Here is a 229349-nt window from a genome sequence, read left to right as displayed (position 1 = left end):
TATCCCTTTCCTTTCCTTTCCTTTCCTTTCCTTTCCTTTCCTTTCCTTTCCTTTCCTTTCCTTTCCTTTCCTTTCCTTTCCTTTCCTTTCCTTTCCTTTCCTTTCCTTTTCCTTTCCTTTCCTTTCCTTTCCTTTCCTTTCCTTTCCTTTCCTTTCCTTTCCTTTCCTTTCCTTTCCTTTCCTTTCCTTTCCTTTCCTTTCCTTTCCTTTCCTTTCCTTTCCTTTCCCTTTCCTTTCCTTTCCTTTCCTTTCCTTTCCTTTCCTTTCCTTTCCTTTCCTTTCCTTTCCTTTCCTTTTTCCTTTCCCGCACGGGAATTCTGGGCTGCTCCCGGAGCTCCCTGCCTGCCCCAGGGCAGTACCTGTGTCCTGACTCTCCTTTTCCCCGAGCGGACGCGGCTCCTCAGCTCCCCAAACCGTTCCCTCCGCGCACCCCCCGCCCGAAGCGTTACAATTCCTGGCATTCGCCGTGTTTTCTTCCCCTTCCTGGCTTTATCCCGAGCCTTTTCGGCCCTTTCCCTCGCTTTTCCCAGGGCGGCGGCTTTGTTTGCGGTGCCCGGCCGAGCCCCCTCGGTGCCCCTCGGCTCCTTCCTGCTCTTCCTCCGCTGTAACCGGAGACGTTCCTCAGTCCCGGAGGGTTTTGGCGCTCCGCTGCCGGGGCTGGGGCTATCCCGGGCCGTGTTTCAGGAGGGATGGAGCCGCTGGAATGCTGCGGGGTCAGCTCTGCCCCGAGCGCGGGGATGGCAAAGCCGCGGCCGAGCCTCCTGCGGGGATGACAGGCCGGGCACCGAGGGGTTCCTTGGCTCTGCTGACGGCCCGGCGGGTTAAACCACGGGAATCAGCCCCGGTTCCTCTGAGCCGGGCTGATTCCGGCTGCTCACGGCTCCTGCCTGGCCCCAGAGGCTGGCCTGGGATGGAGTACAGCATTCCCATGGCATGGGCACAGCATTCCCTGGGATGGGCACAGCATTCCCACGGAATGGGCACAGGCATTCCCTGGGATGGGGTACAGTATTCCCAGGGACTGGACACCCACCTGCTCCTCCTCTCCTTGGGCACTTGCTGCTGCTCCCACCTTCCACTCCAGCCCCTCTGGGCTCCCCTCGCCTGGTGCAGCTGGCACTGGGATCCTCTCCCTGTCCTCTGGGATCCTCTGTGTCCTCTGGGATCCTATCCCTATTTTCTGGGATTTTCTCCCTGTCTTCCCAGATCCTGCAGAGCCCTGTGCCACTGCCAGCCCCATTTCCTGGGGGAGGGTGCTGGGCTGGGACAATGCCAGGTGTGTGTCACCCTCCCCAGGGCTGGCTGGGCTGTGGTGGCCCCCAGATTTGTGTCACCTCCCCGGTTGTTGGTGGTGCTGGGCTGAGGCTTGTGTCACCTCCCAGGGCTGGGCTGGGCTGGGGTGTCCCCAGGTTTGTGTCACCTCCCCAGGGCTGTGGTGACCCCAGGTTTGTGTCACCTCCTCAGCCTGTGGTGACCCCAGGTGTGTGTCACCTCCCCAGGGCTGGGCTGGGCTGTGGTGACCCCAGGTTTGTGTCACCTCCCCAGGCTGGGGTGACCCCCAGGTTTGTGTCACCTCCTCAGGGCTGTGGTGACCCCAGGTTTGTGTCACCTCCCCAGGCTGGGGTGACCCCAGGTTTGTGTCACCTCCTCAGAGCTGTGGTGACCCCCACTCTCGTGTCCTGTGGCTGCGCAGGGCCTGGGGGTAAAGCAAACATTTCTCTGGCTGCGGGCGCGCCCAGGGAACGGCTTCTCCCAGGAAACAACAACCCTGGCACTGCCCCGTGCAGGATCTCTCCTGGCTCCGCTCTGGCCAGTGGAAAAATACTCCTCTGTCCCTTTTCCCGCAGAGAACAGGGACCACAGTGTTCGCTGGGGGCAGCTGTGGGCAGCAGGGAAGGGCAGCAGCCGTGGGCACGGAGGGAAGCAGAGGCTTCCAGCCCTCCCAGCCCCGGGCAGGGGCACCCTCAGGATCCCGCTGGGAGAGGCTGGGATCGCGCAGGCACCCCCTGTGCTGCTGTGGCTGCCGGGCAGGAATCTCCTGGGGATGGACAGGAGAGCAGCGTTAGATGTTGGGATGGGACACCGGGGAGGAATTCCTCCCTGTGGGGGTGGTGAGGTGCTGCAGTGGAATTCCCAGAGGAGCCGTGGCTGCCCCGTCCCTGGGAAGTGCCCAAGGCCGGGTTGGGCAGGGCTTGGATAGCGGGAGGGATAGTGGCAGGTGGGTGAAATCATGAAACGAGGTGAGCTTTAGGTCCCTTCCCACCCGCGCCACCCCGGCCTTGGATGATCGTGCGGCAGGGAGAGTTCCTGGAATGAAGGGCTGGGTGCCCGGGGTGCCGCTCCTGCCCCAGGTGGGGCAGCACTCCCACCCCTCGGGGCTGTCCTGGCTCTCCCGGCCCGCTCTCCCAGGCCCCCGAGCACAGCTCTGGGGTGGTTTTCCTGGCTGGCTGTGCTCCTCCTTCGCCGCTCCAGGATGGAGCTGCTCACCAGAGCCTGCCTGGAGCACCACGGCGGTGGAGAGCCGCCCCCCGTGTGCCTCCCCCACCCCCCAGCTGGGGCTCCTCACGGTCTGCTGTAAATTCAGCACGGGGCCGGATTGGCGCTGAGCTCACGGCTTGGTGACAGACAGCATCCAAACGCTCCGCTGGAATCGGGTGATTTTTTCCATCTCCTGCGTTCCCTTCACCTGCCGGTTGCGTAACAGGATCTGGCAGGGACGGAACAGGTTTGTCTGGCACCGCGGATTCCTCGGCACAGCCCCAGGGCTCGGCTGCTCTGCCCCGGGTGTCCCCAGCCCGGAGTGCTCCTGCCGAGGGACGGACGGGCCTGGCCTTGCTGCTGGTGCCTGTCCCCTGGCTGGGGACACAGGGACGGCAGGTGGCTCTTTTGGGGCTGAATGGGGCCCCTGCAGCAGGAGCTGGGGGCCTGGAGCGTGTTCCCAGCTCGGGAGAGAGGCTGTGACAGCCCCCTCCTTACACTGGTGCCCGGCAAGGAAGTTTGGAAGTTTTTAGGTATTACGTACAGTAACTGTTACCAGTGATATTTGATTCCAGTCCTCTATTTTTTTTAATATATAATTATTTTGGGTTGGACGTGACGATCTTGAAGGTCTCTCCCAACCTACACGTTCTGTGATTCTGTGACACAGGTGGGGACAGTGACCCCTCACCCCCGGGGCCCACGGGCTCTGCCCGTGCTGCCACTCCCCGTCCCTGACCCTCGGGGACCCGCAGGACACAGCCCAGGTGTCCCTGACTGGGGCCTCAGCCCTCTCAGCTCGTTTTGGTTTTGTTTTTTTGTTTTGTTTTTCCCCTTTTCCGTGTTTTCTGAAGCGATTTCTGTGTTGCAACAGCCACCTCTGCCCTGCCTGGGGCCGCAGCCGTGGGTGGCACAGCACGGCCTCAGTCAGGGCCCGGGGACACGAGGTTTGGGGACACGAGGTTTCGGGGGCACGAGGTTTGGGGAACACGAGGTTTAGGGGACACGAGTTTTGGGGGACACGAGGTTTGGGGGACACGAGGTTTGGGGGACACGAGGTTCAGGGGACACGAGGTTTGGGGGCACGAGGTTTAGGGGACACAAGTTTTGGGGGACAGGAGGTTTGGGGGACACAAGGTTTGGGGACACGTGGTTTGGGGGGCACGGGTGGCTCGGTGCCATCAGCCCCACCAGGGGCTCCCCCTGTTCCTTCCCTGCTGTCTGTGGTGTGTCCCCGTGCCCGGCACTCCCCGCTCCCGTGTCCCACAGAGGACCAGTCTTCCCTGTTACCCGTGTCCCGGGTGGACAGGGGGGGGACAGGCCAGGCTGGGATTTAGCCCGAGAGGTTTTCCAGGCGCGCCGTGCTCAGTGCTCAGCCCCCAGATCCCGCACCGAAGGTCGTGGTGGTGCAGAGGAGCAAAATAATCCGCGCAGGCAGTGAGTGGAGAACCACAGAACGGTTTGGGTGGGAAAGGACCTCACAGTCCCCCCCGGCCAGGGAGCGAAAACTCCCCGTTACCACCGGCCCCATCCCCCGGCTGCTCCCCGGGCCCCAGAGCCCGTTCCCGTTCCCGCCTCAGCCCTCGCTGACGAGAAAAGCTCGGAAGGGAGCAATTGATTGGAAACTGCAACCCGAGCTTTGGTAAACCGGCCCTGCCCCGTCCCCGGCGGCCGCTCCGGGCGCCGGCCGAGCGCGCTCTGGAACCGGCGTCTCTGCCAGAACATGCCGGGGCCGCGAGGGGATAACCGCGGGCGGCGCACGGAGCGGCCAGGAGCGGGGATAACCTCGGGGATAACCCACAGGGGATAACAGTAACCCACGGGAGATAACCCACGGGGATAACACGGAATAACCCACAGGGGATAACGATAACCCATGGGAGATAACCCACGGGGGATAACCCACAGGGGATAACAGTAACCCACAGGAGATAACCCACGGGGATAACATGGGATAACCCACGGGGGATAACGATAACCCACGGGGGATAACGATAACCCACGGGGGATAAACAACGGGGATAACACGGGATAACCCACGGGGGATAACGATAACCCATGGGAGATAACCCACGGGAGATAAACAATGGGAATAACACGGGATAACCCACGGGGGATAATGATAACCCACGGGAGATAACCCACGGGGGATAAACAACGGGGCATAAACAACGGGGATAACATGGGATAACCCACGGGGGATAACGATAACCCACAGGGGATAACGATAACCCACGGGAGATAAACCACGGGGGATAACGATAACCCATGGAGGGTAATGATAACCCACAAGTGATAGCCCACAGGGGATAACGATAACCGACTAGTGATAACCCACAGGAATAACCCACAGGGAATAACCCACGGGGGATAACCCACAGGGATAACCCACGGGGGAAAAATACGGGGGATAAACCACAGGTTATAACCCATAGGTGATAACCCACGGGGGATAACCTACAGGGGATAAACCATGGGGGATAACCTGGGGATAACCCTGGGGTGATGACCTGGGGATAAACCACAGGGGATAACCCACGGCAGATAACCCACAGGGGATAAACCACAGGTGATAACCCAGGGATAACCCACGGGGGATAACCTGGAGATAATCCCGTGCGGATAAAGCACAGAGGATAACCCACAGGTGATAACCATGGGGGATAACCCACGTGTGATAACCCATGGGGCCAACCCACGGGGGATAACCCACAGGGGATAACCCACAGGGATAACCCCACAGAGACCTGTGCTGCTGCCTTTTGTCCCGGTCCGGCTGTGCAGAAAACGCCACGTTTATTTATGGAGGCCAGGCCAGAGCTCGGAGCGGGAGCAGCTGCTGGGGATCAGCCCTGTTCTCACTCAGCACAAGCCGGAGCACGTTCGCGCGTTCACGTCCGCACGGGGTGGGCAGAGAAGGTTCCTCCCGTCACGTTCCCGAGGCTCCCGGGTCCCGGCAGAGCCACTGCCCGAGCCCTGAGCGGCCCCTGGGTCTCCGAAATCAGCTCGTTTGGAGCTGGGGGGGATCTCCTGGGCTCCTGATGCCCCTGGGGCTCCGAAATCAGCTCGTTTGGAGCCGAGAGGGACCCCCCCGGGGCTCCTACTGTGCGTCACCAGGGCGAGATGGGCTTTAAGGTCCCTCCAACTCAAAGAAGTCTGTGATTCCAGTCCTGTGGTTCCCAGTGTGGCTGTGTGTGCACTGGGATCACTGGGATCTCTGGAGTCTCTGGGATCACTGGGGTCACTGGGGTCACTGGGATCACTGGGATCACTGGGATCACTGGGATCTCTGGGATCACTGCGGTCACTGCAATCACTGGGATCACTCGGATCTCTGGGATCTCTGGGAGGGCAGTGGCTGCGCCCCTCGCGGTCCGTGCTGGGCTTTGTGCGGAGCACGCAGAGCCCGCGCCCGGCAGAACAAGGAACAGAAAGAGGCACTTCGTGTGGCCGCAGCAGGAACCGGGCCGTGAACTGCCTTGGACGTGCCCTGCTAATGAGCCAGGGGTGCTGAGCGGCCACCACTGCCCCGAGCCCCGCAGGGCCCAGCCCTGGCTGGGGGATGAGCCCCAGACCCGGGCACTGGGATGAACCCCAGCACTGGGATGAACCCCAGCTGCAGGACCAGCCCCAAACCCGGGTGTAGCAGCGTGTCCCTTTGGTGTGGAGCTGAAGCCTTGATCCCATTAAGCCTCTCCAGTGGAAAATCCGCTTGGGGGGAAATCCAGGCAAAGCAGCCGAGCTCACACATCCACGCACGCTCCGAGGCTCAGCAAGGAGAGGCAAGAAGGGCCTTTTGTGCGATAAAGTTCCAGCGAGGTTTATTTGAGGCCCCAAAGGGTTTCAGGAACAAAAGCCCTGTGTAAAACCCGTGTGCTGTGCGCCAGGTTAAGTGTGGGGCCAGCAGCCAGTGACCTGGGGGCACGGGGGTGGTACAAAGGGCCAGGCAGGGTCAGTGACCTGTAGGGAACAGGGCCGGTCACCGGGGTCCCACAACCAAAGGATCGTCAGGGAGAGGAGAGACCACGAGAATTTGGGGAGAATGAACCTGGGGTGGTGTTACGGAGTGTCACAGGGCGCTGTGGGAAAGTCTTCTCTTTAGTCTGGGTGGGAAGTCTCCGTGGTAAATCCTTCCAAGGCCAGACCCTGGGTAAGACCTCGAGGGGCTCCAGGGACTCCACACCCAGGCAGTGGGATGAACCCGAGGAGTGGGACCTGCCCTGGCTGCAGGAAGAGCCCCAAACCCGGGCACTGGGATGAACCCCAGCAGTGGGACCAGCCCCAAACCCGGGCACTGGGATGAACCCCAGCAGTGGGACCAGCCCCAAACCCGGGCACTGGGATGAACCCCAGCAGTGGGACCAGCCCCAAACCCGGGCACTGGGATGAACCCCAGCAGTGGGACCAGCCCCAAACCCGGGCACTGGGATGAACCCCAGCAGTGGGACCAGCCCCAAACCCGGGCACTGGGATGAACCCCAGCAGTGGGACCAGCGCCAGCAGTGGGATGAGCCCCAGCAGTACATGGGGATGAGCCCCAGGAGTGGGATAACCCCAGGAGTGGGATAAACCCCAGCAGTGGGATAAACCCCAGCAGTGGGATAAACCCCAGCAGTGGGATGAGCCCCAGTAGCAGGATGAGCCCCAGCAGTCCATGGGGATGAGCCCCAGGAGTGGGATAACCCCAGGAGTGGGATAACCCCAGGAGTGGGATAAACCCCAGGAGTGGGATAAACCCCGGCAGTGGGATGAGCCCCAGTAGCAGGATGAGCCCCAGCAGTCCATGGGGATGAGCCCCAGGAGTGGGATAACCCCAGGAGTGGGATAACCCCAGGAGTGGGATAAACCCCAGGAGTGGGATAAACCCCGGCAGTGGGATGAGCCCCAGTAGCAGGATGAGCCCCAGCAGTCCATGGGGATGAGCCCCAGCAGTGGGATGAGCCCCAAGCCCTATCAATCAGTGGGCCAAGCCCCAGCAGCAGGATGAGCCCCAAGCCTGGACAGCAAGGTGAGCCCCAGCAGTGGGACCAGCTCCAGCATCAGGAGCAGCCCTGGCAGCAGGATGAGCCACCAGCCCCAGCAGTGGGATAAACCCCAGCAGAGGGATAAACCCCAGCAGTGGGATGAGCCCCAGTAGCAGGATGAGCCCCAGCAGTCCATGGGGATGAGCCCCAGCAGTGGGATGAGCCCCAAGCCCTATCAATCAGTGGGCCAAGCCCCAGCAGCAGGATGAGCCCCAAGCCTGGACAGCAAGGTGAGCCCCAGCAGTGGGACCAGCTCCAGCATCAGGAGCAGCCCTGGCAGCAGGATGAGCCACCAGCCCCAGCAGTGGGATAAACCCCAGCAGAGGGATAAACCCCAGCAGTGGGATGAGCCCCAGTAGCAGGATGAGCCCCCAGCCCCAGCAATGGGATGAGCCCCCAGCCCCAGCACACCTCGTACCTGCCCGGGGAGCAGCAGGACAACCCCCCCCTTTCCCTTGGCAGGTGGGGTGGGCACTGTGCCCCTGCTCTCGGGGCTGGCACAGCCCCAGGAGTGCCGCCAGCCCCACAGGAAGGGGCAGGAGCAGCGGGGGCTGCAGTCCCAGTCCCACAGGGATGCTTTGGGGTGGGCAGCGGGTCGGGATGCAGCAGGCAGCACTGCCGGGAGGCAGGAGGCCTGTCTCGGGCTGGGGGTCTGAGCCTTGGAGGTTTTACCTGGGTCCTGGTGGTCGTGGCTGGTCTGGGGACTGGGAGGATGTCACCTGCGGAGGTGACACCTGCCGAGCTGCTCCGCACGGGGCCCTGGGATGGGGATCTGTGGCCTCTGGGGATGGGAAGTGCTTGGACAGATCCCGGGGCTGCCCCCGGGCTCCTCAGGACATTCAGAGGTGATGTGGTGGCTTCGGTCTGTCCGGACTTTGTGATTTTCCCTGGACAGCGCAGGGATGGGTCCTGGGCTGCTGGGACGGGGGTGCAGGGCAGGTCCCCCCCCGTGTGCAGGAGTGTCACACCTGTGGGGACATCCGCGGACGGCAGGGAGAGGGAACTCTGCAGACCTGAGACGCTTTAGGAACACGTGGTTTTATTGCAAGGGCGGTGGGTAAAAGGGGCTTGTCTTCTGCCACCAGCCTGGGCTGAAGGGAAACCCCAAGGAGAGAGAGACAGAGGGTAAGAGGGGTAAGAGGGGTAAGAGAGCGAGGGGTAAAAGCACGAGAGCTGAAAGCTGAGAGGTAAGAGGAGTAAGAGGCAGAGTCCCTGTTACAACACATTCTATCTCCTTCTGTGTGAATATTCCGCTTTACAGTGACCAACCGGGGAGACACAAAACCTACAGACTTTGCACGCAGCCTGTGAGAAGTGCTGTATTACCAGAGCTAACGATGCTAAATTAACTGCTGCATTGCCCTATCGCTCTGTATTCTGAACTCTAAAGGCTACTTTTCCTTATCTCCCTTCCCCTGATACCCTGGGGGGCTGCTGCCCCAGCCCCTTTGTCTGTTATCGCCCGACCCATCACCAGTGAATCACTTTCTTCCTGCCTGCCGTGCCTACATCTCAGGGCTGGTTTTCATTTCTATTTCACTCGCAGGTTTTGTATTTTCAGTATTCCTTGCCAGGCAATGGTATTTGGGGGCTTTCCCTGTCTCAGCTTTCCCAACACGCACCGGTGAAGGGTCAGCTCAGGAGCTGCTCCCGGGGGTTTGCTCCGCGCTCCAGTTCCCGGCCGGAGCCTCTCCCGCCGCCGCTCCAGGGACCCTCACTCCGAAAAACCTTTATTTGTGGGGCGGGGCCGCGTTGCCGTGGCGGGGAGTGTTGTGAGAGCGTGGAGACTCTTCCTGGGCAGGAATCGGGCTTCAGGCTTTTAAAAATTGATTTATTTTATTTATTTTATTTTATTTATTTTATTAATTTCATTATTTTCATTTCTTTTAAATTTTAGTTCTTTTTTTTAAAATTTTAGTTGTTTATTTATTTATTTTTCCGTTTTATTACTTTTTATTTTTATGTGTGTAATTCTTATTTATTTTTTTATTTGTTTATTTATTTATGCATTTGTTTTATTTATTGAATTAATTAATTCCTAAAATTTTATTTATTTATTTATTTATTTTTGTTTTATGTATTTCTTTTTATGAGTTTATTTTATTTATTTATCTATTTATTTAATCTCTAAAAATTTATTTATTTATTTATTATTCATTTAATTTCTAGAATTATATTTATTTATTATATATATTTTATTTACTTTATTATTTTATTTTTTTATTTTACTTTATTTAATTAATTAATTTTTAATTTAATTTATTTTATTGCAGTGTATTGTATTGTATTTTATTTATTTCTTTTTTTTGATTTATCTGTCTGTGCCTTCGCTCCGGGAAGTGTCGGCGTCCATCACTCTGCCAGCACTCGCTGCCCTGCCGGTGACACGGGGGGGGCGTTGTGCAGCAAATTCCCGAATTCCCCTCGCAGAGCGGTGGGTTCGTGTGGGCAGACCCTCCGGGAGTTCCCAGAGAGGGCTGGGGTGGGTCTGGGCACAAACCGCTCAGACCCACCTGCCTGCCGGGCTGTTCCCGCGCCAAAGAGAAAAGAAAACGGATTTTATTTCTTTTCTTTCTTTGTTTGGTGTGGAGCCGCCCCTCAATCCTTTCCCTGTGCCCAGGTGAACCAGGGGAACATGCCCGGCATCCAGAGCACCTTCCTGGCCATGGACACCGAGGAGGGCGTGGAGGTGGTGTGGAACGAGCTGCTCTTCACCGACAAAAAGGCCTTCAAAGCCCACGAGGTGAGACCCTGAGAGCCCCCCACCCTCCTGGGTGGGCACAGCCTGGCTGGGTGGGCTCCTGAGACCCTCCTCACCTCCCTGGGTGGGCAGGGTGGGCTCCTGAGACCCTCCTCACCTCCCTGGGTGGGCAGGGTGGGCTCCTGAGACCCTCCTCACCTCCCTGGGTGGGCAGGGTGGGCTCCTGAGACCCTCCTCACCTCCCTGGGTGGGCAGGGTGGGCTCCTGAGACCCTCCTCACCTCCCTGGGTGGGCAGGGTGGGCTCCTGAGACCCTCCTCACCTCCCTGGGTGGGCAGGGTGGGCTCCTGAGACCCTCCTCACCTTCCTGGGTGGGCGCAGCCTGGCTGGGTGGGCTCCTGAGACCCTCCTCACCTCCCTGGGTGGGTTCCTGAGACCCTCCTCACCTCCCTGGGTGGGCTCCTGAGAGCCCCCTCACCCTCCTGGGTGGGCAGGGTGGGCTCCTGAGACCATCCTGACCTTCCTGGGTGGGTTCCTGAGAGCCCACTCACCTCCCTGGGTGGGCTCCTGAGAGCCCCCTCACCCTCCTGGGTGGGCAGGATGAGTTCCTGTACCCCCTCCTCACCTTCCTGGGTGGGCGCAGCCTGGCTGGGTGGGCTCCTGAGACCCTCCTCACCTCCCTGGGTGGGCTCCTGAGAGCTCCCTCACTTTCCTGGGTGGGCACAGCCTGGCTGTGTGGGCTCTCAGGTGGGCACAGCCCGGCTGGGTGGTCTCCTGAACCCCCCCCCACCCTTCCTGGGACCTCACCTGTGCTCTGTGTGCCCCCCCTCCCCCCCAGGAGAAGATCAAGACCATGTTTGAGCAGCTGGTGCTGGTGATCACCCCAACATCGTGAAGCTCCACAAGTACTGGCTGGACGTGAAGGACTCCAAGGCGCGGGTAGGGGGCCCTGGGGGGACACGGGGGGACCCTCACCCCCCTCCTCGGCCCCCCCTGCCCCACGTGGGGCCGGGCTGGGGGTCAACTGACCCCCCCCTGTCCCCTGCCAGGTCATCTTCATCACGGAGTACGTGTCCTCGGGGAGCCTCAAGCAGTTCCTGAAGAAAACCAAGAAGAACCACAAGGCCATGAACGCCCGGGTGAGGCCCTGGGAGGGGGGCTGGGAGGAGACTGGGGAACCCCCCCGGGTGTCCTGGGGAGTCCTGGGCAGGACAGGGCGGCTGGCCCTGTCACTGGGAATGGTGATGTCCCTGTCACTGGGGGGTGTCCCTGTCACTGGGAGTGGTGGGAAGGACCCTGAGCTCTGGCTGTGGGTGCCCGTGTTGTGTCCTGGCTGACAGAGTTCTGTCCTTGTCCTTGTCCTGTCCTTGTCCCTGTCCTCATCCCATCCCTGTCCCTGTCCCTGTCCCTGTCCCTGTCCCTGTCCCTGTCCCCATCCCTGTCCCCATCCCTGTCCTGTCCCCATCTCTGTCCCCATCCCTGTCCCCATCCCTATCCCTGTCCCCATCCCTGTCCTGTCCCCATTCCTGTCCCCATCCCTGTCCCCATCCCTGTCCCCATCCCTGTCCCCATCCCTATCCCCGTCCCTGTCCCCATCCCTATCCCTGTCCCCATCCCTGTCCTGTCCCCATCCCTGTCCCCATCCCTGTCCCCGTCCCTGTCCTGTCCCCATCCCTGTCCCCATCCCTGTCCCCATCCCTGTCCCCATCCCTGTCCTGTCCCCATTCCTGTCCCCATCCCTGTCCCCATCCCTGTCCCCATCCCTGTCCCTGTCCCCATCCCTATCCCTGTCCCCATCCCTGTCCTGTCCCCATCCCTGTCCCCATCCCTATCCCTGTCCCCATCCCTGTCCTGTCCCCATCCCTGTCCTGTCCCCATCCCTGTCCCCATCCCTGTCCCCATCCCTATCCCCGTCCCTGTCCCCATCCCTGTCCCTGTCCCCATCCCTATCCCTGTCCCCATCCCTGTCCTGTCCCCATCCCTGTCCCCATCCCTGTCCCCATCCCTGTCCCCGTCCCTGTCCTGTCCCCATCCCTGTCCCCATCCCTGTCCCCATCCCTGTCCCCGTCCCTGTCCTGTCCCCATCCCTGTCCCCATCCCTGTCCCCATCCCTGTCCCCGTCCCTGTCCTGTCCCCATCCCTGTCCCCATCCCTGTCCCCATCCCTGTCCCCGTCCCTGTCCTGTCCCCATCCCTGTCCCCATCCCTGTCCCCATCCGTGTCCCTGTCCCTGCCCTAGGCCTGGAAGCGCTGGTGCACCCAAATCCTCTCGGCTCTCAGGTGAGGCTCCCCTGGCTCCCTGCCCGGCCCCGGGGGGGGTCTCGGGGGGTTTGGGCCGTGCTCGGGACACCCCTGTGCCCCCCCCCCCAGCTTCCTGCACTCCTGCGAGCCGCCCATCATCCACGGCAACCTGACCAGCGACACCATCTTCATCCAGCACAACGGCCTCATCAAGATCGGCTCCGGTGCGGCCCCACCCCGGGGGCCCGGGGGGGCTGGGGGGGTCAGAGGGGTTCGAGGGGGTCTGAGGGCTCCAAGGGGCTCTGAGGGGTCCAATGGGGTGAGAGGGGTCAGAGGTGTCTGAAGGGTCCAAAGGGGTCCAAAGGGGTTCTATGGAGTCAGAGGGGTCAGAGGGGTCCAATGGAGTCCAGAGGGGTCCAATGGGGTCAGAGGGGTCCAATGGGGTCAGAGGGGTCAGAGGGGTCCAATGGGGTCAGAGGGGTCCAAGGGGGTCCAATGGGATCAGAGGGATCCAAGGAGGTCCAATGGGGTCAGAGGGGTCCAATGGGGTCCAATGGGGTCAGAGGGGTCCAATGGGGTCGGAGGGGTTCAATGGGGTCCAATGGGGTCAGAGGAGTCCAATGGGGTCAGAGGGGTCAGAGGGGTCCAATGGGGTCCAATGGGGTCCAAGGGGGTCCAATGGGGTCAGAGGGGTCCAATGGGGTCCAATGGGGTCAGAGGGGTTCAATGGGGTCCAATGGGGTCAGAGGGGTCAGGGGGGTCCAATGGGGTCAGAGGGGCCAGAGGGGCCCATGGGGTCGGCAGATGAAGGGGCCCAAGGGGTTCATGTGGGGTGTGTGTGTGGGGGGTCCTATCCAGGACCCCCGGGAATTGTGGGCTCCCTTTCCGGGGCGCCAGCCATGGTGTTACCTGTTCTCCTCCCCTGTCCCCTCCTGCCCTCCCGACGCTCGGCTCCCTGCGGCGCTGCCCGGCAGTGTGGCACCGGGTGTTTGCCAACGGTGAGTGACCCCAGGGACACCCCCAGAGTCCCCTGCCCCGGAGACACCCCCAGGGACACCTCCCAGAGTCCCCTGCCCCGGAGACACCCCCAGGGACACCTCCCAGAGTCTCCTGCCCTGGGGACACCCCCAGGGACACCTCCCAGAGTCTCCTGCCCTGGGGACACCCCCAGGGACACCTCCCAGAGTCCCCTGCCCTGGGGACACCCCCCAGAGAGTCCCCTGCCCTGGGGACACCCTCAGGGACACCCCCAGAGTCCCCTGCCCTGGGGACACCCCCCAGAGAGTCCCCTGCCCTGGGGACACCCCCAGGGACACCCCCAGAGTCCCCTGCCCTGGGGACACCCCCCAGAGAGTCCCCTGCCCCGGGGACACCCCCAGGGACACCCCCCAGAGTCCCCTGCCCCGGGGACACCCCCTGGGGACACTCCCCAGAGTCCCCTGCCCTGGGGACACCCCCCAGAGGGGCACAGGGGACCATCGTGGGCTCTGTGGGGAGGGGGCACCTTCATCCCTCCGGGAATTGCTGCTCCTGGGTGGGAGCTGAGGGGTCCCCTGGGGTGGGCCGGGGGGTGGGCAGGGGAACACGGAGACCCGCCCTCGTCCCCTGAGACCCCCGGGGTGGGCACACACAGACCCCACGGGTGGGCACACACAGACCCCCGGGGTGGGCACACACAGACCCCACAGGTGGGCACACACAGACCCCCGGGGTGGGCACACACAGACCCCCGGGGTGGGCACACACAGACCCCACGGGTGGGCACACACAGACCCCTGGGGTGGGCACACACAGACCCCCGGGGTGGGCACACACAGACCCCACAGGTGGGCACACACAGACCCCTGGGGTGGGCACACACAGACCCCCGGGGTGGGCACTCACAGACCCCACGGGTGGGCACACACAGACCCCTGGGGTGGGCACACACAGACCCCCGGGGTGGGCACTCACAGACCCCACGGGTGGGCACACACAGACCCCCGGGGTGGGCACACACAGACCCCACAGGTGGGCACACACAGACCCCCGGGGTGGGCACACACAGACCCCTCCTCATCCCCTAAACCCCGCGGGTGGGCACTGACAGACCCCCCAGGTGGGCACAGACAGATCCCTGAGTGGGCACTCACAGACCCCTCGTCACCCCCTAAAATCCTCCAGGTGGGTGCACACAGGTGGACACACACACACTCCCCCAGGTGGGCACACATACAGGTGGGGACACACACACACAGGTGAGCACACACACACAGGTGAGCACACACAGGTGAGCACACACAGGTGAGCACACACAGGTGAGCACACACACACACAGGTGAGCACACACACACAGGTGAGCACACACAGGTGAGCACACACAGGTGAGCACACACACACACAGGTGAGCACACACAGGTGAGCACACACAGGTGAGCACACACGCACACAGGTGTGCACACACGTGGGCACACACAGGTGGGCACACACACACAGGTTGGCACACACACAGGTGAGCACACACAGGTGTGCCCACACCCCCCTCACCCCCGCCCCGCCCCCCAGCGCTCCCGGACGATCTCCGCAGCCCCATCAGGATCGAGCGGGAGGAGCTGCGGAACCTGCACTTCTTCCCCCCGGAATACGGCCGTGAGTAGGGCTGGGGCACGGGGGTGGGGGCACCTGGGGACAGGTGGGGACAGGTGGGGACAGGGGAACAACAGGTGAGGACAGGTGAGACAGGTGAGGGGAGGTGAGACAGGTGAGGGGAGGTGAGAACAGGTGAGGGCAGGTGAGAACAGGTAAGGGCAGGTGAGAGACAGGTGAGGACAGGTGAGAACAGGTGAGGACAGGTGAGAATAGGTGGGAACAGGTGAGAGCAGGTTAGAACAGGTGAGAACAGGGGTGGGTGTCCAGGGGCTGCCGTGAGGCGGGGTCTCCAGGTGAGGTGTCCAGGTGGGTCTCCAGGTGAGGGTCTCCAGGTGTGGTCTCAGGTGTGTCTCCAGGTGCTCTGACCTGACGTGTCCGTGTTGCAGAGCGGGCGGATGGGACGGCCGTGGACATCTTCTCCTTCGGGATGTGCGCGCTGGAGGTGAGGGGCGGGGACGGCCCCTGGGAATGCTGGGACACTGTCACCTGCTGGGAGGTGTCACCTGTCCGGGGGTGTCACCTGTCCCTGCCCTGTCCAGGGACGTCCCCTGTCTGGAAGTGTCCCCTGTTCGGTTGTGTCCCCTCCCCAGGGTGTCCCCTGTCCCTGTCCTCTCCGGGGGTGTCCCTTGTTGGGGGATGTCCCCTCTTTGGGTTGTCCCCTGTCCCTGCCCTGTCCGGGCTGTCCCCTATCCGGGCTGTCCCCTGTCCCTGCCCTGTCTGGGCTGTCCCCTCTCGGGGCTGTCCCCTCTCGGGGCTGTCCCCAGGCCCCCCCGGACCCCCGTGCTCCCCCCAGATGGCCGTGCTGGAGATCCAGACCAACGGGGACACGCGGGTGTCGGAGGAGGCGATCGCACGGGCCCGGCACTCCCTGGACGACCCCAACATGAGGGTGAGTGCGGCTGCAGGAGCCGACGGGGGTAAATCTTTGTCCTGCACCGTTCCCGGGGGGGGAATCCCACCCTGGGGGTGAATCCTTGTCCTGTTCCGTTCCCGGGCGGTGAATCCCACCCTGGGGGTGAATCCTTGTTCTGTTCCGTTCCCGGAGGGTGAATCCCACCCTGGGGGTGAATCCTTGTTCTGTTCCGTTCCTGGGGGGTGAATCCCACCCTGGGGGTGAATCCTTGTCCTGTTCCATTCCCGGGGGCTAAATCCCACCCTGGGGGTGAATCCTTGTCCTGTTCCATTCCCGGGGGCTAAATCCCACCCTGGGGGTGAATCCTTGTCCTGTTCCATTCCCGGGGGCTAAATCCCACCCTGGGGGTGAATCCTTGTCCTGTTCCATTCCCGGGGGGTGAATCCCACCCTGGGGGTGAATCCTTGTCCTGTTCCATTCCCGGGGGCTAAATCTCACCCTGGGGGTGAATCCTTGTCCTGTTCCATTCCCGGGGGCTAAATCCCACCCTGGGGGTGAATCCTTGTCCTGTTCCATTCCCGGGGGCTAAATCCCACCCTGGGGGTGAATCCTTGTCCTGTTCCATTCCCGGGGGCTAAATCCCACCCTGGGGGTGAATCCTTGTCCTGTTCCGTTCCCGGAGATCCCCTGATCTCATCCTGGGATATCATTCCGAGCCATAAATCCCTGTCCTGATCACTCCTGGGATGTAAATCCCACCCTGAATCCCTCCTGGGGTGTAATCCCCAGTCCTGATCACTGCTGGGGTGCAAATCCCATCCTGGGACATCCTTCCTGGGCATAAATCCCCATCCTGCATCCCTCCTGAGCATAAATCCCTGTGCAAGTCCCATCCTGCATCCTTCCTGGGCGTAAATCCCTGTCCTGATCGCTCCAGGGATGTAAATCCCACCCTGCATCCATCCTGGATGTAAATCCCATCCTGGGATATCCTTCCTGGGTGTAAATCCCTGTCCTGATCGCTCCTGGGATGTAAATCCCATCCTGGGATATCCTTCCTGGGTGTAAATCCCTATCCTGCATCCTTCCTGGGATGTAAATCCCACCCTCCATCCTTCCTGGGGGTAAATCCTTGTCCTGCACCATTCCTGGGGTGTAAATCCCATTCCACATCCTTCCTGGGCATAAATCCCACCCTGCATCAGTCCTGGGATATCATTCCTGGTCATAAATCCCTGTCCTGCATCACTCCTGGGCATAAATCCCTGTGCAAATCCCTCCTGGGAGGTAAACCCCATCCTGCATCCTTCCTGGGCATAAATCTCATCCTGCATCCCTCCTGGGCATTAATCCCTGTTCTGATCGCTCCTGGGATGTAAATTCCATCCTGGGATATCCTTCCTGGGTGTAAATCCCTGTCCTGATCCTTCCTGGGATGTAAATCCCATCCTGGGATATCCTTCCTGTGTGTGAATCCCTGTCCTGATCACTCCTGGGATGTAAATCCCATCCTGGGATATCCTTCCTGTGTGTTAATCCCTGTCCTGATCACTCCTGGGATGTAAATCCCATCCTGGGATATCCTTCCTGGGTGTAAATCCCTGTCCTGATCACTCCTGGGATGTAAATCCCATCCTGGGATATCCTTCCTGGGTGTGAATCCCTGTCCTGATCACTCCTGGGATGTAAATCCCATCCTGGGATATCCTTCCTGGGTGTGAATCCCTGTCCTGATCACTCCTGGGATGTAAATCCCATCCTGGGATATCCTTCCTGTGTGTAAATCCCTGTCCTGATCGCTCCTGGGACGTAAATCCCATCACAGTAGGTGCACATGGGGTCTGTTCCTGTCCCACGGGTGTCCCCGTTGTCCCTCACCCCTGGGGTGAGGTTTAGGGGATGGGATTTGGGATTTGGGCACAGCCAGGGAACAGCTGGATCCTCTGATCCCCCTCCATCCACCCGAACCACTCAACCCCCCCCTCCCTCTTCCCGTGGCCGTCTCCAGAACATCCCATAACGAGTCTGCGCATTCCCCAAATTCTCCTGTTGGATCGCAGAACAATCCCACAGTGAATCCTGCCCCCGAGACCCCGCGGTTCCCGCGCCCCAGGAGGAGCAGGGAATGGTTGGAGTCAGGCCCGGGGGTCCCTGGGGCGGGGGGCTCTGAGGGGTCCAGCCTGGAGGACCTTGGGATCGTTTTAGGATCTCTCCCAGACATCCTGGCCTGATCCCTGCCAGGAGCTGGAGGAGCAGCGGCGGATCTGGGGCTCCTCTGCTCTCGGAATCCCCCGGATCCTGCAGCTCATCCCGCCCTTTCCCCACTCCCACCGCCCCATTCCTGCTCCCGGCGCCCATCCTGCTCCTGCAGCCTCTGCTGGGCTCACAGCCGGCGTGGGGCCACTGGGGGACCCCCTCCCCATCCCTGCCCCACCCCGAATTCCGTCCTGGGGCTCCTGCTGCACGAAGGGCCCTTTGGATCCTTTTCCCGGGGAATTGTATCAAAAGCAGGGGGGGACCCCGGGCCGAGGGCAGTGGCCCCTGTGCTGGGACACCTCCGGTCCTGGGGCAGGTGTGCGGTGCCCAGGTGAGGACCCTTTAGGTGCTGGAGCGTGTCCAGGGAAGGAAACGCAGCTGGGGAAGGGGCTGGAGCCCCTGGAGGGGCTGAGGGAGCTGGGAAAGGGGCTCAGCCTGGAGAAAAGGAGCCTCAGGGGGAATTTCTGGCTCCGCACAACTCCCTGCCAGGAGGGGACAGCCCAGGGAACAGGGACAGGAGAGGGAACCACCTCAGGCTGGGCCAGCAGCAGGAATTCCTTCAAGGAAAGAGTCCTGAGGCCTTGGAAGTGCCCAGGGAGGTTTGGAGTCGCAATAGGAGACGACATAAACGATAGGACTCCTCCAGTCAGGAGGCAGCAGAAATCGGAAGGGTTTATTTACAATTCTTTCAGCCCTTTTATCACGCACTGGGCTGAGAGATCCCGTTAGTGCCCCAAGGGGCTGACTCCTCTCCCGCTGGCGAGTGACACAAACAGCAAACGGCGCCTGTTGTCGTGGGACAGGAACGTTGTCTAGGCGAGGCTGTTTTTGGGGAAAAGAGAAAAAAACTGGTGAAAAGTTTCCCTTGGGGAAGAGCTCAGCCGATTTCTCAGGCTCCGAAAACAGCGGGCCCACAGTTTGGAGCGCCCATCCCTGGAGGGGCTTGGACACTCGGGGCCGGGGCACAGGGTGGGCTGGGAGCAGTTGTATTAATGAATTATAATTCAGCAATACAACTGCATATAATCATTATATCAATATTATTGATATAACAGTATCAGTTTTATTGTTGAAGAGACCTCTGGGAATCGGGATGCAGACCCAAATCCGGCTCCGACACGGGTTCGAAATGGACCTGTCTTTATACTCTTTCATCATTTGCCTACATATATAGTTAATTATGAAACACATATTTATATGTGAATTATTCAACTCACACTGTTCTGTTGTATCCACTGATCTTAGCGAGGCGTGGATTTTGTAAATACCGATCCTCACGATCCTTGTTTAAGATAATAATCGCATTCAATTCCCAATCAATCAATCATGACAATTAGCAATCGGGCCGTTCATCACGAGGCGAATTACAATTAACAATCGTATGATGACTACACAGGTGCATCTCCACATGATCTCAGCAAAGAAAACCCAGCTTTGTTTAGTGATAACTCAGAATCACACTCATGTGATTTATTACCCCCTTCCCCTGATTCATTACCCAGGCAAAGTCACACTTGATCTGGTCAAGACAACAACAGGAAAACGGCAACATTCCATTCCTCGCTGCCCAGAAATCATTTTAACCCTCTGATCCCTCTGGTCCCAGGAGTTCATCCTGTCCTGCCTCACCCTGAACCCCGACAAGCGCCCCACGGCCAACAGCCTCCTGTTCCACCGTGTGCTCTTCGAGGTGCACTCCCTGAAGCTGCTGGCGGCCCATTGCTTCATCAACCACCAGTGTGAGTGCCCCGGGACCCCCCCGAGCCCCCCAGATCATCCCCCCAGGCTGGGGGAGCTGGGAATGCCCAGCCTGGAGCAGGGAAAGGAACAAGGAGACCTTAGAGAGGGATTTTGGATAAGGGATGGAGTGACAAGGCAAGGGGGAAGGGTTTCCCATTGCTTCATCAACCACCAGTGTGAGTGCCCCGGGACCCCCCTGAGCCCCCAGATCATCCCCCCAAGCTGGGGGAGCTGGGAATGCTCAGCCTGGAGCAGGGAAAGGTCCAGAGAGACCTTAGAGCCCCCTTGGAGGGCCTGGAGGGGCTCCAGGAGAGCTGGAGAGGGATTTTGGATAAGGGATGGAGTGACAAGGCAAGGGGGAAGGGTTTCCCACTGCCAGAGGACAGGGTTAGAGGGGATTTTGGGGAGGAATTCCTGGCGGTGGGCAGGGGGGGTGAGGCCCTGGCACAGCTGTGGCTGCCCCTGGATCCCTGGAAGTGTTCCAGGCCAGGATGGACGGCGCTTGGAGCAGCCTGGGATGGGGGAAGGCATCCCTGCCCAGGGCAGGAGATGGGACTGGGTGGGATTTACAAAACACATCCCGGGATTCCATCTGCGGAGCCTGGGGAGGGAGCTCCACACCGTCCCCGTGCTCTGCCCCAGACCTGATGCCAGAGAACGTGGTGGAGGAGAAGATCAAGGAGCTGGACCTGAACATGGTGATGGCCGAGATCCGCAGGGAGGGCCGGCCCGGGGCGCAGTGGAGGTGAGGACGGGGACATCCCGCACCCACCAGCCAGCCCGGAGATCCCGGGGAGCTGCCCTGACCCCCCTGCCCTGTTCCCTGCACAGGTACTCCGAGGTTTCCTTCCTGGAGCTCGACAAGTTCTTGGAGGACGTCAGGTGGGTTGTGTGAAGAAACGAGTTCCGCTCTTTTTTTTTTTCTTAAAGAAATTTATGGGTTTAATAAAAATTTTTTTTTAAAATAGACGAATTAGGAGACAGAATGAGCGAAGCTTCTCGGCCTCGGGGGCCTGGCACAAGGTCTGCCTGGAGCCCCCCTCACCCTTCTAGGAATTCTCTGTTGAATATTCAACAGATGTTAATCAATTTTTATTTTTTTTAATCTGTTTGAAGTATCCCCGATCACTTTATCAATAGATTTAATTTGTGGGTGGCTCCACTCAGTCTGGTACCGTGGGTATAAATTTTCTCCTGAGGTTTTTCTGGTTCTTTTCATTTGGATAAGAAAACCAGAGAAGTTAACAGGCTGGTTTTTTTTTAATGAAGGGTCACAAGGTGACAACCCCCCCTCCCAAAACTTCTGGCTTGGTGGTTTAGACGTTAAAAAGAAGAGATTTTAAAAAAAACCCTCAGTCTTAACCCTCTGGTATAATCAGAAAATACCCATTCATTACCCTTCCAAACTCTTATTAACAAAACATAACCCAGTACAATTATATAGATAGAGTGGTCGTGTCAATATTTGCGAAAAGCCAACTGTACAATATATATTTATAGCATGTATTTATATCTTTTTATGTATATTTATGTATATTTATATTTATATTTATATTTTCTATAGTTTAATATTTTTATTTTTATATTTCTATTAATATTTATATATTTATATATAAATATATATTTATATATTCATATATTTATATTTATATTTATATTTATATTTATATTTATATTTATATTTATATTTATATTTATATTTATATTTATATTTATATTTATATTTATATTTATATTTATATTTATATTTATTTATAACAGTTGGAGCTCCCAGCTCCGCCTCGGCATAGTAATCATGTTAATATTTGTGAAAAGCCAACTGTATAATATGTATTTATAACATATTTATATATGTGTTATATATATTTATAAATATATATTTTCATATATAATATATATTTATATAATATATATAAATATATATAAAATAAATATATATTTTCATATATAATATATATTTATATAATATATATAAATATATATAAATTTATATAACATATAAAAATACATGTTATATATATATATATATTTATGTATTTGTTACATCTATATATTTATAACAGTTGGAACTCCCAGCTCAGCCTTGGCTCCCTGGGATTTTGGGGCCAGGACGGGCTCAGGGAGTGTCCCCGTGGTGTCCCCACGGTGTCCCCACGGTGTCCCCAGCTGTCCCCAGGCTCGGGGAGCTGCCCAGCCCTGCCCCATCCAGAGGGGATGGAATCACCTCCTTGTCCCCCCTCCATGCGTCCCACAGGAACGGGATTTACCCTCTGATGAACTTCGCCGTGTCCAGACCCCACGCGCTCCCCCGGGCCCTGTCCCAGCCCCAGGAGGATCCCCAGAAAACCAAAACGCCCACGCCGGAGCCCTTCGACGTGGAGACCAGGAAGGTGAGGCCGGAGCCAGGTGGGGACACCTGTCCTGGTGGGCCACGGTGGGGCTGGGGAATGGGAAAGGGGAAATGGGAAAGGGGGCTGGGAAATGGGAAATGGGGCTGGGAAATGGGGCTGGGAAATGGGAAAGGGGAAATGGGAAAGGGGGCTGGGAAATGGGAAATGGGGCTGGGAAATGGGATTAGGAAATGGGATTGGGAAATGGGGCTGGGAAATGGGGCTGGGAAATGGGGCTGGGAAATGGGATTGGGAAATGGGATTGGGGAATGGGATTGGGAAATGGGATTGGGAAATGGGATTGGGAAATGGGGCTGGGAAATGGGGCTGGGAAATGGGGCTGGGAAATGGGAAATGGGGCCAGGAAATGGGACTGGGAAATGGGAAATGGGGCTGGGAAATGGGGCTGGGAAATGGGATTAGGAAATGGGGCTGGGAAATGGGGCCGGGAAATGGGGCTGGGAAATGGGAAATGGGACCAGGGAAATGGGGCTAGGAAATGGGATTGGGAAATGGGGCTGGGGAGTGGGGCTGGGAAATGGAAAAGGGGGCCAGGAAATGGGGCTGGGAAAGGGGACCTGGGAAATGGGGCTGGGAAAGGGGACCTGGGGCTGGGAAATGAGATTGGGAAATGGGGCTGGGAAATGGGAAAGGGGGCCGGGAAATGGGACCAGGGAAATGGGGCTGGGAAATAGGGTGAGGAATTCCAGGGTTTCAGCAGAAATCCCAAAGGAATTCCCGCTCAGGAAGGGGCCAGGCTGATCCCGGGCTGGGCTTTCCCAGGTGGTGCAGATGCAGTGCAACATGGAGCTGAACGAGGACAAGAGCCAGTGGCACGTGAGTCCCGGGATCCTGCTGGGAATGGGGCTGGGAAATGGGATTGGGAATGGGAAATCAGACCAGGAAATCTGACAGGAAAATGGGAAAGGGAAATCTGCCTGGTGCTGGGGAGTCTGACTGGGAAAGGCCTCGGCCAGTCTCCGTGGTTCCCAGAGAACTCGCTTCTGTCCTGTACAGTGAAAGAATTCCCAAAGAATTCCCCTGGCCTGTGGGACACAGGCCGGGAGTGTCTGGATGTCTCTGCCCCTAGTGTTTCCAGGCGCCTCTGGACTCCATTTTTTTCTAGCCCAGTCCCAGCAGTGCCCAGAGCTCCCACAGTGCCCAGAATTCCCAGTTCCCCTAGTCCCTGCAGAGCCCAGAATTCCCAGTTCCCCCAGTTCCCCCAGTCCCTGCAGTGCCCAGAATTCCCACTTCCCCCAGTCCCTGCAGAGCCCAGAATTCCCAGTTCCCCCAGTTCCCCCAGTCCCTGCAGTGCCCAGAATTCCCACTTCCCCCAGTCCCTGCAGAGCCCAGAATTCCCAGTTCCCCCAGTTCCCCCAGTCCCTGCAGTGCCCAGAATTCCCACTTCCCCCAGTCCCTGCAGAGCCCAGAATTCCCAGTTCCCCCAGTTCCCCCAGTCCCAGCAGAGCCCAGAATTCCTAGTTCCCCCAGTCCCTGCAGAGCCCAGAATTCCCAGTTCTCCCAGTTCCCCCAGTCCCTGCAGAGCCCAGAATTCCCAGTTCCCCCAGTCCCTGCAGAGCCCAGAATTCCCAGTTCCCCCAGTTCCCCCAGTTCCCCAGGCCCTGCGGAGGCGCTGGGGTGAGCAGACTCTCTCTGTGCCCACAGCTCACGCTCCTGCTCATCCTGGAGGACAAACTGCACCGGCAGCTCAGCTATGACCTGCTGCCCAGTACGTTCCCGCCGGGAATGCCGGGGGGGTGTGGGGAATCCCGCAGGCCTGGGATTGGGCTCTGCCGGACACGGGATGTGCCAGCTGCCCTCCCTTTCCATTTTCCTTTCCTTTTCCTTTCCCCTTTCCTTTCTCCTTTCCCTTCTCCTTTCCTCTTTCCTATCCTTTCCTTTCCCCTTTCCTTTCTCCTCTCCCTCAGAAATCTGGGGATGGCACCTGGGAGCTGCTCCAGGGCCAAAATTCCCTCAGTAATCACGTCACTAGGGGCCCAAAAAAAGCCTTTCCAAGGGACTCCTTGTCCGGAGCTGTTCTTTGGGGGGGCTCAGGAACCTTGTGCCACCTCCCTGCCCCATTTTTCCAGCTCTCCCAGCTCCAGCAGCTGTGTCCATGCTGACGTTGTCGCTCTCCCTGTCTCTGCAGCTGATAACTCCAAGGATTTGGCCACGGAGCTGGTGCATTATGGATTCATCCACGAGGTGAGCCCCTGCTGTCCCCAAGGCTCCTCCAGCACCAGGCAGGGCCTGGATTTCTGTTCCCTCCAGATTTAAACAACTCCGAGTGGGAGAACCAGGGGAAGGAGGCTGATTCCTGACTTCAGGAATCACAGGAATCAGTATTTTAGAAAAGAGCTTCGGGATTGTTGAGTCCAGCCTGTCACCAAACGTGCCAGGTCCCCCCGATGACACCCCCCAAGTGCCACATCCACGTGTTTATTGAACACTTCCAGGGATGGGGACTCCACCACGGCCCGGGGCAGCTGGGACAGGGCTGGACAGCCCTTTCCAGGAGGGAATTTTCCACGATTTTCCTCCTGAACCTCCCCTGGCCCAGCCTGAGGCCGTTTCCTCTTGTCCTGTCCCTGTTCCCTGGGAGCAGGGCCCGACCCCCCGGCTGTCCCCTCCTGGCAGGGAGCTGTGCAGAGCCCCAAGGTCCCCCCTGAGGCTCCTCTGCTCCTTTTCTCCCCTTTCCCAGCTCCCTCAGCCCCTCCTGGGGCTCCTTTTTCCAGCTCCATTCCCTCTCCTGGACACGCTCCAGCCCCTCAATATCCTGAACCTGGGGACCCCCAAACCTGCTCCAGGACTGGGCCAGCCCAGGAAGGGTTTGGGATCGGGGCTGCGGGAGGCTGGAGGCGTCTGGGCCATCCCGGCAAAAGGGATTTTTATCCGTTGCCTGGATTTCAGGACGACTGTGAGAAGCTGGCCGCGTTCCTGGAGAGCGCCTTCCACAAGCATCGCTCCCAAGCCCTGTGAGCCCCTCCGGGGGGGATCAAGGTGCCGGACTGGAGGGTCCCAAAGGGCTCCAGACCCACCCGAAGTGCAGCAGGACCCGCCCGGCTCCCGGGGATTTGCCCAATCCGCGCTCTGACGGAGGCCTCGGCAAACACCGGGAATTCCGCCCCGGGATGTCGGGATTCGCCCTGCTCCCTGCTCCCAGGGGGAGGTGTGGGGGAGTGGGCAGCACCCCCCAGCAGCCCCTTCCCCCGTGGGGTTTGGGGGGCCGCTGCAGGAGCCTCCAGCCGGGTCCGTTTCCCTCTGGGAACCAGCGGCTTTTCTCGCTGCAGGTCCCCAAAGCTGGTTTTGGGTTTTTTTTTTGTTTCCCTCTTCGCCATCTGGAATGGTCCTTGCTGAGGGGAGGGGAGGAGCAGGCTTGGAAAGCCCCACGTTCCACTCTCCATCCCGAATTTCTCCAGGTTTAAGAATTCCGTGCTCAGAATCCTCACGGTGAGCTAGGGGCTGTGTGAGCTGGACACGGCGTGGCTCGGGGAGGAAATCCCAGAAATCCCGACCCACCCCCTGCACCCACACGTGTGGGCCAGCAGGAATCTCACTGATGCTCCACAGAGTCCTTGTCACTCCCCAGCCTTCCAAAATCTCTCTGAATCTCCAGGGGAAAAGCCTCTTCCTCCTCCCGTTGCTCCTGGAGGCTGGGATGTCAGTCCCCGGCCTGGAGATGGGAGAATTGTCACTGTCACCCCCCCAGTGCTGCCCTTTGCCAGGGACACTTCGCTGACATGGAGAAAAGTGCAAAAAAAAATGGAATTGTCTCTGTCCAAGAGCCGTGCAGGGCTGCTCCTGCTGAAAACTGCCTCTGGCATCCTGCTGCTGTGCCAGGGAAAACTGCCTTTGGCATCCTGCTCCGTGCTGTGCTGTTCCTGCTGCTCCAGGGAAAACTGCCTTTGGCATCCTGCTCCGTGCTGTGCTGTTCCTGCTGCTCCAGGGAAAACTGCCTTTGGCATCCTGCTCTGAGCTGTGCCAGGGAAAACTGCCTCTGGCATCCTGCACTGTGCTGTGCTGTTCCTGCTGCTCCTGCTGTGCCAGGGAAAACTGCCTCTGGCACCCTGCTGCTGTGCCATAGGAAACTGGCTCCGATTGCTCCGTGCTGTGCTGTTCCTGCTGCTCCAGGGAAATCTGCCTTTGGCATCCTGCTCCGTGCTGGTGCTGCTCCTGCTGTGCCGTAGGAAACTGGCTCTGAAATCCTGCTGTGAGCTGTGCTGTTCCTGCTGTGCCGTAGGAAACTGGCTCTGATATCCTGCTCTGTGCTGTGCTCCTGCTGCTCCTGCTGTGCCACAGGAAACTGCCTCTGACACCCGGCCCTGTGCTGTGCCAGGGAAATCTGCCTCTGGCACCCTGCTCCGTGCTGGTGCTGCTCCTGCTGCTCAGTCTGTGCTGAGGAAATCGAGCTCTGGCGCTGTCCTGGTGACGATCTGCACCAGGCTGCTGTTCCCTGTCCCCTGCTCTGTGCTGGCGCTGCTCCTGCTGTGCCAGGGAAATCTGCCTCTGGCACCCTGCCCTGTGCTGAACCAGTGATGTGTGCCAGGGTTTGTGCCTGCTGCTGCTGCTGCCGTGCCAGAGGGATCTGTGCTCTGTGCTGTGCTGCTGCTGCTCCCCCTGTGCTGGGAGAGCTCTGGCTCTGGCACTGACCTGGTGCTCTGCACCATGCCAGTGATCCGTGCCGGCATTCTGTGCTCCTGCTACGCCAGGGAAATCTGCCTCTGGCACCCTGCTCTGTGCTGTGCCAGGGAAATCCGCCTCTGGCACCCTGCTCTGTGCTGTGCCAGGGAAATCTGCCTCTGGCACCCTGCTCCGTGCTGTGCCAGGGAAATCTGCCTCTGGCACCCTGCTCCGTGCTGGTGCTGCTCCTGCTGCTCCGCCTGCGCTGGGGGAATCCAGTTCTGGTGCTGTCCTGGTGATCTCCACCAGGCTGGTGCTCCGTGCCCCTGCTCTGCGCCGGTGCTGCTCCTGCTGTGCCAGGGGGAATGTGCCTCTGGCACCCTGCTGGTGTTCTGTGCTGCTCCTGCTGTGCCACGGGAAACTGGCTGTGAAATCCTGCTCTGTGCTGGTGCTGCTCCTGCTGCTCCCGCTGTGCTGTGAGAGTGCAGCTTTGGCACCCTGCTCCGTGCCGTGCCAGGGAAATCTGCCTTTGGCATCTTGCTCTGTGCTGTGCCGGGGAAATCTGCCTCTGGCACCCTGCTCCGTGCCGGTGCTGCTCCTGCGGCTCCCCCCGAGCCCCGGGGAGCTGCCTCAGCCTCCTCTGCCCCCCACCAGAGTGCTGCTGTTCCCCTCCCTGCCGGAGCTCCCACCCGCCCTGCACTGCTCCTGCCTCGTGCCGCGGCTCCAGCTGCATCCCGCCGGGATTTTATCCACCCTCAGCCAGCCTGGGCTGCATTTCCAGCCTGGGCTGGGAATTCCTGGCTCGTCCAGGCTGCATTCCCGGCCCGGGCTGCACCCCCAGCTGTGCCAGCGTTCCAACCCGACGAATCAATAAAGCAGCCGGTCCCCGCCTGGAGGGCTCTGCACAGAACTGCTGCTCGGAATTCCTCACTCCGGGAAGACCAGGGAGGGATCCAGGGAATTCCTCGCTCCGGGGAAAGCAGGGAGGGATCCAGGGAATTCCTCGCTCCGGGGGAATCAGGGAGGGTTCCAGGGAATTCCTCGCTCCGGGGAAAGCAGGGAGGGAACCAGGAAATTCCTCGCTCCGGGGGAATCAGGGAGGGTTCCAGGGAATTCCTCGCTCCGGGGGAATCAGGGAGGGATCCAGGGAATTCTTCGCTCCGGGGAAAGCAGGGAGGGATCCAGGGAATTCCTCGCTCCGGGGGAATCAGGGAGGGTTCCAGGGAATTCCTCGCTCCGGGGAAAGCAGGGAGGGATCCAGGGAATTCCTCGCTCCGGGGAAAGCGGGGAGGGGAGGGATTCCCGAGACACCGCCCAGCTGCCCATTCCCTTGGGAACTGAGGGATTCCATCCCTGTCCAGACATCCCAGCCCATCCCAGCCCTTCCTCAACCACCCTTCCCATAAATCCATGGCAGCGGCTGCTCCGACCCTGCGATCCCCTCGGTGTGTTTCAGTGCCCCCAAACTCCCCCGAAATCCTTTCTAAACCTTGGGGGCTCTGTGAACTCCTTGGGTTTTGTGGTTTTTTTCCTCAGCCTATTCCACGGTGGGAACATCCTGCCCCGGGGGTGTGACAGAACCCCGGGATGGCCGGCTGGGAAGGGACCTTCAAACCTCCCACCGTCCCAGGCTGCTCCAAACCCCGTCCAGCCTGGCCTGGAAAACTTCCAGGGATCCAGGGGCGGCCACAGCTGCTCTGGGAATTCCAGCCCAGCCCCTCCCAAGGAAGGATTTATTCCCAAGATCCCATCCAGCTCCGCCCTGTGGCAGTGGGGAGCCTTTCCCTGTGTCCTGTCCCTCCATCCTCGGTCCCAAATCCCTCTCCAGGGAATTCTGGAATGGTTTGGGGTTGGGAGAGACCTTAAAAGTCACCCAGCGGGATGGGGACGGGGACAGCGGGATGGGGACAGCGGGATGGGGACAGGGACATTTCCCTGCAGCTCCCAGCGGACGCTCCCGCTCCGCCCTCCCGTGGCACATCCCGCACCTCCCGGTGCCCGCGGCGCTTCCCCGGCTCTTTCCCCCCGGGCTGTGAGCAAGGATCACCCGGTACCGGCCGGATTTAGCGGGTTTAGCCCGGTTTACCCGCGTTTACCCGGGTTTATCCCGGCATTTCAGCCGGTTTTATCCTGGGCCCGGCCAGTTACAGCCCTGCCCGCGGCACCGGCAGCTTTGGACCTCCCCGAGGCCGCGGGCACTGCCGGCCCAGCACTGACCCGAGGCGCTGAGGGCCAGAACAGCCGAGCTGGAGCCCCGGGCCCCCGGCCCGCCACGTCTCCCCTCTCCGGCCACGGCGGCGCCATCTTGCCCCCCGCTCCGGGTCACATGACCCATCTCCCGTCCCGTGCCGAGATCTCGCGAGACGTTTTCTGTTCTCGGCCGTTTCCCGCGCGCGCCGCGGAACTCTCGCGAGAGCCGCGCGCTGGCGGCCGGGGGAGGACAAGATGGCGGCGACAACGACGATGGCGCTGGTGAGGGGCGGATGGGCCCGAGGGGGCGGCGGGGCCGGCTCCTCCTCACGGGGCTCCTCGCGGGGCTGGGACAGCGGGGCGGCCGCCGAGGGGCTCCGAGGGCTGCGTTCTCCACCTCTCCTGCGCTCCGGCGTTCTCCCTGTGGGGGAAGGCGCCCTCAGCTCCCGCCCCTCAGGGAACGGCGAATTCCGTGTTTGTAAATCCGTTGGTCTAAGCGCTCCTTGTTTTGGGGTTCCTGTTCTAAACTCCCCTCGGGTTTGGGCCAGCTTTCCTAAATCTACTCATTGAAATGCTGCTTTTGGGGCTCCCGTTCTCAAACTCGCCCGGATCGCGTTTTCTGGGAGTTTTTTGTGGCTTTTGGGGCCTTTTGGGGCTTTCCCGGCCGGGCTGCGGGGCTCAGGGAACGGGAATTTCGGGGTGATGCTTTTCCTGTGGTAGAAATAACTCTCGCTTTGTTTTTCCTGCCTTAATCCGTGAGATTAAGGGAGTTTTCCAGGTCGGTGATGGGAATAAGGAGGGGGCGGGTCTGGCTTTGTGAGTCCACACGGGGTGGGAAGGAAAAAATTCCCGATTTTTTCTGCGGAAAAACCTGCACGAGGAATTCCAGGTGTGAGGGGATAATCCCCGTGGATTTACGTGCACGGGGAATTCCAGGTGTGGGGGGATAATCCCCGTGGATTTACCCGCAGGTGGAATTCCGGGTGTGGGGGATAATCCCCGTGGATTTACCTGCACGGGGAATTCCAGGTGTGGGGGGATAATCCCTGTGGATTTACCCGCACGGGGAATTCCGGGTGTGGGGGATAATCCCCGTGGATTTACCCGCACGGGGAATTCCGGGTGTGGGGATAATCCCCGTGGATTTACCTGCACGGGGAATTCCAGGTGTGGGGGATAATCCCCGTGGATTTACCCGCGCGGGGAATTCCGGGTGTGAGGGGATAATCCCCGTGGATTTACCTTCACGGGGAATTCCGGGTGTGAGGGGATAATCCCCCTGGATTTACCTGCACGGGGAATTCCAGGTGTGGGGGATAATCCGCGTGGATTTACCTGCACGGGGAATTCCGGGTGTGGGGGGGATAATCCCCCTGGATTTACCTGCACAGGGAATTCCGGGTGTGGGGGATAATCCCCGTGCATTTACCTGCACGGGGAATTCCAGGTGTGAGGGGATAATCCCCGTGGATTTACCTGCACGGGGAATTCCAGGTGTGGGGAGTTCCTAGGGATGTGCAGGGAATTCCCAGGCTATTCCCAGAGGATTCCCTGTCCTGTGTCCCTTCCCACCCCAAACCATTCCCTGGGGTGTGGGATGGAGTTCCCAAAGCCATGGAGGGGTGCCAAAGGTCACCTCCAGAGGAATCCTGAGCTGGAAAAACAGAGTTCCTGTTCACCTGCCGGGGAGATGTTCTTCATCCTTCCTTTTGGAACTCCTGTTCCCTCAGATCTCCGAGGGATTTGCTGCTTCTGGCTCCCAAATAATCGGGGATGCTCCTTCAGAGAGGAGCTCTCAGCCCTGTAAGGAATTCCCAGGAATTTGTACCTCAGAGAGGAGCTCTCAGCCCTGTAAGGAATTCCCAGGAACGTTTTTATACATCAGAGGAGCTCTCAGCCCTGTGAGGAATTCCCAGGAATGATTTTATACATCAGAGGAGCTCTCAGCCCTGTAAGGAATTCCCAGGAATGTTTTTATACATCAGAGGAGCTCTCAGCCCTGTGAGGAATTCCCAGGAATGATTTTATACATCAGAGGAGCCCTCAGCCCTGTAAGGAATTCCCAGGAATGTGTTTATACATCAGAGGAGCTCTCAGCCCTGTAAGGAATTCCCAGGAATGTTTCTGAGCTCTGGGAGTTCAAACCCCCCTGCAAGGGCCCAGCCATGCTGGGAATGGCAGCAGGAATCCACTTCCCGCTTATCTCTTCCCAAAGAATCTCCTGTTCTCCTTCCTCTGGCAGTTTTTCTGTCTCTTTCCTCCCTCCTGGCTGTTGTGGGATGTGGGAAGGAGGTCTCAGGGCCGGAGCTGAGCCTTTCCTGGGAGCAGGCTTATCCCAAAGTGCCTGGAAGGAGGAGAGCAGCACTCCGGGCTCTCTGAGGGTGGCGGCTGGGGTGGGTTTGCACCGTGTGCAGCTTTTCCAGGATCCCAGGGGTGTCCCAGAGCAGTTTTTGGAAGCTGTGGTGGTGTAAAGGTGTGAATTGTATTAAATTCAGATACAAAGCGGGGCTGGGTTTGGAGCAGTCCCAGCAGGCTGGGCTCCTGACCTGTTTTCTTTTGGATAGTTCAGTGGGCAGCCCTGCACTCCGCTCCTGTCCTCGCACACCTCAGGGCTCCTGCACTGGGATAATTGGAGTTTTAAAGCCTGAGGAGATGGGAAAAAGCGTTTGTGGGCTGGGAAATTGCCCGGGGAGAGCTCCGGGCCCCAGTGTCCCATGGCAGGGACGTGGGAGGGGACAGCTGGGGACACACGGCGGGGGGAAAGCACAAGGAGGGGAGTTAAAATTAATTTACTGGATTCATTATTTATTCATTTTGAAAACTAATTTATTAATTATCAATTTAATTAAATCTATTAATTATATATAGTAATGATAATCATTGATATATATTAATTGTAAATATCAATTAATCATATATTAATTATATATAATCAATAAATATAATATATCTTATATAATGATATATAATTAATAGATAATATATAATTATATATAGTATATAATTAATACATAATAAATAGTATAAATAATTATAAGCTTATTTAATAACTTTATGTTATTTGTATTAATTATAAATTCTATATTATAACTATTTATCAATTATGTATTAATTCTATAACTATATCATATATTGTAATTATTAATTATGTATTAAGTGTGGTAATTATTAAGTATTAGCTATATATTAATTATAATTATAGAATTAATATATTTATATTAGTTTATAAACTATTAAATTATTAATTTAATACTAATTATTATTAAATAATAAATAATATTAAATAATAAATAATAGATACCTATTGATTGTTATTAATTATTAATTTATATTAATTTATTAACTTATTAAATTATTGATTTTTAAATTATTAACTTGTTAATTTAATCAGTACTACTTTTATTTAATAATTATTAATTTTATTTGATTATCTTATTAATTTAATAATTATTAATTTTTATTTAATTCTTAATGATATGTTCCGCAATCAAAATCTTGGAGACGAGGGGATCTTCTTTTACCAGCGGCTCATCATTTCTGGGCCGTGTTGGTGGCATTTGGGGACACGGTCACGGCTGGCCTTGGTGGGCTGGGAGGGATTTTCCAGCCTCGGCAATTCCATCATTCCAGCCTGGGGCTTCCGGAGGGGCCAAGGGGACACCGGCAGCTCTGGGCAGCGCCCACACACCTGGAGAACAGGGTTCTGTGGTGGGAGCGTTTGTTTTGTGTCTGCTCCGCCTTCCCTGATCCCGGAAAATGCTCCCACGGGGAACTGGGGGCTGCACAGGGCCACGAGGCTCATCCCTGCTGGGAAATAACACTCGGATGGGTCAGGAGAGATCCTGGAGTGGTTGGGCTGGGAAGGGAAGCTGTGACTGCCCCTGGACCCCTGCAAGTGTCCAAGGGCAGGCTGGACAGGGCTGGGAGAAATCTGGGATGGTGGGAGGTGTCCCTGCCCATGGAATGGGATGAGCTTTAAAATCCCTCCAGCCCCAACCATTCCAGGATTCTGTGACAGTCCAGGAGGAGCTTTGCTTTTGGTAAAGGAGAAGCTTCAAGTTCCTGCTCTGAACAGAATCCCAGCAGTGGGATTGGCAGGCTGGAATCCCAGAATCCCAGCAGTGGGATTGGCAGGCTGGAATCCCAGAATCCCAGTGCCAGCAGTGGGATTGGCAGGCTGGAATCCCAGAATCCCAGCGCCAGCAGTGGGATTGGCAGGCTGGAATCCCAGAATCCCAGCGCCAGCAGTGGGATTGGCAGGCTGGAATCCCAGAATCCCAGTGCCAGCAGTGGGATTGGCAGGCTGGAATCCCAGAATCCCAGCGCCAGCAGTGGGATTGGCAGGCTGGAATCCCAGAATCCCAGCAGTAGGATTGGCAGGCTGGAACCCCAGAATCCCAGCAGTGGGATTGGCAGGCTGGAACCCCAGAATCCCAGCAGTGGGATTGGCAGGCTGGAATCCCAGAATCCCAGTGCCAGCAGTGGGATTGGCAGGCTGGAATGCCAGAATCCCAGCGCCAGCAGTGGGATTGGCAGGCTGGAATGCCAGAATCCCAGTGCCAGCAGTGGGATTGGCAGGCTGGAATGCCAGAATCCCAGCGCCAGCAGTGGGATTGGCAGGCTGGAATGCCAGAATCCCAGCAGTGGGATTGGCAGGCTGGAACCCCAGAATCCCAGCAGTGGGATTGGCAGGCTGGAATCCCAGAATCCCAGTGCCAGCAGTGGGATTGGCAGGCTGGAATCCCAGAATCCCAGCAGTGGGATTGGCAGGCTGGAATCCCAGAATCCCAGCAGTGGGATTGGCAGGCTGGAATCCCAGAATCCCAGTGCCAGCAGTGGGATTGGCAGGCTGGAATCCCAGAATCCCAGCAGTGGGAATGGCTTCCCACTGCCAAAGGGCTGGGGTAGATGGGATTTTGGGAAGAAATCCTTCCCTTTGAGAGTGGGGTTGTCCAGAGCAGCTGTGGCTGCCCCTGGATCCCCAGCAGTGTCCAAGGCCAGGATGGACGGGGCTTGGAGACATCTGGGATGGTGGGAGGTGTCCCTGCCACGGCAGGAGGTGCAATGGGATGAGCTTTAAGGTCCCTCCAAAGCATTCCATGATTCTGTGATCTGAGAAAGTTTCAGGGGCGGTTTGGGAATGAGAGTTTGAGAGCTGGGATGGAGAAGTGGGAGGAGAGCACTGATGTGAACATCAGACAGTGGATCTGTTGGAGAGATCGATGGAGATGCGAGCAGGGACCGGGGATTACCCGATGGTCTGTGAACACAAAACGTGCTTGGAGAGCTCTGTGAAGTGTCCAACACATCCCTTGGTTTGTGGAATTGCTGGGATGGCTCTTCCTGCCGGGAACGGCAGAGATGTGAACTGCTTTTCCTGACATACAGCTCAGGAAGGGTTTTTCACCCAACTGTCCTGTTCTGCTTTGGTTTTGTGGGAAGGGAGGGACAGGTCACTCCTGCTGGGAAGTTTTCCCTGAGCGCTTTCTGTCTCCCCAGGGGACGGAGTCCATCAAGATGGAGAACGGGCAAAGCACGGCAGCAAAGCTGGGGCTGCCCCCTCTCACCCCAGAGCAGCAGGAAGCTCTCCAGAAGGTGAGTGAACACCGGGAATTCGCTGTTTGGGCAGCGGTGTTGGTGTTTTCGATGAGCCTCAGCCTCTGCTGGGAACTCCCCGGCACATCTCCGGGGTCGTGGCCCTGCTGGAGGGTCCCACAGGTACATTTGGGGCCAGGAATCTCCTGGTTTGGTTTGGAGTTCATGGATGGTTTTGGGAGCAGGATGGGGAGTTGCTGTTGGGGTTAATTTAAAAAGGGAATCAGTTCAGGAAAACGCTGTCCTCAGTCAGATGGGAATTCTGAGCTGGGGCGTGGGGCCGCAGAGTCACTGAGGAGCAGCTGCTGCTCCATGAGGGCTGGAATTGGGATTTGTCCCTGTCCACACCAGAGCACATCCCAGAATATCCCTGTCCCTGCTCCACGGGGGCTGGAATTGGGATTTGTCCCTGTCCACACCAGAGCACATCCCAGAATATCCCTGTCCTCAGAGTGACAGGGACAGGGAGCTCTGTCCTCGGGGTGACAGGGACATGGAGATCTGTCCTCAGGGTGACACGGAGCTCTGTCCTCGGGGTGACAGGGACACGGAGCTCTGTCCTCGGGGTGACAGGGACACGGAGCTCTGCCCTCGGGGTGACAGGGACAGGGAGCTCTGCCCTCGGGGTGACAGGGACACGGAGCTCTGTCCTCGGGGTGACAGGGACAGGGAGCTCTGCCCTTAGGGTGACAGGAGCACGGAGCTCTGCCCTCGGGGTGACAGGGTGCTCTGCCCTCGGGGTGACAGGGACAGGGATCTCTGCCCTCGGGGTGACAGGGACACGGAGCTCTGTCCTCGGGGTGACAGGGACACGGAGCTCTGTCCTCGGGGTGACAGGGACAGGGAGCTCTGCCCTTGGGGTGACAGGGACACGGAGCTCTGTCCTCGGGGTGACAGGGACACGGAGCTCTGCCCTCGGGGTGACAGGGACAGGGATCTCTGCCCTCGGGGTGACAGGGACACGGAGCTCTATCCTCGGGGTGACAGGGTGCTCTGCCCTCGGGGTGACAGGGACACGGAGCTCTGTCCTCGGGGTGACAGGGACAGGGAGCTCTGCCCTTAGGGTGACAGGAGCACGGAGCTCTGCCCTCGGGGTGACAGGGTGCTCTGTCCTCGGGGTGACAGGGACAGGAATCTCTGCCCTCGGGAGGCTCTGTGTGGATGTCCCTGTGCTGTCACAGCTGTCCCCCTGTGTGTGGTGGTGGCTCCTCCCTCACTCCCTCTGGAGGCACTGGACAGAAACCCCCTTGTCCATTCCCAGGTTCCCAAAGCACACGCCCCAAACCCCTGGGTCCGATCCTGCCATTCCCTGGCAGCTCCCAAACGCAGCCACGGGGACCTGGTGCCCAGGGGGGGCTGTGTGTGTGTCCCCTGGGGAACCTGCACAGCTCTGGTGACCAGGTTTGCAGGTTTGGCTTTGCCAGATTGGGAGAGGGCTGAGAGAAACCCCAGAGGAGCCTGGAGTGAGCAGAGCCAGAGGTGAACTGGGGCAGCCAGAGGTGAACTGGGGCATTCAGGGAGCAGTCAGGGGTGAACTGGGGTGTTCAGAGAGCACTCAGAGGTGAACTGGGGCACTCAGAGGTGAACTGGGGCAGTCAGGGGTGAACTGGGGTGTTCAGGGAGCACTCAGAGGTGAACTGGGGCAAACTGGGGCAGCCAGAGGTGAAATGGGGTGTTCAGGGAGCAGTCACAGGTGAACTGGGGCAGCCAGAGGTGAACTGAGCATTCAGGTAGAAGCCAGAGGTGAACTGGGGCAGTCAGGGAGCACTCAGAGGTGAACTGGGGCAGTCACAGGTGAACTGGGGCAGCCAGAGGTGAACTGAGGCAGTCAGGGAGCAGTCACAGGTGAACTTGGGGCAGTCACAGGTGAACTGGGACAGTCAGAGGTGAGCTGAGGCGTTTAGGGAGCAGGGCCAGGGAAGAGCTGGTGTGTTCTGGGAACAGATGCAGAGCTGGCTGTGCTGGGAGGGGCCGGGCCAGGCCAGGGGGGCCAGGGGCAGGTGCAGCCCCTTCCCTGCTGTAGCAGCTGTCTGTGCAGACGCTCCCCGTGAGGAGGGGACTGGAGGAGGCCGTGCCCCGCCCCGGGCCCTGCAGGTAAGGGGACGCGAGGGCGGGACAGGGGAATGCCGAGCTCCCGGTGCATGCTGCTTCCCTGGGCTGCCCCTGGCCACGTCCTGCTGTGCCCCAGGGCCTCGAGGTGCTGGGGAGCTGTGGGGGCAGTGCCCTGCTGCTTAGGGATGGAGACTGGAAGGTTCTGGGAGCTGCGGTGCGGAGCCAGGCGTCGTTCCCTGCCCCGCCGTGTCGCGCTGCCCCTACAGCCCCTGTTTGCCTTGCAGGCCAAGAAGTACGCCATGGAGCAGAGCATCAAGAGCGTGCTGGTGAAGCAAACCATCGCCCACCAGCAGCAGCAGCTCACCAACCTCCAGGTGAGACCCCCACTGCGGGCCGCTCGCTCTGCCTCGTGCTGCCCCCGACACGGTGGAGTTCTCCGGGCCCTCGGAACCAGAGCACAGCCCTGAGCCTGCAGCTCTCCCAGGCCTCACCCTCACTGACCTCACAAATTGCCCCCAGATCTCGTTTTGCTCCCAGAGGAAACGGTTAAAAAACTCCCCATCCTGTTAGACGTCCCTTCTCGAGACACGAGAAGCCAAAAGAGCTTTGCCGTGGGTTTTGCTCCTGAGCCACGGTGGAGGTGGTGAAGGCAGAAGGGATCCTGGGAGCAGTGTCCTGTCACTATCTCCTCTGCCTCAGACAGGGTCCCCGTGTCCCAGTGCTGCCCCGTTTGCCTCCCCTGCACCCAGGTACACTCAGTTTTGGGCAAGTTCTCTTGGCTGTTCCTGCTTGTGCTGGAATGCCCCTCCGGGGAGAACCCTTAACTGGGGTTTGCCCTCCCCTCCTTCAGAGGATTCTGGAACGCGTCTCACTGCCTTCACTCCAAGTCAGGGAGCCCAAAACAAAGGGCTTTGCCTGAGGGATCCCCGTGGATGTGCTCTCCCCGCCCGGCAGCTGAGGCTGTTTGGGGGCTGTGCCTGGTTCTGAGGGTCTGCTCTAGTTTGGAGGGGGCTCCTTTTAAATGCTGGGGGTTGAACCGACGATCAGCGGTCGCAGAGATTTTCCTGTTGCCTCGAGCGCCCCCCCTGGGATCCCACCCCTGCTTTCCCGAGGCAGCGGCAGCAGCACAAAGCCCACCCTGGCCTGGTGGGACCGGACTCGGCGGGGACAGTCCTGGGACAGACCAGGCAGTGAGGGCCGAGGAAGGAGAGGCCTCTCCGCAGGTGCCCCCGCGCCGCCGCTCTGCTTGAGTTTGTACGAAACAGCCGTAGTATGCTCAGCTCCAACAGACTGAACTCTGTCTTTACTGTCTTTCAGATGGCAGCAGTGACAATGGGCTTTGGAGATCCTCTCTCACCTTTACAATCGGTCAATAGACATATTCACTTCTTCTGGGGGCACTTGTCTTTAGTCAGGGCCTAGCGTTGGGGACGTTCGTAGTGGTGCCAGTGCTCTTGTCCGCGCCCAGCACAGCCCTCCCACATCCCCACCTGTACTGGACACGCCCAGGAGCAGAGCGAGGTGTCACTGCCCCGAGAAGACCCCCAGGCTGTGCCAGTCTGCGGGGACACTGCCACTCACTCGGGGGCAAAAAGACAGCTTTAGATTTCCACCAGCCCGTGAGATTGTGGGAGCTGCATTTCTAGGGATGCTACTGCAGTTCTGAGGTCCCGACCTCAAACTAACGGCCAAGGTAAACTCACCGAGGGGAGACTTGCTGTGGAACAAGCTGCCAGCACCCAGAGCCGGCCGGTGCTGGGGAGGGCCGGGGTGCCGGAGGTCGGCAGGACACGGTGTAGCCCAGGCTCAGGCTCTCTTTGCTGTGCACGCTGCAGACCGAGGGCGATGTGGCACGTTCCGAGGGCAGCAGGAGCAGGATGGAAGGGACAGAACCACGGAGGAAACTCGTGGGGGTGTGACCCTTTGTGCCCGCTGTAAATCAGAGGCCACAAATGGATGTGACTTGGCATGATCCGTCCTCTCCTTTTTCCTGCCCTGTGCTGGACAGAGTGTCCTGTGACTCCTCTGTAAAGGTTCATTTGGAAATTCGTTTGCACATCTGTAAATACCTCTCCCTCTTGGCTGGAGTGCGAGATCTGTGCCTGGTGTAAAACACAGCCTGAGCTCCAGGGAGAAGGGCACTGAAGTGAAAGCCCCAGTCTCCCTCCTCTGGCAGGGGGTGGTGTGTCAGTGGGGAGCCAGGACGGGTGTTCTGGGCCAGGGGTAAGTTTGGGATGGAGCAGAGCAGCCGTCTGTGTGTGGGTTTGGCAGGGGTGGTGTCAGAGCCCTCCTGCCCAGCATTTCCCCCCCATCCCTGGAGCTGCCGCCTGGCAGTGGAACTCCAGCAGTTTGGCCTAAATCGTTTTTTTGGCTCGCTCTTCTCAGCTGAGTTGGTGGCACAGGAAAGTTTTAATGGCTCGTGAACCCCAGGGCAGCGGGCTGTGACCCCTTTTCCTCAGCCAGTCCTCCCTCAGGAGTCACAGCCCAGGAGCAGGAGCCTGGAACAGTCCAGAGCAGTCAGGATATCCTGTTCTTGGCAGGTGCTTCATCCCAGGGCCCGTTTGGAAATGCACAAAGTGCAGACAGCCCTTTTCCTGTTGCCAGGATTCCCCAGTTCCGGTGTGGAGACAGCACAGCCTGAGCTCCCTGAGCTCTGGGTGTCAGGGCCCGGGTGAAAACTTCCCACGGGCTCAGCCCTCCCTCCACGGGTCACAGTGTAGGATTCCCAGGTCCCTTCCCCGTCCCCTGGTGTCGCTGTGTCGTCACTGGGGCTCATGGCGAGGGTTGTGCATCCCCTGCTTTGATTGCAGGAGCCACCCCGAGGTGGGGGTTTGTCCTGTCCCTAAAATAATCTCCCAAATCCCTTCAGAGCAGCACTGCGCAGCTACTGCCTGAGGCTTCAGGTGCTTTTCCATGTTGCAGGAGGGGAAAGAGGCACAGGGGACGGTGAAATCACCGCTGAGAGCAGGGGGATGTCCAGTCAGGAGGCCCTGACACCAACCTGTGCTCAACTCAGGTGTGTCCAGGGCACATTTCCCACCTGGATGCTCCTGTTGGTGACCCACAGGCACCCAGAGTACAGCCCAACTCAGCTCTGCCTTCTGCAGCTCCACAATCCCGGGGTCACTGAGGCTGGAAATGACCTCCAAGGTCTTCAACCTGTGCCTAATGCCCACGTTGTCCCCAGCCCAGGGCACTGAGTGCCACGTCCAGGTGTTCCCTGGACACCTCCAGGGATGGGGGACTCCACACCTGCTTGGGTAGCCTCTTCCAGTGCCTGACCACCCTTTTCCAGGAAGGAATTCTTGTGCTGTCTGAAAATCCTGAGTCCTCCTCACTTCCCCCACCTCTCCTTCAGAGTCCTGTGGCAGGGCAAGGTGGGGATTTCCTCCTGCAGACCCCCAGGGGGACACTGCTGGTGGCTCTGACCCCCTGAATGGATACAGACTGAGGGGCTTTCCTGCCCCAAAGCTTGGGAATGTGCTGGAGCCCCTGGGAGAGCACCCAGCCACTGTCCTGCATGCGCACGTGCCATGGTCCTGCTGGTCACAGCCTGCAGAGTAAAGAGAGCCACGGCCCAGCCCTGCTGGGAAATCCTTCAGCCAGGCAAGGGGCAAGCTGGGTGTCACCTCAGGAGCAGCAGCTGGGCTTTAATGTCACCTCAGGAGCAGCAGCTGGGGGGCTGGGTGTCACCGCAGGAGCAGCATTTGGGGCTGGGTGTCACCGCAGGAGCAGCGGTGGGGGTTGAATGTCGCCTCAGGGACAGGGTGTGGGGTGAGAGCTGTCCCTGTTTGCAGTGTCCTCTATGGGATGGCAGGGGTCAGACCCTCCCAGGCTGTCTCCTCCTGTGGCCAGTGGCAGTCCTGGGCAGGTGCAGCGGGGAGCAGGAGTCCCTCGGGCACAGGCTGTGTCCATGTCACAGTTGAGCTCTCCCTCCTTTTGGGCTGCAGCATCCCCAGGCAGAGCTCCTGTGCTCGTCAGGGCACCCCCAAAAATCAGCCTTGAGAAGGCCCTGAGTGCTTTCCCTGTGCCCCAGAGGTCCCCAGGCACTGGCAGGGCTCCTCTGCTCATCAGGGCACCCCAAAAAAAATCGTCTCCTGGTCACAGCCCCTCTGCCCTGGGGGTGCTGGGGAGGGAAGGGGGTGCTCAGAGCTGCCTGCTGTGGTGCCGGGCAGGGCCAGAGGCATCACCTGCTGCTGCTGCTGCTGCTGCACGTGCTCTGCACCAGCCTCCTCCTGCCCCAGGTGTGTCCCACCTGCCCCAGAGCCGTCCCCTCACATGCAGGCAGCGACTCCTCCAGAGCCCCGCGGCATGGCCGTGTCCCTCAGCAGCTCTAGAGCTGCTCTGGGGGGTGACAGACACCAAGGACATGCTGTGCTCTGCCTTTGGGATCCCTGCCGTAAGGCGTGGCTGGATTTGTGTCGAGGACAGGCAGACGCTTAGGACGCAGTAGCAGAAACCCTCGGCGTGCCGGGGCCGCAGCCGCACGGCCGGCGCCGCCAGGCAGGGATGAGTACTGGCACCACACGCTTCCCAGGAGTCCCACTGGGCCACGGGAGCGCTTGGCTTTGCTGTTGAGCTGTGGAAGTGGTGCCCAGTACTGGATCTCGGACTGCCGGGGGCTGGGGGGGGGCTCTGGTGCCGGAGGGAGCGGGGGGAGGTCCCCAGACCCCTTTTTGCTGCCGGGGAGGACGGGGCGGGTGTGGGAGTGGGGAGGGATCCTCCCGGATCAGCCCCGAGCTGAGCCCTTTGCTGCCTGGAGAGGGGGAAGCTGCCCGAGAGTGAAGGGATTCCCTCCTCCTGCAGGTGTGGCTGGAGATGAGAACCCGGCCAGAGGGGCCGGAACGTGTCTGCCCCCCGGGCACCGAGCCGGAATTTATCCGGGACCGAGCCGGACGGATCCGCTCCAGCGCCCTGTGCAGCGAGCAGGGAAACCCTTCTGCTGATCCAGGCCGTGCCAGAGCTGCCGCCAGGGCCAGCTCCTGGGAGAGGGAGGCAGGAGGGGAGGAGGAAGAGGTGGAGGAGGAGGAGGCCCCGGCCAGCCCGGCGCTGACCGGCCAGTCCTTGTCTCGCTACAGATGGCGGCTCAGAGGCAGCGGGCGCTGGCCATCATGTGCCGGGTCTACGTGGGCTCCATCTACTACGAGCTGGGCGAGGACACCATCCGCCAGGCCTTCGCCCCCTTCGGGCCCATCAAGAGCATCGACATGTCCTGGGACTCGGTCACCATGAAGCACAAGGTGTGGACGGGGCCGCCGGGCTTGCCTGTGGGAGCTTTGAGGTCTTTGTGCGTCTTTTTCGGGGTGCAGCCACGCGGCCCTTCCGTGCCCCAGTCAGCCTCTGCAGCAGAGAAACTGCCTGAGAAATGCTCAGGCAGCAGTTCGAGCTCACACAGACACACACGCTACCAGGCTGGCTCATCAAGAGAGGCAGAAGGCTCCCAGCCCCAAATCAATTCCCAGCGGGTGTTTATTCCATGTGCTGGAGGTAAATCCGCAGCCAGAGAGGGGGAACACGTGGTTTTTCTTAGTTCTCTAGGGTCTCAGGTTTGTGGGTGGTCCCAGGGGCAGAGCAGGGGGCAGGTGACCACAGGGAAGAGAGGAACAGGACACCAGGCCCCAGAAAACCAACTGGGAAACAGGGCAAGGGGTGCCATGGTGTGGGTGATGGACTTGGCGAACCCAGAGAGAGGATTGCACAATGTCTGCAAGCAGCCAAAGGGGGAGAAGCCGCCTTTTACACCTGGGATATCTCCAATCTTCACTTTTCCAGGGAAGGGCAGCTGGGAATTCCTTTAATGGCATGAGGGACTCCACAGTCCCATCCCATTGTGGGGTTGCTGATCTGGCAAAGAGCAGGGGAAGTGTCCTGGGAAGGGGTGGAATTCCTTGGGGGCAGTGAGAGCTGGTGGTGATGCCCCAGTGGTGTCCTTCTGCCAGGACGTTCCTTTCAGCCTGAACACAAAATAACCAGCTTTGCAGAATTCTGGATGAGATACTGGGGAGGAATTGTTCCCTGTGAGAGTGGGGAGGCCCTGGCACAGAGAAGCTGTGCCTTCCCCACCCCTGGAAGTGTCCAAGGTCAGGCTGGATGGGGTTTGGAGCAACCTGGGACAGTGGGAGGTGTGGAACTGGATGGGCCCTAAGGTCCCTACAACCCAAAGCTTGCCATGGTTCTGCGATTCCCAGCCCTCAAGGAACATCCTTCTCTGTTCGAGGCTTTCCAGATGCAGCCAGGAGGGAAAAGGGCCTCAATCCCTGAGGAGCAGGCTCCTTTTAGCACTGGGGGGGAATGTGGGCAGCTCCCTGATCTGCTTAGGGCGGGGTTTTGCAGAGTCTGGGAGGCTCCAGAATCAGATGCCTGAAGCAGGGAACTCTTTAAAATACTGGGAAGCTGGACTGGAGCAAAGCACACGCTGGGACCGATACGATCCTCACGTGTTTATCCTCTCTGACATGGCAGTTCTTACACACTTAGAAATAATTTGCAGTTACAAATATTTTTCTCATTGGTACACAGCATAGGAAAAAATGCAAACAAACACTGTTTACCTTAAGGTGGCTGAAAAGAGTCACACTGCAAACTGTGCTTATTAATACCTAAAAAAACCCCCTTGGGAACACCTTAATGAGGAATTTCTAACTGTGCCACAGGCTTCAAAGGCCTTGAATGTGAGGCCCAGTCTGGGGTAGCTCAAATCTCACTCCAAATATAAATCCTGTCCCCTTTCCCCTGAGAAATTGTGTGACAGCTGCCCTTGGGGGAACCTCTGCAGCCCCTTTTCTGCTTCTCCAAGGAACCTCCTCGGGCCAGGAGCAGGGATCAGTGTGGTGGGAATCTGGTCCCTGGGGAGCCTTGGCTGCATCAGACAGGCACAGCTGCAGTGACTGATGGTCTCCTCCCCATCCCAGGGCTTTGCCTTTGTGGAATACGAGGTGCCTGAGGCCGCCCAGCTGGCCCTGGAGCAGATGAACTCTGTCATGCTGGGGGGAAGGAACATCAAGGTGAGTGAAATCCCTGCTCTGAAAATCCCTTTTGTCCTGGGAATGCTCCCCACAGCACTGTGACAGGGGAAGGAGCCCTGGTGGACCTCGGTGTCCAGCATGGAGCCCACGGTGGCTCTGGGTCCTTCCTCTCCAAGGAGAATCCCACCTGAGGTGGCCTCCAGGTTTTCCCACCCGCACGTGGAATTCCCTCGAAGATTCTTCATATCTTACCTGGCTTGCCCTGCTGCATGGGCTGTCCATATCCCACAAAAATTGAACTCTCCACATGGGAAAATCCCTCCTGGCCCATCAGGTCCAGTCTGTGACCTTGTCACCCAGCCCAGAGCAGATCCAGGCATCCCTTGGACATCTCCAGGGTTGGGGGGGAGTCCAGCACCTCCTGGGGCAGCCCCTTCCAAGCCCTGACCACCCTTTCCTTGAGGAAATCCCTGCTGATGTCCAGCCTGACCCTCCCCTGGCCCAGCTCGAGGCTGTTTCCCTTTGTCTCTGCAGGACACAAAATGAACAACACACACACAGTCAAGTTGTCAGGGCAAAAAGAGGGAAGTTTATTTTCTTACGTGGATTTATATGGATTTTGGACAATGACCACGGGTTGGAGGATGGAGGTTAGCACCTCTCCAACCCCGCTGGGCAAAGCACAAGTCCATCAATTGTTCCCTCCTCAAGAGAGGAATGATAAACAAGGACATTTACATTTAGTTTACGTGAAAACCTGGGAGAAACTCTGCTACAAAAATGCGAACATCAGAGGGCTGAAAAAGATCAGGGCCACAGCCCTTGTGACACCTGACCCCCCTGGCTGTCCCCTCCTGTCAGGGAGCTGTGCAGAGCCACCAGGTCCCCCCTGAGCCCCTTTTCTCCAGGCTGAACCCCTTTTCTCCAGGCTGAACCTCCTTTTCTCCAGGCTGAACCCCCTTTTCTCCAGGCTGAGCTCCTTTTCTCCAGCCTGAACCCCGTTTTCTCCAGGCTGAACCCCTTTTCTCCAGCCTGAACCCCCTTTTCTCCAGGCTGAGCCCCTTTCCCAGCTCCCCCCAGCCTCTCCTGGAGCTCCAGGCCCTTCCCAGCTCCATCCCCACCCCTGTCCCTCCTGTCCTGGAGTTGTGCAGAGCCACAGGGTCCCCCCGAACCCCCTTTTCTCCAGGCTGAGCCGCTCCCCCAGCCTCTCCTGGAGCTCCAGCCCCTTCCCACCGCCATCCCCATCCCTGTCCCCGCAGGTGGGGAGGCCCAGCAACATCGGGCAGGCCCAGCCCATCATTGACCAGCTGGCCGAGGAGGCCCGAGCCTTCAACCGCATCTACGTGGCCTCGGTGCACCAGGACCTGTCGGACGACGACATCAAGAGCGTCTTCGAGGCCTTTGGCAAGATCAAATCCTGCACCCTGGCCAGGGACCCCACCACGGGCAAGCACAAAGGCTACGGCTTCATTGGTACGGCCCGGGCGGGCCGGGGCCGGGCTCTGCTCCTGGGGGGTGATTTTATATTTCCAGGGCACGGCTGGGGTTTGTCCTCTGTTCCTGGGGGGTTTGGGGTTGGGTTTCCACCCCTAGTGGAGGGGATTTCCTTTGGTGGTAGGAATAAATTTGGAGCAGGTCAGGCCTGCTGTGTTTTTGTGTTTAGAAATGTGATTTTACATTTCTGTGCTCAGAGATGTGATTTCCCATTCCTGCATTTAGAAAAGCGATTTCCCATTCCTGTGTTTAGGAAAGCGATTTCCCATCCCTGTGTTTAGGAAAGCGATTTCCCATTCCTGCGTTTAGAAAAGCGATTTCCCATTCCTGTGTTTAGAAAAGCGATTTCCCATTCCTGTGTTTAGGAAAGCGATTTCCCATCCCTGCATTTATAAAAGAAGTGATTTCCCATTCCTGCATTTAGAAAAGTGATTTCCCATTCCTGCATTTAGAAAAGCGATTTCCCGTTCCTGTGTTTAGGAAAGCGATTTCCCGTTCCTGTGTTTAGGAAAGCGATTTCCCATCCCTGTGTTTATAAAAGAAGTGATTTCCCATTCCCGGTCTCTCCCGCAGAGTACGAGAAGGCGCAGTCCTCCCAGGACGCCGTGTCCTCCATGAACCTGTTCGACCTGGGCGGTCAGTACCTGCGCGTGGGCAAGGCCGTGACCCCGCCCATGCCCCTGCTGACCCCCGCCACACCTGGAGGGCTCCCGCCTGCGGCCGCCGTGGCCGCTGCTGCTGCCACCGCCAAGATCACGGCACAGGTGAGGCCTGGGGCTGCGACAGGGGCACGGGTGAGGTGTGGGGATGGAACAGGGGCAGCTCAGACAGGGACAGCCCAGGTGAAGCACAGGGACAGCCCAGGTGAAGCACAGGCACAGCCCAGGTGAGGCACAGGCACAGCCCAGGTGAAGCACAGGGACAGCCCAGGTGAGGCACAGGCACTGCCCAGGTGAGGCACAGGGAACTGCTGGTCAGAGCAGCCCCTGCTGCTGCAGCAGCAGCGGAGCTGAGGCTCCAGAAGGGGAATTTTTGGGGAACGTTTTTCCCTGAACAAAAGGTGGGGGCAGGAGTGGGAGGAGCTGCCCCTCAGGTGGGACCTGCAGGTGCCCCAGGAAAGATTCCACGGGTCTGGAAACCTCCGCAGTCCGGGGAGGGGGGAAGCTGAGGCATGGCTGGAATTACTTGGATCAAAATCACTTGGGGAGAGAAGCGTGGACTCTGGGAGAGATGGGAATTCTGGTTCTGGAGGTGCCATTCCCAGCTTTCTAAAGGGAATTTTGGGCTCTGGAGCAGCTCCCAGGTGCCATTCCCAGCTTTCTAAAGGGAATTTTGGGCTCTGGAGCAGCTCCCAGGTGCCATTCCCAGCTTTCTAAAGGGAACTTTGGGCTCTGGAGCAGCTCCCAGGTGCCATTCCCAGCTTTCTAAAGGGAACTTTGGGCTCTGGAGCAGCTCCCAGGTGCCATTCCCAGCTTTCTGAGGGAATTTTGGCTCTGGAGGGTTTTTTGTGAAGTTTTCTGAAAGTTTTGAAGGTTTTTTTGCCATTTCAGTGAGACGTGGGGGCAGCTGGTGACCAGTGTAGCCAGAAATCCCAGTGGGTTTGTTCCAGCACTTTTCCCTCCTGGAATTCTCCTTTTCCCATTCCCGTCCTGGAATTCCCCTTTTCCCATTCCCCTTCCTCAGGAGCTTCATCTCCAGTGGGAAAAGGAGTGGGCCCTGATGGGGTGGATCCCAAAGTTTGGGCATTTATGTCGAGGATAACTGGGATATTGCAGCAGCTTTGGGTGACAGATCCATGAATGTGGGAACAGAGGGACAAAACCTTGGGTTCTCCTGCATCAGGGATTACAGGAGCCCCAGGAACACAAGGAAGAGAAGGGTGGGAGCAATTAAATCAGGCCTGGAAAGCAACAACAACAAAACCTTTGGGATCCTGGGGTGTGTTTTAGGCTTCCATGAAGTTGTTCCTACTGAATGCTCTTGGAATTCTGGGCACCTGGACTCGGGGTGTTTATCGGGATTCGAGTTTTCCTTCCAAAGTTCCCCAGAGTTGTTTTTTTTTTTTTCCCTGCTGGTCTGGGTGACACCTTTACCTTCCCCAGCAGTGCTGGGGGCTCCTGAAGACAGGAATATCTGGGTTTTCCCGGGCGTGGGGCAGCTGGAAGCTCTGCAGGAGCAGGGATAACCGGGGGTTCTCCGTGTGTCCCGCAGGAAGCCGTGGCGGGAGCCGCCGTGCTGGGCACGCTGGCCACCCCGGGGCTGGTGTCCCCTGCCCTGACCCTGGCCCAGCCCCTGGGGGCCCTGCCCCAGGCCGTCATGGCTGCTCAGGCCCCAGGTGTCATCACAGGTGGGTGTGCTCCCCCTGGGAAGTGTCCCCTTCCTGCTGGCACCTGTGTGTCCCCTTCTGGCACCTGTGTGTGTGTCCCCTTCTGGCACCTGTGTGTCTCCTTCCTGCTGGCACCTCTGTGTGTCCCCTTCTGTCACCTGTGTGTCCTCTTCTGTCACCTGTGTGTGTTCCCTTCTGGAACCTCTGTGTGTCCCCTTCTGTCACCTGTGTGTCCTCTTCTGTCACCTCTGTGTGTCCCCTTCTGGCACCTCTGTGTCCCCTTCTGTCACCTGTTTGTCCTCTTCCTTCTGTCATGTGTGTGTGCTCTTGTCACCTGTGTGCTTCTCCTCCTGCCACCTGCACGTGTCTGTCCTCTCGTCACCCGTGTGTGCTCTTCCCTTGTCATCCGTGTCCCTTTCCCACAGGTGGGACTCTGTGCCTGGACCCACCTGGGGCTGGAATCTGCTCCTGGCCCGGCCTGGGCAGGAACCCGGCCGTTCATGGGTTAATTTGGGTGTCCAGTGGGTGGGACAGGCCGTGGGTTCCCAGCAGGAACACCTGGCATGGGGTGGGGAAAGCCGGGTAATGGGCGCTGGGTGTCCCTGACCACTGCCCAGGTGTCACCAACCATTGTCCGGGTGTCACTGACCATGACCTGGGTACCACTGAGTGTTTCCCAGGTGTCCCTGACCACCGCCCAAGTGTCACTGACCATTGTCCAGGTGTCACTGACCATGGCCTCAGTACCACTGCGTGTTTCCCAGGTGTCACTGACCATCCCCCAGGTGTCCCTGACCACTGCCCAGGTGCCACCGACTGTCACCCAGGTGTCCCTGACTACTGCCCAAGTGTCACTGACCATTGTCCAGGTGTCACTGACCATGGCCTCAGTACCACTGCGTGTTTCCCAGGTGTCACTGACCACTGCCTGGATGTCACTGACCATTGTCCAGGTGTCACCTACTGTCACCCAGGTGTCCCTGACCACCTCCCAAGTGTCACTGACCATTGTCCAGGTGCCACCAACTGTCACCCAGGTGTCCCTGACCACCGCCTAAGTGTCACTGACCGTTGTCCAAGTGGTACTGACCATGGCCTGGGTATCACTGAGTGTTTCCCAGGTGTCACTGACCACTGCCCGGACGTCACTGACCCTTGTCCAGGTGTCACTAACTGTCCCCCAGGTGTCACTGACCATTGTCCAGGTGTCACTAACTGTCCCCCAGGTGTCCCTGACCATGGCCTGGGTATCGCTGACCATTCCCCAGGTGTCAGCACCGCCCAGGTGTCCCTGACCAGCCTCCCCTCCCTGTGCTCTCCAGGTGTGACCCCTGCGCGGCCACCCATCCCGGTGACCATCCCGCAGGTGGGGGTGGTGAACCCCATCCTGGCCAGCCCACCGGCGCTGGGGCTGGTGGAGGTGAAGAAGGAGAAGGAGGAGGAGGAGGTGTTCCAGGAGTCGGAGCGGCCCGAGATGCTGAGCGAGCAGGAGCACATGAGCATCTCAGGCAGCAGCGCCCGACACATGGTCATGCAGAAGCTGCTCCGCAAGCAGGAGGTGAGGCCGGGCAGGTGACAGCTGCCACCTGTGTGTCCCAGCCTTGGGACAAGCTGCGGGGGCTCAGGGACACCCCATGGCACCTCTGAGCTTGGGGGGACTCGGGGGAGAATGGTCACAAAATGGTCACAAAACGGACCCAAAATGGACCCAAAATGGTCACAAAATGGTCACAAAATGGACCCAAAAAGGTCCCAAACGACACAAAATGGTCCCCAAATGGTCCCCAGATGGCTGACCGGTCACAAAGTCTCACATTTTTATAAGTTTTCCACTTGCACGTTGGGGTTTAACTGCCCAGTCCCAGCTCCAGGCTGTGAGGTCCCATCCTCCTTGTTCCTCCCTCCAGCCACCCTTGTTTGTGCTTTAGGGCCTGACCATTGTCCCTCAGCAGGAAAAGGATTTATTCTGTCTCCCTGCTCTGTGCAGAGCTGAGTGACACTTGACTGTGAGGCTCAGAACTGCATCCCTGGGCAGCCCAGAACCTGCAGACATGAAAACAAAAACGGCAGCAGCTTCCCCCTGCCAGAGGGCTGGGATGGCCGGGAGACTGGGAGGGAATCCTTCCCCGTGAGGTGGGGAGACCCTGGCACAGAAGCCGAGGCTGCCCCATCCCTGGAGCGTCCCCAGAGCTTGGAGAGCAGCCTGGGATAGTGGAAGGTGTCCCTGCCTCCCTGTCCTGGATGGGCTTTGAGTCCCCTCCATCCCAAACCATCCCGGGCTTCCATGATCTTCCCCTTGCAGGGCTCAGGGGAGGCTCTGGTGGTCACAGACACCTGGGGCTGGTCCCTCTCTCCTGACAGAGTGAGAGGACACGATCTCAGGCTGCACCAAGGGAAATGCAGGTTGGGTGTCGGGAAGGAGTTTCTCACAGAAAGGGTGGTAAAAGTACGGGGCTGGTCTGCCCAGGGAGGTGGAGTCACCATCCCTGGGTGGGTTTAAAACAAGACTGGATGTGGAGATGGAGGCCAGGGGAGAAGCAGCAAGGACTCAGGGCAGCGTTGTTCCCCGTGCACCTACCTACTAAGAATCCTAAAACTACAAATCTTCCACGCTGTGACACACCGCACCGCTGTCTGTCACACCTCGGCGACTTGTAGCTCTCCTCTCAGTGGTAGAAGCTTTTTTCCACGGGCTGAGGTTGAAGGCTGTGTCCTCCTGGGCTCTGAGCCAGGGTCTGCAACCCCCCGGAATGGATCCCAGAGCCCCCGGAACAGATCCCAGAACAGATCCCAGAGCCCCCAGGACAGATCCCAGAGCCCCAGAACAGATCCCAGACCCCCAGAACAGATCCCAGACCCCCCGGAACAGATCCCAGAACAGATCCCAGAGCCCCCAGAACGGATCCCAGACCCCCAGTACAGATCCCAGACCCCCAGAACAGATCCCAGAGCCCCAGAACAGATCCCAGACCCCCCAGGACAGATCCCAGACCCCCCAGGACAGATCCCAGACCTCTCTGCCGGGGTCTGTGGCCTCCCAGAGGAGCGCCCTGGGCTCCACCACTGTGGCACTGGATGCCGTGGTCCCGTTGAGGCGTCAGGGCTGGGTTGGGCTCCACCTTGAAGGTCTCTTCCAACCTGCACGTGCTCTGATTGTGCCTCTGACCAAACGCTGTCCCTTGGTGTCACTAAATCAAACCCTGGTGGCCCTTGGGGTGGGAGGGTGGGACTGGGACTGGCACAGGCCAATCTGTCCCGTGTTTTCCTTTTCCCCACAACATTCCACAGGGGGGTCCAGGATCCTGGAGGAGCCCCCTTGGGTGACAAGGTGGGCATTGGGCACGGGCTGGACTCGGGTCTTGGAGGTCGTTTCCCTCCTTAACTGACTCTGTGAAACCCTGAGGTGTTGATGGAACAGCAGCTCGTGGGAATTGCAGTGAGGAGGAGGAGGACAAGAGTGAGGGATGGACAAAGAACATTAAACAGAACAATGGATTCCTGGATTTTTGCAGGGGACTTGGCAATCTTGCCTGGGCACGTCCAGTTTGTTCCTTTGCTGGAGTTCCCTGACAGATTTCCTGAGCTTTGACGGGGAATCCACAGTATTTCTTCCCCGTTTGCTAATGGGGACAATGCTGGCAGCATTCCCTAAGGAATGGGGGTTCCCTCTACTTCCCAAGGGTTAAACACACCTTTGGGCTCCTGCCGCAGCAGCCACAACCACCTTTCCCAAAGATTCAATCCCTGGGACAGCCTGGCTTGGGAGAAGCTGAGCAGAGCTAAATAAGTCTTATTTAAATTTTTTAAAAAATGTAAAAGGCCCAAAACCCAAAACTCGTCTTTTTCAATAAAAATGCTCCATCCCAAACTGTTTGGAATTCCGAGCCCACAAGTGCCCTTGATGTGGGCTGTGAGGAGCAGCCACAGGAAACATTTTCACATGGAGCCTGGAATGGCTCAGGTGTGCCCAGGTGTGCCAGGGCCAGGTGCACAGGACAGCCTGCCCAGAGAGCTCCTGGAATTTCTGTCCCTTCTAATCTGGGATCCCCAGGGGCTCAGTCATGGTGCAGGTGTGTGTGTCCTTTTGGGAGCACCCAGAACACCTGGGGGAATCCTTCAGCTGTCCTGGGAGGGGAGGGAAGGAGAACAAAGAGAATGGTGATGGAATCGTGGAGGAAAGGCCAGAAATCCCTGGCTGGCAGCAGCACAGGGAGAATGAGGCTCATCGTGCTTCCGGGGCGTATCCCAGGAAAGCCCAGGGGATGGCACACAGCATTCCCAGCCCGGGGGAATTCTGATCCAGGGACCAACAGCCCTGGAAACTCAGTAATTCTCCCCGAGAACCTGAGCCATGAGTGCCCTGGAATGGCCAGCCCAGGGATTGGGGTGTGCCCAGGTGTGTCCTGTGCGTCTCCAGGCCCCAAATTCCCTCCTCCCTTCCCTTGCAGTCCACGGTGATGGTGCTGAGGAACATGGTGGACCCTAAGGACATCGACGACGACCTGGAGGGAGAGGTGACGGAGGAGTGCGGCAAGTTCGGGGCCGTCAACAGGGTCATCATCTACCAGGAGAAGCAGGGCGAGGAGGAGGACGCCGAGATCATCGTCAAGATCTTCGTGGAGTTCTCCATGGCCTCAGAGACTCACAAGGCCATCCAGGCGCTCAACGGGCGCTGGTTCGCCGGCAGGAAGGTGGTGGCCGAGGTCTACGACCAGGAGAGGTTTGACAACAGCGACCTGTCGGCATGAACTGCGCCCCAGGGCTGGGCTGGGCTGAGCCTGGACACGGAATGGGCCGGCCCTGATCCCAGGGCTGGATCTGGGGATGGGCCGGCTCTGATCCCAGGGCTGGATCTGGGGATGGGCCGGCTCTGATCCCAGGGCTGGATCTGGGGATGGGCCGGCTCTGATCCCAGGGCTGGATCTGGGGATGGGCCGGCTCTGATCCCAGGGCTGGATCTGGGGATGGGCCCAGCCCTGATCCCAGGGCTGGATCTGGGGATGGGCCGGCTCTGATCCCAGGGCTGGATCTGGGGATGGGCCGGCTCTGATCCCAGGGCTGGATCTGGGGATGGGCCGGCTCTGATCCCAGGGCTGGATCTGGGGATGGGCCGGCTCTGATCCCAGGGCTGGATCTGGGGATGGGCCGGCTCTGATCCCAGGGCTGGATCTGGGGATGGGCCGGCTCTGATCCCAGGGCTGGATCTGGGGATGGGCCGGCTCTGATCCCAGGGCTGGATCTGGGGATGGGCCGGCTCTGATCCCAGGGCGGGATCTGGGGATGGGCCGGCTCTGATCCCAGGGCTGGATCTGGGGATGGGCCCAGCTCTGATCCCAGGGCTTGGATCTGGGAACGGGCCCAGCTCTGATCCCAGGGCTGGATCTGGGAACGGGCCCAGCTCTGATCCCAGGGCCTGGCTGAGCTCAAATCCAGGGAATGGGCCCAGCTCTGATCCCAGGGCTTGGCTGAGCCTGGACCCAGGGCATTGGTCAGCTGATCCCTGGGTTTGAATCTGGGGAATTGGTCCATCTGTGATCCCAGAGCTTGGCTGGGCTTGGACCCAGGGAATTGGTCAGCTCTGATCCCAGGGCCTGACTGAGCTCAGATCCAGGGAATCAGCCCAGCTCTGATCCAGGGCATTGCTGAGCTCAGATCCAGGGAATCAGCCCAGCTCTGATCCCAGGGCCTGGCTGTGCTCAGATCCAGGGAATCAGCCCAGCTCTGATCCCAGGGCCTGGCTGAGCTCAGATCCAGGGAATCAGCCCAGCTCTGATCCCCGGGCTTGGCTGAGCTCAGATCCAGGGAATCAGCCCAGCTCTGATCCCCGGGCTTGGCTGAGCTCAGATCCAGGGAATCAGCCCAGCTCTGATCCCAGGGCCTGGCTGAGCTCAGATCCAGGGAATCAGCCCAGCTCTGATCCCCGGGCTTGGCTGAGCTCAGATCCAGGGAATCAGCCCAGCTCTGATCCCCGGGCTTGGCTGAGCTCAGATCCAGGGAATCAGCCCAGCTCTGATCCCAGGGCCTGGCTGAGCTCAGATCCAGGGAATCAGCCCAGCTCTGATCCCCGGGCTTGGCTGAGCTCAGATCCAGGGAATCAGCCCAGCTCTGATCCCAGTGCTCGGCCCAGCTCCAGTCCAAGGAGTCAGCCCAAGTCTGTTCCAAGGAATTGGCCAAGCTGTGCTCCGGGGACTGGCCCTGCCCCTCTCTGCCTCCCAGGATTTTTGTAGCCAGTGTGTAAAGGACATTCCAGGACATTCCAGGGCAGGCACGGGGATCTGGTGTCTGGGGAGTTGACATAAAAACACAAAAGCGAAAGGCTGGTGTCACTCGTGTGTGTCTGTGGCAGGGCTGGCACCTCTCAGCCCGAGCCCCCTCCAGGGTGGGCCCCACGGGATTGGGATGGAGCCAAAGGGGAATTCGGGGTGAGGGGGATCACAGAGGAACTGGGGGTGCTGGGACGGAGCCCTGACCCAGAGGAACTGAGCTGAGCCTGTGCTTAGGAATTCCACAGAACTGGGAAATGATCCTTTTACTTCGGAAATCCAAATGTAAGCAGAGAGATCCCCAAGAAACTGCAGCAGAGCCTGGGAAACTCACCCAGGGCTGGAATGGCTCAACCTGGGGCAGAGCCAGAGGCTGAGGTTCCTCAGCTGGGGCCTTGGGATGCGGGGAGGCTGTGGCAGCTGGGTTTGGGATGCAGGGATTCGGGCACCTGCTTTGGTGCTCCCTTTGGCAGCCCTGAGCTTTCAGGGGTCGCTGCACAAACCACTGAGCAGCTCCGCCTGTCAGAGCGGGCTCCGGTGTTGGAGAACATCCCACAAATGCAGGGCTGAGCGCGGGGGCCTCTCCCTGGAGCGCTGGAGCTCGGGCTGCGTGGGGCTCGGGCCCGGGCCAGCCCTGCCTGTCGCTGGGCGCTGCCCCAGAGCAGATTCGCGGCTCCCTCCCGGGCAGACCGTGCTGCAGGCTCAGAGCCCGGCTTTCCTCAGCCCTGGAGGAAGCGGCACTGGGGGGAAGGAGAGGCCACGAGCTGCTGGGGATGGGCCTCCACATCTGGACGCTGCAGCCGAGGGCTCTCAGACTCCAGCTCTGGGTTGGAGGAGGGATCTGAAACTCCAGCTCTGTCAGAGCCTTCCGCCCCTGTGGACCCAGGACTTGATCAGGATATGGTGTCCAAATCCAAGGGGGAAGAAGACCCCGTGACTGCTGGGAAAACAAGGAATGGGGGGCAAGGATGGAGAGGCCTTCCGCAGGTGCCGGCAATTTGCTGCATCTCAACTCCTGGCACTGGCAAAGCACCACATCTTGGACAGTGCCAGCGCCAGCAAACAGCAGATTTCAGGCTCCAGGTGCAGCTAATGACTTGACCTGGATCCTTCCTTCCCTCCTTCCCTCCTTCCCTCCCTCCCTCCCTCCCTCCTTCCTTCCTTCCTTCCTTCCTTCCTTCCTTCCTTCCTTCCTTCCTTCCTTCCTTCCTTCCTTCCTTCCTTCCTTCCTTCCTTCCTTCCTTCCTTCCTTCCTTCCCTCCCTCCCTCCCTCCTTCCCTCCCTCCCTCCCTTGGAAGGAGGTGCCCCCACTCTCTCCAAATCCCTGACACTTCACCTCAGTGACACGGAAGACCCTGTCCAGGAGAGGACACTGTACCTGCAGGAGGAACGCAGGACCCTCACACAACACCTGGACACGTACCTGGGAAGAGCCGAGCAGCTCCTGCAGGGAAACAAACGCCTGGAAAAGGAAGGCCGGGACACTGAGGAGCAGGGGCAGTCTTACCTGTCCTGCGGGGCAAAGCTCAGCCAGGAGCCCCCGGCCATGGTCATCACCCTGAACGAGCAGAACCGCCAGGACCTGGCCCAAATCCAGGCGCAGAGGGAGCGGCTGATCCCGCGGTACACCGGCAAGGAGCAGGAGGCGAGGAGCGCCCTGCAGGACACGGAGGCCTCGGCCTCGCTCCTGGACGCGCAGCTGGAGCAGCTGGAGCCCTGCAAGGAGCAGAAGGTGCGGGCGGAGCAGAAGGCGAAGGCGCTGGAGAAGGAACTGCGCGTCACCAGGCTTGGCTGCGCTGAGCAAAGCCACGGCATCGGGAGCGCGTTCCGGCAGGACAAGGCCGAGTGCGAGCGGCAATTCCAGCACAGGATGCGGGAGCTCACCTGGGGAGCCGACGAGGTGGCGCTCCGGGCTCTGATCCAGCACGTGGAAGAGGTGAGGGCGGAGAACAGGCTCCTGCGCCAGGAGCTGCTCGGCCGCCTCCAGCACTGCCAGCTGCTCAGGGACGCCAAAACCCGGCTGCAGGATCAGCAGGAGCAGCTGCTCCGGGAGAACCAGGGCGCCCAGGGCGCAGCGCGGCTCACACCTGCCCGGCCGCCGGCCCTGCTCACCCGCCAGGGCGGGCCGCTGGCCCCGGAACACCTGTCCGTCACCTGGGGGGACTAAACACGGCAGCAACAAAATCCTTCCGGCACTGGAAGCACGGAGGGCTTTGAGCTCTTGTCGCAGGGATCCATAAAATGCATTTATCGACTAGATCCATATCGATGTTCTCCTGCTGTCTCGGGGAGGGGTGGCTGCCCTGTCCCTGGAAGGGTTCAAGGCCAGGCTGGGGGTCCTGGAGCAGCCCGGGCCGGGGGAAGATGTCCCTGCCCATGGCAGGGCTGGCACCGGACGGGCTTTAAGGCGGCTCCATCCCAAACCATTGCAGAGCCCCGGGGCCGGCATGGGGCGGGGCTCGTGCTGCCGCCTGCTGGTGGCACCCGGAACTGCAGCTGGGGAGCTGCGCATGCGCAGTGCCGCTGTTTAACCCTGCTCGCTGCTGCCCTCCGGTGGGCAATTCCCAAACCACAACGCCACGGCGCGTTCAGGAGCTGTGCGGGCTGAAGAGGGAAAATCCCACGATTTGAAAGAAAAAAGAGTTTCCCGGTGAAACACCACGTTTTTACATAAATGAATGGATGGTGGTGCCTCTGTCCCCTTTTCTTTTTTTTTTTTTTTTTCATTCTTTTTGTTTGGTTTTCTTCTTTTCCTCCCAATACTTCTTCTGTTGCATTGCCTCAAATCAGGAACTTTGTGGATCTGGCCCCAAACTGATTGTTCATCCTTTTCTAATTGCTCTGAGCAGCCTCTCCGCAGCTCCCTCAGCCACTCCTGGAGCTCCAGACCCTTCCCCAGCTCCTTCCCTTCCCTGGACATGCTCCAGCCCCTCCAGGTCCTTCTTGAGGGGCTGCAGTGAAAAGGGAGTGCAGAGGGGAAAAGGAGGAACATTTCTCCATCGCTTCTCTGCAGATCAAGGTTTGAAAACTAAACCTTTAAGTTGCCACTAAAGAAAACCCCAGGAACTACTTTATTTTAGGAAATGAGGCACACTTCAGGAAATGCATTAAAAGATCTGTAGCAGAGACATCAGGTGAGCAAGCAGCAAATTTTGATAAACTTTTGATATGCCAGGCCAGCACGGATCACATTTTTGATACGTTTTTAATACTCCAGACAAGCAAGCAGCAATTTTTCCCACTCCAGGCAAGCAAGCAGAAATTTGTTTTGACACATCAGGCGAGGCAGCCGAGGAGCTTTAGGAGGTGGCCATGACATTGGCAGCCAAAACCCCTCTGTCGGGAAGTGCCCAACCGGCCCCAGGTGCTGCCCAGTCTCTGCTGTCCGTGCTGTCCGTGCTGTCCTGGCAGCTCCAGCCCTGCCCTCCCTGGTCCTGCTGTAACCACGGTGGCCATGGTGGCCTCAGTAGTTACAGTGACCGCGGGAGCCACAGTGGCCAGAGTGGCTTCGTGAGTCACAGTGGCCACAGTGGTCATGGTGATCATGGTGATTCCAATGCGCAGAGGGGTCACAGTGGCCAAAGTGACCATAGTGGCCACAGAGGCCTCAGTAGTCTTGGTGGCCTCATTTCTCTGCAGGTTCTGGTGGCATTTGTGGTCATGGTGGCCACAGTGGCCTCTGAGACCACAGGGACCTTGGTGGCCTCGTGGCTCAGAGGGTTCCAGTGACCACTGCCATGACCACGGTGGCCAGGAGAAGCCCCCCGAGGTTGGGGGAGTTCCTGGAGAGGCTCCCACCTGGGGACACAAAGAGAGGGGTCAGGGGGACCATGGAGGAAGGGGGTCATGGGGACATCAGGAGGGCCATGGGGGGAGGGACAGGGGTGGGGGGGGTGGCGGGAGCTGAGGCTGTGCAGGCAGAGGGGGCCGTAGCGAGGTCCCTGTCCCCTGTGCCCAGCCATGGGTGGCCTTGTCTCCCCAACCCCAGTGGGTGTCCCCAGCACTGGATGTTCCTGTCCCCCTCACCTGGCACTGGTTGTCGCCATCCCCTGTGCCCACCAATGGCTGTCCCTGTCCTTGTCCCCAGTACTGGGTGTCCCGTCTCCCACCCACAGTGGGTGTCACTGTCCCCTCTGGGCCATGGGTATCCCTGGCACTGTGTGTCCTTGTCCCCAACCCTCCCTGAGTGCCCCCAATCCCCCCAGGCTGTCCCCATGGTGTCACCTTTCAGCCACTCGCAGTCGTAGTTGCTGGAGACGTTGTGGAAGCGAAGCTCAATGTGCATTGTGTTCCCGTTCTTACGGACATCAGTGACATTAAAGGTCCTGAAGGGCAGGATCCGCACCTCCTGCTCCTCTGGATACATGGAGAATTTCTGGATGTCCACACCGTGGCACGTGTGCACCTTGAACATCGTGTGCTGCCCAAAACGCTGGGCCTCCTTTTCGCTCAGAGACGTTGACATGAATTGACCAAAGCAGACTTTCTTGCCAGTCGTCGTATTGAACTTGACCCCTGTCACCCCCCGGAACACGTACTGACACTCGTCAGGTCTCGGCTTCTGGAGGGCGCGCGTCAGCAGGAAATGCAGAGATTTGAAGTGGAATTTCTTCCAGTATTTCCAGCTGGAGCTTCCAGCCTCGCGCACGGCGTCGTTGAACTGCCTTTACAAGTTGGTCTCCTTCATGGTGTAGGCCATGAGGGCGATGGACTCGTTGGGGTAAGAGAATTTCTAGGAGACCCCCGCCCCTTCCACTGAGCCTTGGCATTTTTCCAGTTCTTGAAAAACTCATAGTTATTGCAGAAGTCAGAGACCTGGAGTTCTAGCAAATCCTCAGTCAACGCTACATTTCAGGTACTGGTCATCGAAGGAGTCCAGGGCCATGTCCAGGGGCACCACCTCGATGGCCACAGTGGCCACGGCCATTGCCAGCAGTGCCAGGGTGTGAGCCAGGGGGGCCATGGAGAAGAGAGGCCACAGGGACCTGGGTGGGACACTGGGGGACACTGAGGGGACACATTGTGTGACACAAGGAAGACACTGGGGGACACCAGGGGACGCTGAGGGAACACTGAGGGGCCCCAGGGGACACAGATGGGACACAGGGGTCACTGAGGGACATGGGGGGGCATGGGGAGGCTTCCTTGGTGAGGGGCTGGGGAGGGAGAGTGGGGTCAGTCTGGGGAGTGGGGGCAGCCCCGGCCAGGAGACCCCTGGACATGTCCTGGGACATCATCCCAAATCCTGGAGCACCACCAGTGTCCCCCAGGCCCCCAGATCCCCAATCCCATGCCCAGAGTTTTGTGTCCCCTCACTCCAAGTGTTTCCCAGTGCCTCCATTACCCCAGTCCCTCTCCCAGTCCCTTGTACCCCTCCCAGTGACCACGTGCCCCCAGGACCATGACCCAAGCCCTGGGGCCCCCTATTGTCCCCTTGTCCCCCTCCTATACCCCAACCCCACTGCCACGCCCATGTGCCCCGTGCCCTCCATCGCTGTCCCTGGACCATCCCAGGACCCAAATTCCAGTCCAGTGACACCCCCAGTGTCCTCCCAGACCCCAATCCCACAGTCCCCAGTGTCCCCCCACCAAGTGTCCCCAGTGTCCCCCCAGCCCCTGATACCGAAATGGGCCGGAGTGAACTCCCGGACAGAACTGCAGGGATCACAGAGCTGGAATTCTCGATCAGCTCAGAGTCAGCACAGATCTCTTCTGGTCCCGTGGGTCAGGCAGGGCTTTGCCACAGGGAATTTATCCACCAGAATTATACACACTCATTAAAAGGTGTCCCTTATCCAATACAGAACCAGCACTTTTCCTAGAAATAATTTGCCAGGCTCCACCTCCGCATGGAAGTCCTCTTATGGTCCTTGAGAGTTACAAAAACGGGGTCTCTGGGGGTCGTGTTCACTGGATACTTTGATATCACACTGACTTTTCCTAGAATGTTTTCTTTGCACAGACGCCTTTCAGTCCCTGTTAGAGAACTTGCCAAAACCCCACTGGAGTTCCCTTTATCTCTTCCTCCACGGGTTCCAGCCACATTTAACGCCCTGTGTGCAAACCTCCACATCCTTTTATCATGTCTGATGGTTTGTCTTCAGTGCCAGTCCAGTGCCTTCAGGGGAACAGAAAACTGCCATTCACTCTGTTATTTGTCACCTTGTGAAAGAAATGCCCCAATCCTGGCATCATCCCTGCTGCCCTCCAGGAGCTCCAGGAGCTGCAGGTTCTTCCTGTCCTGCTCCAGGTGCCCAGATCTGGACACAGCACTGGGCAGAGCTGGACACAGCACTGGGCAGAGATGGACACGGCACTGGGCAGAGCTGGATGCGGCACTAGGCAGAGATGAACACAGCACTGGGCAGAGATGGACACAGCAGTGGGCAGAGATGAACACAGCACAGGGCAGAGCTGGACACGGCACTGGGCAGAGATGGACACAGCAGTGGGCAGAGCTGGACGCGGCACTGGGCAGAGCTGGACGCGGCACTGGGCAGAGATGGACACAGCACTGGGCAGAGATGGACACGGCACTGGGCAGAGATGGACACGGCACTGGGCAGAGATGGACACAGCACAGGGCAGAGATGGACACGGCACTGGGCAGAGATGGACACAGCAGTGGGCAGAGCTGGACGCGGCACTGGGCAGAGCTGGACGCGGCACTGGGCAGAGATGGACACGGCACTGGGCAGAGATGGACACGGCACTGGGCAGAGATGGACACAGCACAGGGCAGAGATGGACACAGCACAGGGCAGAGATGGACACAGCACAGGGCAGAGCTGGACGCGGCACTGGGCAGAGCTGGACGCAGCACTGGGCAGAGATGAACACAGCACTGGGCAGAGATGGACACGGCACTGGGCAGAGATGGACACAGCACTGGGCAGAGATGGACACGGCACTGGGCAGAGATGGACACAGCACTGGGCAGAGATGGACACGGCACTGGGCAGAGATGGACGCGGCACTGGGCAGAGCTGGATGCGGCACTGGGCAGAGCTGGACACGGCACTGGGCAGAGATGGACACGGCACTGGGCAGAGATGGACACGGCACTGGGCAGAGATGGACACGGCACTGGGCAGAGCTGGACGCGGCACTGGGCAGAGATGGACGCGGCACTGGGCAGAGATGGACGCGGCACTGGGCAGAGCTGGATGCGGCACTGGGCAGAGCTGGAAGCGGCACTGGGCAGAGCTGGACGCGGCACTGGGCAGAGATGGACACGGCACTGGGCAGAGCTGGACACGGCACTGGGCAGAGATGGACACGGCACTGGGCAGAGCTGGATGCGGCACTGGGCAGAGCTGGAAGCGGCACTGGGCAGAGATGGACGCGGCACTGGGCAGAGATGGACACGGCACTGGGCAGAGCTGGACGCGGCACTGGGCAGAGATGGACACGGCACTGGGCAGAGATGGACGCGGCACTGGGCAGAGCTGGACGCGGCACTGGGCAGAGATGGACACGGCACTGGGCAGAGATGGACACGGCACTGGGCAGAGCTGGACGCGGCACTGGGCAGAGATGGACACGGCACTCCTAATGTGCCTCACTGGGCAGGGCAGAGGGGCACCATCACTCCCTGCCCTCCTGGCCCCGCTCTTCCCAATGCCCCCTGGATAGGGATCCAAGTGCAAGGTGCAGCCGAGAGTTTGGGATAAAAGGAGGATGCATCCTCTGAAACCGGGAGAGAGAAACCCCACGGGGGTCAGGCTGTGGCAACTCTGTCCCTTTGTTCAAATAAAATATCAAAACTGCAGTGTGGACACTTGGCTTTCCATAATGTGGCTTTTCCCCACACCGTGCAGGGTCGAGCTGAAAGCCTGACTCCAAGAATGATAAAAGGATGTAAAAGTATTTACACGGGACTATAAAAGCGGCTCGAACCAGTGGAGAAAGAGTTAACAGAAACTCATGTGGAGGTTCCCAAAATTCTCAGACAGAAAGGCTCAGCGCCGGCAGGAAGTGACAGTTTGAGCTGAGGTCCTCTGAGATATTGGGGCACCCAGTGAAGGCGGCGCCTCAGATCCCGCTTTAGGAACTCTCCAGGACAAGAAGAGGATTTCCAGGGAGAGCCGGACCCAAGAAAATTATTTCCAGGAGGTGCTGGGTTTGTGTCAGCTAAGAAGCTCATTTTAATGCATCTGTGTAGCTAGGATGGACAGATTCCGTGTGGCAAAGTCTCCTCCGACCTGCAGGACCAGGAGAGATCTGTGGTGAGCCCGAGCTGATCAAGAATTCCGGCTTTGTGATCCCTCCAGTTGTGTCTGGGAGTTCACTGCGGCCCATTTCGGTATCAGGGGCTGGGGGGACACTGGGGACACTTGGGGGGGGGACAGGGTGCAGTGGGATTGGGATTGGGGCAATGGGGGACACCGGGGGTACCCTGGGGGAGAATGTGACATGGGATTGGAATCCTGGGGGACAGTGGGGGGCACTGGGGACAGGGGACTGGGGTTCATGGGGCTCTGGGGGGCAGCAGGGGGGGCCTGGGAGTGTGACTGGGGCCATGGGAGGGCTGGGGGACACTGCAGGGGACAGGGGGTGATCCCCGGGTTTGGATTGGGGTCCTGGGGTGTATCATTTCCAACAACCCCAAAGGGGACACCGGACTGGGATTGGCATTGGGGGCTGGGCGTGGGCCAAGAGGGACACTGGGGGGCTCAGGGAGTGACCCCAGGATTTGGGTTGGGGTTCTGGGGGGGCTGAGGGAACACCGGGGGAATGACACAGGACTGTGGGTGTGGCACTGGGGTCCCTGGTGGGACTGGAGGACACTGGGGCATCCAGGAGTGACCCCAGGATTTGGGATCAGGGTCCCAGGATGTGTCCAGGGGTGTTCTGACCAGGGCTGCCCCCACGTCTCCCCAGGCTGACGCCACCCTCCTTCCCCAGTCCCGGATGGAGGGACCTTCCCTGTGTCCCCTGGTGTTCCCCCATGTCCCCTCAGTGTCCCATCAGTGTCCTGCCGTGTTCCTCAGTCTTTCTCCTGTGTCCCCCACTGTCCCCTCAGTGTCCCAGCATCCCCAGTGTCCCACACTGGTCTTGGTGGCCTCCCCCCTCTCTGGACCCGCTGGTTCACACCGTGGCACTGCTGGCAATGACCGTGGCCACCTCGGCCACCACGGTGGTGCCCCTGGACATGGCCCTGGACTCCTTCGATGACCAGTACCGGGGCTGCCGACACGCCATGACCGAGCTGTTGCCGGCCCTCAACCACTTTGAGTTCCAGAAGAACCCTCTGTTCGCCCGGGTCTGGGTGAAGGCCGCGGACGAGTGGTGGAGGCGGGGGCCCCCTGTGACCCCTCTGTCCCCAGCCCAGGCCACGGCCATCATGACCTACACAATGAAGGACATGTACAAGGAGTTCAACGACGCCGTGCGCAGGGCCGGGCGCTCCCGCCGGGAATACCGGGACAACTTCCACTTCAAGGTGCTGCATTTCCTGCTGACCGACGCGCTGACCACGCTGAGGGACACGCAGGGACCCCGGTGTCACCACGTGTTCCGAGGGGTGCGCGGGGTCCGGTTCCAGGCCCGGCCTGGCGACACCGTCCGGTTCGGTCGATTCGCGTCGACGTCGCTGCGTAAAGAGATCGCTCAGCAATTTGGGACAGACACGGTGTTCCAGGTGCAGACCTGTCAGGGCGTGGACATCCGGGAATTCTCCTCCAATCCTGGTGAGGAGGAGGTGCTGATCCCGCCCTTTGAGACCTTCAAGATCACCAGTGTCACCCAGGAAGGGGACAGGGCACAGATCCAGCTCCGCTCTGCCGGGACCTTCAGCAAATACAGCTGCGAGTGGCTGCGACGTGACACCGTGGGCATCACCTGGAGGACAGGGACACCCACTGCGGGTATGGGGACACCCGTGATGAGGCACAGGGGACAATGACACCCACAGGTGATGGGGGACATGGACAGAGACAGCAGTGACAGGGCACAGCGATGGGGAGGGGTCCCACATCTGGGAGGGGAGAGGGACACACCTGCCAGGGGAGGTCAGGGACAGGGATGGGGAAAGGGACAGAGACAGGGCGACTCCCCTGTGCTCTCTGTCCCTGCCCTCTGCTGACCATCTCTGTGGGGACCAGCCCTGTATGCTCCACATGGGTGGGCTGAGACCACCCTGAGACCCCTGAACTCCTGGAACCCCCCTGACACCCCTCATGGCACCCCATGACTCCCCTGAGCCCCTGGAGCCCCTAAAGCCCACTATGACCCCCCTGAAACCCCTTGCTCCCTGGATGTCCCCACTGCCCCCCCAAAACCCAATCATCCCTAAAGCCCCCACGGCCCCCCTGGACACCAATCCCTCCCCGCACACCCGGCCACTGGTCACCCCTAACCCGCCCCCACCCATGGCTCCCATGGCTCCTGAAACTCCTGTCACTCTGAGCGACCCCCTCGCTCCCCCCATGGCCCTGCTGACCCCCCGATCCCCACCCCCCATGGTCCTCCATCCCACCTGAACCCCCCTCATTGCCCCCCGTACCCCTGTAGCCCCCTGAGCCCTCGTCACCCCCATGGACCCCTCACCGCCCTTGTTTCCCCACAGGTGGGAGCATCCCCAGGGCCCCCTCCCACCTCCGAGGGCTCCTCCTGGCCACCACAGCCCTGGCAGTGGCCACCAGGACTGTCTGAGCAAAGAGGCAACGAAGGTCACCGTGGTCCCCATGATCACCAAGGCCACCAGGACCCCCAGAGAAATGAGGTCACCAAGGCAGTGTCCACTATGGCCACAATGAGGCCACTGTTGCCACCACTGGCACTATTGCGGCCACCATGGCCACCAAGACCCCTTGCGTGACAAGGCCACTGCAGCATTGGTGACCACTGTGGCCACAAAGGCCATTGTGCAAAGCCACTCTAATGAATTATTCTTTCAAAACAATTTCATTAAAGAATTTTATTGAAGCGATTCTATCTAATGATTCTATCAAAACAGCCTGGGGGGACCAGGGACAGTCAGCAAGGGTTGGGGACAAGGACACACAGTGCCAGGGATACCCATGGCCCAGAGGGGACAGTGACACTCACTGTGGGTGGGAGACAGGACACGCAGCCCTGGGGACAAGGACAGGGACAGCCATTGCTGGGCACAGGGGATGGCGACAACCAGTGCCAGGTGAGGGGGACAGGGACATCCAGTGCTGGGGACACCCACTGGGGTTGGGGAGACAAGGCCACCCATGGCTGGGCACAGGGGACAGGGACCTCGCTACGGCCCCTCTGACCCCCACACCCTCAGGGCTCCCCTGTCACCTCTGTCCCTTCCCCCATGGTCCCCCTGACCCCCTCTCTTTGTGTCCCCAGGTGGGAGCCTCCCCAGGAACTCCCCCCACCTCAGGGGGCTTCTCCTGGCCACCGTGGCCATGGCAGTGATCACCGGAACCCTCTGAGCCACGAGGCCACCAAGGTCACTGTGGTCTCAGAGGCCACTGTGGCCACCATGACCACAAAGGCCACCAGGACCTGCAGAGAAATGAGGCCACCAAGACTACCGAGGCCTCTATGGCCACTATGGTCACTTTGGCCACTGTGACCCCTCTGGGCATTGGAATCACCATGGTCACCATGGTCACCATGGCCACTGTAACTACTGAGGCCACTACGGTCACCGTGGTTACTGAGGTGACCAAGGTCACCATGGCCACCACAGCCACTGTGGCCACCATGGTCGCTGTAACAAGGAGACCATCCTGGGGAAGCCCCTCCAAGAGCTGCCCAGGTGGGAGTGGCACAAAGCCAGCAGGACCAGCCAGGGCAGGGCTGGAGCTGCCAGGACAGCCCAGGACAGCACGGCCAGCAGAGATTGGTCAGCGCCTGGGGCCAGTTGGGCACTTCCCAACAGAGGGATTTGGGAGTGCCAATGTCACGGCCACCTCCTAAAGCTCCTTGGCTGCCTCGCCTGATGTGTCAAAAAAATTCCTACTTACTTGCCTGGTATGGAAAGTAATTCCTGCTTTCTTGCCTGGTGCATAAAACGTTTATCAGAAATTTGATCCTTGCTGCCCTGGCCTATCAAAAGTTTACCAAAATTTACTGCTGGCTCGTCTGATGTATCCGCTAAAGCTCTTCTAACTCCTTTCCTGCAGGGTGCCTCATTCCCTAAAATAAAGCAGTTCCTGGGCATGTGCTGCCCCCGCTGCAGTTCCGGGTGCCACCAGCAGGCGGCAGCACGAGCCCCGCCCCATGCCGGCCCCGGGGCTCCGCAATGGTTCGGGATGGAGCCGCCTTAAAGCCCGTCCGGTGCCAGCCCTGCCATGGGCAGGGGCATCTTCCCCGGCCCGGGCTGCTCCAGGACCCCCAGCCTGGCCTTGAACCCTTCCAGGGACAGGGCAGCCACCCCTCCCCGAGACAGCAGGAGAACATCGATATGGATCTAGTCGATAAATGCATTTTATGGATCCCTGCGACAAGAGCTCAAAGCCCTCCGTGCTTCCAGTGCCGGAAGGATTTTGTTGCTGCCGTGTTTAGTCCCCCCAGGTGACGGACAGGTGTTCCGGGGCCAGCGGCCCGCCCTGGCGGGTGAGCAGGGCCGGCGGCCGGGCAGGTGTGAGCCGCGCTGCGCCCTGGGCGCCCTGGTTCTCCCGGAGCAGCTGCTCCTGCTGATCCTGCAGCCGGGTTTTGGCGTCCCTGAGCAGCTGGCAGTGCTGGAGGCGGCCGAGCAGCTCCTGGCGCAGGAGCCTGTTCTCCGCCCTCACCTCTTCCACGTGCTGGATCAGAGCCCGGAGCGCCACCTCGTCGGCTCCCCAGGTGAGCTCCCGCATCCTGTGCTGGAATTGCCGCTCGCACTCGGCCTTGTCCTGCCGGAACGCGCTCCCGATGCCGTGGCTTTGCTCAGCGCAGCCAAGCCTGGTGACGCGCAGTTCCTTCTCCAGCGCCTTCACCTTCTGCTCCGCCCGCACCTTCTGCTCCTTGCAGGGCTCCAGCTGCTCCAGCTGCGCGTCCAGGAGCGAGGCCGAGGCCTCCGTGTCCTGCAGGGCGCTCCTCGCCTCCTGCTCCTTGCCGGTGTACCGCGGGATCAGCCGCTCCCTCTGCGCCTGGATTTGGGCCAGGTCCTGGCGGTTCTGCTCGTTCAGGGTGATGACCATGGCCGGGGGCTCCTGGCTGAGCTTTGCCCCGCAGGACAGGTAAGACTGCCTCTGCTCCTCAGTGTCCCGGCCTTCCTTTTCCAGGCGTTTGTTTCCCTGCAGGAGCTGCTCGGCTCTTCCCAGGTACGTGTCCAGGTGTTGTGTGAGGGTCCTGCGTTCCTCCTGCAGGTACAGTGTCCTCTCCTGGACAGGGTCTTCCGTGTCACTGGTTTCCTCGGGTGCCTCTCCATCCTTGCCCTTCCTTGTTTTGGATGCCATATCCCAACCAAACTCTGAAAAACTGGAACAGGAGGAAGAAAGACCAGCTCAGAGTGAACGTTTCTGTCCCAGTCCTGCCCTTGTGTTTCCAGCCGGTTCCTCCAGCAGCTCAAACGTTTGACCCAGAACTCTTCGGGGTGGAAGCGCAGGTGCTGTACCTGGATTTGCATTTCCCATCCTGAATTGCCTCAGGAGAAAACCGAAAATGCACATTTTTAAAGATTTCTCCTTTTTTTGCCATACAATTTTGGGATATTCCTGCAGTTTGGAGGAAAAAGTGCAAGTCCACCCTGTTCCTCCCTCACTGACTCTGGTGTTTGAAGAGGCAGATGCATCCTAAACCAGTATCTCCTGTCCAAACCCATATCTCACATCCCAATTTCAGGAGATTCTCTTTTAAAAAAGTATTTATCAGCATTAATTTAATGAGATTCAGGTTTTTAAAGACTTTTTAAGCATTAATTTCAGGATTGGCTGCATTTCTGAACTATTTATTCCAGTGCAGAATGCTGGAATTCAGGATTTAGAGCTGGAGTCTGACAAGTCCGCTGGTTTGAGTGAATATTTGTTACTAAAAATTCTCATTTCCTAATACAACTTATGTCAATTCTTATGGGGAAAAAGCAATATTCTAGGAGATGGGTGAAAACCAGAATTAATCCACCAAAATCCCAGTACAGGCTGCACCGGTGCTGGAATTTTGGGGGCTTGGTGCGGGGGATGTGTGAGGGTCAGAGAATTCCCGTGGGAAAAGGACAAAGTTGGAATTGTGCAAGATTCCGTGTTCTAAGGCACTGACCTTCCCTGCTCTCAGGTTTTCCCTGGTTCCTCCCAGCGCTCCCGGTTTGCCGCTGGCCAGCCGGGTCCTGGAGATCCGGGAGTGTTTGGAGCTGCTTCCATGGCGACGGGGGTGAGGTCACAGGGGGAGGGAGCAGTGACAAACAGCACAGAAATCCACAGGGGGGTCTGATCCCCAAGGAAGCTCCACAGCAGGATCCCATCCCTGGGAGGGAAGCTCTGCCACCAGCAGCCCCAGATCCTTTCCCAGGATTTCCAGCTGCTCTGTCCCGAGCCTGGAGCCTTCCAGGGGGTTGTGGTGACCCCGGGTGTGCTGACCTCGCAGCACTGACCTCGGCCCGTGGATCCCATCCCACCAGTCCACCCTGGATCCCCTCGGGGGGATCCAGTCTAAGTTTGGTCTGGGATCCCATCCCACCAGTCCACCCTGGATCCCCTCGGGGGGATCCAGTCTAAGTTTGGTCTGGGATCCCATCCCACCAGTCCACCCTGGATCCCCTCGGGGGGATCCAGTCTAAGTTTGGTCTGGGATCCCATCCCACCAGTCCACCCTGGATCCCCTCGGGGGGATCCAGTCTAAGTTTGGTCGGGGATCCCATCCCACCAATCCAGCCTGGCCAGATCCCCCTCGGGGGATCCAGTCTAAGTTTGGTCGGGGATCCCATCCCACCAGTCCAGCCTGGCCAGACCCCCTCGGGGGGATCCAGTCTGAGTTTGGTCTGGGCCCGTAGCTGATGGAAGGAGGCTGTGCAGCTCCTGAGGGTGACTGCTTCCCAAACCTTCAGCTTTTCCTGGGATGCCAGCTCCCAGGGCAGCAGGCTGCGTTGGATTTAGCAGACTTTATGGAATTTATGGATCTGGAACAGTTAATGGTTATTTTAGCATCTCTTGAAAACCTTGGGAAGTGGATGTGTGGAAGGATGGATGTTGAAATAAAAAGAAGCTGTTCCCACTTTCACAGAGATGGTGGCAAAAATCTGCAGGAATCAAGAGGAGTTTTGTTGTAACACGAGGTGGAAAACTGGGAAATAAAGCTAAGAAAGGTAGGAAAAAACAAAAGGGTGGAAGAAGCAGGCAAAATAGGCAAAAAGCTGAAATGGATTTCTTATTCCATATTATCATGGGATCCTAGGATGGTGCTGGGCTGGAGGGACTTTAAAGCTCATCTTGTTCTACTCCGTGTCCCAGGCTGCTCCAAGCCCCATCCAGCCTGGCCTTGGACACTCCCAGGGATCCAGGGGCAGCCACAGCTTCTCTGGGCACCCTGTGGGAAGGATTTCTTCCCAATATCCCAACTAACCCTGCCCAGTGGGAGTGGGAAACCGTTCCCCCTTGAGCTGTCACTCCAGGCCAAAGTCACCAGAGCGGGATCAGATGGAGAAAAATGAAAAGGGAATTCATGGATTGAGTAAGAGCCAGTTTAATAACTGAAAAGTACGGGAAGGGAGGAAAAAAAACCAAAATGAGAGGAAAATCCTCCGTCCCCTCCACCCCAGGAAGCTGCACCCTGACACCCCAGCCATGGCTCAGGGTGGGTGTCCACAGGGCTTGTCCAGTGTCCACCCTGTGGGGGCCTCTCTGTGTCCCCTGCCCGTTCTGCCATCCCGGTGACACCGCTGGCTCCGTCCCTGGCTCCTTGTCTTCACCAGGCACGGTGGCCTCATGGCTCAGGGGGGGCCAGTGACAGCTGCCAGCGCTGCCAGCAGGAGTCCAGTGAGGCCTGGGGCTCTCTGGGGACGCCTCTGCCTGAGGAGGCCGGAGAAGGGGGTCAGGAGGAGCTCCCTACTTTGTGCCAAGTGGAATGAAAACCAGAAATCCCTCACCTCGGGGTGCGAAATAGTGCTGGGTCCAGGAAACAAACCCACCATCCCACCCCTTGGATCCCATCCCATCCCATGGATCCTATCCCAACCCATGGATCCCAGGCCATTCCATGGATCCCATCCCATCCCATGGATCCCATCCCATCCCATGGCATCCCATCCCATGGATCCCATTCCATGGATCCCATGCCATCCCATACCATCCTATCCCATGGATCCCATCCCAACCCATGGATCCCATCCCATGCCATCCCAGGGATCCCATCCCATTCCATGGATCCCATCCCATCCCATGGATCCCATGCCAACCCATGCCATTACATCCCATGGATCCTGTCCCATGGATCCCATGCCATGGATCCCATCCCATGCCATCCCAGGGATCCCATGCCATGGATCCTATCCCATCCCATGGATCCCATCCCATCCCATGGATCCCATTCCATTCCATGGATCCTGTGCCATGCCATGCCATGCATCCCATCCCATCCCATGGATGCCATGCCATGCCATGCCATGCCATGCCATGCCATGCCATGCCATGCCATGCCATGCCATGCCATGCCATGCCATGCCATGCCATGCCATGCCATGCCATGCCATGCCATGCCATCCCATGGATGCCATGCCATGCCATCCCATCCCATCCCATGGATGCCATGCCATGCCATCCCATCCCATTCCATGGATGCCATGCCATGCATCCCATCCCATCCCATCCCATGGATGCCATGCCATGCATCCCATCCCATCCCATGGATGCCATGCCATGCCATGCCATGCCATCCCATTCCATCCCATCCCATCCAATCCCATGGATGCCATGCCATCCCATCCCATCCCATCCCATGGATGCCCTGCCATGCATCCCATCCCATCCCATGGATGCCATGCCATCCCATCCCATGGATGCCATGCCATGCCATGCCATGCCATGCCATCCCATTCCATCCCATCCCATCCAATCCCATGGATGCCATGCCATCCCATCCCATCCCATCCCATGGATGCCCTGCCATGCATCCCATCCCATCCCATGGATGCCATGCCATCCCATCCCACGGATGCCATGCCATGCCATGCCATCCTCTCCCGTGCCATGCCGTGCCAGCCCAGGACAGCAGCGGGAGCTGAGCACTGCCACACACCCAAAGCTCTGCCGCCCCCATCACCTTCCCCAGCACCGACCCTCCTGTCCCAGCAGAGCTGGCGCCCTCGTGCCCCCGCAGCCACCCCACTGCAGCGTCCGTCCCCGCCCCAGGGACGTCACCTCGCAACCAGGCGCAGTTGGAATTGCTGCGCACGCCGTGGGAGCGGCGGTGGGTGTAGGTCTCCTTCCCTCGGTGGGTGATACTGGTGACCCTGAAGGTCTCAAAGGGTGGCATGAGGACCTCCTCCTCCTCGGGGTAGCTGGAGAAGTGCCGGCTGTCGGCCCCGTAGCAGGTGTCCACCTCGAAGACGGTGCCGGTGCCGTGGGACACGCTGACGTTCCTCAGCAGGGAGGTGGAGGCGAAGCGGACGATCCGGCCGAGGCCGGCGAAGAAGAGGATGGTGATGCCCTGGGACACGTGCAGGCAGCGGGGCTGGTCCTCCAGGACCTCGGTCGGCAGGAAGTGCAGCACCTTGAAGTGGAAGGAGCGCAGGTATTCCCGCCGGGAGCGCCCGGTTGAACTCGCGGTACAGGCCGTCGTCCGTGGTGTAGGCCAGGAGCGCCATGGGCTGCTCCAGCCGCAGCGGCGGCCCCGGGCAGGGCCGGCTGTCCCACAGGGCCACCGCCTTGCTCCAGGCCTCGGCAAAGTCACCGGCGGGGACAAACTCGGTGTGTGTAATAGAGTCGTTGTATAAATTCGCGTATTAAAGTGGAAAATTGTACATTGTAATTTAAAACCTGGATTCTTGGAGGCATTGCGAGGGCGTCTCCAAAATTCCAAAGTCTTTTTTGGTCTAGCGGTGCCACCACGAAATTTGCAACAGAAGCAGTGGAGATAACATGGAGGTGGCCCATTAATCAAGGGTGGGCTGCATTTTAGCAGCTACTCAAGAACCTGACACCGATCTGGATGGAAAATCTGGCGGATGATTTCATCAAGTGCCCCAAAAGAAGATTCAGCAAATCTTTTGGGACATCTTTCCAATTCCACAGGAAATTCTTTCAAAACCTCACTTGGGGAGAAAAGAACACTGAAACGTTCGTCTGAACATCTGGACATTGCTTCCGGGCAGAAAAACTGTACAAAACCCCTGCTCTGAGACCCAGAATTTGTGGGCAATATCGGAAGGCACCCTTTCTGCTGCCCGCTTGTCCACCCAGCATTCGACCGATGTCATCCCGATTGATCGCGGCGTTTCGAAATTGATTTTTGAAATTGCCAAACAAATCTTCGGATTTTGAACTGGCTCTTGATCGTTTCTAACAGTGCGGTTGAGCGCCGGCAGCGCCCTCATCCCCTTGAAGTGGCAGCGCAGGTGCTGGTCGTCGAAGGAGTTGGGGGCCACGTTCAGCACGATGGTGACGGCGCATTCCCGCCGGCGCAGGTGGATGCCGGTGGCCAAGGTCCCGGCCAGCAGCACCAGCACCGGTGACAGGAGCTCCACAGTGGGCAGAGACTGACCAGGGCCCCCCCGGGGACTCGGGGGATGTGGCTGGTCCCTCTGTGAGGAGCTGAGGAGGCAGGAACGGGGAGAGCGGACAGTCCAGGGAGAGGGGGGCCCCTCTCAGGCCAGGAGCCCCCTGGCCCTGTCCCAGCACTGCCCCGAGCCTGGTCCTGGTCCCATGGGCCCTTGTCCCCCCACACCCAGCACCCCAGCCTGGTCCCCGCAGCTCCACAGCGTCACTCCTGAGACCCCGACCCAAAGCCTTACCTGTGCCCTGTGGTGCCTGAGGGTCTGGGTGCTGCTCTCAGCCCCTCCCTGTGCTCCTGGACAGGGGGCACGTGGTTCCTCCAGCTTTTTATTGCCGGGACGGCTGGGCTTGAATCCAGACACTCTCCCTGCTCCTGGGTGATTTTACTGTCCCCCCAAAGGACTCGGAGAAGCCACCATCCTCCCCAGCCCCAGGAACGGGCAGGAACCCCCGGATAAATCCTCTCAGCCCCCGCCCAGGTGTGGAGGATTGAAATAATTCAGCAGAAGCACAAGCAAAAAAAAAAGGTGGCGTAAGCAAAGAGAAAAAAGTAAGATTTTATTCTCTACTTCCCGTTAGCAGGTGAAGTCCAGCCCCTTCCCAGAAAGCAAGGCTCCAGCACTTGGAGCTGTTTCTCCGGAAGAAAAATACTGTAAATGAAAAATTTCCCCCCCCCGCCTCCTCATTTCCGAACTTTTATATCTGAGAAAAGGCGATGTGGCCTGGGATACCCCTGGGGTGAGCTGTCCTGGCTCTGTCCCCTCCCAGGATCTTGGGACAACACATAAGGGCTGGAATTTTGGGCAGCCAGCAAAGGTGTGGTGCCAGCCATGCTCAGCAGCACCAAAGCTCAGGGCTGTCATGGGCCACCTACCCTGGCCCCACTGTGACCCCAGCACAGGGGGGGCAGCCAGGGGAACAGGAGATCCAGCTCAGTACATAACCCTAACCCTAACCCTAACCTTAACCCTACCCCTGACCCTAATCCAAACCCTGACCCTAACCCTGACCCTAATCTTAACCTTGACCCTAACCCTGACCCTAATCCTAACCCTGACCCTAACCCTGACACTACCCCTGACCCTAATCCTAACCCTGACCCTACCCATGACTATAACCCTAACCCCTAACCCTAACCCTTACCCTGACCCTAACCCTGAACCTAATCCTAACCCTAACCCTAACCCTAACCCTAACCCTAACCCTAACCCTAACCCTTACCCTGACCCTAACCCTGACCCTAACCATGACCCTAACCCTGACCCTAATCCTAACCCTGACCCTAACCCTGACATTACCCCTGACCCTAATCCTAACCCTGACCCTACCCATGACTATAACCCTAACCCCTAACCCTAACCCTTACCCTGACCCTAACCCTGAACCTAATCCTAACCCTGACCCTAACCCTGACCCTAACCCTGACCCTAACCATGACCCTAACCCTAACCCTGACCCTAACCCTGACCCTAAGCCTAACCCTGACCCTAACCCTAACCCCTAACCCTAACCCTGACCCTAACCCTGACCCTAACCCTAACCCTTACCCTAAGCCCAATCCTAACCCTGACCCTAACCATGACCCTAACGCTAAACCCTGACCCTATCCCTGACCCTAACCCTGACCCTAACACTGACCCTAACCCTAACCCTGACCCTGACCCTAACCCTAACCCTAACCCTGACCCAAACCATGACCCTGACCCTAATCCTAACCCTGACCCTAACCCTAACCCTAACCCCTAACCCTGACCCTGACCCTAACCCGGACCCTAACCCTGACCCTAACCCTGACCCTAACCCTGAACCTAATCCTAACCCTGACCCTAACCCTGACCCTGACCCTAACCATGACCCTAACCCTGACCGTAACCCTGACCCTAACCCTGACCCTAATCCTAACCCTAACCCCTAACCCTAACCCTGACCCTTACCCTAAGCCCAATCCTAACCCTGACCCTAATCCTAACCCTAACCCCTAACCCTGACCCTAACCCTAACCCTTACCCTAAGCCCAATCCTAACCCTGACCCTAACCCTTACCCTAAGCCCAACCCTAACCCTGACCCTAATCCTAACCCTGACCCAACACCGGGGCAAGCAAAGGTCCCACTGCAGGGCCCAGGAGGGAGAAACGGAGGGGACAGAGCCCAGCAGGGGCTGGGGCAGGACCTGGGGATCCCCCGGGAGCTCCCCAGGCTCAGCTCAGCAGCAGAATCCCTTGAAGCTCTCAACAGTGATTGATGAACTTGAGTTTAGACTCTGCGGAGCCTAAACAGGATCAGGACAGGCCAGACTGATGGGCCAAGGCCTGAGAGGGGGTTCAGTGAGGGTTCTGGGTCCTGCCCTAGTGCCACCACAGCCCCTGCAGTGACCTGGGCTTAGGACAGAGCAGCTGGGAGGCTGCAAAGGGACCTGGGGGTGCTGGTGACAGTGGCTGAGCAGGGGCCCAGGTGTGCCCAGGTGGGCAAGAGGCCAGTGGCACCTGGCTGGTATCAGACTGTGGCCACAGGCCCTGGCCAGGCCTGTCCTGGGCACTGTTTAGTCCCCTACAATCCTGGGTCAGTTTTGGGGCCATCACAGCTAAGCAGGACATTGAGGGGCTGGAATGTGTGCAGGGAAGTGTCAGCAGTGCTGGGGAGGGTCGTTCGGCCTTTCCAGAGCCCTGTGCAGCGGTTCCTGCGCTCCAGGAGATCCGTGTTCCGTGTTCTCTCCAGGATCCGTGTTCCGTGTTCTCTCCAGGAGATCTGGTGTCCCCTGTGATCTGGCTGAGGTGCCCTTGATCCCCTTGTCCAGAGCACTGACATGCTGCTTTAACCTTGCCTGCTTTTCGGTGTTTGCATTTTGTTCTCCACGCAGCCTCAAGAAGACAATGTACATTTTTAGAATTCATCTTTTTGTTTACGTATTTCTCCTCTGGGAGGAGAAATGTAACTGATGGCGATCTTCACCAACGAGGTCAAAGAGGTGGCAACCTACGTGGCCAATCTTTTGTCTTCTGAAAGAACTGTACGTATAGACGGAGTCAGAAAATGAAAGAACTGTCCTGCTGACCTTCTTGCTGCCTGCTTCATTCTTTCGTGTCCCAAAGCGCGAAACTGAGCCCAGGGAGCCCCACTGGCCCCAGCTGGACGTGGCCCATTCCCCACCACTGCCTGGGCCCAGCCAGGAGCCAGTGAACACCAGTCCAGGCCAGGAGCAGCCAGGTTCTCCAGGAGAACGTTGTGGGAAACGGTGCCAAAGCTTTAGTGCAGTCCAGGCAGACACATCCACAGCCTTTCCCTCGGCCACTGAGGAGGTCACTCAGGCCCAGAGGGAGGTCAGGTTGGTCAGGCAGGAGCTGTCACAGCCCCGAACCGGCTGAGCTTGATGGCCTGGTTGTCCTGCACGTGTAAGGACACTGAGGAGGATGTTCCATGGCCTTCCCAGGCACCAAGGGCTGGCCTGGAGTTCCCTGGATCCTCCTTCTGGCCGTGCTTGTGGATGGGCATCCCACTGGCACCTCCAGTCATCGGGGACCTCTCTGAGCAGTCAGGATGGATGACAAGCAGTGGAGAGCGGCTGGGCAAGCTCTCCCTCCAGACACACGTTGTGTCAAAACCCCCTGAGCCTTTTGCAGAACTGTAATTCTTGTCTTTGTCCCTGCCATGATCTTGCACTTCTGCTGAGGCTTGGGTAGGTCAGCGAAACCATCCTCAAAGCACCACGGGTTTGCTCCATTGTGCTGCCTCTCCATTTACTGGAAACAGGGCTGGGACCACCCTACACCTGCAAGTGCCACGCTTGGACAAACGCTCAGAGCTGGCCTGAAAGTTTAAATTTCGCCTTTCTAATTCCTGATGGCCAGTTCATTGTCTCTCTCACACCACCTGCCACCATGCCCATGTTTTTCTGCTCCCTTGATGATTTCTGACAGGGCACGACACCAGCTGATGCATCGCCCCAGGTAAAGCCCCAGAAATAATAATTAGCATGAAGTCACAGGTTCGTGTTCCGTGCGGCAGGATCGCTCTGTTACAGGATTGCAGTGACAGACACAGCAGGGTATCTCTCTCACAGACACTGCAGTTGAGGCAAATGAAAGCTCAGTAAACCCAAATGTTTAAAAGTGGAGTGCCAGGACAAGGGGGAATGGTTTCCCACTGCTAGAGGACAGGGATGGGATATGGAGAAGAAATCCTTCCCTGTGAGGGTGGGGAGGCCCTGGCACAGGGTGCCCAGAGAAGCTGTGGCTGTCCCTGGAAGTGTCCAAGGCCAGGCTGGATGGGGCTTGGAGCAACCTGGTCCTGTGGAATGTCCCTGCCCATGACAAGGGCATGAAACTGGATGGGCTTTAAGGGTCCCTTCCCACCCAAAGCCTTCTGTGATTCAATGACTTCATAAATTCCTTCTTTCCTTCCTTCCTTCCCAGTTTCACAGCCTCTGCCTGTTGTGGATGAAAGGACGATGTCCATCTCCTGCCTGCACAAGGACCAGTCCCTTGCCAACGTCTTACCGGTGCCTCGTCACTTGTTGGTCACTTTCTGTTCATTGCAGGATAATTTCTGACTCTGCGGTCTGAGGAACTCAGTATCTTCCCTGGCCCGGGTCGGTGTCCAGGCCGTTCCTGGGGCTCTGGGCTCTGCTCAATGTCACACGAGTGTGGGTGTGAAGAGTTGTCACAGCCAGACTGTGAGGAAAGAGGATCAGATCTCTGCACGATAAATGAGACAAACAGGAGCTGGTGGAGAGCTGCGTGCAAGGCAAAAGGAGCTGGAGCAGAGACTTGCAGAGGTCCGGGGAGAAGATGGGTCTAAGGGCCATGTGATAGTGCTGGTGCAAGAGCCTGAGCGGGGATAAAGTTCAACGAGGAGAAACTGGACACGAGAGATAAAGAGCGTCAAGGCAACCAGGAAACTGAAAGCAGCAGGGGATAGAACGGGGGGAGGACTGCAGTGTCCTGGGGCAGCCCAGAGGAAACGATTCCCTCCGCGTTTTGGCTTTTGTCACGAAGCTGCGCCGCGTCCCAGGACGGCCCCGTGCGGGCTTCAGTCCCTCTGCAGTGAGCGCCCCGTGCGGGGCAGGGCTGCAGGCGGCGGCCCGTTGTTCCGGGGGGCAGCGCCGCTCCCCGCGGTCCCGGGCGGCGCCGGTGCCGGGCGGACCCCATTTCCCAGGGATGCCTTTTCCCAGGGGTCCCGTTTCCCGGGGATCCCGTTTCCCGGGGATCCCGTTTCCCAGGGATGCCTTTTCCCAGGGATCCCGTTTCCCGGGGATCCCATTTCCCGGGGATCCCGTTTCCCGGGGATCCCATTTCCCGGGGATCCCGTTTCCCGGGGATCCCGTTTCCCAAGGACTCCATTTCCCAGTGATCCCGTGTCCCAGGACTCCCGTGTCGCAGGGCTCCATTTCCCAGGAATCCTGTTTCCCAGGGCTCCGTTTCCCAGGGCTCCCGTGTCCCAGGGCTCCGTGTCCCAGGGCTCCGTGTCCCAGGGCTCCCATTTCCCAGGGCTCCGTGTCCCAGGGCTCCCCTTTTCCAAGGACTCGGTTTCCCAGGGCTCGGTTTCCCAGGGCTCCCCTGTCCCAAGGGCTCGGTTTCCCAGGGCTCGGTTTCCCAGGGCTCGGTTTCCCAGGACTCGGTTTCCCAAGGACTCGGTTTCCCAAGGACTCGGTTTCCCAGGGCTCCCCTGTCCCAAGGGCTCGGTTTCCCAGGGCTCGGTTTCCCAGGGCTCGGTTTCCCAGGGCTCGGTTTCCCAGGGCTCCCCTGTCCCAAGGGCTCGGTTTCCCAGGGCTCGGTTTCCCAGGGCTCGGTTTCCCAGGGCTCGGTTTCCCAGGACTCGGTTTCCCAGGGCTCGGTTTCCCAAGGACTCGGTTTCCCAGGGCTCCCCTGTCCCAAGGACTCGGTTTCCCAGGCGCCCCCGCGGAGGGCGGCGCGGCGCGGCGCGGGGAGCGGCGGCGGGCCGGGGCGGAGGCAGCGGGGCGGAGGCAGCGGGGCGGGGGCGCTGCCGCAGCGGGAGCGCGGCCGCCGCTCGGCGCAGCCCGGCCCGGCCCGGCCCCCGCACATCCGGGCGCTCCTCCCGCAGGCCCGGCCCGTCCTGTCCCGGGCGATCCCGGGCGGCCCGGCGCGGCCCGGCGCGATGCTGCGCTGCATGCCGCCGCTCTGGCGCTGCAACCGGCACGTGGAGGCGCTGGACCGGCGGCACTGCTCCTTGCAGGCCGTGCCCGAGGAGATCTACCGCTACAGCCGCTCGCTCGAAGAGCTGCTGCTGGACGCCAACCAGCTCCGCGAGCTGCCCAAGGTGAGCGCCCGCCCCGCGGCTGCCGGGGCTCGGCCGGGCCCGGCTCGGCTCGGCTCGGCCCGGCTCGGCTCCGGCCCGCCCGGGCTCTGCCCCGGCCTGTCCCGGCTCAGCCCTGCCCGGGACCCGCGGGGCGCCCGGAGCCGCCGATCGCATCACCCTCCGTGAGCGGCTCCGGGCTGCCGGCCGGCGGGGAAAGGGGTGCCCTGCCCGGGGGAGATGGCTTTACCCGGGTCAGCAGTCCTGCGGCGTGAGTTAAAACCCTCTGGTTTAGTCGGTAAACTGCGGAGAGTGTCGAGTAAGGTCATGAAAAGCCGTGGAGCTGGTTCGTGGTTGTGGTCGGAGGGCTGCGGAGGTGCTCCGGGAGCTGGGGCGGTTTGGCCTCGAGAGGAGAAGCTCTGGGGGAGCCTTGGAGCCCCTTCCAGCGCCTAAAGGGGCTCCAGGAGGCATGGAGAGGGGATTGGGACAAGGGCCTGGAGGAATGGGGCGGGGGGGAATGGCTTCCCACTGCCACAGGGCAGAGGAGGGGGTTTGAGTGTGTGCCCCCTTTGGAAACCGTATGGGGCTTTTTTTAAAGTTATTTAAGTTCTGCCTGTGCCAGAGGGAGAAGGGGTTTGAGCGCCCTGTGCTTGGAGAGGTGGTCTTCAGGGAATACGGACTGAGTTGCGTGTTTATTAAAAAAAAAAACAAATTGAGAAGTAGGTCATTAGCTTTCAAGGTTTTTGTGGAATACTGACATGTTATGAAATTTGTCGTCAAATCTAGATTTAAAAGAAACCCTTACAAACCGGAAACTCAGTTTTGATTCAGGCCCGAGTAGTTTGGTTCAGTTTTGGTAAAGCATAGAGTTGGCACACCCTCACCTGAACAGATTCTCCTGTCTGGGAGCAGCAGTTCTTGCTCTGGTATTTTTGGGTTCTCTTTGTCCTTCCTGCTGGGCTGCCCGTGGGGTTCAGCTGGGAGGCTGCTCAGGTGTGGAGACACCGGTGTGGTACTCTCAGCTCCTCTCTCAGGTGGCTCAGCATCTTGCAGTTCCCGCACTGCTGGGAAATGCGCGTTCTGGGCAGGCTGGGACGTGGGGCTGGGTGTCAGCCCCATCTGCAGAGGAGGGTGGTTGCACCACACCTGGGGAGAGCCTGCTGCTCCCTGTGCTCTCCGCGTGTCCTGCTGAGCAGCCACAGCCTGGCCTGGTGCTGCACTGAGCCCCCTGGAACTGGGGCACACTGGGCTTTGTGAGCCTGGCAGAGCATCTTTTGGACTGTAAATGGAAGTTTTGTTCCGTCGTTTTCCTTAGCCAGTGACGGTGTGGGTGCAATCCTGCCTGTGCTCACAGGTGCTGTGTGTGTGCCCTCCTCAGTCACCCCAGGAGCTTCTGTTTCGCTGAGCTGGGGCATCTCTTCGGCTTGGAGCATCAGAGCTCTTGCCATGACCTGTCCTGGCTCCTCTCTGGCCTTCGAGTTCCCCTTCTGGGGTCTCCTGGCAAAGAATTATCAGAAGAACGAATGGAACGGGACTGGTGAGATCCTGATCTCGGGAGATGGAGTAAGTCGGGAGAGGGACGGAGAATGAGGAGCAGCAAGGAGTGTGAGCAGCCCCAGTGTGTGAGAGCTTCTGCAGGAGGGAGGTGAGCGCTGTCAGGGTGTCTCCATCTGTCTGGGAAGGGCAGTGGGACAAGGAGCCATTCCCCACGCCACGGCAGAGGCCTCGAGTGTAAATGATGGCCCCGAGGAGTGGGCAGGGAGCAGCTGACCCCTGCTGCTGCTGCTGCTGCAGGAGGGCGTTGGGTGAAGCCAAAAAGGGCTCCCTTCACAGCACATGAAATCATTTTCCGTGCAAGATGTACTTTCACTGGGCTGTGGAAGCACCTGGCACGTGAAGTTACAGTGCTGTGGGTTAACGCGGGCTCGGCAGAGAAGTGGAGCAGTTCACAGAGAAAACAACCGAAGATGAGGATCTGCAGAGACACCACTGTGTGTTTGTCCTGTCTGTCCTGGGAGGGGCTGGGGAGGGAGCTTGGCTTTGGACTTGCTGCACTCACACTCTTCCTTCTCAGCTCCTGTCTGGAGCTGCTGAGGCCTTTCTGTGGCCAGGTGTGAGCCCACCCCCGGCCAGACCTGAATGCCCTCACAGGGCAGGTGAACATCAGGTGCCTGCAGCTGTGGGCAAGAGGGGAGGCAAGCAGAGCAGCCCTGAGTGCTCCTGAGAGCAGCCAGGGGATCCCAGAGCCCCAAAGTGCTGCTGCTGAGATCAGCCAGGGAGTTTGAGGATCCCAGAGCCCCAAAGTGCTGCTCCTGAGAACAGCCAGGGAGTTTGAGGATCCCAGAGCCCCAAAGTGCTGCTCCTGAGATCAGCCAGGGAGTTTGGGGATCCCAGAGCCCCAAAGTGCTGCTCCTGAGATCAGCCAGGGAGTTTGGGGGTGCCAGAGGTGCTGAGCCTGGGAGTCTCGTTGGGCAGAGAAAGCAGGATTGCACCCGCTGTCCCTCCCCTTCCCAGCCCCTCTGGGCTCCCTGTGGCTGGTGCCGTGGTTGGTCCAGAGGCACGTGAGCAGGAAATCTGCAGTTGGTGGAACACGGAAGCAGGTTTGATCCACCTTAGGTTGGACCCAACGTGCGTCCTGAAGGTTTTGTGTTTGAACAGAACTTCCCTGAGCTGTGCCAAGGTGTGTTCGGGCCCAGGCACGCAGGTCACTGCAGGAAGGGCGTTTTTTGAGGATATTTCTCTTGGTGGGGACAGGCACCTAAGGCAGGAGTGGGATTCTGTGTGGTGTGAGGTAAACGTGGTGATGAAAATTGAAAACAAGCTGTCGGTCCACCAGGAGGAGGGAAGGTGGGAGCACTGGGCTTGGGCACACACTGCCCCTGGAGGATGGTTGGTTGGGTCAGGGAGATGTTTTCCAGGTGAGGAACCCTTCATGGAAAGAAGGCTTTTTTGGGAAGGAGATCCTGGGAGGAGAGTTTCTGCTGACCACCAGGGGAGGTGGAGAAAGGGCACCTGTGGAGGAACAGGCACCATTCTGTGCTTGTCTCACAGCACGGGGCTGCACATGCCCGTCCTGTGGGAGAAGGTCTGGGGGACGCAGGGCTGTGCCTGTGAAGATCTGTCAGAAAAGTGGGACTGGGGGGGTGTGCACAGCCTTGGGCAGCACGTTTGTGTTTGAGGGTTTTAGGGAAGACTTCCCTGTGGAGGTGATTCTTGAGGTGAAAGGACTGGAGGGGTGGCTTAGGGAAAGGTCAAGGAACTCTCTTGAGAAATCCATGAGTTTGTATTGTTCCTGCTCTGAGGGGTTTCTTGCCTAGCCCCAGCTGGGCGTTTCAGACAGGCTTTTCTGTGTCCTTATTTCACCTGTTCCAGGAACGTGGGATCTCTTGCTCTTTCTGTGGCAGCATTTCCCTCTGCAGAATTTCCAGTGCCCGTTGTGCTGCTGCTCCGCTCCGGATCCGATGGGATGCCCTGCTCATCCCCTGGGATTGCAGAGTGACGCTGCTGTGCTTTCCTTGCTTCTCCCCTCCCAGCTGCAGAAGTCAACAAATGTTCCTCTCCACCCTGCAGTGCCAGGTCCTCTTCTGTCTGCTCTGACTTCTTTGTCACCTGTCCCTTGTGGAAACTTGCCTCTTTTGAGCCTGAATTTCCCCGTAGGGCGGCTCTGCTTGGGCAGTTTGAAGGGATGGATTAAACCCGTGTGGGAGCAGGGATTTGCTGCCGGGGTGATACTCCATGATTTGATGGAAAGTGATACATTCCCTTTGGTAAGCTGTGCTTTCCACGAGGGTGTCTGAATTCCAGAGGCGGGAATGACTTGCTCCGTGCTGACCTCTGCTATGCCTGTCTTGCAGAGAGTGGTGGCTGCAGGGAATCTGCAGGAGCAGGGTGGAGAGCAGGTCGTGCACTGGTGCTGTGGGTTTTGGGAGTGCAGCTGGCTAAAATCGCTGTGTCGGAGCTGCAGAACGCCCCAGTCATCCAGGGCGCCCCGTGAGCACTTGAGGAGCGCGGGTGAAGGAATGAGCACAGGATGGAACTCGGAGCACTCGGAGCTGGTCACAGCCCAGAAGGATCCAGAGACTTCCCGGTGTGTTTTTGGAGGAGTGCTCCAGTTCGGGGTGTGGGGAGGCAGAAGGGAGGCCGGAGCAGACCTGGGTGGAGCAGAGCTGGCAGGACCTGGTGTAGGAGGACACGAGGGTGGAGCCGAGTAGGAACTGAAATCCTGAACAAGTCCGTGCAGAGGGAGGAGACCCGAGAGCTCTGGGGTGTCAGCTGAGTGTGCGCAGGGCCGGGCTGGGCACCTCCTGCGCCGGGAGTGTCCGGGGCTGTGCAGAGAGGAAAGCCCAGCGCTGGCGGTGGTCCCAGGGGTTTCAGCAGTGCTGGTGCTGAAGAGGGAAGGCCCAGGCATTTTTTCATGTCGGGGCTGCAGTTCCTCTGCTTTGCTTTTCCCTCCCTACAGCTCCCATGGTGAACTGAGCCCCGTGCAGAAAACACTCTTCCCGCTGCCCGGTGAGCTGATGTCCCCTTGCCCTGCAGGACACTGGGGACAGGAGCCCGTCTGTGTCCTGGGCAGGTCCTTCCCCGTTTGGGCTTGTTGCTGTTGGCACCGTGGCCGGGCCCTTGGGGGCTGGCAGGGTTTTTTCAGCAGTTCTCTCTCCTCCCTGGCAGGCAGCCGAGGCCTGGGCTGAGATTGTCCCTGTCCCCTGTCCCAGCCAGGTTCCCGCTGCCCCCAGGGGAAGCTCGAGGCCGTGGTTGTCACTTTCCCAAAGCCAAACGGGGCCTCACAAAGCTAATTGAGAGCAGCTTTTAATTTCCGGGCGTCTGAGGGCTGTAGGGAGGACCTTGGGGTTTATTTACTTCCATGGAAGAGCAAAGCTTCTCCTTCTAATCTCTAAGAGCCCTTCCCTGAGAAAGTCAGGGGGCTGGGAATCCTCCCTGGCTCACTGTGCAGATCCAGCCTTGGACGCTCTTGCTCTGGACGTGGTTCTTTCCAGGCCAGGCTGTGCCAAAGCTGCGGCTGCATTTGTTTAACAAAAGCAGCCAACGAACTGGTTCCACCTGCTGCCGGTGAGACCTGTGTGCAGAGCTGGCACGGCTCCCCGTGCTCTGCGTGGGTCAGTGGGACAGCTGCGGGTGTCTTGGTCTCTCCAGAAGCCGTGTACTCTGGGTTGCTGCTGCCCAGGAGTCACAATGACCACTGGCCATCTCCCCTGGTGACAGCACCCAGCCGTGGAGAAAAGAGCTGCTGGAACTCTGGGATGTACAGTTCTTGGCTGTACAAACAGGGAACAGGAAAGGGGTGCGCAGGTGGATTGTACACTTGAGGCCTGTGGAAGGGAAGTGACGGATGATATTCAGGTGTTAATATTGTTCATACATGTTAATATTGTTAATATATGTCAGTGTTCAGTTCCCAGAGCTCCGGGGTGTGTCCAGCTCTGTGTGGGACAGCTGTGGGTGTGTGCCCAGCCTGTCTCTCCTCGCACCTGAGCCTCAGGTGTGTGGAGCAGGAGGTGCAGAGGCTGCTGGGCGGTGCAGAGGTTTAGTGGAGTGAAAAGCTCATGGGAATTCGGGTGGCCGTGGTGGGAATGGCTCTGCCTCTCACCATTCCTTCCTCGGCCCTGGTTTGGTGCCTGCAGGGGTTCGCTGGTGGAAGCGCCTGCCCTTTCCCAGGTTGTTAAAAACCCTTCTGCCCGTCCGCGTTGGGTGATTTAACCCCTGCCCTGTGTGTGGTGCATCCCTGCTGGCCTGGTTTCCCCTTGGGGGTTTTCCCTGGGTGCCTGTGTCCGGTCCCCAGCCCTGGCTGCTGTCTCTGCAGCCTGAGCGTGGCCCTGCAGGGGCTCTGCCTGCTCCTCTCGGGGGTCTCTGCTTCCCTTCGGCTGCTGCTGGGGACCTGCCAGGGAGGATTAGTTCACTGGTGGCTGGAGGTAGAGGCCGGGCTGGGCTGAGCCCTGCGGGGCTCCTCTGACCTGCTCTGTGCGTTTCCTGCACTTTGGAGCCCCGTTTTGCCACCTCCCTGGCGGGACTTGGCTGGGGCAGTGGTGGGAGCGTGGTGGAGGGAGGGGATGCTGTGTGCTGAGCAGGGGGATGTGGGATCACACATTTCTCTGGGCTCTGACTCCCTGTCCCATTCCTGGTTCAGGGCAGTCGCGGGTGTGTGTCTGAGCTGCTCCAACACCTTCCTCCTTGTCCTCTTCCTGCCCAGGGCAGACGTTTGGGTCTGTGTCCTCCTGCACAGGGACACTTCACTCTTCCTCAAGACTTTTCCAGTGCCCCAGGTGTGCTTTCCTGCACCCCAAGGGTACAGGCTGCCCCCAGTCCCTCACTTTGCACCAGTTATTTGGCTTGGTCTCGTTACCTTGGCTTGGTCTCGTTACCTTGGCTTGCATTCCTAGTTTCAGGGTGAGACCCGGTTTGTTGGGGTTTTTTTTTTTTTTTTTTTGGTTGTTTTGTGGTGCCTCACCATGCTGGAGGTGCATCAGTTGGATAAACCTGCTTATGGTTTCTGCCCCAGGAAAACACAACCTGGTTGGAAACAACTGCAGCAGGTTATTGTATAATACAACTCCTGGCATTTTCCCCTCTGCTAGTAGCTGTGGCATTACAGATCAGTCAATTACTTTTTGTTAATTGCCGGGTGACCCTTCTTTGCTGGGAGGACGGTTTAGGGGCGGATGATTGAATGGGAGGAGGTGATGGCCGAGGTGCTGCTGTGCCAGGAAGGGACCTGGCTGGGAAGAAATGCTGGGGCAAATCAGGAAGGGGCAGAGGTCTTTGGGGAGTCCCTGGGGTGTGCTGGTTTGGCTGCTTCACCCGTGCCCAGGGTGCTCTCCCGCGAAGTGATCTCACGTGTCTCTCCAGATGAATGCTTCTGCAGTTGAGTCACAGAGTCACCGAGGCTGGAGAAGACCTTTGAGTCCTGCCTGCGGCCGAGCACCATTTTGTCAACTGAGCCACAGCGCTGAGTGCTGTGATTATTTCATGCGTTCCGGCGTTTCAGTGGAAAATGCCCCCGAATGCCCAGTGCCTGCCACGGGGAGTCCTGGTCCTTCTGATTTGCCCCGTCCCACTGCACAGACCGGGCTGGAGGCTGTGAGTGCTGGCACTGTGGCTCCTCACACAGCCCTGGTCCACGACCAGCGTGAGAGCATCCGTCACTTCCCACACCTTCACCGCAGTTAATTGCTGGTCGTGGTGTCCTGCTTGAATTCTGGCTCGGGATTGCCTTTCTGGGGGCCTGGGCTGGTTCGTTGTTTCACCTGGGGCAGAGATTCCTCCCTGCTCCTGGCCCTGTGCTGTGCTGGGGGCAGCTGCTGCCCTGGCCCCTCCGGAGGGGACAGCATTCCTCAGCCCTGCTTCGGTGCCTGAGAAGCAGCAGCTGCTGGGCCTTTGGCTGGGAGACAGCTGCTTTGTCTTTGCTGGAATGTGTTCCCGACACTTAAGTGCTTTTATATATTTGCAGCGCATTCCTCAGGGCCTGATACGGGGTTAAATAGTCGGAAATCCGCCGGGCTTCGTGGGGAGGGCTGAGTCCGGCTGCCAGGGAAGGGAGCAGCCTCCTCTCCTCTCCTCTCCTCTCCTCTCCTCTCCTCTCCTCTCCTCTCCTCTCCTCTCCTCTCCTCTCCTCTCCTCTCCTCTCCTCTCCTCTCCTCTCCTCTCCTCTCCTCTCCTCTCCTCTCCTCTCCTCTCCTCTCCTCTCCTCTCCTCTCCTCTCCTCTCCTCTCCTCTCCTCTCCTCTCCTCTCCTCTCCTCTCCTCTCCTCTCCTCTCCTCTCCTCTCCTCTCCTCTCCTCTCCTCTCCTCTCCTCTCCTCTCCTCTCCTCTCCTCTCCTCTCCTCTCCTCTCCTCTCCTCTCCTCTCCTCTCCTCTCCTCTCCTCTCCTCTCCTCTCCTCTCCTCTCCTCTCCTCTCCTCTCCTCTCCTCTCCTCTCCTCTCCTCTCCTCTCCTCTCCTCTCCTCTCCTCTCCTCTCCTCTCCTCTCCTCTCCTCTCCTCTCCGAGGTTTGTCTTTGGGTTTTGTCTGACTTGTCACCTTTCAGGTGCCGGTGACCATGTGCCTGCAGCCAGAGGAGTTCCCTAGCCTGGAGCTGGTTCAGGATCTGGCAGATACTGTGAGGAGTGAAGGAAACTTGTGGAGTGGGGGGCAGGTGGAAAGATGTGATGTTGGGGGGCAGGTGGTCTGTGTGCACTGCCGGGGGTGTCGTCCCTGAAGCGCAGAATAAGGATTCACAGTTAGAAAATTGTACAGCAGGTGTGTTTTATTTCCAGCTGGGACACACGGAGGCTTCTCTCTTCCAAACTGTGTGTACCTGGTCAAGACAAGGTCCAGGTTTAAATACACGTTGACCCCATAAACCCAGAGCTCCCAAGTTTAAACACACATTGACCCCATAAACCCACAGCTCCCAGGTTTAAACACACATTGACCCCATAAACCCCGAGCTCCCCACCCGCCTGCTCCTGCTGGGCTGGGTCACACCAAGTCCCCAGGTAAGTGTCACCTGGATGGTGGCTGTGGTGCCCTCCCTGGCGCACCAGGGTTGTCCCTGGGGCTCCAAGCCCATGTTCCCACCTCTCAGTGGTGGGTTAGCCTGTTAGCTCAGTTATCCTCACCAGATTTTGGTGATTCTCCTTGAATTCAGCTGCTTTGGGAGTAACCACTGCCTTCCCGGTTTGTCTCCGTGGGGAAAGGTGTCTCTGGGCTGTGCTGGGGTGAGTCCTGCTCTGCTGGGGGAGCTCTGCAGCCTCTGGGGCACAGCCAGGGCAGACAGGTCTGGCTGGTTCTGTGGCCTCCGCTGTGCCGTGCTGGCTTTGAGCACAGGGCCGTGGAGGTGCCGGCTTTAACCCTGCAGCCGAGCAGCTCCTGGCTGTTTTGCTTTGCAGTTGCTGCTTCCAGCTCCTCCTGCCTCTGTCCCAGGCTTGATTTCCCCGGAGACAACGCCACTGGTGCAGGTGTTGCAGATCTCTCAGCACACCTGTGCAAGGGGGACCCCGGGTCTCTTCACACCTCACCTCCCTGCGGGTGTCTGAGACAGGCAGGGCAGACACGTGTCCCGGTGCCGGTCTCTGCTTCCTCCAGGGGCAGATCCAAAGGTGTCCAACCTTTGTTTGACCAGGAAGGTGGGAATGACACACAAGGCTCAGGTGCATGGGCTGGTTTCGCTGCCAGCGTCTGAGGAGCTGCTGCGCCGCACGGCTGACGGATGGACAGACACCTCCTGCCTGAGTGCCGGGCCCCGTGCATTCCTCCAGCCTGGGGACAAGCACAGAGCTCATCCAGGAGCCCAGCCCATGGTGGCGTGGGAAGCAGGCCCTCTTGCTCATGAATCACAAGGAGAATTGTCATTATTTTCCTGCTGCACAGTCCAGTCCTGCCTTTAATTAAACATGTGCTGTCCTGCTGGAGGCAGGGGCTGTTCTAGCAGGGCTGGACAGGTGGACTTGAATTTCTCTGAAGAGAAATGAGAGGTGAGGAGGACCTTAGCACGGGCACTTCCAGGCTTGGGAGGGTTGGCCAAACCTCTCAGCTCGTGTCGGAGGAGTCATCACGCAGCAGGCACTGCTGGGGTGTTGGTCCCTGAGGAAAATCACCTGCTGGCAGCACTGCTGGCTCAGGGCCAGTGTCTCGGGGCAGCCTGGGTGGTCACAGGTTGTTTCTGAGGAAGAGGAGGTGTCTGAGCCCTGCTCTTCGGGCAGCAGAGCCGGGAACACCCGTGATGGTTCTGGCTGCAGAAGGAGGGAGTCTGTCCCGTCGCAGAGCCACAGTGGTGTTCGTGGTGTAGACCCCGCTGCTGATAGAAACTGTCAGCGCCTGGTTTCTGAGCCCTTGGCCTGAGCGGGAGGTTGGTGTGGCTCCGTGGTCAAGCTGGTGCCTGACTCCTCTTCCCCTGACCCTAACCCTGCTCCCCTCCACGAGCGCTGCTGTTTGTCACCCCGAGGGATTCTGAGGTGTTGCCCTGCTTGGCTGAGGGCAGAATGTCCCCACCGCCTGTGGTGGCACCGGGCAGCCACCCTGCTCCTGCCTGCTGTGGGCAGGGGGGCTCCTGGGGCAGAATGTCCCCACAGCCTGTGGTGGCACCGGGCAGCCACCCTGCTCCTGCCTGCTGTGGGCAGGAGGGGTCCTGGGGCAGAATGTCCCCACCGCCTGTGGTGGCACCGGGCAGCCACCCTGCTCCTGCCTGCTGTGGGCAGGGGGGCTCCTGGGGCAGAATGTCCCCACCGCCTGTGGTGGCACCGGGCAGCCACCCTGCTCCTGCCTGCTGTGGGCAGGGGGCTCCTGGGGCAGAATGTCCCCACCGCCTGTGGTGGCACCGGGCAACCACCCTGCTCCTGCCTGCTGTGGGCAGGGGGCTCCTGGGGCAGAATGTCCCCACCGCCTGTGGTGGCACCGGGCAGCCACCCTGCTCCTGCCTGCTGCGGGCAGGAGGGGTCCTGGGGCAGAATGTCCCCACCGCCTGTGGTGGCACCGGGCAGCCACCCTGCTCCTGCCTGCTGTGGGCAGGGGGGGTCCTGGGGCCAGGGCAGCTCCGTGGGCTGTGAGGACAGCGCGGCTCCTTCTCCACCGGAGCTGGTGGAGGAGCCCAGGTGTCTGTCTGTCCTCTCTCCTCCAGGTACAGGTGGGCGCAGCAGGGCTGCCCCTCCAAGGAGAGCACGAGGTGATGCTGGGGATCAAAGACTCCCCCATGTCCTGGTTCCTTTCCCATGGCGTGATGAGATGAGGCACCAGGGGGAGGGGAGAGCTGGAGCTTAGCCTTGGGTCGGCCAGAATCCCTTTTTTTACAGCCTCAGGAACACAAAGGTTTGGGAAAGAAGCGTGATGCTGTCCTGGAGGGAAGGGGATCACTCTGCATGCAGACACAGTTGGTGTTCTCCAGGCTCAGCACCCAAACGCTTCCTCCCGTTCCTTGGCAGTGAGGATGCATCTCCTGCAGGTGGGATGGAGCTGTGGCTGGCAGGGGTTGTGCTGTTGTCCTTGTGTGCACCGTGGGTGGGCGCGGGGCTCTGTGGTGGCTGCAGGTCACGGACACCAGCAGTCTGTGAGGGGGCCTCAGTGGGTCTGTGTCCCTGAGCCTGCCCTGCTCCATCAGCCTGCCCGCGTTGTTCCAGGGCTGCAGCCTGTTCCCCCCTCCTGCCTGGGCGGCAGGACCAGCTCCACCAGCCCGGTGTCCCGGCACGGGGTGACCCAGCACCGCCACCGCTGAGCCTCGCTGTCCCTAATCCTGCCTGGGGAGTGGGTGGCTTTCCGGGCCTGCCCTTGGGGTTTTGCAGTTTGAGTGGTGGCTCAGAGGGTTTGCCCTGAGCCTTTTATCCATTGTCCTTTTTTCCTTTTTGTTTTTTTTTCATTTTCCACCTCTTGGTCCGGCTGAATGAGTGAGCAGTGAGCGGGGGACGGAGCGGGCTGCAGCAGGAGGGAGACACGGGCGTGGGGTCTGAATTCCTGGCATCCCTGGATGCTGTGGTTCTCTTAGATCACCCAACAGCTCCAGCAGCCCTTTGTTCACGTCCTGGGGCTCTGCTGCAGCCTCAGCACTACTGCTGGGAGCTTCACAGACATCAGCGCAGGCTGTCACCATGTCCCCTCAGCTGGGGAAACACACCTTGAAGGCTTGGTCATGGCAGAGAGGGGACGGAGCCTGCTCCGGGTGGTTCCTGAGAGACAGGGAATGGGCTCAGAGGGGTTCTGCTGTGTGCGTGCGTGTGTGTGACTGCTGCGTGTGTGTCACAGCACGCTGCTGTGTGTGTGCACGTCCTGCCCTGGCTGGCGTGCCGTAGCCGACCTTGTTCTCGGCAGAGGTTGGGCTCCTGCTCTGAGCACGTCCCTGAACACCTTCCATGGTCTGCTGGACCTGCCTCTGTGCCCCTTCCAGCCCCCAGCCCTCCATGGATCTGTGATGGAGAGTGCCTTCGGGATCTCGGTGGATCCCTGTGGTGCAGAGTTGGATCTCTGTGGGTATCTGTGGATCTCTGTGGTGCAGATTTCCTCGTGGATCTCTGTGGTGCAGATTTCCCTTTGGATCTCTGTGGTGCAGATTTCCCTTTGGATCTCTGTGGTGCAGAGTGCCTTTTGGAGCGAGCTGCTGTACGCGCCTGTCCATCCAGTGCACCTTTGCAGTTTTGAAGGCGTTGGGTCTCCAGAGCATCCCCTGCTCTCTGGACACGCCTGGCAGCTCTGTGCTGGTGTCTGCACGCCCTGGGGTGCCTGCCGGGGGCAGGTCTCGTGGGCAGGGCAGGAGGTGCCAGGTGCAGCCAGGTTTGGGCAGGACAGTTGTTTCCCCGTGCGGTGGATGAGGAAGGGGTGCAGGGGTCCTGCTGTCCCTGCTCGGGGGGGGACATCTCCTTCTCCTGCCGTCGGCCAGTGCCTCCTCCAGTGCCACCCATCCGTGCTGCTGGTGGCCCATCGTGGCACGCTGGGGTTGCGAAGGCGGAAAAGCTCATTCCTGGCTCTGGTGGGCATCTCCTTCCTTCCTGGGGCGCTCTGCTTTCCCCTGGGCCTGGAGCTGTGCCCTGAGCTGGCTGAAGTGCAGGCACGCCTCGTGACTCCTGAGCTCCCCGGGGCCGGGGGCTTGGCTGCTTTGAGCCCCTGACTGGCCCAACAGCTCGGCCAGGGGCTCTTGGGCATCCTCGTGGGGTCAGGAGGGTCCTGCCCAGGGTCAGCCAGCAGTGCCCGGGCTCTGGGCTGCCCAGGTGTTCCCTCCTCAGCAGGAGCCGCAGGTGAGTCTGCTGGGGAGCCAGTGCTGGCTGCTACCCACAGCCGTGTGTCCTGTTTGCTAAACCGGCTGAGCCTGTTACGGTTTCTCTGGGTTCCTCTGGAATCCAGCCACAGCCTGGGAACGTTCCCGGGGCAGGAGTGACCCCAGCACGGAGCGTGGCGTGGCCAGGCTGCCACACCTGGCTGCTGCAGGGAGGGCGTCGCTCTGGGGACAGTGTCAGCTGTCACAGTGCCATCCTGCTGTGCCCTCCGGGTGTTTTGCCTTCACAGACTGATGCTAAATGCAGCGCTCTGGAGAGGCTGGCTAATAACTGCACGGGCCTTTCATCCTTCCTCACTCCTGCAGAGATCAGCCAGCTGGAGCAAGTCCGGAGGAGGCCACGGAGATGAGGAGAGGGCTGGAGCAGTGACGAAAGGCTGGGGCACTTGGGATTGTTCAGCTGGGAGCAGAGGAGGCTCTGGGGAGACCTCGGTGCAGGCTTTCAGCACCTGCAGGGGCTCCAGGAAAGCTGGAGGGGGGCTTTGCACGAGGGCTTGGAGTGACAGCACAAGGGGAAATGACTTCCCACTGCCAGAGGGCAGGGTGAGATGGGATTTGGGAAGGAATCCTTCCCTGGGAGGGTGCTGAGGTCCTGGCACAGGGTGCCCAGAGAAGCTCAGAGAAGCTGCGACTGCCCCTGGATCCCTGGAAGTGTCCAAGGCTGGACTGGATGTGGCTAGGAGCAGCCTGGGGCAGTGGAAGGTGTCCCTGCCGTGGCAGGGAGTGAGGCTGACTGGTTTTGAAGGTCCCTTTCTACCCAAGCCTTTATATGGTTCGGCATCCCAAAACTGCCATCCCAGAACTTCCAGTCCAAACAGAGTTCAGCGCCGAGAACCCCGTACCAGACATCTCCATTCTCCAGTTGAGGGGGGGAAAAACCCTCTCTGTGGCAGGGAGAGCGTGCCAAAAGGAAGAGGCAGGTTTGCAGAGGTCACTTTTGCAGGTTTGCTGTGTCACTTGTGGCTGTGGGGTGTCCCTGGACAGGGCTTGGCTCGGGAGGGGCTCCCCAAACTCCGCTGGCTCCGTCTCGTGGGTGATACTGGGCGCACTCAGTACCTGACCGGCAGCAGCAGCCGGGGATGTTGGAGAATTTCACTGGTTTCTGCAGCCCTGTGAACCCCCGGAGCCAAGTGGCTGCCCTGTGAGGATGATTATTGGTGGGCCCAGAGGAGTTCTGGGCCATCCCCCGGGGCTGAAGGTTTGACCAAAGGCCCCAGCAACCCGCTCTGGCCTCATCCTGATCCTGCCTGGAGCAGGAGCTGCGACTGGAGATCTCCCAGGTACCTTCCAACGTGAATTGTTTCATGGATCTGTGCTGAAGGTCTGCCACATACAGAGGATTGCAGCATCAGATTATATTTCAGCCCCTTTTCACTGAAAAATCCGTGGGTCTAGGTCGCCTTTTTCTGTCTTTTTCAAAGGTTGAAGTGGCTGAATTTCGTTTCAGAACTCAGCGAGAACCCTCGAGTGTGTTTGCCTGCATTTGGCTCTCAAGGGGCTGCTGAGGGAGGATGTTACCTCTGAAGACCTGCTGCGGAGCCTGGTTTTTCACAGTTTTCTGCCTTTCTTTTGCAACGTTGTCATTTTGTGGAGCGTTTCTTACCTTTTGGCACACGGTTCTTTGCAAACTCGTTGTACCCGTCCCTAATTAATGACTGTTGAATGTGTTTCCAGTTGGTTGCACTGTGGCTGCCCTGCTCTGGGCATTGTCAGAGTTTGTGTCCCTGAATTGGAATTGCAGGACGGTTTTGTAGCTGTTTTCTGCCTTACCTGGCCTGTGAGTGCTCCCGTGTCCAATCTTTGTAACGCACCTTTGCAAAGGTTGCACCTTCTTCAAACTTCAGTTTTTAAATCTACTCTGAGTCCAGTTTGGACGCTGAGGGATCTGGGTTGGGCGGATTTGGTGGTGGTTTATTTTATAAATCTGAAAATGTTGAAGTTGGGGGAGTTTCTCTTCCTTGGAGGTGTTCGGTGTGGTGCCAAATCCAGGGATTTGCTCTGTCAGCCCTGGGAATTGGGGTAAATCTGGGACACTTTGATTACCAGAAAGGATAATTGCCAGTCTCCAGAGGCGTGTAATCAAGGTTTCACTCCTAGTTCTAGTGACAGTTTTTAAATCATTTTGTTCTCATTTTCAGGTGTCACAGGTGAGCCTCCTGTGCAGCCTTTGCTTTGGGTTGCTGGGCTGGGCTGAAGTCCTCAGCTCACAGAATACTGAGCTGGAAATGACACGGGAATTCCTGTCAGAGACAGCGTCTGCAGCTCCTGCTCACATCCTCCTGCCATCCTTTTTTGGCCAATATCAGACCTGAATTCAGGCGTGACAACACCGTAATTCTCACATTTGTTTTTTTCTGGCTGCCACTGGTGGCTGTTGGCTGGCTTTGCTTCTTGTCCCATCCAAATATTTTACTCAGGTCCAGTGTGAGTGGTTGGGCCAAGTGGGACGTGACACTTGTGTCCTCCTGCAGGTCCTGCAGGGGGTTTAGGAACCTTTTCTTTTAAAGGAAAAAGCAGAAGCTGGGAGCTGCTGGGTTTATACCTGCTGCCTGGGTTTATTCCTGTCTGCTCTAAATGTCATTTCAAAGTGTGGACATTTATTCTGAGGGTACCTGTAGCCTGGGGCAGAAGTGCTGCAGCCTGGGCTGTGGGTGTTCAGCCCCTGTGGTTGTTTTTCCAGCTCCGGCAGGTCAGCACGAATGTCTTGCCTGGAATTTCCTTGCATTCTAAAATTAGGAGGAGGCTCTAGGAAACAATAGCAAATCAAGTCTCCAAACCCCTGCTCCCCCGAATCTTTTGTGGTCATTTAGACTTTCACCCGCTTCCCTTCCACCCAGCCCATTTGCATGAGATAAACAGAGGTGAACAGAGCTGCTGGTGGCCAGCTCTGGTGAGAGGGGTTACTTGTAAAGTTTATTTCCTCGTTACACAATTACTGTGGTCCTTCAGGACACCAGGAGTGTGAATTCCCCGTCGCTGCTCCCTCCCCGTGGGCAGGGTGCTGTGGGAGCCGGGGCAGCCGCAGGGCAGCAGGGCTGTGCTGGGCTCTGGTGCCCCTCAGACACACACCTGTGCCCGGCAGCGTGTCCTGGCTGGCACCTGGGGGCTGCAGAGGCTTGGATCCGTGAGAAGCCCCTCCAGTTACACCCCCAGGCCCGATGGCTGTCGCTGCAGGAGGGGTGAGCAGCTCGCCTGTGCTCTCTGCATCTTCCCAGGGTTACCATCCGCTCCTCTCAGTGGTTTCCATCCTCTCCCCTCCCTTGCCTGCTCTGTGCTCTCGTTTTTGGCGGCGTTGGGGGGGTCCTGGAGGTGTCCCTCACCTGGAGGTGCCCCGCAGCTGTTCCTGGGGAGGTCTGACCCAGCGGCTCTGGTGCAGGTGGGTGTCTGGAAGGGCTCCTGAAGAGGGAGGTTCAGAGTTTTCCCTCGCAGTGTGCGCTGCAGGAGCAGCCCCGGCTTTGTGAGTATCCCAGGTGTTTTGTGACCTCTGGATGATGCCAGGGCTGCCTGTCCTGTGCTGCTGGGACCCCCTCCCTGCCTCTGCCGAGGACGGACACGGCGTGATGTGACCAGAAGTGGCCTGTGCGTGTCACCGCACACGCCTCGGTGTGCTGGGTCACTCCGTAATGTTTTCTGCAGCGGCCCCGCGTTGTTGTTTGTTATTCCCAGTGCTCTGGAACAATCCAGGAAACGCAGCAAACACCCCGGCCCTGCTTCCCATCCTGTCCAGGATCTGACCTCCGGCAGTGGCTGGAGTCGGCTGCGGTGTGCGGTCGGTTGACAATTCCAGGACATCGTGTTTAGTGAACTCACTGAGGAGTGATCGGTGGATCCTGGGATCTGCCAAACCCCGAATCCTGGAATTTGGCGCTGCCGGAGCTCTGGGAGCCCCAAGGGGTGTGTGCAAAAGAAAGCCGAGTGTTGTGAGGGCCCTTGCAGTCACCGTTCCTGTGGCTCTGGTGTTTCCAGGAAAGAGTTCCCGTGCCTCCTCTAGCTCTGCGATAACCTGGGGCCGTGCTGGCGGCTCACCTGTGCCTTTTCCACCCGGCCCAAGGGGCACGAACGCTGTCCCGGGTGGTGTGGGGACCTGCCCCTGATGTCCTGACCCAACATCCCGCTCAGCAGGCGTGGGCGGCAGCAGGGGCTGCGCTTTGGGCTGGTGCTCTGCTTGGGTTTCCCCTTCCTCGGCTCCTCTGGAGCTGCCTCCCAAACCCAGGGGTGTGCTGCGAGCTGCTTTGGAGTGACTTCCCCACGGCGCTGCACTCCAGAGCCTGGGGTGAACTCCTGCTACAGGGAACAGGGAATGTCCGCTTTGTGTCCCGTGCAGGAGGGAGGAGAGCAGTGGGGTAACAGATGCTAAATGGTCGGGAAAGCTGAGACAGGGAAAGCCCCCAAATACCATTGCCTGGCAAGGAATACTGAAAATATAAAACCTGCGAGTGAAATAGAAATGAAAACCAGCCCTGAGATGTAGGCACGGCAGGCAGGAAGAAAGTGATTCACTGGTGATGGGTCGGGCGATAACAGACAAAGGGGCTGGGGGAGCAGCCCCCCAGGGTATCAGGGGAAGGGAGATAAGGAAAAGTAGTCTTTAGAGTTCAGAATACAGAGCAGCAGTTAATTTAGCATCGTTAGCTCTGGTAATACAGCACTTCTCACAGGCTGTGTGCGAAGTTTGTAGGTTGGTCACTGTAAAGCGGAATATTCACACTAAAGGAGATAGAATGTGTTGTAACGAGGTCCTCAGCCCCCTTTCTGCTTTTTCCTCTTGTCCTTCTCTCTGGCACACCTGCTCTTACCTTCCCCTCCTCCCTCACCTCGCTCACCTCCGTTACCCTGCTCTCACCTCTTAGCTCTTACCTTTTATCTCTCACTCTCCTTGGGGCTTCCCTTCAGCCCAGCCTGGCAGCTGAAGGCAAAACCCTTTTACCCACCACCCTTGCAATAAAACCACGTGTCCCTCAAGTGTTTGCAGAGTTCCCTCTCCCTGCCGTCCGCGGATGCTCCTGCACTGAATGAGCGATCAGCCTAAACTCCTTTATGCCTTTTTCCTTTTCCCCTCATCCCTTCATGAGGATTCTGGTTCCCAGGGCGAGGGCCTGGCTGGGATGGGGAGCAGGCAGTGCCTCAGGGACGGATGCTCAGGCGTCTCCTGAAGTGAGCAGATGGTGGGTTTGCCCCAGAACTGCCGCTGACCCAGCTGTGTCACTTCTGTCCCAGCCTTTCTTCAGGCTCCTGAACCTGCGCAAGCTGGGCCTGAGTGACAATGAGATCCAGAGGCTGCCCCCCGAGGTCGCCAACTTCATGCAGCTGGTGGAGCTGGACATCTCCCGCAACGGTAAGGCCAGAGCTGGGCAGGAGAGGTGTCCCTGCCGCGCTCCCAGTGCTCAGTGCCTGTCCTCAGCCCCTGGAGCCGCCCCTCAGGGCTCCTCAGCTGTGACAGTGTGTTGTATTACCTGCCACCACTACCTGCTCTCCCATTTCCTCAAGCCTCTTTTCTGTTCTTTCACCTGGTTTGTTTTGGTTTTTTTCCCCCAGACATTCCAGAAATTCCTGAGAGCATCAAATTCTGCAAATCCCTGGAAATCGCAGACTTCAGTGGGAATCCTCTCTCCAGGTAGGAAGGCATGTGCAGCCCACTGGTCCAGCTGAGAAGGAGAGCTGAAATTGCGCACTCTTCCCCAGCTTTCTCTGATCTTCATCTTGTAATTGCGTCCCTGTGAAACCAAGGCTTGGGACGGCCCTGCCTCTTCCAAAGCTGCAGGTGTCTGCTCTCCTGGCAGCTGGAATGACTGCTGGGTGTTGGGAGGAGTTGGTGTGAGCTCCGTGCTCGTGCCTGTGAATGGTCAGCTGTTGTTGTGCTGGTGTCAGCAGGGAGGATTTCTGTCCTCCTGCAGTGAGTTGGTCGTTGCCTTTGCCCTGGTCGCAGACCAGAATGGATGTGGGCTCGTGCTGCAAAGGAGGGAAAGCCTGCATGCCATCCTCTGCACCCCAGAGCCCCTTTTGGGCCCCACTCTCAGCCCTTTTTGCCCCCTCTTAGCCCCTTTTCCACCTGTCTCTCATTCAGAACTGAGGACAGCCATACCTTGAACCCTGTGTTTGGCTGTTTCCCTCTTGCCTCAGTGCCCAGAGCTGTGCCCAAGGGGGAATCTCTGACTTGTCTTTCAGTACGCTGTCTCTGAAGCTTTTCGTACGTGAAATTGGGATTCAGTGTGGCTCCCCTGCCTGGGTGAGCCGTGTTTTCAGGCACAGTTTGTTGTCTTGCTGCAGGTGCCAGCGTGGCCCCAGGTGTCCCCGTCCCTTTGTGCTCAGGGCAGGTCCTGTCAAGGTTTAGGCACATTGAGCTCTTCTTCCTCTCCTGGTCCCGGGCACTGCTGGAATGGCACCAGTTTCCTGTTGGTGACAGTCCCAGTACCACGGGAATGACCAGCATTCTGCACCAGGTGTTATTTGTCAGAGCTTTTTCTGGCTCAGGGTTCAGATGAGTCGGGGGGTGGGTGGTAAGGGAGCTCTGCGAGCTGCCTGGGGAAGCAGAGTTTCCTCCTTCGGGGTTTTTCCCTGCTCTGTCACACCTCGGGTCTGTTGTGATGGAGCTTGGTCCTGGGGAGCGCTGCAGTATCATCTGCAGTGATATCCTGTGTTGGAATGCATGGGAGCCCTCCTTTCTTCCAAGTGTGGGTGATTCCATGGCATGGTTTACTCTGGGATTTGTGCCCAAGTACTGCAGAGCTGAGTTTGCAAACCTGGACAGGTAATGTCTGGTGCAAGGGGGTTTTGTGGTCTTGGAAGCAGAACTTGTCCTGGATCAGCAGCCAGGGTTGCTGATGGTTCCTGTTCTTCTCCTTTCCACATGGTGATGCCAACTGGGATGAGATTGGCTTTGGGGGGGGTTGTGTATTTCGGTGGATTCTGTGCTTTGTCCACAGGATTAATGGAGTTTCGTTCATGTTCTCACAGGCTGCCTGAGGGCTTCACCCAGCTCCGGAGCCTGGGCCACCTGGCCCTGAACGATGTGTCCCTGCAGAGCCTCCCCACTGACATTGGGAAGTGAGTACGGCCCTGTTCTGGGGAGGGGGCTGGCGTGGGGACACCCTGCTGTGGGATGAGGACAGTGGCAGGTCCTGGTGCTGACAGTGCTGCGTGAGCCCCTCTGAGCCTCGGTTTGTTAAAACACCTTCCCACCAAGGTTCCCGTCCTGGTCCCAGCTGCTTCCCCTGCTGTGATTAGTGGCACGGCAAGGGTGGATCCAGTCTTCTCAAATCCTGTCTTTCCCTATCTCCGAGTGCCCATTTGCCCCTTTCCAAGCAGGTGTGGGGCTGCCTGGTGGTGTTTGATTCAGATTTATGCAGCTGGCAAGTGGCCTCATGGGCTGTGCAGTGCCTCTCCCACGGGATCTGGCTTCCCACGTGCGAGGGATTTTAGCTTTCTGGGCAGACGGTCCCGTTGTGACAGCGTGTTCCTTGTCCTGAGTGTGGGCACAGTGTTGTTCCTTGTGACTGCAGCAAGCACTCGTGTCCAGCAGAGCCGTTCCCATCCGTGTTTCCGTTCCTCCATCCACGTGTGCGCGTTCACGCATTGCACAGGACGCGAGGGGTGGTTCCAGGGGAAGGGAGATGAGCAGCTCCTTGCATCCCCGAAGCCCTGTCCAGTGAACCTGGCTTTCTTGCTCCCTTTTCTCTTGCAGTTTGGCAAACCTGGTGACTTTGGAGCTGCGTGAGAACCTGCTAAAGACTCTCCCCACGTGAGTGTCTGTCTGGGGGCCGTAGGAGTCTCCTGCCTGGTCCTTCCTGCTGCTTCCTCAGGGGCCAGTGCAGGCCCCATTACTTGGCTTGGGAGGGCTCAGGCTGGGCAGAAATAGGCTGCACCTTGCTGGGTTTCCATGGATTGGGGCAAGGAGGGAGAGGATGGCGCAGGGCTGGAGAGCAGCACAGGGCGTTTAGAGCCTGTACTCAGCCTGTGTAAGGATTGGTTTAGAGTAGACAGGGTTCCCCAGAAAAGCTGCTGGAAACAGTGAGAACCGTTTTTCCTGGAGAGGTGGAGCAGGCAATGGATTCTTTTGGAAAGAAAGGGAAAACTGTGGATGGGGCGTAGGAGGAGCTCTGTGCACAGGGAGGTTCAGGATTTGAGGAGCAGCAGGGTACAGCTGAGGGGCCCGTTTTGTTTTGTTGGATCCTTTGTTTGATCCCTCCTGGTTGTTCTGGGTGGGATGACTGCCTTCCCTGCAGCAGACAAAGCATAAGCCAGCAAGGGAGAAGAGGTAAGTGCTGTTCCACGTTCTGGAGTTAGGGGTAGGGACGAGTTCCTGGCAGGGAACACGACTGGTGGAGGTGATGCTCTCAGGTGGATGGACGTGGAGAACTCTCCAGTTGCTGCTTTAGTCTTTGCTTTGGCCCATCAGGATTTGTTGAGTTTTCTGCTGCCCAGCAGCTCTGTCAGCTTGTCTCCTGCCTGCTTTTGCATCCCACTGATGATTCCCCCTTTCCTTGGATGCCGTTGGAAGGGATTCTGCCCGTCTCCTTTTGGAGCAGCAGTTGTTTTGGGGCCACATGAACGCCCCAGTGAAGGTGTGGCGTGTGCAGCCGTTGTCACCTGTCCCCAGAGCTCTCTTGCTGTTCCTGGCAGGAGCTCAGTTTGTCTGCTGGCACTTTCCCCCCCTGGTTACACCCCGTGGCAGCACAGATCAGAATCACACCATCCCCTTGTCCGGTGCCAGTCAGCGAATCTCATCTGCACTGCAGTGACCCTGTCACAGGAAGGTGACAGGAGGGGGCAGCTGAGATGGTCCCCACACCTCAGTATCACCCCGGAGGATGACAGGAGGGTTAAAGCTCCTTATCACAGAGCCCCAGGATGGTTTGAGTTGGAAGGGAACTTGAAGCTCATCATGTTCCAGCCCCTTGCCTTGGCAGGGACACCTTCCACTAGACCAGGTTGCTCCAGGCCTCGTCCAGCTTGGCCTTGAGCACTGGCTCCAGGCTGAGAACTGGCAAGCAGGAGGAGTTTGGGTCTTGGTGTTTGGGCCTCTCTTCTGTCTGCTCCTGCCCTGGCTGTTGATACAGGCAGGTACCACAGCTGGGTTACACCACGTCAGCAAAGAGCTGCAGTGGCTTCTCCCAGGGTTGGGCTTTCAGACTGCAGTGAGGACAGTCCCCGCAGCTTTTCACCGTCTCAGAAGGACCAAGTCTCTGGAGTCCTGAGAGTTCAGTCTGTGACCACAGCCCTTGGGGTTTCCTGGAGATCCCTCTTTCCCAGTGCTCCCGTGTGGCCCTTTGGTAGATCTGGGTGCCATCCAGATGGATTCTTGTAGTGTGCTCTGCGGTTTTGGTGGTTTTCGCTGGGAGGTGAATCCAGGCTTGATACTCGTTCTGTAATGCAAATTCAGCTTCTTTTCATCTTTCCCCAGTTCCCCAAATTCTGTTTGGGGATCATTTCCAGAAGTAGAGCATGGATGTTGAAGGCCAGGGTGGTTCTGATCAGAGGGACGAGATGGCAGTGGATGGCCAGAACCGTTTCAGTGACGCTCTGGGGTTCTCTGCCTAAGGCTCTGCTCCTTTGGCTGCACACTGTGCTTAAGAACAGCTCTAAATGAGGCCAGGTGCCCTTGCCAAAGGAAAAAATGGCTGGTGCTTTGTTCCCAGGGTTCCTGAGCCCAGTGAACAGGTGGGCTTCAACGCTGAGGATTTGGGGCAGCACAATGCATCAGCGTCCTTTCGGTGTTTTTCTGTTGCAGAGCTTCTTGAGAGATCCAGCTTGGAGCGGCCTTTGTTTGCCAAAATTCCGTTCCATTGGTCAGTCTTCTGCTAGGGGCCGAGTTCGGAGCTGGCTCAGCTTGTGCAGCTGGTGGTCACCCCTCATTTCTGCCAGGCAGATGGGACGCAGCCAGAGACTTGGGAAGGGCGGCTCTCATCCCTTCCTGTGGAATAGGGGAGGGTGGTCTCTACTGAGACCTTCTGCCAGGTGTCACCAGTGTGGATTCCACAGCTCAGCTGTTCCTATTTTGGGAACTCAGCCTGTGCGAAGGGACGGTCAAGGCTGGATCACCTTTGGAGGGGTTAGAGTTGATGCACATTCATGGTGAAGGAGTGCTGTGCAACAGGATCCTTTGGATGGAACTGTTGATAAACCTTTGCTGGAGTTTATGCCAAAATCCACTGCTGCATGCAGTAGGAAATTAATTTTCCTGTGTAACCCAGATGTTTTTACAGCCTGACAGCTCCCTTTTACTGCAGCCCCCAACAGCCTTGGTTTGGGTGGCCTCGAGAGCTGGACCTGTTTCCAGAGAAACATTGGGGATTTCTCTACGGGAGTGGTTCCTTAGGAAGAGAATAAAGCTGTTCCCTGCTGGGGAAGCGGGCAGGGCTGGCAGCTCCACCCTGGCACACAGTGAGGGGCAGCAGTCCTCTGGGGAGGTGGAGTTGATGGGTCAGACTCAGGTGTGAGGACAGATGAGCACCTGGACCATGTCATGAGGACCCAGCCCTGGATTTGTGGGGCTGGAGGTCCCAGGTGGGGTGTGTGGGGTGCTTGGGGCACAAGGCCGCGGGTCCTGTGCAGTGTCTTCATCGTGAGCTTCTGTCTGTCTGAGACATCAGGCCGCCGTTGTCTTCCCTCCCTCTTCAGCAGCATGAGCATCCTGTTTGGGGGAAACTGAGGCTGTTGGACTTGTCATTCCTCGCTGTCCCTGCAGCTGTGCTCCCCTTGCCCCCAGCCGTGTCTTGTCCTCTGCTGAGCACCTCCTGTTGCCTGTCAGTCCGTGCCCAGGTCCCTGTCCTTGCTGCAGAGCAGGCAGCCGTGTGCAGGTGTGGCTGGCCATCCCTTACGGTTTCAATCAAAGGGGGTGTTGTGGTGGGAGGGGGTGAAGGCAGACTGGTTCCAGTGGAACTGGGACTGCTGGTGCCTCTGAACCCAGTTCCCTGGGGCCAGCTCTCTGGCTTGGGGAAGGGACCAGCTCTACCAACTCCTGGGCTCAGAGGGACCGTGAGAAAGGTCAGGATTGCCCCACCTGCCCTAGGAGTTAGTAGAGATCGTGTGATTTGTGCAATGTGTGGCCCAGATGCTAACCTTCTGCTCTTTATTTCTTGTTTTATCTCTCTGTGCCCTGTGCCTTGCAGTTCACTCTCCTTCCTTGTCAAGTTAGAGCAGTTGGATCTCGGTGGCAATGACCTGGAAGTGCTGGTAGGTGAGGGCTGCTGGGGAGGGATTTGGGTGGCTGGTAGGGGCAGATCCTGCACCTCGGTGCAGGCGAGTGGGTTTCCACCCGAAATGCAAAGAAATAGACCCTCTGGTTATTTGGGGAGATTCTGATCTGCCCAGCACGGCCCCGTCATCATTCCCAGGTGAATTTTCTCTTCGTGTGTCAGCCCTTGTGTCCTGCCGGCCTCACACTTTGCCTGCCCTGCCCTTTCCAGGCTGCAGGATGGTAATTCTTTCTGTCTGGCTGCCAAGGGTCTTTCCCTTCCAGCAGGACTCTGGTGCTTCCCCTCTCTGTCCTGCACTGCCCCCAGCTGTTTTTCTTCTCATCCAGCTTCCTGCCTTTCTCCTTCCTGAGACGATTTCTGCCCCACGGAGTGCTGGGCCATTCCATGGTGTCCGTGGCAGTGCGGGGGCTCTCTCCATGGGGGGCTCAGCATGTGGACAGCAAGGGCAGTGTCTCAGAATTCAGCTTAGCTGGGGACACCCCGTGATATTCTGTAACTTTGCAGCTGTGCATTAAGCCATTGCTGGAGCTTACTCTTGGTGTTCTGGAATGGGTTTTGGCAGAAACCCATCCAAGTTGGGAGGCAGAGGGGATCGTGCAGCTCAGCTGTGCACAGGTGGACCTCACCTGTGAGGCAGGTGTGCAGCCCTTGAGCCGTGCTCCAGTGGAGCAAACTGCAAACCCAAATGCTGATTGCTCGGATGGGCTGTGAACGTGAGTCTGTCACAGCTGATGGTGCAACCGGGTCACGTTGAGTTGGCCAGTGGTACCCGAATATTTATTTTCATGTCTGAGAGGAGGAAGGCGGGTTTCTTCTGTAAGGCCAGAATGTCCAACGCCCTAGAATCATGGAATCATTTGGATTGGAAGAACCATCGGAGACCGTTGAGTTCAACCACTCTCCCAGCACTTGCCAAGGCCACCACTAACCCGTGTCCCCAAGTGCCACATCCACACGGCTGTTAAGTCACCCCAGGGGTGGGGACTCCACCTCTGCTCAGGGCAGCCTGTGCCAGGGCTGGGCAGTCCTTTCTGGGAAGGCATTTCCCCAGGATCCAACCTGAACCTTCTGTGGCACAGCTTGAGACCATTTGCCTTTGTGCTGTCCCTTGTTCCCTGGGAGCAGGGCCTGATCCCCACCTGGCTTTGTCCTCCTGTCAGGGAGGTGCAGAAAGCAAGATCTCCCCTTTTGCCCCAGCTCCCTCAGCTGCTCCCCATCAGATCCGTGCTGCAGGTGTAGTTCTTGCCTCGCCTGCTGGCACAGTCCTGCTGTTGCCGTCTGTGTTGGAGCTGCTGCGGCTGGGGGCCAGCCCAGGCACTCCCAGGCGCGTGTGCTGCTGTCCCCGATGATCCGTGCATGGTCCTGGCAGGGCTGAGAGGCAGGACAGTGCCTGGCTTTGCAGAGAGCGGTGTGTTTGCAGCAGCTCCTGCCTGTCCCTGGGAGGGACCGATGTCACTGATGTCACCCCTGTCCTGTCTCCTGCAGCCGGACACTCTGGGCGCGCTCCCGAACCTGCGCGAGCTTTGGCTCGACCGGAACCAGCTCTCGGCGCTGCCACCCGTGAGTGTCTGTCCAGCAGCATCCCCCTGTCCCTGCCCCTGTCCCTGTCCCTGTCCCTGTCCCTGCCCCTGCCCTGTCCCTGTCCCCTGCCCCTGTCCCTGCCCGTGTCCCTGTCCTGTCCCCTGTCCCCTGTCCCCTGTCCCTGTCCCTGTCCCTGTCCTGTCCCTGTCCCTGTCCCTGTCCCTTGCCCCTGTCCCCATCCCTGTCCCTGCCCTGTCCCTGTCCCCTGCCCCTGCCCCTGCCCCTGTCCCTGTCCTGTCCCTGTCCCCTGCCCCTGTCCCATCCCCTGCCCCTTCCCCTGTCCCTGCCCCTGTCCTTGTCCCTGTCCCCTGTCCCTGTCCCTGTCCCTGTCCCTGTCCCTGTCCTGTCCCTGTCCCTGCCGGCCCCTGAGCCACGGGCTCCCTCTCTGATGCAGGAGCTGGGCAACCTCCGCCGCCTGGTGTGCCTGGACGTGTCTGAGAACAAGCTGGAGCAGCTGCCCAACGAGGTCAGCGGGCTGGTGGCGCTGACGGACCTGCTGCTGTCCCAGAACCTGCTGGAATGCATTCCCGATGGGATCGGTGAGTGTTGTGGGATGGGGAGCGCTGCAGGACTTCGCTGCCTGGCAGCGCTCCTGGAGGAGCTTCAGGAAGGAGTGTCTGTGGCAGGGATCAGGGATTCGTGGGCACTCACCGAGAGCAGAAGCAGGGGCTGGTGCAGGTGAGCAGAACTCTGCAGGAGAGTTCAGGTGGTTCGTCTGCGTCAGGCGTGTGTGAGGCCTGTGAGCGGCCTGGCGGGAGGAAAGGCAGAGCCTCCGTGGTTGGGTTGTGTGATCCTTGACAGGATCACAGCCAGGGCAGCGTAGGGCAGCGTCCTTCTCTCTGGCACAGCTCACGCCTACCTTGTCGCCCCGGCCAGGTCAGCTGAAGCAGCTCTCCATCCTCAAGGTGGACCAGAACCGGCTGACAGACATGACAGAATCCATCGGGGACTGTGAAAATCTGTCTGAGCTCATCCTGACCGAGAACATGCTGACGGTGAGTGCACAGCAGCCGGCTGCCTCTCCCGGGCTCTTCATTGCAGGGAGCTGCAGGGATCCCTTCCCATCTTCTGCCCTCCCAGCTGAATTCCTGAGCATTTCACCAAGTTCACAGACGTTTGGAAGCTGCTTTTTCTCGCTGATTTTTCCCCTGAAATATTCTCTGGGATAGCAGGGATGCCGCCCATCCCAAAGACCATCCCGGCTGACAGGTGCAGGACCACATCACAGGCGGCTGCGTTGGTGAGGGGTTTGGGATGGTGTGGCAGAGAATGGCCCCGCTCCAAACCGCCCGTGATTCGATTGCTAAAACACAGGGGTTGGGAATGGGCAGATAAACGGAAGGGAAGGCTTCACCAGCGGTGGTTGGAGTGTGCTGTGCTGAGGGCAGGAGTTGGCATGGATCAGTCTGTGAGGGAAAACCTGTCCCAAGGATGTCCCGAGAGCGTTATCCCAAATCCGTCTGTTGGGATGGAAGACAGCTTCTTCCCCAGACCGAGGGCTTTGTGCCTTTTGCCTGTGCTGCCCTTTCCTCCTGCAACCACTGCCTTGGCTCCTTCCCAGGCCTTGCCCAAGTCCCTGGGGAAGCTGGCCAAGCTGACGAACCTGAACGTGGACCGGAACCGGCTGACGGCGCTGCCGGCGGAGATCGGGGGCTGCGCCAACCTCAGCGTCCTGTCCCTGCGCGACAACCGCCTGGCCCTGCTGCCCCCCGAGCTGGCCAACACCACCGAGCTCCACGTCCTGGACGTGGCTGGCAACAGGTCAGCGGGCTGGGAGGCTGCTGAGGGGGACGTGCTGCACCTGTGTGGGCACCAGGATCTGGAAATCCACACACCTGGAAAAGCCCAGGCCGGCTGCTGAGGGCTTGAGCTTTGCCCATGAGCCCCTTCTCTGTGTCACCTGAACACGGGGCAGAGGTCGGGCAGAAGTGTGAGGGCATTTCCTCGTGTGTGAAACAGAGGTCAGGGGAGACCCCCGGTCGCCGGCTTCCTTTCCTTTCTGCAGATTTTGTGGGTTTGTGCCATTAGTGCTCAGCTGGCGGGTGCCAAAGCCTCGTTCGTGATGTGGAGGTGCCTGGGAGCTGTTCTGGAAGGTTCTGTAGTTCTGTTCGCTGGGGTTGCTGCTTTTGGGAGCAGCTGAACACGGACCAGAGGTTCTGTAGGGAACATTCTCTACGCTGGTCTGTGGGAGCTTTGTTTTTCTGTCCCTAAACCCCTCCACACCGTTGGAGGGGGTTGTCTCCTGCTGAAGGCTGGTGAGGACGGGCTTTTGGAGCCCAGTCCACAGCCATGGACATCAGCTGTTCCAGTGGGCAGGACTGAGGGACCCACAGCAGCCTGGCTCTGTCTCTCTCTGCTCAGGGGGCAGTCTGGAGCTGAGGTGAAGCTCCTTCCTGACCAGGTAAGTTTAACGAGCAGTCGTTGTTCTCTTTTGCAGGCTGCAGAACTTGCCCTTTGCTTTGACAAACCTTAATCTGAAAGCCCTGTGGCTGGCAGAAAACCAGTCGCAGCCCATGCTGAAATTCCAGACCGAGGACGATGAAAAGACAGGAGAAAAGGTTCTCACTTGCTACCTGCTCCCCCAGCAGCCCTCTCCCAGCCTGGGTAAGAATCTGCATCACAAGCACGGGCTGCAGAGCCTTGTCCTCTGGAGGGGGCTGAGGCCCTGAACCTTCTCTGCTGGGTTGGGCTGTCCCTTTCTGTGATTCCTGTAGCAGATCCAGGCTCTGGTGTGGCCGGGACACCTTTCCCAGGCAGTGAGTGTTAAAAGTGAGGAATTGCTTTCTGCCAGGAGACAAAGGCCCTGCGGCCTCATCTTTGAGTGTTCTGCTTGGATCTACTGACGGGGCAGTTAATTTCCCTTGTCCTGTCAGCATGGTATTCCTGCCTTAATTCTGCCTTTTTCTGCACCTACGGGGTAAGGAGTGCTGGAGCTGAGGCATCATTGCCTTCTGTAGAGGCTGCTGTAGGTCTGGGGGCAGACGAGCAGAAGGTGACAGGATGCTGAGCCTTCGTCCTCAAGGCCTCTGCTGCCACGGGCAGATACAATGGAAGTGCCCTACTGGGATAAGAACTGACTTCCATCTAAGTCTACAACCCTGCTCTTCCCGAAAGGAGCTCCCACTGCGTTCTCTTCCTCCCCAGAGAACCTCCTGCAGAACAGCGTGGACGAGAGCTGGACGGACACCAATCTAAACAGAGTCAGTGTGATCCAGTTCCTGGATGAGCCTAAAGGGGATGATGACGAGGAGTCTGGAGCTGAGAGACGAGTAAGAAACCCCCGGAGGTGTTTTGGCTCCCTGTGGAAGCACAGGGGCAAACTAAGCTTTCCGAAGATGGGGAGCTGCTGTGGTGTCCGTGTTTCACCCTGTGACACTACTGTGCAAGATTTCCACAGCCTGGAGGTTCTTTGGTGCCCTCAGGACCTAAGCAGGAGCAAAAGGGAATGAATTCCCTGGGAGCCGTGGTGCAGGGTCGTATTTTGAGGCTCTTCTGTGGCAGTGGAGCACTGATGTGCCCAGGGAGCACTCAAAATGTCCAGAGATGCCAGGAGAGCACTGTCAGGGCGGGGTTTTAGCTCAGCCCCACCATGGGGAAAGGCTGCCCAGCCAAACCCTCCCCGTCCCTCGTGGCTTGGAGGCAGTGCTGCCCATGCTGTGGAGTGCCCTGTTAGTAAAGTACTAAACACTGTAGGCAGCCTCAAAACCTGCAAGAGGTCCTTGTGCTTCCAGTGCAGAGGCAAAGGCCAGCACAGAAGTTTTCACAAGTGCCCTGAGGGTTTCAGTCTCTTGCAGGACTTTATTTCTTTCTAGTTTACGGAAAACCGTTCCTGGGATCCGATTCCTTCTAATGAAAGGTGTTTGCAGCCGTCCTGGGAGTGTGTGTGTGCTGCTGGCATTGGGAGGTTTGGGGGTTTCTTTGAATTGTTTTTAATATTGTTATTAGTTTAAGAATGCTGGTTTTCTTGACTGTCTACCTGGGATGGAACTCAATAAGCAGCACCAATTCTGCTGCATTTGGGCTTGGCAGACCTGTTAAATCCGGAGGGATTAGGAGGGTATCCCAGGATTTCTCACCTGCGTTCTGGAGGAGTTTCTGTGTCGATAGTTTTTCATTTACTAAGCCTGAAGCAGCACTTTAAACTTCCCAACTCTTATCATTCTTCCAAACCCATTATCGGCTGGAGAGCGGGATGATGTCCTGAGATGTCACTGTTGGACATGAAAGAAAGATGAAAGACTCTAAATATTTCAGAAGGCAAAGAGCATAGAAAAAAGGCTTTTATTGTCTAATTCTTACCACCTTTTATAAGGTGTTCCAATACAGACTTACCATGATTGGGGAATAGAAGCAACACCTCTCTGATCCCCTCGGTTAAACCAGAGAAACAGCGAAACACCACCCCGAGAAAGATTGGTTTGAGGAAGGAGAGTTGTTTGCCAGGATTGTTCTGAGAAGAAACTTCCTTGAGAAATTTTTCTTTGGGGGAAAAAGTCAGCAGCTGCCAGCAGGCTGAAATCTCTCCGACCCAGAAATATCAGGCCCACGCTGAGAGAGCTGCCAGGGTTCCCTGCCTCTGTTCTTTGCCCTTGCCAGCTGCGTGGAGCAGATCCGGCTGCAGGGTGTGTTGGGGCTCTGGCTGTCTGCGGAAGGTGTTAGTTACCTGCAGGGGCTCGTTCCCGAGGCCTGGCACGGTCTGCCAGGGCTGGGATCCCCGTGCTGAGGGTGTCACTCTGGCAGGGGCTGCAGCGCCGAGCCACGCCTCACCCCAGCGAGCTGAAGGTGATGAAGAAGGTGATCGAGGTGCGGCGCAGCGAGGTGAACGCGGCAAAGGCCGACGCCAACCCCAGCTCTCCCAACTCCGAGGTGAGGGCTGGTCGCTGGGGAGCGGATTGCCACAGGGAGTCGTGAAATGGTTTGGGTTGGAGGGAATCTCCCACGCCGCCGAGTTCCACCTCCGTGCCGTGGGCGGAGACGTCTTCCGCCAGGAGCGTGCGGCATGTGTGGGAGATGGGGAGGTGGAAAGGGCTGGCTTTGGGAAGGATTGGGAGGGGCTGAGAATGGATTGCCTGGGGAGGTTGGGAATCTGCCTCGAGATGTCATGTGAAACAGAGCAGGAGGTAGAACCAGGAGACAGAGAGCAGTGTAAGGGGAGTTGTGGGTGTCCGTACCAGTCTTGTCACAGCGCAGGCCAGAGGGAGAGGAAGAGGAGGCTCTGACATTCCCAGTAAAGAATGACGGGAATAGAGCACCTGGAGGAGGCACCTTGCTGCCCGGGTGGGAGCTGAGAATAAATGCCCACCCAGGAGGTGGAGCAGGATGGACCCAGGTCACGTGGAGGGAGCTCAGGAGGGGAAGCTGCGGGCAGCCTGAGGAAAAGCTGGTTCTGTTGGTGCTGGGCCCTTCACTCCGGCCAGCCTGCGTGGCTCCGTCTGCTGCTCTGGGCTCCACCCCGACCATCACAACCCTTTTCTCAGGAGAAGAGGCTGAGCTCCACGTCGAATCGCAGCGAGGACTCGCACCTGTCCGCCAGCACTGCCTCTGTGGACTGCCGGGCCGAGGAGAGGGATCGGGGCTGGCCCAACGGCGCCGTGCCCGACCTGCGGGAGCCGGACAGCGACGGGAGGCCCAGAGCGGAGGAGGAGCGCAGGGAAGCTGCCGACCAGGAGGAGGAAGATGTGGAGGTGGAGTACAATGAGGTAGGAGCCTGGGAGCTGCAGCAGGGTCCTGAGAAAAGGTGAAAGGACCTGGAAGTTTTCAGAGGAAGTGGGAAATAGGCACGCAGGTGAATGGATGTGGGGTTTGGGCATCGCTGGGGGCAGGGCAAGCGGAGGCTGGGGCAGCACGTGGGAGCTGCACACGTGGGAGGCTGGGCTGGACAGTGTGGGAGCCAGGCAGGCTGTGGGAAAACGGGTGACCGTGAGAGGTTTGAATGCCCTCCATCCATCCCTGGAGCTGACAGGCGTGTCTGGGGAAGGCGTGGCTGTGGGAGAAGGCAAGGCTGGGGACATGGTGATACATTCCTGCGTTTTCCTGAGAGCACAGGCAGTGACACCGGCTCTGCCTGTGCCGGGAGAGGGGCCACGGGGACAGCAGGTTCTGTGCTGCCACCCCTCTGTCCCCTGGGGCTCACGGCGTGTCTGGGGCTCTGCTGTCGCAGCCCACCGTGCACTTCGCTGAGGACACGCTGATACGGAGCGAGGATGAGGATGAGGATGAGGAGCGACCATTCCCGGTGGAGAAGCAGAGGCTCATCCGCAAGGACACGCCCCATTATAAGAAACACTTCAAGATCACTAAACTGCCCAAGCCGGAGGCAGTGGTGGCACTTCTGCAGGGGCTGAGCAGTGATGGGGTTCCCAAGGAGGATGAGGAGCTGGGAGGCTGCAATAATAACGCAGAGCCCAGGGATCAGGAGGAGGCGTGGGATGAGGATGACAGAAAGAACGGAGCTTTGTCTGCTCAGCCCTCCGTCAAGGTAAGGTCTTGTGGGGAGGGGAGGTCGGGGGACGCAGACCTGCCCTCTGCTCCCGTGGCTGAGCTCGGTGCGGTGCTGATGAAACCACTGGCACGAGGCTCCAGCACCTGGGGATGTGCTGAGGGTGGGAGAGCCGAAGGTCACGGGGGGGCTGCCAAAGGGCTGAGCTGCTGTGCCCGACACCTTCGCTGTATCCAGGTCCTCACACTGTCCCCGTTCCGCGCGCTGTTCCCTGTGCTGCAGGGACAGCTCTCTGTCTCATCACCGGTGGGTTCTGCTGTTCCTTCCAGCCTCCTCCTCACTTGCTGGTTGTTGCTGCTGGTTCGTGGGAGGATGAGCTTTATCCCTGTGCGGGTTCAATCTTTGATGTTTGGGGCACTGGCACTTGTTGGCACCGTGTTTCCTGGGGCATGTAAGTGCAGCCAGGAGTGTGCCCTTGGCCTGGGCTTCCACCCAGGCACAGCCTGATGGAGGGTGCACGGGGATTGAGCGGAGCTTGTGCAGTGAAGTTTTGACCTTACTGGTTATACTGGGGCCCGAGAGATGGGGCGTCCTTGGCTCTCCTCAGCTCAACCACTGCGTTTGGTGAGGGACACGCAGAGGTTCCTGCTGGAGGAAGTTCCTCACAAGGGAGTGGAAACACAAGGGTGAGGGACACTTCATGAGGTCAGCCCAGTTCTCACCCAGGCTGGTTTGAGGCGTTTGAGTTGTGTTTGGTGGGCAGAGGTCAGGATGTGGCCGAGTCTCCGTCGCAGTCTGACCTCAGCAAATCTCGTGGGTGACTTGGGGGGTTCTGGACGTGGAAGGTGCTGGGGTAAAACCTTCAGCTGTAGCTGCACACACTGTAGGGTGCCGGGATCATTCCCATCCCTGCTGGGGCTCGGGTTGTCCAGGGAAAGGTCCTTTCCCTCGGGGGGTGCTCACCTTGCTCTCTTTGAGCCAGTGCAGCTCATCCCGTGCTCCCTGGGGCTGAGGCCAGTTTTCCCCCTGCTGGAGAAGTTCCTCGGGAGGAGTGAAGGTTTGAGTTTGAGCTGTTCAAATGACGGTTTGAAGCTGTCCCAAGTCCCCTTGATCCCAGACCTGCCACACCTGGGAATGCCCTCACCCCCAAAGGTTATTTTGGCTGAGGAGACAGTGACCCGCTGGCAGAGCCCGTGATGCCTGTCAGGGGTGGGGCACTTGCCAGAGATTTCCCTGGCTGTCAGCTAAGCCTTCTGCTGGGATCAGTTCTCCTTCCTGTGGGGCTGCGTTGGACGCCTGCTCCGTGAGGACATTTATTATCTGCCTGCTGTTGCATTCCAGGAGAGGGGAGGTCGGGAGCAGTGTCCCTGTGCAGGGAGGTTTGTGCAAGAGGTGCACTGAAGGAGGAACCAGGACAGGCTGTGCAGGAGGCTGAATCCTAAAACCAGACGGTTTTGTTGCAAGGCCGGTTGGTTTTCAGAAGAAATTTCCTGTGCTTGAGAGCAAGATCCCAGGTGTCTGTCAGGACGTACTTTTTCACCAGGGAAAGGGGTTGGGGCAGTTGTGTCTGGGACTGTTATTCCTGTGCAGCAGCTTGTGGCATCACGGGCCCCTTGGTTCTTTCTCCTGTGTGTAATCCTTCCTCCTTCCCGGAGTGACCTGCTGTGGAGGGGATGGGGTCAGCTGGTGCTGCTCAGCTCAGGGCCTCAGGGTGCCAGCACGACCAAAACCTGGCCTAAGGGGTGCCAGACTTGGCACTGGGAACCCATGGGCAGCCCTGGCACTGCTGAGGTGCCAAGCAGGAGTGGGGGCTGCTCTGCTGCTGAGGGGTCTGTTCTGGAGCTGTGCTGTGAGTGGGCTCGGCTCTGGAGGTCAGCAGTGACCCAGGAGCTGTGGAGGTCAGCAGTGACCCAGGAGCTGTGGAGGTCAGCAGTGACCCCAGGAGCTGTGGAGGTCAGCAGTGACCCAGGAGCTGTGGAGGTCAGCAGTGACCCAGGAGCTGTGGTGGTCAGCAGTGACCCCAGGAGCTCTGGAGGTCAGCAGTGACCCAGGAGCTCTGGTGGTCAGCAGTGACCCAGGAGCTCTGGTGGTCAGCAGTGACCCAGGAGCTGTGGTGGTCAGCAGTGACCCAGGAGCTGTGGAGGTCAGCAGTGACCCAGGAGCTGTGGAGGTCAGCAGTGTCCCAGGAGCTGTGGAGGTCAGCAGTGACCCAGGAGCTGTGGTGGTCAGCAGTGACCCAGGAGCTCTGGAGGTCAGCAGTGACCCAGGAGCTCTGGAGGTCAGCAGTGACCCAGGAGCTGTGGAGGTCAGCAGTGTCCCAGGAGCTGTGGAGGTCAGCAGTGACCCCGGGAGCTGTGGTGGTCAGCAGTGACCCCAGGAGCTCTGGAGGTCGGCAGTGACTCTGGGCTCTGGATTGTCTCTGGAGCTCTGGAAGTCACCAGTGGCCCCAAGAGCTGTGGAGGTCAGCAGTGACCCAGGAGCTGTGGAGGTCAGCAGTGACCCCAGGAGCTCTGGAGGTCACCAGTGACCCCAGGAGCTGACCAGCTCCGGCGTGGCGTGCCTGTGTTGGGTGGTGGTGGTGGTCGTGGTGGTCGTGGTGGCGGGTTTGGTCGATGCTCCACTAATCCGCATGCCTCTTTGCTGGTTCCTGTCCTAACAGGGGGTGTCGTTTGATCAAGCCAATAATCTGCTGATTGAACCTGCTCGCATTGAGGAGGAAGAGGTCTGTACCACTCCTACTGTTCTCTCTCTGCCCAAAATCATCCAGCCTGCTTGATTTGCTTCCCAGCCTCACCCGTTGTCGTAGGGGGAACTCTGATCTCTCGGGGTCAAGTGGCTTCTGGACCTGGCTGATACAAACACGATGATTGTTTCCTCCTTGCTTTCCCCTTTTCCTCCTTTCCCGTCCCCGAGGTGAGAGTGGCTGCTGCAGAGCAGGAGTGAGATGGAAATGAGGTGGGAAGTTCAGTTCCTGTTTGCTGTGTGCTGATGGAGAAGTGGAGGTAAACAAGTGGATATTTCTGGACACGTGGGTTCCCCTGGAGGAGCAGAGGCCTCAGGAATCAGCTGGGTGCTGTGCGCTGACCCTTTGATGACAGGAGGAGGAGGATCTCGCTCAGGGCACTGGGGAAGGGGGACTGGGGCCAGGGATTTGTGCATCTCCTGAAGCCTCCCCCGAATCCCGTCAAGGTTTATCATGCAGCACCCGGAGGCGTCAGGAAGGGGCAGGTGGTGTCCAAGGGACCGCACCGCCCTTGGCGCGGGGATGCCGAGTGTGCTGAGGGTTCAGATCCTGTGGCTGAGTGCCTGGCTCATGCTCTGGCTGTGACCGGCTTCCTGCGTTTGTCTCCAGGTGTTCAGTGCCTGACCCGTGGGGTCGGCCCCTCCCTGCAGGCAGGTTTCCCAGGAGCAGCAGCCATGCTGGCAGCTTGCACAGACATTCCTCCCCTAGGACAGCTGGTGCAGGGCCCCCAGACCCGTGTGCTGCCTGGGAGTGTTGGCCTGGGGGTCTCTGAGAACTTGGCTCTGCTGTCCCCTCAGGTGTAAAACAGATTTTCCTTGGTTCTGGAGTGAGGCTTTCCAGGAGGGAGGAGACGAATCCTTTCCACCCAGGCAGAACAGGAGCTGGCTGGTCAGGTGTGGTCCCTTCTTAGTGGATCCTGAAGATTTCTCCGTCTTTCTCCATCTCTAGGTCCCTGAAAACCGCGTTAGTATTTCTCGCATTTCTCTTTTGTAAAAATCTTCTGATCCTGGAGGTCTTTCCCAACCTCAGTGATTCTGTGATTCCTGGGTGAGGCCCCAGGTTGGCTCTGGTGTCCCCTCAGCACTGATCTGTTCCCGTACTGTGGGGAAGAATGTGGTTGTGCAGCTCCCAAGGATCAGCGTGCTGGAGGTCCCCCAGGTTGCTGGTGGCATCTGAAGTCACGCAGGAGCAGACCAGCTTTGGGAAGCTGATTTGGAATATTTGATTGTCCTGCAGCTCTGGGGAGTGCTCAGCAAGGAACCTTCCACGAGACCAAGTTGCTGCAAGCCCTGACCAGCCTGTCCTTGGACGCTTCCAAGCAGCATCTGCCTGCTGTTTCCCGGGATGATTCCTTCAGGATCAGCGGGCTGATGGAAGGGAGCAGAGCAGAGAGCCTGGTGCCCCTGAGCAGCACAGTTTGTCATACTGCCGTCACATTCCTTACAGAATTTAACGCAGCCCCAAGAGAAAAGGGGCTGCTGATTGCTGAGTGTGTGTTCCCTAATGCTAAACCAGAATCATGAGCTGGAGGCTGAAGGTGTTGGAGCAGAACTGGAGGGACACGGCCCAGGTCGGGTGCCGCCGGAGCTCCTGTGGCTGTTGGTGCCCGGGGGGCTCTGCCGCGGGGGAAGAGTCGCTGTGTTGAAGTGTGTGATACCTGCTGGTGGGTGCCTGGATTCCAGGGCCGGCTCTGTTCCCGGCATTTTGTCTCCATCCCCGTCTGCCTTGCAGGGTGGCTGCACTGGGATGTCGAGAGGCTTTGAGAGGAGAAAAGCAGCACACTGAGCACCTGCTTGATGGCACAGGGTTAGACCTGAGCTCTGTTTTCAGGTAGTTCTGATGGAATAGCCTGGAAAGCTGCTGGGCAGGTTACATGGACAGTGGAAGGAGGGTCCCAATTGGTGTTTCAGTGCCTGATGATGCTTTGCTGTAGCAAAAGCTGGTGCCAGCCACATCCCTGGGTGTGCCCAGCCTTAACCCATGTCCTGCAGAGCCCCTGCAGCTCCAGGAGCTGCAAAAAGCTTCTGTGCTGCCAGAGCTGGTGCTGCAGGGGGGACACGGGCAGGATTTTGTCTCTGGCTCTGCCCAGGGACAGAGGGAGCTGCCATTCCACTCCCTGGGAAGGAGGGAAGGTTCCCAAAGGTGCTGGGTGTCTTCTTTGCTGCTGCTGCTGCTCAGGTGTCACATCCTGTTGCTCTGCAGTCAGGAGTGAGTCAGGTCTTCTCCTTGAAGGAACCTCATCCTATGGGAGCTGCTCGGGAACGAGTTTGCATTGGAATGGCAGCCTCAAGTCTAGTGCCAGTTTGGGTTTGCCAGTGGCAGATGTGACAGCACAGCCTGGTCCTGGAGCATCCCCTGCTCAGAGGGTTTGGTTTGGGAAAGGCTCCACGTGTCGTGTGGAGCATCAGGATGTGCTGGGAGCCATCCCATGCCTCCTGGAGCATCCCAAGCTCAGAGGGTTTGGTTTGGGAAAGGCTCCACGTGTCGTGTGGAGCATCAGGATGTGCTGGGAGCCATCCCGTGCCTCCTGGAGCATCCCAAGCTCAGAGGGTTCAGTTTTGGGAAGGCTCCCTGTGTCGTGTGGAGCATCAGGATGTGCTGGAAGCCATCCCGTGCCTCCTGGAGCATCCCAAGCTCAGGGCCTCAGCTGTGGAAAGGCCAGCACAGGCAGTGGGGAGCGCTGGGATGTGCTGGGAGCCATCCTGGCCTCTGCATGGGGCTGTTCTTGGCTGCTGCACACATGGAGCTCTTCCCCTCGCTCTGGTTTTGCCCTCACGGGGTGAGTGTGTGCCTCCTCAAGGCACCTCCAGGCTTGGAATTCTTACGTGGCAGGTTTGATTTTCCCACAATGTGCCCCGTAAATTTTAAACCCAGAAAAGTTTAACAAACCTCTTGTGTAGTGCAGGAGAGGTCGTGCCACCTGTTTGCTCACCTGGCTTGACTGGAATGTGACAGAGTGGAGTTTTTTGATGTCAGAAAGAAATACAATATTCCCATTTGTCTGGTTTAATTTTTGAAATGATCGAAGTTCCTACTGAGCAAAGGAAAATGTGCCATATCTTCTGTTTTATTTCGTCTGGCTTTTCACTCACTGCCATCAAGATGTTTTCATTACCTTTTCCTACTGGGTTGAAGGGCCCTCAGTGTTTTTTATGGAGTCACAGAATGGCTTCGGTTAGAAGGGACCTTTGAAATGTCACCAAGTGCCACCCCCCTAACACTGGCAGAGGCACCTTCCACTGTCCCAGGCTGCTCCCTGCCCTGTCCACCCTGGCCTTGAACACTTCCAGGGGTGGGGCAGCTGGAGCAGTGTTCTGCCACCTTTCCCAGGCCACGACCCTCTAGTTTGGAGGTGAGTTTGTGGTCTCGAGGTGGGTTTGTGATCTCTTCCTGTAGATGTACAGCTTCACCTCTGGGCCTGTGTTAAAGCACGATTTGGACACGAGTCACCCACAAAGTGTCAGAGACTGCAGGCTGATTTTTGTGGTTGCTGCTTGTTCGTCATCACTGATCCCTGTCTCGACCCCGAGTTTTGTCTGGTCTGGAGCTCTCTGAGCACCAAGGAGCAGAGCGTGAAATGGTTTCTCACACAAATGCACTCCCACCTGCAGTTTCCTTTCCCTGCCCCAGGAGTGGGGCAGGATCAGTTTAGTTCTGCTCTGTCCCGCCATCATCTCATGGGCCTTCACGAAGAGACGGAGCAGCAAGCAGCAGAAAAGCGACTGATGGAGAGAAAATTACACGTTTAAACACAGTGCTGCAGCAAATCCAGCTCTCCCTTCTGCACCAGGCAGATTCCCCGTGTGTAACAGGCTTTGCTGCTCGCAACCAGGGTTTTGTACAAAAGTCAGGCATCGCAGGACCCCCCGTAGAAATTACAGGGGCTGTAGCATTTGCCTGCCTTCAAACTGGCCCCTGTTTGCTGCAGCGTGTTCTGACTGTGCCCGTCAGCGCAGGAGAGCAGGAACTCCCGGAAAGTTCCAAGAGACCGCGGTGGGAAACAATCCCCAGCGTGGATGCGGGCGCCGGAATGAGGCCAGACTGGGATAGGTTGGCACTTCTGGAAGATACGGTTGAGCTGAAAAAGGGCTGTGCTCAGGAACAGCAAGGCCGAGTCTGCAGGAAGGTAACAGATGATTTGGGAGAAGTGCTGAAGTCAAGTCTCCTGCCAGTACCGGCAACCCAGCACTGTGCTCTCGTTAGTAAGTCAGTCACTTTTTATTAAATACAGATCGTTTCATCCTGTCTCACAGTGTGTGCACACACAGAGGTTCCTCCTCCAGGGAGAGCCCCCAAACTTCTCCATGGTTCTGCTTCTGGACTGATTAGAAAACTTATTTAATCTGTCATCTGTTAGTTCGTTGTTCTCATTGTATTTTATCTTGTCCGGTCTCTTCCCTGCTTGTCTTGGATTTAATTCTGTGGAGGCCAGTCCTGACTTTTTCCAGCTTTCCTTTTGCTGGATTAGAGACACCCAGTTCCTCTGGTGTTCTCTGGTAAGAGGAGTTTTCATTTATTCCCTGCCTTTCTTGCTGCCTTTTCTTGCACCTGGTCCACCTGAGCTCGGCTTTAGTGGCTACAGACAACATGAGAGAGTTTATCCAGACCTCAGTTCACTAAATTCCATACTTGTTTTTCCATTTCAAATGTGGCAGTTCCTGTTCCTGGATGGGAATTCTGTTTAGCCACCTTTGTTCAAATCTTTTTTGTACCTTTAGCTTTTCTTCCTGCGTCCTTCAGGACTTGGGGAGGTTTGGCCTCCAAACGAGGGGCACTTAGGGATGTCTCTGCCTGTGTGTTGTGGAGCAGGTGATGCCAGGTTCAGTGAAAGTTCTCCATATTTTCCACTGTTCCTTGGATAAATCCTTCCCTCCTGCAGGGCCTGCCCTTAGCAGCACGGTGCTGAGGTAGATTTTCCCCCAGTCTTTCTAGTCTTGTCATTGTATGTTAAATGATGGGCAAAACAGGCCTTTAGAAGAGTCTGAAATTGCAGGGCTGAGGAGAGTCTCCGGTGGAATTTCATAGTGGAAATTACAGTGCAAAAAACCGACCGCTCCAAGGATTTCAGCACACAAGAGGGGTCAGTAAGAATAGGAATAAAAATTCCATGCTGCTGAAGGGATGGAATAGAATGTGTTCTAGCGTTACCCGTTCCAGCTGAGTCAGGGTGTAAGTTTCTGTCCTGATCCTGGTTCTGAAATGGTTTGAGGATCGGTGGCTTTGGACAGTGCTTTTTGCTTCTCTTTAAGCATTTGAGTGTTCTCATTTCCTGAGGGACCCTGTCCTCCAGCATTCCATAGTTTGGCCAGCCCGGATCCTTGCAGGATTCCCTTCTTCTTCTGTTTCTGTGCCCGTGATAGAGCTGGCTCCCAAAGGTGAGAAGAAGGAAGTGCCAGCTTCCCAAGTCCCAGTTTCTGTCGTTCATGGATTAAATAACTAAGCCTTGAATCATGAGGCAGCCCAGGCTGGAGGGGCCTCAGAAGGCTCCGGGTTTTGTGGGGAAGGAGCCTTGGTGAGGTTATCAGCACTCTGGCCGTTGCATCCAGGGATGCGGCTCAGCACCTCCCAGTGGAGTTTGTCCCAGTGAAGGATTGTTTTCACTGCAAACATTTCCTTCGTGCACCACGATGAAATCATTCCTTTATATAGGCACACAGCAATACTCCTAATCTCGACGTGGCTCTGTAGCCATGGCACACAGCCGTCAGTCTCGTGTGATATGTGAACGTTCATGTGTCTGTGGGAACCTTGGGGTTTATTTATGCCTCAAATGGGACCGTATTTCATGTTTCGAAAAGGCGTCCTTGCTTCCTTCTCCCTCTGGGAAACGAGGTCACTGTCCTTGAGCCGCCTGGTGAGGGGATGTGCAGGAGCAGAGCAGCACCCAGAGCATGGCAGGCCCCTGTCCTGTCTGTCCCCAGTGCTGCTGTCCCCAGTGGGGCTGTGGCAGGCCCCTGTCCCCTCTGTCCCCAGTGGGGCTGTGGCAGGTCCCTGTCCCCTCTGTCCCCAGTGCTGCTGTCCCCAGTGGGGCTGTGGCAGGTCCCTGTCCCCTCTGTCCCCAGTGCTGCTGTCCCCAGTGGGGCTGTGGCAGGTCCCTGTCCCCTCTGCTCCCAGTGCTGCTGTCCCCAGTGGGGCTGTGGCAGGTCCCTGTCCCCTCTGTCCCCAGTGCTGCTGTCCCCAGTGGGGCTGTGGCAGGTCCCTGTCCCCTCTGTCCCCAGTGCTGCTGTCCCCAGTGGGGCTGTGGCAGGTCCCTGTCCCGTCTGTCCCCAGTGCTGCTGTCCCCAGTGGGGCTGTGGCAGGTCCCTGTCCCCTCTGTCCCCAGTGCTGCTGTCCCCAGTGGGGCTGTGGCAGGTCCCTGTCCCGTCTGTCCCCAGTGCTGCTGTCCCCAGTGGGGCTGTGGCAGGTCCCTGTCCCGTCTGTCCCCAGTGGGGCTGTGGCAGGTCCCTGTCCCCTCTGTCCCCAGTGCTGCTGTCCCCAGTGGGGCTGTGGCAGGTCCCTGTCCCCTCTGCTCCCAGTGCTGCTGTCCCCAGTGGGGCTGTGGCAGGTCCCTGTCCCCTCTGTCCCCAGTGCTGCTGTCCCCAGTGGGGCTGTGGCAGGTCCCTGTCCCCTCTGCTCCCAGTGCTGCTGTCCCCAGTGGGGCTGTGGCAGGTCCCTGTCCCCTCTGCTCCCAGTGCTGCTGTCCCCAGTGGGGCTGTGGCAGGTCCCTGTCCCCTCTGCTCCCAGTGCTGCTGTCCCCAGTGGGGCTGTGGCAGGTCCCTGTCCCATCTGTCCCCAGTGCTGCTGTCCCCAGTGGGGCTGTGGCAGGTCCCTGTCCCCTCTGCTCCCAGTGCTGCTGTCCCCAGTGGGGCTGTGGCAGGTCCCTGTCCCCTCTGTCCCCAGTGCTGCTGTCCCCAGTGGGGCTGTGGCAGGTCCCTGTCCCCTCTGTCCCCAGTGCTGCTGTCCCCAGTGGGGCTGTGGCAGGTCCCTGTCCCCTCTGTCCCCAGTGCTGCTGTCCCCAGTGGGGCTGTGGCAGGTCCCTGTCCCCTCTGCTCCCAGTGCTGCTGTCCCCAGTGGGGCTGTGGCAGGTCCCTGTCCCGTCTGTCCCCAGTGCTGCTGTCCCCAGTGGGGCTGTGGCAGGTCCCTGTCCCCTCTGCTCCCAGTGCTGCTGTCCCCAGTGGGGCTGTGGCAGGTCCCTGTCCCCTCTGTCCCCAGTGCTGCTGTCCCCAGTGGGGCTGTGGCAGGTCCCTGTCCCCTCTGCTCCCAGTGCTGCTGTCCCCAGTGGGGCTGTGGCAGATCCCTGTCCCCTCTGTCCCCAGTGCTGCTGTCCCCAGTGGGGCTGTGGCAGGTCCCTGTCCCGTCTGTCCCCAGTGGGGCTGTGGCAGGTCCCTGTCCCCTCTGTCCCCAGTGCTGCTGTCCCCAGTGGGGCTGTGGCAGGTCCCTGTCCCCTCTGCTCCCTATGCTGCTGTCCCCAGTGGGGCTGTGGCAGGTCCCTGTCCCATCTGTCCCCAGTGCTGCTGTCCCCAGTGGGGCTGTGGCAGGTCCCTGTCCCCTCTGTTCCCAGGGCTGCTGTCCCCAGTGGGGCTGTGGCAGGTCCCTGTCCTGTCTGTCCCCAGTGCTGCTGTCCCCAGTGGGGCTGTGGCAGGTCCCTGTCCCATCTGTCCCCAGTGCTGCTGTCCCCAGTGGGGCTGTGGCAGGTCCCTGTCCCATCTGTCCCCAGTGCTGCTGTCCCCAGTGGGGCTGTGGCAGGTCCCTGTCCCCTCTGCTCCCAGTGCTGCTGTCCCCAAAGGTCTCGTTTGGGGTTCTCTGCTTTGCACTGGTTTTGTGGAGGTGTCCAGTGAGAGGTCAGTGAGGTGCTCAAGCTCCTCTGCGCTGTGCCCACCATCTCTGCCCTTCAGACACCCTTTCCTTTGGGAACTGACCCTGCTGAAACAGAGGAAGGAATAACATCAGAGCCAGGAAACCTCCAGCCCATGTCCAGGGGCTGCTCTCCTGCCAGGGCTGCTTTTCCTCAACGTTCCTTTTCCACTGTCTGGGGTTAATTTAGCTCTCAGCAGTCACACAGCAATCTCCCACCTCCCTTTTGCTCACCGTTATTTTCAGCCTGTCTCCTTGTCCCCATGAGTTGTCGCTGACCAAAGCCAGACAGATTTAGCTCTTCTCATCTTTCCTGGTGAATCAGTGCCTCCAGCTCCTGCTCTTCCCTGTCCCAGCTGTATGCACCCAAAGGGAACAGGATCCCAGAATTATTTAGGTTAGAAAGGACCTCCAAGACCATCAAGTCCAACCCCTGGCTGACCCACACCTTGTCACCAGACCAGAGCACTGAGTGCCACATCCACTCGTTCCTTGAGCACCTCCAGGGACGGCGACTCTGCCACCTCCCTGAGCAGCCCCTGCCAATGCCAGGTGACCCTTTCTGGGAAGAAATTCTTCCTGATGTCCAGCCTAAACCTCGAGGCTCTATGGCCGTTGCAAACTGACGTGTTATGTTATGTTATGTTGCGCTGGGTGAATGTGTGTCAGAGTGGAGTGACAGGAGCTGAGGGGACAGGGACCTCAGCAGGACAGAGGGATCCTTTCACTGGTGGGTGCTCAGCTCCCGCCACTGTGGATCAAGATTTCTGGGCTGTTCATGCCCTTGTAGGAGGCCCCGTGGAGCTGCCATCCATGATTTTGTCTGATCCTCTCCCATTCCTTTTAAACGTTTCAGTCCCACAGAATCTAGTGGCAATAAATGATGTCATTTACTTGAGCTTTGTATCAAAAAGTATTTTAGCCTGCCACTGATATGTCACTTGGTATCTTATTGAGTTCCACTGGATATCCCTAATTCTTCTGTGGTTACAGACATGGAATAATCATCTCCTATGAAGTTGCTAATGGCATGAAAAGATGGAAAGGGTCTGTCTTCCCCTCCTGAATTGGAAGGCTCCCAGCCTCCCCTCATACGGAATTATTTCAGTTCTGTCTGCTTTAGAGTAAAGCCACGCCTGGTACATCTTGACAGAACCCAAATTCTTGTTTCTCTCCCCGTGACTCTTACCTGGTTCTTGGCTTGTACAGCACACACCCGTACCAGCACTGGGGGACGTCAGTGCCAGGTCTTGGAGCACAGCTTTGCACAAGGCTGCCTGGTGAATCTTCACTTCATCAGCCAGCTCTGGAGTCTGCTCAGAATGGAAGAGTTTGGGGTTTGAGATACCTCGTTTTCGTAAAATGCAGCTGTTTCTCAGGAGAGCCATTTGTGTGCCTGCTCAGAGCCATGTGTGTTCCTCGGCTGCTCGTCTGGAATGGTGCCTGGATGAGGAGCTGGTGGTCACAGGCATCATTCTGTGTAGTCCCTCACTCCATCAGCACAGCATAAGGGGTCTCAGAGTAAGAAAAGCCCAGACTTTTGGAAATGCTCTATAAACATCCCAGAGATCTCAGGCAAACGTTGGGACTCTTGAACACAGGTCTTTGTCCAGTCCTTTTGATTTTTGAAGAGATTATTGATGGTATTTAAAGGATTCTTTGGCTGCTGTTGTAGTGGGATCCCTCACCTGCACGTGGCACCTGTCCCTCGTCACACGTCTGTCCCAGCATGAATCCAGATTATTTACTGCAGTGTGCATTTCCTGTGTCAGCGTGATAGTCTCAAATAAATCTTTTGGAAAGTGTAAATGTGAGGATTGGACACCGAGACTCAGGGAATCAGTAGGGTTTGAAAAGACCCTGAAGATCAGCAAGTCCAGCCATCAACCCAGCACCACCACCATGTTCATCACTAAACCATGTCCTCAGGGGCCACATCCACGTGTTTTTTGAGCACTTCCAGATATGAGGGCTCCACCCCTGTCCTGAGCAGTCCATGCCAGGGCTGGACAGCCGTTTACAGGAAGGAATTTTCCCAGTATCCCACCTAAACCGCTCCTGGTACAACTTGAGACTGTTTCCCCTTGTCCTGTCCCTTGTTCCTGTCCCCCATCTCGTTCCACCTTCCTGTCAGGGAGTTGTAGAGACTGAGGTGGTCCCTCCGGAGCCTCATTTTCTCCAGGCTGAGCCCCCCGGCTGCCTCAGCTGCTCCTCGTGCCCCAGACCTTTCCCCAGCTCTGCTCCTGTATCTGGACTTGCTGATGCCCCTCAATGTCTTTCCTGTAATGAGGCCCCAGAGTGACCCCAGCTGTGTGCATGCACATGCACAACCCTTCCTAAACTGGTGCCTGTGCTGGCAGAAACCTTCTGTCTCCTGGGTGTGCAGCCCCTGAGCCCCACTCCCGTGGCTGTGTTTGGAGGAAGAACTTGGTCTTTCAGCTGCTCTCAAGTACAGCAGCTCTGGGCTTTGTCCTTTGGGTCCCTTCCCACCCAAACTGTTCCAGGATTCCACGTCAAAAAAAACCAATTACACCAAAAAACCATGTGAAAACTGGGTTGAGGCGGCCCCGGTTCACGTTTGGCATGTGCCCAAAGGGGCACGGGCAGAGCCACGGGCAGGACTGAGGGGAGGAGGTAAAGCTGCTTCCCTGAGTGGTGTTCAGTCCCACTGGTGGTGGGTGGGTTCCCGGTGGGAGCCCCGGGGGAAGGGTGGCAGCTCCGAGCGGATGTGGCAGCTTTTCCAATGTGCCCCCTTTCCCCCTGGCCCTGCAGCACGTTCCTGGCAGGGCTGGAGCCCTGTGGAGGAGCTGGGAGTGCGGCGTGCTCTCCGTGAAGGTTTGTCCTCTCTGCAGGGAGTTTGGATGGGAAGCAGCGCAGATCAGATCATCTGAGATGGGCTGTGGGTGGATCCCTGCCTTTGGGGGGAAAAACACGGAGTAAAATACGCAGTAAAGTCCCTGGCAGGAGCAATGGCAAGGAGGGAGCTGAGCTGTCCCTGCTGGGGCTGCTCTGTGCCGTGGTTTCAGTGCCACTCCAACATCGTGGCAGTCCAGGCGGCCCAGGAGCAGCCTTAGGAAGGAGGAGCTTTGGGGAACAAACAGCTGAAGTGCAGGAAGCAGCCTGAGCTGCAATGTGAAGGGCCCTTACAGGCTGCTGGGTCCACGTCCTTCCTCTTGAGGCTCATATTCACATCAGTTGCTCTTTGCACAGACCTCAAACAAACATCCCCCAATTCAGTTTCTCACCACAGTGTTTTTTGTAGGAGAGCTGATTTGCTTTGGAATTTGAAATCTTCTTTTCAGCCTGTATGTGATTATATCTAGTTCAAGCCCCTTTGCTACAGTCGTCTCAGTATTTTTGATGTCCTGTTTTCTTCTTGGTGTTCTGGTTTTCAGTGTACGTTGATTGAGAGAAGGTTCTTCCCCCTCGGGCCAGTTGGCTTTTCTGGCAAGATTCCCCATATTTTTAGACTGGTTTGCTGAATGTGTGAAATCCAGGGGGTCTGTGGTGTATCTCTCTGTTAGTTTACAGCATCAGCTTCCCATGCAGCTGGAAGTGACTTCCTGTGACCAGAGACACCAGCCAGCCCTCAGCCATTGTCCGAAATCATGATCCTGTCCAATGGATTCGGGCACTGAGCAGAACCGTCAGCTGTCTTCCTGGGAAATACCAGATCCTGCTATTAGACTAGTCTGTAATCCTTGCCTGAAGACCTGGTTTTCCATCACCCCTTAGCAGCTTTTGTGTTGAAGCAGAATTACACAATTTCCTGATCACCAGGATCATCAAGTCCAGCTTCTGGCCCTGCACAGAACAACCCCAAAAATCCTCCCATGTGCCTGAGAGCATTGTCCTAACACTCCTTGAACAACACAGATGTGAGCCTTTAGAGCATTTCTAGAGTCCGGTGAGTCTGGGTGGGAAGACATGGGCTTTGTAATTACTTCCCAGCAGACGTGGTCGTGCAAGAAGCATTTGCCTCGTCAGGAGCTGGTTTGAGCTGGGCTGTCTCAGGTGCGGTGCTGTCTCCGCAGTACCCCATTTCTGTCTTACTTGGGTATTCCAAAACTTGGAATTTTACTCAGTTTCTGGCCCTTGCACCAGAGACAGTGAAGTGATGGTAGGTGTAGAACCAGGGATTTCCCTGGGAAGATCCCAGAGTGTTCTGGTGTGCTGTTCACTGGGTGCCAAAGGACCTGGCAGAGCACCTCAGTTTATTTCTCGTTTCCTGCAGTGGTTTTTTTGTTTTAAACTTAGCAGAGTATGAAGCTCCACAAGGTGTTGGTTCTGTCATTGCAGAAGTGAAGGAGGGTTGGAAGGGAAGTGTTGAGGAAGGTGGTCTGCTTCCTTTGCTGCCCGTGCTGTGGCCATGTGGAGCTAACACTTGACGTCTCTGCAGCAGCCTCTCTCCGTCCCGGGCTTTGTTTCCAAAGAGGTGACATGGAGGACAGCAAATCTGGTTCTCTAGAGGAGTCTGTGCTCATTTCTGTCACTTACCTCACCAGCCCCTTGGTCCTTGGCCCTGAGAGAGTCCTGTCTATCCTGTTCCTTTCCCTGTGTCCTACCACATGCTCCCTGTCTTCCTTCTCGCAACTGTGGCATTGTGAATGGTTCATGCTGGTGTCCTCCAAAGAAACAGCGTCAGGTCAAGTCCGATCAGCTGTTGGCAGTGGGCATAACTGGGTGTGTAGAGGTGGGAGGTAGGAAGTAGAAGACTCGTGGATTGCTCAGCTGGGGCAGAGGGAGGCAGAGGATCTGGACAGCGCAGATGGGGTTTTTTTGGAGCTGTGTGTTGATTTCCATCAATACAACAAAGCCAAGTATCCATCCCGAGTATTCCGGACAAGGTGCCATCCTTGTCACTGCAAACCACGCTGGGGTGACCTGGAATCCCCCAGTGGGTGATGGAATTACCCTCCAAGGGGCCAGGCGGGGGTGTGAACGCTGCCCCTGTCCTGTGACCCAGCTCCAGTCCGTGGCTGCCCGGTTTGCTTTGTGGTGGAACCCCCTTCTGCCGTGTCCATCACGAGCGGGCTGACCGTTGGGTCGAGGCTCAGCCGTGGGAAGGGATTTAAGGGATTTGTGCGTTCCGTGCATTGTGGCGGTGCTGCCTCCGAGGCGTGAGCGCCACGGCTCCCCCGGTGTGCCAGCAGGTGTCTCGGAGTTGCTGTTCTTTGTTAAAAGCCTTGTCCCGGGTTGCCCTGACCCATAACCACTGTCCCTTCTGCTTCCAGCTGACGCTGACCATCGTGCGGCAGACGGGGGGGCTGGGCATCAGCATCGCGGGGGGCAAGGGCTCCACGCCCTATAAGGGGGACGATGAGGTAAGGCCCGGGCCGTGTCGCTGCTGGGGCGCCTGCTCTGGGGGCTGCTTCTCCACAGCCTGGGTGTCCTTGCGCTGGGAGCGTTTCGGGGCCGGGTGGGAGCAGCCCCGAGTGCCCCCAGAGCAGGAGGTCGGCGGGGCGGAACAGGCTCGCCCCTGAGCCAGGATGGTGGGACCTGGAGCAGCCGTGGGCGCAGAGGGTTCCTTCCCCGCTGTGTCCTGGGACACAGGGTGTGGGGTTGTTCCCCGCCCGGTGCCGTCAGCTGCGCCGTGTGCCAGTTCCGCTGGAAGAGGGTTCAAGTGTCCTTCCCTGCTGCTGTGTCTGACCTGGGGCGGCCCTGCCGTGGGGTTTCTGTCCCCCTTGTCACCTTGGGGTAGCCAAGGGGCGGTGAGGTCTCTGCTCCCTTTTCCCAGCTCCTGAGCGGGTTGATGTGGTTGCCATGTCCCCTCATTCCGGGATTTCAGGACTGGCCAGGGAGTGACCCCTCTCCCTGGAGCTGAGGGGGCTGAGGGCTCTCTGCACTCCAAAGGGGCCAGGAGTGGGCTCTCCATGTAACAGACGGTTTTGTTTCCAGGGCATCTTCATTTCCCGTGTGTCTGAGGAGGGTCCTGCAGCTCGTGCAGGGGTCCGTGTTGGTGACAAGCTTCTGGAGGTAAGGGCTTGACTCCCGTGACAAAACAAATGCTTCTGATAACGTGGAGCGGAGGTGTGAGATGGTTGGGAATGGGCTTGCATCACACGTGTTCTAGACCAAACTGAGCGTTAGGAGATGTGTAAGAGCTGAACAAAATCCTCAGAGACAGTTGTTTAATTTATGTTTCCGTGAGCCTTTTATTGCTTTATAAGCTCCTGCACTTAACTCTGGCCCAGCTCTGAAGTATTGTGTGACCCAGGTGGGAAAAAAAAACTTCCCCAGCAGGCTGGGCTGTGCATACCTGGGCAGGGCAAAAGTGAACCCCGTAAAATCACTTGTTACCCAGGGAGCCAGCCCTGGGAATTGTTTGGGTGGGAAGGGACCTTAAAACTCATCCCAAGGGCAGGGGCACCTTCCACTATCCCAGATTGCTCCAAGCCCCATCCGACCCAGGCTCTCCCTTGTGTGCCACACTCAAGATGACCTGCTCTGTGACATTCCCCACACCGAGGGACTGTCACACTCACAGCTCCAGGTGTTTCAAGGGTGTGAGCAGGTGGATGGCCCTTCTGGAAGACGAACAAGGGTCAACCTGAGTTGTGTTGAATTTTGTTGGTGGAGCTGCTCCTGTGGGGGGGATCATCTGTCTGGGATGTTGCCTGTAGGGATGATACAGGTGTAGGGAATTTAGGGCTCCCAGTGGGGAAAGCATTCCTCTGAAAGGGCCTTTCCTTGGATTCCCTGGCCTGGGACAGGTAGCAGGTGCTGTAAGAATGCAGGAAAACTTCCCAGAGGTCTGGACACACCTGTGGGAGCAGGGCCCGGGTGGGGCAGGGCTGAGCCAGTTCCTCAGGCAGCAGTGGCTGAGCTGGGGCTGTGTGAGAGGAGGTTGTGTGTGAGGATAGGGCTGTGTGTGAGACTGGAGCCCCGTGTGAGACTGGAGCCCTGTGTGAGACTGGAGCCGTGTGTGAGACTGGAGCCCCGTGTGAGACTGGAGCCGAGTGTGAGACTGGAGCCGTGTGTGAGACTGGAGCCGAGTGTGAGACTGGAGCCGTGTGTGAGACTGGAGCCGAGTGTGAGACTGGAGCCGTGTGTGAGACTGGAGCCCCGTGTGAGACTGGAGCCGTGTGTGAGACTGGAGCCGTGTGTGAGACTGGAGCCGTGTGTGAGACTGGAGCCCTGTGTGAGACTGGAGCCGTGTGTGAGACTGGAGCCGTGTGTGAGACTGGAGCCGAGTGTGAGACTGGAGCCCCGTGTGAGACTGGAGCCGTGTGTGAGACTGGAGCCGTGTGTGAGACTGGAGCCGTGTGTGAGACTGGAGCCGAGTGTGAGACTGGAGCCGCGTGTGAGACTGGAGCCGTGTGTGAGACTGGAGCCGAGTGTGAGACTGGAGCCGAGTGTGAGACTGGAGCCCCGTGTGAGACTGGAGCCCTGTGTGAGACTGGAGCCCCGTGTGAGACTGGAGCCCCGTGTGAGACTGGAGCCGTGTGTGAGACTGGAGCCGTGTGTGAGACTGGAGCCGAGTGTGAGACTGGAGCCGAGTGTGAGACTGGAGCCGTGTGTGAGACTGGAGCCCTGTGTGAGACTGGAGCCCCGTGTGAGACTGGAGCCGTGTGTGAGACTGGAGCCGTGTGTGAGACTGGAGCCGAGTGTGAGACTGGAGCCGAGTGTGAGACTGGAGCCGTGTGTGAGACTGGAGCCGAGTGTGAGACTGGAGCCGCGTGTGAGACTGGAGCCGCGTGTGAGACTGGAGCCCCGTGTGAGACTGGAGCCGTGTGTGAGACTGGAGCCGAGTGTGAGACTGGAGCCGCGTGTGAGACTGGAGCCGTGTGTGAGACTGGAGCCCCGTGTGAGACTGGAGCCGTGTGTGAGACTGGAGCCGAGTGTGAGACTGGAGCCGAGTGTGAGACTGGAGCCGTGTGTGAGACTGGAGCCGTGTGTGAGACTGGAGCCGTGTGTGAGACTGGAGCCCTGTGTGAGACTGGAGCCCCGTGTGAGACTGGAGCCGAGTGTGAGACTGGAGCCCTGTGTGAGACTGGAGCCGTGTGTGAGACTGGAGCCCCGTGTGAGACTGGAGCCCCGTGTGAGACTGGAGCCGAGTGTGAGACTGGAGCCGTGTGTGAGACTGGAGCCGTGTGTGAGACTGGAGCCCCGTGTGAGACTGGAGCCGAGTGTGAGACTGGAGCCGAGTGTGAGACTGGAGCCGTGTGTGAGACTGGAGCCGTGTGTGAGACTGGAGCCCCGTGTGAGACTGGAGCCGAGTGTGAGACTGGAGCCGAGTGTGAGACTGGAGCCGTGTGTGAGACTGGAGCCCTGTGTGAGACTGGAGCCGTGTGTGAGACTGGAGCCGTGTGTGAGACTGGAGCCGCGTGTGAGACTGGAGCCCCGTGTGAGACTGGAGCCCCGTGTGAGACTGGAGCCGAGTGTGAGACTGGAGCCGAGTGTGAGACTGGAGCCGTGTGTGAGACTGGAGCCGTGTGTGAGACTGGAGCCGAGTGTGAGACTGGAGCCGTGTGTGAGACTGGAGCCCCGTGTGAGACTGGAGCCCCGTGTGAGACTGGAGCCGTGTGTGAGACTGGAGCCCCGTGTGAGACTGGAGCCGTGTGTGAGACTGGAGCCGTGTGTGAGACTGGAGCCGTGTGTGAGACTGGAGCCGAGTGTGAGACTGGAGCCCTGTGTGAGACTGGAGCCGTGTGTGAGACTGGAGCCCTGTGTGAGACTGGAGCCCCGTGTGAGACTGGAGCCGTGTGTGAGACTGGAGCCGTGTGTGAGACTGGAGCCGTGTGTGAGACTGGAGCCCTGTGTGAGACTGGAGCCGTGTGTGAGACTGGAGCCGAGTGTGAGACTGGAGCCCTGTGTGAGACTGGAGCCGTGTGTGAGACTGGAGCCCTGTGTGAGACTGGAGCCCCGTGTGAGACTGGAGCCGTGTGTGAGACTGGAGCCGTGTGTGAGACTGGAGCCGTGTGTGAGACTGGAGCCCTGTGTGAGACTGGAGCCGTGTGTGAGACTGGAGCCGAGTGTGAGACTGGAGCCCTGTGTGAGACTGGAGCCGTGTGTGAGACTGGAGCCGAGTGTGAGACTGGAGCCCTGTGTGAGACTGGAGCCGTGTGTGAGACTGGAGCCGTGTGTGAGACTGGAGCCGAGTGTGAGACTGGAGCCGCGTGTGAGACTGGAGCCGTGTGTGAGACTGGAGCCGAGTGTGAGACTGGAGCCCCGTGTGAGACTGGAGCCGTGTGTGAGACTGGAGCCCTGTGTGAGACTGGAGCCCCGTGTGAGACTGGAGCCGTGTGTGAGACTGGAGCCGTGTGTGAGACTGGAGCCGAGTGTGAGACTGGAGCCGAGTGTGAGACTGGAGCCGCGTGTGAGACTGGAGCCGAGTGTGAGACTGGAGCCCCGTGTGAGACTGGAGCCCCGTGTGAGACTGGAGCCCGGTGTGAGACTGGAGCCCCGTGTGAGACTGGAGCCGCGTGTGAGACTGGAGCCGTGTGTGAGACTGGAGCCGTGTGTGAGACTGGAGCCGTGTGTGAGACTGGAGCCGTGTGTGAGACTGGAGCCGTGTGTGAGACTGGAGCCGTGTGTGAGACTGGAGCCGTGTGTGAGACTGGAGCCCCGTGTGAGACTGGAGCCCCGTGTGAGACTGGAGCCGCGTGTGAGACTGGAGCCGTGTGTGAGACTGGAGCCCCGTGTGAGACTGGAGCCGTGTGTGAGACTGGAGCCCCGTGTGAGACTGGAGCCGAGTGTGAGACTGGAGCCCCGTGTGAGACTGGAGCCGAGTGTGAGACTGGAGCCCCGTGTGAGACTGGAGCCCCGTGTGAGACTGGAGCCGAGTGTGAGACTGGAGCCCCGTGTGAGACTGGAGCCCCGTGTGAGACTGGAGCCCTGTGTGAGACTGGAGCCCCGTGTGAGACTGGAGCCGAGTGTGAGACTGGAGCCGAGTGTGAGACTGGAGCCGAGTGTGAGACTGGAGCCCCGTGTGAGACTGGAGCCCTGTGTGAGACTGGAGCCCTGTGTGAGACTGGAGCCGAGTGTGAGACTGGAGCCCCGTGTGAGACTGGAGCCGTGTGTGAGACTGGAGCCCCGTGTGAGACTGGAGCCCCGTGTGAGACTGGAGCCCCGTGTGAGACTGGAGCCGAGTGTGAGACTGGAGCCGCGTGTGAGACTGGAGCCGTGTGTGAGACTGGAGCCCCGTGTGAGACTGGAGCCGAGTGTGAGACTGGAGCCGTGTGTGAGACTGGAGCCCCGTGTGAGACTGGAGCTGAGTGTGAGACTGGAGCCGTGTGTGAGACTGGAGCCGTGTGTGAGACTGGAGCCGAGTGTGAGACTGGAGCCGCGTGTGAGACTGGAGCCGTGTGTGAGACTGGAGCCCCGTGTGAGACTGGAGCCGAGTGTGAGACTGGAGCCGTGTGTGAGACTGGAGCCCTGTGTGAGACTGGAGCCGCGTGTGAGACTGGAGCCGAGTGTGAGACTGGAGCCGTGTGTGAGACTGGAGCCGTGTGTGAGACTGGAGCCGTGTGTGAGACTGGAGCCCCGTGTGAGACTGGAGCCCCGTGTGAGACTGGAGCCCCGTGTGAGACTGGAGCCGCGTGTGAGACTGGAGCCGTGTGTGAGACTGGAGCCCCGTGTGAGACTGGAGCCGTGTGTGAGACTGGAGCCCCGTGTGAGACTGGAGCCGAGTGTGAGACTGGAGCCGAGTGTGAGACTGGAGCCCCGTGTGAGACTGGAGCCGAGTGTGAGACTGGAGCCGAGTGTGAGACTGGAGCCCCGTGTGAGACTGGAGCCGTGTGTGAGACTGGAGCCCCGTGTGAGACTGGAGCCGTGTGTGAGACTGGAGCCCCGTGTGAGACTGGAGCCCCGTGTGAGACTGGAGCCGAGTGTGAGACTGGAGCCGAGTGTGAGACTGGAGCCCCGTGTGAGACTGGAGCCGTGTGTGAGACTGGAGCCCCGTGTGAGACTGGAGCCGAGTGTGAGACTGGAGCCGAGTGTGAGACTGGAGCCGAGTGTGAGACTGGAGCCGTGTGTGAGACTGGAGCCGAGTGTGAGACTGGAGCCGAGTGTGAGACTGGAGCCCTGTGTGAGACTGGAGCCGCGTGTGAGACTGGAGCCGAGTGTGAGACTGGAGCCGTGTGTGAGACTGGAGCCGAGTGTGAGACTGGAGCCGAGTGTGAGACTGGAACCCTGTGTGAGACTGGAGCCCCGTGTGAGACTGGAGCCCCGTGTGAGACTGGAGCCCTGTGTGAGACTGGAGCCGAGTGTGAGACTGGAGCCGTGTGTGAGACTGGAGCCAAGTGTGAGACTGGAGCCGAGTGTGAGACTGGAGCCCCGTGTGAGACTGGAGCCGTGTGTGAGACTGGAGCCGAGTGTGAGACTGGAGCCCCGTGTGAGACTGGAGCCCTGTGTGAGACTGGAGCCCTGTGTGAGACTGGAGCCGCGTGTGAGACTGGAGCCGAGTGTGAGACTGGAGCCGCGTGTGAGACTGGAGCCGAGTGTGAGACTGGAGCCGAGTGTGAGACTGGAGCCCCGTGTGAGACTGGAGCCCTGTGTGAGACTGGAGCCGCGTGTGAGACTGGAGCCGAGTGTGAGACTGGAGCCGAGTGTGAGACTGGAGCCGAGTGTGAGACTGGAGCCGAGTGTGAGACTGGAGCCCTGTGTGAGACTGGAGCCCTGTGTGAGACTGGAGCCGTGTGTGAGACTGGAGCCGAGTGTGAGACTGGAGCCGCGTGTGAGACTGGAGCCCCGTGTGAGACTGGAGCCCCGTGTGAGACTGGAGCCCCGTGTGAGACTGGAGCCCTGTGTGAGACTGGAGCCGAGTGTGAGACTGGAGCCCCGTGTGAGACTGGAGCCGTGTGTGAGACTGGAGCCCCGTGTGAGACTGGAGCCGTGTGTGAGACTGGAGCCCCGTGTGAGACTGGAGCCCCGTGTGAGACTGGAGCCCCGTGTGAGACTGGAGCCGTGTGTGAGACTGGAGCCGAGTGTGAGACTGGAGCCCCGTGTGAGACTGGAGCCCTGTGTGAGACTGGAGCCCCGTGTGAGACTGGAGCCCCGTGTGAGACTGGAGCCGAGTGTGAGACTGGAGCCCCGTGTGAGACTGGAGCCGAGTGTGAGACTGGAGCCGAGTGTGAGACTGGAGCCCCGTGTGAGACTGGAGCCGTGTGTGAGACTGGAGCCGAGTGTGAGACTGGAGCCGAGTGTGAGACTGGAGCCGAGTGTGAGACTGGAGCCGAGTGTGAGACTGGAGCCGTGTGTGAGACTGGAGCCCCGTGTGAGACTGGAGCCGTGTGTGAGACTGGAGCCGTGTGTGAGACTGGAGCCGAGTGTGAGACTGGAGCCCTGTGTGAGACTGGAGCCGTGTGTGAGACTGGAGCCCTGTGTGAGACCGGAGCCCCGTGTGAGACTGGAGCCGTGTGTGAGACCGGAGCCCCGTGTGAGACTGGAGCCCCGTGTGAGACTGGAGCCCCGTGTGAGACTGGAGCCCCGTGTGAGACTGGAGCCGTGTGTGAGACTGGAGCCGTGTGTGAGACTGGAGCCGCGTGTGAGACTGGAGCCGAGTGTGAGACTGGAGCCGAGTGTGAGACTGGAGCCGAGTGTGAGACTGGAGCCCTGTGTGAGACTGGAGCCGTGTGTGAGACTGGAGCCCTGTGTGAGACTGGAGCCGTGTGTGAGACTGGAGCCGAGTGTGAGACTGGAGCCGAGTGTGAGACTGGAGCCCCGTGTGAGACTGGAGCCGAGTGTGAGACTGGAGCCCTGTGTGAGACTGGAGCCGTGTGTGAGACTGGAGCCGAGTGTGAGACTGGAGCCCTGTGTGAGACTGGAGCCCTGTGTGAGACTGGAGCCGTGTGTGAGACTGGAGCCGAGTGTGAGACTGGAGCCGTGTGTGAGACTGGAGCCGAGTGTGAGACTGGAGCCCCGTGTGAGACTGGAGCCGTGTGTGAGACTGGAGCCGTGTGTGAGACTGGAGCCGAGTGTGAGACTGGAGCCCTGTGTGAGACTGGAGCCCCGTGTGAGACTGGAGCCGTGTGTGAGACTGGAGCCGAGTGTGAGACTGGAGCCGTGTGTGAGACTGGAGCCGTGTGTGAGACTGGAGCCCTGTGTGAGACTGGAGCCCTGTGTGAGACTGGAGCCCCGTGTGAGACTGGAGCCCCGTGTGAGACTGGAGCCGAGTGTGAGACTGGAGCCCCGTGTGAGACTGGAGCCCCGTGTGAGACTGGAGCCGTGTGTGAGACTGGAGCCCCGTGTGAGACTGGAGCCGAGTGTGAGACTGGAGCCGTGTGTGAGACTGGAGCCGAGTGTGAGACTGGAGCCGAGTGTGAGACTGGAGCCCCGTGTGAGACTGGAGCCGTGTGTGAGACTGGAGCCGAGTGTGAGACTGGAGCCGTGTGTGAGACTGGAGCCGAGTGTGAGACTGGAGCCGAGTGTGAGACTGGAGCCCCGTGTGAGACTGGAGCCCTGTGTGAGACTGGAGCCGAGTGTGAGACTGGAGCCCTGTGTGAGGTCTGGGCTGTGTCTCAGGGGAGGTTGTGTATTAGTTTGGGCTGTGTGTTGGTTGGTGTTCGCTGTGGCTGTGTATGAGGTCGGGGCTGTGTGTTGGTTGGAGCTGGGTGTTGATCCGGGCTGTGTCTGAGGGGCGGCCAGGTGTTGATGCAGGTGTGTCTAGGGGGAGGCTGGGTGTTGATCCGGGCTGTGTCTGAGCGGAGCCCGCCCCTGTCTCTGTCCAGGTGAACGGAGTGTCCCTGCACTGCGCCGAGCACCACGTGGCCGTGGAGGCGCTGCGGGGCTCGGGCAGCTCCGTGTCCATGACGGTGCTGCGGGAGCGGATGGTGGAGCCGGAGAACGCCATCACCGTCACCCCCCTGCGCCCCGAGGACGACTACAGCCCCCGGGAGCGGCGCGGGGGGCTGCGCTTCCCCGAGTGCCCCGAGGGAGCTCCGGCCACCGAGAGGTTTTCCACCTGCCTGATGCGCAACGAGAAGGGCCTCGGCTTCAGCATCGCTGGTGGCAAGGGCTCCACTCCTTACCGGGCTGGGGACACGGTCAGTGCCGATCCCCTGGCATCCCCGAATCTTCCTCATCCCTGGGCGTGCAGCAGTGCAGCCTGGCCCTGGGCTGGTGGGCCAGGTGGTCTCTGAGAGCCAAGTGCTCGTAACTCAGGGAATCGTGGAATTCCAGTGTGGTTTGGGTTTGGAGGGACCTTAAGCCTCACCTATTCCATCCCCTTGTCATGGGCGGCTTCCACTGCCCTAGGTTGCTCCAAGCCCTGCCCACCATGGCCTTGAACACTTTGAGGGATGGGACAGCCACAGCTTCTCCGGGCAGCCTGAGCCAGGGCCACACCACCCTCAGAGGGAACAATTCCTTTCCCATATCCCATCTAACCCTGCTCTCTGGCAGTGGGAAGCCATTCCTCATGCTGTCACACCAGGCCCTTGTCCAAAGTCCCTCTCCATCTTTTTTTATAGAAGGAGGGGGGCTGGGGCTCCCAATCCCTGCCAGTGACATCTAATCCTGCTGCTGCCCTCTTGGCACGGCTTCCAGGCTCTGGGCCACGGGAGGGCTTTGCTCTCAGGGGCTCAGGGAGCAGAGGGTTTGTGTGGAGTGGGGAGCAAACGGGAAGTGTCAGGGCAGGGGAAGGGTGTGTGGAGGGGAGAGGACTGACTCCTGCCTGGGAACGCGTTTGGAGAGGCAGGCTCAGGCGAGGGAAAGCCCGGGCTGCTCTGACCTTCCCGACCGTGCTCCAGGGGATCTTCATCTCCCGGATCGCGGAGGGGGGTGCAGCCCACCGCGATGGGATCCTGCACGTCGGAGACCGAGTCATCTCGGTGAGTGTGTGGGCGAGGAAGGGGCTGACCCGGCTCCCTGCCCTTCCTCCTGCGGGGGCTGCTTCTCTGTCACCGGAGCTGCATTTTGGGGGTCCTTTATTCAGCTCCTGGGAGAGCACGTAATTTGGGTGTTTCTCCCCTGTCTGGTGGTGGGTGCAGTTACACCCCCCCTTTCCCCAAGTGCTTTATGCAAGTGCTTTCCCCGGGAATGGCATGGAGGGGGGGGACACAGCAGCACTGCGCCAGCCCGGTGTCCCTCTGGAGCCTGGGGGGCTCAGCCACGGGGAGGTGGGGAGCTTTTGGGGCGCAGTGGGGTGGCAGGGTCTCCTGGAGCAGAAGGAGCTGCCCGGGGGTGCTGTGGAACAGTGCAGGGGGACCTCAGTGCTTCCCTGCTTCACCCGGAGCTCTGGCCTCGGCCTCCCGTCCCGTCCGCGCGGATCTCGCTGCTCTCACCTCGTGTCTCTGCTCCTGGTCCTCACTCCCCTCCTGCGGGAGCCTCTCCTCAACCTCCCGACCCTCTTCCCGCGCTCGCATGCTGCCTCTGAGAGGAACCTCCAGGTCCTGGTGCTGGTGGTGGGTTTCTGGCCCAGCTGCTGTGCTAAGAGCACGTGTTAGCACAGCGCTGGCGTGAGTAAACACTGATACAGCCTCGTCAGTGCTGGCTTCTGTCTGCTCTATCCCTGGGCTGGGGCTGTGCTGTATTTGCTCAGGCACGACGTTTTAGTGGAGCTGGGGCCCAGCTCTGACACTGGCGTCTTGGCAGGGAGCTTGAACTGGTAGAGCATCTCTCCCTCCCTTCTAGTGCTGCCCACTCTCCAGAATCAAGCCCTGACCACGATTAATGCCAGGTGGACTGAATTGTTTTGGATTCGCTCACGTTTTGAGGCTCCGTGGTACGGAGACAGTACTGAGGCCCATCATTTGGGGTTGGTTTGCTCAGCCTGTGGAAAGGGGGGACACAAAATCTTAGAACAGATTCAAAAGTCAAAGCTGTCTCCACCCTGCTTCGGCAGCTCTATTTATATCCATGGACAGCCTCATAGGAAGAGCAGATCTAATTCCCTAGTAATAGCATGCAGTGGATTCCTTTTGGGATGTGTGAGCTCACGTCTTACAGAGTTTGGGCCTCTGCTGGACTTGGACGTGGCTGAGGCGTTGCTGTCACTACTCCTGATCCCCCAGCAGGGTCCCCTGGGTTACCTGTGCTGAGGTGTGTGTGACCATGCAGGTCTGGTGCCCAGCACCAGCTGAAGCTCAGATCCTCTGATGAGTGCAGCAACAGGTCACCTTTCAGGAGAACATTAACCTGCACTACCCTCAGCATTTCCAAGCCTGCTTTCCTTTGAAGCAGCAATTGCCCATTTTTATTGGAAAGCTTCCCCGATGCCGGGATTTCTAGGATGTGGATGCAGGTTGGCTGTACCTGCGTGGGGACGGGGAGGACCCTCACTGGTACAGGGCTCGTAGGTCCCTCAGGCAGAGCCCATTCCCAAAGCTGTGCTCTCCTGGTCGTGCTCAGCTCTCACTTTGCCAAAGGATTCTGTTTTCTTAAGAAAATGAATACAGCACAGCTTCCTGCTCTTCCCCTGTGCTCTAAATCCTCCTGGGCTTCTCCTCAGCGGAAGAACTGGGATTGCTCCTTTGACCTTCCTAGGGGAGCTTTGAGCACATGGATTGAAGAGCCCAGCCTAGGTCTCCCCTGAGTTATCACCCCTCAACGTGCCCCAGTGACTGTCACCCACTCCCCTGCGTCCCTGTGTTCCTGTGTCCCTTGGGAGTCATTTTGGTGGGGGAGACACTGGACAGGGACCTGCTGGGGGGAGAGCTGGAGTTGTGGGAAGGGAATCTAGCAGAGAGGGTGCAGAATTGGGGGCAGCTGATATTTTTGGGATGGGACTGGGAGAACTGGTTGTGGGGAGATTTAGGATAGTGGTGGGTGACACGTGAATGGGGCAGTGTGACCCCTTGAAGATTTGCCAGGATAATATAATTCCCTGGCACACAGGGAAATATGTGGAGCAGGGAAGGACGGACACTGTCACCTCCCTGTGGCACTGGGAGAGCCCTGCTGCGTGGCTGGCCTTGCTCTCTGCTAGATAGAGGCCATGGAAAATCAGCTGTCCGGAAGCTGGGCAGCTGTCGGGATTGCCGAGTAGTGGAGAGTTACTGGGTGAAACGCACTGAGGGCTGTTACCTTTGAGCCACCTCTGAGCGAGCTCTGGTCCCTGCTCCAGGGAGGCGCCACCGTGCCCTCTGCTCTGACCCCATCTGACCACTCTCATCCTGCCAGGGGCAGGAGAACAGCAGAGGGGGTGTGAGAAATGAGAGTGGGTCCCGCTGCTGCAGGTCTGTGTGTGCAGTGTCATCGCAGTGCTGTAGAGTCAGAGCAAGGCTCGGGTCGCAAGGGACCTTCAAGATCATCTTGTTCCCGCTCAGTGAGGATGTTCGGCCTTGATCTGTCGATAGAACCAAAGAGCCAAACCTCTCCTGCATGTTGCCTGTGTTAACCATCGGAGGACCCGAGGAGCCCTCCCTTCCCAGTCCCCTGGACACACGGCTGCTGCTTTCCCTGTCAGTGCAGACTCCAGGCGTGGAGCACACTGCAGACACAGCTGGTCCCAAATCTCAGGGGCAGGAGGGGGCAGTACCTTTACAGGTGCACACCTGAGCACAGGTAGTGCTCACAGGGCAGGAACAACAGCCAACTTCTCCCTGGTCCTGCCCTCTGGCTCGCTGGGATTCAGCCCTCCCTCCCTCACTCCAGTCAATGCTCCTGTCTGCACGTCTCCAGCCTCTGCTCCAAGCAGCGAGGTCTTCAGGCTCTTTGGTCAGACCCCAAGCTTTTAATCCAGCTTCTGGGCCACCTCTTGAGCCTTCTCATGTTTTGGATTCTTGCTTGCTGGATAGTCCAGCCTGAATTTCAGCAGCAGCTGTTGCACGTGTACGTGAACAGAGTGAACTGGCACAGTAAATACAGAATGTGGGGAGAAGGCTGAGCAGATGTGGACTCGGGCCCAGGGCTTGGCCAGACCAGCACTGACCAGCAGCCTCTTGTTCTCCCCTGTATTTCCCTGCGCTTGTTCCTCACCTCCGCTCCTCTTTCTGTTCTGCTAAATGTCCCATAATAAGTGCTGCATACTCCTGCAACACATCCTTCAAGCTTCCTGCAACCACTTGGCCCTTCCCTACAAGAGATGAGCTGAGGCAAGCCCTTACAATCTCCATTTCCTCTGGGAATCAGTTGCCAGGTTTGGTCACACTTCCCTAGTGTGGGTGGTTCCTTTGCTTTTGGTGTCTGCTCTAAGGATCCGTGGGGGAGCGTCTGGGCCTTGTGTCTGTTACCTGCACTCCCTTAAGGGCTGTGTGGTTGGTTTGTTACCTTTCCTGCTTGATGCCCTGTCCTGTGCTCAGCAGCCCTTGCTCAGGCTCCTTTCGTCCTTCCTCTCCCTGTGCCAGCTGCTGCCTTGACATCCTTGTGGTTCATGCCGGAGGTGTCCCTTTGGGGACGGTGCTCTCAGCAGAGGTGACACTGTGGCGTTGCCAGGACAGTACAGGGCCGCTTGTTCTTCTCCCTCCCTGTCCTGGGGAGAGCAGCACCCCCAGCTGTGAGTGGGGCAGGGCAGGTGGGCTGAGTGCTGGCAGGGTCACGGGGGCTCTGGACAAAGCCCTGGCAGATGGTGCCTGTCAGCTTAGCCCAGAAACCGCTCTCCGGGAAGGAGTGGGGAGTAACAATAACGTTTCTGGGAATCGGGCAGCGGGGAGCTGGGCTTTGTACAAAGCGCAGTTGCTGTGACTGTTACAGTCACGCTGTTATTTCATGAGCTGATCAAACCCCATCTTGGCAGCTCTTTTTTTCATGTTCCCACTGTTCATTTTGGAAAGCTTTTTCAGGACCTAATGATTAGAAACCTTTTAATTTTCAGCTTCAGCTTTTTCCCGTCCAGTTTTGTTGTTTTGGCCATGTTCTCTCAGCTCAGCTCTCCTCAGGTTTCTGCCCCTTGTACGTTTATGGAGAACAGTCACGTCCTTTCCAGTCCTTTGAGTTTCTAGGGAAGCAGTTTTAAATCTTCATTCTGTAGAAAAGGCTCTCTGCTCTTTCAAATCTCTCTGTCCCTGGGGTCACTTTTAATGCCCGAGAGCTGGGATCTTCCCTGGGCCACCATGACCTTGCCCAGCATGGGCAGCCAGTGGCCCGGTGACAGGTCCTGTCACCCCTCAAGTCGTGCCTGCAGTGCCTGTGTCGGGGCCTTGGGTGACCAGGGAGGGCAGGTGGCTCAGTGACGAGGCAGCCGATGCTTCAGCACGTGCCTGTGTGGTGGCATTGCACCGGCAGTCGCTGGTTTTGCTTCTCCCACGAGGCATTTGGCTGCGGGAGGTGGAACGTCACACCTGGCCTGCGTGGGTGCGCAGGGAAGGTGGGAGAGGGGCAGGAGAGCTGAGGAGGAAGGGAATTGGGATCCGTGGGAATGAGCGGGTGCCCGTGTCCCTTTGCCAGGTCAGAGGGAGCTGGGGGAGTGACGAGGTGCTTCGGGGCGCAGGGCCCAGCAGGGCAGGGCTCCCCAGGGGCCCGGCCGAGCGCGGCGGGGCCGCTCTGACGCCGAGTTTGCGGGTTGTTCTAGATCAATGGGGTAGACATGACAGAAGCCAGGCATGATCAGGCCGTAGCGCTGCTTACCGCGGCCTCCCCCACCATCGTGCTGCTGGTAGAGAGAGAGGGCACGGAGCAGCCCGGCGAGGGGGGCCCGCCCGGCGCGCCCCGCGGCCGCATGCACTCCCCCCCGCCGCCCCCCGGCCCCGGGGACAGCCCGCCCGAGGAGACGCCGGCGCCGCCCAGGAACCACCTCTGCAAAGGGCTGGAGGATCAGTACCCTGTCGAGGTGAGCCGGGCTTCGGGCTGGGGCACGGGCGATCCCGCCTGCGTTCCGTTTGGAGGATTGCTGTTGGGATGGGGACCGGCCTGCTGGGTTCTCGGGGCCTGGAGATGTCCTTGCAGAAAGGCTTGAGCTTGGGGTGGAAGGGGCTTGAACTCCATCCAGACCCACCGCCTGCAGGGACACTTTCCACTGTCCCAGCTTGCTCCAACCTGGCCTTGAAAACTGCCAGGGAGGAAGTGGCCACAGCTTCTCAGGCATCCCCACCCTCACAGGGAAGGATTTCTCCCCAGTATCCCACCTAACCCTGCCCACTCTCAGGGGGAATGCATTCCCCCTTGTGTCACTCCAGGCCCTTGTCCAAAATCGCTCTCCTGGAGCCCCATTCCAGCTCTTCTCCAGGTTGCAGGGTCCCACATGGGGCACTCCCTTGTCCCATGAGTGTTCACCTTGTGCTTACCCGTGTAAAACACCCCAGCTCCATGTTTGTCAGTGTTTGTGGTCTGTGTGTGATATCCTTCATTGCCTTTGACACTGCTTCTTCTACCTTAAGGAAATTCACCTGGTGAAAGCAGGTGGTCCCCTGGGCCTCAGCATCGTCGGAGGCAGCGACCATTCCAGTCATCCCTTTGGGATTCATGAGCCAGGCGTCTTCATCTCCAAGGTAGAGTCCCAGGAAAGCTGCTCTCAGTGTTCCTGAGCTGTTGGTTGCTGGGATTAAGGGGAAGGACTGTGATGTGAGTCCAGATGTGCAGGACGGATTTGTGAAACGGGCACAGGAGAGGGATGTGTGAGGGGCAGTTTGTACTGGATGTGCTGCTGCTGGAGCCATCTGAGGGCATGTAAAAGCCTCAAACCTATAATAATCCATGATGGATCCTTTGGAGGGGTCCCAGTTAGCTTTTGAAACTGCTGAGTTCACCTTGGCTGTGACGAGTCCTGGGAAGATGCTGGGGCTGCAGAAAGCCAGTCCTTACTGGGAAAGTGCTGGTGGGATGAGTGTGTCACTACTGGGGCACGCAGAGCTGCTCTGCTGCACTCAGGCCAGTGTCCTTTGATCGCACATTCCCATTCCAGTGGTGACATCAGCTCATGCCATTCAGGGACAGCACACAGGCTGGCCAGCGGCTGCAGCCCGTTCCCTCACAGCCCTGCACAGCCATGCTCGTTGGAATAGGGATGCTGGAGAGCTCATCCCTGCTGAGCTCTTTCTTTTTCTTGACTTCTCTTGTCACTTGGAGGTGCTGAACCTGACTCCTCTGACCCCTGTGGCTGGGTTCAGACCTTGCCAAGGGCTATTTGGAATTCTAGGAGTGATGCCTGCCAGGTCTCTTCCTTCATGTGCCCGTGGTTTTTCTTGCAGTGCATCATGAGGCAGGATTTGCTCTTCTCAAAGCCCAATTAACTCTCTCCCACCACCCCTGCTTGCCCGTGTTCTCACAGATTTCACCTGTTCCCTGCTGGCTCCTTTGTTTCACCAGGAGCACAGGTTTGGTTATTTGTTTAGAGCCTCTGTAGCTCCCGGTAGAGCACGGGGTGAGGACTGGTGCTGTCAGTCGTAGGCGAAATGACGGCAACGCTGGCACAGGATTGGTTCAGATTAAACTGGGAATGTGAGAATAACATATGGAATAGCACTTCGAAGCACATCCCCTGTATCAGTGTTCCCAGATCGGCCACCTCTCAGGGAATTCTGTGTGCAGAGAGCGGGGTCAGAGCGGGCCTGCAGGGTGACACAGTCACATCTCCCGGGGGAGGAGGAGCTCCCCTCTGCAGCTGTGTGTGTGGCTGCGTGCAGGTGATCCCGCGGGGGCTGGCGTCGCGCAGCGGGCTCCGCGTGGGGGACAGGATCCTGGAGGTGAACGGCATCGACCTGCGCCACGCCACGCACCAGGAGGCCGTCAACGCCCTGCTCTCCAACGCCCAGGAGCTCACCATGGTGGTCCGCAGGGACCCGCCCCCACCTGGGATGCAGGTGGGTTCTGAGTGAGGGGGAATCATTCAGGGCGGCTTCTGGGGGCGGTTTCTTACCAGGCTGGAGGTCTCGGACTAGGATACAGCCAGGCTCCTGGCTGGAATTTCCTTCTCCTTTGGCAGAATCCAGTGTCTTGTACGTGCATCTCCAGCTGGGGTGTGGTGAGGATCTCCTGCCATGGCCTGGCGACTCTGTCATCAGGGAACAGAAAAGGGCAGCTCCTCACCCGCAGGAATTAAGCTGCCAAATGAGGGATGGGGCTAATTCAGGCCCTTTCCAGGGCATTTAGAATTGTGGTCGCTCTGAGGAGTGTTCCCTCAGTTGAACTTGGCCCGGAAATAAGGATACTCTTCTGTGTTTCCAGGAAATATGCATTGAAAAGGCTCCGGGAGAGAAGCTGGGCATCAGCATCCGAGGTGGAGCGAAGGGCCATGCTGGCAATCCGTTTGACCCCACTGATGAAGGCATCTTCATCTCCAAGGTACCAGAGCACGCCCTGTGCACGCCCTGCCAGGGAGAAGGGTGATCCCTGCGGGAGCTGTTGGAGTAAGCTCTCAGCTTTCACTGGTGCATCAGCTCTGGAGATTCTCCCTCCAGCAAAGGAGACAAGTCCTTGTCCTTTCATATTTCCTCCTCTACAACAGCTACACAGTTTCTCATTTTATTTCCTGCTTGCCTTCATTTTGCTTCGTGTTTCTTCTCTTGTGTTTTTTTCTGTAATGCAAATACACACACCTTTCCTTGTACCCACATTCCTGCTGGTCCCCCTGTGCCTGTGGCTTCCTGCCCACTTACCCATGCAAGCTCTTTCCTCTTTCCATGGAAAGCATCAGGAATTCCTAACCTTTTCTCCTGTGCCCTGCACCCTCTGTGTAACTTGGTTCCTTTTTCAGGTGACTGTTTGTGTCACATGTATTTCTCACATCACTTTTCCTCCAGAAATCACACATTTTCATGTTCAACTCATGCTTATCAGCTTGTGCTCCTCCCAACCCTTTCCATAAAGTTTTTATTGCCTCTTCCTCACTGGCAGCAGAGCACAGCAATAAGTGGTGTCATTTTGGTCCTGCTGCTGACTAAGAGGACTCTGGGTGTTCACCTCAGTGTCACTGGTTCCCTCCTTAGCTGGTTTTTTGGGCTACAGACTGATGTGAGTTATCCTCATGGCTGAAGACACTCCATGTTTGGCAGTCAGCCCTGATAATTGATAATTGGTTGCTGTTAAGGCAAGGGAGCATTCAGCATTTGTGGTTATGTGGCTGTAACTGTTTTATCTGAGTTCTAAAGTTAAGAGAACACATTCCCTCATTCAGAGTGACCGTGGCACATTCACCTGGGACATTCTTAACAGCAGCAAAAGAAAACCTGGGATTATTCTAACTGGCAGTTATTTTGAGTAACTGGGTTTGGTTTTCTCTCCTGCAGCCTTGCAGCGTTTGGGGGTTGGAAGGTTCACAGTTTAGCTGTGGCACAGTTAGTTTACCCCATCTCTCCTCCCTGTTTTTCCCAATACTCGTTGGTTTAGCCTGCAGAGAACCAAAATGCTGAGCTCACCCGCTCTCCCTTGAGCTGTGTTACTTCCCATAACTTCTCTTACTTGTACTATCTGGAGGGGTTTTCCTGCCTCTAATTTTCCCTGGATATCTGTGGTAACCGAGAGACAAAGTGGTGCTTTTCCTCTTCTTCCTGTTCGCGTGTCTGATCCCTGCCTCCTTCCTCCTTCCTTTGTCTTCATTTGCATTTCCATCGTGTCTCTCTCCCACCACAGAATGATTTCTCTTTCTGTGAGATGCGTCACACGGTGTGACACCTTTTCCTTCTCACCTGCTTCTTTCCTTGGGGCACCACATCACAAACTCACCTGGCGAACCTTTTTCATCTCACACGAAAGATTCTTCCGCACCCGTTCCCTCCCCCGGCCTGTTCAGGTTGTCCCCATTCTGCCCTCTCCGTCCTTGCAGCTGCGGGCTGCTGTTCCCTGTGTGTGCTGTCCAGCCCCTCCCCACCGCGGTCCCCAGGCTCTGCCGTCTCCTCTGCCCTGCGCAGTGACGCCGCGTCCCCCGCGTGTGTTCCAGGTGAGCTCCTCGGGGGCCGCTGCCCGGGACGGGCGGCTCAAGGTGGGGATGAGGATCCTGGAGGTGAACCACCAGAGCCTGCTGGGCATGACGCACACGGAGGCCGTGCAGATCCTGCGGGCCGTGGGCGACGCGCTGCTCGTGCTGGTCTGCGACGGCTTCGACCCCAAGGCTGCGGCTGCCATCGAGGTGAGCCCTGCGGGGCACGTGCCCTTGGAGTCACCACAGCCCCCCCACGTGGATCCCGGCTCCTTTCTTCAGACAGTGCTGGCTTTTCCCAACCTGCTGCTGTAAATTTTGGGGGGTTTTTGAGGTGCTGGTTTTCAAAGTCTGACCTGTGACACGAACTGGAGGGGATCTCCAGTCCAGAAAAGCAGTGGCCCCTCAGGACTGCCTTTGGCCTGCTGGTTCCAGAACTGTCCCACAATAGCACTGCACGGAAAAAAAGAGTTTTCAAGCTCATTTTCACTAGGCTATTTATGCCCTTTTCTTCCTGGCCAGTGTGACATTTACAATAAATGGTCTGGCTCTTTATTGGTCTTCATCTTTCCCCACAGGGAAAAGCTTCCCTGGAGCAATCCTGTGCCCTCAGATTTCTGTTTCCAGGGCTTAGCTAGTCAGCTTTTGTATTCTCCAGCAGAACATGAAGCCAGTCCCTGCTCACCTTGTCCCCTTCTTGCACCTGGATCAGTTTAAATTCAACTTGCTTAGGCCTTGGGTTCCTCAAACAATTGTCAGCCTAAATGGCAGAGATGGAGCTGGACGCTCTTCAGGTCCCTTCCGAGCCAAACCAGGCTGGGATTCTATGGTACAAGGCTTCAAGTTGTTGAAAGAGTTCTGTTTTTGACTTGCTTGGGATTGTCCTGTATCTGGGAGACTGGAATAGGGAATTTTTGGAGTGGCTCTCTGTGGGCTTCCCCCAGGTGTGATTTTCCGTTTGCCTTGCAGATGTCCCCAGGCATCATTGCAAACCCTTTTGCTGCTGGCATTGGGCGCAAGAACAGCCTGGAGAGCATCTCCTCCATCGACCGGGATCTGAGCCCCGAGGAGCTGGAGATCCTGCAGAAGGTGTGTGTTGTCCCTGGGCTGGGAGCTTGTTTCTGGAAATCTCCAGTGTCCCCCTCGGTGCATGCGGCCTGCACTGTGCTGTGGACAGACGTGGCATGGGATCAGCAGGACCCAGCACTTGGATCAGGAACACGCTAGGATGGGACTGTGACACCTTCATGAGGTTCTAGATGCTGCAGGTGTGGAGAGAGCACTGGGTGAGGTGGCTCTAACTCTGCTCTCTCCTAGGAGATGGAAATGGTGAGAGAAGCCACTCAGTGGGAGAGAGAAGAAATGGAGAAAGTGGTGAGAGATTATTTGTGTAGCAGAATCCGTTTGTGGCAGTGGCTCTGCCCAGCCCGTGAGTCCCAGGGAAGGTGTCACAGGTTATTTCTGCTCCATTGTAGTGCCATGGGGAGCTCTGAAGCTCTGCCCCACTGTCAGTGTCACGGGAGTTCTGGAATCTCTGCCCCACTGTCAGTGCCACGGGAGTTCTGGAATCTCTGCCCCACTGTCAGTGTCACGGGAGTTCCAGAATCTCTGCCCCACTGTCAGTGCCACAGGAGTTCTGGAATCTCTGCCCCACTGTCAGTGCCACAGGAGTTCTGGAGTCTCTGCCCCACTGTCAGTGCCACGGGAATTCTGGAATCTCTGCCCCATTGTCAGTGCCACGGGAGTTCTGGAATCTCTGCCCCATTGTCAGTGTCACGGGAGTTCCAGAATCTCTGCCCCACTGTCAGTGTCACGGGAGTTCCAGAATCTCTGCCCCATTGTCAGTGCCACGGGAGTTCTGGAATCTCTGCCCCACTGTCAGTGTCACGGGAGTTCCAGAATCTCTGCCCCACTGTCAGTGTCACGGGAGTTCTGGAGTCTCTGCCCCACTGTCAGTGTCACGGGAGTTCCAGAATCTCTGCCCCACTGTCAGTGCCACGGGAGTTCTGGAGTCTCTGCCCCACTGTCAGTGCCACGGGAGTTCTGGAATCTCTGCCCCACTGTCAGTGTCACGGGAGTTCCAGAATCTCTGTCCCACTGTCAGTGCCACGGGAGTTCTGGAGTCTCTGCCCCACTGTCAGTGCCGCGGGAATTCTGGAATCTCTGCCCCACTGTCAGTGCCACGGGAATTCTGGAATCTCTGCCCCATTGTCAGTGCCACGGGAGTTCTGGAATCTCTGCCCCACTGTCAGTGTCACGGGAGTTCCAGAATCTCTGCCCCACTGTCAGTGCCACGGGAGTTCTGGAATCTCTGCCCCACTGTCAGTGTCACAGGAGTTCTGGAATCTCTGCCCCACTGTCAGTGTCACGGGAGTTCCAGAATCTCTGCCCCACTGTCAGTGCCACGGGAGTTCTGGAATCTCTGCCCCATTGTCAGTGCCACGGGAGTTCTGGAATCTCTGCCCCACTGTCAGTGTCACGGGAATTCTGGAATCTCTGCCCCACTGTCAGTGCCACGGGAGTTCTGGAATCTCTGCCCCACTGTCAGTGTCACAGGAGTTCTGGAATCTCTGCCCCACTGTCAGTGCCACGGGAGTTCTGGAATCTCTGCCCCACTGTCAGTGCCACGGGAATTCTGGAATCTCTGCCCCACTGTCAGGGCCGTGGGGTGGAGCTCTGGGCATTCCCTCTCTGCAGTGTTGCTCTGTTGCCCTGGCTGCTCTTTGGCTTTGCTGTACTTCCCTGTGCACCTCTCTGGTGACGTTCCTGTGGTATTCACAAAGACCACCCTTGTTACTTGCTGGTACCTCCTGGCCAAACTGCAGCTTCCAGAAAAATGGCCAGTGAGCTTGGAAGTCCCAAATTTAATCAGTTTTCTCTGTCCAGCACCCTGTGACTGACAGAGCTTTTGTGAGCAAAGATGAGAACACACAGCTCCCAGCTGCCCTGCGTGGAGAGGTGATGCTGTTGATCAGTCACGGCTTTGTGCTCCTCAGTTCACATGGTCGTTTCTCTGCTTTGCTGTGAGAGTTTTGTGTCTGCCCACTGGCTCGGCCTTGCACAGAAAGAGAATTTCACAGAAGGAGAATCTCGCAGAAAGAGATCAGCAGACTCAAGCCTCTTGAGGACTTAAAGTTTCCAGCCCTCCCTCTTAAAACAGTAATTAATCCAGGCAGAGTCACTGCAAGAGGAGGGAAAACTGAGTTCTTCAGTGTTGCCAGTGGGGAATCTGCTCTCCTGGCAGGTGTGTGTACACTTTTCAGGTGTTTTGTCAGGTTTCTGGTTCAGACACACCTGGAGTTTCCCTGGGTTCTCTCTGCAGCCGCAGTTCCTGAGCTTGTTCACCCTTGCTGCCCCACAAGAGCAGGGTGAGGTTGGCAATTCCGGATGGAAGTCGAATGACCTTACAGAATGATCTTCAGCTGGACGCAGTTGAAGTCATCCCTCATTGCAGGGGTTGGACAGGGTGACCCTGGAAGGTCTCTTCCAACCCAAACCATCCTGACTAATTTGGGCAGGAGGGACCTCAGCAGTTCTCTTGGTTCAGCCCAGAGCAGAGGCAATTCAGATCAGATTTAGGTTTTCCCTGTGAAATGTCCCATTCCCTGCCTGGGAAGGAACTCAGAGTGGTTTGATGTGGTTTCAGCAAACCTGATTTCATTGTGTTTCTGTCTGAGCAAAGGATATTCCTGCCAGTTTTAATGTTGGCACTCTATGGATCTATGGATTGAAATGCGTTCCAGGAGGTTTCAGGTACTGTGGGTCAGTGTCAGCATTCCTGACACCTGTGAATATACCAATCGTGGCCCCAAACTGTGCTGCTCGGGCTGAGCAGGTGGCATTTGTCCAGCCTCAGGGAGAGAAGGACTTTGCCAAAATTTATACTGAGATTACTTAAAAATACTTTGGTCAGAACGAGCCAGAAAAACCTTTATGAGTGGGGAGGCAGCAGTGGCCAAATGTCATTTTAAAAAACGCTGCTGCATTTTGGTGCCCCTTCCCTTGGTGTGCCAGGAGGAGGCAGCAGTGGATGCTCCAGGCTCCTTGGACCTCCTGGGATCCTGAGGCCCGTGAGCAAAGACACGTTTTTCTGCTGGGCCCTTCAAACCTTGAATCTGGGATTATGTCTCTCCAGCTGGTTCTGATGATTAAATTTATCCCAGTGATGGAGTCAACTCTCCGTCCTCGCCACTGGAATACTGATAAAGGAAGTTCCTGGCCCGGTGCCACACTCCTGGTAATTTCTGTCACCCTTTTTTGGACTGTTTTTCTTGCTCTTCAATGTTTCGCATTCATTCTTGCACAAGAGCAAGAGAGACCAAAAGTGTCTCCAGCCCACAGCAAGCTGTGAACCGAGTAACTGGGAGGAATTGTGCCTTTGCTCTACTCGTGGTAGAAGTTTTCAAACCCATTCACTGCCGACACCTCCTGCCTCCAGTTCCCTGATCATTCAGTTTCTAGTAGGAGTGTCAGTTACTCTGAGTCTCTGTGGACTGATCCCTGGTGCTCTCTCCTGGCTCCGTGCCTGTATTATTTTTCTAGTCTTAAAGCAGCTCCTCCCCAGCTATTGTCAGAGATGGATTTGGAGCGTGCCACAGCTCCACCTGGGCTGACCGGTGCTCCTGTCACTGCTCAGAATGTGACCTCAGAGAAGAGTCACACACCAGATTAGTGTCACCTGCAACCCTCGCCCCGCAGAGAACTCGTGGCCAAAAAACGAGCATAACCAGATTCAGAACAAACTTTACCTTAAACACCCCTCAGTATCCTTTTGGGAGCTGTGATCCTCCAGAGCGTTAGTGACTTCTCATGCTGCTTATCCTTGCTGGGAGGTCAGGGGGTGACATGGGGCAGTGGGGATCTGTAATGCATGGGGTCTATAAAGAACAGGGCCCAGGTGCTCAGCAGAATTTTCGTTGTCTCCCTCTCAGCTGCCCTCCACCTCCCGTCCTCCCAGTGTCAGGGCTTGTGGACCATCTGGTTCCTGCTTGGGAAGAGCAGCTGAGAGGGTTCCAGAGACAAGGGAAGGCTGCTGCTGTGCTGTCCCCAGGCCTGGGGGACACCCACAGGTGCCCGGTGACAAGTCCCAGAAATATCAGTGCCCAGAAATCAGTCCTTAGGACAAGTCCTGCACTGTTCCCTTCCCCTGTCAGCAAGCCCATGGCTGGGGCTTTTGGGGTTAGTCGCTGGTCACTCTCTAATGCCCCTGCAGTGCTGAGTGGCCCCAGGCTGACAGCTGGTGCCGAGCTGACCTTGTGCCAAGACCTCTGTATGTATTTGCATCGTTCTGTATGTGAAGCTATAAGGCAGCAAGGCCTGTGCTCCGCAGGTTTGTTTTTCCATTCCCTTCCTGCCTGTCCTGTCTGTGTTCCATCGAGGTGTCTCTTCCAGCAGTGAGCAAGCTCCTCCTCCCCCTGGGTGTAGCTTGGGCTTGGGGGCACTGCAGCTCTCCTTACTTTCCCCGGGACTGTCCCTGCTGGGCGTCTCGGGGACACCTGCTCTCCCCTCCCACTGTGGCACCCAGATGATCGTGCTCTGTCCCTGTCCTTTGTGCTGGCAGTAACAGCGCAAGTGCCAATTCCAGGCCCCCAGTGCTGGTGCTGGGTTTCTGCTCCCCCTCTCCTGGTGCTGGCACTGCACCTGCGTCCCCTCAGCAGTTCCTGCCCAGCATGTGTGACCTCTCTGCCTCTCTCTTGTCCCTGTGCTCTGGCTCTGTCTGTCCCATGGAAGGAGCGGATGCGTAGGGAGCGGGAGGCAGCCACGCAGCAGCTTGAGGAGGAAGCGGAGGTGAGCAGCACAGGGGAAGGGCTGGAGAGGCTCAGAAAAGGGCTACAGCTAGACTGGAAGGCTGGAGAAGTCCCCAGAAAGAGTTTGTTCCCCAAAGCATGTGTTCTCCACTCCCTGCCCTAAAAGGATGTTGCTTTGGGGGTAAGAGAAGAGATCAGAACTGAAGAAATGTGTAAGGGATTGAGGAAAACAGGGGCTGGGTTGGAAACCTTGGCTTCTCTTCAGGGTTGGAAAGGCAATATAGGGGAAGCAACAATTGAATGAAGTTGTACAGTGAGTCTGAGTTAAGTTTGGAAAAAGAAACTGTAGAGGAGTTGCAGACTTGCATTCTTACGTGTGTCCGGATCCAGTCGCTCAGGATGCTGCTGGAGCAAACGGGCAGGTGTGGGTCCTTCTCTCCTCCATAAGGAAGTGGACATGGGGAAAGGATGAGTGGAGGGACCTGAGCAGTAGTGGGTGGCCAGGGGTCCACAGTGACACGTTCTCTGTGGGGTTTCTCAAGCCTGGCTCCTGCCAGGGATTCACATGGTTGTGTTTCGGACAATTCCGGCTCTTTTTTTCGTGCAGTGGGAGCTCATCGGAGTTTAGGGATTAGGCCTTGCTTATTACTGGGGTGGTTCCCTTTTTCACTGCTCTCTCTCAGTGGTTTAGTCGACCTTGGGCCTGACCTGTTCCTGGTGTTTGTGGTGTTTTTACCCCTCTCCAGAACGTCCCCAGCGAGCCCCTGCGCCTGGACTACCGGACCCTGGCAGCGCTGCCCAGCAGTGGCCTGCAGAGAGGAAACCGCGCCGTGAGTGGGGGCTGAGGCTCCTGGGGGGCTCTGGGCCTGGGGGTCCCTGCAGGGGAGGCAGCGGGGGGCTGGGGAGGTGTGATTCCCAACACCTGTGCTGTGCTGTGAGAGGTGGCAGCAGCCTCTGCAAAGGAAAACCGGGCAGCGGAACTCTGGGGGACTCAGGCACTGACCTCGGGTAGCTGCGAAAGAAAGATGGGAATAAGAAAATGAGGAGAGCAAGTGGCAGGCAGCTTCGCCTTTTGGGAAGGGGCAAAGTTTGAGAAGATGCAGAAAGCAGAGTTGGGACCGAGACAGAAGGAACAGCCTGGTGGGAGGGAAGGGGATGTGACTGGGAGAATGCAAGGGTTTGTGGTGGAAGGAACAGGCTCCAGGAAGCTGCCAAGGAGGGAGAGGAAGATTCTTCCTGACGCAGTGATGACAGTGTTGTGTGCACAGCTCAGCTGTAAATCCATTGAGGGATGGTATTTAGGAAGCGGGAGGGATGAGGGTGCTGAAACTGAAAATATTAAAAATAGAGGAAGTTTACGGCCAGGCTGGACAGTGCTTGGAGCCATCCGTCTAGTGGCAGTGTCTGCCACTGGTGCTTTAGTGGAAATGTCCCTGACCGTGGCAGAGGGTGGGACTGGCTGGTCTTCAGGGTCCTGAGATTCTGTTAAAGCCGAGATTCCCCCAGGCCTGCAGAAGTGAGGTGGCTGTGGTTGTGTGTCCTGACTGAGCCCTGTGGCTCCTGGATCCCGCTGCGTGTCGTGACTCCTGCCGTGGGCATTCCTGTCCCGTGCCCTGCCTGGCAGTCCCTCATTTGTAGCGGCCAAGAGAAATTCCAGATTTCACAAACTTACCTCTCTCCTGTGTTGTTTAAAATCTCATCTCTCCATCTTTCCTTTCTCTTTCCTGCATCACACCCATTCTACTGGGTTTCTGCCTGCTCCTTCACACATCCTCAGTCTTCTTCCTTTGCTCCTGTTGCAGCAAAATCTCCCTTTGCTGTCATCATCCCATTCTGCATTCCCGTTCCGGTGTTTCAGGATCATCCCTTTTACCTTTCCTGTCTCCATCTCATTCCGTGCAGACAGGTCTCCTCTCCTGTTCTCCTTCCTCTGTTACTCCGGGCCTTACTGCAGTAACAGCTCTGCTTTGGCTCCAGCTCTGCCTCCTTTTGTTCCCACACTTCCCAGCTTTTGGGTTTCCCCTCTTGCTGTTCACACAACAAAGCAGTGTCAGGAGAAGGTTTATTTTTAGCATCTCTGAGTGTAACTCAGGAGCTGTGAGAGGGGGACAGTCAGCCCCAGGGAGCAGCTGCCTCCATGCAGGACATCTCGAGTGTGGTCCAGAGCAGAGCAGCACGTGGGGCTGTGCCTTGCAGCCGGGGTCGGCCTGGGAACGCCAGGCACGGGAATGTGGGGCCGGGAGCGCCGGGGCTTCTATAAATGTCCCACTTCAGGGAAGGGCCCATGGGTGCCTGTTTGCCCAGCTGTCACCTGCCCCGTCTCTGCTCGGGTTTGAAAAGTCCATCTGCCTGGGTCGTGTGGACAGGGAGGTCCTGGTGGTCCTCCAGGAGCTGCCCTGGCCTCTTAGGTGACCACTGGAAGGGTCAGCCCAGCCAGTGGAGGAGCAGGCAGGTGAGTGACAGTCTGTCTCTGGACAACCTCATCCAAACGACTGCTGCTCTTGCCCTGTTGCCATCGTGGCTTTCTCTTTCTTCCTGTCTCCGGGCAGTTCTCAGCACAGACATTCTCCTCTGATCAGTGGCTGGGTGTCTTTCTCTGCTGCATAGTTCCCTGTGAGGGGGCTGCAGGGAACTGTTCTGTGCTCACCGTGCCACATGAGGACCTGCAGGGAACTCTTCCTGCTGTGGGGCAGGAGGAGAGGCAGGTCCGTGTGTCCACTGTGAACAGGAGGCGTAGATCTCTGCACTGACCACCGGAGCTACGGGTGGAGTTGGTCGTGAGGGTTCCCTGGGAACAGCCCCCAGAGAAGGGAGCAGGTGGTTGTGTGGCTGCATCTGGGTCCCTTTGTGAGCAGGATTTGACAGAGGCTGTGGAGATGCCTGTTCTGTTTGTCCACTGAAACTGAAAATTCCCACTGGCAGCAGCATGGGAATGCTTGCTTGGGGGATGCTCTTTGCCCATGCACCCAGTGCACTGCAGCCTCTGGACAGGAGCTGTGGCTGCCTCATCCCTGGAAGTGTCCAAGGCCGGGTTGGATGGGACTTGGAGCAACCTGGTCCAGTGGAAGGTGTCCCTGCCCAGAGCAAGGGGGGAGAACAATACGAGCTTTCAGGTCCCTCCCCACCCAAACCATCCTGGGGTTCTGTGACCCTCTGACATTGCCCTTCCACAAGTCAAAGAGCTGCTACAGTCTCTGTCTTCTGCATTGAGCAGGAATGAAAGCCAGACCTGTGAGGGCCTGATCACAGCAAAGCAACCAAAGTCTAGTTTTGCTTTCTGGACTATGAGCAGTGGAGAAGACTTGACATGTCTCAATACAAGGTCTTCATGGTTAGTTAATTACCAACCTGGACTTTCTCTTCTGAATCTATTTCTCTTCAGTTTCTTGCCATTGATTCTTTTTTTTTTTTTTTTTTTGGCTTGTTCATTGGATTTAAGATTGGATTTCTTTCAGTGCCAAGGAGGATGCAGGGTAGCACATGTCTGTTCTGTCTGCAGGCTGGGAAAGCTCGCTGCATTGCCCAAATTTTTGCTTACCCAGAATAGAAATTGTGGCTTGTCTGACAGGAATAGCCCTGGTGAGGCTGGGGAGTGAGGAATCCCTCACCAGGACACGTTACAGCAGGAGCTGGAGCTTACAGTGGGACACAGATCCCAGTCCCGGTCGGGTCCAAGAACAGAACAGGGACTGAGGCTCCCCGTGGGCTGTCAGGCATTATGGCACTCTGGGGAAAAGGGGTTAAAGGCAGGGTTTTTACACTGAAAACTCACACAGCCACAGCAGCAGAATTTCTCGGGGTAGCACAGGCTTCACTGCTGAGGAAACACGATATGAGCCAGGGCTCTGCCAGCCACAGAGGTTGGGTTGGGGGTTAGGGGAGGGCCTCCGAAATTCCTGAGCCTCCCAGCTGCCATTGTAGTCACCAGCCCACCCCTGAGAGCTATTTTGGTGACCACTGCCATGACACAGGAGCTGAAGAATTTGCTCTGAGCAGGAGAGGTCTTTCTGCTCCCTGGAAGCACTTGGATGGAAGCTTTGGTCTTTGCTCTCTGACTGTCACTGCTCCCTAAGGAAGACTCTGGTTGGGGTAACAAACTCTCTTCTACGGCATTAATAGGAAGGGTCAGGGCTTCCTTTGGGCTGTGTGCGTGGAGCCCAAACAGAGCTGGGACTGCCTCAGTCCTGCCAGCAAGAGCCAGCCAAGGGGTCTGCTCTGCCTGCTGCACTGAGCTCTGGTGTTTCGGGTGCGTGGAGATGCAGTGGGGCCGTTAGAGCGTGTTCACCTGGGCAGGTGTGCTGGACGTGCACTGGGTGGGTGCTGTGTGGATCTGTGGCAGCACTGGGGTGACAGCAGGGGCTGGGCCATGGGTGGTGGGGCTCAGGGAAGTGGGGGCTGAACTGGAGGATCTCCAGAGGTGCCTTCCAGCCCCAGCTGTTCCGTGATTCTGTGTGCGGAGGTGAGCGGGGGGAGCGTGGTCTCGCGCAGGTGTTGGGAGCGGGTTTGGCTGGGGGGCGGCTGCAGGAGCGTGTGTGAGCTGGAGGAGTGCAGGGAGTGCCTGCCCCTGACAGCTCCCCGGGGCGTGTGTGCACAGCAAGGTGCTCTCCTGGGAGTGACATCGGGGGTCACAGACTGGGGGCAGAGCAGGAGCGAGGGTCGGGATGGTGTGTGAGCATTGGCACTGGAATTCTCTGCCCTGTCCTTCGGCAGCTGCTCTGTATTTTCTCCCTCCTCTCCTTCACTCTGTTCTCCTCATTTCTCTCTGATCCTTCTGTCTCCTCTCAGCCTGCTGAGTGCACTAAGCCCGGCTCCGGCATGGAGGGTGACTGCGCGGTGCTGTCCCCTCCGGCGGCATGGGACGGCCGGGAGGCGGCCCCGGACCCTGCGGCGGGCACAACCCGGCCCCCTCAGCACCCTGAGCCTCCCCAGCAGCACGCCAGCGGGGCACAGCAGCCCCGGGGAGACAAGCAGGACCCCGAGGGGTGTCCCTTGTCCCAGGAGCAGCTGCCAGAGGCGCCAGAGTGTTTGATCGACTCGCAGCCCATCCCCTTCAGTGAGAACCCCTTTGTGGTGGCCAACCGCAGGGGCAAGGCCACGGGCACGGCTGCCCTGGGGGGGCCTCCCCTGGGCTATGGCAGGGAGGGCGTGCTGAAGACCAGCCTGTACTCCAAGGCAAGCAGCGTGTGGCGTGTGGCATGCACTGACACGGCCCGGGCCGCCGCACCCTACTAAACCCCGGTGCCGGGCAGCACGGTGCCCGTGCGCCGGTTCCCCGCACCCCGCGCGTCCCCAGCGCCGCCGGCAGCCGCCGTGTCCTCCTCCAGCCGCTAACACACCCTGGCGACGGTGATGGCGCGCTGCTGAGGGGACGGGGTGGCATCTGTGCCCGCCCTGCTGTCGCTCCGGGTGTGGCTGGGAGCAGCCAGGTCCCTGCCCGCCCGCAGGGACTGGTGGAAGGTCAGTGCTGGTGCCACTTGTGTTGCTGGGCCTGAGCACAGCCCTTCTCAGACACCGCAGCAGAGCCGCAGCCCAGGAGCTGCTCCTCCAAGTGACACTGTTCGGTAGGTCAAGACTTCGGAATTTCAAGGGAGAACTTTGCTTTCTGCTCTGGGAAATCCGTATTTGACATTCCTGCTGTGGTGGAGCGGGGACTAGACCCAAAGATACTGTCCTCCAGATGAGCACCGCGTTGCTCTCCCCTTCTTCCTTTTCAAGCCTTTTGAGCGGTCTGAAAATCGAAACAGCCCCACGTAAACAGCGGATGAACCAACCAACCCTCAGCTGTAGGGATCTTGGAGGTGTTTTAGTTCCTTGGTAGGAAGTTCACAGTTGTGTAGCCAGGTGAGCTTTGAGCAAGGTATCTGGAGTCTGTGCTCCAGTGTAAACTTCAGGTCACTTCAGGCTTGGTGTGTCCAAGTACTGGCCTGGTTCAGCTGACCGCGTGCATGGCTGTGGCATTAGGATCCAGTTCCCTAAATCCCAAATGACCAGCTTCTACCTTAAGGCATTTGCAGTACTTGTGAAACGTGCTGCTCGTGCTGCAGCGGGAGTGCAGGTGGCTCCTGGAACGCTGCTCTGTGTTCAGCTGCTGGGGAGGGCTGGTGGCTGGCTCAGCCGAGCCTCGGTGCCAGAGGTTTGTTCCTCCGGCAGCCAGGAGAGCCCTGACTCCCTCCAGCCGGGAATGGCTGGTGTTGCTCAGTGTCCGTAGAGCAGGAGGCTTGCCTGGACCCTGATCCTGCCTGTGGGGACTCAGGGAGGAGGATTCCTGGGGCGTGCTGTGAGGCAGAGGCTGTAACCTGACCCAGCTGGCCTCGCAGGGCGCTGGGATATGGTTCCAATGTCTAACGTCATTCCCTCACTGTTCCTGGCGCTTTCTGGCATGTGCCAGCTGCTGCTGGGCCCTGCTAACCTTGTTCCCGGGATGTCCGGGGTGTCCCATGCCCCCGGGGCTGCACAGGCCCCCTCCTGCTGTGGAGTAACACCCCAGCTTTGTCTTGAGCTTTGTCTTCTCTCTTTCAGGCTCCCGTGGGCGAGTCTGGGACAGGAAATTCCAGGCGTGAATCCCCCTATTCTCCCAGTAATCCACAGGTGAGACTGTGCCCAGGACAGGTGATACGGGAGAGGCAGGGAGGCACTTCCAGGGATAAAGGACAGAGGTAGCTGAGGGCAATTTCCATCCTTGAGTGACACTGCCGGGGTGGAGGGGATCCATCACAGCCCGCAACCAGCGAGCAAGAGAGCAACTCCCTCCTTCAAAATGCCTCAGAGAGCCAGGAGGGGAGTCAGCTGGTCATAAATGAGCTCTGAGGGTGAGCCTGATTGCAGGGCGATGAGGAGGGGCTACAACATGTAGTTGCAGGGTTTTTGGGAATGCTCTTTTTGGACCGATGCCTTGTACAGAGATTCGTTAATTCTGGCAGCTGGTATGTGGTAAGAAATGGAAGAGTCAGGATTTGGAAAAGGGCCTTGGGTCTGTAAAGGCAAGGGCTGCCCACTGCTGCCCAGGCTTGCAGAGGATCCCTGGTTCTCTGTGTGAGACTGGAGGTGAGGCGCTGCTGGGCAGGAGGTGGAAGGATCCTGCCCCAGCCAGTTCTGGGTGACCCTGCCCTCAGGGAGTGATGTGCTGCAGCTCCTTGCTAGAGGCTTTCCCTCTAGAATGGGAAGTATCTTTGTTTCTTGTAACTTCTCGTGATTTTTTTCTTTATAAACATTACCTCTCATCCCTTGACATTCGTACTCCTCATTTATCTCTGAACTTTCCTTTTCAATATCTGAGTCTTTGATCCCCTGTCCACCCCACGGCAGGAGGTATCACAGCTCAGTTGATCCTTTTGAAGCTAAATGAGCTCAAACAGATTTTTAAATGTTCCCTTTACAGTCGTGGCCTGTTACTGGGTTTTATACTGGGGGCTGGAGTGAATTGCCAGTTGTTCTTTGTCCTTAGTCAGTTTGGGTCTGCTGTGTTCCTTTGGGAGTCCAGCTGCTCTCCCCACCAGCCCTGGCACTTCCCTGGTCTTCAGTGAACGATTTCAGTTCTCAGAGCTGGACAGGAGCTCTTGAGGTGTCAGTCACCTTGGGGTGAGGTGGCTGCTGGGACAGGCTTAGGAGAAGGGTCAGGACCGTGCAGGAAGCAGGAGGAGCAGCTCCTCAGTCCATCTCTGTTTCTTCTCAGCCTGTCTCACATCTCCCTCCGTTCTTTCATCATGTAGAGTTGAGTGTTCAGGAGGAACACAGCAAGGTTAGAAGAAGATGCTGTTATAGCTAAACTGTTTCGGTGCACTTTGTTCCAGCTGTGTTTCCCTGTTTACATTTTTGACAGCAGCTGCGTTATTTCTAAGTTTTCCTTTTACCACAAGTGCAGATTTTCTTTGAGATGGGTTTTCACAGAATCCCAGGATGGTTTGGGTGGGAAGGGACCTGCAAGACAATTTCATTCCAGCCCCCTGCCACGGGAGGGACACCTTCCACTGTCCCAGGTGGCTCCAAGCCCTGTCCAAACAGGCCTTGGACACTTCCAGGGATCCAGGGGCAGCCACAGCTTCTCTGGGCACCCTGTGCCAGGGCCTCAGCACCCTTGAAGGAAAAGATTTCTTCCCAAAATCTCATCTAATCCCACCTCTGGCAGTAGGAAGCCATTCCCCCTTGTCCAAAGTCCCTCTCCAGCTCACTTGGGAGCCCTTCAAGGCAGTAGAAGGGGCTCTGAGGTCTCCCTGCAGCCTTCTCTTCTCCAGGCTGAACAGTCCCAGATCTCTCCTTTCCTGGGGATTCGGGAGGCTTGACCTTCAGGCTGTTGCTCCACAGCAGAAGTTCCGGGGAATTTTGTCTCTTATTCTCTGGCTCCATCTGTTTCCTTGGTTTCAACATCTCGTAGTCCAGCCAGAATTCACTGGCTTACGTCAGAGAATTCCTTGAGGGAACTGGAATCAATCCTTTGTCCTGGGTTGGCATTGTGATGGTCGTGCCCGGGGGGCGGGGGAAGGCAGGAGGTGTTCGTGGTGGGTCTGCGTGTGCCAGGCAGGGCAGAGGGGCCTCCCCCATGGCGGGGACCCCACCAGCTCCGGCTGCCGCAGCCTCTCTGCTCCTCCCCTGTGGAAAACCCAGTCTCTCCGTTTTCTCTCCCGTTCTCTCCCCCGCCGATGCCCCTCCAGGTGCCCGCAGCCCCCCGGCCCCCTCACCTGGCCGGCAGGGAGACGCGCTTTGTAAGTGCCGTTGGTGTGCGGTGTGCGCTCTGCCCCGGCTGCTCCCGCTGCCCCGACCCCTCTGCCGCTCCCCGGGGCACCAGGGGCTGCCCCCCGTGAGCTGCTGCTGCTGCTGCTGCTGCCGTGGCACCCGCCAGCGCTTTGGGGACGAGCTGCGGGGGGACGGCTTGGCTCGGGCTCGGGGGCGAGTGCGGAGGGTGGGGACGTGCCCAGGGACTGCGACCGTGGGCCAGGGTTGGGGTGAGTGCCCCGGGGCCGCCCCAGATCTGGGGGCAGAGTCTGGAGATGTGCAGAGAGCTGTGAGGGCCTCCTCACACGGCACAGGTGCTGGGAGAGGCTCTTGGAGGTGGGCTCTGGCCTGTCCTCACTCTGAGAAGCAGGTATTGGGGCCGGGGGTTCTGTGGGACCTGGAGCTCCCCACGCAGGGTGCGCAGCGGAGCAGGGGTAAACTGAAGGTTTTCAGGACGGGCTCCAGGTTTACCCCTGATTTCTCTTTGCAGGCTTCCATTAACTTCATCACGTCGCAGGATGACAGTAAATCAGTGAGTACAGCTGCCGTGAGACCTGACTGTGGTATCCCTGTGCATCCCCCCAGCACACGGAACTCGCTTCTTCCTCCTGTTGGCTCCTGTTCTGTCTCCTCCACTATGCCTCAAGTTTGTACAAATGCATCAGGTCTTAAATGTGGTCCATCTGAAAACCCGATGTAACTGTTCCTGAAGCTTTTATTCCTATTTCCCCTCGCACCTTCCCCTCCTGCAGGTTTTGCTGGCTCACACAGTTCCTGCTGCCGCTCTCTCTAGTTGCAGATGCTTTGTTCACTTTCACACAACATCCAGCAGTGATAGTGACATCCAGGAGAAGTTTTAGAGCCTTACCTCTGCTCCAGTAGCTGCATTTCCCTTCAGAGCTCTGATCTGGTTCGCTTCCATCAGCAGCTTCTGCCAATTCTCATTCCTGGCTGATGTTTCCCTACTTCCATCCCTGGTGCTCACATTTTCTGAGCTTCCTCACCCTTACCACACCCTGCAAACCCCTGTAGCTGCTGCTGGTATGGCAGGTGCTTCCTTTTGTCCTGGCCTTCTCTAACCCACTGTGTAACCCTGTGTAACCCTTCCTTGGCTGAATCTCCTGGTGTTGGCTCCAGGAGCTCTCCCTGCGGCTGGAGCGGGCAGCACAGCTGAGGAGAGAATTGGGGCTGCGCGGATTTGTTTATTCACCTGCATGGCAGACACCTCACTGCCCTAACAGCTCGTTTCTCTTCTCTCTTCCTCCCTCCCCCTTCTCTCCCTCGGCCTTTCCCCACCCTGTCCCGGGGCAGACCAAGCCCGGCGTCATTCAGCCTCTCTCCCGCGTGCGACCAAGCGCCGCGCCACACCGGGCCGAGGAGGGGGACAGCCCCAACCCCTTCCAGCAGCCTGGGCCATGCTTCAGGATCCACAGCTCTGTAAGTGGCCTGGGGGCTCCTCCCTAAAGCCTAAAGTGTGTCTGTCCTGGGCGGCTGCAGTGCCACGTGTTGTGGGCAGGACGCCCTCCCAGAGGGGACTCTGTGGTTTGAGGACCACCAGCCTGAGCTGAGGCTGGTGGTGTCCCTGGGGAGGGACCCGCGCTCCTCACAGGCAGGGCCAGGTTAGTGCATCCCTCTTACTTCTCTGGGCCTCCCCAGCTGCCCCGTGTCTCCGTGGCCCTGTCCCAGGAGCCAGCCCTGCTGAAGGTTTGTGGCCAAAATCCCCAGAGCAGATACAGGTTTAGGGCCATATTTGTGAGGTGTTGAGTTCTGTGGAGACGTCAGTCTTGCAGAACCTTGGTTGATGGTCTGGCACCTTGGAGCAAGAGCCAGTACCGTCCTGCTGGTGGTTTTTATGGTTTGCAAAATGATTGGTTTTGAAAGGTTCGTATTCCTGGGGCTGTTTGTTGATGGGAGAGAAAAGTTCAGGTGTTTTGGTCTTTGTCGTGAAGGAAGAGCTGTGTCCCTTCAATATAAAAGTGGAAGGAATAGAGGAAGGTGTCCCTGCCCATGGCAGGGGGTAGGGACTGGATGGGCTTTCAGTCCCTTCCCACACAAACCATCCTGGGTGAGATTCCATGAATCCAGCCCTTCCCTCCCCACTGCAGCTGTGCAGTGTGGTACCAGAACAGAGACCTGACTTGCAGGCAAGCAGCTGTACGGAACCCATGGAAGTGGACAAGATCCCCATCCCACAGTCTCTTCTGATCTCGCTGTGCTGTCCTTTAGCCCGTGCAGGAGCATCATCAAACAGCATGATTTAGCCCTAGTCTGGGACTAAGAAAACCCAGAAGGCCTGGAAGTGGGTTAGTGCAGCTGGAGGGTTGGAGGGATGAACAGCTAAAGGGGATTTACTTTCCAGCAGGAGGAAGGTTGTGGTGTCATCGCCCCCACCCCTTCCATTTCTGCCGTGCTTTGGGCACGTCACCCCAGTGCTGCTCTCCCCCACGGGGCAGGAAGGGTCACAGGGACGGTGGGTGAGGAAGGGACCAGCAAAGACAGTGACCAGCAGTAGGAAGGTCCCTTCAGACCTTCTCAGATGTTTCCCAGTAAGTGTAATTCTGCAAAGGGGAAATTTGAGATGAAAGGCAGCTGTCCTCCACATCAGGGGTCCCTGGATCAGGTCGTGGAATCACAGGGTGGTTTGGGTTGGGAGGGACCTTATAGACACCTTCCACTAGAGGGAATGTTGTTCAGCCCTAAACAGAAGTCAGAGTCAATGTGTACCTGTCCTGTTCTAGCCCAAAAAACCCTGATTCAGGTAGGCACTTGCTGGTTGAATTGGGTGGAAATCCTCAAGGACTGGGACAGCAATGTGCCCTTGGCCAGAGGTTCTGTCACAACATTCCCATCAGGTCAGTGGGGATCTGTGCCACCAAAAGTGCCATCTCTTCACCATCCAGGAGACAGGACGGGGCTGTGACCCTCGTGCTGCGTGTGCAGTGTGTGTGCAGTGCTCTGCTCCTCGTGTTCCTGCCCCAGGCTCGGGAGCAGCCTTCCCAAGGCTCACATGTTCCTCACATGTTCCCCACCATTCTCCTTTCCACGTCCCACTCGTCAGGCTCTGCGGGCCAAGAGTCGGGCTGTGTTTCCCCCCTCACCCCGTGGGTTTCTCCACCCCACCTGTGCTCACCTTTACCTCCTGTCTGTCCCTGTAGCAAAAGCCATCGCCACCGTCGCCACCCTCCCCTGACGAGGTCCCCATCAATGTCAAGCAGGCCTACAAGACCTTCGCTGCAGTGCCCCTGTCCCACCCACTGCTCGGGACACAGGTAACAGCCCCAGCTCAGGTGCCAGCAGGGAAGGAGGTGGTCACTGGTTCCCTCCAGAGAAAGCTGCCCTAGAGGAGGGACGTGTTGAAGTCCTGTGGAAGGTGGAGTTTGTTGATGGCAGAGTCCTGTCTGTGCCAGGTCCTGGAAGCTCATGGAATCCCGTGGCATTGTTGTTCTCCCCGGACACTGGGTTACAGATTACAGCCATGCTGTTCTCATGCAAAGGGACTCTGAAATTCCAGGCCCCAGGGCCAGGCTAAACCTGTGCTGAGACATTTTTGAATAGATTTTTGATCTTCACTGGGACTCTTCCCCTCCATCCAGCTGAATCCTGGAACAGTCCAGGCCAGCTGAGGCCTTGGAGGTCATTGCCTCAGTCCCCCATGCTGAGCAGGGCAGCCTTGGATGTTAGAACGTAGAATCCTGGAACGCCCTGAGTCGGAAGGGACCCACAAGGATCATCGAGTCCAGCTCAGGACGCCCCCGAGAATCCCACCCCGAGCCCATGAGCATTGTTCAAATGCCTCCAGAGTTGTAGAAGGTTGCTCAGGCAGATCCACTCAGGGTCTGAATTCTGAATTAGTTTCTGCAGTGTGTTTGGATAAAGCCAGAGTTCATCTCCTTGCTCTCTTTTTGTGGGCCCTTTCAGTTTGTCTAATTATAAAACTTCCTGCTTTTCTGTAACTTGTTTTTTGCAGTTCTCAGTTTACCCCTACAGATTCCTGGTTCACAGACAGATGTTGTGGATCAGTTTCCTCCCCCTGTGGTTCTGTTCATCTAATATTCTGTTATGCATCCCAGTAAATATGGGTTTTGTTCCTTCTCCTGGCATCTTTGCTTCTCCAAAGCAAATGTTGGGTGGTTTTGTCTTTGGTGTAAGTGAAGTGTGAGTGAGCTCCCAGCAGCTCCTGCGAACCCCCTCCAGCTCTAGCTCAGCCCCTGCTCCTGTTTTGTGCCTGTTTCCCGTGTTGTTCAGTTTCTGCCCCTTCAGAAGTTGTCACACCTGGTTCTGTTTAACCCTCCATTTAACATAAATCCTCATTCCTGACAGTTGCTAAAGCTTCTTAAATCCGTGTGAATTCCAGGGCAGTTTCAGGAGCCTGTGTCAGCTCGTCTGGCCTTGGGGACACCTGGCTGGAGGATGGCTGGGGAGTGGCTGGGAACTTTCCTTTCAGAACACGCTTGTTTCTCTCTGTTCTTAGGAACTGTGTGGTCAGAGCAGCTCAGAAAACACCCAAATGGCCTCGGAGGTGAGTTCTGGGGCTGGAAGGAAGGTGGGAGCCATGGAGGCTGTGGATGGGGAGATGGGTCATAGTGCGGGAGGGCTGGGGAGGAGGGCGAGGAAAGTCTGGGGCACCTGGCAGAGTAAGGCTTGGGGTGGCATGGGGAGGGTGCCTGTGGGCAGCGGGCAGTGCTGTGGCCTGTGGGCAGTGCTATGGCTGAGTGACCCGTGGTCAGTGCTGTGGCCTGTGGTCAGTGCTGTGGGTGGGTGACGCGTGGTCAGTGCTGTGGCCTGTGGTCAGTGCTGTGGCTGGGTGACCCGTGGTCAGTGCTGTGGCCCGTGGTCAGTGCTGTGGCTGGGTGACCCGTGGTCAGTGCTGTGGCCTGTGGTCAGTGCTGTGGGTGGGTGACCCGTGGTCAGTGCTGTGACCCGTGGTCAGTGCTGTGGGTGGGTGACGCGTGGTCAGTGCTGTGGGTGGGTGACCCGTGGTCAGTGCTGTGGCCTGTGGTCAGTGCTGTGGCCTGTGGTCAGTGCTGTGGCTGGGTGATGCGTGGTCAGTGCTGTGGCTGGGTGATGCGTGGTCAGTGCTGTGGGTGGCTGGCCTGTGTTCAGCACTCTGCCTCTTGCAGATGGCCGCACACAGCCCTGGGGGACAGCACAGCCCTGAGCAAAGGTCCTTCCGTGAGAGGCAGAAGTATTTTGAGATTGAGGTGAAGCAGCAGCACGTGGACAAGCCTCCCAAGCGCGTGTCCTTGGTGGGGGAGGATGACCTGAAGAAGATGAAAGAGGAGGAAGGTACATAGGAACACGTGCTCAGAAGTTTGTCCTGTAAGGTGATTCCTTTCCCGTGGAAATGCAGCACTTCCAGGAGCCCACGGGTGGTTATTGTAAGGCCTGGGAATAACTTGAGTAAGTGATGGTTGGAGAATGCTGTGGATGCTCCACTGATTCTTTCCGGGTCGGTGCAAGTGCTGTAGTTTCAGGGTGTCCTGTCTCATGGAACGACAGAATGGTTGTGGTTGGAGCGACTTTTAAGGCCACTCAGTCCCACCCTCTGCCATGGGCAAGGACACCTTGCACTGGACCAGGGGCTCCAAGCCCCGTCCAGCCTGGCCTGGAACACTTCCAGGGAAGGATTCCTTCCAAGATCCCATCTAACCCTGCCCTCTGGCAGTGGGAAGCCATTCCCCCTTGTCCTGGCACTCCAGAGCCCCTCTCCAGGTCTCTTGGAAGCCCTCTCGGTACTGAAGGGCTGCAGTAAGTTCTCCCTGGAGCCTTCTCTTCTCCAGGCTGAACAATCCAGCTCTCACAGCCTGTCTGCAGAGCACAAGGGCTTCAGCCCCCAGGTATTCTGATACCCCTGCTCTGGACCCTTCCCAGCAGCTCCACGCCTGCAGGTGGTGAGCAGCTCAGTGACATTTTTAAAGCCACTGCAGACAGTGAGTCCGTGCCGGCTGCCCAGGTGAGCAGCGCCCTCACACAGGACCGCAAGCAGAGCTCTCAGACCTCTCAGTGCTCACTGCTTTAGGTTTGCACTAGGAGGTAAACTGCTGCTCTCATTTTTGGTGTCGTTGCCTCCTGACTGGGAGTTGTTTTAGGAGGTGGTGAGGCACAGTATGAAGTGGAAAGAAGTGTTTTTACCGAACTGTCCAGCCACTCCTCTCCAAGTCATACCTGCACCTGGCATTTTGCTGCCCCAGTTGTGGAACCTGGCATTTGCTCTGGTTAAATTTCATGCCATTAATGGTTGCCCAGTGTTCCAGCCTGTCTGGATCCTCCTGTAAGGCTTCATGGCCCTTGAGAGAGTCACCAGCACCTCTCAGTTTGGCATCATCAGCAAAGTGTTGCTGTTGCGTTCAGCTCCTGCAGCCATATAAAATTATTAATAAAAATCTTGCCCAGAACTGGCCCCAGGCCTGAGCCCTGAGGAACACCCCTGGGGGCTGGTAGCCTGCAGGACACCTGCCCCAGAGAGCCACCTGCTCCTGTCTCCTGTCCCTGACCCTCTCGTGACTTGTGTCACCAGCAGAATTGTTCCCAGGGCCACTGCCATGCCTGGGGCCCAGCACCAGCACCCCAGGCCTTGGTTCCTCCAGGAGGCCAGTGGGAAGGTGCAGACTCCCAGGGCTGTTCCCTTTGGGAAGAAGAGACTCCACCAGAGCTGCAGTTTGAGCATGAGAACATTGGGAAGTCTGCTGCAAATCTGCCCATTGAGCGTCCAGGGACAGAAGTTTGGTGGATAAGGCAGGAGGGACTGAGGAAACGATGCAAAGTCTGTTTCATCTGAAGCATTAGTGGAAGTGTGGAGGAACAAAGGTGTCCATGGAGAGGGAATGGACTGAAACCAGCCCAGATTTGCGGGGATGAGAAGCATAAGGACCTGCCCAGGGGTCTCATCCTGGGGGGTTCAGTGTAAAGACCTGCCCAGGGGTCCCATCCTGGGGGTTCACCTGCCCAGGGGTCCCATCCTGGGGGTTCACCTGCCCAGGGGTCCCATTCTGGGGGTTCACCTGCCCAGGGGTCCCATCCTGGGGGTTCACCTGCCCAGGGGTCCCATCCTGGGGGTTCACCTGCCCAGGGGTCCCATCCTGGGGGGTTCAGCCAACGCTCTGTGGTGTCAGCTGGCTCCTGTCTCCCTTGGCAGCCCGCAAGCTGCAGCAGCAGCGAGCTCTTCTGCTGGAGGAGGAGGCTGAGGAGGATGAGGAGGCGAGGCAGGTGCCCGAGGCTGTGCAGTCCAGCGTCGTCATCGAGGGCGTGGAGTACAAGGTGGAGAGGCTGAATGGAAGGAGCTCCCAGGCTCCAGCAGCTCGGTAAGGCAGAACCACGGGCAGCCCTGCACCACACACCTGTCTGAGGTGTCCCAGGAATTCTCAGGGAAGAGGGCTGGGCAAGAGTCTTCTTCAGCATAGAGGAGGCCGGGTTTTCCAGCTCACTCTTTCCAGGGAACAGCTCCTTCAGCTGCTCGACGCTATGTAGAGAGGTTGATTTTTAGAGAGAGATGCTTCAAGATGAGCTGAATGAAAAAGTGATGCTGAAACAGGTTTGGGGTTTTTTAGGCTTTTGTTTCCCAGTTCCCTGGGACTCACCCTGCAGGTTACCTTGATGGGTTTGGGGTTTTTTTTCTAATTCTTGGGCATAGAACTGAGGAATGAGAACAGGGTTCTCAAAGGCTCCAGATAAACTAAGAATGCCCTGGAGTAAAGCTGAAGCTGTCCTTATCTGTCTTTAAGTCTTTGGGACAGACACTCTCCACTCCACAGACACTTCTCAGTCACAGTGGCAGAACGCACCCTGGCTTGTGGAATCTCATTTCTCTCTGTTGTTTCTGCCCACTCTCAGTTGAGGGACTTCTCACATGATGATGCCCTGAGTCTTTCCTTGCCCCCTCCATGTGCTGAGGCAGCTCCAAGGAGGAAAGCAGTGCTATGCAGCTCCTTGGTTCTCTGGGAAGTCCCACTTACCCCTCCTGTTTTCATACTGAAACATGGGATGCTGCAGAACAGGAAGGCTGGATCAGTCAGATGACTTTCAGCTGCTTATTATCTATGCTTGAGTGCAGGGCAGGCAGTGGAAGAGACTGAAGTTGTGTTTCTTGAAATAATCTTTCTCGTGCTGGAAGAGAAACTGAGATTTAATTAAAATAAACTTGAGCAGTAAAAATCAGGGCTGAGTGTCCCTGTAAACTGAATACCCCAGCTCTCCCAGCCAGGTTCCAGCCCTCAGAGCAGCTCCATAGCCCATCTCGTGGAAGAACTTGCAATAATCAAATTAATCTGTAAATGAAGCTAGGAAATCAGGATCAGGTGACTAATGTTTCCAAGGCGAATCTTCCTTGGGCTCCTCTGGAATCCCTTTGTGCCACATCTGACAAAGCCAAGTGTGAGGTCCAAGTTGCCGGGCCTGAAGGGTAAGATCCAGAGGCAAACAAAGCCCAACAAATCTTTTTATTAGAAAAACTGAGGAAAAGCTTTCTTCTCTGTGTGTGTTAGTGGCTGGCTGCAGCTGCAGGAGCTGAGCCCTGATGTTCATGTGGACGTTCAGGAGATTCCCACAGGAATGTTCACAGCAATGGCCACGAAGGGCTCTGACTTTACCCCGGAGCAGTTGTTGCTTTCCTGGGGAGGGTCTGTCCCACCCTTTGCTGGGTGTGCAGCCTGTGGGGCTGCAGCTCACAGGGTATTCTTTTCCAGGCCTTTGGAGCTCAGTGAGAACAGCAGCTCACAGAGGAATTCCCTGGAAGAGGGGATCAAGTCTGAGCAGAGAACCAACTCCCTGTCGGGGTGAGTGGGGCAGCTGGGGCAGGGGCTGGATAATTCCTCCTTCTTTAGCAGCCAGGGCTGCAAAGGAAGGATTTGGGGGAGGAAGGGAAACCGATCAGAACCAACTTCACAGAATCCCAGGATGGGTTGGGCTGGAGGGATCTGGGGCACCATCTGCTTTCGACCCGCTGCCCTTCGCGGGCTGCCCCAAGGACAGCCGGAGCCCCGTCCAGCCAGAAACTCCTTCACGAGAAACCTGTTCTGTGTGCTCCCCCGGCCCCCGGGGCAGGTGCTGGGAGCTGCCGCCGCCAGGCGGGTGAGCCGTGGTGGCCCCACGGCCGCCCTGTCACTGCCTCTCTCCCGGCAGGCTGAGCCCGGACGCCGCGGCGCCCGTGCGCACGGCCAAGGCCGAGCGGCGGCACCAGGAGCGGCTGCGCATGCAGAGCCCCGAGCTGCTGGGCGCCCAGGACAAGGAGCTGTCCCCGGCAGAGCGCCGCGCCCTGGAGGCCGAGAAACGGGCCATGTGGAGGGCGGCACGGTGAGCCAGAGCCCCACTGCTCCGGGGAGGGAGCGCGGGGGCTCCTGGGGTCTGGGGACTGCAGCGAGTGAAAACGGGGAATGGGGGATTCTCTCACAGAACGGGGGCTCCTGGGGTCTGGGGACTGCAGGGAGTGAAAACGGGGAATGGGGGATTCTCTCACAGAACGGGGGCTCCTGGGGTCTGGGGACTGCAGGGAGTGAAAACGGGGAATGGGGGATTCTCTCACAGAACGGGGGCTCCTGGGGTCTGGGGACTGCAGTGAGTGAAAACGGGGAATGGGGGATTCTCTCACAGAACGGGGGCTCCTGCGTGTAATTGGGACTGCAGGGAGTGAAAACGGGGAATGGGGGATTCTCTCACAGAACGGGGGCTCCTGTGTGTCTGGGACTGCAGGGAGTGAAAACGGGGAATGGGGGATTCTCTCAGAGAACGGGGAGCTGCTGTGTGTCTGGGACTGCAGGGAGTGAAAACAGGGAATGGGGGATTCTCTCACAGAACGGGGGCTCCTGCGTGTAATTGGGACTGCAGGGAGTGAAAACAGGGAATGGGGGATTCTCTCAGAGAACGGGAACTCCTGGTATCTGGGGACTGCAGGGAGCGAAAACAGGGAATGGGGGATTCTCTCACAGAACGGGGAGCTGCTGTGTGTCTGGGACTGCAGGGAGTGAAAACAGGGAATGGGGGATTCTCTCAGAGAACGGGGGCTCCTGCGTGTAATTGGGACTGCAGGGAGTGAAAACGGGGAATGGGGGATTCTCTCACAGAACAGGGGCTCCTGGTGTCTGGGGACTGCAGGGAGTGAAAACAGGGAATGGGGGATTCTCTCACAGAACGGGGGCTCCTGGGGTCTGGGGACTGCAGGGAGTGAAAACGGGGAATGGGGGATTCTCTCACAGAATGGGGGCTCCTGTGTGTCTGGGACTGCAGGGAGTGAAAATGGGGAATGGGGGATTCTCTCACAGAACGGGGGCTCCTGGGGTCTGGGGACTGCAGGGAGTGAAAACGGGGAATGGGGGATTCTCTCACAGAATGGGGGCTCCTGTGTGTCTGGGACTGCAGGGAGTGAAAATGGGGAATGGGGGATTCTCTCACAGAACGGGGGCTCCTGGTGTCTGGGGACTGCAGGGAGTGAAAACGGGGAATGGGGGATTCTCTCACAGAACGGGGGCTCCTGGGGTCTGGGGACTGCAGGGAGTGAAAACGGGGAATGGGGGATTCTCTCACAGAACGGGGGCTCCTGTGTGTCTGGGACTGCAGGGAGTAAACCCAGGGAGTACGGGACCCTTTCAAAGGCAGATGTTGAGGGAGGTTGTGCAGGGTCTGTTCAAGCAGGGCAAAGCTCTGGGGACGTGGCTGAGCCTGCCCGCCTCTGTCAGCGCAGGGGAGGTGGGGGCTCGCAGGTGCCCCCAGCGCCTGCGCAGCCGTGGACGCGGGGAGGGCACAGTGAGCGCAAGCACAGCTCTGTGTTGTGGTGGGTGTGTTCCTTCCCTCAGCACACCATTCTCGCCTCACCTGTGAAATGGTGTTACTGAAGCTGCAAGGTCACGTTGGCCGCAGTGAAAGATGGCATTTCATTTTCCCAGTGTTGCTGGGCTGGAAATCGTGCTGCAGCCAAGACACTGGCAGCATCAAGCCGTTCCCACTCTTCCCCACGTGAGATTTTACATCAGCTATGAGAGAGTGACTAGAAATTGTTCTGGAAGAAAGAGAAGTTTCTAACACAGAACCTGAGACTTGAAGCTAGTCCAGACGTTTGCTGCGTCATAGAATGCTTTCCAAAAATTAGTCAGGCTGCTCCTATTGATAGTTCTTCTTTTCCTGATAATTCCTATAGGAGACATTCACAGGACAGTCTGAACTGTCTCTTCTGGGGTTTGAATGAGGCTTGGAGAGGAACAGGGTTTTAGATAAGACTGGAGGGATCACTGTGAGCAATTCCAGTGTCTGTGCTTGGCATGGATGATCACGGGGCTGTTGCTCCCAGGGAATGGAGAACTGCAAAGCAGATCCTCACTGAAAGCTGAACTGATGTTCTGGGGATTTGAGCAAATTTCCTCTGAGACTGGTTTTCACAGAATCCCAGGATGATTCGGGTGAGTGGGACCATCAGGACCATCCAGTCCCACCCCCTGCCATGGCAGGGACACCTTCCACCATCCCAGGCTGCTCCAAGCCCCGTCCAACCTGGTCTTGAACACATCCAGGGATGGGGCAGGCACAGCTGCTCTGGGCACCCTGTGCCAGGGTTTCAGCCCCCTCACAGGGAAGGATTTCCTCCCAAGATCCCACATAACCCTGCCCTCAGGCAGTGGGAAGCCATTCCCCTTGTGCTGTCACTCCAGGTCTTTGTTCAAAGTCTCCCTCCAGCTCTCTTGGAGCCTCTTTAGGGACTGCCTTGCTCTGCCATCTCCCTCCTTACGAGGTTGGAGAGACCACCAAGTTCCTTACGCTTCAGGTGTTTGGAGAGGGCTGGAATCACACCTCTTGTCTCAGGAGAAGCTGTCGGTGTGAAACAGTGCCAAAAGCAGCCATCAGTGTGACACTGTGCAAGCACCAGTGTCAGACACCCTGCACAGACTTGTTCTTGGTCTTCGGACCTCCCGTCAGGCCTCTCCTGGAAATCCACATCACTGTGCTTGGAGAGGGGTAGTGCCCAATCTGCCATCCCTTCCCAAGGAGACACGCGAGGGTTTCGCTCCCCCAGACCTCCCCCGTGCCTCCGCTCCCCGGGTGTGTTCCTCACGTGATGGGGAAGGCTTTCTGAGATCTGTCAGCTCTGATTCATACCTAGGCATGAACGCATCCCGGCCGTGCTGTAAGAGAAGCTTTGTTTGGGATGGGTGTCAGAAGGAGAAACAGAATGCTGCCAATGCAGACTTCAGGACGCAGAGTCCTTGCAGAGACACTGCTGCTGTCCCAGGCGTGCAGCCCCAGTCTCAGGCCTCAGCTCTTCCAGGAACTTGGTGTTGCCAGCACATAAATCTGAAAAATGCTGGGAGGGGAGAGGATGCCTTTAGGTGATGCGATGATAGGATTTGCTCCTGTAATGTTACTGTTGATCTGCCCGTGGTCTTGGGCCAGCTGGGACTTGGCTGGAGTTGCTCAGAGCACAGTGAAAGTTTCACGTGACACTTCAGGAGGGTTGGCATGGAGCACTGTGGGTTTTTCTACTGTGGGCAGAAGAGACCTCTCTCATCCCAAACCTTCCCTTTCGTTTTCTAAGCGTGTTTTGCCCATGGAAAATGAGGCTACCAGGGGAAGAGACTTCCCGAGGAGGGAATGCCTGTCAAGGAGAAGCTGCCTGAGCTGTCAGATCCAGCCTTGCTGGGTTCAAGTTTGGCAGACCAGGGCTTCAGCTCCACTTTGCTTCCAGTGCCGAGGCCCAGCTTTTTGTGCAGTGCCTGGAGAAGGGCCTGGCTGGTGCCTTGGGCAGGAATCAGTCAGTCCCTGCAATGTGCTCCTTCTCATAAGACAAGGAGGGACTATTCCCTGCTGCCACATGTCGCCCAGGAGGATCCAGTGGTCTCAGGGTCTCTCCTTCCCTGCTCTGGAACGGGCACAGGGACGTGATCAGGTCCTGTCTCCAGAGGTCCCTGTGCTGCAGGGGAAGTTCTGCCCTGCCCCACACGCAGGGCTCCGCCCCGCTAACCCACGTTCTCCCCAAGTGCCGCTGGGTTTGTTCCTCCCTTTCTAATCTCCTGTCTTCTGCTTCCTTCCAGTTCTCTGCTCTGTGCTGTCCCTCGTGACCCCATCAGTTTGCTCCTACTTGGGCTTTCCTTGTCCTCCCCGTCATCAGTGCTCTGCCAGGATGTGTGGTGCCCGTCCTTCCCCACGGCCGCCCTCGTGCTCTGCGGGGACACACACAGAGACCCACGTCACACGCGTGTTGTGGGCATACACGGCCCCTGGCACAGAGTCGTGGGATAGGTTGGGGTGGAAGGGACCTTAGAGCTCATCGGGTTCCACCCCCTGCCACGGCAGGGACACCTTCCACCGTCCCAGGCTGGCTCCAAGCCCCGTCCAGCCCGGCCTTGGACACTTCCAGGGATCCAGGGGCAGCCACAGCTGCTCTGGGCACCCTGTGCCAGGGCCTCAGCCCCCTCCCAGGGAAGGATTTCTTCTGGATATTTCATCTCACCCTGCCCTGTGGCAGTGGGAAGCCATTCCCCGTGTCCCAGCACTCCAGGCCCGTGTCCCCTGGGAAGAGGGAGGTTTGGAGGGGCAGGTGCCCAGCTGGGCCCATGAGCATTTTCGGCAGCTTTCCTCCCTCACACACACTGGTTTAGGGACACACTCGCCCTCAGGTACGCGTGTCCCAGGACAAAAACCGTGTGTCGTGTGCCCGGCCATTCTGTTCCCGTTTTCCCATGGTCCAGCCAAGGTGGATGGATGGATGGAACCCATGATCAGTGTACGCTGAGAGACCCCCACGCGTGCCCACATCCCTCAGTGTGACTCACGCTCTCTTTAACCACCTCACAGCCTTCCCCTGGCGCTGAAGTTGTTCCTGGTCCCCTCGCAGCACATGGGGAAGGCAGCCCTGGATGTGGAGGCTCTGGGGCTGATGTTCCTGGGCACAGTCCCGGATTGCCCCCAGGGGTTCCTGCTGCCTCAGCAGTGGCCGGGGTTGGGCAGGATCAGATGTGGGACCCCGTGTAGCCGAGGCTGCCCCTGTGTCAGACCCGTGTTTCCCCTCACCGGGGTATGTTCCTGTGTCTGTTTCTTTCTTTTCCTGTTCTTGTCTGCTGCAATGTTCATCACCATCATCTCTTCCTCTTCCTCTTCCTCCTCCTCCTCCTCCTCTTCCTCCTCCCCCTCCTCCTCCTCCTCCTCCTGCTCCTCCTCCTCCTTCTCCTGCTCCTCCTCCTCAGCTCCTCAGCTCTTGAAGACAGTATTAAACAGTACGAGCAGGATCTGGCCAGGAAGCTGTACCAGTCCCGGCAGCGGGCTCCTGCTCCCGGGGCCAGGCCAGCTCAGATGTCTAGCCCAGTGCAGAGTCACGCCTCGAGAATCCCTGGGTCAGGAGGCCAATCCAGGTGTGCACAGCCCCCTCCCCACAGCTGCATGCTCCTGTCTGTGTCCCTGTGCCCCAGCTGGGGCCTCGTGGGGCCGGAGGACGTGGGAGTGGTCCCTGGTGTCCATTGCCCAGAGAACAAGGGGGGATGCTGGGGCTGTCTGATGGGGGAGAAAGGGACAGACGTCTCTGAGGGCTGGACCCACTTTTTCACAGCTATTTCACAGAATCCCGGAGTGGGGTTGGAAGGTTCCTCAAAGAGCATCTTGTTGCACCCCCCTGCCGTGGGCAGGGACACCTTCCATTAGACCAGGTGGCTCAGGGTCCCATCCAGCCTGGCCTTCCATGATCTCCTGATGGCTGAAGAGGGTTAAGGTGCAACACACTGAGCACAAAGGAGAGTCAAGCCCCCGAGGACTGATCCTGCTCGTGTGGTCCTTGCGGTTTTGTCCCCAGCTCCGGTCACTGTCCTGTTGTGTGGCACCCTGGGACCGCCCGCGGCTTCTTAGTGCGTTGATCCATAGCTCTGTGTGTGTGACACACGTGGTCACGTGTGTGTTCTGGGGTGGCCGCCGGCCCAGCTGTCCTCCTGCCCGCCTCAGGGGCCCTGGGGGGCTTCGTCCCACCCATCCGTGCCCAGCCCACGGGTCCTGGCACTGCCCTGCCACACACAGGTGCCACCTGTCCCCTCGCCGACAGGGCGGTCACTGATGGCTTCTTCTCCCCACCCCATTCCGGAGGCAGGATGAAATCACTGGAGCAGGATGCTCTTAAAGCCCAGATGGTTATTGCCAAGTCCAAGGAGGGGAAGAAGCGCAGCACGCTGGAGCAGCTGGCAGAGTCACCGTCGCCCGCCCCGACGCCGTCTCCAACGCCGCTGGAAGGTACTGAGCAGCTCCCCTGCTGCCCCGGGGACACAGGCACTGCTCCTGCAGCTTCACCCGCTCGGAGGCAGAGCTGTGGGAAAGCATTCCCTCCTTCCACCTGGCTGGAAGGTCTCTGGGGGCGTGTGGCGTCTCTCAGCACGTGTGACAGCTCCTCAGGTGGAGGTGAGGTCCCGGGGTGGAAACACAACCAGCATCCTGGTTTTCTGGAAAAGCAGTGAGGAGGTGTTTGTTGGGAGAGCAGAAGGCAGGGTCTGCCCTCAGCCTGGTGTCACCGCGCTGAAATGCTGCTGAGGAGGGAGCTGGCTCGGGGGGTGGATGTCACACGGCCACGCTGTCACTAACTGTGCCCATCTGTCACCTCTTGCAGATTGCAGCCCCAGGAACGTCACGTCCCCGGGAAGGCTGGTATGATACTCTTCTGCTTGCTCTTTTCCCCTTTCCTAAATCCTGGATGCCTTGGTTCCTTGGCTGTGCCTGGGAGCTGTGGGTCCTCACTTGGTCCTTGAGCCAGGCCTGGCTGCGTGGTGCAGGGAGTGCTGAGGGGGTCAGCGGATGGAACTTGGCCAGACTCCTGGCTAGAGGCTCCCCCTTCCCTGCAGCTCCCATGTGACATCTGCTTTCTCTTTCCCTGTTTTATGATGTCATCCTTTCCGTGGTTCTTCACCTCCTTGCTCAGGGAGTTTTCCACCGTGGTCAGAAAGCCTTTCCCCAGGTTCAGAAAGCCTTTCCCCATGCTCACAGGGCCTTTGCCTGAGTTCTGAAAGACTTTCACTTCACTTCAGGGACTTTGGCCCTGTGTTTCCTCAACAGCACTAAACAAACCTCCAGCTGTAACCAGCATTTTCCTTGTCCTGACCCTGAGTAAAAGCCATGGGACAGAACCGCAGGAATTGGTGAGACAGACCAGGGAAAGCAGGTGGGGAGCAGCTGCCTAGAGCGGCCCTTGTCCTGCCAGGTCACACCGTAACACAGCTCTGGACTGAAATTCTGACTCTGCTCCAGCTGTCAGAAATCTTGCCAGGAGTTTCCCCCCAGAAAGAGGTTTCCTACCTGACTTGGTGTGCATTAGCAGTTCACTGGAGCACATGATGTTTCCTCAAGGACTCAAAACCCCTGTCCTGACACCAGGAGAGCTCCCAAGGCAGTGTCCCAGGCGTGCCCCATGTTCCAGGCTCTCTGCAGGCACTCCTGCCTCTCCCTGAGGATGTCCCTCTGCTTCTGCTGTGATCTCTGCTTAGATTGCTCAGCTTGCTGCTGCTTCTCCATCCATTTCTCTCCCCTCACTCTCTCTTTTCTCTTTCTTCCCTTCTGCTGTCCCTTCTAGTCAATGTCTGAAAAGAAGTTTGACTACCGGGAATTTGCTGCTATTCCTTCCTCCAAACCTGTTTACGAAATCCAGGTATAAACTGCATGCTGAGCCACCTTTAGACAGGTCAGGACTTGGTTTGGTGGAAGAGCTGAGGGATTTGGGGAGCCCCTCTGCAGAGGCCTTGCCTGTGCAGGGGCAGTGATACCAGTCGTGCTGAAGACTGAGGGTTTATCGGAGCCAAGTGGAATTAGGAAAGGCTTGGTCAAGATGGTTTTCAAATGAATGACAAAAGCTTGGCAGGTGTAAAACATCTGCCTCTTCACCAGAATGGCTCCTGAAATATTTTTAAGTGAAAGAGGAGTACTAAAAGGGAAGGAAAAGCTACAGAAATGATGGCTAGCAAATGGCAGATCGGAGCAGATGTGAACTTCCAGCTAGGATGCGTCTGGTGTCCTGCCCGAGGAGCAGCTGGGGTGCCTGTTCCCAAGCTGTGGTTCTGCTGTCAGTGAGCTGTGGAGCAAACACCTGGTTCTGAGAGTCAGTGCCATGGTGAGGTGCTTCTCCCTCCTGAAGTGGCCTGTTTCAAGCCGCTCTGTGATGGAATGCCAGCTCTGGAGGTGATCCTGACCCCTGGCCCCTGCTCGGGGGGCCACGGGACCAACCTTGGAGGGCTGGGAGCTGTCACTGCCTGTGTCAGTCAGTCACTGATGGCATTTGTGACAGCTGAATCGAGCAGATGCCCCGTGTCCGAATGGTTTTAGGTGGGTTTTTTAGTTTTATCTGCAGAGCATGAAGCAGATACCCGTGCATGGAGAGGCAGCAAGCGCTGCCACACTGGGCTTCACCTCCCTGTGGGGACACGGACCCCAGCCCAAGGTGTGTCATTCCAAAGGCAGGCTGGCCGTGGCAGAGCTGCAGTTTGAGGATTCTCCGGCAGCTTTACTTTATTTGGTGTCTGTTCTTCACTGGCACCTGTCCCTTGTGGTACTGCTCTGCTCCTGGAAGTCACCCATCCATGGTTTTCTTGGAGTGCCTTGCTCTGGGATGTGCCCCTCTCCAGGGTCTGTCACAGGCGAGTTGGGGGCCTGCTGGAGCCCTGTGGCAGCTCTAGACCACCCAGCTTTCTCCACGTGGAGCACTGGCTCTTCCTATAGCTGAGAAGATGCCTCCAAAGGAGGCTGCACCTCCAAATCCTCAGGCAGTGTCTGCGGGCCTCTCTCAGCAGTGCAGGAATCCATAGAATCCTGGGATGGTTTGTGTTGGAAGGGACCTTAAAGCTCGTCTCATTCCACCCCCTGTCCCACCCATGGGCAGGGACACCTTCCACCATCCCAGCCTGCTCCAGGCCCCGTCCAACCTGGCCTGGGACACTGCCAGGGACAGGGCAGCCACAGCTGCTCCGGGCACCCTGTGCCAGGGCCTCAGCACCTCTAGGGAAAGGTTTCTCTCTCATGTCCAAATAAACCTCCCCTCTTCCAGCTTGAAGCCTTTTCCTTCACTCCTTCCACTGCCTTTTGTGTTCCTTCCCCTCCCTCGTGCACACAGGCCGGGCAGGGGACGCCTGACTCAGGCACGAGGGGCTGGTGCTGGAGTCTCTGTGTCCCCTCTGAGGCAGCGCCAGCGCCCGTGAGGGCAGCAGGGTCTCCGCAGGGTGCAGGAAGGTGGGGAATTACGGGGCACAGGTGTTACAGGTGGGAATGATCACATCTGCCGTTCTCTTCCAGTCGCCTGATGCAGCTGATGACCTCAGATACGTCGATGACCGGAATAACTCAGGTAAGCCCAGGCCAGAGGAGTCGTGGCTGCTCCACTCCCACCCTGCTGTGGTTCCAGTGGCTTCCCCTTGGCTTGTGGAACCCCCCTGAGGACTTCACCTTCTGCTGCTTGAAGCACTGTCCCGTTTTGTCTGTTGTAGAATGAGAACTCCGTGCTCACCGCGTTCACTTTGGGTAGGATATTTGCATTGTGCTCCAGCGATGACTGATCTTTCCAGTGTGGTGTGTTACAAGCATGCCTGGTTTTCTCCAGTTTTGTGTCCTGGAGAAGGGATGTGGCAGGGAAGTTTTGCCCTCTGTCACCTGCTGCAGGTGCATGGTGTGCATCATCCAGGGGCTGTCTTGGGCCCCTTCTGCTGGAACAGGGAATCGTGCAGGTAAATTCATCCCGGGGCAGACTTGGAGCAGTTGGGGCTCCAGTACCCGGACGGCTCCAAGTCACACTCTGTGGGCATGGCCATCTTAATCAGCAGGAATTGGAGGAATTAAATCTGCATCTGGATCTCCGGGCTGTCCAGCTGGGGTGTGTCTGCCTGTCCCCAGCTGCCACAGACACCTGAGACCCTCACCTGAGACACCCGAGACCCTCACCCAGCTGGTTCCAGGGGCTGTAGCAGCACCGTGGAGCTGGGCAGAGCCTGCCTGCTCTGTAGGAGCACTCCTCTTGCCTCTAACAGTTGGTGCTGCTTTGCTTCTACCCATTTTGCATGTTTCATCCCTTTATTTGAAAAAAACCCCAAAAAACCCAGTTCCTTTTATCTTGACAAATCCCTCTGAGTACAGGCTGCATCCCAGACTGCTGACCCATGGCTGAGCTGTTTCCAGAAGGAGGTTCTGCTGTAGGACTCAACAAAAACTTAATTTCCTTGGAGCAGTATTTGTTCTTCATCCCTCAGAGTCATCCTCTGAGCTCTGGGTTATTCTCTTGAGGTTGTTTGTTCAGGCAGTGCAGGGAATTGAGAGGTCAGAGAAGGTCTGGGAGGTACCAGCTGCTGCTTAGGGCTCTCAGACCTCACTGTTGGCTGTCACTGCTCTGTCGGGCCCTCAATGGGATGAAAGCCAGAAAGAAAAGAGTGTGGTGCTCACCGAGCAGGTAACGCACCCAAAGTAATGCTGACATCACCTGTGATGTGTGTGAGGCACAAAAAAAAGCAGCAGGCTTTCCCACATCATCTGGAAAGGGTGGCAGGTGAGGATGCCAGTAGGCTCTCTTGGCGTGGGACCAAGCTCTCCTGGCTCTTTTAGAGCCTCCCATCCCATCCCATCCCATCCCATCCCATCCCATCCCATCCCATCCCATCCCATCCCACTCCACTCTCCCAGGCAGTGCAGCATTCCAGCCAACATAATCAGAATTGTCCTGGGTCATGGAATTGGGGCTTTTGACTCACAGCAATTCTTAAACTTTGTGCTAGCAAACCAACGTATCAGGAGCTCAGAAGACCCAGCTGCGGGGAAGTGTTGGCATCTCACTCCTCCCAGCACGCCCCTGTCCTCTTGTCCATGCGGAAACAGTTCCTTCCATTCTCTGGTCTGATTTCGTGGTCATCGTCTCCTTAATGTATTCAAAAGCCTTACTGCAGGGTTCCCATGGGGCTGTGGAGTTCCTGAACTGCAGAGCAGCGTTTTTAGGGGGGAGCCGAGCTGTGTGTCATCGTCTCGTGGCGTAACTCTTCCACATCACCTGGGGACTTTCGCCTCCCAGTCCTTGAACCTCAGGTTCCAGAAATTGCCCTGACGACCGCGGGTTGCTCCTGTCACTGGAAGCCTGCTTATGGGATGTGAGGAGCTGCTTTTGTCCCTGTGCTCTTTGCCCAGCTGGGCTGCCTGGTGTTTGCAGCAGCTTCCACGGGAACGATGCCTCCTCATCCCGCACCCGGCCTAATTGCTGTGGGTAATGAGCTTTGCACTCAGAGGAACCAAACGTGTTCTCTCTGCCCTCCTGTGGCTCTGATTTACCCCTGTCCAGCCCTTTTAGCCACATCGCTGCTCCAAAGATTTGCATCCATCCTTTCCTGCTCCAGACTTGCATTTCACAGGTTCTTTCCAACCGAAATGCCAACATTTCACACAAGTGGAATCTCTGGATTCACAGCGGTGGCAATGCCTGTGCTTTCCTCCAGTATTTGCTGTTTTCTCTCAGGATGGGAACCATCTAAGTGAGGCCTGTTCAGGATACACCAGGATCTCGTTTGGCTGGAAGTTGGGTTAGGGTTAGACCATGAGAAACAGGGGAAATGAGCTTGTGTAGATGAATATTCTCAATTTTCTGGGCTCACCTGTCGTGGAGGCGTATCTTGAACGAGGTGTTGTACCTGCATCAGCAATGAAATGAGCCTCGGTAAAACTGTCCAGGTTTTCTTTAATCTTCCGTGGGGTGTTGTGATATCAAGTTCCACAATGAGGCATTTTGTTTAATTGCTTCTTGATAACTCCTTTGTGTCTTCTGGGATGCAGTGAGTGACTGTGTCTCACTTGGTCTGTCTGACAGTCACGTCAGCCAACAGAGCAGCAGTTCCCTTCTTCCCAGGCTGGCAAATCCTGGTTCCTCTTCCTGGGAATAATTCCCACACTCCCCTGACCTTTTTTATTTCATCAGCATCTAAGGCAGAGGACGGGACCAGGACTGCCTGCAGTCTGTGCGGGAGGGGAGAACATTCTGAATTGTGCTCTCCCATCTTTTCCAGTCCCTACACCTCAAAGTGAAATGGCACTGCTGGGAAGTTGCCAGTACACACAGGAATCTCTGCCAGTGCCTGCAGAACCATCATCCCACTCAAGGATGGAGCATTTCTTTTATGCAGTCAGGATTCTATTCCTTTTATTGAGCCTAAACGTCATCCAGGGGTGTAAAAATGAACTTACAGAGTCAGCACAAGGTTCTGGCTGACCTGGGCTGTGATGGGAGCCACTGGGAGTGCCAGAAAAGGACACAAAAGAGGAAATGCACAAAGCAATTCCTTCCGGAATTGCTCCAGGCTGCAGCCGTCAGTGGGTTTGCACTTTCTAAGACAGAGCCTTTGATTTTAGAGTTCTCTCTTTCTTGAATCTATTCACATCTGCAGTAAATTGCCCCTTCCATGTGGTTTTACCCCTCAACTGGATGGATCATGATGCACTTTGTTAAAATTGGGCTTCACCTGACTCCCTGATACAGCGTGGTGGCATCAGTGGTCTCTCCTGATACAGCCTTCATCACTCCTCAGGTGCAAGACACTGACCCAGGTACAAGTGCTGGCTGCTGGGTCCCGTGGCAGCACCTTCCTGCCCTTTTCCTGGGGTCTATTTGCCCACCAAAGCTGCCCCACTTGTTTTCAGCAGAGCTTTTTCCCAGGCTACAATCCAAATGTTTTCAAAGCTTTGTGTGCCGTGTGGGGATCACTAAACCTGCATGTCTGGGGGCTCCTTTGGCCCAGGAGGATCCAAAAGGACTGACTTCTCTCTGAGCCGTGGGATTTCCTCCCCCACCCACCCGGGCTGGATTTCTGTCTCCACGTGCCCGTGTGTTGCTTTCATACCTGTGTGCCTTGTCTGAGGATCACTCACCTGCTGCCAAACCCCAGCGTTCTTTGAAGGGGCTGCACAGGCTGGGAGTGCTCAGCCTACAGAAGAGAAGGCTCTGGGCAGCCTGAAGGGGCTACAGGAGAGCTGGAGAGGGAATTTCTGCGTGGGCCTGGAGTGACAGGACAAGGGGGAATGGCTTCCCACAGCCAGAGGGACACAGGGCACAGCTCAGCAGGCTGAGCCTTTCAGCTGGCAGATTTTCATGGATTTCTCTGTTTGAGGTTCTCTGCTGCATCCAAGGGCTTTACAGAGATTTCCCAGGAGCCCATCTGCACTCAAAGCTCATGGGTTGCCTTGTGCCCTCCTGGCCCGTCTTTCCAACAGACACTGGGGTGGTAATTCCCTGCCCCAAGGACCAAGGCTGTCTGTCCACGGAGATCTCATCCCCTCAGTCTTCCTGGTCAGGAATGTCACCTGTCCCTGCGGTCCTGACCTGTGAGCTCTGGTCAGCTCCTCAGGTGCAGCTCCCTGCATCCAGCCGGGCACTGACAGAGGGTGACCCTCACCTCATTTGCCCCTGTCCTTCCCCAAGGCCCTGGATCCTCCCATTCCAACACCTCAGGCACAGGAGCTGCTCCCACCGTGTCTCTGTGGTGCCCATAAGTTCAAAGCCCTCCTGAGCAGCTGAGCCGGTCTGTGACCAAAGATGCTTCTCCCCGTCCCTGACAGGGACCCTCCGCCCCGGGTCAGGGTGGGCCCACGGTCTGGAGAGCAGAAGCGTTCCAGGACACTTGGATTTTCAAATAGCTTGGCACTTGCAGTCACGTGCAGTGAATGATGGGTGTTGCAGGCAGGTGTCTTCTCACACGCGGCACTTCCTTCCCAGGATCCATAATGATCACTGCAATGAGCTGCAGGGCACCAGGAAGTTCTGGGCATGGGGTTTCTGTGAGTGACTCGGACCAGTGCTGCCCCAGTGCCTGGGAATACCCTGGAGCGCTCCCTGAAAGTGTTCCAGGCCAGGCTGGACAGGGCTCGGAGCAGCCTGATCTAGTGGAAGGTGTCCGTGCCTGTGGCAGGGGGTGCGATGAGATGAGCTTTAAGGTTCTTTCCTACACAAACCATTCTGTCTGTCATCCTCTGACAGCCTCAACACCTGCGTTACCTGTGCCAGCTGCGCGCTGCCAGAATCACAGAATGGTTTCGGTGGGAAGGGACTTTACAGATCCCCCAGGCCTTCCCTCTGCCCTCAGCAGGGACTCCTTCCATCAGACAGGGTTGCTGCAAGCCACAGACAGCTTCTCTGGGCAGCCTGTGCTGGGGCCTCTCCCCCTTCACAGGGAGGGATTTCTTCTCCTGTCTTCCCCAACTCAACCCCGTGCTCTGTCTCCAGATGTAAACATCTCCTGTCGTTGCAGTTCCCCGGGAGCAGGACGGGCAGCCAGAGGAGGAGGACACCCTGGGAACACGGGATCCATCGGCACCAGCCCCCTCAGCCCTGGAGGACATGGCCCTGTACAGCAGCAAGCGGAAGCTCCGGCACAGCCGGCGCAGTTTGGAGACCGCTGTCCCCACATAGGTGACCTGGCACGCCTGGGCAATGGACTGGCCTGGCACAGCCCTCCCGAGCCTCCAGTGCTCCCGGGACAGCACCAGGCTGCCCCCTGCCCACAGACTCTGGATGGGACCTGAGCTCCCCGTGAGCTCTGCGGCCAAGTGACTCCTCTGAGGCTGTGAAGCGCCCTCGTTTCTCATCCACCGGTGCACTGGGGCACATCCCAAAACCGGGACAACACTGGACTGACTGCTGGCAGATGGAGAGGAGTGTGGCCAGGACAGTGGGCGGCTTGTCAGCCTGTAAATATTGTGTGTGGGGAAGGGTAGGACAGGGAGAATGTAGGAGTGTGAGAGTGTGTTGGGCTCCAGCTGTTACTGCCTCAACTCGGGTTTTGCAGTGGTTCAAAGGAGCTTCTCCTCTGGTGGGAATCAGGAGGAAGGTCCAGCCTGCCTTTACTCCTGTTTAATTTCCAGTCTTTTGCCAAAAAGCATCTCCTCCCACCTCCTGCACTGTGTCACCTCGCTTCCCTTCGGGAGTGTTTGGGAATGGGAGGCTTGGAGGCAAAAAGAAGAGAAAAAAGAAAAAACCCACCAGAATTCCATCAAAGTGCCTCCCTCTGCCACTGACACTCCGTGCTCAAGGAAAACAGAGCCAGCTCTCTGCACCCGCCTCTGTCCTGGTGGGACGCTGCCCCTGCTGGGGCTTTGCACCGTCCTGGGGACAGCTCCCTCACTGGATGGTGACGTCCCCCTTTGTCACACCGGGTGTGAGCCGTTCCACGAGCACACAAGGGGAGGACTTTCCTCCTGGAGCACTGGGGCTGCACTGGGGCAGGAAGGGCAGGAGCCCACGGCCGTAGCAGGGGTGTAGGGGGTGTGTGACAGCAGCGGGGAGCGGGACAGCCGGGGTAGGACACGGTGGCAGAGGTGGGAGGTGTGACAGCAGGTACCTTAGGTGCGTAGAGTTCAGGAACCGGGGATGGGTAGAATGTGGCATTGCTGGGGTCAGGTTGGGAGTTAGAGGATCTCACAGGTGGGAGATAGTGGTGGGGAGTCCACAGCGTCCATGCGGGCTGTAGGGTGGAGAGGGGTGTCACGGGGTGCCTGCTGTGGGCTGGCAGGGAGCACCACGGAGCTGGACGGGGCTGGCCTGTGCCTTGCAATAACTACACAGTTCCACTTGGCCAGCTCACTGGCCTCGGGCCCCTCTCCGTGGAGGACAGGGAAAAGGCGTGTTTGCCCACGCAAGAGGGAAAAAGGAAAATGAGAAATGGCTGGGGGTGTGAGTCCTGGTTTCCACGTGTGGAACAAGGGCTGTGAGCAGGTTCTGAATCAAGTGAGCTCTGCCAACGTGGAGGTCACAGCTGCTGCTCCCGACTCTGCCATCAGCCTCTGCTGCCACTAGTGAGGGGAAACAACCCTTTTCTTTTTCTTTTCACTGCCTCTGACCGTGAGGAAGGTCCGAGCTCGGCGCAGTCCCATTCCCTGTCCATTGGTGCTCTCTGACTCCCCAGTAAGACCAGGGTTGGACCTTGAGCCTCACAGTGGCTGCGCAGTGACAGGCACATCTGCTTTTACATTTGCTGAAGGAAAGAGCTGGATGCAGTTTTCTGGGTGCAGTTTTTTTTAGTTGAGCCTCTCCTTTCATGCCAAAATCCAGCGGATCATTTTAACTGACTCTGTGTGTTTTGATTTTACGGACCTGTGAAGGGGGAACTCTGATAATCTCACACTGCAGCGCTGCAGCTGCTTCCATCATCAGCAATTTGAGCTTTTCCTTTTTAAATCTAATTTTAGCATTTGCTTTTTAACAACAGCAGTTTTGGAAACAATCCTGGCTGGGTTTTGGTGACTAACTTGTGATTCTTCTCTCCTTTCCCTGTGCGGTACCTGGTGCCAGGCTCTGGATTCTCTCCCGTTCTCTCCCAAGAGACTCCGAGGGAAAATTAGCGCATCAAGACTGTAACTAGTGAAATTTGTACAACCAAAGAAATCTATTTTGTGGTTCAAGGATAATAAAGTTTACTTTACATTTTAGAGCCTCTCGTCACAGTGGTTTGCCCCGTGTGAGGTCTGCAGTTTCAGTATCAACACTGGTGGTGGTTGTTACTCACCGCATGTAGCAGCAAAGACGCTCCCGGTGTTCCTGCTTTTGGGAGCAGAAATTAAAGCACACCCAAATTACTGCCAGCTGTGGGAGTATCAATATCCAGGGATGGGGAAAAAAAACAGTATGAAACACAGGGATACCTGCAAGATCTTCAGTCTTGGCTTTCCTTACTTGGCTGTGTTAAAAAAAAAAAAAAAAAAAAAAAAAAAAAAAAAAAAAAAACCCACTATTTTGCTATTTTGTTTACATTATTAAAGCTTTTAAAAATAGTTTGTTAACATAAAAACCAGCCCCATTTCCTGCAGCTCAGTCAGGTTTTCCTGAGTCTGGTTCAGTGGATGGGCACCATGCTGTGCCACCCCAGGGAAAGAGGAGCAGTCTCAGCAGAGGGTGGGGATTTCCTTTTCCTAGAGCCAGGGTAGTGCCAGACCTCAGCCTCCTCCTTCCATCTGTGTGATGGGAACAGCTGGAAAAGGGCCCTTGGCTGTGCCCCGTGGCACGTCAGGAGCAGCCTCGTCCTTGGTCACCGTGAGGCTCCAGGAGTCTGAACTGTGAGCCCCACGCTGGCTCTGGGCACGCTCCTTCGCTGCATTTCATGTACCTGTTCTCTCCCCACTTCCTTTCCCGGGGCAGGTTTACCACCACCAGGTTTATCTCTTTGTGTGTAAAATTGGCCCCACTACAACCGAACCTTGATTAGGTCATGGGAGGTAGCTGCCCCTTCAGACAAAAGTAAACACAGAAATTGTCTATTTAGGGATATTTCTTTAGGGATTGTTTATGGAGGGCTGGAACTAGATGGTCTTTAGGACCCCTTCCAACCCCAACCATGCAATGATGAATCTATGATTTTGATATAAATAGGAACAGAAATAACCCAGTTCAATATACAGGGAGAATGCAACCATCTCCAAGGTTGCACAGGCAAGGACCAGAGCAGAGCTGGCTGGGTTGGAAGGTTTGCAGCTGCCTGCCACGAGTAGCAGCAGCGATTCACAGCTGGGCTCCGGGAGATGGAGGGGTAGGAGATGTCGGGACACGGCTCCAGGTGTGACCTGCACAGCCTACCCCTCTGATCCTGCCAAACGCAAGTTGTCCTGGTTTCTGGAGTCAATCGTGTCTGGTATCGGTGCGTAAGGTGAAGGACGGCATTGTTCCTTCCCTGCATTTCCCTCCACATGGAACAACAGGCAGGTGTCTGCAATTACCGTAGGACTCTTCAAGGACGGACTGCCCGCAGAGAGGAGGGGCTGTCACGGGAGCTGCAAACCACAACAAATTTACCTGTTTCCCAGCTCTGAGAAACGCGGCCCTTGGAACGCCTGCCATAACCGGAGGCTGGAGAATGTTGGTCTCCAGCCCTGCCCACCGGCCACCAGCTGCTTCTGGACACAAACAGCTGGAGGAGATGAAGCTGTGGTTGTAACTCGGTGCCACTTTTGCTGCCGCTGTGTCGGTTTTGTTGGTTCTGTGCCTACAGTCACCGTTAGTGACGCACGTGAAGCACCAGGAGATCCCAATGACCTCCCTTGACACGGCGACCACTGCCACCACCACAGACTTTCCTTTGCCCATCTGTGGGCCTTGGGCAAAGCCACTTCAGGTCCTCATGTCCTGCTGCACCACACCGCCACGGGTATTAGCCGGGCTGGTGGATGGGCGAGGAGCTGCAGCTGCCGCAGGGCAGAGGAGACACCCGGCGGGTCCGAGGGCCGGGCAGCACCGGCGGCGTGCGGCGGAACAACGGCTCCAGTGTCCGGCGCCGGGCGGGGCCGCGGCTGTGCGGGGACAGGCGGGATCGGGGCCGATGGGATGGGCCGGGAGCGGGACCCGGAGCGGGGACACCGGCGGGGCCGGGCCGGGAGCAGGACCCGGAGCGGGGACACCAACGGGGCCGGGCCGGTACCGGGGCCCGGAGCGGGGACACCCCCGGGGACTGGCCGGTACCGGGGCCCGGAGCGGGGACACCGGCGGGGACTGGTCGGTACCGGGGCCCGGAGCAGGGACACCAGCGGGGCCGGGCCGGTACCGGGGCCCGGAGCGGGGACACCGGCGGGGACTGGCCGGTACCGGGACCCGGAGCAGGGACACCAGCGGGGCCGGGCCGGTACCGGGGCCCGGAGCGGGGACACCAGCGGGGACTGGCCGGTACCGGGGCCCGGAGCGGGGACACCAGCGAGGCCGGGCCGGTACCGGGGCCCGGAGCGGGGACACCAGCGGGGACTGGCCGGTACCGGGACCCGGAGCGGGGACACCAGCGGGGCCGGGCCGGTACCGGGGCCCGGAGCGGGGACACCAGCGGGGACTGGCCGGTACCGGGGCCCGGAGCGGGGACACCCCCGGGGACTGGCCGGTACCGGGGCCCGGAGCGGGGACACCGGCGGGGACTGGTCGGTACCGGGGCCCGGAGCAGGGACACCAGCGGGGCCGGGCCGGTACCGGGGCCCGGAGCGGGGACACCGGCGGGGACTGGCCGGTACCGGGACCCGGAGCAGGGACACCAGCGGGGCCGGGCCGGTACCGGGGCCCGGAGCGGGGACACCAGCGGGGACTGGCCGGTACCGGGGCCCGGAGCGGGGACACCAGCGAGGCCGGGCCGGTACCGGGGCCCGGAGCGGGGACACCAGCGGGGACTGGCCGGTACCGGGACCCGGAGCGGGGACACCAGCGGGGCCGGGCCGGTACCGGGGCCCGGAGCGGGGACACCAGCGGGGACTGGCCGGTACCGGGGCCCGGAGCGGGGACACCAGCGGGGCCGGGCCGGTACCGGGGCCCGGAGCGGGGACACCGGCGGGGCCGGGCCGGTACCGGGGCCCGGAGCGGGGACACCAGCGGGGACTGGCCGGTACCGGGGCCCGGAGCGGGGACACCAACGGGGCCGGGCCGGGCCGGGCCGGGCGCGGCGGGGGAGCGGCGCTGTCAGTGACGCCGTCACGTGACGCTGCGCGCTGACGCTCCCCGATGACGCAGCGGTGACGTAGCGGAGGCGCAGCGGTGACGCAGCGGTGACGCAGCAGGGACGGGCGCGGCCGGGCCAGGCCCAGCCCGGCAATGGCGAGCGGAGCCCGGGACAGGAATCTGGAGCGAAGCCCGGGGCAGGATCCCGGGACAGGATCCCGGAGCGGGGGATCGAAACGGCTCCGGGAGCGGCTCAGGGCCGTGCTGCCCATCGCCAGTGAAAAGGTGCAGTTCTCTGCCTGCAGTAACCGTTCACCTGCAGTTGTGGTGAATTCTCATTTATTTAATAGCCTTAAACCAACATTCTAAACCAGCCCCCGCTGTGCTGCGAGGCTGTTTCTCTTCAGGGAGGACACACAGTGCACCTAACTGCAAAACCTTGTTTGCCTTCTCCACACGCTCCAACACCAGTTTGTGTGAGTCGGGGAATCGGAGTGAGCTGAGCTGGAAGGGACCCACAGGGACCCACAGGGACCCACAGGGACCATGGAGTCCCGCTCCTGACCCTGCACAGGACCCCAAGACTCGCCCTGTGCCAACGAGCGTTGTCCAAACGCCTCCTGAACTCTTTCAGGCTCGGTGCTGCGACCACTGCTCTGCGGAGCTCCTTCCAGGGCCCAGCCACCCTCTGGGTGAAGAACCTTTTTCTAATATCCAACCTAACCCTCCCCTGACATAACTTCAGGCCTTTCCCTTGGTTCCTGTCACGGGTGACCACAGAGGAGATCAGTGTCTGCACCCTGTCCCCTAATAAGGAATTTTCAGACTGTGCTGAGTCTGGGCTGGGAATTAAAACACTCCCATGGCTATTGAAGATGGAAGCTCTGCCAGTGCAGGGATGAGCTCTGCTCTGCCAAGCAGGTCTGCATCTTCTCTTAACCAGGTCATGGGGGATGTTCTGAATCCCTCCTGTCTGCACGGGGGACCCTCCAGTGTGCGCAGAGGTTAAGGCCAGGTGACCTGATCCCAGGACCTACCTTCCTTAGGGACCCTTCCTGGGCTTTTCCCCAGGAGGAAAGGATGGCCATCAGGGCTGAACGCTGGCGAACAAAAAACCAGCAAACCCTCACAACAGCTTCATGCCCTGGTACCCAAACAGTGCTGCCGTATAAATATAACGGCAATTCTTCGCAGATTATTCGCCATTAATTGAAGGCAGTTTCTTTTAAAAAAGCAAACAGCTTCTAACCGTGAAACTGTGCAAGACCACGTTCCTGTTCCCACTCCCAGAGTTCCATTCAGATGTCGGTTCTGTGTGTTAGGGTAATGTGGGGCTTCTCCTGAGTTCTTCACAATAAAAAGTCACTGTGAAGAACTAGAGGGGGATGACTCGTGCAACCCCTGAAGAGACTTTTCCAATTCTGTCAGCAGAGCAGGGGGTGGGAATTGGATTAGGGACCTGTGAGTGGAGTGACTGAGCCTGCAGTCACTTCAGAGAAAATCAGCTCAGTGCCAGTCGGTGCCTGGGACTCCTTGAAATTGAGATGGCATAAAAACAGGCAGATCATGTTAAACAGCTTCAGAGCAGACAGATAAAGGGCAAAAGCAAAGCTGCACTTAACGCAGATAATCTGATATGTACAAATGCAGAGCCTGAACAGATCAAACCCAGAGTAGCAGCTGGGATGAGTCACCAGTGTGGAGTCAGGGGGAAGATTCGCCACCTTCTGCTCCATTATCGAAGAGCCCGTGGATCTGCACTGCCAAAGAAGTGACTCTGGAATGAGTTCCTGTTCTCCAGATTACCTCGTCTCTGCTCGTGGCACCTTTGGGGCAGGTAACGTGTCTGTTCCTTGCGTTCTGTCAGCAGTTCCAGTGGGCCACTGGAGGTAGCCAGGGGCCAAGTGTGGTAACCACAGAATCATGGGATGTTTTGGGTGGGAAGGGACCTCAAAGCCCATCAAAATCCCACTCCCTGCCGTGGGCAGGGCCACCTTTCACTATCCCAGGCTGCTCCAAGCCCTCTCCAGCCTGGCCTTGGACACTTCCAAGGATGGGGCAGCCTCAGCTTCTCTGGGCACCCTGTGCCAAGGCCTCAGCACCCTCACAGGGGAGAACTTCCTCTCAGTATCCCATCTAAACCTGAAGCCAAGCTCCCATCAGGTCAGATTGCCATGATTTCAGTTTTAAAATCATGGAATCACAGAAGCATTACAGTCACAATAGACCTGTAAGAGCATGAAGACCAACCACCAGCCCAGCACCACCATGTTCACCACTACACCACGTGCTTGAGTGCCCTATCTCCACGAGCTTTGAATTCTGTGGCACTCGAGGACACAAATTTGTGCAACGCCCTCTTGATCAGTGCTGAGAGCCCTCGCAGTGCTCCTGTTCAGGCTGTTGCCAAAACTGAGGGCTGGAGCGTGCCCCCAGCATGACCTGTCCAACACACGTGAGCTGTGTTGGTTCCTGGGGAGAACAGTGCAGCAGAGCTCCCTCTGTTGCTGACCACCTGCTCAGGGTGTTCTCCCCTGCTGCCCACCTCCTCAGGGTGTTCTCCCCTGCTGTCCACCTGCTCAGGGTGTTCTCCCTGCTGTCCACCTGCTCAGGGTGTTCTCCGTGCTGCTGCCCACCTGCTCAGGGTGTTCTCCCTCCTGCTGCTGCCCACCTGCTCAGGGTGTTCTCCCTGCTGTCCACCTGCTCAGGGTGTTCTCCGTGCTGCTGTCCACCTGCTCAGGGTGTTCTCCCTGCTGTCCACCTGCTCAGGGTGTTCTCCGTGCTGCTGCCCACCTGCTCAGGGTGTTCTCCCTCCTGCTGCTGCCCACCTGCTCAGAGTGTTCACTGCCATGCTCTGCTGGCTCCAAGAGCTGCAGTCCCAGCAGAAGCAGCCACCAGAGTCTGAAATTAGGTCTCACACTCATTCCACAGGCTTTGTTTTACCCCATGTCGTTAATCCAGACACCATCAATCTGGGACACGAGTGTCCCTTGTTTGGCAGAGGGAGCCTAGCAAGACTCTTTGGACAAACAGTAATTACCCAGATCACTGCACTAATCCAGTGTAACAATGCAAACACATTGTAATTCATGAACACCAAACAAACGCCACTTACACATGGACATTGCATTTACAGTGAAAGGAGATTCTCTAAAATAACCAATATTATCTTGGAAATATTACAGGAAAATAAACACAGCCAACATTCAGAATAGAAGAGCAGCAAAACTTTAATACGAATTCCCAAGTGGAAGGATGCAGGCCTTTTTATTCCATTAGGAATGGCTTTAAAATCAGCAATTCCAGGTAATAATCACTCTGGAGTGCAAAAGAAACTGGGTCAGGAGAAGTCAAACCTACTCTAATATAATGTTGGTGATGTGTTTGTGTATACAGCAATAGTGAAACTGAAAGTAAAAACATCCTGTTTGGTATTCAGACTTGAAAGGTAGTTTTGAAAAGCTGGAACAGAAAAGGTCCACAAATACCATTTAAGTGATGAGGAAAAGAGAAAACGAGAGGATTTAAATGTTTGCTATTTAATAGTGAGAAGACTTAAAGGTGATAATTGTATTTACGTTACTGAGAAGTACTTTAGTCAAATACAGGTTATGAGACAATGAAGTCCATTAAACTGGTGTGAGATAAAGGCTGGAACAGGAGTGTAGGGGGTAGTTCTGACCACAAACTCTGTGAAGGCCAATGTGCTTTCCCTGGGATTTCTCTCACATAATAACATCTCAGAATAACGCACAGGTCCCTGCAGGCAGATAGAATCTAAAAGCCAAAGTTCACAAAGATTTTAAGTTCCTTTACAGTTCATTCCAGACTCTTACTACAGGTCATCATTTTTTAGGGATAAAAGGTTTATAAAGCCACACTGAAACCTTAGAGAAAAACTAATTAAATCGTTTAAACCTGACTTTCTGAGGGATTTCACCAACTCTCATTTCAGTATCATACAGGGGAAAGCTCCAAACTCATTGAAACTGGCTTTCCTTACAGGCGGGAATGGTTCAGCTCGTTCTGAATCACAGCTTCAGACCAGGGGCTCTTCTTACCCAATCTAAATTTATATCTGAGATACCAGATAGATGGTGCAGCTCCCTTGTATCCAGTGGGGTTCAGTTACAGTTCATCTTTCTGGTCTGGAAGGTCCGAATTGCCCCCATGAACATGGTGACACCATTCCAAGGCCTGTGGGATGAGCATGGGATGGCTGGTGCTGATGCAGCCACCTCTTTGTAGTAGTCACCAGTCTGATAGATCCTGCTGTAAACAGCATATCATAACGGTGACCAGCAATGTCATCATTTTGGGGGCCTCAAAACAGATCCTTTGCATTTTCCTGGTGACAGAAAAGGTACATCAAAGACGTAAACACAGACAACAGTGCATTCCCTTAGAGAGCAGAAGTGTTCTGTCCACAGGGGACAGAAGCCAAGCCATTGAGGAATCGCTACCTCGATTTCAGCGCCTGAAGGGGCTCCAGGAGATCTGGACTTTAGACAAGGGCCCAGAGTACAGGACAGAGGGGAATGGCTTCCCACTGCCAAAGGTGAGTTTAGTTGGGATGTTGGGAAGAAATCCTTCCCTGTAAGGGTGGCGTGGCCCTGGCACAGGGTGCCCAGAGAAGCTGCGGCTGCCCCGTCCCTGGCAGTGTTCAAGGCCAGGCTGGATGGGGCTTGGAGCAGCCTGGGATAGTGGAAGGTGTCCATGGCAGGGAGGTGGAACTGGATGAGGTGCAAGGTCGCTTCCAGCCCAAACTGCTCCATGATTCAATGATCACTGAGTCCAAGCACTCCCCCAGCAGCCCCAAGACCACCACTAAGCCATGTCCCAAAAGTGCCACATTCACACCACTGTTAAATCTCCTCGTGGATGGGGACGCCAGCACTGCCCTGGGAAGCTGTGGCAGGGCCGGACAGCCCTTTGCAGGAGGAATCTTCCAAATATCCCACCTAAACCTCTTCTGGTGCAGCTTGAGGCCATGACCTCTCATCCCGTCATTTATTCCCTGGGAGCAGAGCCTGACACCCATCTGGCTCTGTTCTCCTGTTACAGAGTTGTAGAGAGAGAAGGTCCCTCCGAAACCCCCTTTTCTCCAGGCTGAGCCCCCGCCCCAGCTCCCTCAGCCGCGCCTGGTGCTCCAGACCCTTCCCCAGCTGTTCCCTTCTCTGGACACTCCAGCCGCTCAGTGTCCTTCCTTTCCGTGAGGAGCCCAGAGCTGCCCCCGGACTGGGGATCCCTCAGCAGTGCCCAGCACAGGGTGCCCGGGATCCCCCGGCCCGGGATCCCTCAGCGCAGAGATCCCTCAGCCCGGGATCCCTCAGCCCGGAGATCCCTCAGCGCAGAGATCCCTCAGCCCGGGATCCGTCTCCCCGGGATCCCTCAGCGCAGAGATCCCCCAGCCCGGGGATCCCTCAGCCCGGGATCCGTCACCCCGGGATCCCTCAGCGCAGAGATCCCTCAGCCCGGGATCCCTCAGCCCGGAGATCCCTCAGCGCAGAGATCCCTCAGCCCGGGATCCGTCTCCCCGGGATCCCTCAGCGCAGAGATCCCCCAGCCCGGGGATCCCTCAGCCCGGGATCCGTCTCCCCGGGATCCCCCAGCGCAGAGATCCCCCAGCCCGGGGATCCCTCAGCCCGGGATCCGTCACCCCGGGATCCCCCAGCCCCGCTCCTCCCGCCCTCCCCGCCTGAGTCACCGCCGGCCCGGCCCGGCCCGGCCCTCTCGGCGGCGGCGGCTGCCGGGCGGGACGAGCTGGGACATGAAAGGTGGAACAGGCGCTGCCACGCCCGGGGCTGCGGGGAATCTCGCTTAACCCTTCCCTGCCCGCGGGGCGGCGGCGATGGGGGCGGACGGGAGGCCGCCGGCGCCGGGCCCCTGTCACGGCCGCCCGGGGGACGCGGGGAGCGCGGTGCCGCCGCGGTGCCGAGGCCGCTGCCGCCGACCCCTCCCGTTGCCACGGTGCCGCCGCCCAGGAGCTGCTGCTGCTCGTCTGTCCCCAGCAGACCCAGAGCGCGAGAAGTGCCCGAGGAGCCCAGATCGCCCTCGCTGGGAGCCGCAGGGCTACGCCGGAGCCGGGGCCAGCGCCCAGGGGCCGTGCCCGGGGTCCGTGTCAGGGCCGGGACAGGACAGCGGCTGCGGCCCTGCCCTGCCCCGCTCCCAGTCCCGAGCTGGTCTGACGGGCTCGGGGCAGACGGAAAGGGAGAGGCCTCCGGCGGCTCAGGAATGCGCAGCCCTTATCTCTGGCTCCGTGCGCGCCCGGGGAGGGAACAGCTCTCCGGAGTTTGCCTTTCTCTCGCTCTTACTCACCCCCGCTCTGCCCTGGGTGGAGCCTCGCTCGCCTGGCTCCCAGGTGAATCAGGTCGCAGGCACGTCCAAGTGAGCAGAGGGTGACCCACCACCTTCCCCAGCTCACCTGGGAAGGTAGAGAAGGGTGGAGACCTCGTGGGTACCTGCATGGCCGCCTGAGCCAGAGAGTGACCCACTACCTACCCGCCACCTGCCCGGCTTCCCTGGTAAGGTAGGAGAAGGGCAGACACCTCCGGGGTAGCTGTATGGTTGTGTGAGGTGGAGGGCAAGGGCCGGGGAGGGTCTGCCCTGCCCCTCTGCACAGGGCTGAGCACCCGGCGTCTGGGACGGGGAATTCCACAGGCCATCCATGGGCAGGACGTTGCTGCTTCCATGCAGGAAGACTCCAGTGGCAGAAGCTCGCAATCACGCCATGATGGCGAGAAGGGAGAGTGACTGAAGGAGACGAGAGAGGCAAGGGGGGCGAGAGAATGTCCCAGTGCTGGCGCCTGGGACTGGGCATGGGGACGGAATGGACCCAGAATGTCCCAAGTGCAGGCAGCAGGGACTGGCGGTTGTGAGGGAAGGGACCTGGATGGCAAGGGAAAGGCACCCTTCCGTACTCAGATCAAACTGCTTATCAAACACTTGACACAACTGTGTCCCTTCCCCTTTGAGAAATCCCTAAGGAGCCGATACTCCCAAACTCAGCCTCATTCTTTGGGAAGCGTCTTGCAGCCCGATTGAGCTCCCCATATCAGAGCCCAAGCCGGCCTCCTCTTTGGACCAGGAACTCTGTAGGGATGTCCGGTCAGGAGATCGGCACAGAGGGGATGTGCCGTGAGGGCCGAGGTCTGCGGTGGGCGAGGAGCGGGGAAGCAGCTCCCGAGGCCCCTGCGTTCCACACTCGGATTGGGTGTGCAGCCGAGCGCTGCCACAGTCATGCACGTACAGGCAGGAGCACGGACAGATGCGTGTGGACAGGCGTGCACAGGCACACGGGCTGGCACTTGCTGAATTTTCCATAGGTGTGAGCCTGACAGACCTCGGGGTTTGTGTGTGAGGAGAGGAAGGGGATGGTTCCGTGTTGCTCACTCTAAATTGGCCGAGGTCAATAGGGGTCAATTATGGATCTTGCCTGGCCTGAGGATTGGGTTCTCTGTCTCCTAGAACAGTTAGAGAGGGAAAAGGCACCTGTGAAGGAACAGAAGTACTGATCACATCCTTCTGCTGCTGAAAACATTCGATTTGTGGAAGCTGCAATAAGCTCAGCTGCAAGAAAGGCCAAAAATAGGTCAGTAAAAACAAACTACCCCAAACCAGAGGAGTGACAGTGACAGCAATGCTAAACATCAGTTCCCAGTTCCCTGTGCATATATTCTCCCTGGATCAGGAGGCAGGAGAGCACAGTGTGTCCCAACCCCCTTAGACGGACACATGGGAGCTGCATTTTATGGAGAGAAAGTTGTTTTCATTTTGGTCTCACTCCCATTTGCCTGAGGGACTTTATAGTTGCATCTGAGGGGTAAAAAGAGAGTTGGATTTGCAGTGACCTGGCAATAGGAGTGTTCTGAGGGGGGAAAAAAAGTCTTGCTTTTCATATTGTTTAGGAGAAGTTGCGTGCCAAAGGAAAAAGTTGTTCCCCAATCCCTGGAAGTGTTCAAGCCCAGGCTGGGGCTGGGAGCAACCTGATCTATTGGGAGGTGTCCCTGCCCATGGCAGGGGGGTGAAACAAGATGGGTTTGAAGGTCCTTTCCAACTCTAACCACTCTCTGATTCTGAGGTTCTGTAAGTGTGGAAATGTCTGCGTGCTTGTTTCAGAGCAGTGTCGTGGCTCCAGGACAGATTCACCCATGTTGTACACATAATTTTTCTGGCAACCACAACTTTCCAGGCAATGGAAATTCAGCTCCAAACCGTGCAGGATTGGAGTTCTTTGCATTTTACAGTTACATGGGACACATCTGGATTGCTTATCAGGCCCCATGTGCTGGATTCTGGTAGTCTTAATGAGGAAGAGGAGATTGATGATTGCATTTCTAAAAACAGTGTGTGTGGAAAAAAAAAGTCAAGGGCAGCACATGGTTCTCTGAATTACAGTTTGTCCTTTTTTTTTTTTTTTTTTAAGTTCTCTGTTTTAGACTTCCTTATACTTGCTACTTTCTGGATAAAAACCCAGGGAAAGGGATTGGCTGAAGGACAGTGCATGTGGCATGAGCATTGCTATGGTGGATGTGGCCTGGGGAAATGGGTTACTGGTGGCCTTGGCAGTGCTGAGAGAGCAGCTGGACTCAGGGGTCTCAGGGGGCTTTTCCAACCCAAAGGATTCAGTGATTATTCAGACAATCTGCTAAGAAGATTTTGCACACAGGATGACATTTCATTTCCAGCTGCTGTAAACATCAGGTTCTGTGCTGGTGACTCTCCACCTCTCATTTCCCTGTCCACTCTGTACCCTTGCTGCATGGGACAGTTACGGCTGACGGGTTCACATGCTCCCAGCGTGGGACACGGGTGTCTCAGTAAATAACCACTTCACAAAGAAAATGACAGCACGTGATTCTTCTGCAACTTTTCCCTTCCTCTGGCCTGCAGAAAGATCCCCTGGATATTCTCAATGTCTGGCCACTTCGCTGATTCTCCAGCAAAGGATGTTCTGTGGGATCCCTTGCCCTAGTAAGCAGAGATGCGTGAGAGTCCAGTGAGTTGGAGGTGCAGACCAGGCTCCCAGTTCCACTCTGCCACATGCCTGTGGCATTCAGGGCATTCACTGCTCACCTGAGACACAGAAAGCATTCTTGGAGCCATTTATCAGGGTCAGCTGCCGCAGGTATGAACATGGAAAGTGCACCTGGGATCTCTGAAAGCTCAGTGAAAAATTGATTAGTTGAAGCAGTTTCTCATCTGATGGCCAAAACTTCTGAAGTGAAACTCCCAGCAGCAGGCAGAGGTGCTGTCTTTTTCTTAGTGATGACTGACATCCACATGAGACCATCCAGAGTGAGGAATGGGGTGACATTCTCTCAGATGATTAACATGGAGTGATCAGCTGTTCAGATGATGAAAGGGGAACCTCTGGGAGCATTATATGGCACTGTAACAGGAATAACAAATTCCAGCCAGAAATTTTGACAGTAACCCAGGCTTTGAGCCTACTGCCTGAAGAGGATATTGAGAAGGAGAACATGGTAGACTCAGCAGGAAATGCAGAGAGAAGTATGGAAAGAGAAAAAATAAGAGTTAGGACTTGGCAGAGGCAGTTGTAGCTAAAAGAGTCCAAGTTATCGCCCATATTTCACTGTCGTGTTCTGAGGAATGTGCCTGGGCCCTGCTGGGTGAGAAGAGCTCATGGGAAGGTGTCCAGCATCCATTATCAAGACCATCCCCTGCCATGGACATCTTACACTATCCCAGGTTGTTCCAAGCCCCATCCAGCGGCATTGGACACTTGCAGGGATGGCGCAGCCACATCTTCTCTGGGCAGCTTCCTCTGCCCCAGCTCTTGTACGATTCCACGGCCATGTGTTCTGGCCACAGTAGGAAATTCCGGGCTACACTTCAAAACTACATATGCTGCACCCCTGTGAGACTGGCAGGATCCTTTCCAGCAGAAGTCCAACCCTTAGGATGGAAAATGAGCACCTGCAGAAGCAGCCTCTGGAGACGACGAGCATGTCCTGCTGTTCATACAGGTTCTTCCTCTGCAGCAAGACCAGAAGGCACTGGCTTGTCCTTCCATCACACAGTGCAGAACTTTAAACCCCACACCTTAAACCGTATTCGACGAGACAGGTCCCTTCCCAGATCATTTACCAAGTACAACATTTTCTTGAGAGCAAGCTAACACTTTCCATGTCTCATTGTCGCCATGTCTGCTCCAGTCATTTTCCCTCAGGCATTGCTGTCCTCTCCTAAACCCAACCCTCCCAGAACATCAACAGTCTGTTTGCGTAGGATCTTTTCCTATTTTTTTGAGGCCAAATATTTTCTTTTAAATAATTGATTTGTAAACTTTGTGTATTGAGACATTTTGGAAACATGGATTTTTTTCACAGCCCACCGTCAGATATGTCAGTGATGCCACTGAACGTGGTGTACAGGTCAGGTGAGGCCCATCACAGGGATCCAAAGGGCCTCGATTCACTTCTTGCCCGTGGTTTGGAAGTCCTTCAAGTGTTGATAGCACGGAGGGGGTCGTGGCCGCCTGTGCAGAGTGTGGGCTAAAGAATTGTCTGTGCTGCCTTTCTGTTCTTGGTGGTATCTAGGGCAGTGAAAAGATGAGGTGGTTAAACCCAGGAACTTGTGTCTGTACTTGCACATAAGGGGTCCGGGGAACCGATCAGCCCTTTCCAGACTCTGGGATCCAGCCCTGCTTCCTCCCAGCAGTTCCTTCCTGGGTGCTACAGGCCGGTGGCAGCCTCAGCTCCTGGGAGTGTCCCAAAGCAGTGGAGCAGGTCCAGCCAGGGAAGGGATCACCTGAGCGAGGCAGCCTGGGAACTGGCTGTGCAGGCAGAACACGTAACAACAAGCACTGGAGTCAGCACCGGGGAGGCAGATGGAGCCAGCCCCAGGTGCTGAGGCATCAGCAGGGCTGGCACCAGGCACAGCAGATGAGAGAGAAAGGGGACACTGAGCCGGTTCCCTTTTGCTTAGACTGGGCAAACACGGTCCAGCGCCCTTGATTCACACCTGGCACAAAGGCTTGGGGAAAGGCAGGCCCTTTCATTTATTTATTTTAATCTGTAGGGCTTTGTGGTGATCACAGCACGTCTCACTCTGTGATTTCCTCCTGCTCTGTTGGGAAAAAAGCAATAAAAGTCTATTGAAATGGAACATAATATGGACGGGCACCAAATGCTGCCTAGGTCAACAAGTTTGTGCTTTTCCCAGTTTCTGCTCCTATAATGAATCGAGAGGTAAAGGGGCGGATTTTACCTCCAGCTTCATCCGCCAGCCACTTTTCCTTACCTTAAATATTCCTTGTGGTTGGGTGTTTTTCAGTGTGGAGGAATCTGCAGGCTGTGATCCCATCTTACTCTTCCCTTTATTAAAGGGGTCTGACAGCTTTCGGGAATCTCAAAACCGAGTGCATGTGACAGGTATCACAGCCAGTAAAGTCACTCCCATTTATACCAGCGGGAACAGAGGCAGGTCTCAGGCCAAGCTGAAGGGAAATTTTCCTTGGAGACTCCCTCCTCACCCCCGCCTTGACCACAGCACAGGGATGGCTGAGACCTGCATGCTCCTTCCTTTCCATCTCTTCTCTCCTTCGGATGGTTTTTGGGCACGGAGGGGAGTGACTCCCTTGGGACTCCCCGTGCGCCAGCAGCCAGCTCAGTGTCTTTGGCACAGCCCAGGCAGACGGGCGGAGGAGAACTGAATCCTGCCGCTCATCAGCCCATTCTATCGGCCTTCATCTCCCCACTTGTTAAGTTTCTAACAAGCTGCTTCGTGCTCTCCTTTATCCACTGCCCCCGAGCATGGGAGGAGTTACTGCAAACAGCTACAGAGCTGCCTTCTGTTCTCCTGCAGCTTCCTCCTGCAAAACCCAACCACCAGCCCAGATCAGTGTGTGAGGGAGAGTGCCAACAGCACTCGTAGCACCTTCTCTCTGTGGGGTTTCTTGGGGCGTCCTGTGCAGGGCCAGGAGTTTGATTTGCTGGCCCTTGTGTGTCCCTTCCCGCTCAGGAGATTCTCTGGGGTTTTTCCACACCGGTCTGTGTATGTGTCTGTGCTCATGCTTGTCCCGGCCATTGTATTAGGAGAAGGATTTCCTGGGGAGGAACTAAATTTCGCAGGTTTGGTTCTAAAGGTTCTGATCATGAGTTCTGATCATTACGGACATAATTTCATGGTATGATCACTTAGGATAGCAGAGAAGTGCATGAAATGCCAAATGATGGTAACAGACTTGTGGAATGTATGAAGAAGTGACGCTGTGACACACAGGAGTGAGCTGGAACCCTGCTGCTCTGGAAACAGGCTGGGACAGCTGGAGTGCTCACCCTGGAGAAGGGAAAGCTCCAGGGACACCTTAGAGCCTCTTCCAATGCCTAAAGGGGCTCCAGGAGAGCTGGAGGGGGGCTTTGGACAAGGGCCTGGGGTGACAGGACAAGAGGGAATGGCTTCCCACTGCCAAAGGGCAGGGTTTAGATGGGATATTGGGAAGGAATCATGGAATATTTTGTGTTGGAAGTACCTTAATTCTCATCCAGTCCCATACCCCTGCCATGGGCAGGGACACCTTCCACTAGCCCAGGTTGCTCCAAGCCCCATCAGCCTGGCTTTGAACACTGCCAGGCATGGGGCAGCCACAGCTTCTCTGTGCCAGGGCCTCCCCACCCCCACAGGGAAGAGTGTGTCCCCAATATCTGACTCACCCTCCTGTCAAAGTTGCCTCCCATCCTCTAGGTGAATTCTGGCATAAAGAATTGACACTTCCAAGCAGGATCTTGGTAGGATGGATTGTGTGACAGCCTGAGGGAGAATCTCGGAGTTAAAACTGTTGAGGTCTGAGCACTGAGGCTTTAGCAGGCTGATTTGTTAATGTCTGGGAGAAAAATTAAGAGAGTATTTGGCCAAACGTGAGCATGTCTGTTAGTAGATGAATCCTATCCCGTATTTCTTGGATGTTACTATTTTCCATCACCTGTACGGGGGTGCAGATAGGCACATTATACATTTGGTCACTGATCCTCGAGGGGTAATCCTGGTTCTGAAGCTCGGGGATTTCGGCCCATTCCAGGTGCCTTGGGGCATCTAAAGCACGGCAGGTGTGACACCAGCCGTGCAGAGACTCACGGCCTCCTCGGCAGCAGCTGGAGGCCAGGCCAGGTACCTTCAGGCACCCCAGGTGACACGGAGCACCTCTGTGTGAACACCTCAATTGCTGCCCTGGCTATGGTTTGTTTGAACTTTATTTGTAGTGACTTCCCCAAGACCTAAGGGCTCGGTGATGGGGAGAAGGAGATTTCCCCCCTTGCTGCCTAATTTACCTTCTGGAATTTTTCTTCCCTTGAAGCACCAGGGCCTTGGCTGCAGGATCAGTGGGGATGTTGCCAGTGTGCTCAGTGGTCTGAAGAATGTCTCAGGTCCTGTGTCGCTGTTTTCTCCTCAAAAATTCCAGCTTAAGACAATAGCTGGATTTTTTTCCCAGGTCATATTGGCAGGGTGTAGCAGGATTCCTTTCCTCATGTCTAATGCCGGGACAGTTCTCTCCCACTCTCCCTGGGAAGCTTTTCCTGATAATTTTGTGGCTATTGAAGGCATGGAGGACATTGGTGATGTGCTTGAGCTTTCCTGTTCCCTTCTGGAGGTGCACTGCGTTTGGACTGAGGGGCCTCAGGGCCTTAGTTTTCCAGTATTGTCATGGGAATGGAAGGAGGGATGTTCAGGGGTTCCCTCTGGCTGCACACTTCACACAGCTGCAGGTGCCGGGTTGCCATGAGCTCGTCTCCTCCTGTACCCACTGACAGTTCGGTGCCTGAGCTGTAACTGCACACAGAATATCTTATTAGCCATTGTAAAGAATATCCTGTTACCCACTGTAAAGACCCCCATGTGAATTGCCACACCTTACTCTTTTTGGCATCCTAATTTCTGCTCCAAATCCTCGTTACTCGTATCAGAAGATTTTGTAAACTGGGACCAGAAATTAAAATAAAATCCCTAATTAAATAAAATAAACAAGCATGTAAGTAAGTAAAATTCTCTATTAATCAGTAGTTACAGGCTGAAAATCTACATTTGGGGTATTTTCAATTTGTGACTCAGTTTCTCTGGCAGTTGTGATGGTTCAGAATTCCAGAAATACAACCTTTGTCTCTTCTGGGGGGAAAGAAACTTCAGGAAATAGATTTTCAGGTGAAGTTCAACCAAGGAGCCAACCCCTGCTTCGAGTCACAGAATCACAGAGTAAGCTGAGTTGGAAGGGGCCACGGGGATCATCAAGTCCAACTCTTGGCCCTGCACAGGACCGTCCTCAAGAGTCCCACCATGTGCCCAGGAGGATTGTCCAAACGTTTTCTGAACTCTGCCAGGAAGCCTGTTGCAGTGCCCAGCCACCTTCTGGGTGAAGAACCTTTTTCTGATTTCCAGCCTGACCCTCCCCTGATCCAGCTCCAGCTGCTCCCTCGGGTCCTGCCACTGGTCAGCACAGAGAAGAGATCGGTGTCCGCTCGTCCTCTTCCTGTCATGAGGAAGTTGGGGAGTGCAGTGGGGTCTGCCCTCAGTCTCCTGCAGGTTGTTTTAGGTGCCCCTGATCAAGGAGAATCCAGTCATGAGGGAAGAGTGCTAATAACTGATGTGTGTGCAGTCTCCTGTCCCTCTGAGAGGAAACCTGACGTTGTGTTCCCTGACTTGTTAAAAGGAACCGAGACTTAACACATGGCATAAACAGTTCTGGAGTAAAAAAAATAACAAGGCAACGTGGCACAAAAAGTAATTCATCTCCTGTTTCCTGGGGCATGTGAACTGCTCCTCCACCAAATCCAGCCTTGCACTGGGATAATGGACACACTTGGAATGGATCAAAACTAGTTAAGAGAGAAGTGAAAAGATGGGAGTTTAAAAGCCAGTTCTGTCCTGGAGACCTCCCTCTGGCACACAGATATCAGCCAGAAGTGGTATGTGATTCCTTCCATCTGATTTGGAGAGGAATTGCTTTCCGAACAGTGGATGATTTGATCCAGAACTGGAGAACCGGCTTGGCAGTCAGCAGCTTCATGACACCAAATCTGACCCAGGGCCTCAGAGCTCTGCCAGCTGCAGACAGGCGATCCCAGGAGCTGAACAGAGCAAAACAAAATTAAAAAACCCCCCGTGATCCAAGTGCAGAATCCATCTGAATTCAGCAAGATGGGCTCTAACAGGAGAAATTTTATTTATTCCTTTACCAGAACTCAGCTCACACCCACCTAAGTGACAAAAGGTCATAAATAACCTTTGGGATCCCAGGTAGTTTCTTCCTTGCTGCTTTACCTGGCAGGGAAGGATTTTGGAAGATTAATGAAAAATCCAGAATTTTGTGTGTGTGTATATATTTTTGTGTGTGTGTGTGTATGTACAGCGATTTATTTATTTCTTTACTTATATGTATCACCCAGCATTTCTCATGCAGACTGAGAATTCATCAACGTGGAATTGTTCTTGTTGCAACCCAGGGAATTAAAGGATGGCAACAATTAATGGAATTATGGAAGCACAAGATGGTTTGGGTTGGAAGGGACCTTAAAGCTCCCCTTGTTCCACCCCGTGCCCTGGGCAAGGACACCTTCCAGCAGACCTGGTGGCTCCGTGGAACACTTGCAGAGCCTGGGACAGACACTTACGGGAGCACAAACACAAGTTTTGGGTTTTATCTCACAGTTCTGAGTCGTGGGCCTATTTTGGAGGAAATAACACACAGTGAGTGCAGAGTTTTCCAGGCCCCCTCCAAACATCCCCTGATCATCCCTGCCAGGCCAGTAGCTCAGCCCCTTTGCTGTGTTCAGTGGTACCAGGACACCCCCAGCCCCACATCTGTGTCTCATGGAAACCCATGAGGTTCAGTTTGCTTTTGCACCAAATTTACTTCTTCGCTGGTACCGTTTATCCCTGCTCAATTCACAAATATACTGAGCACCACAAACACTTGGGGAACTCAAGTGACTCCTCACTGCAAAAACCGGGAGCAGAGCCTGACCCCGATCTGGCTGCACCCTCCTGTCAGGGAGCTGCAGAGCAGTGAGAGGTCTCCCCAGTCAGCCCAGGTGAGCACAGGTGTTTCCTGATGTCCCTCTGAACCTACCTGCTGCGAGGGTAATTTTCTGCCCATTTAGTCCTTGTGCTTGCAGCGGAGACGCCCCGGTCACAGTTTGTAGATGTCTTCCCTAGACTGAGGAATCAGAGTTCAGGCATAAACCACGCTTTTTTGGGATGTGAGCAGTAAAACATCTGTACCCCCGGCCCCCTCTGGCTGTGAGTTCCTCCTGAACCTGTGTAGTGCTGCTGTTTTCTGTGGTCCTACCAAGTAACAGCATTACTTGATGCTTTCTAAAGCTCAATCTTTTCCCTCTTCATTTATAACTGTAGTGAAAAAATGACATTAATCAATATAAAATTACTTCACCACTTTACCAGCATGACATTTCCTCTGCTGTCCTTGACTGTCCAGCAGTACCACAGGGTTCTTCTGATGCTTCTTCCTTTTAATATTGCAGTGGGTCCTTCGTCTCTCACGCTCCCATCTCTGAGCACTGTGAGCAGTTTGGTGTGGGACCACTGTCCCCTTCCTGGGTTATATCTGGATGCGTTGGATGTGTTGTTCTTCTATCCAAGATTAGTGGAGCATGGAGCAGGTCCTTAAAATGACATGACCCTGCTGAAATAGTTAAAAGCAGGAACATGGGTGACTTGAGCATCCTAAAATCACAGAATCCCCAGGATGGTCTGAGTGGGAAGGGACCTTAAAGACCATTTTGTTCCACACTCCTGCAGTGGGAAGGGGCGCCTTCCACCAGAGATACATACTGGAGTGCTCTGTACATTCTTTCTCTCACACAGAGAAAAAAAGACAGAATTAGAGTGGGATGATAAATGCAGACAATTCGGACTGTAAAGGCAGCTGCATGCGTGGACTATAAAGATGATTATCTGTTGCAGTACATCACATGTGGACCTGTTGGATTTTCCTATCCTTATATTAACAGTATAATTTTTCCTATTGTATCATGCAGCTTCACCAGGAGTTTCAGTTTGGAGCAGGAGTAACTTGTGGGTGGTTGAGGCAGCAGTAACACAGTGCTGCAGTGTGCTAGGCAGGTGGTGGGATAAGAACCTGAAACTAGTTTATCCTTACAGCTCTTAATGCATCATAGTGTGAGTCTGAAGTCTTTGTCTTCCTCCCAGTCAGAGGCAATCCCTCCTGTTTTGGAAGCAGAAGTGTTGGATGGCAACAACAACAGCAGCCACCCTCACCTTCTGTCCTCACTCTCAGTAACGTAACTTAGCAGGAGTCACTCGCTCTTTTGGGGATGGTGAGAAGTCTCTGCTGGCACCTCAGTGGTGGGGTGCAGGAAAAAAAAAACATTCCAGCATTGACATTAGTTCAGAGTCTAAAGCCAAAGTGCTTTGAGCAATTTGTGGATCAATCAAATACTACTGTTGTGGCACAAGCAGCTTTTCTCTCAAAAATGGGTCAAAATCAGATTTGTCTATAGTCTCAAGTAATTGTCCCCTATAGACAATTATCAAATATTGCACGTGAGCCCCTTCAGCTCTGTTTTTCCTCAGCATGAGGAGACTGAAGAAGGGATCACATCCTTGTTTTTAATTTCTTCATTCATCTGATAAAGACTCCTCTGCCTTCTGACTGTGTTACACCAGCAGGACACCCTATACTCAGCTGCACCCATGCACCACCTGCTTCTGTTCACATGCTGAGGTGGTTGTAACATCCAATTCATAAGGGTCCAGAGGCTGCCCTTGTGTTCAGGCAGGGGCTTTTGGTTTAGGGCCACATTACACATAGTAAATGGCTTCTGTAGCATTTGGAAATTAATTCTAATGGAGTGCAGATAATAACCACCTACAGCTTTGATCTTGACTTTAAAACAAATGATAAATTGAAGCTTAGCAACCACCCGCCTAAAAGAGAAAGTTGGTCATTCTGTTGGGTGCATTTGTCTTGCTAATCCCAGGGCTGCCTGGTTGATTTGTTCCTTCTTTTGGCCCAAAACAGTTAACTGTGTGAAGGTGATGGTTAAGTGACTCACACCTCTGCCTAATTTTAGGCTCCCGTGCCTTTGGATTGAACTTTCTCCCGCATTGCTCCATGTTCTTTTAATCTCTGCCTTTGCTCTATGAGGAAGATGTGTTGCTGTCGTGACACCGCTCTCACGGATGTTTTTTCTTTCCCTCCAGCTTTCCCTTCCCTGATGGCTCGTCGGTCCCAAAGCTCCTCGCAGGGGGACAACCCCCTCGACCCCAACTACCTTCCCCCCCACTACAAGGAGTATTACCGCCTGGCCCTGGATGTTCTCACGGAGGAGGGCAAGGAGAGTTACCAGCGCTTCCTGGCCGAGGAGGCGGCCCCCGATTTCCTCTGTGGCTCTGAGGTGGATCACATCATCCAGAACCTGCAGAAGCCGCAGTACGCCAGCCAGGAGGGCAGCACAGACACCGCGGGGGACAATGACATGGACGGATCCTCCGGGACTTACTGGCCCATGAACTCGGACCTTGCTGTTCCTGAGCTTGACCTGGGCTGGCCGATGGTCTTTGGGTTCAGGGGGACAGAGGTGACGACACTGGTGCAGCCACCGCCACCAGACAACCCCAGCATTAAGGAGGAGGCTCGCAGGATGATTCGAGCAGCTCAGCAGGTGAGACAGGGAGAGCCCAGCTAGAGCAGAGGTCAAATCACACATGTGCCAGAGAAGCACCAGCATAGAGAATCATAAGGCAGTGGTTTGGGTCAGAGGGACCTTAAAGCTCATCCAGTTCCACCCCCCCTGCCATGGGCAGGGACACCTTCCACTTGACCAGGTTGCTCCAAGCCCCATCCAACCTGGCCTTGAACACTTCCAGGGATGGGGCAGCCACAGCTTCTCAGGGCACACTGTACCAGGGCCTTTGCTCCTCACAGGGAACAATTTCTTCCCGATATCTCATCTTCCCAACTCTCTCATCTGCCCTCTGGCAGTGTAAAGCCTCTCCCCCTTGTTTTGTCACTCCAGGCCCTTGTCCAAAGTCCCTCCTGAGCTCTCTTAGAGCCACTTTGGGCACTGAAAGGGGCTGTAAGATTTTCCTGGAGCCTTCTTTTCTCCAGGCTGAGCAACATCGTGTTCTTTGCCAATTCCCTTAACTTTGCTTCCAGAACCTGACGAAGGAGCGGGATGATTCAAATCCACTATTGATTGCACCAGAGCTTGTCTGCTCTGCTGCCATGGCACAGTGTCCTAGGCCATGCTAAAATACACCAAGAGTTCACAGAATTCCAACACATTAGAGATTGGAAGGGGCCTCTGGAGCTGGTCCTGTCCATCCCCCTGCTCAGAGGAGGTCAAATAGAGAGGGTCACCCGGGATGTGTCATTGAGCATCTCCAAGGGTAGAGACTGAACCTTTCTGGACAGCCTGTTCCCATGTTGATAGTCTCCTTACAGTTCCAAAGGCTTTTCTGTAACTGATCTGTGATTTCCTGTGTTTCAGTTTGTGTCTTGTCCTCTCCCCGAGCACCACTGAGAAGAGCTTGGCTCCTTCTTCCTTACGCCCTTTCCATCAAGTATTTGTACTCAGGGATCTGGGAAGGACAGCTTCCCATATTATCAGCACATGGATGCAGCTGAGTAGTGACTGCCTGAGTGCTGGCCAGGAAGTTACCTAAAAATGGCACGTGGATGTTGGAGTGGGGGGACCAGCTCCATACACCATCCAGTGTGATTACATGGCCAAAAAGTTCATGAAATCAGTGGATTGATGAGTCGGGAAACATCAGGGAGGTTTCCCCTCACCTGCTTCCACAGAACATGCACCTTCCTGGACAGAAATTCTCTTTCCAGTTCGGAGCCCAAAGTGCTGAATGGAACCTTTAATTGGGATGTTTCCTGTTTCAAAAGGAAGCTGAGATGGGGACAGTGCAGCTTTTGGGTGTGAGAAGCTGGGAAACATGGTTGGTCAGGGCCAGCACAGGTGGGTGACGTGTCCCTGCATCCCTTCCCCAGGTGGTGGCAATTGTGATGGACATTTTCACCGACGTGGATCTGCTGTTTGAGGTGCTGGATGCTGCTTCTCGCCGAGTGCCCGTCTACATCCTGCTGGATGAAATGAACTCCCAGCTTTTCCTCGACACAGCTGCCAAGTGCAGAGTCAACCTGAACTATGTGGAGGTGAGCAAAGACCTGCCCTACCCAATTCGTGTCCTAAGGGGGTGTGTCCTGTGACAGAGTATGGCAGGAAACACCCGAGAAAGGGGAGAACTGGCTGTAGCTTGGTGAAAGATGCGTGTGAAGAAAGTGAGGATAGCTGGCATGACATGAGGTGAAGGCTGAAGATGAGCTGAGAAAGGTGTTTGTACATCAGAGTGTCTGCAGGCAGAACCACTGGAGCTGGAGGATAATCCAGTGGCAGGATGGAGGTTAAAAGGAAACAGGGAAGGAGGGGCAGGGCAGGGAATGAGGGTCCCATCTGAGTCAGTGCCTTTCTGGTTTGCAGTTCCTGAGGGTGAGGACAGTGTCTGGCCCAACCTACTACTGCCGCACGGGGATGTCCTTCAAGGGGCACCTGAAGGAGAAGTTCCTGCTGGTGGACTGCATGGTGGTGCTGAGTGGCAACTACAGGTGAGGAGCCCTGTCCAGTTCGGGGAGAGACACTCAGGTGCTTTGTGCGAGGGGCTGGCTGCAGAGGAGCTCAGCTCCCATCTGATCCCTTCCAGGGAGAGTCTGCCTTAGCGTGAGGAGTTTAAGATCTGCATCTTAGTCTGGACCAAATGAACTTTGACCTCCACTCATAGAATCATCAAATCACAGCACGGTTTGTGTGGGAAGGGACTTTAAAGCTCGTCTTGCTCCACTCCCACAGCCTCACATGGGCAGGGACACTTCCCACTAGACCAGATTGCTCCAAGCCCCATCCAACACGGCCTTGGACGCTTTCAGGGATGGGGCAGCCACAGCTTCTCTGGGCAACAGAGAGGTGCATGGTTTTGTGGTGGGTGGTTTTAGGATTGAGATCAGCCATTAACACATTACCATCCTTTTGGGAGTAACGATTTTACCAGCTAAGGCACTCATTTTTGGCAAAATAAATGTTTTTGGTTGAGTTGCAGTATAGGAATTTCTCTTTCACATTTTAAAAGGGTGATGGGATAAATGCCTGTCATGCTCCAAGAACACAATCACAGAATCACAGAATGGTTTGGGTTGGACAGACCCTAAAGCTCATATGGTTTCCCCCCATGCTTGTTGGCAGGGAGACCTTCTAGGCCAGGTTGCACAAAGCCTGCCATGAGTTGCTTCTCATGGTGGAAGATAAGCAAATAGAATTAAGGGTATTTTAAAACACAGTATATGGAGAAAAAAAAAAGAATCTGATTCAAATGCACATTCCTTGATAATAAGATTACACGTTGGGGTTTTTTTTCCTGATGTTTGAAAAGAATTACATTTGGTGCTGTACCAAACAACTGACTGTTCCAATTGGATCGTTTTTTGTTTGTGAGAGCATCAAGTTAATTGTTCAGGACTACTTCTGCCACATTCCCACGTGCTTTGGGCTTTCAAATATTGTATCATTTCTGAAGTGGGAAGTTGTGGAAGTGTTCAAGATGAGGCTCAACGAGGCTTGGAGCAACCTGGGCTAGTGAAAGGTGTCCCTGCACATGGCAGAGAAGATGAAACAAAGTGTGATGGTCCCTTCCAACCCAGACCAGTCTGGGATTCTGAGAGACAGGCTGGTGAATTGGTAAAGCAGTTTTCTGGCACTTCCACATGGATATCAGGGACAGAAAATTTTGCTCACTGAAGGACACTGAGTATAAATTTTTTGGGAAAAGTACTCCATTTTGCAGCGGAGGTAGATACACCAACTAAAGAAGACCTTGAGCCCAGACAACCCCAAGCCAAGCTTCCTTCACATTAAGAATTAAAAAATCTATTTAAACAAAAAAAAAAAGACACTAATTCTAAGGGGTTTGGTTAAGCCCAGCAGGCAGCCAAGCCTCAAGGAGGTGTCCCTTATGATTCCCAGCAGATGTGGTAGAGAACTGTAAAGGTGAGAACACTCCTGGGTTGTGATACAGTTTTAACAGCTACAGCAAACCTACACACAGAGGCAAGACAAAATCAGGGATCCCTTCCCTGCTTCCCATCAGCCAGCAGATGGGGAAAAAAAAAGCAGAGCTTGACTTGGGAAGATGAACACTGTACCACTGAACACATTCCTCCCTCAGTTCCAGCCCAGCTCCTTCTGTTCAGTCCCCCTCAAATGGTGTGGGTGGAAGGGTTGTGCCACCCCAGGAGAAAGATCTTGGGTTTGTCTTTCCAGAGGTTCCTGTTGGCACATCTCCCTGGACTGCTGTCCAGGTCATTACTGAGTGTTACAGACAGGAACATCGACTTCACGTAAGGATTATCATCAGCTCACGCTCTGGGTGACACGACTGACTGGCTTTTTAGAACAGAAATCGTTTATTGCCTTGTAAAATTCTCTGCAAAGATGTGATCCCACATCAATCAAGCTGTTAGTTTTGGGAACAGTCATGTGTAACAAGTAGCTGCAGGGGGATTTTCTGCCGTTACTTTGCCCCATTTCTGCCCCGCCAGAAAATTCAGAATTTGCTTCAGGTGAGCAAGTGTTTTAATGAAAACAGCTGAGTTACTCGATGGTAACGCCCTCCATCACTTCTGTTCTCTCTGCAGTTTCATGTGGTCCTTTGAGAAGATCCACAGGAGCATTGCACACATCTTCCAGGGCGAGCTGGTGGCCAGCTTTGACGAAGAGTTCCGCATTTTGTTTGCACAGTCGGAACCTCTCGTTCCTCCAGCCAACCTCCTGGCAAAGGCAGAGAACACGTTCGCCATGGCTCCCTTTGGCAATAACATGCCTTTCTTTCCCAAAAAAGGCCCCCTGATGTTCCAGAGGGATGAGAGTCTCTTCCCCTCCTTCATGGACAGGGTGGATCCGGACAGGTACTTCCTCTCCAATTTTCGACGGGATGACATGCTGCGGCACACTGTGGAGGGGTCAGCCTTGCGGATGTATAAAAAGGTGGAAATGGAGAATTCCCAGATGGATCCAGTCAGGGGTTTTCTCCGTTCCAAGCAGCTGGAGCTGGACGCTTTTAAGAGACACAGTTTTGCAGAAGGAACGTTTGAAAACTTTGCTTCTGCAAAGCAGTACACACGGCAGATGTTCATGAACAACATGGACGAGTTCAAAATCCAATCCAGTCATTTCCAGAAGGACCAGTTCTACCAGTACCAGTTTGAACATCCCCATCTTTCTGGCAGACCTCAGGGATTCTTTGACAGGATTCGAGGGGGGAGGCCGGGATTCAATGAACTGGAAGACTACGGAGACGGACCCCGATACCCTGAACTGGAGCCCAGTTTCCAACAAGAGGGTTTCCCCTTACGGCTGGATTACGTGCCCTCAAATTCTTCCAGGGAGGTGAGACATGGTTCTGACCAGCTGAACCCTGCGGGCAATGGCCCCATGGGAATGATGTTACGGAGGCAGAATATAGGACAGAAATTCATTTGCCAGACTTCTCCCACGCAGAAGCAGAGCCTGGAGCAGCGCCTGTTCCTGCAGGACAAGGATGAAGACCAGGATGACGACAAGAACATGCAGGAAAACAGAACAGGGTTACGGAACTGGAGGATTTCTTCGTACCTCAGCGCGTACCAGTCTGAACCAGACGAAGGGCTCCCGATGCCCATGGAGTCCGAGGCATATAACGATGCTCTTGGGGATCCCCTCACAAAGCACCCCACTGACCTTGTTCCAGCATTCAAACCCCCCACGCCCTTCAACAGCAAGCCACTGGGAATTGACAGTGCCAAGGAATCTGCAGATCCCGACAGACCAGGTGAAGAAACCTCAATAATGAAACCAGATGCCTTCAGGTCCAGGATAAATCCCTTGATCCAGAGGAGCTCCAGGCTCAGGTCCTCTCTGATTTTCAGTGCTGCCAAATTAGATCAGCCGAACACCACAATAGAAAAGGTGCAGATGATCCAAAAAGAACAAATGTCCAGTGAGTTAACAAAGGACAATGAAACCATCAAGACAGCTGCCTCCTCCAAAGTGGCCGAGCTGCTGGAGAAGTACAAAGCTGTGGGCAAGGACATGGAACGGGGCACAGTCACCCACACCAAAGCTGTTTCGGGTTACCTACAGGAGGAATCACAGAACACAGAGAAGAAATGTACCAAATCTGTGCAGTATAAGATTCTGGAGAGCAGGGTGCTGGACTCCAAAGACTCCTGCAGTACTTACAAAATGCATGGAGAGTTGGACAGAGCATTTGGAATGGCCTCATCCACCCCCCAGCTTGGGGACGCGTTGAGTAAAGATCCCCTGGCACATCTTGGCACCAAGGTGGACAAGCTGTCATCCCGATTTTACCCCATCGAGAACAAACCCCCTCTCCCAGAGAAGGAGAGCCTGATATTTGTAGGAGACACTCAGAAATTGGCTCTTCCAGAGAAGAAGGACAGAGTGACCTTCAGAGAAGACTCTCCAAAATTAGTCAACACAGAAATGAAGAAACCACAGGCTAGGACAAGTACCACATCCTCAGTTCTAGAAAGCCTGTCTAGAAGTCAGGGGTCTGACAGCTCTCTCAACAAGTCTGAGGAAGACTGTTCAAAACAAGAGCAAAATCCCATGGAGTTTTTAAGAAAAGGGTCACTACGGCTGAAGCAGCTTTTGAACCCAAAAGGTGAAAAGAAACTGGAGGAGGAACCTGCTTCTGAGAGTGGGAAATGTGACAAGCAGGCAGTGGTGCTCAAACGATCATCCATAGGGGACTGCCAGGAAGCAATGGAGGAAGAAAAACCCCACAAATTTGCAGCACCACAACCCCCCAAGAGCAGCCAGACAACACAAGGGAGGTTCCCTTCCTCCACAGCCAACATCCTGTACAGCAGCAACCTGCGTGACGACACCAAGGTGATCCTGGAGCAGATCTCTGCCAACAGCCAGAAGAACAGAGCCGAGCTGGCCAAGCAGCTGCCATCTACCAGCAACCCTGACCTCTCCAGGTCGACCACAAGCTTGGAAAGAAAAGGGGAAAAGGAGAAAAGCTGCAACATCCACAGGTCTGAGAGCTTTGGGAGCCAGAAACGGAACTTCCAGCGGCAGCCCTCAGAGGACAGAGACACCCTCCTGAAAAAAATGGAGAACATGCGGAAGGAGAAGCGAGTCTACAGCAGGTTTGAGGTGTTCTGCAAGAAGGACGAACACACGACTCCCAGCGAAGAGGAATATGACACAGATGCCAAAGACAAAAAAATGGGAAAATTCATGCCCAAAATCCTGGGGACCTTCAAGACCAAAAAATGATCCTAGAAATCCTATTTAATTCCATTTAATCACTGACTGTCACAGGGAAATGAGGAAGAAACTTGTCTATGATGGCTACAAACCCCAACGGCCATGCTCTTCTTGGTTAGTGACCAGAAATGTATCCAGCATGAGCCTCCCACGGCACAGTTTGCTCAATAAAGTCAGGTGGTACCAAACAACCTTATCACAGTATGTTCCAAATAAAACAATTAAAATGACAACATGCTTAAAAAACAAGTCTCTGTTACTGCACAAAACTAAGTGATAGTCTCGGTTAAACCCAAAGAATATTTTCAGCAGACAAAATCATTCAAATTTCAGGGAAAAAAAAAATAGAAAATTCCACACTTGGGTTTGGACCAGAAAAGATAAATACACAGGTATTAACTGGAAGAAGTATTTAAAGCTCAGTGAAGTTTCTCAGGTGAAGTTACTATTTTTCTGTATCTTACAATGAATCAGACACAGGAGGCACCTTTTCGAAGGTTTACATACAAAAAAAAAAAAAAAAAAAAGTTGTAATCAATGTCTTGGCCTAATGTGTGGATCTGATCTTCTCCAGCAGCCCAGCTTTTGTATTTACCAGTTCCTGAGGCTGTGGGGTCTGGTTGCCTTGTGGTTTGTTCCTTTGTATATAGGGAGTTACTAATTGCTTTAGGGGCTGAGCTGAAAGAAGCTGCTGAGGTGCTATTGATGGAGAAGGGCTTGGTGTTAGGAGGCCTTCTTAGGTGAGTCTGAGTTTAAATAAGCATCTAAAGTCAAGTTCTGCCTTGGCCAAGTAGTGACTCCCTTGACAGTGTAACTGCAGTTCGTGAGGTGGCAGGTCTGGAGCAGCATGAGCAGCTGAGGGGTAATAACAACCATTCATCACAGAGTAAAACCTCAGGGACAGAGACAAGAGCTTCAAGTTAATGAGGAAAATGTATCCAAAACCATCACTGAAACAGGAATATACAGTTTCCTGTAGTCCCACTGTAGACTGGCAACACCTTTATGATGTCTCAGCAACAGTATCATGAAACTTTGCTTTCTGAAAGCAAAAACAATAAAGATGACCAATTATTCATTGAAGAAGACACGGCACATGCTTCTTGAAAGACAAAGATTTTCTGCAGTGCAATTTAAAGGATTTATTATTACAGTATTACACACTAGAGAAGCTGTTAAATATTGTCGAAGAACCTACCTGTATTTCAAATGCTTTTCTACTTGATTTTAACAAAACCAGACCATAATGAATTCTGTTCATCTAGCCTAGAATAGTCATAGAAATGAGTGAAGAGCTCTAAGGTTATCTGTGAAGAGTTAGGTCTTCATGATCTTCGGAGAACAGTTACCTGTTCTGCTCAAAAAAATATCCACCGTTTAGGCAGACTGCTGAAGAATCCTAGAATGGGTGGAAAGGGACCTTTTAAAGGTCACCCAGTCCCAACCCTGGCCTGCCACGGCAGGGACACTTTCCACCGTCCCAGGCTGCTCCAAGCCCTGCCCAACCTGGCCTGGAACATTTCCAGGGATGGGACAGCCACAGCTTCTCTGGACAGCCTGTGCCAGGGCCTCAGCCCCCTCAGAGGGAAGGATTTCTTCCCAAGATCCCACATAACCCTGCCCTCTGGCAGTGGGAAGCCATTTCCCCTTGTCCTGGCACACCAGGCCCGTGTCCCAAGTGCCTCTCCAGCTCTCCTAGAGCCCCTTTAGGCAGGGAGTCTTCCCAGAGCCTTCCCAGAGCCTTCTTTCCTACAGGCTGGACACTTCCAGTTCTCCCAGCCTGTCTCCAGAGCAGAGAGGCTCCAGCCCTCAGAGCATTTTACTGGCCTTGCACTTGGTCTTGTTGAACTGCAGGACGTTCCCCTGGACCCTGAAGATATCTAAAAACCACTCAAGTATCAGAATAATGCAGTTTTCTGTGACTTTTTGCAGTAACTCAAACAAGGAGTATGAACTGACAGCTTTCACTGTTCTCAGGGTGTGAGAGCAAACGAGCTGTGTCCTTGAATGCTGCGACTGGAAGGCAGAGGGGTTGATTCCCTTTCCTATTAACTTGTCCAGAGGAAACGACATTGCCCTAAGCATTGATTAAAGCATTTCCTCATATTTTGCTCTCCTCTGCTGCCCTTGCCTAGTCAGGGGCTGAGGGATGAGCTGTACTTCACCTGTCTGGAACATCTCCACAGTCACTGCTCAGGGTTTTTGGAGGCCTTTGCTATTGGAAGACTCTGCAGCGCAGATTTACTGATGGTTCCATAGGCCTGGGAGTAGCTGCCCATGGATGCCCTTGGATCACCTGCAGCTCCCACGTTTGCAGTGATCTGGAACATCTTTTTACTGGGCTTCAGAAGGGGACGACCATCTTTGCTGTGACACTGAGAGTTTCTGGGATTCTGCGTGAGAAAGAAAAGCCAAGAAAAGTTAATAACTTGGAATCAGTTTTCTGGAATGCAAACAGGACACAGGTTTGGCTTTGGTCAGCACTATCCTCTCAGGAAATACACACAAACTCAGGGCACGTGTAGGCTGATCTTCTCCCTCTTCTGCTCTTCTTGTCACAGAAAGTTGGTCACAATTCCCTATAGATTCTTCCCAAATGCATTGGTTATATGTACACCTGCATGTGCAGCAAGCTCCACAATCCCATCTTGGGGAATAAATGGCTTCTCTTCCTCTCAAAACGTTTTGGAAAGGATTCCAAATCAGAGGGGCTAGAAGGTTGGTTGCAAGTGTGATACAGGACATGCTTGAAAGTTTCTGACAACCTGGGCTAGTGGAAGGCGTCCCTGACCATGGCAGAGGGGTAGAAGGAGATGAGTTTTTAGATCCCTTCCAACCCAAGCAGTCTGTGATTCTGTGACTCTTCCATACTCTTCCTCTGTCATAAGCTTCCTCCGATCACCTCTGCAGGTGCCAGCAGTCCCCAGGCAGCAGACAGCCAGCTCAGGAAGAAAAAGAGCAGGAGCAAGAGGTCATTGAAGAACCCAGTGAGGGTGAGGACTTTTGCAAGGAAGCACAGCCAAGATCAGGGGAGAGGGAGGAGCAGAGAGAACAGGACTGACATCCTCACAGCTCAGCAGCCGCAATCCATTCGAACCACAGAATCATGAAACCACAGAATCACTGAGGCTGGAAAAGCCCTCTGAGCCCACTGAGCCCAACCACTCCCCCAGCAGTGCCAAGTGCCAAGGCCACCACTAATCCATGTGGCTGTTAAATCTCCCCAGGGATGGGGACTCCACCACTGCCCTGAGGCAGTCTGTGCCAGGGCTGCACAGCCCTTTGCAGGTGTGTTTGTTCCAATATCCAACCCGAACCTCTCCTGGAATCACTTGAGGCCATTTCCTCTCATCCTGTTTCACTTGTTTCCTGGGAGCAGATCCTGACCCCCACCTGGCTGCACGTTCCTGTCAGGGAGTTGCAGAGGTCCTCCCTGAGCCTCCTTTTTTCCACAGCTACTGCTGCTGCTCCAGACCCTCCCCCAGCTCTGTTCCCTTCTCTGGACACACTCCAGCCCCAAATGGGGCCCCTCCTTTCTTGTTGTGAAAAGCCCAAACCCGCCCCCAGGACTGGAGGTCCCTCAGCAGTGTCTAGCACAGGGGGCAGGTACTGCTCTGGGCACTGGCCACACCGCGGCTGCTACAAGCCAGGTGCCACTGGCCTCTTGCCCACCTGGGCACACCTGGGTCATGTCAGCACCACCAGGTGACCTTTTCCAGCTTCCAGCCACTCTTCCTGGAGCACTACAGGGACTTGCTGTCACCCAGGCTACCACAAGTAAGGGCTAGAAGTTAAGCTACTCACATTGTAAAGGTTCTGCACACTTGTAGGAGAGAGCCGAGTGTGTGGCCATGTGATTTGTCTCCCTAGTTTCTCATTGTTGGAGATTCTGGATTGTTGAGGTGGTGCGGAACAGTTCCTGATCCCAGCACCGGGATTTGCATTTCCTGCAGAAGGAAAAACATGAGAGAAAGTAGGAAAATCAGAAGAACACAGAACACATTGACTGAGGCAGGGACAGTCCCATACTCGGCACTCATTCAACAGTGTTTTGTTCTCCTGTCATTTCCCTCACACACTTTCAGCCCCTCATTTTACCATGCAAATTCCCTTCATTTCTTTTACAGCTCTCATTCTCTCTTCCCCACAACAATACCCCAAGGTGGGTTCCACCCCAGTGTAGGAGGGTGGTACCTACTCTGCACAGTGGTGTGTGTGATGGGGTTGTATATCATCACACTCATCTGTGATCTCTGACACACAGTTCTGGCCAAGTCCTTGCTCTGGCTGGATCCTGTTGGCTGGACTCCAGCTGTGGCTCCAGTGTGCACATGTGAAGGGTTTAGAAGAGGGGCTGTTGGTTCTTGCTGGCCTTTTCTGGTGGGAACAGTCACTGAACTGAAACCTGGGAGAAGTGTGCTGGATTCAGACTGGCTCAGCTGAATGTTTTCTCTCCGCCCTTGCTCCTTTGGAAGGCTCTTTGACTTCTTTTCAAGGATCATCTGCAGAACAGAATAGCTGGTTAGATTTAATACAGCCATACGGCAGAAAAATAAAAGACCAAAACAAAGAGGAATACTCTTAAATATCTGCAATTTATTTTACAGGGTAAGTAACAAGGATAATTTTGGAACTAGATGATCTTTAAAGTACCTTTCAACCCAAACCAATCTGTGAATCTTTCCCAGACATCATGCTTCAGAGATTTTTCTTTGCCCTGTGGGAATTTGACATGTAAAGGTCTCTCAAAGATTACGACAGCATGGAACTGGCTGATCAAACACCAAGTGTAACTGTGCCAGCAGGTACAGAAAGCCCAGGGGAACACAAAGACAAGACAGTGACAGAATTTGTTAAGCGTGTGCAAGAATGGCACCCGGAGGATTAGGATTTGGGAAAATAGGATGGAAGTACCTCATATAATTTACTTCTATATTCTGCCACAGACAGCTGGACATCATCACCCAAAGGAAGGATCACATCGAAATCCAGAGAGGGCTCCCTGGAAGGACAGTGGAATCTGAGGAAATGAGAACACATCATGTAATTCACTGACTGGAAACAGATTACTAAAATTTAAACGGGATTGTTAAACAATCTTGTGTAAATAGGGTTGGAGAAAATAAAGAATTAGCTTTGTCATTTTTTCTGTAATGCATTTAAAGAAAATTTGTGCCAAGAGCAAGTTTGTAATGTCTCAGAAGACATCAGGGGAAGCTGCACACTGGTGTCACCCTCACCTGCTCACATAAGGATGCTGCAGAGCCTCCTCTGCTGTGAGCCGTTTGTCAGGGTTAAATACCAGAAGTTTCTTCAGCAGATCCAAGGCAGGCCGTGGAGTAGAGGCCGGGAAAATCTCCTCAAATGCTACTCGCTGCCTAGAAGTCAGGAAAAAAAATGATACAAACTCTCAGTGTCTAATTCCCAGTGAAGGCAGGAGTGACAGTTCCGGGATCACGTCAAGGTGACACCAGACATGAGTTCACTCACAAAGTGTGTCATAATCACCAAATCCTAGAATGGTTTGGCTGGGAATGGACCTTAAAGCTCATCCCTTTTCAGCCCCATGATCCCACAAATCTAGACCCAAGATTATAGAAATATACTTCTCAATAATTTACAGAGATAACTTTAAAAGAGGATAACAATTTAAAATCTGGTTTTGCATTTTGAAATCCTAAATATAATTGTGAACATAATTTTAAGCACCAAATCTTACTCATATTTTAAATAATTTTTATTTAAGGAAACAACTTAGAGCCCCTTCTGGTGCCTTAAAAGGTTTGAAGGCAGCTGGAGAGGGACTTGGGACAAGGGCTTGGAGTGACAGCACAAGTGGGAAGGGCTTCCCACTGCCAGAGGGCAGGGTTAGATGGGGTATTGGGAAGAAATTATTGCTTGTGAGGGTACTGAGGGACTGCAATGATTGCCGGGAGAAGCTGTGGCTGCCCCATCCCTGGAAGGCCAGGTTGGATGGGACTTGGAGCAACCTGGTCTAGTGAAAGGTGTCCCTGTCCATGTCAGGGGGATGGAATGAGATGATCTTTAAGGTCCCTTCCCACTCCAGCTATTCTGTGGTTCCATGACTCCATGGTCCTACATTAGACGATCTGAGACACACGAACACCTCAAGCTTACCGGGAGCTCATGTGGTTAATAACTGAGGCCTTGTACTCTGACTGCAGAGCCAAAATATCTGCAATAATAAAAAGATACTGTTACTGCCAAGATGAGGATTAGCAGAGCTACACAGTTTATGAAGGAACGCCAGTATTTGATATTAACCTAGGAAATTATCCTCATAAAACTCGGTCAGAGATCTGTGGAAGACGGATAGAATATTTACTTACGAATTTTCTAAGCTGATCTTTGAATTCCTATTTATTAATCACACACTTCATAAACTTGCATTGTCATAGTAACGGATGCAGAAGCACCACGACATCTGAATTTCTTATTTTCCTCCAACACTAACATTCAAGATGAAGATTTTAATTTCTCTGGAAAAGTGCCAGAATGAATGAGAGATACCTTCTTCCCTGACCCAGCCAGGCTGATTTCTTCCACCCTTAACCCTTTCTTTTGATACCTTTCCCCGCAGCAGAGTCCTACCTTCTGGGGATGGAGCAGGGATGACCCTCAGGATCTGCTCTATTTGATTCATTGTTGATGTTCCAGGAAAAAGAGGCTTTCCAAGCAGCATCTCTCCGAGAATACAGCCTATGCTCCACATGTCTACACCCTTAGTGTAACTACAAACAGGAATAGAACAGACGCAGGATTAAATGTAGCAAATATTTTCCTGTACCTGCTATTCACATCACCTACACTGATTTATTTGCTAGAAAGCAGGCTTGGTGACTTCTCAAATATAAATGCTCACAGGTTTGAACCCTAAATTGAATAACATCTGGGAATCATGAGACTGGCAAGTATGAAACAGAAATGAGATTTATCCTACTCAAAGTCTAGTCTAAGAAACCATAAAAGGAAATAAATATTGCAGGGAAATGCAGGAACATGGTAATATATTAAAGGTAATGCCAGAACAAGGTATTATATCCTCTTCATATGACCAAGAATGAAGATACAGATTGTTCTTTGGAAACAATTGATTTTGGTCATAATGCACGTACAAAGTAGTCACAATTACTTAAGAATTACATTTTCAAGCAAAGTAAAAGGCAAACAGTGCATATAGGACATCATATAAACATAGGACAAACACAGGGATGTTTGCAAAACAACCACATCAATGCAACTTAAAATTTGGGATAGTACCCTGCTTCTATTTATTTGTTTTTCTGATTTTTCATATTTAATTGAAAAAAAAAGGACTAAGCCTGAATTAACAGGCAGCTGGTTTAACATTTGATTAGGGAATATTTCATGAAGATCTATCAAAAAAACACTGCTTCAATTTCAAAAAGAGGACTTACATTCTCAAGCAGATTTTGTAAAGCTGTGGGTTTAAGGGAGAAGAAATAAGTCTAGGGGGAGAAAGGGTAACAAACAGATGAGCTGCCCACGTATGTACACTGACACTCTAAGAACACAGGAAGAACATGTATGTGATCATAAGAGGTTTTTATGTTGCAGAAGTTTAATTGTATACTGAGAAAACAGACTGCTGACATGACACTGCATCTGGTGACACTGAAAATTAAAAGACTGAAGACTTCCAGACAAAAAAACGTGGGAGTGGAGGAGAAGTGCCAGGCTGCCATCCCTTCACTCACTTGCGAGAGGCCAGCAGGATCTCGGGGGCTCGGTACCAGCGCGTGGCCACGTACTCGGTGAGCGCAGGGCTGGGCTGGTCCTGGCCCAGCTGGCACAGGGAACGGGCCAGGCCAAAGTCACACAGCTTCACACAGCACTCTGCATCCAGCAGCACGTTGGAGGGCTGAATTGAACACAGCAGAATTAATTAGCCTTTTACTCTCTGAAAAGCAGATGATTATCATCAAGGTTCTTTTATTAGTCTCATACTTGTATATTTCTTCATACTTTTCCTATGGAGACCGGCTGGGACAGCTGAGGGTATTCATCCTGGAGAAAAGGCTCCAGGGGAGATCTTAGAGCCCCTTCCAGTGCCTAAAGGGGTGCCAAGAAAGCTTGGGAGGGACTTTGAACACAGGCCTGGACAGCACAAGCAGGAATGGCTTCCCACTGCCAGAGGGCAGGGTTAGATGGGATATTGGGAAGAAATTCTTCCCTGTGAGGGTGGTGAGGCCCTGGCACAGGGTTCCCAGAACAGCTGCAGCTGCCCCATCCATGGAAGTGTCCAAGGCCAGGTTGGACGGGGCTTGGAGCAACCTGGGATAGTGGAAAGTGGCCCTGCCAATGGCCAGCAGTGGGAATGGATGAGCTTTGAAAGTCCCTCCCACCCCAAATCAATCTGTGATTTTATTTAGGGTTCAACAGAAAACTGGAGTGAAGGATACAGACCATGATCAAAATGTACCTTCTGATCCCTGTGAATAACATTCCCGGAGTGGATGAATTTAGTTGCCTTCAGAAGCTGGTAGAGAATGTAACACTTGTGGATGTCTTTCAGCAAATTCCCCTTCTTAATCACCGCATGTAAATCTGTCTCTGTAATATGCCAGTAATATATTTACATCAGTAAATATCAGTAGTATCGTGAGCATTCATGTATATCACCACCACACCACTACCAAAGGGATAACAAGGGTAACTCCTAAGAGAGGCTGGGTTTGAATGGCGGCTGCAATGCTGAGTCTCACCCATGGACTCGAAGATGAGGTAGATGTCCTTGTCATTCTCTGCTTGGATAACATCGAGCAGCTTGATGATATTTGGATGTTCTCCAAATTCCTGCACAGGGTAGAGACCCAGCCGTCAAAATCACGTGTTTTGCTTGTGAATCATAAAAAAGGACAATAACCTGTTTCAGTTTGCGTTACTGTCTAGAACAAACATAATCATGTTATTTCCTCTTTTAGGCTTCTTCTGAAATAAGCTTAAAAAAAAAAAAGGTTTTAAGTTTGTTCCATAGTGGGAAACCAATCAGTTAATCAAAAAAATAAATCTCTGTTGAATGAGACATTAATTCTAACACTCCCTCTATAGCATTTATAATAAAATCCAGCCCCCTTTCTGCATCTCACATTTCCTGTTGAACCAAAGAATTATTGTGGCATGAAAATGGATCATAGTTGCCATCAACATTCATAGTTAGAAACCCAAACAATCAGGACATGTCGATCTGAGGGCTGGCTCAGGCACTTAGAGGCTGCACTGAGGAAGTGACTGCATGGAGATCAGACAGCACACAGATGCCTCAACACAGGTATGACACTGCAGGTGTGGAGTCCCTCCTCACGTTTTTGCAGACTGACAATCCTCATGGGATCATTAAGTTCATCCTCAGCTTTAACAACTTTTATTTCCCACTTCTGTGGAGCCAGGGACACCATAAACACTTCATAATATTCCAACTTCATAATAGTACGACATTTTATAACGCAAAACGTCTAGGGAAGTTCACAAAACAACACATCCACCTGCAGCAGCCTGTGAAAACACACAAAGCAGTGATACACAGCCAGGCCATCACACACTTTGTTTTCATTCTGAGAACAGTCACAATACCCATCCAAATGATCTAATGAAGGTTTTTACCCAAAAGGGGATATTGTCCTAGAGATGCAGCTAAATCTTGACAGTATTACTTGAGTGCTATTTAAGAAGAAAAAGTCCATTGTCTCACACTGCCTTGCCCGGAACTGATAACAGAAACTCATGAAAAAAATTCAATCTGTACTAAAAAAACCCACATTATCTTAAAAAAAATCTTGTCAGGGCCAGTTCTGTTAATCTTTTCTTAAAGAATAATAACACTACTAACATACTCACCAAAATGACATTCTAAAATTGGCCCAAAATACACCTGTAGATCTACAACTGAAAAGCAAACACAAAACCTGCAAGCAACGACCATCAGAGAATCATTCACACCCCAGATTGTACAGCCACTTCTCAACTAGAATAATTGAGATACATAACATGAAACAATAACCTAGTCCATCAAATGACCTTGTGATACACACCAAGATTGAACAATTATTATGCACAGACAAATTAAGACAAACATGCAGCTATGAATAACAGAGTATTTTTCACATCTTTTCCTTTCTGAGCCCTCAGTCTTGAACCTCAAGAGAGAGGTTTAAAATAGGAGGGGAAACTAAAATTCTTAAATTCCACTGAGCACCAAAAGTTATGGAAGTATGGTCTGAACAGCACATTCACTTCCCTCTCCCTGCCCTCTGCTGCCAAGTGACTCCTTTCCTTCAGAAGAAATATCCTTTCTTTCCCCTGCTCTTCCTCCATCCATCCATTCCAGAAGTGCTGCACTTTCAGAGATGATCTAACTTAGAGGTAATTCACTTCTAAGGAATTGTTTATATTTTTATCTTTAAAGCTTTCAGCTTCTATTTCAGGCTTCAAGAACGACTAAAAAATAAAAAAAAATCATCTCTTTCCTACTTAAACTTGGCAGTCTTAGGAAATACCTCTTCTGTGAGCCCTGCCTCCCTTGTGTCCTTAGAAAACCACAAGTTATTACAACATTATTCCAAAATATTGATGTTTCTACATGGTAATTCTGAGGAGGAGTGGACAGATAACTGGAATGCCACTATTAAGGTCAATTATATCAAAACAAGAGTAGTCTTACATTACTCCTTGCAGAACTTCCCTTTTTCTTTCAGTTCGATTATATTAAGTGATTAAATTGCTTACAGCATGATGGAGGAAAACAATTTCAGAGTGTAAATCCCTCTCCCACCCCAGCCCCTCCTCCAGTCGTGGCGGTTACAATGTAAGAGAAACAGTTTCCATCCAAAAAGAAGCAAGAAGTGACATGAGGTCCTGACGTGCTTATGCTGCAGCAGACACATTGCTAAAAATGGGGAAAGAGTGGGAAAGATTAAAAACAAGCCCAAATGGAGAAGGTTTCATTCAGGTGGGCTCACCCTGAAACGCTCTTTGCCAAGATGGTGCAGAAAAGAAATTAAAGAGTTATCAACACTAATCAATGACCGCTGCATTTTGGAACACAATGGGAAGAAAATACTTAGACATCAGACATAATAAAAAATCAGAGAAAAGGGGGAACATGGACATTTACCTGCAGGAACATAATCTCTCGAAATGTTCTCTGGAAATAAAGAAAAAAACAGTTTATCACCTCAAGACAACGGCAGAACAGAGACGCAGTTAAATGACAGGGTTAAATCTACTCCTCTTTTGTACACGCCATGATACACAAAGCTTGATATTTATCGCTTGTTTTTATCCCAATATAGCTGCAGACTGTGTTGTTAGATGCCTAATTATCACCTTTCAGAGACAAAAGCCCTGAAAATACCTGTGGAATCCCACCACGTCTCAGAATACATCAGGACAATAATTTCTCACCTGAGCATCTGTTCTGTTCCTGAAAGCATCAAAAATCTTTTTAACAGCAACTGTTTCTCCTGTCTTGCGGTCAATTGCTTTCCAGACGATGCCATAGGCCTGCGGAGAAGCACAGAAGGGTGAGCCCTGTGCTGACACCTGCACACACCTCAGGCCTGCAGAGGAACCAGAACGTGTTCAACGACGGAAGCAGAGGTGATAGAAGCTACACGGAAGATAGAGAGATCAGGCCAAGGAGCCACTCCACTCAGGAGACAAACTGAGGGACCTGGGGCTGTTCAGCCTGGAGTAGAGAAGGCTGCAGGGAGATTGGAGAGCTCCTTCCAGTGCCTGAAAGGGCTCCAAGAGAGCTCCAGAGGGCCTTTGGCCAAGGGCCTGGAGTGAAAACACGTTGGAAGGGCTTCCCACTGCTAGAGGGCAGGGTTTAGATGGGATCTGGGAATACATCCTTCCCTGGGAGGGTGGTGAGGCCCCGGCATGGATTGTCCCAAGAAGCTGTGGCTGTCCCATCACTGGCAGTGTCCAAGGTCAGGTTGGATTGGGCCTGGAGAAACCAGGTCTAGTGTAAGGTGTCCATGCCCATGGCAGGCAGTGGGAATGAGTGAACTTTAAAGTCTCTTCCAGCCCAGACTATTCTGTGGTTCCAGGACTCTGTATGGAGAGCAGCCCTGAGAAGGACTTGGGAGTGCTGGTGGATGAAAACCTGGAAATGAGGTGACAACACGCACTAGTAACCCAGACAGCCAGCCGTGTCCTGGGATGCATCAAAAGGACAACCAGGGGATCAGGCTCAGCTGGTTCGAGGTTGTGACAGGCAGGTCCTGCCTGACCAACCTGACCTCCCTCTGTGACAGTGTGACCTGGAAAGGCGGCATGGATGGGATGGGATCGATGGGCCAAGGCCCACGCTGCAAGGGTCAACAAGGCCAAGGTCTTGCTCTTGGGTCACAACGACCCCATGAAACACGCCAGGCTTGAGACAGAGTGGCTGGAAAGCTGGAAAAGGACCTGGCAGTGCTGGTGACAGTGGCTGAACATGAGCCCAGGTGTGCCCAGGTGGCAAGATGCCAATGGCACCTGGCTTTTCCCAGCCATAAAGGTGTGGCTGGCAGGTCAAGAGAGACAATTCTTCCCTGGCATTTGACTTTGGTGAGATTCCCTCATGGAGCACTGCATCCAGCTTGGAGCCACTCAGTACAGGTGGGACACGGACCAGTTTGAGCAGGTGCAGAGAAGGGCCATGGAGATGCTCTGAGAGCTGGAGGCCCTCTGCTCTGGAGCCAGGCTGAGACAGCTGCGGGTGTTCAGCCTGGAGAAGAGATGGCCCCGAGAACTTACTGTGGTCTTTCAAAACTGAAAGGGGGTCAGTAAGAAGGATGGAGAGAGACTTTTTACCAAAGCCTGTAGTGACAACATCCCAGAATTGCTGAGGTTGGAAAAGCCCTCCAAGACCGCTGGGTCCAACCACTAACACAGCACTGTCAAGTCCAACACTAAACCTTTTTTTCAATTAAAAGCTGTGTTGTCTGTTAAGGGAACAGGAACTTCTACCTGAGCTTTCCCTATTCTGGATGAGTGTGATACTTGCAAATGATGATTAGTCAGTCTCACTTCTGGTACAGATCCAGTTTTTTTATTTTTGGCCACAGACTTGAATCTTGACTTTCCACAGTCTAGGAGCTGCTTTACCTTTGCACAAAGGGATCAATCCCAGTTAGAAATGCCCACTTAATGTTTAAATGCTTGTACAAAGCCAAAGAGCTGCAATGCATTATTCTAGTGGTTAAACACTCGTGTAGGGAAATCAAGGCAGGCTTTCCAGTAGCATGTGTGGTCCTGGAGCATGGAATCATGACCTTTGCCATGTGCCAGGCAGTACAAACAGTTGTACGAGTACCTCAGGTGAGTGCTACGGTACTACCCTGCTGGCAGTTGGGAAAGCCTCAAGTTGTGCCAGGGGAGGTTTAGGTTGGATATTGGAAAAAACACATCTGCAAAGGGCTGTGCAGCCCTGACAGACTGCCTCAGGGCAGGAGTGGGGTCCCCATCCCTAGGGGGATTTAACAGCCATGTGGATGTGGCGCTTGGAGACATGGATTAGTGGTGGCCTTGGCATTGCTGGGGGAGCAGTTGGACTGCACAGGCTCAGAGGGCTTTTCCACCTCAATGATTCCTTGACTCTGCGAACATAATGAGGAAAATACTTAAACACTTGTATCAACGCAACTAAACGATAGCAAAGAGTTGCCAGAACAGAAAAACAGATAACTAGGGATAGTTTAGAGACTGTCTGGGAAGACATATGTTAGAAATTACCATTGGCTCATGTATAAAAATACATTTAATGGAGAAGAAATTACTTGATGCAGCATGATCTGAAGTGATGGGATTACAGTAAATGTAGAAGGATTTGGCAGGCACAGACAGAATGTACTTTGAGACTCAGATCCATTTTACTGTTTACTTTTGAGCTTTTACAGTCCTCCGGAGCTCCCCTGGGTCACCTGGAGCTTCCACCAGGCCCTGAGCGATACAGAGAGTTCCCACGGGCGCCTGAACTCCCAAAGAGCCCCTCAGCTCCCCCGGGCGCCTGGAGCCCTCACGGTGCCCTGAACTCCACACGGGCCGCTCGAGCCCTCCTAGCTCCCACGACCGGCCCAGCTCCCACGACCAGCCCGGCTCCCACAGGCCACCCCCCGCCAGGCACTCACGCCCTTGCCCAGGCGCCTCTTGATCTCGTATCTGCGGCACACGAGCGGCTCCACCTCGGGCGGGCTCATGGCGGCACCTCCCTGTTGGCTCCCGCCGCCATGGAAACGGCCCCGCGCAGCGCGCATGCGCGCCTCGCCGCGGGGGCCGCCAGGCGGCGCTGTGAGCCCGGGCGGGCGGCGCGAGAGCGCTGAGGGAGGAGCGGGAGGGGAGGAAAGGGAAGAGGGAAAAGGGGAGAGAGGGAGAGGGGGAAAGGGAAAAGGGGAGACAGGGAGAGGGGAAAAGGGAAAAGGGGAGACAGGGAGAGGGGGAGAGGGAAAAGGGGAGACAGGGAGAGGGGGAGAGGGAAAAGGGGAGACGGAGAGAGGGAGAGGGAAAAGGGGAGACCGGGAGAGGGGAAAAAGGGAAAAGGGGGGACAGGGAGAGGGGGAGAGGGGGTGATGAGGGAGAGGGGGGATCAGGGAGCTCCTTCCAGGGCTCCGGGAGAGTCAGAGCGCGGCTCGGGACACGCGCCTGGAGGGACAGGACAAGGGGAAATGGCTTCCCACTGCCTGAGGGCAGGGTTAGGTGGGATGTTGGGAAGAAATCCTTCCCTGTGAGGGGGCTGAGGCCCTGGCACAGGCTGTCCAGAGAAGCTGTGGCTGCCCCGTCCCTGGCAGTGTCCAAGGCCGGGCTGGACGGGGCTTGGAGCAGCCTGGGATGGTGGAAGGTGTCCCTGCCGTCGCAGGCTGATGGGACTGGATGAGTTTTAAGGTCTGTTCCAAGCTAAACTGTTCTGAGATTAAAAGATACTTCTTCGGGGTTTTTCCCCCCCAATTTTGTTTCTTCCTCCCTACCCTCGCCCAATTCCAACTTTTCTGATGAGGCTAAAGTTTATTTGACACTTTTCAGTCGTGTTCTCTAGAGCTTTACTTTCTTCCCTTTTATTTTGTAGCAGGTAGAGAAGATGATTTCTGATGCTTGATCCTTTTCCGAATTAGATCAAAAATCAAATTTTGAAATCAAAATTGTTAAGCTGAATGCATTCAGTAGATACTTTGTTGTGACTCTTTTTAAAACGGGAATATTGTGAATGTGGATTTAGTGTAATGGACTTGCATGACTGTAGATGTTCCTTTGAGATATGACTTCAGTTTTATTAATGAACTGGCATCTTTGGTCATGTGCAGGGATTTGGTTTGCTGATGTACGCTTCCATCACTGACATCATTTATTTTGTGTGGAAGTTTCCTTTATATAATGATGAATTCTGACTCTTACAAAGAGGCTTATTCCTCTCATGATTTTAGAGAAATTGCATTCCGTTTAGTTAAAATATTCATTTAGGATTCCTCAAGGGACTCACTAATTACCTTAGGCTGTATTGTTTATGTCTATTGGGATACATTTATCTGCCTTATCCTGTTCATAAAGTTGGGTGTGCACTTACCAGCAGATGCCGAAGTTCAGGTCTTGGTTGTGACAATTATTGCTGCTCAGTGTGGTTCATTAGGAAAGGCTGTCTGGCAGCTCAGCTAGTGAGGTTGGTGGAGTGCTGCTTCTGAGACTACTGGTTCAATTCTCACCTCTACCCAAGTCCAAGTCTTACCAGTGACTTGAGCACTTAAATCTGATTAAAATACGATTTAGACAACAGCTGCCAACTCTCGACTCTTGTGAGGACCCTCTGCATACAGTGCTGTCCTGTGGATGATGGTGATGAGAAGAACCCTTGTATTGTATGAGCTTCTGCTCAAGCTTCTAATTCTTCATTAATTTGATGTTTAAATTTTATTTAGAGAAGATACTTTAGAGAAGAAACTTTAACCTATTGTAGTAAAATTTTCTGGGTTATTCAAGTTTTTAGTTACTCACTCTTCACTTAATATTGTTATGGTAGTGTTTAAAACCCAGTTCTGAACTGAGGGGAGGTGAAATACTTCTTGCTACACTATGTATAAACCCCATTCAGCATTACATACAAGTAGTGCATCACAGTCTGTTCAAATAATCTTAGGACTCTGACATTTCTTATACTTTGTAAGTTTGAAGGCTGGAACACTGCTCTTACTTCACTGCTTTGTGTCAACTGTAATGTCACATTTTTCAGGAGGTTAAGTGAGGTAAATTGTACGGAGAACAGACTAATTTTACAGAGAATAAAGCCGTTGCAAATGCCTGAGCCCACCCTGCTGAA

At 56.5% G+C, this 229349-nt stretch overlaps 8 protein-coding genes across 26 annotated transcripts; 5 read left to right on the top strand and 3 right to left on the bottom strand.

The window, feature by feature from the left end:
* Nucleotides 1–10156: 10156 nt before the first annotated feature.
* Nucleotides 10157–27839, top strand: NRBP2 (nuclear receptor binding protein 2). 2 transcript variants are annotated; one of them, XR_010723554.1, is made up of 17 exons: nucleotides 10157–10245; nucleotides 11041–11141; nucleotides 11252–11341; nucleotides 12441–12481; nucleotides 12572–12666; nucleotides 13417–13440; nucleotides 14987–15070; nucleotides 15457–15512; nucleotides 15864–15959; nucleotides 19786–19918; nucleotides 20562–20664; nucleotides 20751–20801; nucleotides 22174–22309; nucleotides 23056–23146; nucleotides 23975–24038; nucleotides 24459–24514; nucleotides 25220–25252. XR_010723554.1 is itself a non-coding variant. In XM_066201493.1 (17 exons), exons 3-17 carry the CDS (start codon nucleotides 11330–11332, stop codon nucleotides 25286–25288), a joined length of 1074 nt encoding a protein of 357 aa, XP_066057590.1. In that variant the 5' UTR covers nucleotides 10157–10245; nucleotides 11041–11141; nucleotides 11252–11329; the 3' UTR covers nucleotides 25289–27839. The 2 variants fall into 2 exon arrangements, 1 of the variants encoding a protein (XP_066057590.1); XM_066201493.1 differs by having other exon boundaries at nucleotides 23093–23146; nucleotides 25220–27839.
* Nucleotides 27840–29336: 1497 nt separating this feature from the next.
* PUF60 (poly(U) binding splicing factor 60) lies at nucleotides 29337–53866 on the top strand. 4 transcript variants are annotated; one of them, XM_066201116.1, is made up of 11 exons: nucleotides 29337–29401; nucleotides 34619–34714; nucleotides 37051–37140; nucleotides 38084–38134; nucleotides 41845–42006; nucleotides 43678–43770; nucleotides 44991–45204; nucleotides 45799–45989; nucleotides 47437–47572; nucleotides 48874–49109; nucleotides 52000–53866. In XM_066201116.1, the coding sequence occupies exons 1-11, from the start codon at nucleotides 29375–29377 to the stop codon at nucleotides 52297–52299; spliced, it is 1596 nt and encodes a 531-aa protein (XP_066057213.1). In that variant the 5' UTR covers nucleotides 29337–29374; the 3' UTR covers nucleotides 52300–53866. The 4 variants fall into 4 exon arrangements, with proteins under 4 accessions (XP_066057213.1, XP_066057301.1, XP_066057383.1 ...); XM_066201204.1 differs by lacking the exon at nucleotides 38084–38134; XM_066201286.1 differs by lacking the exons at nucleotides 29337–29401; nucleotides 34619–34714; nucleotides 37051–37140; nucleotides 38084–38134 and adding an exon at nucleotides 38141–38459.
* Nucleotides 53867–62579: 8713 nt separating this feature from the next.
* LOC136300899 (erythroblast NAD(P)(+)--arginine ADP-ribosyltransferase-like) lies at nucleotides 62580–64709 on the top strand. Its single transcript, XM_066203615.1, has 2 exons — nucleotides 62580–63683; nucleotides 64385–64709. Exons 1-2 carry the CDS (start codon nucleotides 62765–62767, stop codon nucleotides 64468–64470), a joined length of 1005 nt encoding a protein of 334 aa, XP_066059712.1. The 5' UTR covers nucleotides 62580–62764; the 3' UTR covers nucleotides 64471–64709.
* Nucleotides 64710–66301: 1592 nt separating this feature from the next.
* Nucleotides 66302–68042, bottom strand: CCDC166 (coiled-coil domain containing 166). The gene is made up of 2 exons (XM_066203601.1): nucleotides 67981–68042; nucleotides 66302–67203 (listed from the first exon to the last, which is right to left on the bottom strand). Exon 2 carries the CDS (start codon nucleotides 67179–67181, stop codon nucleotides 66303–66305), a length of 879 nt encoding a protein of 292 aa, XP_066059698.1. The 5' UTR covers nucleotides 67182–67203; nucleotides 67981–68042; the 3' UTR covers nucleotide 66302.
* Nucleotides 68043–69646: 1604 nt separating this feature from the next.
* On the bottom strand, nucleotides 69647–75937 carry LOC136300601 (NAD(P)(+)--arginine ADP-ribosyltransferase 2-like). The gene is given in 5 exon segments (XM_066203105.1): nucleotides 69647–69721; nucleotides 71068–71467; nucleotides 71469–71617; nucleotides 72218–72464; nucleotides 75783–75937. Coding segments are annotated over 5 exon segments (1026 nt in total).
* Nucleotides 75938–78481: 2544 nt separating this feature from the next.
* On the top strand, nucleotides 78482–184714 carry SCRIB (scribble planar cell polarity protein). 11 transcript variants are annotated; one of them, XM_066200984.1, is made up of 46 exons: nucleotides 78482–78700; nucleotides 96640–96757; nucleotides 96958–97036; nucleotides 98377–98466; nucleotides 99104–99160; nucleotides 102531–102594; nucleotides 104103–104177; nucleotides 104593–104737; nucleotides 105075–105193; nucleotides 105760–105959; nucleotides 106636–106802; nucleotides 107343–107467; nucleotides 108939–109064; nucleotides 109676–109897; nucleotides 110359–110676; nucleotides 113297–113359; nucleotides 126448–126537; nucleotides 127112–127189; nucleotides 134884–135198; nucleotides 135904–135984; nucleotides 140604–140861; nucleotides 141409–141519; nucleotides 142654–142830; nucleotides 143195–143311; nucleotides 144906–145094; nucleotides 145854–145973; nucleotides 146202–146258; nucleotides 150615–150671; nucleotides 151378–151461; nucleotides 155417–155803; nucleotides 157151–157219; nucleotides 159280–159330; nucleotides 159831–159872; nucleotides 160652–160777; nucleotides 162496–162609; nucleotides 163812–163859; nucleotides 164461–164626; nucleotides 166476–166641; nucleotides 168022–168111; nucleotides 168458–168628; nucleotides 173503–173667; nucleotides 174390–174529; nucleotides 174900–174937; nucleotides 175857–175931; nucleotides 177566–177617; nucleotides 182539–184714. In XM_066200984.1, exons 1-46 carry the CDS (start codon nucleotides 78539–78541, stop codon nucleotides 182697–182699), a joined length of 5925 nt encoding a protein of 1974 aa, XP_066057081.1. In that variant the 5' UTR covers nucleotides 78482–78538; the 3' UTR covers nucleotides 182700–184714. The 11 variants fall into 11 exon arrangements, with proteins under 11 accessions (XP_066057081.1, XP_066056667.1, XP_066056244.1 ...); XM_066200570.1 differs by lacking the exons at nucleotides 155417–155803; nucleotides 175857–175931 and adding an exon at nucleotides 177757–177790 and having other exon boundaries at nucleotides 182539–182622; XM_066200147.1 differs by lacking the exons at nucleotides 155417–155803; nucleotides 159280–159330 and having other exon boundaries at nucleotides 78483–78700.
* Nucleotides 184715–187817: 3103 nt separating this feature from the next.
* On the top strand, nucleotides 187818–213504 carry FAM83H (family with sequence similarity 83 member H). 4 transcript variants are annotated; one of them, XM_066199648.1, is made up of 6 exons: nucleotides 187818–187970; nucleotides 189336–189522; nucleotides 205884–206344; nucleotides 207685–207849; nucleotides 208175–208299; nucleotides 210379–213504. In XM_066199648.1, the coding sequence occupies exons 2-6, from the start codon at nucleotides 189468–189470 to the stop codon at nucleotides 213026–213028; spliced, it is 3456 nt and encodes a 1151-aa protein (XP_066055745.1). In that variant the 5' UTR covers nucleotides 187818–187970; nucleotides 189336–189467; the 3' UTR covers nucleotides 213029–213504. The 4 variants fall into 4 exon arrangements, with proteins under 4 accessions (XP_066055745.1, XP_066055661.1, XP_066055827.1 ...); XM_066199564.1 differs by having other exon boundaries at nucleotides 187818–189522; XM_066199730.1 differs by lacking the exons at nucleotides 187818–187970; nucleotides 189336–189522 and adding an exon at nucleotides 194003–194214.
* Nucleotides 211770–227279, bottom strand: MAPK15 (mitogen-activated protein kinase 15). Of its 2 annotated transcripts, none has more exons than XM_066199937.1 (14): nucleotides 227176–227279; nucleotides 224465–224563; nucleotides 224175–224204; nucleotides 221767–221857; nucleotides 221484–221614; nucleotides 220759–220922; nucleotides 219632–219771; nucleotides 219158–219215; nucleotides 218260–218397; nucleotides 217934–218039; nucleotides 217218–217521; nucleotides 216824–216966; nucleotides 215185–215412; nucleotides 211770–211855 (listed from the first exon to the last, which is right to left on the bottom strand). In XM_066199937.1, the coding sequence occupies exons 1-13, from the start codon at nucleotides 227242–227244 to the stop codon at nucleotides 215206–215208; spliced, it is 1680 nt and encodes a 559-aa protein (XP_066056034.1). In that variant the 5' UTR covers nucleotides 227245–227279; the 3' UTR covers nucleotides 211770–211855; nucleotides 215185–215205. The 2 variants fall into 2 exon arrangements, with proteins under 2 accessions (XP_066056034.1, XP_066056118.1); XM_066200021.1 differs by lacking the exon at nucleotides 211770–211855 and adding an exon at nucleotides 213258–214061.
* Nucleotides 227280–229349: the final 2070 nt, after the last annotated feature.

Source organism: Chamaea fasciata, unplaced genomic scaffold (assembly GCF_029207755.1).
Source record: "Chamaea fasciata isolate MVZ Bird 193981 ecotype frontalis unplaced genomic scaffold, bChaFas1.0.hap1 SCAF_1, whole genome shotgun sequence".
Classification (NCBI taxonomy): Eukaryota; Metazoa; Chordata; class Aves; order Passeriformes; family Sylviidae; genus Chamaea; species Chamaea fasciata.
Note: the sequence above shows the minus strand (reverse complement) of the source record. Positions and strands in the feature narration are given on the sequence as shown.

Excerpts from the sequence above, each read along its gene's own strand:
- NRBP2 (XM_066201493.1), top strand. Across the intron at positions 19,919-20,561 it reads TTGCTTCATCAACCACCAGT|ACCTGATGCCAGAGAACGTG; the intron begins GTGAGTGCCCCG and ends GCTCTGCCCCAG. Across the intron at positions 23,147-23,974 it reads AGGACAAGAGCCAGTGGCAC|CTCACGCTCCTGCTCATCCT; the intron begins GTGAGTCCCGGG and ends CTGTGCCCACAG.
- FAM83H (XM_066199648.1), top strand. The coding sequence starts at position 189,468 with ATGAGTTCCTGTTCTCCAGATTACCTCGTCTCTGCTCGTGGCACCTTT. Across the intron at positions 206,345-207,684 it reads TGATTCGAGCAGCTCAGCAG|GTGGTGGCAATTGTGATGGA; the intron begins GTGAGACAGGGA and ends TCCCTTCCCCAG. Across the intron at positions 207,850-208,174 it reads TCAACCTGAACTATGTGGAG|TTCCTGAGGGTGAGGACAGT; the intron begins GTGAGCAAAGAC and ends TCTGGTTTGCAG.
- LOC136300899 (XM_066203615.1), top strand. The coding sequence starts at position 62,765 with ATGTCCCCTCAGTGTCCCATCAGTGTCCTGCCGTGTTCCTCAGTCTTT. Across the intron at positions 63,684-64,384 it reads GACAGGGACACCCACTGCGG|GTGGGAGCATCCCCAGGGCC; the intron begins GTATGGGGACAC and ends GTTTCCCCACAG.
- PUF60 (XM_066201116.1), top strand. The coding sequence starts at position 29,375 with ATGGCGGCGACAACGACGATGGCGCTG. Across the intron at positions 45,205-45,798 it reads CAAAGGCTACGGCTTCATTG|AGTACGAGAAGGCGCAGTCC; the intron begins GTACGGCCCGGG and ends TCTCTCCCGCAG. Across the intron at positions 45,990-47,436 it reads CCGCCAAGATCACGGCACAG|GAAGCCGTGGCGGGAGCCGC; the intron begins GTGAGGCCTGGG and ends TGTGTCCCGCAG.
- CCDC166 (XM_066203601.1), bottom strand. The coding sequence starts at position 67,181 with ATGGCATCCAAAACAAGGAAGGGCAAGGATGGAGAGGCACCCGAGGAA.
- MAPK15 (XM_066199937.1), bottom strand. The coding sequence starts at position 227,244 with ATGAGCCCGCCCGAGGTGGAGCCGCTCGTGTGCCGCAGATACGAGATC. Across the intron at positions 221,615-221,766 it reads CCTCATCTTCGAGTCCATGG|AGACAGATTTACATGCGGTG; the intron begins GTGAGACTCAGC and ends GGCATATTACAG. Across the intron at positions 219,772-220,758 it reads ATCCTGCTGGCCTCTCGCAA|TTACACTAAGGGTGTAGACA; the intron begins GTGAGTGAAGGG and ends TCCTGTTTGTAG.
- SCRIB (XM_066200984.1), top strand. The coding sequence starts at position 78,539 with ATGCTGCGCTGCATGCCGCCGCTCTGGCGCTGCAACCGGCACGTGGAG. Across the intron at positions 99,161-102,530 it reads CTGCTAAAGACTCTCCCCAC|TTCACTCTCCTTCCTTGTCA; the intron begins GTGAGTGTCTGT and ends TGTGCCTTGCAG. Across the intron at positions 157,220-159,279 it reads ATTCTCCCAGTAATCCACAG|GTGCCCGCAGCCCCCCGGCC; the intron begins GTGAGACTGTGC and ends ATGCCCCTCCAG.